Here is a 204289-nt window from a genome sequence, read left to right on the forward strand (position 1 = left end):
AAAAAATACATATTATTGCAGTGCTGTAACCTAATTTTCCCTTTTAAGTTCACAGAGTTTTGTTTGTAGGAGAGATTAAGTAGTACTTAAGTAAGCTATTGCAAGGTGATTGGACTGTATGTGTAGCTTTAAAGTATCTTATACTTGTGCGACTTTTGCCTGATATCCAAGAAGCTAAATGTTCTGAATTTACAGTTCAAACTTTGCCCCCCCCCCCTCCTTAGGAGCTCCTAAGGGGAGGGGGGCAAAGTAAAGAATTTTAAAAAGGAAAATTACAATATAAAAGAATGGATACAAATTTTCAATAACAGACAATTTCGTAAAATGAATACCATAACCCATAAAGAAAGTAATGTTTCACCAACTCCATGTGCACATAGATTCTGTCTGCGTATGAAAGTCTCATTAATTTTCAAGACAGGGTCGACTTTGAAGTGTCGCAACGCCGTGGGCTTTGAGTTTACCGCTCTAACTCAGTTATGTTTTTCTGTAGGATGTACATTTTAGCAATGAAAAGCACTTGTTATTAGCTTTGGTTTTAAAGAAGTAATTGGCAAAATACTCATCGATTTTTGCTTGAGATCTTGGAACCTTGAAATCACTGTGATTGATATTCTGTTTCTTTTGTTTTCCATTTAAATTGAAAAATATTTTAATTTAATCAGGTTTTTTATTTGGGTTTCAAATTGCAGTTTTTGGTCTTCGTATATTTGGAATTTAAATTTCATTTTTGTACTTGAGATTTTCAGGTTAAAAATGGCGCTGTTTAAATTTCGGCGACAAGAAAGCGAGGTAAAAAATATTTTTCTACAAAATACAAATCTGATTTGAGATATTTGGCTCCAAGGTTTAATAAGTGTTTATTTGTCTGTGACACTGATATAGTAGTTCTTTCTCTTTTTTCTTCAATTTTTTAGATTAAAAATATTATTAGTTTTTCAAGGAGAAAATAAAACTTTTATTGTATTTGTGGAGTATATTTCTGGGTTAATCCAACCCTGCCAAATTTATCACGGAGATACAGTGACAACCAGAAAGCTGTGGAATAGGAAAACGACATTATAGCAATACCTTTGTGTATTTTATGTTGTTACAAAGCAAAACGTGTAATTATAGTAAATTACTTTTCAAGCTAATGGAGTCTGTTTACACTGTGCCTTATGTTCATTGGACTATTTAAACTATTTCATATCTTGAGTCTATAAGTCGTCTTCCTATTCAGAGTTTTCTGGTTCTTACTGTATGATATTGTAGACAGTTCACTTATCAAGATTTCTATAATTTGATAAAAAAATTCAAATTTCAATAAAAGGTTTTGATCCATAATAAAAAAGAATCTTTTAAATATATTTTAGAAAAGCTTGCAATATGATATAATCTAAGGTTAACAATAATAATGTTTATTATCTTTTGACGGAAACCAAGCCAGGGTTGGCAAAATCTAAGGGATTAAGTACATTATCCTCTAACTTAATAGTTGTCAATGTGAATATCGAGATCAAGGAGGTGTAGATTAGCGCTACATTTTCAAACATTATTTAATACTTACACCCTCTCGCAGCCACATGCAGTAAGCTGAAAAAAAAATTTCAGAAATGGGGAATTTCTGCCCCCCCCCCCCACCTTTCGAATAATTTTTTCCCAAACATTTTTAAATATTGTTTATTTGTGTTTGTGCCCTAAAATCCACTAAGATATTTTTTCTTTTTATTTTCAATGATTTTCAATCGGAAAAATACACACTCCTGAAAAAAGAATTGTTCTTATTAATATAGCAAACTTAAAAATGCTAAAGATAAATATCAATTTTATAATATTGTGAATCTGACTGTGTGTCAAGTTAAACTTTAAAACTGAGTTGCTTAATTGGGAATAATACTTTTGAAATGTTGAATCAAGTTTCAGAAATCGACAACTCAAGAGTTAACAATCAGTAGAAAAGCAAAACAATGAAAAGCTAAATTTTAAAAAACTTAATTGTATTTAAAATATATATGTTTAGACATACACCACTTTTATTAACAGGATTAAAATATTTAAACCTCTAACTAAACTTTTTATAAGAGGATTAACAAACTCTATTTTTATGTGAATTTAAAAAGAAAATCAAAAGATAGAGTGTAAGCAAGTTTAGGGCCCTTTGGGGGCCCTCTGGAGTCTCATACCTAGTAAGTGGACTTTTACCCAGATTTTCAGAGAGAAAGATTTCCCGTTTGCTAATTTTAATATTTTTGTTCACTATATCTATTCCTTAATCATGGACAAACTGCATATCTGGGATAGCGCTTACCCCCACCTGGACTTAAGTTTGATTTTTGTTTTAAACCGGGACCTTCAAGAGATGATTTAAACAGGTTGACGGATAAAATCAAACCGTCAAGGGGGGATGAACAAGTTTTTACTCAGATTTCAGAAATATGTGATGTTTTACCAAGGTTGTAAAGTAAGGTTAGATACTCTGGATGCGCTCCAATGTACTAGAAATGTCGTCTTCATATCGATTTAAACTTAAAATCATCGTATGACGTGATTTTTGGCGGAGGATGATCATCTATTTAGTTTGAAAAGCATTTATGTACTCAAATCTGGAAAATGGAAAACTCCTAAATGCTTTAAACCTAAATCAAAAATTATACGCAAAATTATCAAAACATTGAGGTAAAATTATCATTGATCATTAAACAATGAATAGTAGTTCTTTTGGGATAATATTTGGTAAAGATCTGTTTCTTGATTCAAAAATTTTATCATTTCTAAAATGTTATATTTTAGGTAAAATGGCCGACAGCAACCCCGGCAGGAGTTGAAGCCTTCAAAGAGTTCTACGATGCTGAAACATTTCAGGTTTAGAAGTTTTGTTTCTTTGACGTTTATATTACTTCCAATGTTAATTCTCCTGCGTGTTATGCACTTATAAAGTGTATAATGTTTTTGGATTTAAAATTACTTTTTGTTTTGTTTTATTATGTCTAACATTTGATGTTTATGTTTTATACAGTGATGATCAGAAAGACCCGGAATTGACAGTTAATCAGGAGACTTTTCATATATATCTCTGGAAATTTTAAATGCTCAAAAAAGGCAGACCACATGTTGGAATTGGCAGGAAGCGATATTTTGTGATTATCATTTCATCAATTTTATTTCTAAAATTAGATAGTAAAGTCGTCTGTACATTAATTCCGGGTCTTTCTGATTAGGACTCTATTATATTTACTTAAATATTACTATCCTAGGCTTTTAGGGCGCTTCGCACCCATCTTCTATTTAAATTGTGAACATGTTCTTTTTGTTTACATTTTAAAACAAAGAAGAAAAAAATTTAGGGATTTTTAAAAAAAAATACGCGGATTTTAAAGAATTTAAATTTTTTTTACAAAATTAAAATTAAAACATATTTTTAAAAATTTTTTATCATTCATAAACCTTCCCTGTGGCCACGTGATGTCCCACAAAAAATGTGGGCCCGATCGGTTCAGCCGTTTTGACGTTTATTGGATACAAACAAACAAAAAGACAGACAGACACTAAGACAGATAAGCCAAATTTATATATAGATTTTCAATTATACTTTATCAAGATGAGCCAATTTCAAATTCTGTGAATTTTATCAATTAAAATTTTTTATTTTTTATTTTAGGAAACCCTGGACTCCTTCAAAAGAGTTTGTATCGGAGCCAACGTTTCAAGGTTCAAAATACACTGCAGTGATGCAGCTCAACGTTTTTTCTCTAAACTTTTATAAAATACAGCATACAGTGGGACTCGTAAAACTATGGAATAGGATCTGCTACACTCAAGCTATGTGTTTTATTTTATTTTATTAGTAAACAGTACAGTAGCAATTATGTAGTGTACACAGAACCATTTAATTTCATGGGTTTTAGCAAAATACTTTATATCAACATCAAATACATATAACATTGTTTAAATGACATCTTCATATTCTACAGTATTATGGGTCCCCCTGTGTATACTGACTTAGGATGAAATTATTTGTTTTCAGGGGAGGAAGATATTCGGAATTTTTTCCTTATCTCAAAGCGGCTTATAAGGTAAATAATTCCTCTGGTTCTATTTTTAATTGTGATATAAAAAATATTCTTATCATTTTTTGGTTTTGGAGTTGGTTTGTTTCAGAATAGGATTCTAAATATATCAAAAAAAAACTTTTGAAAAAATGTAGTCTATACCACAAACTCTGATTATAATCATTATATCGAAGACCTTGGATATTTTAAACAATGAATGATTCAAATAATCTAGGTTTGAAATATCAAAGGTAATACCCTAAGGTTAAAACAATATTGGGGATTAGAAACTTCAAGTTTTTGCAAAGAAATTCTTTTAGTCTTGTTGTAAGGTCTAAACATTTTAAAGGAACTTAAATTGGGCCGGACATGGTCGGACAGCACTATACAATTCTGGCTTGTGATGTAACGCACAAAATGTATTTATATCAAATACAGTGGTAGGCGATTATATCAATACAATGAAGACAACTTTTGTTTTAAATTTTAACTTATTACAACCTGTTAAACAGCTTGGATACATAGAAGTCAAGAGAAGCTGTCAATTTAAAAAGCTTCTCTTTGATTACTTGTAAACTTGTTATGCGAAAAAAAGCTTGTTAACTATCAAAACTTAAATAAAAAAGTCGTCTTTATTGCATTGTTATACTCGCTTACCACTGTATATCATACCTCCTATTATCCAGGATGTGCTACCCTACAAGTACAAGGAAATCTGGAAAATTCTGGAGAAGAAAGCTAAGCAAGAATTATATGAGAGGTAAACCTGAGCCCAGAACATTACAAAACTCCGACTTTATCGAAAAAATTCTGAATTTTTTGTTCAAAACTTGTTTTGTTATTTTTTGTTTTGTTTTTTTATATCTGTTTTCAAAGCAAAAATTTTAATTCTTAACTTTGACACAAACGGAAATGTTGAAATTCTTATAACTATACAACGTAATGAAGTAAACCCTTGATATTTCAAACTTAGATTATTTAATCAGACGGGATTCATAGTTGGAAATATCAAAGGTCTTTAATATTAAACAGCAATGATAAAGGGATTAGAAAATTTGAGTTTGTGACAAAGACTCAATTCCTTTAGAATACGAAAACGACTTTTTGATTCTGTTTTATTATTTTTATTATTAAAAAAAATTCAATTTAGGTGAAACAAAGCAATTTTGCACCATGTCCCTTTAAACAAACCCATTTCATGAAATAAATTGATTTTAAAGCAACTGGTAAAACTGCATTTAAACAACATTAAACATAAGATTTATTAAAAGTTTTAGTATTAGAAAAATTGGTTCTCATGAAGTTTAGAAAAGAAATAGAAGATACTGACAGAAGGGAGCTTAGTGTAATTTCAAGTGACCCTCCATGCAAAGATGACAATGCTCGATTAACAACGGTACCCTTAAAAACTTTGTCGGATCAAATATGAAATAAATATTCACGTTTTGTTTTTTTAAACTATTTACGTTTTTTTGGTTTTTCTGCGAAATTTAAGAAGGAATGGAAAAATTATCTGAATTAAACACTTTTGTCGTCATAAAATATTTTCCACAAAATTTACTTGAAATTACGCTTAGAGTCTCTTTAAGCTAGGAGTGGTTTAAAAATAATTGAAATGACGAAATCAAAACTCTTTAATCACAAATTCTTAACGCTGCAGGGATACTTCTGGCTTATGATAAAGTATTTAGATATTTTATATTTTCAAAGAATGCTTTAAAAAGGATTAAAGATCATGGCGAAAAAATGGCGAAAGAACAAGGAAAAAAAAGTTTTTAAAAAAGAGTTGTAACGTTGAATAATCCTAAAAGGAATGATTTCCAAAGAGAAAAAGAATCTCTTCTTTTACAGGAATACTATTGGACATATAGAGAGGAATAGAGTTTTGGTGGTGGGTGCTGGACCAGTAGGTCTTAGGTTAGTATTTTTTATTCTTGAGTTTACTATTCACAATTCAAATCTTTTTCTCGAAAAGTGAATTACGGGTTTAAGCGTCCAAAAAGCATTTAAAAAACGTTATAGCTTTTCAAAATGTAGGACACATTTTTTGTAACCAAAAATTGTATTTATTTTACATTTTATACCAATCAAAAATATGAAAATATTATTTCATCTTATTTAATCTCTTCTTGAAGTTACAGATATTACAAATTACGCTATAAACAGACTTTTATAGAAAACACTGAATGTTTAAAATGAATTAAAAATGCAACCGTGTTCACTACAAAATGTTTTGCAGTTCAAATTAATTCTAATGTTTTTGACCCCTATAAAAAACCACAAGAACTATCTTAATTCTATGTATATACTTTGCTTGTCTGTCTGTCTGTTTGTTTGCATCCAATAAACGTCAATGAAAACGGCTGAACCGATCGTGCGCAAACTTTTTGTGAGACCCCAGGGAAGGTTTATGGATAATTGAATTTTCAAAAATTTGCCTCTTAACAAAATTCGATATTTGAAAATTTTTAAAATCCACGAAATTTTTTTTATTAAATCCGCGAAATTTTTGTCGGTTTTTGTTTTACAATGCACACAATTTCCGTAATTTTGTAAATCCATAATTTTAAAGTTTTTTAAAGAGATATTAGAATGCTCTATCATGTCTATTTTGGCAAGAAAAACTTTTTTTACAAAGAAAAAACTTGCGGGTTGGTATTGAGATGTTAGAATTCTTCTACTAAAAATAAAACTATTTCAATTAAGGTTTTCATCAAAAGTTATTGCAATACAAACTCTTGAACCTTTCATGATCATAATTGATTTCCTAAAACTATATAAAACTATATATAAAACTATATAAAAGAAAACAATTGGTTTCCTCATATATATATTTATATGTTGTTTTCAAGAAAACAATTGGTTTCCTCATATGTATATTTATATGTTGTTTTCTCATATATATATTTATATGTTGTTTTCAAGAAAATCTTAAGAAAGACACAAGAGAAAAAAATATTTAAAATGAATGGATTCAAAGTTTTGTAAGAAAAAGGAACGCACGTTTTTTTCCCAAAAAAAATCTTTAAAATCATAAATCAGCTTATCTCTCTTAAACAAACTTTAAAATTTTATTCAGAAAAATTAAATATTTTAATTCTGTTTAACCCTATTCCTGCTGGGGGGGGGGAAGCGTATCCTGGTTTTCAAGTACCCCAGCAGAGATAGGGTTAATCTATTAATATGAGAGCTTGATTCATTCAAAAGTTCACAGCTCGATGCAAGCGCATGAGATTAATGGATTAGTAGTTGTACACCAAGACGTATATTGTGACGGTCGTTGGACGTAAGTTGATGAAATTCAGTATTTTCAGATAATAAGTTCCCCCTTCCTGTTTGTCAATAGAATTTGATTAAAAAATTCATAGAATTTCTATTGATGGAGAGTTTTATGAATTTTATCCAATGTTAGTTTTAATTTTTATTCATATTATTTTTCAGAACTGCTATAGAGGCCCAGCTACTGGGAGCTAGAGTCGTACTAATAGGTAATAAACATTGATTTAACTGTTAACAAGCTATACACTTAACTTTGTTGTGAACCATGGATACAGTGTATATTCCGTACAGTCGTCTCTGAAGTCTCATCCTTTTTGGGTAACCCTGTATATAATCAATTTTATATACATTTTAGAAAATTACAGCTTATCAATTAACTTAATTAATCAAATTACAAAAATCCTGTAATTAAATGCATGATGTATAAAAATGTATACTATAATGTATACCATGAACAAAACTGTTCAGAATTTAGTTTGCTTGTAAGTTGATAGCAGGCTTATTGCTAAAGTTATATATTTAGTGTAAGAAAAATATATTAATTAATTTTTACAGAAAGACGACCTTCATTCACAAGAAATAATGTTTTAAAGGTAGGTTACCCTAGTGCCATATACAACACTTATTATCATAAAAGTTATTATCATAGAACTTATTATCATAAAACAAAACCTATTATCACAAAACTTATAATAATGAATTAAAAGCTAATATTATTACACTTACTATCATTAAACTTATTATCGTGAAACGTAATTTGATAAAACCTATTATCATAAAACTTAATATCACAAAACTTATTATTAAATGGGGTTTCGAACAGAACTGCAGTCCCAATTGATCTCACCATTAAAAAAGTTAAACAAAACAAAACCTAACAGAGGCCGAATTTAAATAATTTAAACCGCGTTGCTGATACGCCAAAAACCGGTTCCAATTGAGCGCCGTCTCGAAACACTGAAAACATTTCGAGCTGAACCAACCATGTTTGAACCGCGTCTCATATTTGGACCGTGGCTCAGATTCTTTAATTTCGGCCTCGGAACACATTTTATTCGAATCTAATCAATCTACAAATAACAACATCAAACAAGAACAAAAGCTTCATCCAACACAACATATTTATTTGAAACTTTTCAAAACACAAAATAATATATATTTAATAAAAACCTATAAAACTACAGGAATCTAATCTTAAATAATTTGAAAGGGTTTCTTTTAATTTTAATGACAATTATTTGGCATTGATGTATTTGTTGAGTAGATGCTAGAGATAGAAAACATAATTTGAATTAAATATCGAAAACCAAATCAATGTATTTCCAGTTTAATAATTGAATGTTCTTTACAAAAATAACATTTTAACAAAACTAATTTTTAGTGTTTTATAAATCAAATTTACATTTCAGTATTGCCAAGTAATAACATTGCAATATGCTTTCATTAGTTCGGTTCAACAATATGTCAGTTTTTTTACAATGATTCTTGTCTAGTTACTTCTGTTGAACATTTAGATACAACTTTTTAGCATAAACTTTGTTGTATTTAGCTCTGGAAGTTTCTGATAGAGGACCTCAAATCCTTGGGGGCTAAGAAGTTCTTTGGAAAATTTGCAACCGGATCCATCAATCATATAAACATCCGGTCCCTTCAGGTACACTTCCGGTCTCTTCAGATACACTTCCGGTCCCTTCAGGTACACTTCCGGTCCCTTCAGGTATACTTGCGGTCCCTTCAGGTACACTTCCGGTCCTTTCAGGTACACTTCGGTCCCTTCAGGTACACTTGCGGTCTCTTCAGGTACACTTCCGGTCTCTTCAGGTACACTTCCATTCTCTTCAGATACACTTCCTGTCCCTTCAGGTACACTTTCGTTACCTTCAGGTATACACTTCCGGTCTATTTAGATATAACTTCTGTACATTTCTGTTCCATATAAGCCACACTTTTATTTCTGTCATGTACATTTCCGGTCTATTCTCAATGCAGTTGTACATTCACCATTCAGTCCTTTCAATTAGGTTTACGGTCCATATAGTTACACTTCCGGTATTTTCATCTTCATTTCCGGTCTATTACAGCTACACTTAATTCCAGTCTTATCGTTGGCCTTTACAGTTGATATACGAGGTGTGCTTCCCTGAAAGCAATTAGGTGTACTTGTAGAAGCCCGGTAATTATTTTTGAAGTTTATTATATCTATACCGGAATTTTTTTAAACCAGTTGATGCCAATCAGATCTTTATCGATTTTGATGGTTATTATATTGTTAGAACTGCAGACGAGGGTCAACCCAGACCGAAATATATTTTTAATAAATGTGGAACTAACATCTACTTTTCTTACTCTACAGAGGTTTGGTCCATCACCATCACCGAATTCTAAATCAGATCTTTGTTGTAATGTAAGGAGCGTTCAAATTTAAATATGAATAAGCTTCGTTGTCACAGCAAGAAAATTTTCAAACTTGCTTCATCAGAGTGGGGTTTAGACCCTTTTCAAGCAATCAACCGAAAAAGGGCTTTTGGGAATTTTTCTGGTTTTGATTTACTTTTGAGAATCATAATTTATGCAATCCTCTTGGTCCTATGTCAGAGGCTCTGGGACAAATTAAACCCAGATTTTCCCAAATTTCAAACTGTCTGGCAAACTTTCTTCTTGAAGCCATGCTATTTTGGTTTGAATAAATTTCAAAATTTTCAACCATTTTTGTGGACTGGTCATTTCCCGCCCAGACATGGCATAACTCATTATCCTTCAAATATTAATTTGTTCGTTCTTAACCCCATTAAATTACCATTAAAGTGCAGAGCATCGTTTTAAAATGCACTCTGGATCATGTTTCAGGGTTTTCCTTGGTTTTTGCATCGTTAATAAAAACATTTTTGCTGTAGCGAGCCTCCCAAATCTTCTTTATCTGGTGAGCAATCTACATATTCCTATGCTGTGACAAAGAAGCTAATCAGGAGAATACTCCTTGCATCACAACAACAATATACTAGCTGTCAACCTGGCCAAAACTGTATCCGGTATAGATTTAGTGAACTTGAAAAATAAATAGAGCTGAGACAAGCATCGTTAAAATTGTTTAGCGAAACTTTTCAGGTCCATACAGTTGTTACTTTCTTATATTTTTAAATGATAAAAATCCTAAACTTTTCTCGAAATATATTAATTATCCAATCTTTAGTTGATGTTGGTTAAAATCAGTTTAATGTTGGGAGTTATCATCTACGCTCCTTGCAAGTAAGTGTCAAAAAATACTTTTTAATTATTCATAAATTCCTAAAATGTAATTGTTTAGAAAGAAGGGGGGATTTCTTTATTATAAAGGAACTGGGCACTTGTCTCAAACTCTTATTTTCTATTTCTAATTCAAATATATCTTATAGTGTTAAACTTTAACATTTTTAAACTTTGACCTGAAAGATTATGATTTCATACGTTAAATAAATTTTTAATTAGAGAAAGAAAAAAGTCGCATTTCTTATTCTGATCTACGTGGTAGAGTCTTGACTAGATCTCAACTGCTCGTTTAAATTCAACCGCTGATTTTTTCCTTCAAAGTATGTAAAATATGATTTAGAAAAGTAGAGTAGAAGCCTAGGACGGAGAGTGATATAGATAATATTGATAATAATGATAAATTGATAATAATGATAATATTGATAATATTGATAATATTGATAATATTGATAATATTGATAATATTGATAATATTGATAATAAGGATGATAATGATAACATTAATAATAATAATAATATTGATAATAATATTGATAATAATAATAATATTATTAATAACAATAAGATAGACAATATTTAAAATAATAAAAATACATTAAGATTTGTTCGACTAGCTGAACCATCATTAACAGAAGAAGGAGCTTTGATCGCTGGTTGGCAGGTTGTTAACTTCATCCTGTCTTCCTATCTTCCTGCCTTCCTGTCTTCAATACTTCCTGTCTTCCTATCTTCAATACTTCCTTTCTTCAATACTTCCTGCCTTCCTGCCTTCCTGTCTACAATACTTCCTGCCTTCCTGACTTGCTGTCTTCCTGTTTTCAATACTTCCTGTCTTCAATACTTTCTGACTTGCTGTCTTCAATACTTCCTGTCTTCCTGTTTTCAATACTTCCTGTCTTCAATACTTTCTGTCGTCCTGTCTTCAATGCTTCCTGTCTTCAATACTTCCTCCATTCCTGTCTTCAATACTTCCTGTCTTCCTGTCTTCCACTCTTCCTGTCCTGGAAACCAAAGCAACTTAAATATCTAAAAAGAACACGTGTTCATTATTTACTATCCAGGCAATATTTGAAGAGAAGGAGAAGGAAGCGGAGGGGTATGTTTTTGACATAATAATAGGTAACTTTTAGTATTTTTTATTGTTATTATATAAACATTATATTTAATTATATATAATTATATATATATACATTTATATAATATATATAATTATATATACATTACTTACAATTTCTTTCTAGGCTTTTAGGACCATTCATAAAATTTTCCATTTTTAATCGTTTCAATTTTTTCGGATTTTTTTTTGTGTAAATTGGCGCATTTTGAAAATATTAAATGTTAACATTTTTTTCTGTCAAATTTTTCGGCCGTTAGTTTCACATTTACCATGAAAGCAGGCTATTTCAAAACAGTATTATTACCATTGATAAACAAACAACAAGAAAATCTAAACTGTGAATATAATCCTAAATCGTAAGTGAATAAAAAAGAACCCTGATATTGAATATGTTTGTTTAACACTAATATCTATGAAAATCTAGAGTTTCCTTATTATTTTTCATTCAGAAAAGATAAAAATACTAATATCCCTGATTTATAAAAACTTTAGGCCAAGTTTCTCTCAAATTTTCTGATTCAGTTAATGCTTAAAAGAAAATAATGAATTCGTTTTATTTTAAAATAAGATTATCTAGACTAATCTGTTTTCCTATTCAAAATGGAATAAGGATTTAAAAATTCTAATATAAAACTTTGAAATAATTATAATTTAAAATGGGTCAGTTTAAAATCAGTCTGTTCTAAAACTGTTTCACCCCTCCAAAACTATATTTACATTTGGGATAAAATGCATCGTTATTCGTACACTTTTCATTCTGTCTGCAGGCAGAAGCTAACAACATTTTTTTTCATGAATTTAAATTCAAAAAAATAAATTCCCCCCCCCCAAAAAAAAAAGGCGGTAAAATATTTAAACTTAAAAAATAGTCGTGTAAATATATATTTTAATTGCAGGAGCTAGTGGGAAGAATTGTGTTCTGGATGGTTTCAGCAGATACAGGTGTGTGTCAAAAAAGGATTTTATTAACCTTGGAAGGCTAGGGGGGGGGGGCACAGTGTGGTGAAAGTGAACATTGGTTTAACCTCAATGACAAAAAGTGTCTGTTCTCCGCATTTTACACCAAAATTACAAATGATATAAAAAATATTTAAACAAAAGATTACTAATTTTAATACAGTTTATTCAATTAAAATATTTTCTATTATTTGTATGTTGTAAGTTTTCGTGGGGTGGGTTGGGGAGTGTGTGACACCAGTTCTCGTTAGCTCACTGAAGTTAAGCACACGTATCCACAGCCAATAACTGGATTGAAGTCCAGACTGGTGTTCACGGGTTCGATTTTGATCATAATAAGTTTAAACCCCCCCTTATTGATACCACAATTTGCAGGGGGCGGGGGGGAAGGGATTACCGCAAGCCCGCTCGGGGATATGATTTCAAGAGAAATTAGAAAATAAGTTTTACCAGTAATAATCTATTTATGTTCTCAAAACCATCTAATGGGTTTGATTTGGATTAAATTAAATTATTAAGAACTTTTCAGATTGCAGAGTGTTTTCCGCAGAAACATTAAAGAGATCATGAAATTATTTTTTGTTAATTTTATTTTAAACTTTTGATTTTCGATGTTTACATTGGGTACAAAAGTTACCAAAAAAAGAAGAGACTTCAGAACTTTCATTGTCAGTTCTCCGTCAATATTTACTATTCTTTATTTCTTCACAAAGGAATTGATTCTTTGCCACAAACTCAAATTATCTAATTCGTATCTTTGCAACCTGATGTTGTAATTCTTTGATATTTCAAACTTAGATTATTTGATCTAACGGGATTCGTAGTTTGAAATATCTCAGATCTTCGACGTTGGGTTGCAAAGATATAGGGCGTTAAAGAGTCAATTTCTTTATGGATATAAGACCAAAGACCGTTTCTAAGTCATGGAGACCAAAGACATTTTAAACCGTAAAATCTTCATAAATAAAGAGCATTTGGGCATCATTGAAATCTCACCCTCTTTGTTTAACGGAAAGAAGAACCGTTTAAAGTGACATACTTTTAAGTCACGGTTTTTTTTAAGGATTTACATGGCCGATTCAGGAGGTACCTATCTAATCTGAAAAGAAATAATTTTCAGAAAGAAAAACAAGGATACCTCCATCCTTCTTGACGAGACTAAGGTTTGAAAAAGGTTCCCTTCAAATTACGTCACCAGTCCCTTTAATTAGTTTTATTTTTCAGCCTGGATGCCCGGCTTGCTATTGCTATAACGGCAAACTTTGTAAATCGGTGGAGCTCCGAGGAGGCAGCAGTTGAGGAGATAGGAGGACTCAGCAGGTTTATTTGAAAAAGTTTTTACATTTTTTAAAGACACAATTTATTTGTTTGTCTTAAACCTTAGTTTGAAAAAAAAAAATTTTAAGAAAAGAGAAATGAAAAATTGTCTTTAAACTTTAGTTTTCTATACCAATGTCGGAACTTTAGTTTTCTATACCAATGTCGGAACTTTAGTTTTCTATACCGATGTCGGAACTTTAGTTTTCTATACCAATGTCAGAACTTTAGTTTTCTAAACCGATGTCGGAACTTTAGTTTTCTATACCAATGTCGGAACTTTAGTTTTCTATACCAATGTCAGAACTTTAGTTTTCTAAACCGATGTCGGAACTTTAGTTTTCTATACCGATGTCGGAACTTTAGTTTTCTATACCAATGTCGGAACTTTAGTTTTCTATACCAATGTCGGAACTTTAGTTTTCTATACCGATGTCGGAGACCTTCTATACGTTAAACTATATGAACTCTGCTGGATCATAAAGTTAAAGTTAAAAATGCCAAGGTTTTCACCATCTACACTTCTATATTTGTGCATCTGAAGTCCACATCCACATTCACACGAAAATACATGCAACACTAACAAAAATAATTTAAACATTCCTGTATTTCAGGCAATACGATCAGGACTTCTTTAAAGAAATGCATCAGGAAACAGGAGTTGATCTTGAGAATATTGTATATTATAAAGACGAGGTAAGGATCAGGAAAAAGGAGAATATTGTTTATTATAAAAACGAGGTAAGGATCAGGAAACAGGAGAATATTGTTTAATGTAAAGAGGAGGTAAGGATCAGGAAACAGGAGAATATTGTTTACTATAAAGACGAGGTAAGGATCAGCCAAACAGGAGAATATTGTTTATTATAAAGACGAGGTAAGGATCAGGAAACAGGAGAGTATTGTTTACTATAAAGACGAGGTAAGGATCAGCCAAACAGGAGAATATTATTTATTATAAAGACGAGGTAAGGATCAGGAAACAGGAGAATATTGTTTACAATAAAGACGAGATAAAAATCAGAGAACAGGAGAATATTGTTTACTATGAAGACGAGGTAAGAATCAGAAATCAGGAAAATATTATTTACTGTAAAGACGAGCTAATAATTAGAAAACAGGAGAATAATGTTTTTTTATAAAGACGAGGTCATAATCAGGAAACAGGATAATATTGTTTACTGTAAAGACGATATAAAATTAGGAAACAGAAATTTAATTTTAACTAAAGTGATATTTTAGCTAATATCTCAAATATTCGATCTATTTATATAAAATGATAGATTGCACAAGAATCTGATGTTATTTATATAAGGAGAAAATATGGTCTGATCTGAGCAAAAGAAAAAAATAGAAAAAAAATTATTTTTGCATAATATAAGAATATTTCCTTATTGTAAACGGTTACTTTGCAATAAAAACGATTGTGCAAAATGTACATTACATATATTTTTGCAAAGTCGTTATCTATCATTCATTAACAGTTGAAGAATCGAGCTACAAGGTTTAATTTGGTTCTAGTGCTTTAAAAATTTTGTTGGATGAAAATTTGACATTTCTTAGCGTGTTATTAAATAAGCTCTACTTCTAGGTTCATTACTTTGTGATGACCGCTAAGAAAGAAAGTTTGCTGAAGGAAGGGGTTCTTATAGAAGATCTACAAGATGATCACGACGATCCTAATGGAAGAGGAAGGTAAAGTGTATTCTTTTATCCAGGTTGAATAAGCATTATAAATTCATTAATTTTGAATAATATATTCAATACAGTTGCATAAAAATCACTCACAATGTAAAAGCGTGATTATTTACATATTCGATTCTGAATTTTTGAATAAAATATTCAATAAATAGGAATATTCCTATCCAATTGGATTCGACTTGGCAAACAAAATTAGTCAAAATTTAGATAAATTTTTTCAATATTATTGTGCGAATCGCGTGACTAGAAAATATTGAATAAAATATATACAATAAAAAGTTTTACAGTGTAGTACGGGCAAACTTCTAGTTTTCTATAGATGTAGTTAGCGTAATTTCAAGTGATTCTTATTGCAAAGATGTCAATGTCTACGATTCACCACGGTACCCTTGAAACCTTTCTCTATATTTTTCTTTGCATAAAATTATTTCTTAAAATGTAGATACCCTAAAAATTTCGAAATATCTATTGCGATATTTCATCCCAAGAAGAATAAAAGAAGACGACAATTATTCCTCTGTTTTATGGGTTCTACTGTAAACTTAACTTTGACGAAATGGATCCAAATTTCAATTATCGAAAGCAGAACTTGTCAATAAAGTTAAAGTTTGAAAATATTTTTCATTTTCCAGATCAAGAATATTGTTAGACTTAATCAATTTAAAATAAGATAGACNAAGCTTAAATCAAGAATAAAATAAATTAAAAGTTTCCCGTCTTTTGTGTAAAAATAGTTGAAGGTAGTTAAGAGGGAGTATTTATCTACCATTACTCAGCTGTAAAACTTGAAAAAATCTTCGACACAATTTAATTTATAAAACCTATAAAACTTAAACACAATATAGTAAGGGCCGGGGGAGATCCCCGAAATATTAAGATTTGAATTCTAGGATCAGTCATTTGTGTCAATATTGAAAATTCATAAAGACGACTTAATATCATTAATATTAGTTTTTTGTTTAAAGACACATCCATATCTAGTGCGCTAGTGATAGTTTGTTCGTTCTTGTGTTTAAACACACATCCATATCTAGTGCGCTAGTGATAATCTATCTATCTATCTATCTATCTATCTATCTATCTATCTATCTATCTATCTATCTATCTATCTATCTATCTATCTATCTATCTAGGATCCTACGGCCTAGCAATGTTAATCGTGAGAAGCTGCTTGACTATGCTAAGAAAGCTGCTCTCTACGCTACGGAGAAGAAATCTACGAAGCTTCCTCACACGGACTGGAAGATGCTTCCTAGAGGTCTTTAGGATGTTTTACAAAAAAAAACTAATTTGCATTTATTTTCTTCTTTTTAAAAATAATCGGTGTTTGGTTCGTTTTGCCAAGTTTTAGGATTAAAATTGATAAAAGCAAACTTTAATCTAAGATTATTGTGAAGTGAGGGAAGTTGTTAAAAGTTAACAATTAACAGAAATTTTCTAAAGTACTGTGCTCTTGACATTTGAAAATGGTGGTAAATTAATTTTAATTAATTTTATTTTTAAAAAGATTCGATACAATCGATAAAACCTTTACTTCAGTATTGAATTAGGAAAGTAACTTTGAGATTGTTATTTTGAAAGTAGTATGTCCATCTAGACGCCTGAGTTGGTTTGAAATTGAAATAGTCGTCAGCTGTTTTTTCAAGCATGGTTCGTTCTTAACCATCAATCATTCATAACCAGTTTATTTAATTCTAAAAATATGATGAAACTTTCAGACCTATTGATATTTTATGCAGGAGATAAGGGGGAACCTGATTGCTGCATATTTGATTTCACAAATCTCTACGCAGCAAGGGTGGCCGCACGTGTAACGGTAGCCATTTTGTTAAATTCAGTATTTATTAAAGCAAAATAATTGAATAGTAATTTCAAACCGTTTCTTTCATCAAAAAACATCCAAATCATTCAATTAAAAATTGTTGAAAATTAACAAAAAATTTTAGGTTTCTTTTAAAAGAAATCGAAATTGAAAATTCTTTATATCTTAAGAAAAAATGACAGTCCACGTGAAAGTATGGGCTAAGGCGATATTTTTACACTTCATGTTACGTATTTTCCGACTATATGACTAAATGACTCTATCCTGTCTGGTAATATGACTAAATGACTCTATCCTGTCTGGGAACTGGACTTTTCCTTACTTTTAAAAGAATACTATATAAGTTTATATTTTACAGTGATGTTCTAAATAAGCCGGTGTTCTGCACGGAGCGGACTTGATACTATAGTTTTAATCATTTTAACACAATGTTAGACATAAAACGTAATATCAAAACATTAAAAATTATTAGTTGACATATATTTAAAGTGCACTTAGTTCTTAAATGTATTTTAAAGGGGATATAGGCAAAAAAGGTTATTTCCTCTTGAATGTCGTCTTACTTTCAAATTATCAAATAATTAATATTTACTCGAGACATAAAGAATTTTTAATGTGTTTTTCAAATCAAAATAGATAATAAATATCGGAAACTGTCATAACATTGCTTTTTATGTCTAACGTTGTGTAGAAATGGTTAAAACTTTTGGGGGAGTCTGCCCCATGCAAGAGTCCGCTCCATGCATGACACCGGTAAAATATGAATTGATTGATAACTTAAAAGTCGTCTTTGACCTTAAAAAGCTTGCCTCATTCAACATGAGTAACTTGATTTTAGCATTATTTTTTTGTAACAATAATCACAAAATAGCCATAATCCTGTGATTGCCAAAATGTGGTCTGTCATTTTTTTGGCTCTCAAATTTTTTTGTTTGTTTACGTTCTTGAGCTGTACGTCCTAATACGTCACAGTATATCCTCACATCTGATATTCTTCTTTCTTTATAGTGAGAAACTTCTTGATTTCAGGTAAGAAAGGGTCAACCTCTTCTTGGAGCAATTGTAGGAGACAGCTTACTGGAACCCTTCTGGCCAGAAGGTTAACATTCTATATATAAACTTTGCTTGTCTATATGTCTGTCCGTTTGTATCCAAAAAACGTCAAAACGGCTGAACCGATCCGGACCAAATTTGTTGTGGAACCTTAAATGAGACCCCAGGAAAGGTTTATGGATGCTTAAAATTATAAATTTTTGTGTCCAAAAGTTTTTGATTTTTGTAAAATTTTTATATGCGCGCAAAAATATTATGAAATCCGCAAATTTTTTTTTTATTATCTTATACTGTACGTACATAGAAAACAGAAATGTAAATACGCAAATTTTTTTTTAATGTTTCATCAAATGGAAAATGCTGTAAAGATTGAGCAACAGTTAAAAGTTTAAATCGAATATTGGCGCGAAGCTCCCCTAATAACTTAGGTCTAGTAAATTTTTCTAAGACTTTTTGTGATTCATGAATGAACGTTACAAAACTGAAAACTAATTATATTTTCCTAGATTGAGATATTTTGATTCAAAAAGTAATCTGAGACTTTCCAGTTTTCTAAATAACCACAACCAATTTTAATTTTGATCTTTTAAAAACTATTCACTGAAAATGTTGAATTGAATATATCAAAAACTAGTTTCAGTGTCCAACGTTGCCCGTGGAGTAAAAAAATGGATTTGTTAAGCCTATGTTACCTCCGGATACCCAAGAGTTCCATTAAAAAATGTCAGCCCATTCGGTACAGCCGTTTGGCCAGTCATAGCTAATATATAAAAGGAAAATGACAAGGTACAGTGTATGTCCCAATATTAGCAGAAAGGAAAATGACAAGGTACAGTGTATGTCCCAATATTAGCAGAAAGGAAAATTACAAGGTACAGTATATGTCCCAATATTAGGAGAAAGGAAAATGACAAGGTACAGTATGTCCCAATATTAGGAGAAAGGAAAATGACAAGGTACAGTATGTACCAATATTAGTGGAGAGGGAAAGGGAAAGTACGGTGTGTCCCATTATTAGCAGAGAAATAAGTATAAAAGTAGGATGTGTCCCAATATTAGTGGAAAAAGAAGTAGAAAAGTACGATATGTCCCTATCAGCGTGGAGAAAGAAATAGAAAAGCACCGTGTGTACCAATATTAGTGGAAAAAGAAATTGAAAAGTACCGTGTGTAGTGTACCAATATTAGTGGAAAAAGAAATAGAAAAGTACGGTGTGTTTATATACATATATATAGTATGTACTTCAAAATAACCAAGCCCATTGTATTAACTCTAAAGTGGAGTGAATGTATTCATTTGTTTTTAAAGCTCATTAAATTTAAAGACTCGGATCAAATCTAGTTTTTGGAATATTCTAGATGCAAAAATATCATTTAAAGAAATGAGTCTGGAAATGAAACAATCTCTGAATAACGAGCTGGGGATTAAGGTTTGATTAAACAACTGGAATTTAAATGCAAAAACCTACAGAGTAAACCCACTCGTAATGTGTTTAGATGAACAAACAATATCAAAATCTTCAATTATTTAATCAAATATACACGGTTTTTTATCTCAATTTGAACCAGTGCAAATTATAAGACTTGAAAAATTGAAGAAGAATATTATAAAAAAAGAGAAACATCGCTAGATCATGTTAAGATCTTTTTCAATTTATATTAAATTTATGCAGCAAAATAATCATTTTTTTATAATGTGATTTTAGTTTTTTTAGCATCATTTTCTTATTGATTTTATTTTTTTTCAAAATTTTCACTTTATCTTTCTATAAATTAAAATATCTATCATCTATTATTTATTTTATATTTTCTAAAATTTCAGATCTATTCTGAACCAAACTACGGATGGAAACCTGGTCCAAAACTTTAAAAACTTTAGTCTCAACCCAGAATCCAGGTATAGTGTTCGACAGTAGGAATCTGAAAGCTGTAATATCTTTTTTGTAAAATAAAAACCTTCGAAAAGTATAAAAACTATGCAATCCAGGGTCCGAATCTTATAGATTACAGATAGGTCGTTGAACTCCCTATACTGCCGGTTCAAATATGTATAATCGATGCAAAGTAAAGAAGCATGGACTAAATTAATGATTTTTTTAGGTGGTTCAAGATTTGAACCGGCAGTATAGGTAGTTCAGCGACCTCTTTAATTCATTAAATTCGGTCCCAGGTCGGATAATCTCTAGCTCTTCCACAGAAAATTTGAATTTTGACTCAAACGTTTTTTCTGAGACCGAATTTTATGAATTTGCGGAGTCGCAAAAATGCCTACCGCCTGGTTCAAATTTTAATATTCGATTCAAATCCTTCCTGAATCTTTAACTTTGAATCGGTGTTTCAAATTTGAATTGGCAGTCGATCTTTTAGCGACGTAGCTCAAATTCATTAAATTTGGTCCATGGTCTGTTTAAATTCTTTTATTTTAGCAATAATTTTTTGTTACTTTTTTAGATACGTTTTCTTTAGTATAAGATGAATCTATATCGTATATCAGAGCTTACCAACCTTATTTTTTCTAATTCTTTTCCCGCAACCGTAATATTGTCTAGATATTCTGATGTTTGTTTTTAATCTCGATGTGATGAATTACTTTTCATTTCTTACAAAATAATAATCATTTCATAGTTGTATTAATTACTTTTTAGTCGGAAAAACAAAATACATATTTATTTTCTTTTTCTCTGCGTTGAATTTTAATTTTAATTAAAATCTGAATAATGCGATGGAAATTATAATTTTACTTTTAAATAGAGATGAGTAGATTTAAAGCGGAAAATATTATTCCATTATATTCCATTATATTCCATTATATTCCATTATATTCCATTATATTCCATTATATTCCATTATATTCAATTATATTCCATTTTATTCCATTATATTCCATTATATTCCATTATATTCCAATTTATTCCATTATATTCCATTATATTCAATTATATTCCAACATATTCCATTATATTCCATTATATTCCATTATATTCCATTATATTCCATTATATTCCAATTTATTCCAGTTTATTCCATCATATTCCATTTTATTCCATTATATTCCATTATATTTCAATTTATTCCATTCTATTCCATTCTATTCCATTATATTTCAATTTATTCCATTATATTCCAGTTTATTCCATTATATTCCATTATATTCTATAATATTCCATTATATTCCATTATATTCCATTATATTCCATTATATTGAATAATATTCCATAATATTCCATTATATTCCATTATATTCCATCATATCTTCTTAAGATGTGGAATAACCTGCCTCTTGACTTAAAAAGAAGCAACTCTCTAAGTATATTTAAAAATAGACGACTAAATTCTCTTTTTGAAAATTATAGGACAATGTGTTATAAACCGAATTGCTATTCATGTAAAACTAATTAGATATGTTTTAATATGCTTTGATATTTGTTGTGTACATGTATGAAAATTACTTTAAACTCTAGTTATTCGAATTTATGTATAAACTATTTTGCATATGATAAATTCGCACCCTGATCTCTAATCGTTCTCCTTAAATCTATTTAATTGAAATATTTTGTTATTATTACTAACATTAGGTGGAAAAAATAATCAAAACAGCCAAGAGCTATTTTCCACCTAATTGCTTTATACTTGTACTGTTAATATAATCATCAATTTTGTGATTGTAAACTCTATCTGTATACAGATACATTTATTTTAGCAATAAACTTTATCTTATCTTATCTTATATTCCGTTATATTCCATTATATTCCATTATATTCCATTATATTCCATTATATTCCATTATATTCCATTATATTTCATTATATTCCGTTATATTCCGTCCTTTTTATTCAGGTATAAGATAATCCCGAAGAAGTATGACAAGGAAAAGATTATGAAATATTATGATTCAGATAATCCAGACGAACTTGTCTTTCTCCAGGATAGGTTTAAGGTAGGGGGAATATATATGATCCATCCTTTCTCCAGGATAGGTTTAAGGTAGGAAGAATATATATGATCCATCCTTTCTCCAGGATAGGTTTAAGGTAGGAAGAATATTTATGATCCATTCTTTTTCCAAGATAGGTTTAAGGAATGGAGAATTTATATGATCCATCCTTTCTCCAGGAATGATTTAAGGTAGGGAGAATTTATATGATCCATCCTTTCTCCATGATAGGTTTAAGGGGGATGACTACAGATAACGCACCCTTTCTCCAAAATAGGTTTAAGGTAGGAAGAATATATATTTATATAATCTATCCATTCTCTAGGAAAGGATTAAAGTAGGGAGAATATATGATTGTCGATACAAACTTGTCTTATCCAGGATAGGTTTAAAGCAGGGATAATATAGAGAAGGGAATTGAGTTTTTGCCACAAGCTCAAATTTTCTAATCCCTCTATCTTAGCAAGTTAACCGTTTAAACCTTTTATAATTCAAACTTGGACTATTAAATCTAACAGAATTTATAGTTTAAAATATCAGAGGTCTACAACATCAATTTGAAAGAAATAGTGATTAGAAAATCTGAGTTGGTGGCAGAAACTCAACTCCTTTACTTAATATACGAGGTATTTTTTAAGGCATTTCTAGAGACGTTTCAGTCCTGTATTTTTTTTTTCAAAGCTCACTGTATCCATCCCGGTTTTCTTCTCAAAGCGGACTTTTTTCATCAAACTCATTATTTCTATGTAATTTGCATTTTCACGGAGGTTGTTCAGTTCCGTTGTCCAGCACAGGAATGTTTATTGTACCAACCCGGGAAAAGAGGACACTTGGGATGCAAATATTCGGGCCTGAAACTTTCCCAACACAAAACAGACACCTTTGACATGATCCAAATTGCATGAGAGGAGAATAATATGGACAAGGGCAACAGTCTACATATGGACTAAAAGGGAAAAAGTGTAATGGAGAGTGTTAGCAAAAAGAGGAAATGTCTAAGTTGAAAAAAACCCCACAAATTAAAAGTTTCTCAGACCAAATTCGCGAGGATTCTTAGTTCATGAAGTTTGATGAGTTTATTATCCACTATGGGGCTGCATACAAAGTTGTAAAGCAAGATTTGAAAAATGGCAAAGATTTGGAAAAAATTTGCTTGTAAACGTAGATTACAACTATAAAACCCCTCAAGGACCCTTTCTACAATAAAGACTTACCCTTCTTTGATTTTTAAAGTTTACCCAGCCTCTAGAACACGCATGGATGGATAAAGTTTGAGTATTTAGATAAAAATATTTAGGCCGTGACAACCAATGTTTACGGGCTCCGCCGGGAGAAAGCTTATTGCGTCCAAAATACTATCTAATCGACATTAACTGGTCAGAAAATTGAACTGATATCAATAAAGTGATCGAAATTTTAAAAAAATTAGGGGTTGAGATGTCTTGAAGTACCTAAAAAACTCGTATATACATTTCTTTGCATGATGATTAACGAGAAATAATTATGTTTAGGAGACAAGATTTTTCGACAATGCTCAGCACAAAAGTATTCTCAAGAAGTTTAGATCAAAGTTCAGCAAGGGGAAGAAAGATGGAGAAAAAACTAAAGATGGAAAGAAGACTACAGAAAAATAATAATAAAAGATCAAGAGAATCAGCACGTTCAGAGTGTTCACAAAACTAGAATTCGGATTTAAATTAAACCAATTCGAATTTTAGAATCTTTAGAAACTCATGGAGTTTGTGTACAAGTTTCGTAATTCAATCAATTTACATCCAGCTCATCCAGCACCTCTTTTTCATTTTCACGTGCACTCCCTTTTATTCCCCCTATCCTTGCTAGAATATTCATGTTTAAAGGTTGTATAAATTGTTTTTCATTATTATTCAGAGAGAGGTTTTAACATTGTAACAAGATAATCCTTTCAATGCTAGAGAACATCTTTTTTATATTAATGATTTCCCCGGATAGGAGGGTTATCCCCCCCCCCCCCTCCTATCATTGATTCTTTTGATTTCCCCGGATAGGAGGGTTATCCCCCCCCCTTCTAACATTGATTCTTTTGGTTTCCCGGGATAGGAGGGTTTCCCCCCCCCCTCCTAACATTGATTTGGTTTCCCCAAAATCATGTTTACAATTAAAAATTATCATATTTATGTATTTCATCTAAATATAATAATTCTTTTGCAGTGAATGGAAATTTTTAAACACAAAATAATTTGAGAGAGAGGAAGAGTAAAAGAACATCTATCTATCTGTTTGTTTGTTTGTTTGCAGCCAATAAACGTCAAAACGGCTGAACTGATCTAGCCCAATATTGTTGAGGCAAATCACATGACCTCATAAGATGATCAAAATTAACATGTTCAAAATTTAAAAATTTGTCTGAAAAATTTGCCTTTAAGAAATTTAGATTTTTTCAAAATCTACCAAAAAAATACGAGAAAAGAGCGCCATGGAAGCCTAGTATTTCTAAAAAGCAGAAATGCGGATAATATTGATTTTAGTTGGTATTTATAACTTTCTCTTAATTAACAATATTATCATTTTTTGTTAAATATCATTTCTGGCATTTAATAAATTTTTTTATGCAGATATTTCAAATATTGATTAGAGGTATGGAATTCCACCTCTATCTACTGATAAAAGTTCAGAAAGTTGTATTAGAAACATTAAAAACTGCACCTTTTAAGTACGAGTACATGTGATTTGCGAAAAAATCGTGAAATGTATGACCATATATATATATAAATGAAGGTAATATGATCAATAGAATTAAATTTTAGGTATGTTCAATGACATTTTTTCTGCATCTAAAATGCATAACCAACCAAAAGATTAAATATTTACATTGATCCATTCATTAACTTCTTTCATTAAAAACAATATAGAAAATAGAAAAAAATTTAAGCATTAATGAGCTCATAAAAATTAAGATTTATTATTTACAAACACTTCAGAGTTAAGTTAAGGGAATTTTACTTTACCAGGGGTCAAGGGATGTAAGGACAGAGATCAGGGTTCAATTGGAATCTGGAATTTAGGTATAGATCGAATGGTGACATACAGTACATTGAACAATTGTGTATTGCGGCATCTGTGTGTCTAAACTTGCTCCAACAAGGCTTCATAAGACCAATTTTGCCCACAAAACATCCAAAGCGTAGACAAAATTGGTCGAGGGAACCCGTGGTAAGGTAAAAATTTTATTTCCGGTAAAAGTAATTAAGTACTGCAATTTTATTGTCATTTGAGATGGTCTTTTTTTGCATAACTGTCCCAAGGGAAGTCAAAATACTTAACCTCCTTCTGTTTAGGGAAACATGGGTCGGTAAGTTAGGTGAGAAGGCGGTAAAAAGATTAAACACAAAGGATGAGACTTGAATGCCGAGTTCAAACTCATAAAGGTTGAAATCGACCTCGTGTACATATATAAGGTTGACAGATAACAGCAACACACCAGATAAATTTGAACAATAGGCCCGTCGGAATTCTGGTGAGGGATATTTATTCTCCTCGGACAATCCTTTCCCGGTTGGCCGCAAATACACACAACAGAGTAACCCCCGTCTCAAGAAAATCGATAACAAAAGCTTTATTTACTAAAAAATAACATAAATTATAGGTCATGGTTACTTGTACAATGTTATAATAAATATTAATAATAGAAAAAATCTTACGATTTATTTGGGGATGTTAAGGGGAAACTTATTGTTGATCAGTATTGAAATACGTTTTTTAAACTTCTGAAAATAAATTACAGTTGAATATTTAACGAAATTCACTAATTCTATGAAAATATTCTTGATTAACTTTAATGATTTCACAATAAACGAAAGTGTTTTAGGCTCTGTCCCACGGAGAACAAAGAGAATGGGGGCTGAAATTATTTGGTTTGGTTTTCTCCGATAGGGGATTTTAAGTTGAAGACGACATTACCCGGAGGTCTTAAGTTAATGGTTAACAATGTCATAAGCAGCGGCGCAACTAGGGGGGGGGGCGGCCGGGCGCTCGCCCTCCCCTAGTACCTGAGAGGGGGGGGGGCGCGCCCTCCCCTGCAGAATGAAAAGAAAGAAAGAATGGCGAAAATCAGTATCACAGGAATAAGAAAACCAATAGAGTTATTGTAGAAATTTTATTATACTATGGTTAGTTTTAAAAAGAATATTTTTATCTTTCTCAATTCTCAAGGCTAAAGGCTATTGTAAACATTTAATGTAAAAAAAAGTTCTGAACTGTATTTCATTTGTGTTGAGTTTATAGAGTACTCGTAGATATCAAACTTTGAATTCTTATGGTAAAATATTCCAAGTTTGAAATATCAAATGTTTACGCCACTCGGTGCAAAGATTTAGGGATTAGAATATTTGAGTTTGTGGCAAAAACTCAGTTCCAAATCTAGAGAAAATTCTGAACCTGGCAAATTTCTAACTGATTTTCATATTTGATAACTAACAAGATTTATCTTCTTTGACAGAAGTTCTGTAAAATCGAAAATGAATTTAGATTATGAATGTTGGTTAGATCAATCATTAATTCAATAACTTCAAGAGAAAAGGTAACATTATCTGTCCTTTTTCAATGTAGATGATTGAAATTATTATTTACCTATGTATTTTTATGTTTTTTTTCCAGAAACTATAAATGTTTATTTCTTGCAATTTAATCTGTAATTAAACCAGGTACTTAAAAAATACTCTTTTGCGATTCGCACACATATTCAATGAATTGACTCATATCATTCATTTTACAGCTGTTGGAAGTATAAATTTTGTAAAGAACACAAGAACAAAAAATCGATTTGAATTGAACACAGCCAAATCTGCATGCAAAAAATTAAAATTTCCTTTTTTTCGACTTCAAACCCTTAAAAAAGCACTTTTGTTTTTGAAAAAATTTCGAAAAAGGGGGGAAACCCCCCCCTTAACCCCCCCAACCCCAACAAAATAATATATTGCCCCCCCTAGCAAAAGTCCTAGTTGCGCCTCTGGTCATAAGAATGAAAATCTAAGAAGAAAATGGTATTTTTCCATTCTAATTGAAACCATAAAATTAAAATTTAATTAAAATCTAAACTTTTTTCTCTAATTCTCTTTCTGAGAATGTAACCTTGTAAATTAACATTTAAAGAATAAAGAATAAGATTAATTGTTTTTTCATCCCCCATTAATTCAGAAGCCTGCATTCATATAAAGATCTGATTACAACTCTGGTTATACGATAAAATATATTAACAATACCAAGTTTGCTTTAATAAAGTAAATTAAGTTATTTTTAAACTAAACTAAAATATAAAGGTTTAGGCTCTACAAAGTAAATTAAATCAAAATAATAAAGGTTCAGACTCTTCAAAGTAAATTTACCTAAAATAATAAAGGCTCAGACTCTTTAAAGTAAACTAAACTAAAAAATAAAGTTACAAGTTAAAAAAAAAAAGTTACAGGGTCTACATTCTACAAAGTAAATTACGTCTATAGATTAAAGTTTCGTACTCTGAAACTTTAATTAAAATAATCTTTATATTCCCAGAGAAATCAATATTCCCCTCAAACAAATAATCCTGGAAAAAAGACATTAAAATTAATGATTTCTTTGTATTGTACGAATTATACCGTTGTACAGACAGTACCCTTCAAACCTTCATTCATGAACTAGGTCGCTTTTTAGGAAAACAATAGATCAGAGAAACATTATTAAAAATTTCATCAAAACGTAATAAAAGGTTTACAATTCCATATCCTATTGCATTTGGAGAAAAAATCCTTCTAGCTAAAGTTTCTGTTCCAGCTCCCAAAAGGTTGTTAAAACCAAATTCTCATCTTTTGTGGGTAACCCTGAAAAAAAGGCCCGTAAAGAGGTTTATTCCCAAAGTTATATCTAAAGTGTGAACACTTATGATGGTAATTTGAAGTACTTTTTTTATAAAGATGGAAAATAAGAATATTAAGAGGGATTAGTCCTGACACCAACTTTATATATAATTTGCGTATCTGTTTGTTTGTTTGTTCGTTTGTAACCGATAAACGTCAGAACGGCTGAACCGATCAGGCCCAAATTTTATTTGGGACCTTACATTATCACCCAGGGAAAGGTTCAGGTGCTCAGAATGACAAAACAAAGAGTTGTTTCCAAAAATCAAAAAAATTTTGATTTTCGAAAAATTTAGAAAATCCACGAAAAAATGTTTAAATCCGCCAAATTTTTTCATTTTAGTATTATCGAAGAGAAGATGCTAAAATAATCAAAAGTTGAAATATAAGGTGCACGCTTCGAGCCTAAAAAAGCCAAGTAATGTATATAAAAAGAAACTCACATGTTGTTTTATGAGTTGGAGAAAGGTTTTTACACGTATATGTGTGTCTTTAAATGAATTGACAAGACATCGAGGAATTTAACAAATTTATCTTTCTTAATTCATAATTTTTGGACTAAAAATTTAGTTTTGTTTTTTGCATTTGTAATGTTTGTTTCTAGTAGAAAAATATGTAAAACTAGCTTAGATGCCCGGCATTTCCCAGGTTACTCATGCTTACTCCGGCCTTTTACCCTCGCTTCGTCTTAAAACAAGCTTTAATCAATTTAGATTCTTAAAACCAAGCTTTGAACCTTCCCGTGGTTCTCCTGTACCTAAATCTTGGAAATTAATTTCGTGAATAAAAAATAACGTTTCAAAAAGTTTTAGAATTCATTTTTAGAATAAGCTGCAATTGAATTTTGTTTAGATAAGATTGATATTCTGAAATATATGTATATATGAGAATATATGGTCAATCTCGATATCTAATGCGGGTACAGTATAAATATATGAATATATGATTGATCTCGATATCTAATGCGGGTACAGTTAAAATATGAGAATATATGATTGATCTCGATATTTAATGTGGGCACAATTTAACTATGAGAATTTTGATGCATTTAATTTTGTTGCATCTATTCATTAAGTTGTAAAATACTCCTGACAGTATAATCGGGCGGTTATCGTTTTTTTTTTTCCCCGAAGGAGGAAATAATTTTTCAATGTAAACTGTACAAAAAATAAGAACCGCTCTTTCACCACCGGAAATAATTCTACAATTTCCATCCTTTAGATTTCTTTTTTTAAAACCTATACAGGTATTTTCTAAAACCGCAATTTTTTGTAATATAGTTAGACGAGAAGCCATCAGGACCTGAACGCTGGAGACAAAAGGTTCTGCATCACTGCGGATCTCAGATCTGCAAGTTACTACACAGATAGTTACGGTAAAAAAAGATTAAGCGGACGTTTATAGTTTTTACGGAGGAAGAAACAATTCTTTAATGTTAACTGTAAAAATTTAATTATGAAGATCTACAATGTTAATTTTTTAAAGGTTAATTTCATAACTTCAAAAAAAATTATTTTATTCTAAATGTTACGCTTTAATTCGATAACTTGGATATAAAAGCTTAGTTCACTACTGCAATCCTGTCCCTATACAGAATTTGAAATAATTTGTTGCAATCAATAAATCCTTACTGATTTCGGTTGAAACTGATTAGTAGACCAAGAGGAAAGGGGCCAAAAACTGAATTTTCCTTCTCTTTCGGATTTTTATCCAAAAATAAACTAAGTAAAATTCACTATTGTAATTCTAAACCTACTGACTTTACCTACAAAAAAAATTTCAAGGTTTTCTCTCTACCTAGTTAACTGGAATCTGGAAGCTAGCTGACCGCCAGAAGTATCTTGGATCATGCGGATCTCATACCTGCACTAATCAGCGGAATAAATAACGGTAAAAAATAGATTTCCACGAGCCCCCCTCTCACAAGATTTTATATCTTTTTTATACAGATGACAAGGGCGTGCACATGGACCACAATGGACTGCAAAGATTCTACCCTATTGAATCTAAGTTAAAAATCTTACTGGTATAAGTCTTGATCCAGTCTCGATTTAAATAGGTTGGGCTAATCTTCTGCGTCATCTTCTTTTCCTATTTACCAAATTTCGATTTAAATTATAAATTAATCTTCGACATATAATGATATTAAATGTGTCACTAATTAAGGAGTAAATGATTCAAAATTTGAAATTATCTGAGCTGAACGTAAACATTACCGAGCGTTTCAGTCAACCAGTTATGTTCCCCCCAAAAAAAGAACTTTCTATATGAAAATTGCTCTAAAATGCGATATTAAAGAGTGTAGGACCTAAAAACTGAACTTATTTATTTATGAAATACTACCGAATGTTGGAATTAAACAACTCGTTTATCGCTTCTCAAATAATTCTCCATAATTACTGTTCCAAAACTCTGCACTATTAAAGAGTATCTTTTAAAAAATCGGAATTTATTTGAGTTGAATGTAAGCACTAAATGGTTGCATTAAATAAACTAATAGTTGCTTTTAAATATTCAGTTTGATCGGAACTGCCTCCGGAAAGAACAGAGGAAGAATGAATATGTCACAACACTACCTACCTGCCTCAATACTAAAGAGCTATCATAATTGCTCTTTGGCTTAAAAGATACTAAAGAGGAACCTTTAATTTTCGTATTTCTAATTCGTTACTTCTGGTTATTTTGCTAATTAAGCCTCAATATGATTAAATATGAACCATATTTCCATTGCTAGATTCGGCCAACGCGCCTATGAAGCCTCAATTATATTTAAGGTGCACAACCGATGGCTTATCTTATTTTTAGTAATGTAAAAAAGGGAAACTCGCTCCCGTGTATGTTTATGTAAAAGCATGCACACTGTTAATTGTAGCATTTTCCAATAAGAGATAACACGCACTGTGTTTGTAGTATCTACAGTAATATTCCAGAAAAGTATGCTATATTTCAATAAATAATTCAGTTTTTTTTCTCACGAACTGCTTCATTTTCAATATTTGAATATAAACTTACCAACAACCCAGAAATGAAAAAAAAACAGAAAAAAGTATCTGTTAAAATTGATTCTGACTTTATTAATTTATAATTTTATGTACATGATAACTCGTTAAGAAACTCTTGTGATAAACCCACATTTTCAACAATCTTGTAAACTATAATAACCATGATACGTAAATAAATATCTAGATTTTAAAAAAAGATATTCTGAAACTAGAGAATTATTTTCAAAATTTGCTATGAAAGGATTTTTCTGCTTTAGATAATAACTAAACAAAACTAAAATTATTTGGCATTTCATTTTATTCAAATCGCATTTCATTTTTTTCAAATTGCATTTCATTTTTTTCAAATTGCATTTCATATTTTTCAAATTGCATCTAATTTTTTCAAATTGCACTTCTTTTTTTTCAAAGTGCATTTCATTTTTTTTTCAATTTGCATTTCATTTTTTCAAATTGCATTTCATTTGCATCTGAAAGGTTATTTTTCATTATTCGAAATTAAAAGGTCATATTTAAATATTAGATCGTGCATGATATTTTATTATACTTGTTTAGATTTCTAGTTTGTAATTTTTGATATCATTCTAAGATTTCATCTATTTTAAAATCATGTACATTGTACATTAGTACGTGTTTTAAAATCTGAATTCAACTGAAAGGTGAAAACTCTTGTATTGTGAAGATCGAGATCAATGTTTGATCATAACATTTTGTTAATCTACAGAATCTATATATATAAAAAGTTGTAATCTCTGTTTGTCTGTCTGTTTGTTTTTCTGTTCATAAATCAGGAACCCCTGGACCGTTTCGCCTCAAATTTTGAGTGGGGAACTTTTTTTTTTATTTTATATTTTTAGAAAACGTTTTAACTGATTTCGAAAAATGTGAGTTGTCCGCGGCATTCTTAGATAGTTGCGCAAGCCGCAAGAGAAATAATCAAATTCAAAACAAAGTAATTAAAAAATATTATAAAATATAAACTATATACAAATGTGGCGAAAGATAATCGATGACTATAGGTTGTAATATCTGAATGATTTGTTTGAAATTAAATTGATTTTTTACGGTCTAAGTCGTATGTTACAATTTTCTCAATTTGTATGAGCGCTAAGATTCGGTATGAGACGTCTTTAACAAGTTTCTCCTTATAGACGCAACAGATATAAGTAAGATTAGTAGCGATCAAAAGCGCTTTTTTATCGCATTAAGCCCCCTTACATATACCCCCTTTCATTCTTCGCGAACACTCCCTTTAAATAAACTTTATAAAATGAATTAGGTGAATAAAAAACATCATTTGATTTATAGTTATAACGGAAAATCATCGTTTGTAATGCGAAATGATCATTGGTTAATTGTGAAACCAGCCTATTTCATAATTTGGGTTTCTTTTAATATTAATTTTAGATTTTCTATAAAATATATATTCTATTCTCTTTGAGCACAAATATCAAGACCAAGCATTCAAGATTAACTATACTCCACACAAATATTGAATCTATATTCTAGATGTATAGCGAGTATACAAAGATATCGAATGAGTAGTGAATACTTGAAATTATAATCACAGACCGAGAATTCGGTCTTGAGGGAGTTCTCTTTTCATATTATTTCATAACTTTAGATGAGTTTCTAAATTTTCAAATCTCGCTACGTTGTATTGCACATTGCATTTTCCCAGTTCATTATTTTTATAATTTTCATGTTCCTTCGATTCAGTCAATCCTCATATACCCTTCATTCTTATATATTCTCCATTCTCCTATACCCTTCATTCTTACATATCCTCCATTTATTCATACCCTCCATTCTTATATCCTCCATCCTCCTATACCCTATATTCTTCCATATCCTTCAATCCTCCTATATGCTCCATTTCATTCTTCCATATCCTCCATCCTCCTACACCTTGCATTCTTCCATATCCTTCCATCCTCCTATACCCTTTATTCTTCCATATTCTTCCATCCTCCCATACCCTTTATTCTTCCATATCCTTCCATCCTCCTATACCCTCCATTCTTCCATATCCTCCATTCTTCCATATCCTACCATCCTCCTATACCCTCTATTCTCCCATGTCCTCTATCATCATTTACCATCCATTCTTCCATCTTCATATATCCTCAAATCTCTACTCCCATGTTTGTTTGTATGTTTGAATATTCTAAATCTATACTGTGCTTGTCGGTGTTTTTCAAAAAGAAAAAAACGTGAAAATTTACGTTTTAAAAAAACGGTTAAAAATTAAAAGCTTAAAAGTTAAAAGCTGGCATTTTTAATGTAAAAAAAGCGAGAAGTACTTTTCAATCTCTTCAAACATTGAAGAATTACAGATTTTTTACTATTCTCTACGAACAATAATGACGAGCGGTTCTGACAATTCATCTTTTTACAGCTCTATGTCTTGTAAGTATACTAAAGCAGGATGCAAATGCAAGGGGGGTGGGATGATTTTCCAGATTTTCCAGCGGGTAAATAGAGATAAACTTTATCTAGTCAAATATTGAGGTTCATGGTATAAATTGTATAGGCTAAGTAAAATATTGAATGGGTTGAGTGAATTTTTGAATAGTTACAGTGAAAATTTATATATTTTAGGTGAACTTTTGAACTATTATTAGGTTTTCAGTGGAATATTGTACAATTAATTTGAGTAAAATGAAATATCGTATAGGTCGAGTAAAATGAAATATTGTATAGGTTGAGTAAAATGAAATATTGTATTGGTTGAGTAAGATAAAACATTGTGTAGGTTGAGTAAAATTAAATATTGTATAGGTTAAGTAAAATTAATTATTGTATAGGTTGAGTAAAATTAAGTATTGTATAGGTCGAGTAAAATGAAATATTGTATAGGTTGAGTAAAATGAAATATTGTATTGGTTGAGTAAAATAAAATATTGTATAGGTTGAGTAAAATTAAGTATTGTATTGGTTGAGTAAGATGAAATATTGTATCTGTTGAGTAAAATAAAATATTGTATAGGTTGAGTAAAATGAAATATTGTATAGGTTGAGTAAAATGAAATATTGTATAGGTTGAGTAAAATGAAATATTGTATAGGTTGAGTAAAATGAAATATTGTATAATGAGGAATGGATCCTGGTGGTTTAATGTTTATCACTGACATAAATCAGTTCGTAAAAGAAGTATTTCCTCTCCCTCCCCCCTCCAGCCCTCCCCCATCCCTTGGTGAATTTATTCGCAAATTTTGTGTCATTTCTTCAAGGCTGTACATTTACTTCGTAACCTCAGATCAAGACCAAACTTTTACATTACAGGCTAAACCCCAATCTAACCCCTCTTAAAACCCGACCTATAGCCCCTCTTTAAACCTGACCAAACTCCACTTAAAACCCGACCTAACTCCTAATAAAACCAGACTTATCTCATCTTAAAACCTGACGTAACTCCTCTTAATACCCGACTTAACCCGTCTTAAAACCCGACTTAACCCCTCCTAAAACCCGACTTAACCCCGCTTAAAACCCGACTTAACCCCTCTTAAAACCCGACTTAACCTCGCTTAAAACCCGACTTAACCCCTTTTAAAACCTAACCAAACCCCACTTAAAACCCGACTTTACCCCTCCTAAAACCTAACCAAACCCCGCTTAAAACCTAACCAAACCCCGCTTAAAACCCGACTTAACCCCTCTTAAAACCCGACTTAACCCCTCTTAAAACCAGACAGTTTTAATATAAAGTAGGTCGGATTTAACAAGTATATCTGGAAATGGGCGGGTTTAAAGGCGGATAAGCATGAAATGGTTTTGTATGTTTTTGCTTCCATTAAGGATCGGATATACTAGGATATGCTGGGATATCTGTCACACATCTTATACTGTACCAAGCAACTGCATAAACCTATCAGATAAATGTTCTAGTCTTATACTAGGATATGCCGGGATATATGTCACACGTCTTATACTGTACCAAGCAACTGCATAAACCTATCAGATAAATGTTCTAGTCTTACTAGTGTAACCAAAATCAGTTGAAGGATTTAAACAACATATTGCTTCCTTTCTAAATCACTTCTAAATATTGGGAACCCAGTTTTACCTGAAGTTTTTACTTATAAAAACCAAGTTCTCCCGTGCCCCCCAATCAAAATTTAAGGCAAATCGGTCCAGGGGCTCATGAGTTATGATCGGATGCATCCAAACGGAGATTAATACTTTATATACATAGATATATTTGGGTTATGTACGTTTGTATAATGTGTATCTATCAATTAAATGTCAAATTTTTCCTTCACTCTATCAGAAAAAGTTAATGATTGGTTTAAATAAAAAACGGATTGTCGAAATTGATGTGGCAGTTTAGAAAAGCTAAAAGAGAGGTTCAAAAGGCACTGAAAGCCTGGTATAGAATTGATGTGAACAACATAAATCATATATCAACTAAACCAGTTAAAAGCCTAAAGGTTGCATGGATCTCTCATCGTCTCGTCAGTTTAATTGATTAGAGAATTCGTTGTTTTTAATAGACAGGATTGGAAAATACGAAAAAAACCTTTCTTTGTTTTTTTTGCACATTTTTCCTGTGTCCATGTATTATATACTTCTTTTTCCTAGTTTCTCTGAAGGCCCTTTTTTCTTTAACCCCCATCCCCCAGGAAAAATCCCCCCATCATATCTCCTTCCATTCTTGTCAACATTATGCTGTTCGATACAAAATCAACATCAATCTGTTGGTTGTTTTTCAGTTCGAATTTGTTGCGTATATGATTGCAGATGATGATTATTGATGATACTGGTTAACATTGACCCCTAGGTTCACATATATAACACTGTGTAAATCATATATAAAGACAGGGCACGCATATAATACATCATATCCGACCTATGTCAGAGATTCGACATTGTAGTTTATTTTTACTTTAATATTGTACGCATAGCATTGATCTACATTCTACAATATTTAATTCACGACTTCATATTACAATTTACAATATACCATGTAGTAAACAACTACTCCATTACAATCTCTTGAGACGTATCTATCCAGGTCAGTCCGCTATCAAACTCAACCAGTACTGAATTCCAGGCTCTAAATGCCACACAGGGACACAAGCGTAGCTATCAAAATCCAGCTACTAATACAGAAGCCTTGCTATCAACAAGCTATATAATATATGGATTCCAAATTAAACGGGACAATCGCAGTAAACAGTACGGAGTTTGTCAATCAACTGAGGTGTATTTCGTAGTTCATATTAAAATTGGGTCATTAACAACGTAATTACAAGTTAGGTTAGGTTATTTATATTAGGTTATTTATATATAACGTAGTTATATATAACGTAGTTATGGGTATGACGAGTTATATATACATCTACGTACATGGAATGGGTTAATCGCAATACAGGATTTGCGTAATTACTATATGAACAAGATACGGCATAAATTGCAATAGGTCTCAATTTTTGCTACAACCATACATCCTTGATCTTATTATCTTTGTATCCCAGTATCCCTTTATCCCAATATCCTTGTATCCCAGTATCCCTTTATCCCTGTATCCCAGTATCCCTGCATCCCAGTATCCCTGTATCCCAGTATCCCTTTATCCAAATATCCTTGTATCCCAGTATCCATTTATCCCAGTATCCCTGTATCCCAGTATCCCTTTATCCCAGTATCCTTGTATCCCTGTATCCCTGTATCCCTGTATCCCTGTATCCCTGTATCCCTGTATCCCTGTATCCCTGTATCCCTGTATCCCTGTAACCCTGTATCCCAGTATCCCTGTATCCCTGTATCCCTGTATCCATGTATCCCTGTATCCCTGTATCCCAGTATCCCTGTATCCCTGTATCCCTGTATCCCTGTATCCCTGTAACCCTGTATCCCAGTATCCCTGTATCCCAATATCACTGTTTCCCAGTATCCCTGTATCCTTGTATTCCAGTATCCCTGTATCCCTGTATCACTGTATCCCTGTATCCCAGTATCCTTTTATCCCAGTATCCCTGTTACCCAGTATGACTTCAACACAGTATCCCAGTATCAATTAATCCCAGTATCCATGTATCCCAGTATCCCTGTATCCCAGTATCCCAGTATCCCAGTATCCCTGTATCCCTGTATCCCTGTATCCCTGCATCCCTGTATCCCTGTATTCCGGTATCCTTGTATCCCATTATCCTTGTATCCCAATATCCCTGTATCCCAGTCTCCCTGTATTCCAGTATCCCTGTATCCCAGTATCCTTATATCCCAGTATCCCTGCATCCCAGTATCCTTGTATGCATTCGTATCCCTGTATCCCTGTATTCCAGTATCCTTGTATCTCAGTATCCATGTATCCATGTATCCCAGTATCCCTGTATCCCTGAATCCCTGTATTTCAGTATCCTTGTATCTCAGTATCCCAGTATCCATGTATCCTAGTATCCATGTATCCCTGTTTCCCAGGTTTTTTAAAACCCCATGTTAGATGGTATTTTATCACCCCTGGTGGATGGTATGGAACTATAACACCCCTGTTGGCATGGAACTATAACACCCCTGATGGTATGGAACTATAACACCAATGGTATGGAAATATAACACCCCTGATGGATGGTATGGAACTATAACATCCCTGGTGGATGGTATGGTTTCCAAACACCCCTGTTGGTATGGAACAATAACACCCTTGTTGGTATGAAACTATAACACCCCTGGTGAATGGTATGGAACTATAACACCCCTGGTAGATGGTATGGAACTTTAACGCCCCTGGTGGATAGTATGGAGCTATAACACCCCTGGTGGATAGTTTGGAACTATAACACCCCTGATGGATGGTATGGAACTATAACACCCCTGGTATGGAACTTTAACGCCGCTGGTGGATAGTATGGAACTATAACACCCCTGATGGATGGTATGTAACTATAACACCCCTGGTGAATGGTACGGAACTATAACACCCCTGGTGGATAGTATGTAGCTATAACACCCCTGTTGGTATGGAACTATAACACCCCTGGCGAATGGTATGTAACTATAACACCCCTGTTGGTATGGAACTATAACACCCCTGGTGAATGGTATGGAACTATAACACCCCTGGTAGATGGTATGGAACTTTAACGCCCCTGGTGGATAGTATGGAGCTATAACACCCCTGGTAGATGGTATGGAACTTTAACGCCCCTGGTGGATAGTATGGAGCTATAACACCCCTGGTGGATAGTTTGGAACTATAACACCCCTGATGGATGGTATGGAACTATAACACCCCTGGTAGATGGTATGTAACTATAACGCCCCTGGTGGATGGTATGGAACTATAACACTCCTGGTAGTATTGAACTATAACATCCCTGGTGGATGGGTTGGAACTATAACACCCCTGGTGGATGGTATGGAACTATAGCATCCCTGGTGGATGGTTTGGAACTATAACACCCCTGGTGGACGGTATGTAACTATAACACCCCTGGTAGATGGTATGTAACTATAACACCCCTGGTAGATGGTATGGAACTATAACACCCCTGGTGGATGGTATGGTTTCCCAATACCCATATTCACTACATGCTCAGTGTGTTCAGTATACTTTGAACCATCATACTGTGAACTTGGCAACCAGTAAAACTCTGAAAATAGTTATATGTAATACTAGATACTGAATATGCAAACAGGGTGGGGATGGAATGAAGGAAGGGTATTGGCAAGAAGAGGAAAAATATGCACATCAAAAAGTACGTTTCACAAAAGTAGTCAGGAGGAAGGAGGAGAGCTGGGTAAACAAGGAAGGGAGCTGGGTAAACAAGGAGGGGAGCTGGGTAAACGAAGGAGGTGTAGACTGGGAGAAAGGAAGGTGGTATGATTAAAGAAGAACAGAAGGAAGGGTTAAGGTTAGAAGGAGATGGAAGGGTTGAAGTAAAGAGAAGAAGGAAGGGTTTAGGTTCGGAAGAAAAATGAAGGTTTAAGGTTAGAAGGAGATGGAAGGGTTAAAATTAAGAGAAGAAGGAAAGGTTTAGGTTCAGAAGAAAAATGAAGGTTTAAGGTTAGAAGGAGATGGAAGGGTTAAAATTAAGAGAAGAAGGAAAGGTTTAGGTTCAGAAGAAAAATGAAGGTTTAAGGTTAGAAGGAGATGGAAGGGTTGAAGTAAAGAGAAGAAGGAAAGGTTTAGGTTCGGAAGAAAAATTAAGAGTTAAGGTTAGAAGGAGATGGAAGGTTGAAGTTAAGAGAAGAAGGAAAGGTTAAGAGAAGATCAAATGATTTAGGTTAAGATGAGTAGGAGTGGTTTAGGTTACGAGGAGAGGGAAAGGTTTAGGTTAAGAGGAGAAGGAATTGTTGAGGTTAGGAAGAGAAGGAAGGGTTAAGAAAAGAAGGAAAGGTTGAGGTTAAGAAGAGAGGGATGAGTTTAGGTTAAGATGAGACAGAAGAGTTGAAGTTAGGTGGAGAAAGAAGGGCTGAAGTTTAGAGGAGAATGAAGGGTTTAGGTTAGGAGGAGAAAGAAGGGTTGAAGTTAGGTGGAGAAGGAACAGTTTAGGTTAAGAGGAAATGGAAGGGTTTAAGTTAAGAAAAGAATGAATAGTTTAGATTAAGAAAATTTACACATCAGTTTATGACGTCATTTAGTGCCTGATTTGTGTAGTAAAGTGAGGTAGGGAGGTGTGTGAGAATAAGATAAAAATTACACAATACAAACAATGACGCTTTATTATGAGGGTCGTCAGAACTTAATTTGAATGGGAAGGTAAAGAAGGTAAAGAAGGTTAAGAAGGTAAAGAAGGTAAAGAAGGTAAAGAAGGTAAAGAAGGTAAAGAAGGTAAAGTAGGTAAAGAAAGTAAAGAAGGTAAAGAAGGTAAAGAAGGTAAAGAAGGTAACGAAGGTAAAGAAGGTAAAGAAGGTAAAGAAGGTAAAGAAGGTAAAGAAGGTAAAGAAGGTAAAGAAAGTAAAGTAGGTAAAGAAGGTAAAGATGGTAAAGAAGGTAAAGAAGGTAAAGAAGGTAAAGAAGGTAAAGAAGGTAAAGTAGGTAAAGAAGGTAAAGAAGGTAAAGAAGGTAAAGAAGATAAAGAAGGTAAAGAAGGTAAAGAAGGTAAAGAAGGTAAAGAAGGTAAAGAAGGTAAAGAAGGTAAAGAAGGTAAAGAAGGTAAAGAAGGTAAAGAAGGTAAAGGTAAAGAGAAAGAGAGGGGTAAAGCTAGTTTAACCCCACCTTTTGAAGCGAAAACTTACCTTTTGTTTGATAAAATGATATTAAATCATGGCTTTAATCTTGTTTGTTTGCTTTAATTTAAATATTTAGAATGAATGGTGGAAAATGTTCCTAAATGGAAAAGTGTGTTTACACGTTATATTAGTTCTTATACACTCAAGGTAGGACCCCTTCATATTTTTCAGGGTTAGATACACGTCATAATATCCAATATATTTGCCTTTTTATCTGTTGGGGTGTTTAGAACTTCAAAAAATCGAAGCCTAACGAGACCTCACAAGGGATGTTGGTGGCCGGCCAGGATTTGAAAAAATTTGAAAATTCACCAATGAAAGCAGAAAAATCTGCAAAATCGTAAAATCGTGAATAGCAAATGTTTAGTAATTTACGAAAAGAACATAGTCGTATGCAAGAGAAATAGTAAAATATAGATTTATAAATATTTAACATCAAGATTATTAATTGAAAAAGGGAGCGTGAAGCCTAGTTTCTGAATGTATGACTTATCTGTCATGGTTTGTTTGTTTGTTTGTATGTATTCAATAAACGCCAAAACAGTTGTGAGTCTTTTAGAGGCGTATATAGGGTTGGGAAAGTGATGGGATAGTGAAATCTATGGTTTCCAGGAGTGGTTGAGGTTTCAGAAAGAAAGAAAATTTGCGAAATTTTTAGTATGATTTTTTTTAAGAAGAAGAAGGGTTCGTAGGTAAAGTAACATTGAAAAAGATTCGTTTTCTTTCACGCAGATATTCGCAAGGCCTTCTATATTCTATATTCAGTCTAAAAATAGAAAAACTTTCGTCTTTGTCCTTCCGTTGCTTTTCCATCTATAGGCAATGTAATAAATATCTCAGAAATACTTTTATTTTCAAAATTTCAAACTTCAAAATATTATTCAAAACTTGATATTGGCGTTAACGGTATGAAGGACTATTTATAGTTTTATTTCATAGAAATTTAGGAAATCTATATAATAAAACAAGACATTCGTATATATATATATATGTTGCATATAGCCGGCCAAACGGCTGGACCGAATGGGCTGAAATTTTTTGTGGACACACACGGGGTGGCTGGGGGAGTGTTACAGGCTAAAAACCATTCGAAAAAATTTCAATTTTTTTTCTCAAATAAAAAAAAGTTTCGACGGGCAACGCCGGGCCCTTCAGCTAATGTCATATAAAGTTGTAATCATGTGTTCTAGATTTTTTTTATAACTTTCTGTCAGATTCTATTAAATGACTTTTAAACGAGATGTTTTATTGTGTTATCAATTTACCTTGTTACTTACATAAGTACAGGGGGACCCACAAAGAATGAAGCTTTAATGAAGACCGAAAAGTCATTTAATGTCAGCGATATGAAGGTTAAATTTAGATTTTTGTCTTAAAATTATAAAAGAAAACAGCACGAGGAACGATGCTTATAAGATTTCAGTTTTAGGGAATCAAAACAGTATGAATATATTTAGCACAGTCGTATTTGAATTCTGGGTTTCCGGGCTGTTTCTCACAATTTATAATTTCGAATATCCGCCATTGTTTATTTAAATAACTGTAATAAAATACATAATGCATAGTACTAAGCTCATTGCCTGTAATACTATAACCACCAAGGGTCCATGTCTCAGCTGTCACTTTCGATCACAATTGAACTTCTATAAAGGTTTTATTATTGAATAAGTAGAATTAAGACACCGATCTGTAGGTTTAAATATTATTGAATACCGTTTCTAGGTCGAGGGGGCTATACACAGGGAATACAGGGTTACCCACGAAGCTCTACAATATGACGATTTGAAGCTTGATTTTCTGAATTTAATTAAGTATTTTGATGGGTTTCTAAATGATAAAGCACAGAATATGCCAGTTTTGGCCTGCAAGAAACACTGAATACAAGAAAATGGACAGTCGTCTCTGAAATCTCATTCTTTGTGGGTAACCCTGTTGGTTTAGTCCCTCCCCACCCTCGCCCCCCTCTTCTACAAATCCCTGTATGCATACCTGATCACCAATACTGATATGTACTGATTCATGTATTGTAGTGTCGCTAGATGTGACCTGTTCAGTCTATATGACCGGCATGGGCTACAAGCTGTACATACTATTCTATTGTACACACACACTTGTACGGCTCAGGTACATAACATCTTATTCTTCTGTACATTGAGACATTCCTTACCTTACTTTCCTTCGTACGATTTCGTCAATTAATTTATTCAGTTATTGGGATTAGCTCTGTAAGCGTAATTTCAAGTGACCCTTCATACGTGGCCCATAACGTTGACCAGTAGATGGTTTTCAGGTTACAGTTGTAAATTGGGCATTGTCATCTTTGCATGGAGGGTCACTTGAAATTGCGCATACAGTCTCCTTAAAAAAAGATTGAGTTGAATGTACAAATGGTTGATGTAATTTCAAACTGTTGTAAATGTAGTTTATGTTAATATTTAGGCTCCGTTCTCTCCTTTTTCCCTTCTAGAATCTCTCTTTAGTTCGCCACCATCCAGGAATAGACAGGTTAGTCAACTTTAACATAGTCATGCAGCTTTTTTCATGATTATAAATTATCATGATTATGATCTTCGCCTTTATTTTTTTATCATGACTTGATCCATGATCTTGTTCATGATGACAAATCTTAGTAACTTTGTTTTTACATTGTTTAGATTTTTCTATTTCTAAATGTGGAATTAAATCCTGTCATACAGGGTTACCCACAAGGATGTGTTTTGTGAGACAACTGTATGAAATTTATGCAATTTTTCTCGCAATCTTCTTCGCTGCAAGTTAAAACTGTTTTCCTTTTTTAAGATAAAATCATCAAGTAAAAAAATTAAAGGTAAAAGTCCTAGTTTCATCTTTATATCGTTATTTTAAAGTCTCATCCTGTGTGGATAACCCTGTACTTTTTCTTCTTTCCTTAGAATTCATCCTGTGTGGATAACCCTGTACTTTTTCTTCTTTTCTTTGAATTCATGGTTAAACCTGTACTTTTTCTTCTTTTCTTTGAATTCATCCTGTGTGGATAACCCTGTACTTTTTCTTCTTTTCTTTGAATTCATCCTGTGTGGTTAAACCTGTACTTTTTCTTCTTTTCTTTGAATTCATCCTGTGTGGATAACCCTGTACTTTTTCTTCTTTTCTTTGAATTCATCCTGTTTGGTTAACCCTGTACTTTTTCTACTTTTCTTTGAATTCATCCTGTGTGGATAACCCTGTACTTTTTCTACTTTTCTTTGAATTCATCCTGTGTGGTTAACCCTGTACTTTTTCTACTTTTCTTTGAATTGAACTTTTCTTCCTCGGTTGACCTTTTAATGATGTATTTATTGTGACCTTGCCACAGAATTTGACCACGGTCATTTTAGATTTTTTTTTAGTTTGTAGGCGATAATTTATCAATTTAAAGAAGACGACTTTTTTTTAAGTTTAAATTGTTAACAAGCTTTCTTCGAATTACTAGTTCACAAGTAATTAAAGAAATGCTTTTTAAAATGACAGCTAGCTTCTCTTTGTTTCAATTTTTTTGTGTATCCATGCTGTTTAAAAGCTTGATATGAATAAAAATTCTATTCAAAAGTCGTCTTCAGTATATTAATATTATCGCCTACCACCGTATTTACTGTTTTCCTTGTTTTAACTTTTCATCAAAATATTATATATATTTTTATTAATAACATGTTTTATTAGAAACTAGTTTGGAATCAGCATCGATTGGCAGCTCCACAACAGCATCCACATCAACATCATCAACAACAGTCTCAGCAACAACAGCAGAAAATAATATTCCGACCAGTGTTTCCTAGTGGAAACCATGGTTTTATTGGACCACAGGCAAGTATACCATTATTTTACTTTTATTTATCTTTAACATATCTTTATTTTCAATTTTATTTAAACTTCGAACTATGATGATTTGAAATTTTTTCTGCAGAGTTACCCTTCAATTCTAACTATTTTTCTCTAGTCTGTCCCTTTATTTCTAACTATTTGTCTCTAGTGTGTTCCTTTAATTCTAACTATTTTTCTCTAGTTTGTTCCTTTAATTCTAACTATTTTTCTCTAGCCTGTTCCTTTAATTCTAACTATTTTTCTCTATAGTTTGTTCCTTTAATTCTACTATTTTTCTCTAGTCTGTTCCTTTAATTCTAACTATTTTTCTTTTATTTGTTCCTTTAACTCTAACTATTTTTCTCTAGCCTGTTCCTTTAACTCTAGCTATTTTCTCTCTAGCCTGTTTCTTTAATTCTAACTATTTTTCTCTAGCCTGTTCCTTTAACTCTAGCTATTTTCTCTCTAGCCTGTTCCTTTAATTCTAACTATTTTTCTCTAGCCTGTTCCTTTAACTCTAGCTATTTTCTCTCTAGCCTGTTCCTTTAATTCTAACTATTTTCTCTAAATTGTTCCTTTAATTTTATCTCTTTTTCTTTTGTTTGTTCCTTTAACTCTAACTATTTTTCTCTAGCCTGTTCCTTTAATTTTGCGATCGGACCCTAGCACTGCAGGACCCTCCAGTTTCTCAAAAGGAAAATATTTTTCAAAATCTTATTTTTTGTTGAAAATCATTTTTGTTTCTTAATCAATGCCTTAGTGATTTAAAGGGACTGTAAGCGTGATTTCAAGAGACATTTCATTTAATGAAGAACATTCCCGATTCACAACGATACCCTTTAAACCTCTGATTGATCAGGGATGACAGAGAACTTTTATGCCGCGTAAAAAGCTATAAAGTTGGAGTGTGTGCGCTAGCTTACTCTATGATGACGTCACATTTAATCCTGGAAAATCAAGAATATTCTGTTTCCAACAAGGTTTTCAAATATTTATCTTCTGCAACTTCTAGAAAGTAAATATTAAATTCTTAAATGCAAATCAGTTTGCAAATGAACTGTTAAACAATTACAAGAATACTGTAGATACATATTAACAAGTCTGTCATCCTTGATCATTCAAAGGTTACTTTAAAGCTTACAGTTCCTTGAAGCAAATAAAAACATATTTTTAATAAAAAAATATATCTTAATAGAAAACATATATATTTTTTATATATTTTTTGATACAAAAAACATATACTTTAATAACATATTTTTTATGAAATAATATAATTTTTTGTCTGAATAAAACATGAAATATTAATTCATAGGATTGAAATCTTCTAAAATATTAATTAATGTTCCCTCTCCGCCTCCAGCAGCTGACACATTCCGGTCTTCTCCGCAGTTTCAACTGTCGTCACCAGACGCGGCAGTCGACATCGTCGACCCAGGGACATCATCCACACCACTCGTCTTTTTCGACGGACTAGAAGAGCCATCAGAGATAGGACTGCAGGAAAAAAGAAAAAAATCATTGAACATTTTTACATTTTTAATTTTGCAACTATAAATCAGTTTTCGCAAAATTTTAACAAAATCATAATTTTTGATAATTTTAAAATTTTTCCTTTTGTAGGATATAAATAGTTCTCCTGAGCTTGCTTCTAAGAGTAAAACCTATAAAGGTATAATGCAAATACCTATTAATTAAACAAAAAAATACCCACCTCGCCCCCAATTCTCCGATCACCCTTCAATTAAAAAAATTAGATTTCAGTTAATAAATAAATCATGTTTAAAGGAAGTGATTTAAAAAATAAAAAGGGGGGGTTTGTGAGCATGTCTGTCAGGACATATGTGATCATATGAAGGATATATTTTTAAAAATCTGATTTTAAAGAAAAATTGGACAGAAAATAGTAACAATATCGATTAATGATCTAAATATAATCACCCTTTAACCACATTCTTTTTTAGCATACACTCTCTTTAACCTTAAAAAATATGATTTTCAGATTTGTCGGCTCAAGTTGAAAGTTCAGCTAATGGCGTCTCGTTAGGTAATCAAGAAATACGCATAATTACTAATTTCCGCCCGCACCCCCTCCCCCTCTTACCCCCCCCCCAGGTTGTTTAGTGTGACCTAATACTGAACCCATGTGAGTTTAACAGGAGTAAAACATCATGTGTTGAAATATGCCAATTTCACCCTTCCCTTATATTCATCATTCATTCATTCATTCATTTTCCTCTTATTCATTATTCATATTTATTATCAATTTGGACAAATAAGATGCTTTGAAGTGTAGATTTTGATGCTTTGCGTAACCTAGCATAATCCAACCCTTGGAACAATGGAAATCTCTTAAATACAATTGAACTGTTAGAAATGTTCTTTTTTGAAAATGTTAAAGCATGAAAACTGTCACTGATACATGTGCAAGACAATTTATGTAAAATTCCTGTTTTTCCTTGATAAAATTATTCTTTTATTTTGGAATATAAAACCCTTTGCTATATCTTTAACATAATATAAGTCACAGTTCTAAGTCACGATTACACCAACATCATACTTTGAGACCAAATTATGTCTGAGAAGCTTTTTAAGTCAAAACTTTGTCAAAGACTTATTCCAATGCACGACTATGGCTAAGACTTATTCTAAGTCAGCATTTAAAGACAAACGCATAAGACATAATTATGTCTAAGACAGTTTTCTAAGTCACACTATAAGACACATTCTAAGGCCCAATTCTAACTCAAAACCATGTCTAAGTCATGGTAAGACATGTTCCAAATCACAGTTCTAAGTCACAGTCACATCAAAGTCATACTTTTGAGGCCAAATTATGTCTAAGACACTATCTAAGTCACAAGTTTGTCAAAACTCATTCTAAGTCACAATTCTAAGTCTCAAATATGCATTAGACACATTCTAAAACACTTTCTAAGTCACAGTAATAAGTCACAATAATTTCAAAGTCTTACTTTTCAGACCAATTTGTATCTAAGACACTTTCTAAGTAAAAATTCTAAGTCACATCTTTGGCTAAGACTAAGAAGTTAATATTTTCTCAAAAAAAGTGAGTAAGGCATCAAATTTGATTTGATTTTTACTTTTGATGCTTTCAAATGTTGTTTTTGATGCTTTCAAATTACACCTTTGATGCTTCACTACACGGTAAAAGCATCCAAAGTGCTGAATTGAAAGACATGCATTCATTTATTCATTTTCCTTTCATTATCATTTATTTATGCATCGTTTATTCACCCTTTCATTAATTATCCTTCCATTCATCATTTGTTCATTCATTTTCCTTTCATTCATTTTCCTTTCATTTGTCATTTATTCATCCTTTTTCCTTTCATTCATCATTTATTCATTCATTCCGTTCAGGCGTAATTGATTCATTGGTTCATTTTCCGTTCAGTTATCATTCATTCCTTCATGTTTCTTTCATTCATTGTTTTTTCATCCTATTAGTTCCTTTTCCTTTCACTCATTCATTCATTTAATTGTTTAATAATTTAATAATTTCTTTTCATTTGCTTTATTCTTGACTATGTTTTCATATTCATGCTTACACTGTTTAGTTTATCCATCTGAAGAGATTATTACTGAGAAATCAGATGCTTACTCTGCGTACAAGCTTGAAACAGATTTAACAGATGCGTACGAAACCCAAACTGATGCGTACATTGAAGAGGAAACAACAGGTGACGGGGAAATTTTGCCGGGAAATAATACTGTAGAGCGGGTCAATAATATTCTAGAGCAGGTCAATAATGTTGAAAGGAAACTAGATGATAAACTGGAAGGAAAGGATGAGAACAAGGATGAAGATGATGATGAGCAAAGGGATGAGAATGAGGCTAATATGAAGGATGAAGATACCGTAAGATGGAATGAACGTGAGTATAAGAGTTCTGGTCCTAACCCTGGAGAATTAAACCCTCATACTACATTCGTGAATCTGCACAGGTATCTTCCTTTCACCTAATATACTCCCACCCCTTCTCTGCAGTAAGCTTCAACCAACTATGCCTCCCACCTTCTCTAACTTCCCTCGCCTTCCCTCACCTTCTCTCACCTTCCCTCACCTTCCTTCACCTTCCCTCACATTCCCTCACCTTCCCCCACCTTCCCCTACCTTCCCAAACCTTCCCTTACCTTCCTTTACCTTCCCCCACCTTCCTCCACCGTCCCCCACCTTCCCTCACTTTGTCTCACCTTCCCTCACCTTCCCTCATCTTTCCTCACCTTCCCCCACTTTCCCCCACCTTCCCTTACCTTCCCTCACTTTGTCCTTTTTCCCTCATCACTTACAAACGACTTAAAGAAATTTTTTTTTGAAACTTGGAAATTGACGTAGTTATTAGAAATATATATATACCCCTTGTTCACAATAACCCTGAGGCAGAAGCCCACAGGAGTTACGTGCATGCCATGTTGAATAACAAGAGAGAGAGAGGCCATGCGCGTAACTCCTTTGGGCTTCTGTCGCACGGTTATTGTGAACGAAAAACCCCTAAATCTCGAAAAGACGACATATAGTGTTCGATCTGTATTGTTATTAATATATGATATGAAGGGTTAACACAGACATATTATCATGCTTCATCATCATTCTAATTATTTTAAATTAGAATTAGGCAGATTTCCTAAACATGAAACTACTTTTATTGACATTGGATTGTAACCCGGGGTGGGGGGGGGGGGTATACTTTTAGTATACAGCATGGGACCCTTAAAACTGTGGAATAGAAAGACAAATGTTAGACTCAAGTTATAATTTTGAACATGAAACAAAACAATTGTGCAGTGTACACAGACCCTCTTTACTTAATAGGTAGATTTTCCAGTAACTTGGAAAACCATTTGCGTTTCAGACACAGGAAAGAATAAGGTCGCTTTAATGTCGTCTTTTGATTCCACAACTGCCAATTTTTATCTAGTTGTTAAAAAGATAGATTGAACATTTTTATGTTAAAATCAAGTGCAGATTAGGGGATTTTTGAATTCTAACATAAATGTTTTCGGGAAAATGTCAACAGACGATAAAAGTTGCTTAATAGACCCATGATGCAGAAGTCAAAACAAAACATCCTACAGAGGTCGGAATTTTTGTTTTGTGGATATCGAGATCAAGCATTTAATTCCTCTTCAATATTTTGTGTTTATCGAACCCAGCAGCAATAACTGAAATTAAGAAATCAAGCATAGATCCTCACATTAAAAGTGCTCGTAGTGAATATCGAGATCAGGTATCAAACACAAAAGTTCCCAGCCTAGTACATTTAAAATAGTTAAGGGAAATAAAACAAAAACAAAAAGAACTTAAACGGTCACATCTAACAAATTCTTACAAATATATTCCCGCCCATTTCCTTAAGCTTCCCTCTAACTTCCCTCTAACGCCCACTAAATCCCCCAAAAGAATAAGAAATGCATTAAACGTGAAATATCTCTAGAACTGAATTTCACTGCACTAAACCTTCAGATATATAAAGAAAGATATATATAAAATTATATTTTAAAGATTGACAGCACTAACACATAATATTGATATATTAAAAATTAAATTTTCGTATTTATTAATACTTCTTTTCTTATATATCTAAATATACATATATAAATGACATCAATCCAAATGCTGTAAGCTCTCACGTAAAAATTACTTCCTAAAAACTAAAGCGGAAAAGGGTCTTTGCAGTTCTAGAATGTAAGGTCTAGTGCTACAAAATGTATAGTGACTAGTGAGCTTAAAATCAAAAGTTAATGAGTTACGACACACTCTATCAATTCTTGAAAACTTTTCATAGCTGTCCTATATCTATGAAATCTAATATATATATATGTATATATATATATATGATATATACATATTATGTAGTTATAGTCTCTGTTTGGATGTTTTGCTTGTTTGTATGTCTAATCATAACATATAGACATATAGACCCCTTGTCCGATATGCCTTTCACTTGAATTAGGGAACTCGGTAGAACCACGGGAAGGTTCTCTGTCAGGTTTAAAAAATTTAGGTTCAGTTTTTTTTAAACTTTTTGAAGAAAGTTAAGTTTTCAGGAAAAGCCACCTTTACCGTCCATTTATACAAATCACTTTTCCTCTTCCTCTTTCTTCATTCGCCCTGTCATTTTGATCAAAAATGTACTTGTGTATTTCAAACTCTTTAATTGTTTTTGCTGCGCAAACTTGATAATAAAATCATATTTGAAACTGAAAATCCCCGAAATCAAAAACCACGAATCCGCGAACCTAAATCCAATTTTTAAATAGTGACAGTTTTAAAACTCAACCAAAGATGTCGCTACTGTGCAACCCAATTTTTTAAATTATCTTATTGTGAATAACATCAACTACATACTAAATCAAATTATTAAAGATTATATATTTACCGAGAACTTCGATGGTGGGGGGGGGGGGGTTACATCTGAATTAAGTATTTATACGGGGTTTTCACACTATGCTAGATGCTGCCTTGATACTTTTTGTACAACGTCACAGATTTTTCAAACTTTGATTATTTAATCTGTCAGAAATAATAGTTTGAATTATCAAAAGTTTATAATTGATCGGGTTGCAAATACGAAATGCAATATTTGAAAATTTGAGATTGAGGCAAGTAATCATTTTCTCTTATCTATAAAAAACTAAATATTAATGGACTCTAGAGTCTAGAATATGCACTTCGTTTAACTTTGAAATGCTATAGTGCCTTCACTTTTAAATCAAACCTTTTGGGGAACTGCACATCTAATAGTACTTTGCCACTTTGTCTGTCAGTCTGTCCTTTTTTCTTAAATAACGTCATAACAGCTGTACCGATCGGGCCCATATTTTGTGTGGGATCTCCTAAGAGTGACCACAGGGAGTTTATGTTTGCTCAGAATTACAAAGAAGTTGTATCCAAAAGCTTTTGATTTTTTGTGAAATTTAAAAAATGCGCGATAAAATATTTGAGAATCCGCGAAGGATGAGAATGTAAAAACGAATTAAAACTATTCAAACATGTCGATATTAAATCTAAATTAAGCCTTCTGTCTTGAATGTAATTGGAGTTTCTTGTTGTTTCCATGTTTAAGTCTATTCATTCTGTTTAAAAGCTTGTTAGAGATCAAAATTTCAGATCGAAAGTCGTCTTCATTGTATTGATATGTACGACGATAACGACGATAAACTTAGGTTTTTTAAAAAAAAACAATGAAAAGTCGTATATAGTTTTGAAAAGAGAAGAAATTAAATCTTAAATTTCGAAAAACTTACGACCCTGCCTTTTATTCTCATATTCGATTAATTTTTCAAAATTAATTCAACCAAAGGAATTGAGTCTTTGCCACAAACTCAAATTTTCTAATCTCTATATCTTCCCCACCTGATCTTGTAAACCTTTGATATTTCAAACTTAGATGATTTGATCTAACAGAATTTATAGTTTGAAATATCTAAGGTCCACGACATTGGGTTGCAGAGATATTAGGATTAGAAAATAAGAGCTTGTGGCAAAAAAGTTTCTTTTAGTTATTTTGACGAACTTTTGGCCCCTGGTGGAGGCGACATTCGAGACTCGAGAGGGACAGCTCAAGATATCCCTGTAGCCCCTTACAACCCCTTCTATGCCCCTGAAGTGTTCACATATAGCCAGGTATATTTTAAGGTTTACATGGTTTAAGGTTTTTATGAGGACATTTTAATTATGAATGACTAATGAGTTAACTTCAATTATGCATTAGAGACTGATACACTGAATATTTTACAAAAATATTCAATCTTTTTAAGATTATGTAGAACAGATTTTTTTAAAGTTTTGGATATTTTTTTCAGAAAATATTTCTTCTTTGATGATATTTCTAAAAATGTGTTTACTGCACTGGAGTGTGGTGGGTAGAAACTTGAACCGTTTCACTACTCATCTTTTCAAATATCCTTGAAAGAATGGTAGAGCATGAGAACCCTTACTACATGTATATACATGGGTGTCTATAAGGAAACAAGGATCTCCAAAAGTTTAAAACAGGGTGTCCACTGTACAGGAAGGGAACTGCATAAAAACAAATGGTTCTTCAATTAGATTTTATAAAAGGTGGTCAAAGATAAGTGGTTCTTCTGTAAGCCTGTATACAGGGTGCAGTTCAAACTATAAGATTTGTCTCTCCAATAATACTGTAGTGTCCAAGGATAAAATGCTTTCCTATGTCTGTATATCAGGAAAGATAAAATAAGTTTGATTGTTGATAAACAACAAGTTTCTCTGTCATGTTTTATAATCAAATTAATCGAAAAAAACATGATAAATATTAAATATTTCCAAACTATACCAAAACATACAAATTGCAAACACAATACACACTCAAACATATAAGGTTACCCACGAAGGATTAGACTCCAGATACGACTTTACGGATTGAAGTCATTAAGTCCTTTATCTTACTTACATACTTCCTTGAATTTGAAATCTAGCTTCTTTCTTTACAAAACCATTTATTAACCAGTAAAGGACTTTATCAAAGGCAGTAAACCAAATCTAACATTGAATCGTCATATCTAAAAATTGTTGAGTCCTCCTTTCTTGTAACCCTGTACATGCTTATGAAAAGGGAGAGACCGGCTATGTAACATATTTTAGCCAAAAGTGCAGTATTGTAGAGAAAAACTTTAGGATGTTTTTCTCTACAAGACTTCACTCTCAGTTCAAATATGTTACATAGCCGGTCTCTCCCTTTAAATGTCTATTTTATCCTTTAACTCTCCTCCTAACCTTGATCTCTTTGAATGCGTTCTAGATATTTGTTGTGAAAGATAAACCTGGATTTATGCGTTTGCTTAAAGGGATTGTAAACGTAATTTTAATTGACCTTTTATTTATAGAATGAGAGAAATGTTGTCGTTCAAATTCTGACAAATTCCTTTATTGTGTGCGCATTTGAAAATAATAAATTTCAGTTAGAAAAACAAGCTTATCTCATTCATCCTTGATCAGACAAAGATTTAAAGGGTACCGTTGATAATCAGACATGCTACTGTAAAAATTAAGAGTCACTTTAAATTACGTCTTCAGTCCCTATAGTACAATCTGGATTTTATGCATTTGTGCAGGTTTTCATTTCAGAAATCAGAAAACAAATGCAAAGAAACCACATAATATATTATTTCTTAGAAAAACATTGATATCTACAAAACTGCCTGACCCCATTCATGAAACCGGGTTAACGATACTATTGTTCGATTCCTTAGACATTTTCTAGTTGTGATTAAGCTGCGAGTTCCTTGCCTAGCTATCCTGGGAAATCGTAGCTAAATCATAGCTAGAGATTGCTTAACGAATCCGATAAGTTTTGGTCTCTGTGTATAAGATGCACTGTGTATTAAAAGTTGCACCAGGTATACGCGCAATGCAAAATGCATCCGGTGCTTGCATGTTCGCGAATTTATCAAAGCGCACTATATTCTTGCAAAAAGTGCAACTTGCAAACAAACATTTACAGAATCATTGGGTAAGAAGTGCGCAATTCGAGGCCAGATGGTGCAGAACCAGAATATAAATAAAATGATTCTAGAAATAATTACATTTTCTCTGCATTTGACTTGGCATATGCTTCAGAGTTTTTAGTTTATTTTAGATTATATTCAAAACTGTTTTATTCTCAATGTTAGGGGATAAAGGTTTGAATTCAGAATGGCCTATGACGAATTTAAATTACAGAGAAACCAAGTTTACGCGTCATTCTTTGCGTCATTCTTTTACTCTCGGCACATAGAGTATATGTGTTTACAGATGAACCAGTATAGTTGATAGAAAAAACTAGTTTACGCAATATTCTTCAATTCTCGGCAAATACAGGGTGAGTCAAAAAAAGTGTGATTTGCGGCGCCTGCTACAAAATTGTACCTTTATTTTTGTGAAACTCTCCTGTATGGTGTTTTTTCAATATTTTTTGAAAATTTGTAATTTTTTTTGGTACTCCAATGGCCCCGAAAAAAATCCGCGAATCTTTTTTTCTCTCAAAATCAAAAGTTCAGAAAAGTAAAAATGTGTATTTATATTATTTCTCTCTAAATCTAAAATGTTATTAAGATTGAATCACAGAATCCCAAAAAATTATCAAAATAGTAATTAAAAAATTCGCAATTTTTAGTTCTGGTCTAATTTTTACGGAAAAGTTATTTAAATTCTCTAGTTCCTTTCTTCTTAGTATATTCTAAAGTATTAAATACAAGCTGTTTATTTAAAACATTAAGAACCATAGAAAAATAATTTTTCACCAGGCGCCGCAAATCACACTTTTTTTTGACTCACCCTGTAGAGTATATGTATTTACAGATGAACCAGTACAGATAGAAAACCATGTTTACGCAATATTCTTTAATTCTCGGCACATAGAGTATATGTATTTGCAAATGAACCAGTATAGTTGATAGAAAAAAATAGGTTTACGCAATATACACTTATATGAATAGAAATGTGGCGATATATTCCTAAGTATTGCTCAGATGAATGTTTAATGGGTACCGTTGTAAATCGAACATGGCAAAAATGTTAGGGTTATTTAAGTTACAACAATAATACAGTCCAATTAAATAAACTGGGTCACTTTGAATTCCGTTAAAAATCCCTTGATATTGTTCTGCTGTGTTTTTGCTCTGGTTTACCGTGATGTGTGGTTTAAATATGGTTTATGAAGATTTTACAAGTTTATCAATATTGTTTCTAACTTTATGTAAAGAGAATTTTACAAGCATGGCAAAATGATAGAATTTGAATCATTTATAGAGCTTGGAACTTTTAAATGATCGGATTTGGTTAAGTTGATTCTTTCCTTTTAATTTCTTAATTAATGAATCCAAGAGATTTTTACTGGTTTTACAAATAAAAAATTGCAATGAATTCAAATGATTTTTACTAATATGTTTTTCTTCTTTTTTTCAACTGATTTAAAAAAGAAAGTCACAAGCAATCTTTTTTTCACTCTAAAGCTGCAAACGCTTTTTATTTAAAGGGATTTATAGTAATTTCAAACAGCTCTCCATTTATAGTCTGGCATGTCCGATTCACGAAGATATCTCTGTCTGGTAATGATCAAGATAATATTCTTGTATTTCATCTCTTGGCTGATTTTTGTTATTGATAAAGGATCCAATAGCCCTTGATAATATTCTAGTATTTTATCTCTTGGCTGATTTTTGTTTCTGTTTTAGGATCCAATATTCTTGTATTTCATCTCTTGGCTGATTTTTGTTATTGATAAAGGATCCAATAGCCCTGGATTATATTCTAGTTTTTTATCTCTTGGCTGATTTTTATTTCTGTTTTAGGATCCAATATTCATGTATTTCATCTCTTGGCTGATTTTTGTTTCTGTTTTAGGATCCAATATTCATGTGTTTAATCTCTTGGCTGATTTTTGTTTCTGTTTTAGGATCCAATATTCTTGTATTTCGTCTCTTGGCTGATTTTGTTTCTGTTTTAGGATCCGATATTCTCGTATTTCGTCTCTTGGCTGATTTTTGTTTCTGTTTTAGGATCCGATATTCTTGTATTTCATCTCTTGGCTGATTTTTGTTTCTGTTTTAGGATCCAATATTCTTGTATTTCATCTCTTGGCTGATTTTTATTTCTGTTTTAAGATCCAATCTTCATGTATTTAATCTCTTGGCTGATTTTTGTTTCTGTTTTAGGATCTGATATTCTTGTATTTCATCTCTTGGCTGATTTTTGTTTCTGTTTTAGGATCCAATATTTTTGTATTTCATCTCTTGGCTGATTTTTGTTTCTGTTTTAGGATCCAATAGCCCTGGATGAAGAAAACGAAAACAAAGAATTCAATGAAAATAATTTGTTAGATTTGAATGCAAATACTCAAATCCAAAACTTTTATGATTTTGCTAATTCCAGTGATCTAAGATACCCCTTAGAGACTAAAAACTTGTACTTGTTAAATGACCGGAATTTTGGTGAGAACAAATTAGAAACATCAACAGAAAACGTGAATACTTCAGATGCAGTAGCAAGTGATGCTGTAGATGATGCAGGAAGAGATGCTTCCGATGCAGCAGCAAGTGATGCTGCTGATGATGCAGGAAGAGATGCTTCCGATGCAGCAGCAAGTAATGCTGCTGATGATGCAGGAAGAGATGCTTCCGATGCAGCAGCAAGTTATGCTCTAAATACAACAGGAAAAAATGCTTCCACTGCAGTAGCAAGTAATGCTCTTGCTGATGGAGGAAGAGATGCTCTTTATGCAACAGGAGAAGATACTTCCAACGAAGGATCGAGTGAAGCTCCTAATGTAACAGCAAGAGATAATTTGAAAGAGAACTTGTTCGTTGCCTCGAACATTTCTGGAAATTATAACCCTGAACTTCTAAACGGCTCTGAAAGCGAACCGGAAGGATCAAATAATGCCGAAGATGTCCTTTCTGATGAACTAAATAAGAAAGATTATTTTGTTCAATTTGATCAAGTGATCAAACCTCGCGGAGTAAATATGTTGAATACTCCTGAAGAAATGGAAAAAAGATTTAGGTAAAGTTCTTATTGTCATCATAAAAATACATAATCTCTTTGTCACAATTATAATATCTAATTAATATTTTTAAATCATTGTAATTCAAGAATTTCAGAATCTAAGGTCTAACTTCAATTTACTATTTAAAATTCATTTTAAAAGTGGAAACCGTTTTTCGTGTTCACGGGGTGTATGGGAGTGTGGTTGGGGTTGTTAAAAGTAATCTACCCCTTTTCTAAAAGTACTTTTTACAATCCAGATAAACCTCTCTAGTATAATAGTTCTCATATATTTGAATTTAATTTTAAACTTTTAGTTTTAGTTCAAACACAGAAGCCTTTGTCAAAGAGAACTTGGAGAATAAAAATGAGAGATTGAAGTCATCAAGGAGATTAGATCAGGAATTAGCTTCAGGTTAATCTCTTCACATATTAAGGAGATTAGATCAGGATTAAGCTTCAGGTTTATCTAGCTATATAACAAGAAGAATCGATCAGGATTAAACTTCAGGTTTATCTAGCTATATAACAAGAAGATTAGATCAGGATTAAGCTTCAGGTTTATCTAGCTATATAACAAGAAGATTAGATCAGGATTAAGCTTCAGGTTTATCTAGTTATATAACAAGAAGATTAGATCAGGATTAAGCTTCATGTTATGCTAGTTATATATCAAGAAAGGAAAACGAAGGTATAGATATATATAAATAAAATTCTAATCTCTGTTTGTCTGTCTGGGTGTTATGGTGTCTGTCTGTCTGTTTGTTTTTATGATCATAACTCATAACTCTTGACAGATTTGCCTGAAATTATGATTGGGGAACTCGGGAGACCCACGGGAATGTTTGAGTTTCTAAGTTGAGTGGGTTGACTTTAATAGCGAAAATTTAGTTTCCCGGTAAAATCGTTCAAGTGCGGGTAAACAGTGGGAGTAACTTTTACTAACCTTGGCAGCGCTGGGTTCATTCTCCTAATCAGATAAAGCTTTTCAGAGTATTGTTGTATATCGGGCAGTGCATGAATGGTATAATGGTATTTTCAGAGTATTGTTGTATATCGGGCAGTGCATGAATGGTATAATGGTATTTTCTACCCTATTATTTTTTATTTTCAATTTTCAGACCTAAGCTAAGGTAAGATTAAAATGGCCAAATTTTGCACCTCGGCTGAATATGGGGATTTCATTTTTCTGTCAATAAAAGATTTAAATTTTAATCTTTTTAATACTTTGAAAAACTTTTGTTTAGTGAATTCTGGCCTAATATCTTCTCACGAAACTAAGAATATAGAAAAGGAATCTGAGTTTAGAAAGCGCAAACTTGAAAACATTGTGAACGTGCTGGATTTTAACGTGAGTGAATCCTTGATGGAAGAATCAAGATATGCGCGAAATCAAGATCCGCGCGCTGAATGTGGAGGTGATTTTTTTTCTTAGATAATTGATGATGATGATGATGATGATGATGATCTAGGTGCTGCAGACCTAGGATTCTGTGGTATGCAAAGGAACTACCCAATCTCTAGTGTATCTGCTATAATGAAGGCGTGTAGGTAAAAATTTCAGAATACATATTATTTACTATTTAAAACAAAGGTATACATATTTAGCCAATTATTTGATCTAATATTCATATTCAATCAACGTTTATTAACCAAATTTTGTAAAATAGTTTTATATTTAGGCATATTTTGCAGAATAGTTTTATATTTAGGCATATTTTGGATGCATACGTATCAATAATTCCGGATAATTTAAAGGTAAAATATCTGAACCTTCATATCACATAGATTTAGATAGTTATGAAAAGTTGCATTCATTTTCAAGACTGGGCCGACAGTTAAGTGTCGCAAAGCCTTGACACTTGATTATAACTCACTTACTCACTTGTACCTGTACCTGTACCTGTACCTGTATTATCTACCTAGGATCTAGAAGACCCTGTATATGATGCAGCGTACGATGACCGGAATGATATATCTACGGCCTGGAGCTGGAAAGGATATTCTAAGAAGGTTTGAGCAAAATAATGTGTTATTGATTTTGTAAATGGAACTATGCACTTGACACAAATTCAATTTTGTAATTCTTTTATCTCTGTAACCTGATGTCGTGAACCTTATGTATTGCAAACTATGAATTCGGATAACTCTATTAGTCAAAGTTAGAAAAATCAAAGGTTTACAGCATCAAGTTGCAAAGATAAAGAGGTTAGGAAATTAGAGAGTTTGCACCATGCATTAAGTTTCTAAATATTAGTTTTAATACCAAATATTTGTCAAATTTTTACAGAAGAAGCAGTTGTGTAGCAGTGAACTGTATTTTCTCGATCCTGGATATGCTAGAGATACGTCAGGTTAACATATTTCTATCCTAGATATGCTAGAGATACGTCAGGTTAACATATTTATATCCTAGATATTCTAGAGATACGCCAGGTTAACATATTTCTATCCTAGATATTCTAGAGTTACGTCAGGTTAACATATTTCTATTCTAGATATTCTAGAGATACGTCAGGTTAACATATTTATATCCTGGATATTTTAGAGATACGTCAGGTATCCTGGATATTCTAGAGATACGTCAGGTTAACATATTTCTATTTAGATATTCTAGAGATACGTTAGGTTAACATATTTCTATCCTGGATATTCTAGAGATACGTCGGGTTAACATATTTCTATCCTGGATATGCTGCTAGAGATTATTTCTATCCTGGATATGCTAGAGACATATTTTTATCCTGGATATGTTAGAAACATATTTCCACCTGTATATGCTGGAGACATATTTCTAAATCCCGGATATCCTAGAAACATAAGTTATATCCTGTATATGCTAGAACTATGCTAGAGCTAGAGGGAAAAAACAAAAAGGGCTATGAAAAAAGGCAGGCAGGCAAAAATATCAAAAGTCCAATATTCCAGGAATGGGGTATAGAGGGGGAGGGGAGTGTATCCTGAATATTGAATGGATGCCTGGTGAGCCGGGGTTATAAGTAGAAGTTGTAAACATGAGTTCTAATCCTCTATATATTCATACACTACAGTATAGACAATAGGCATATATATACGACTACATGACATGACAAGTCTAAATACAAACAGAGAATGCAACTTTAGACTATTTATAACAGCAAAACTGAGCATAAAACCTCAAGTTTGATTATGTTATAAGACAAATTTTGCGGTTAAAGACACAAATAGATTGAAAAACACGGCCCACTGAGGTACCTCGGTTTTGTCAAAAGCTTGTATATTTAAAGTTTCTGTCTCCAACCTAAAGATGTGTTTAGGAACCTGGTTTATTATTCCCCAGCTCCCTGACCTAGTTCAACGTCTTCCTGTTGATATTTGCCATCATCAGTATTCTCCTTGTCCAGGTACAGGGGGAACCATAAAACTGTGGAATTCATTTCGAATTATTTTTCCTTCAAATTATGACATGTTTAGTTAAGATGTTGTAATTTGCAACAGATCTATTTTGTAAAAAAAGTTGCCTGCACATTTTATATAACAAGTATATCCGTTCCAACAGTTAAACTGTTAATTACAAAATTCACAGCAGTATTTCTGATATAAATGGACGACGACCTTCTTTCCACAGTTGTCTTCTTCTCACTTGGCCACCGGAGCACAAATATCTCAGATTTAGTAGAAATTCATACAGTCTGTATTGAAAGCGTAAACTTTTTAATTTCAAGTTCCCCTTATTCTGACCCCCCTATATCTTGTACCTCACAACCAAAAATAAAAAAATCTGAGCTTAAATTTTTCTTTCTATTTTTAGGACTATCAGACTGTGGAGTCAAGAGTGAATGTACGCAGAGGTAAATATGTGAATATATGAAAGAAGGACAAGAGATAAAAGTTTCTGTAAAAAAAACCTGGAGTGAAAACTTGAAAATAGTCCTCAGCTCTTCAAGGTCCCACAGAAAATGTCCAGGGTTTTAGATTCCCTTGGGTTCCTTTGTGGCACTTAGAGTCTAAAAAATAGCTAGGTTTGAAGCTACGCTTGGGTTCCTTTGTGGCACTTAGAGTCTGAGAAATAGCTAGGTTGAAAGCTACGCTTGGGTTCCTTTGTGGCACTTAGAGTCTGAGAAATAGCTAGGTTGAAAGCTACGCTTGGGTTCCTTTGTGGCACTTAGAGTCTGAGAAATAGCTAGGTTGAAAGCTACGCTTGGGTTCCTTTGTGGCACTTAGAGTCTGAGAAATAGCTAGGTCGAAAGCTACGCTTGTGTTCCTTTGTGGCACTTAGAGTCTGAGAAATAGCTAGGTTGATAGCTACGCTTGTGTTCCTGTGAAGCATTAAGAGCCTGAGTAATAGCTAGTCTAATAAGCTATGCTTGTGTCCCTGTGTGGTATTTAGAGCCAGGTGGGTTGTGTCCTGGTTGACTTGGATAGCGTACAGGTTCTGCCTGCACTGATACAGTTTGGGGGACGAACTTTTAAGAGTACGGCATTTACTACAATGATTAATTGATTGACTGGTTATAATTGGATTGACAGGTTATAATTGATTGATTGACTGGTTATGATGGAATAATTGATTTACTGGTAATAACTAAATGATTGACGGTTATGATTTATTGTTTAACTGGTTATGACTGATTGCTTGACTGGTTATGACTGGTTATGACTGATTATGACTGATTGATTGACTGGTTATGACGAATTCTATTCTAGATACAGTTTCTACAGTTTAGTAGCAATAAAACCAAACTCTACAGCTTGCCCAACCATCAGAGCTTTCAGGTTAATAAACACTATTATCATTTTCTATATAATAAAAGAAGACATTCATATTTATGTTGCCTATAGCCGGTTAAACGGCCAAATTATTATCATTATTATTATTATTATATACTAATCTCCCTAGTCTAGCCTAGTCCCCCCCTAACAACCTTCCCTGCAGCCCCTGAGATCCTTCTTATCTCCCTAGTCTAGCCTAGTCCCCCTCTCACAACCTTCCCTGCAGCCCCTGAGATCCTACTAATCTCACTAGTCTAGCCTAGTCCCCCCCTCACAACCTTCCCTGCAGCCCCTGAGATCCTACTAATCTCACTAGTCTAGCCTAGTCCCCCCCCCTCGCAACCTTTCCCGCAGCCCCTGAGATCCTTCTAGTCTCCCTAGTCTAGCCTAGTCCATATTAATCTTATAAATAATTGTTGTTTTTGTTATTTATTATTGACTGGAAAAAAAATCATATACATATATTTTTTTGGTAAATATACAATTTGAAATATGTTGGATAATTATTAAGTGAATAATGATATAAAAATTATTTTACAATGCGCAATGCATCATTTTCCCCCCATAAAGAAGAATTTTTTGTTTGACTTATTAAAGTCATAATTTCTAAGATATTCTAGGATATTACAGTTTTTCTATCCTTATAAATTTACTTTATTGTCTTTGCAACATAATCCGCAAGTTTCCTTAACAGAGAGAACCCATTTTTGAAAATAGTCAATTTTGACCTAGAAAGGTTTAAATAATACCTTTGCTACTTGGACATGACACTCTAAATGGAATCCCACTTGAAATTATGTCTACAGTCCCTTTAAAATCTTGTCATTTTTAACATAATTTCATATTCTCAAAATTCCAAAGGGGGGGCAATATTAATCCCTGACCCCCCCCCCCTCCCTGTAAGCAGACTCTTCTGCTTGATTAAAAACGCAATCCGATTACTAAGCTGTATTAAAGGTAATAATAAATCTCATCAAGGAATAAGTCCCGATGATTAAAAATTATTAAAAACGTTTATAGAAAGTTCATCGCAGTTAATTTTAAGAAATTATTTGTGACAAAAGAAATGATTACAATCTTTACGATTTTCTCCCCCTTTTTCTTAATCCTCTTCTTACATTATAAAAATATAAATTCTAGGTTTAAAGGGAGCATCGGTAACAAAGTAAACGATATAATGTTACTATCTTGAAAATTTGATTCGGGATAGATGTTCAATAGCATTAAATTTAATAACTTATATTTATTTACACTTGAAGAAAGAGACTTCATTATTTCTAATTTAAAGTACAAAGGAATTGAGTCTTTGTCACAAAATCTGATTTTCTAATATCTATTTCTTTGCAATCCAATTTCGTAGACCTTAGATTTTTCAAACTATGAATTCTGATGGATCAAATAGTCCAAATTTGAAATATCAAGGGTTTTCACCATCAGGTTGCCAAGATATAAGGATTAGAAAATTCGAATTTATAGCGAAAACTCAATTCCTTTACTGTACTGCATGACATAATCTAGGTTTAAAATTTTATTAACGATCTATTTCGTCGCCAGCACATGATCGGGTTGTTCCGATCCAATCTCGGAGTTTTTACTGTTGGAATAGTTTAGCGTTGTAAGTTTTTTTCTGTTGGAATAGTTTAGCGTTGTAAGTTTTTACTGTTGGAATAGTTTAGCGTTGTAAGTTTTTTTGTTGGAATAGTTTAGCGTTGTAAGTTTTTTTCTGTTGGAATAGTTTAGCGTTGTAAGTTTTTTTCTGTTGGAATAGTTTAGCGTTGTAAGTTTTTACTGTTGGAATAGTTTAGCGTTGTAAGTTTTTTTGTTGGAATAGTTTAGCGTTGTAAGTTTTTTTCTGTTGGAATAGTTTAGCGTTGTAAGTTTTTTTGTTGGAATAGTTTAGCGTTGTAAGTTTTTTTCTGTTGGAATAGTTTAGCGTTGTAAGTTTTTTTCTGTTGGAATAGTTTAGCGTTGTAAGTTTTTTCTGTTGGAATAGTTTAGCGTTGTAAGTTTTTATTAATATGCCAGGGGTTGTAGCAATAAAAAAATTTAATATAATCAGAACATTCGTAGTTAATCCTGTATTAAAAATTTATTATTAAACAGTTTTTTCTTTAATTTTTTTATTTAGTTTGATTAAGATTATCATCAAGCTGAAATCCTGCTTCATTATTAGATGATGTGAGAAACCTAAATAAAGAAAGAATTAAAGGATTAAAAATTAATTTAGAATAATTTAGAATAACGTTGAAGGGACTGGTTAGTGTGATTAAAAGTGACAATTTATTTGTTGCATCTGGCTTTAATCCTTGGACTGACCAAGATTGACGGAATTTTCCTTATTATTAAACTGATAGTATCTTAAATATAACTATTTGCATCAAAATTTAAAGGGCTTATTTCCAGAAATTAATAAAGCATATCTATAATTGAATTTATTGAACTAAACAGCTTGCTGATATATTTTAAAAAAGTATCTATTTCCAACATTTTTAAAATTACAATAATTAATAGCAAAGGCATGTTCCTGGTTAATTTTATGCAAAAGTTTTCAATTTAAATAAATATCCGCCATCTTGAAAAAATCTTATAAACAGTCTCTTTTACAGTCTTGAAATCTTTTTACATTTTCACAAATCGATAAAACTTAAAATTGACCTCACTTGGGGTAGGGGAGAAGGACTTAAACTTCGACAGTAATGGTTCTCAGTCAGATAGAAATCTTAAACAAAAATTAAATGTTTGTAAAGTAAAAAAATAAATTAAAAAAAAATAATAATAAAAAAGAAAAATAAATAAAAAAGGTTGACAGAAAAAATTTACCTTTAAGATTTACTGAGTTATGATCGAATGGAAGAAAATGATTTCTAAGTTTTAAATCATCATCAGATCTATAAACACAACATCAGATGTATAAACACAACATCAGATCTATAAACACAACATCAGATGTATAAACACAACATCATTTCTATAAACACAACATCAGATGTATAAACACAACATCAGATCTATAAACACAACATCAGATGTATAAACACAACATCAGATCTATAAACACAACATCATATCTATAAACACAACATCAGATCTATAAACGCATCATCAGATGATCTATAAACACAACATCAGATCTATAAACACAACATCAGATCTATAACCACAACATCAGATCTATAAACACAACATTAGATCTATAAACACAGCATCAGATCTATATAAACACAACATCATATCTATAAACACAACATCAGATCTATAAACACAACATCAGATCTATAAACACAACATCAGTTCTATAAACACGATTTTAAATCATCATCTAAGTGGATAATGACATATTTGAACATTCATTCGTATACATAATTATGCAATTATCGTTTCTTTACCTTTAATAACCTAGTACCTCTTTTTGTGCTTAGAATGCTTTCAAAATCACCAAAGGGATAAAATTTGTTTGCTGAATTTTCAATTTAGAACATAAATTGTCCATTTCGTATTTTATTGATAATTATAAAGAAAAACAAAGAAATTTCACGTCTTACGTCTTACTTGGTTTCAAAGCATAACTGTTTTTTTTATTTAAAGAGCTATTTAGAACAAGAAAAAAGGCTTTGAGTTTTTAATATGCTTTCAAATAAAATTGTTTTTCTCCTTCTTAGGTTTAAAATCAGAACTAGAGGACCTACGCGGGGTCTAAAAGTAGAGGACCTACGTGGGGTCCAAAACTAGAGGACTTACGCGGGGTCTAAAACTAGAGGACCTACGCGGGGTCCAAAACTAGAGGACCATCGCGGGGTACAAAACTAGAGGACCTACGTGGGGTCTAAAAGTAGAGGACCTACGCGGGATCCAAAACTAGAGGACCTTCGCGGGGTCCAAAACTAGAGGACCTACGCAGGGTCCAAGACTTGAGGACCTAGGCGGGGTCCAAAACTAGAGTAACTATGCGGGGTCCAAAACTAGAGGACCTACACGGGGTCCAAAACTAGAGAACCTACGCGGGGTCCAAAACTAGAGGACCTACGCGGGGTCCAAAACTAGAGGACTTACGTGGGGTCCAAAACTAGAGGACCTACGCGGGGTCCAAAACTAGAGGACCTACGCGCGGTACAAAAGTAGAGGACCTACGCGGGGTCCAAAACTAGAGGACCTACGCGGGGTCCAAAAGTAGTTCCAGTTCTTTTACATCAAGTTTACCTTTTTCTTTCTTTTGATTGGAAAGCTTCAAATTTGCACAACATTTCTTTAAATACCCACGTTGTCATTAAAAACCCATCAAAGATAAACAGTGATCTTTAAATCGTCTCTTAAAAGTTATTTATCATGTTTAATGGCAACACTTTAGTTTATGTAGTGGTACTTAATCAGATAACAAGGAAACTTTCATATTTTCATCATTTAATATTTATTCTGAAGATATCAGATAATGTCCTTAATAACGGAACCATAAAACGAATATATTGTATGTTGAATAGTTTATAGGATTAAAGATGGGCATGGTTTGACTTTTTTATTTCAGTAAAATCGTTCGTTCAATAAAAAACGTTAGGTTTTCATTGACATATTCGAAAAAATCATTCTTTTGATTAATAAATATTGCTTTTAAAAAAGTTTGTTCCAAATATCATTCGTTCAGTAAAAACGATAGATTTTTAAAAATCTTTTGGAAAATTCGTTCGTTCAGTAAAAAAACCGATTTTAAATCGTTAGTTTTTTCGTTTTTAAAAAACTAAAAATTTTTCATTTCCCTGGATGATTCATTTCGTTCGTCCATCGTTCGTTTTTTTACGAGCATTTCGTTTGTTAAAAAAACAATGCCCATCTCTATATAGAATATATATAAGATTCCCATCTCTAAATAGAATATATATAAGATGCCCATCACTAAATATAATATATATAAGATGCCCATCTCTATATAGAATATATATAAGATGCCCTGAATAGAATATATATAAGATGCCCATCTCTAAATAGAATATATATAAGATGCCCATCTCTAAATAGAATATATATAAGATGCCCATCACTAAATAGAATATATATAAGATGCCCATCTCTAAATAGAATATATATAAGATGCCCATCACTAAATAGAATATATATAAGATGCCCATCTCTAAATAGAATATATATATAAGATGCCCACTAAATAGAATATATATAAGATGCCCATCTCTATATAGAATATATATGAGAAATTACCTAACGTCTACAGGATAATAAGCATCTACTATTTTAGAAACGAAATCAGGGGGTAACACGGGAAACCTAAAAAAATACATTTTGCTTTCAATCTTGTTTTTAAACATTAAAGGGACTGTTAACTTCATTTTAAGGGACCCTCCGTTTATGGCATGTCCGATTAACTACAGGGTGTCCCACGAAACATGACGTTGATGAACAGTTTAAAATGTCTTCTTCCATAATTTGTTAATTTGTTTAATACCAAAAACAATACTAAAAATGTTAAATGGGAGTCTTGTTATAGTAAAATTTATTTCAAAGTAAAATATATTCAAGCAAAAGATTTTTTTTAACGAAATAAACTGCAAAAAGCCTTTAATATCTAATGCAATATTGGGAAGACGACATTCATAACTATTCATCAACTGTCATGTTTCGTGGGACACCCTAAACTAGAAAGCTTTATCTGATTTATAATTTTGAAAATTGACTATTTTTAATCATGGGTTCTCTACAAAAGAGGTTTGCGCATTTCTTCTGCAGGAAAACTTTGTATGAATTATAATATTTAAACTCTTTATATCTTCCGCATCAATTGACCAGATAATGGATTTAAGAGTCCCGTTGTGAATCATGCATGCCACTTTTCTTATTTGAATGGATGGTCACCTGAAATTATAACCACAGTCCCTTTTCATATGTTTATTATTACTTCTGAGATAAATGTTAATCTTATTTTTATAAAGGGGCGCAACAACACCACTCCCTCTAGAGGGAGTGTGGTGTAAATGTAAAAGGTAAATTTTTTGGGCAAAATCAGACAAAATTAGAAAAAATGTCAGAATGAAAATGTCAAAATCATAAGATAACAATATTTTTACACCACATATCCCCCCAGCCCCCCTCTAACCTAATATCGAAGTTGCGCATATCCCCCCCAGCCCCCCTCTAACCTAATATCGAAGTTGCGCATATCCCCCCAGGCCCCCCTCTAACCTAATATCGAAGTTGCGCCTATGAAAGTTGCATTTTTTCTTATTGTCCAATTCACCTGCTATTATTAACATATTTCTGGGACTGGGATGAAGGCTGATAAATTGGATATTTTCTTGATTGGTTGATATAGCAGTTGGTCGGTTGATTGCTGAAGAAGTTGGTCGGTTGATTGCTGTAGCAGTTGGTCGGTTGGTTTGTAGTTTGATTAGTTGATTGGTCGGTTGATATGAAAATGTTTAAGAAACGACGACATAAACTTTCTTCTTCTTTTGGAACCAAAGCTGAGACAAATCTTCTTAATAGAAATTTAACATTTGATTAAAACATATTGTATATACAGTTGTTTTAAAGATATAAGCTTTAAAGGGGCTGTGAGCACAATTTCAAGTCACCCTACATTTATGAAATTACGCTTACAGTCCCTTTATTTACATTTGTTGGTCTATTTTTATCAAGAGAAACTTAAATTCCTCTTAAAAAGTTTTCTGAATCCTTCATTAAGCCTAAATTTGATGCTTTGAGTTAAGCTAAAAGTTTTAAAATGTTTTATTGACTAAAAAGATATATTTTAAACCTTTTAATGAGGTAGCAAGCTAACACGGTGAATGGAAGAGTGAAGAAAAATAGAAATGAGAGGAGACCTTAAAAAAAATAGGTTGAGGTTTGTTTTGTTAACTTATAAAACAGTGTGTCCTAAAAAAATGGAAATGAAATGACGACTTCTATATCGTCTTTGTTATTACGCTGACACAATTTTATTATTTATTCATTATAGGTAATCGATGATGATTTTAAAGTCGTCTCTTAAATCCCATGTTTGTTAGGACATCCTGTATTAAATATCCGGTGCCCCCCCGGTTCAACATTTAACAATTCAACGTTTAAAATTCATCCATTTAACATTAAATTTATATTATTCAAATCTTTCTTGTTTTTCTGTAGAGCATTCCCCCTTGTTACCCACAAAGGATAAGACTTTAGAGACGACTGCACGGAATTTGTTCAGTCTTGTTTCTTGCACGCAGGGTTCCCTGTAGCTGTAAAGTTGTTTCTTTCTTTGCCAGATTATTTAATTCACAGTCCCACGACACATGACAATTGGTGAATATTTTAGAGTGTCTTATTCCATATTTTGTTAAGATGTTTGATACCAAAAACAATACTAAGAATGTTATATGGGAGTCAGAGTAAAATTCAATTTAAAAGTAAAATGTATTTGAACAAAAGGTTCTTTTACGAAATAAACTGCAAAAAGCCTTAAATATTATAATACAGTATGTAAAAGACGACATTCAAAACTATTTTTCAACTGATCATGTTTCGTAGGACACCCTGTACCTGAGATAAACTGCATTCAAGAGAGAAGACTAAAAAGTAAAAACCTTTATACTGGCCCATTAAAAGATTGATAATCTTAATAACCTGGAATGATGTAAATTGAGTGATACTTTAACGTCGTCTTTGATCTTAGAAATAGTTTGCGGCATTTAACATTGGACACTCAAATTTAGCAATATTTTTTGGGGAAACAATAATCACAGAACAGCCATTTTCAAAATGTGGTCTGTCATTTTTAGCTCGCATAAATACCAGAGATATTAGAATTGCAATTAATTAAATAAAACCATGAAAATGTCTCATTCTGAACGAAATCATTCACATCTCCGGTAATTGTAAAAGCACTAAAATGGCAGACCACATTTTGGAAATAGTAGAACTCTGATAATTGTTTCATAAAAATTAATTTCTAAAATGAAGGTACCAATGTTGTTGAATACTGCAAACTATTCCTAAGATCAAAGACGACTATAAAGTATTAATTAATTTACATTATTCCGACTTATTTAGACTATAACTGTAGGACAACATTAAAGGGAGTGACCGGCTAGGTAACATATTTGTACAGAAAGTGTTATGGAGAAAAAACTTAGGATTCATTTAAAACCAATGAGACGTTTTCGCAGTGTATAATTTCTAAATAAGAGTGTAAATTCGTTGTAAAATTTCCCCTAAAGGGACAGTCCGCAGAAAGAAGTGTTTTAGAATCATTTAAAAACCTGGACGAAAAATGTACCAACAATTCAACAGTTAGCTAATTTGTTGTTTAGGAACATATTTTTTTAATAGAAATTTGTATGTTTACCTGTTAAAACAAGAGATAGATCTTGTATTCCAGGTGATACAAGAATAGTGTAGAATATTAACCCTCCTTCAGATACCTGATACAGATACAGATACAGATGCAGATAAAGATGTAGACACAGATACAGATACAGATACAGATATACATTTAATTACAAATACAGACACAGATACATATACAGATAAATATACATGCAGACACAAATACAGATAAAGATACAGATACAGACATACATTCAAATACAATGTACATGCAGACACAGATACCGATAAAGATTCAGATACGGATAGAATTGCAGATACACATACACATACAAATATAGATTTAGACACAGATACAGATACAGATACAGATAAAGATGCAGATGCAGATGCAGATGCAGATGCAGATGCAGATGTAGACGCAGTTACAGATACAGATAAAAATACATATATACATACAGACACAGATTCAGATACAAATAAAGATAGAGATAAAAATACAGATACAGATACTGATACAGATGCAATTACAGATAAAGACACAGATACAAATAAAGATACAGATACAAATAAAGATACAGATACAAATACAGATACAGATACTGATACAGATACAGATACAAAGATTTATATATAGACCCAAATCCAGATACGTAGATATGGAGACAAAAGAGAATATTGATAGCTAAATAAGGATTTGATAAAGTTTTCCATTTCTATTTAATGTACAATGCTAACTGATTTTTTTAAATGTTGCGCGCGTTAACGTCTCCCATTGCACTATAAACTGTTAGTAATTACTGAAAAGAATTAATAATCGTCTATTAAGTTTTAAAAACTGTTTGAAGAAAGTAAAAAAAAATATGAAATTATCATGGTAGTAATTTTTTCGTATTCAATCGGGAACAACTTGGATCCGTTAAAATCTTTGAAAAAGTATTGAAAATTAAGAGAGTGGCCGGCAATGGTATTTCTCAATTGAAATTTTCTCAATAAATAAATTATTTCTTTTTCATCAGTATATTGAATTTATTATTCTTTATGAATTTGTTCGCAGATCTCTTCAAATTCTTCAAATGTCTTCTTTTCAATAAAAATTCCAGGAAATCTACAGAAAATATTGTGAACAATGAGACATAACGGAAACCAATAACTGAATAAGATTACTTACTTTCGATGATAATTGTTAATTTGAATTGAATGATAATAAAATAATTAACAACAGAATAATAATCTGAATAATAACAAGAAAAATAATAAATAATCACCAATAGAATAATAATCAGAATAATAACAAGAAAAATAATAAAATAATTACCAATAGAATAATAATCAGAATAATAACAAGAACAATAATAAAATTTATCACCAATAGAATAATAATCAGAATAATAACAAGAACAATAATAAAATAATCACCAATAGAATAATAATCAGAATAATAACAAGAACAATAATAAAATAATTACCAATAGAATAATAATCAGAATAATAACATGAAAATTAATAAAATAATTACCAATAAATAATAATCAGAATAATAACAAGAAAATAAATAAAATAATTACCAATAGAATAATAATCAGAATAATAACAAGAAATATAACTTTTGTTTCGCTTTTCATTTCTATCACCCTTTCAAAATATGAAAAAGTTAAAAAACAGAAAAACTAGATCAAATAATATTTTTTTATTATACACAAGTGTGTCAAGAACTGGCGTTGTTTAGATCTCCAGAATGTGCAATGTGCAATGTGCATGCAGATACAGTGAGGACCAGAAAACTGTGGAGATGGAAGAAGACATTTAAACAATAATTAAATGTACTTCATGTTGTAACAAAGCAACTAGTGTTACTAATACAAGTTTACTTTTTCTGTGAAACTAGTCAGTTTATGTACACTGTACAATTGGCTCAGATGATATGATGTATTTAACACTTCGGCTGCTGTAATTCATAAGGCAAGGGTTGCTTATGGCAATCATATCTTTTATGGTAAATGAAACAGGTGCCCTATAATTGACCTAAAAGATATACTTCAAGGATGACTTCGTCATGAAATAAAGTGGGTTGCATAAAACTGTACAGTAGGAAGACGACTGTTTGACTCAGTTGTAATGATTATAAATAGTCCAATGAACTTGAAACACAGCAAGTGTTCAGAGACCGTTCTCTCTCTATAAATAGTGGTCGTGTAGTTCACGTACTTTGGGGGAGGATATGTTGGCCTCTAGGATGTCTCATGCTAAATATCACCGTACACTTGACCAATATAGGAGACGTCAAGTTGTCGACCAATGTAGTTTATAGAAAAAACGGCCTCAGTGCTGTACACACTGTACATAGTCCTTTTCTAATAAGTAAGTATATTTTCAAGCTATACTGGTAAAACTATTTACTTTACACATCAAAATACACAAAAGATGGCTTGAATGTCGTCTTTCCATTATCAGTCTACAGGTTCGCTTTTTTAAGTATTTTGGTTAGAGGACACTTGTATATTAACAAAAAAAAGTTAGATAATGGTTGTAAATGACGGATTTGTTAAATATTAATCCTATTCATTATTCTGGTGTCAAAGATTTGTATTTCTTTTTTTAGATAACTTCAAGCGACTCGCTAATTTTTTCAAAGAATGACATGCCAGATTAACAACTTCTGTCTGACAAGGGGTGAATGAGATATCCTTAATAGCTGAAAATTTTAATATTTTTAACATTGATTTGCAGATTTATACTAAAGAGACGCGAGGGAAATTGTCAGAATTTAACATCTATTAATGTAGAAAGTGAAAGGAAAATTAAATAATAATAATCTCCTCAGATGTACAAGATGTCAAGTTCCCAAAAGAACGTTTTTTTGTGACTTATCCATGTAAATTGTTATTTTGTAATTCAAACAAATCTCAAAAAAACTTGTGTAGCTTAACAGCCCGTGTAAAATGAGTGTTATCTGTTGACTAAAGACCTGTAAATCTGTATATTTACATTCAACAAACTTTGTTTATATTAAGTGTAAACGTTGACTTCGAGAAAGGTAATAACTACTTTCTTAGGATTTATAAATATATTTTTAGGACTGTGTTTTCAGAGCGACCCCATACCTACCAGAATACCTCCACAGTTTATATATCATTTCTCCGATTGTAAAGTTTTATCACATTTATAAAAAATTTAACTATTATTTAAAGTAGACGTATCCAGGATTCAATCCTGTACAAAGGACAGAGTTTGCTCGAAATATTCATCCCTATCGTTAGCGCTATGTTCGGCACCTCCAGGGATCATGGCTAGCAGCTGGCTCAATCAAAAAACACTCAGAATAACCCTTAATACTTTACTAAAATGATCATCCTAGGTTACTTCAGTCTCATGCTTAAAGGGAGTGACCGGCTATGTAAGGTAGTTGAACTGAGTATGCAGTGTTGTGGACAAATTCTGAAGGATTCATTTGAGACATATAAAACTTTATAAAGATCTGTAAATCCTGAAATTGAGCGCAAAGTCGACGTTCAAAATCGTACTTTTGGGTGGATACGTTTCAGAATTTTTTTTTTTAAATTATTAAATAACGACGATATACAATGTAAACAAAATTCTTCATTAAACTAATTTGTTGTTTAGGAACAGGTTGAAAAAATAAAAAATTAACTCTTATCATCGAAAATAAGTAATTTTATTCAATTATTAGCTTCTTTAATCTCTCTTTAATCAAAGATTTTCTGGAATTTTTACTAAAAAGACAACATTTGAAGAATTTGAAGAAATCTGCGAGCAAATTCATAGAAAATAAGAAATTCAATATTATTATGAAAAGGAAATGATTAATTCTAACTTCCATTTATTGACAAATTTCTTTTGAGAAATATGTTCCTAAACATCTTATTAGTTTACTATAGAATTTTTACTATAATTTTCGTCATCGTTATTTAATAATTTAAAAAAAACCGATTCTGAGATAGTACCCACCCAAAATCATGATTTTGAACGTCGACGTTGCGATCAAACTCAGTAATTTAACATCGTGGAAACGTTTTCTATGTTTCAAATAAGTCCTGAAGAATTAGTTCACAACACTGCATATTCAGTTTAACTACCTTACATAGCCGGTCTGTCTCTTTAAGATGGAAATCAAACATACAAACGAAATGGAATAAAATAAGCCAGTGCTGTAAAAATAAGAAATCCAAATTTCTAAATTGAAAGAAAGGTTAAAATATTATTCGAGATATTGGAAATATTTTATCCAAATGTGAAAAGACCACTCTAGTACTGTTGTTTAAAATTGCTGAACATTTGATAATTAATGAGAGATCATATAAACTGATCTGAACTTTGAATTGGCCAATCAAAATTGAAAATAGAAATGTTTTTGAACTTGATCCGGATCCATACACACCAGACTCCGGATTCAGTTCCGTATCAAAATAAAATAGAAAGTAATCACTAGTTTAAACAATATCTGAACTAAGCGAAATGTTTTATGGGTAAATTAAATGTTAAAAACTAAAAATGTTAACTATAAAATAATTTTCCATGATTATGTACTCACAAATATACTGGTTTAAAAAATAAATTCAGTAATTACATTTTATTAAAAACTAAGACAATAAAACGACAATAATAATCCTAACTTTGTCACAAAACATTTAAATACATTTTCATTGTTAAGAAGAGAAAAATTAAAAACACTTTTAAAAATGCTTTTAAGGAAACCGAAGCTTTTAGATTTTAAACCTAGCAACCTGGTAATCATCAGAATTCTTACTTTTAAGTTCCTAACTCTGAAATATTTTTCCGAAATCTTCCCCAACATATTCGGAATCTCCACCAACATATTCGCAATCTCCCCCAACATATTCGGAATCTCAGCCAACATATTCGGAATTCTTGGATGTTAATTTCAAAATCTTCACATAATAGTTTAAGCCAATGAATTCCGAAATTTATATGACAATTTCCGAATTCTTACAATAAGTTTTAAATTATTACATATTAGCTTCCGAATCTCTTAGAAATAAATTTCAAATTCTTACTTAGCTAAGAATTTATATTTATCATTTTCCGAATTTTTCCAAATAAGTTTACGAATGCATATATTTTTGTTCACGAATTCTTATATTTTCATTTCCAAATTCTAACAAAAAAGCACCATAGATCTTGCTTACAAAATCCCGAATTTTCGCAAGATAATTTCGAATTCTTTCTTAAATGTTTCTTAAATAGCTATCAGTTTGAAAAACTTTCGAAAATAAATATTATCTACAGATTGCAGATTTCAAAGCAGAAACTTCATAAATTATCAAAGTAAATTTTTCAATGAAAATAGTTTCTTCTAAAGAAGTTTTATACAAAATACTAAAAGGATTTTTCAAAAGTTAAAAAGTTATTATTATATTGCACTCAAACACTTCAAACACGATTATAAATAGTAAATACAGACACAGTGGTCACCAGAAATGATGGAAAAGGAAAACGACCTGAGCTGAAAACTTTAGAATGGGATATCCTTAATCCTGATCTGCTAATTAATCTGGAGATTAATAACATGAGGAGAACAAGCAATATTTAATCTGCAGATTAAGAAAAAGAGGAGATCAAGCATTAATCTCCATATCCACCATTATAAACTTCCAGCTCTGGAGATTAATAACATGAGGAGAACAAGCAATATTTAATCTGCAGATTAAGAAGAAGAGGAGATCAAGCATTGATCTCGATATCCACCATTATAAAGTTTTCAGCTCTGATTTCCATAAAGCTTGTTGATAACGTTATGAAATTTTTTACCTATGTCAGTGTACAGTGTACACTGTATACTGTACACTTTACATAAACTATACAAACTTTTCAAACAATATTTATGGTTGAAGGTAGTCTCCATTTCATTTTTTGAGACCCCTGAAATATTTTATTTTTTTCTAACTTGAGCAATCGTCTTCTTCGTACACCACATCACATTCACCTATTACCCCCATCTCTCCGAATGGGATAATCATAAAATCATGCTTTTTGAGTCTGTGTTTCTTCAGATTTGAGGATGTACTCGCAACATACTCACACTCGTCACAATGGTATCGAATTTTGGTATGTTTAATCTCTATGTGTTTCTTGAGGTTTGATGAGGTTGTCGCCACGTAGTCACACAGATCGCAGGGATGCCGTAGACCAACATGCTTTATTTCTTTGTGAGTTTTCAGATTAGAAGATGTGGTGGCAGAATATTCACAGTCGTCACATTGATATCTGACCCCCTCATGTTTACTCTTCTTGTGCTCTTTCAGGTTTGACGAAGTTGTAGCGGCGTATTCGCATTCAGAACATATGAAACGTACGCCCTCATGGAAGCTCCCGATGTGGTGTCTTAAACTAGAGGCAGAAGTTGCTGAAAAGTCACATTGATCACATGAAAATAGAATTCCTTGATGCAATACCAATTTATGTTTCTTTAACTGAGCCGGAGAAGAACCAGCAAACTCACATTCTTCACATTCATATTTAACATTTTCATGTTTGGACTCCTTGTGCCTTTTCAGAGACGTTGCTTGTGTCGCAATGTAATCACATTCAGTGCAGGGGTAAACCACGCCTTGATGTTTATTCTCCTTGTGCTTTTTCAAATTTCCTAATGTCGTTGATTTATAATCACACTGATCACAGGCATGATATATTCCGTCATGTTTCCCCTTTCTGTGTTGGTTCAAATTCGACGACGTGGTGGCAACATAGTCACATTCAGTACAGGGATATTTTCTACCTTCAGTCGGCATGATTAACAGATCGCCTAAAAAATATTTGCTGAACGGCAAAGTCACTTAAATTTGCCCCACAAATAGTTAAAATATCTATATTGATTATATTTAAGGGACTTCCGTGTTAATTTGATGTGCACTTCCTTTTAAACAGGGATATGACCGATTCCCAATGGTATTCGATTAACCTTACTCTGATCAATAATGATGAAGATATCGACATTTATCAGGCATCACGGCCATATCCTCCGCTATTTTAATCCAGAAATCTAAAAGTCTGGTGAGTCAATTGAAAATAAGATTACAGTCCTTTAATGGTATTGCAATACTACGGTAAAAATACGTGCATTGAAAAAAATACACCCCCCCACTAAAAAAATCCCCAAGAAAGCATGGTAAGTACCTGACACCTGTCCTTAGAGTAGAGAAAATCAAAACCTTGTAAGAAACATTTCTTTCTAAAAATAAATAATAAAGAACAGGAGATAAATTAATCAGAGCCAAAAACTTTAGTATGATGGATCCCAAAATCAATGCTCTTTTTCTTAATCTCGAGATTAAATAATGCTTGTTCTCCTCTTGTTATTAATCTCCAGATTAATTAACCGATCGGAATTAAGGATATCCCGTTCTGAAGTTTTCAGCTTAGATCACACAAGCTGTAAACATGTATAAATTAGATTTCTTTGATCGACAAGAAACACGATGGATTAATAAATAATACTAAATTGGTTGACTTAAAGGTAATGTTAACCCTATCCCCGCTGGGGTACTTGAAAACCAGGATACGCTGGGGGGGGGGCAATTTGACCCCCCCCTCTAAATCCCATGTTTTATGTCCAAATATGACAAATGATACATCATTAGAAAGCTCTTGTGCTCTACTTTTAGAATCTGCAAAAAAATTTGCAAATTTGCGAAAATTTAATTTTTTATCGCAAAATCCAGTTTTATAGTAAAAATGTTTGAAAAAAAAAATTTGTCCAAAAAATGACAAATTATACATTTTTGAAAAGCCCTTGACCATGCCATTTCAAATATGCAAAAATTTTTGCAAAATTTTAAATAACCTGATTTTTAATCAAGAAAAACTAAAAATGTGCAAATTTCCTTTGACAGGTTTTTTGCAAAAAATTTGCAATTTTTTTTTCGCAAAACTTTTGCAATCCGTTTCCTTATGTCATAGGCTTTCCAAAAAGCTAAATTTTATCAAAATCTGACAAGTGAAAGTGGGTCAAAACAAAGATTTAGTTTGCTACAGGCAAAAGCAGTCATTCAGCTAGTGTGCCTGAGGACTCAGGCAGTTAGTATTAAAGCCCGGTTTTAGGCCTATGTAAGAAAAGTCAGAAAATTTCAACAGCCTCAGACCTATACTTTTTGAGTTATGTAGAAAAAACTACAGGGGGGGGTCAAATTGACCCCCCCCCAGCGGGAATAGTGTTAACGATATTTCAACGGTTTCCTTCATCCAAGCATCGATGAGATCAAGGATTCTAATATTAAATTGATAACATGCATTTTTTGTCATCTTAACAACCCCTCATTCAATGAATTAGAGAAGAAAGACGCTCCTTGCCACCAAATTCAGCAAAATAAAATAAAAAACTGCAGAAAGATGCCGGAACAACTGAGGAATAAAAAGAGGGTGAATTTTTTTAAAAGAAAATATACACCCCGTATATTAAAAAATTCTTTATAATTTTTAATTAGGTACATGTATAAAGGGATAATGATAAAATTCGGGACCAATCCAATATAATATAATAAGGGTTCTTCATAATTTAACAACATGTCATGGATCCTTTTAGATAAAAATTAAGATGTGTTTGACAGAAAACTAACTGCCACCGCATTAAAATTAACACAATTGTATATAAGTATAAAGAATGGCAATAATATAAGCTAAAATTACAACCTTTAGCTGAAGTGTTACAGGTTAAAAATAATCTTGAGATCATAGATTACAAAGAGATAAGATGAAATATTTCTACATAATACTTTTTATGCATTGCATGCTATACAACAAGTAAAAGCTTATCACAAACGTATGGCATCCAGATAGGCCATGTCTCTAAAAACGTGACAGAAGCTTTAAAAAAAGGACCTAATCTATATATCTATATATATACTTTGGTTGTCTGTTAGTTTGTATCCAAAAAACGTTAAAACGGCTGAACCGATTGTGCCTAAATATTGTGTGGCAGCTCAAATGACCTCAAAAACGTACATTAATGAAACTTTGCCCGGAAAAAATTTATAACATTTAATTTTTTAAATGCGCAAATTTTTACAGAAAACTCAGAAAATAATGGCTGCTTGAAGAATGAAGAAGAGCAACGGTTAATAGCTAAAATGGGACGCAAAGCGCCCTGAAAGCCTAGCTTTAGAATATTACAGTCTTAAGTTTGCTCAGTACATAATCACATCCATAATCAACAGAGATGTTTTCTTTTTCTATGCTTTTTCAAGATACTACTAACCGATGCCGAGTAATCACACTGATTACAATAAAATTTTACTCCTTCATGTTTACTCTTCTTGTGTGTTTTTAATGCTGAAGGTTGACTAGCTGCATAATCACACATATCACAGGGATACTTTACACCTTCATGTCTGCTTAACCTGTGCTTCTTCAGATCTGAAGAGATCGTAGCGGCATAATCACACAGATTACAGGGGTACTTAATACCAAGATGAACACCTTGCCTGTGCTGCTTTAAACTAGGTAAAGTGGTTGCCGCGTAATCACATTGATCACAGGGATATTTGATACCTTCGTGTTTACTTTGCTTGTGCTGTTTCAGAGTAGTTAAATGTGCTGCAGTATAATCACACTGATCACACAGAAACCGTTTTTCTTCGTGCATGCTTTGACTGTGTCGTTTCAGATCTGATATTTTAGTCGCAGAGTAACTGCATTTTTCACAAGGATATCGAATGCCTTCATGCTTGACATCTCTATGCCTTTTCAGAGTTGTCAGGTCAGTTGTGGCAAAGTAGCATTGATCACAAAAATACTTAAAGCCTTCGTGTTTCACACGTTTGTGGTGTTCTAGTAGAGACGGCGCTGTGGCTGCATGCTCACAAATATCACATTGATATCTCACTCCTTCATGGATACTTTCTCTGTGTCTCTTCAGATCCGAAGTCCTAGTTGCCGAATACTCGCACTGATCGCATGGGTACCTAATCCCATCGTGTTTACTCATTCTATGCTTTCTTAAAGTCGACGAATCGTTGGCCGTGTACTCACACTGATCACAATTGTGTTTAACATTTTCTTCGTGTTTTCTCTTATTATGCTTCTTAAGATTTTGGAGATCATTACTTGAATATTCACATAATTTACAGTCGTAAGATTGAGAAGTTCCGCTAGATTTCTTGTCATCTTTTATCTCCTTTATCCCATCACCTTAAATATGAAATAATAATATTTTTCAGTCTCTTCAAATAATTGACACGAGTTAAATTCATATTTTTAATCTTTAATCTACTACTTCCCATGCGCTTCACACATCATTGGGGTTACACAAGTAGTGGGGGCTATAGTAAAGAGCCCAATACCCCTTGATAAGTGAAATCCATGAGTCCCTGAATTCGCGCTCCTCAGCTGAGATTTTAAAAGCTTAAACCCAAGAAAAAACACAGGTTTAGCGTCCGTTTCAACCCAACTAAAGCTCAAGCCAAGACTCGAGTTTATGGTTGACTTAGGGTTGGTAACAACCAATCGGCATGGTTATTCAACTCTTCAAGGCTCGAGTCTCCTATGACTGAAGAACGTATAAGGATCATAAGGAAATGGAATCTGCAAGAAACCCCAATGTAAATACCAATATATTTTTACATACAAAATCTGCGGAATTATCTTCAGTGTTAAAAAATGATCATATATTAAAGTTTGAAATTTTTCATCATTTACCTTGCTCAACTTTGATCTCTAAACATTTATAGAGCGGGTCCTGATCATCAAGCTCTTCATCATCCTCCTTATCATCATCAACAGTCTCATACAATCGATCCTCAAACCCCTGATTGTCGGTGTAATCGTCAGCGTATTCTCTTTCACCATTTCGGAGAGTTTGTTTCTTCCCTACTCCATTTATTCCTGTAAACAAAACAGTTTTTGGAAAAATAATTAAAATATTAATTTTAATAATAAACTTTATTCATAAGAAAAATATTTAAAAAGATTTAAACAAAAAACTATTTTATTTGAATATTCAACAGATCAGATTTTATTAGACAACTTACTTTCTAAACAAAAATAGACAATACCGATATTTCATCTCAAACATAGTTAATTTTTATTTATTTCTAGTTTGCCAAATTTACCCCCTTAATTATAAAATATGGATAATACTTCATTAAAAATTCTTACTTTTTACTGAGAGTTTTCGTTTTCTATGTTTTGTTTTAGCTTTAGAGTTTGCCCCTAGTTTAGTTGATTCACACTCATCTGTTATTAAAAACATTATTAGTCATCAACATTGATCTATAATTATCAATTATAATCGATATTGGTCAGGAACGATCATGCAGCCTTGATTAACAATAATCATAGATCAATAATTTTTTTTAATGAAAATGATATATAAATCTGTTAATAGTATGATCTTCATAAAATTATTAGTACTTCCACTTAATTTTCGTCAAAATTCAATAATCAAATCTCGATCCATCAAAGCACGATCTAAAAAACTGATCAATACTGATCGATAATGATTAATAAATCTCTAAATAATATACATAGTGAGAGTGGAATGGAGGGGTTAAGATTTTCACAAAAATAAAAAAAAAATGTTTTTATTACCATAGTTGTCTTCCTTGATTTGTGTAAAGGTTCCAATTCTGAATTCTTTAAATATATTTGGTTCCTCCAGATTGCTACCAGGGTTCCTAAGAATTGTAAGATCTGAGGATATGTACAAACTATAATGTGTTCAGGGTGTTCCTACTCAAGATGTTCTCCAGCTTGTTCTACAGAGATATTCTATCTTCGATCTACTAATCCTACAAATCTCTAGATATACATCGAATCTACAATTGCTCTTAATGTCCAAAATCTATATAATAAAACAAGACATTCGTATACGTGTTGCGTATAGCCGGCCAAGCGGCTGGACCGATTAGGCTGAAATTTTTTTGTGGACACTCATGGGTGGAAGGGGGTGTTAAATGCTAAAAAAAATCCGAAAATATATTTTTTTAAATATTTTTTTTTCAACATTTTTTTCCAATTTTTTTTCACGGGCAACGCCAGGCCCTTTAGCTAGTCTATATCATAAAACAAGACATTCGTATATATGTTGCGTATAGCCGGCCAAACGGCTGGACTGATTGGGCTGAAATTTGTTGTCGACACTCACAGGTGGCCGGGGGGTGTTAAAGGCTTAAAGAATTCCAAAAAAAAATTTTCTCACATTTTTTTAAAAATCTTATTTTAAAATTTTTTTTCAAAATAAAAAAAAACTCCACGGGAAACGCCGGGCCCTTCAGCTAGTGTTTTATAAAATCTAAGAGTTTAATGTAAAAACATTTAAAACATTTTTACTTATTTTTGTAGAAAACTTGCCTGGACTCCAATAGGTAAAATGAGCACAGGAATCGAGAGGTTAAATAATTTGTCAACATTTGGAAAAAAGAGACTTTTCCTTTTCCTTTTATTTCTATTTTTATATTTTTTTAGAATTGTGGGGAAATATTCCCCCAACCTCTACTTTTAGAGGTTTTTAAATATTTTCTCCTGAAACACTTTATTTGTATGTTTTTGTTATATTTCATAGATAAATAATTTTTTACTTTACTTGCTTTACTTTTCACTAACACTACTGATTTTTGTTGTTAAACCTCATTTGATGGGCACATTTTTGAATTTTGTGAAAAAAGTATTTTATTAACATGCATTGGAATACTAGTTTGCTTCTATAAAATGATTTAATAAAAATTTCACTAAATTTCACTTTACAGGCAGTGAACAGGCATTAATTAATCCCCTTGAAAATATTCTTTTTTTGCCGCCAAATTTTTGTTAATGTCCGTTTACCCTCTGTCTTTGCAGTGCAGTACACTGATAAGTTGCTGTACGTCATCTATACAGTGCTCTGGTAGCAATACTACAACAGGCTCATCTTCGTAGTCAAAACCCTAGATTATGTACGTCGTATTATCATGGAATCATTTTCTATCGTAAAAAAATATAAATAAACTCATGGTTAAAAAGTTAAAAACAAAATGGTTAAATAAATATATTTATGTGGACTGTGTTTCTGAGAAAAAAGAAACAGAAGGCTACAAAATTTAATTAAATAATTATTTTTGAAATGAAAACATAAATTTCACAAAAACATTAAGATGTCAACATCTTCGATGAAAATACATAATGACATTTCCTTACAAAAGATATGGACATTACAGATTTTAAAAAAATTGATTTAGTTTTCTTGCATTGAAATATATTAAGATGTAAACAAATAACAACTTTTATAAAGAATTAATATCACACTATCAGATTTCCCAAGTTTAGAGAAAAATGAAAAATTTGTCTAATATGTTGTTTTGGGTACATTTTGTTATTCCTACCTTCAGAATTTGATTGAAAAATACACTCGCTGCTGCCAGCAGTAATCTTTAAGAATACCGATCACAATTACTGACCAAAGAAAGAAAAAATTCAAAATTCCTAAAATGATCTCGTATTTTTCTGCTTTGTTTTTACAACAGTAGAGAAAGTAAAAACCAAATGGTTTGTTATTAAGATCGGGTTTGGATGATCTTAATCAAAACGTAATTCAACGCTGAAATATCTGAACATCGAGCTGGGAACTTATTTTTGGGTATACCCTGATCGCTTGATCTCGATATCTAATGAAAGATCTTTAAAAATTTGAGGATTAATGCTTGATCTCTTTATTTCAGCTAAACCTTTAGGGTACGATTACCCTGGATCAAGCCTTAATCCGAAAATAAACCATACACGAGTTTCCAGCTCAGTTAAAAAATTAAAAAATTAAATTTTGTCGGCAGAGATTGTCATTATTCCTATGTGAAAACAATACATCCCTGCCACACACCAGTCTACCGTTCAAGGGTAAATATTATAAATATTAAATCGACAAAACAAAACTCATTCACCTATCTCAAAAGAAACCACTCCTGATTCTAAACCAACAAGAGAATCTTAACAAAAATTGATAATATCTTAACTTCCGTTGAAAATTTCTTTAAATTAAGAAAAGCAAGAAAATAGTTCCCCTTCCTGACGTCATATCCCCCAATTTCAGAAAACTGTGGAAAATCGGTCCGTTTAAACTTCATATTTTCTGAAATTAGAACAAATGAATGACAACAGTTTAAACAATTATTTCAATTAATATTTAATCATAATGTTACAGGATTACTAACAGGGTAGAATATTCAGGGGGGGGGGGGAATACAGGATTAAGGGATCATTTGAATTTGATATTGATAATTGGAAAATTATAAATTGTTGGTTTTATTAAACCCTGACTTAATAATATAATTGCAATTACATAAATCATAATATTACAAAAACTTGTCTGAATTTGGGAAGACACAATTAGGGTCGAGGAATAGTTCATGATGCACAAAATATGACAATTGTAATGTACTGTTCAATGTTAACAGTCACATGTGCATTGTACAGCGTACTTTGAACTGTAAACATTGACATGATGCATTGTACAGTGTACGCTTGCACTATTTACATCCAAATGTGCATTGTACACTGTATTGTGCAGTGAACACTTAAACGTGCAATGTATATTAAACTTTTAATGAAAACATTTAAATGTGCATTAAAAACTTGTACTGTTTACACATTCAAATGTGCGTTGTACAATGTACACTGTACAGTGTATTGTTTACTGAATACAATAAATGTAAAAAGGATAGTGTACTATTTGCTGTTAACACTTGAATGTGGATTGTACAGTGTGCTGGTCACTGTAAAAAATAAAATGTGCTTTATACAGTTAACATTCAAATTTTCGTTTTACCGTGAAATATTTACTGTAAACATTTTAATGTGCGTTGTAAATTTCACTCTGTACTGAAAACACTCATATTTGCATTGTACACTGTACAGCGTGCTGTGCTCTATATACATCCACAATGTACTGCGAACCCTCAAATATGCAAACTACAGTGTAATTATACTTTCTACAATTAGATTGAATACTGTAATGTATACAATAGCAATTCAAATGTGCGCTGTACAATTGAATACAAACAGGGTATTGTTAATTGTATGGATTCAAGTGTGCATTGAACAGTATACTGTGAACATTGCAATGTGCATATTAAAATGTGCTCTTTACTGTAGACATTCAAATGTGCTATGTACAGAGTATTGTGCACTGTAAACATTCATGTGCATTGTACAATATAATACGCATATTTAAATACATTCCCTATTCCTTATATATATCTTAACATAATCACAGTTAATGAACATAATCAATCTACAGCTTGGACACATAATCACATTTCAATATTTCAATTACATTTTTAGTTTGACACAATAGATATCTAAAAATTAACAATGAAGAAAGCACCCCCCCCCCCCCATCCTATAATATATTACAAGAGTTCCACATAGTTGGCCGGGAATATTCCTGTTCTACCGTTCAGGTCTCCAGCCCACCAATCCTCATCTAACTAAACATTTTACTTTCTTCCGGGAGATTCCATTTTTAGATCAAGGGGTTCCAGAACAGCTGGAGGGGGGGGGCAACTATTCCCCCCCCTTCACAATCTGACCGGATATTTTACTCCATATAACTCATTATTATTTCACTCCATTTGGCTGAGTGCTGTCAACACTTAGGACATCAGAAACAAGCTTGCAACATTTTTAACAACATAGGATCCCAATTTAATATAAATAATGCAGTTTCCTTCTTCCATCAATCATTTCATTTTTAAAATTTACTTAAACTGCACGAATTATACAGGTAGTCCCAATAAACATGGGGATTAAAAGACGACTTGAAAGTCGTCTTTGATTTTTGACATTTAATGCATGACAAAGAAAGTAAAAAGTGAGGCTGTACTCTGATGAGCTTTTTAAAAAGTGGTCACCTTATGGTGGTCTCTTAAAACTTGACGAAGATATTAAATATTACGACAATGTTGATTTATTAAATAACTTGAAATTTGTACAAATTTTGCAATATTTTCGTCAATTTTGATCACACAAAAATTGTAGACCACATTTTTAAAATCTCAAAATCAGGAGTTTTCGATATTAGATGTTTAAGCTTGAATACTGCAATAATCGTGTTAATGAAAAATGCCACATGGATCGAAGACGATATAAAAGTAGTCACTGAATTCCCAAGTTTATTGGGATACCCTGTAGTGTATATATCAAACTTAACATATTTCATCATGAAAATTCGACAAAATCATAACAAGCAAGAAAAATTTAATACAAAAAATTGATATCCTAATTCTATTGACTGTGGATACTTCGAAAAAAATTAGCTGGTGTTATGCATAATTTATATTTTGTTTATTTTTTTAATGATCTAATCAATAGAAAAAGGTTATTCAAATTCTAAACATTAGACTAAATTCTCTTGATCCACAAAACAAACAGTGACCAAATGACAAACCGTGTACAACGAACAGTTTACATGTAAGTAACTTACACTGTTCAGTTTACAGTGTAACTTACCCTGTACAGTTTACAGTGTAACTTCCTTTGTACAGTTTACAGTGTAACTTTACTCTGTACAGTTTACAGTGTTCTTTACCCTGTAAAATTTACAAAGTAACTTACCCTATACAGTTTACAGTTTAAATTACCCTGTACAGTTTACAGTGTAACTTACCCTGTAGAGTTTACAGGGTAACTTTTTATGTACAGTTTACAGTGTAACTTATCCTGTAAAGTTAACAGTGTAACCTATCATGTACAGTTTACAGTGTAACTTATCCTGTAAAGTTTACAGTGTAATTTACCCTGTACACTCTACAGTTTGCAGAGTAACTTACCCTGTACAGTTTACAGTGTAACTTACCCTGTACAGTTTACAGTGTAACTTATCCTGTACAGTTTACAGTATTACGTACAGTGTAAAATGTAAAATCAAAGTAATCCATGTTTATTACACTTGTTATCTTTCAATACTAACTTTAGTTCACAATGCTAGTATGTCATAAGTCAACATGATAATACTTAATTTGAATAAAACAAATTTGGCGTTTAAACATCGCAAAAAATTTCTTTAAAAAATATATCGAAGCAACTTCACCAATGACCATCGAATACATAATATAAAAAGTTGATATAAAGTACATAAAACTGAACACCAACAGGAGACCAAGTAAAGAATAAAATTGACGTTGTATAAAAATAATTTAAGAACCATCTTTACTAATTGTCTCGAGTTGTTCTTGAAAATACGGAAATATGCTTGCTTACAAAACATTTATAAAAACCTACAGTTCACACTTTCAAAGCATACAACATATTTATATTTAAGATGGACGCGAAATTTCGGCGCGCCGGCCGATTCGAGCAATTTTTTATTTCATTGCCGAACTTCGACGTAGTTGGCCGGGAAGAGGCCGAATCTTCCATGACACTCGCCGATCCACCAGCCGTCGTCCACCTAGCAATACAAGGACAATACAGACAGGGACAATAACAGAGAGGACAGAAAGAATCAGGGGCGTAGCTAGGAATTTTTCTAGTGGCAGGGGCTTTCATTTTTTCTTTCCAGGGGGGAGTTCCCCCATAGCCCCCCCCCTGACTACGCCTCTGAAGAGAATCAAGAATTACAGATTGAGAACTTAAAAAATAATTTTTTTAAAACTATTTAATAAGCGGAATGAAAATAAGTCTTCCAATTTGAAACGTCACCAAGTTCTTAATACTCTACTTTTTATTGAATACAATTTTTTACTAATTGAATTAATAAATAAATAGACGTAGCAGGTTTTTTATCGTTGAATTATAACAATGGAAGAGAACTCTGTGATCAATTATCCATTTTTTTAAACCATAAGAAAAGAATAAACCTCACATATAATAATCATCTTCGTTAAGACATGTTTAACAAAATCCCATATTTTAAATATTTTATGATTTTAGAAAGGACGACATATAAATTATAAGCCCAAAAAGGACAATCCAAGCCCTAAAACTAAATGGTAAAATATAAGTTTACTCAGAAAAAATGTGACAATAAAAGTTGTTTAGTTATGATTATGTTGAGAATGGATTTAGTTTTATGTCTTGATTATTTTATTATTAAAATAAAAAAGATTTGTTAAAAGGACTGTGCAGGAAAAATGGAAAGGGAAGTAAGCTGAGACCTGAGAATCTTAAGAGTTGATAGAGACATATAAGAGTTCTATCTGATGTACCAGTCTAGAGAAATCGATATAAAACTGTGTCAAAATTATACCAAAGCGTATATTTATGTAAGATTTTAGATTTTGTATAAGATTCGTAGTACTTAACAGTTCATGATTCAACCTAAATACGCAATCAATGTCCCAGGATATCCCAGAGGAGCCTGAGAAACTAAAGTTTGCTCCTTTTATTATTTGAATTTAATAATTTTTCATTTTTAATAGAAATAATTGATAATATTATTTATGCGTCAAAACATGCAACCAATTATTGTCACGTGTCTCCGTCAGTATCACGTGACCAGTATACACTGCCATTGGAGGGAGTTCTGGTTACGTGAAACGGAAGTATATCTTAATATATACGTTTTGGTATAATTTTGACACAGTTTCATGTCAATTTCTCGAGACAAGAACATCAGATAGTTGTCTTATAGGTATCGTTCAACTCTTGAGATTCTCAGGTTTCATCCTATACCCCCTTTCATTTTTCCTCTACAGTCCCTTTAAAGTCATTTATCTGTCTCATCCTTTATTTGTATTCAGTAACCCTGCAAACTGAATATTTCATTTGAGACAGGGCCCAAAATATCTTTATAAAGGACGACCTTAAAATGAATACAAGCGAACAAATATTATTAGCGGGAATAGTTCTAGAAAGGACGACATTTAAAGCCCTTTACAGCGGACAAGGACATAAAGCTAACTAATAAAGATTTCTTTATGCATTAAACTTTGAAGTTTTCTAAACCTAAAAACAAGTCTTACGCATAGATTCGCAATTGGTACAATATTTTTTGCACACAAAAGAATTTTCTAAGATTAAAATAAAATATTTAAATTATTTATGCGGCGGGAATATTTTCGAAGTAAACAAATATTTTTACTTTAAATCGTCGGAAAGCCCAAACTAAAGAATTTTTGCTTTCTCCAATTTTGGAAGAAATCTTAATTACAACTTTAATCCATCCTTACCATCTCTATATTTGTTATGATATCGTTCGGGTCGAAGCTGATTTCATCCTCGGCCATTGCCTGGAAATAAAACGTTTTTAAAAAAGGTTCTTTTATAAAAATTATAACAAGATATAAGCATAGCAGTCAATGACAAACGAAGCTGTCAACTTTTGAATTTATTTTTATTCAATTTGTTTTAAATTAAACAGTTTGAAGGCTGGACCTATGGGAGAGAAAATAGTTAGTTCAAGTCATTTCAGAAAATTTCAACAAAATATAAATTATTAATTGATATTTTTATTTTTAATTTTTTACCTGATAGTCATAAATAGCTATAGCAGAAATACCAGATGTTTCACCGCCGTCATCCTAAATTAATTACATTTACTGTTTAATTCCCTGTTTACGATACTGCATGGGATATTATGAGAACATATTTGCTTGCGGTGGAATCACTATTGAAAAAAGTCACAAAATCCACTTTTAATGGCGGCTATGCACGTGACAAGACATTTTTGGACATTTATGCGCTCAAGAACATTTTGAGCTCGGTAAAATAAAGCTTTGTTGTGATTCTGAATGCAAACATGATAGTTAAGCTGAAAGTGCAGTTTTGCAGAGCAATTTAAAAGATCGATTTTGCGCCCTTACTTAGCAATTATTCACTGCAAATAGATTATCAAGTACAATAGGTGGCAACGCAGAATCTGTACTCTCTCAGTTCAGCTGTATCTACTTAAGCTTTAATTCTAATTTTATTAAAAATCAAAAAATAATTTTAACTCGATTAAGTTATTAACACTTTTCTGGAAAAAACATTCATGAAGTTAATTGTTTTTTTGTTTTTTTGCTTGGGGGCGGGGTAATACTTTAAAGGTATAATATGTACAAGTGTCTTAAGTCAACATTACATTACAAAGAATAAAATTAGATTATAGAGGACGTGAGTCAGACTCTAATAAAAACGCATAAATAACTTCCAGTATATATATTTCTTATAACTTATTACTAGAGGGTTCAGAACTAGAGTCAATATCGATATCACACGTGTAGATGATTTATCAGTACTATGCCCCGTATCCGTTCTATCTCATTCTGTTGAATCTTGTGGAACTTGTTTAACGCGGCCAGGCATCGTCTTCCACAAGATTTTATTTTAAAATAAATTATTTTTTGGTTGGTTTAGGGGGCTGGGAAGAACTTGTTTTTTGCCTGGATGCCGTCCCCCTGGGACATCCAGGTTTACGTTCCTTCTAAATGAACAAGAAGACAAATTATGGCTTTGCTTTGCTTTAAAAATTGGAGAGAAAACTGAAATCGGAGATAACCGAGTTTGTGCTCCACATTTAATTTTTAATAAATAATTAAAATTTTTTGTATTTTATTGTTTGTTGTTGTTATTGTTGTTGTTGTTGTTTTTTTTAAGACAGGGTATTCAAATTGATTTTTTGTAAAAAAGTTATTTTATTAATTTATAGGATAGAGTAGACGGTCTGGGTCTCAAAAAGTTTGATTCTTAAATTTTAAAAAAAATAGCTGGCCTTAGTAATTGAACAGTAAACACGCCATTTAAATGGAAAGAAAACAAACTGAATAAAGCGCACAAATGTAAGTAAATTTAGGATAAACTCCATGTAATTTGAGTTGTCTTTCTATTTAATAGTTTTTGGATATCTGTTGCCATCTTTTGTATTTGATACACCGTACAAACATTTTACATGTCTCAAATGATTTCTTTAAAAAGTTCTCTACAATAATACACCCTCAGCTCAACTTCCATGTTTAGCCAGACACTCTCTTTAAGTATATGTTGAACCATCTCTTTACATATAAAAATTGATATTGATAAAAACATGCTTCTAAAAATGCAGTCAAAACTCAAGACAAGAATAAGCAATATTTTAATATTTTACCTCTGGCGGGAGATCATAGCGGTCATCCTGCCTAACCGTCTCATCATCCCTCCTTCTATCTTCTTCCCTTCTTCGCTCCTCTTCTCCTCTTCTTTCTTCTCTATTCTTCTCCGCTTGTTTCATATCTTCCTGCCTTCCTGTCTCGGCACTTCTTCTCTCAGCCTCTGCCAATTTCCTGTCCCCTTCAACCTTTCTTCGTTCCTCTTCCCTGCGAAGTTCATCTTCTCTAAGTTGATTTTCTTCAATTCGTCTTTCCTCCGCTCGCTTCTGTTCTTCTTTCATCCTCCTTTCCTCCTCCCTCCGTCTTTCTTCTTCCCATCTTCTCTCCTCCTCCTGTCTCATTTCCTGTATTCTTCTTTCCTCCTGTTTTCTCTCCTCATCCTCCCTCCTTCTCTCCTCCGCTATTCTTGCTTCAAGTTCTCTTCTCTCCTCATCCTCCCTATTCATCTGCATCAACTTCTCCTCTTGTCTGAACAATGACAAAATAATAAATAAAACAAATGAAAATGCATCTCTTAAATTTGTCTATTCAATAAAATGATAGAAAATAAGGTTAAAGAAAATAATAAATTTGTAACTATGCGATTTAAAATCCTTAAAATATGAAGTAGACCAATTAAAAATAAATATTTAAAGATAATCCAACCTCTTTCTCTCCTCTTCTCTCAACCTCACTTCCTCCTGTCTCTTTTCTTCCCGGAGCTTTATTTCTTCCTAAACATTTTTTAAAACTAAAATTTAGTCCATCCATACAGCAATAAAAAAATACAGCTATCTTTTCTAAAGATGAAAGAGGTTCTAACTCTCAATAATTTCCTGTATGCTGATGAACCCACCTCCATTTTGTGTCTCCTCTCCTCCTCTATGTTTCTCTGCCTTCTCTCCTCTTCTTCTCTTCTCTTAAACTCCTTCTCCTCCTTGATTCTCTGATCCTCAAGCTCCCTGAAGTTGATGGTAAAGGGACTGTACAAGCATTTAAAAGTGTCTTCCAAAGAAAGAGTGGCATGTCCGATTCACAACGGTATTATTTTAACATTAATCTGAGCAATATGTTGAATTCAGAAAATTCAAATTGAAATTGGAAATTTTAACATAGAAAATCAAGGATATTTTCATCAAAGGAGAACGTTGTGAAGTGAGTATGTCCCTCTTTATATGAAACTGTGTTGACAGTCCCTGTGTAATGTCAGGAATTCTTTGAAATGGCACTAAATCTCTTTTAAGGTTTCAGATAATAACTTTATACTGAATAAAAGTTAAAAGAACTCTGGAACAATATGAATCCCTAATTTAAACTTTATAAATCATTTCTAAAAATGTGTCGTAATTTTTTTCAGACTCATATCAGCATTAACAATTGCAAAGAAAGATTTAGAAATATTTATAATAACTGAGCTAAAAACTTAAGAATTGTGGATATTGAGATCTATGCTTGATCTCCTCTTGTTATTAATCTCAAGGTTAACTTAATGTTTAGTTTGTATCCATAAAAGTGTATAAAATTCAACCAATCGAGTAGCGTATGCAGAATCTCGAACAGCCAATGAGAAGCCGGGAAATTTAAAATTTTGAGGAACTTTTAATGAGATAACTCTCATTGGTTGGAAATGGATAATATTTTCGATAAACGAAAAACAGCGGATTAAGCAGGAAATTAAAAGTGTTTACATTGGATATTCAGATTAAGCGATCGGGATTAAGGGCATCCAATAATAAAGTCACTCCCAAATTGACAAAAATTGTAATTTGTAAACAATTCATTGAAGTTGGGAAAACAAACTTTAGAACCAGTTTCAGGAACAATTTCTACAATGTGGGAAGAGTTCCAAGAAAATGGAACTCTTTCCACAGGCACTTAAACATTAAATTAATATTAACAAATTTAGACAAATACCCTGTATACTTTAAATGAAAAATTACAAAGAATAGGACAATTCCTTCCCAGTTTTCTGGTTACTACTCAATTATTTAGTTCAATATAGGAAACTCTTCAGATATGATGAAATATTTCGATGAAATATTATAAAATTACAAATAGAACTTTTTCAAGAAATTAAAATTACTAATCACCTGTCCATTCGTTGTTGCTCTGCCATCCTCATCTCATCTCTTCTCTTGTTTTCCTCCTCCTCTCCAACCTGTCTCTTCTCCTCCATCCTCTTCGCCTCCTCCCTATCCCTCCGATCCTTCTCATCACGTCGTTTTCGTTCCTCCTCCAACCTCTTTCTGTATACAACGTACTCCATTCAAATCAAATCAAATCAAATCAAATCAAATCAAATCAAATCAAATCAAATCAAATCAAATCAAATCAAATCAAATCAAATCAAATCAAATCAAATACTTAATGTTTTTTTATTTTATTACAGAAGACATCCGACGTTTTTGCCAGACCTCCATTTAGTAAAAACTCTTACACATATACTTAACTAGGAGCGGGGGGGGGCGGCACAGCCTTTTTCTTATAGCTAGCTGGGATGGGGTGGGGGACTTTTTAAAGGAATGGTAAAATCAGAAATTAACAGGGCAAAAAATACGAATAATTTTCCCCATGACTATGTATACAATAAAACACGTTGCAGTTAGTCAAACTTCAAATAATAAAAACCCGAAATGATAAACTAACAAAAGAAGAAAAATTATAAAATATAAATAAAAACACACAAAAATTTCCTAATGAAAACTTTGTACAGTATTATTGTATAGGTTTTTGTGGATAATTTTTATCTCTAGTGATTAATAATTAATTTATTTGAATACAAATCGATTTATTGGAGATAGTTCCCTGTTTTCTTCCTCGGACTGTAGTGCCATGTTTTCGAACCTATTGCGCAGGTTTCCCGCATTACGCGCTGGAACTAAAATGGAAAAAAATTAAGATTAAAACAAATTCACCAATATCAAACAAGATATTACACAGAGATTTCGATGTCCAAATTTAATAGCTATTGAGCCTTCCCTTTCATACCAACTTCTATTTTTTTTGTGTTGAGCTATAAGAAATTTAAGTATATAAATCCATGTCTTATACAGTTTGTTTTGCTTTGTGATTGACTAATATTCAAGTTCGTTTAGCGTAGGTTGGACCGTCGACCGACTATCCAACCTTAAACAAGACTTCAAATTAATTTTTAACAATTTTTATTGGTGTTCACATAAATTACGACAAAGAAGCGTCCAGATGAACAACTGAAATTAAATAAAAACATTAAAAATCAACATTATTTTAAGTAATAAGATGAAAATCACGTTTAAACTTTAAAATTTTCTAAATTTTAACTTATAATCTAAAAATGATGAATATACAATAAAGGCAAATTGGCAATAAACGATAAAACATTGCTTTGAGTATAATATTTTGTTTATTCCCGAATATTTGATAAATGGCCGGGTCAAGAGTCCGGTATCTTAAGAGCGGTATTAGCTAATACCGCTCTAATACCACTCTTAACACTAACACCGGTGTTTAGGAAATACGGATTCGTAAGTCGCTAATGCTGCCTAATTTGTGGCAGGATTATCTAGCCTAGAACAGCTGATGCGTTCATAAGTCATCCTAGCTAAAACCAGGATTATCATCCAAACTTTACCGTTTTGACTCTTCTGCGCAACTCTTTTCTCTTCTCAACTTAATAATTTGTTAATAATTATAAAGACGACTTTTAAATAATACATTTTTTACTATATGACGAAAGATAGATTAAAAATTTATGAAAATATCTTGCAAACTAAACTTTTTACATTTCATTATCAAAGTTAAAAAAATAAAAATTTTCAATAAGATATATTTTTTAGAAAAAAAATCTTTAATAAAGTTTTGCTCATAAAATGTTTTTTTTTATATTCAACACATTTTATTAATATAGTTATGTAAGGAGGGTGGGGGAGGGGTCATTTTTCTGAATTAAGCAAAATAAGAAGTATTTCTTCGCTTTTTATGCATCCCTGTATTTTAAACATCCCTGTATTTCATGAGGTTGCGAGAATATCGAATCCAAACCAAATTAATACTGGTAGAACTGGTTATTTAGGGTAGATCATCCTACCTAAATCTACCCTGCGGGTAGATTAGTTAACACCGCTCTTAATAAAACTGGCATTTCTGTTAATACCGGTATTAGCACAACTTATGAACGCGTAGGGTAGATGATCCTACCAACCAGGATTAGTTAAGAGTGCAATTAAGGGACTCTTGACCCGGCCTAAACAAGAAGAAAGCCATAATTACCAAATTCATTTAATTATTGGGACACCATAAAAATTTGGCGGTTAATTTGAAATTTAAGATTAAAATATAAAAATAATGGTTTACCTTCGGGTTTAGTTTTAGTGTAATTGGTTCCTACTGACCCTTGTCCTACACATTCAAACTTGGAATTTTTATCCTTTTTAACAAAATTTGATCTTAAAATATCAAATCTTACAGAAGACAACAATTATTTTACATTTGAAATAAAATTTCCGTTTTAATTGGATAAAATTCATATGTTTCCTTCGTTCCAACCGTGGGCAGATTTATCTAGTCTATCCTGTTGTATACCAAACTCTCCGCCGAACCTAGGGAAACAGTTTGCAAAAAATTTTTGCCAGAAATTAAAAATAAAATTATCTTAAAATGTTCATACCATTTTCCTGTTATGCAAAACTAGTTCTTTGGAAAAGATATTTCGTATATCTTCATTTAAGTATAAACATTTATTAAGGGAAAAAATTAAGGTTTTCAACTTCAATATTAGATCGTAAATATTGATGAAAAACTTTTAAAAAGTTAAAATAAAAATAATTTTGATACGACACAATAGTGTCCTGGCCTCTTCCGATCCTGTCCTGTCCTGTCCTGTAAAAACATTTAGATAAGGAATAAAAAAGCTTCTAAATGATGTTTTTAAAGTAAAATATACTCATATTTATAAAAAGAAATAAATCACAATGATTAGAATTGTTGTTGATACTTAACCATAAGAAAATGGAACCAAATAAGTTACGATTTTAAATAATACATAATCAAATGACAAAGACATATGACACACAACAATCGTGCCGTGTACACATCATCATTTTCACTTGAAAAATAAAATATTGCTTAAAAATAAAGATTTTAACATTATGTTATTTAATAAATTTTTAAATAACAAAATAACATAAGGACAACGAAAATGAGTTTTTACCACAAACCTAAATTTTATCATCCCTATAAATTTGCAACCTAATGCCGTATCCCTTAGATATTTCCAACTATAAATTCTGTTAGACCAAATAAACTTATTTAGAAATTTCAAAAATGTACACACCATTATGTGGCAAAGATATAGGGATTCGAAAATTGTGGCAAAAACTCAGGTCCTTGTTAAATAATATTATAAAAATCAATTCCATCAATCTTCAAAAAAAAGCATTTATGATAAAATTGCTTTTACCTAGTGCAGATTTGTCCACCCTATCCGACTGCACACCAAATTGTCCACCAAAACCGGTTTTGTAGTCTACACAAACAAATTCAGTAAGACGAAAAAACACAATTAGACAAAATGTATTGAATTGTTTGAAGAAATCAACGACTAAGATTCCAAGTGTTTGAGGCACTGAAACTGTTAATTATGAAAAAAGGGTGATCATTATTTCATGAATTAAAATAATTACAGTTTTTGAATCGTTTTATCTAGGACTACAAAAAAGTTTCATCTGAAGCTTTCACACAAAAAAAAGGAATAGGTTTCCGGGCAAAGATTCAAATACGGATCGACCTTATATAACAGTACTCTTTACAGGAACTGTAAGCGAAACCTTTGTGTGTTTGCCGAATCCCTCTTGTATTCAGCTGCAATTTTAAGTGTGCGCTACGTATAGCACGAACTCAACACAGGGCACGCTGGAAATTGCAGCTGAATTCAATTGGGTTTCGATAAGTTTACACACACATATCTCCGTACACACACAGGTTTTATTGATACCGTTGTAAATCGGGCATTGTTCTCTTTACATGCTAGGTCACTCAAAATTACGCTTACAGTCCCTTTAAGTTTTTAGCTAATTAATTCTGGACTGACACAGCTTTCTGTCATTTTCCTGTGGGAGCACATTTCTTTGAGGAAAATAATTTTAAGGCGTTTAATACCCAAGTTACACCAAAAAAATCATTTTCTAACCCCACGGAAAAACATTTTCCACCATTAACCTTCAGGTAAAGGTTTAAAGGGTGTGGTCTTCATGAGTACTTATGAAATGGAGGGGCACCAATACATTTCGTTGATGATAAACACTTTTTATGATAATAATAAAAATATATAAACATCATGCATGACGGGACTTCCCTACCTTTCTGTGAGACATGCTTGTCAACCTTCTCGTGATGCTCCCAACCGACGGCCGATTTATCGACCCGGTCAGATTGTACTCCAAACTGGCCGCCGAATCCATGCTTATAGTCTAAGGACAATATACGTCACACAACTAAGGGCAAATTCTTGTCAGAAAATCAGATTCTCTCACAAAAATTTGCCCTTGGACAAAACATGAAAAGTCGTGTTTAAGCCATCTATTTTCTTTAGTCTTTCATTGAATAATGGCTGTCTGCTATTGATGATAGTCTACAGCCTTGTTTCACTTCATAAAGCAAAAAAAATAAAAAAATAATGAACCAAAATAAGAAAGTATAATTAAATAAAACACCATTGTCAAAATCTTTAATTCCTGCAAACGTAATCTGAGGTACTTGATTTAAATAATAAATATGAAACCTCAAGAATTACTTATTTATGAAAAATATTGGTTTTGTTCTTCATCTTTTTCAAAGATTCAAAAAAAAATTATTGTTAAGTAGTTTTAGAATGCATTGCATAAACTTATTTTTTATTTCCCTATTGATTGCACAATTTGAGAAGTTACGCCTATGGTTTCGGGCAAATGCAAAAACAAAACAAATAAAAAAAAATTTAAAAGCAATTTTTCTTAAAACATTTAAACAAATTTTCAATTCAAGGGCCAATCATTTGCAATCTCATAATATAAAACCTTAAAGGAACAGTTGTGGCACCATTAAATGTTTTTTTTATGATCTTTATTGTTTTCAGGGCAAATTCGAACAACCCTCATTACACATTTTGAAATGTGTAAAATTTCTCAGATTTTTGTAAACCCATTTTAAAAATTAATAAACACATTGAACGTTTAAAAACAATCTGCTGGACTTGTCTCCCACTTGTCTCACCTTTCTGGGATTCATGTTTATCCACCTTCTCCTGATAATCCCAACCAACAGCTGATTTATCCTGCCGGTCTTCCTGAACTCCAAACTTCCCGCCAAATCCGTCCTTGTAGTCTAAGGGGCAGGTAGTTAGGAAGGGAGTAAAAGAGACTGTCTATGTTATTTCTAGTGAACCCAAATAGATTCTAGTACAATAGATGGCAACGTAGAAATTGTACACTCTCGGTACAGCAGTATTCTGACGTCACAAGTGTCAACTCAGTTTTTGTGTCTGACATAATTATTGATAATAGTGATAATTTTAGAATAAAGTGCTTATCTTACAGTAAAATAAGTGCAATTGAATGTATTCTATATTTTCTGTTTTTCCACTTTTTTATTTGATCTTGTAAAATATGCCAACTAATGTGAGAAAATTTCGTTTTTCTTGTTATATTTGACACTTTTGACGTCGTGTATAATTGGTTCATTTCACTGCTGCCACCTATTGTACTTGATTATCTATTTAAGTGAACCTCTATTTTTGTGATACACAACAGTACCCTTTAAACCTTTATTTGGGAACAATTAGGTACTTATTGTAGTTATTCTTTCTCAATAAGAGATTATTTCTTGAAAATATTTCTTCCTTTTCTCTTCTTAACAAATCCGGGGTCACTTTTGAAGAGCAAACGAAATTTAAAATTATTATTTTCAGATAGGAAAACGAGGATGTTTCCATACCAAAGGTTTACAGGGTATAGCTGTAAATCGGGCATTCTACTCTTTCAATCGGAGGATAACTTTAACTTATGTCGACAAAAAAATGGTTTTTAATCCCTTACTTTTTGTCAGAAAAAAAAAAGTTCTCTAGGGATCAAAAAAGATATGGACGGATATACAAAATGGACAAAAAACGCATCAAACATATACTCGGACAAATAGAGAAAAGAACAGTTGTCGATCATTCTTTTTGAATTTGATCATGATCACATGTGTTCATTACTTTTTCATACACACTTTGTGTGAATATGACAAGCCTTTCACCATTTTCATTTTCCAACCTTTTTGTGAATTATGCTTCTCAACCTTCTCAATATGATCCCATCCTGCAGCCGACTAAACAGAAACATATTATAATCTTAAATGCACAGTCATTGTAATTTATTGTATTTTATAGTGACCCTTGATTTTAAGAGTTCCTATTCACAAGGGTAATTTTTAAACCATTATCTGAGCAAAATTGATGGAGATATCCCTGTTTTTTTTTTATCAAAACCAGGTTTAAAGGTTCCGTTGTGAATCGGGAGTCTAACTCATAAAAAAGAAGGGTCGCTTAAAATCAGCCATATTAATCTTAGTTAATTTACACATTTATGATTTTTGAATGAATGTGGAAATAGAAGGTTAACAACAAATTTTTTAAAAAAAAAATCTAACATTTTTTACTTTTCTAGTGAGCTTATTAAAGTTCCAATTCGAAATCATTTTCGAATTTTGTCTAAAATTTTAATAAAGCAATTAGCAACATTTTCAAATTAAATTCACTATCTTGAGACTTCATGAAACAAACATTTCAGCAGAAATTGTGATAAATTTTCAGCATTTAAAATCAAATTTCGATTAAGCCTTATCAGATATCTAGTTCTGGTTATAAGGAATATACAGACTACAGAGCGTCTCATTGAATTATTTCAAAGCTTTCACGCCAAAATACTCACATAATACTCAAAAATCCTGGTATTTTCTGCAAGAAAATTTTTATATTATCCTTATATATTTTTTAGAAGATTGATTTTAATAAAATTTTCTGATTTAAACTTAATTTATAGCTATAAACGATCTAATATGATGTGGGACACCCTGTACAATTAAATAATAAAATAGTATTTAAAGATTTGAAGAAAGGGTGTACCTTGTCTTGTCTATCCTGCAGAACACCAAACTTTCCTCCAAACCCTGTCTTGTAATCAGTTTGAGACTCATGCTTATCCACCTAGATAGAATAATTAGAAAGATATATGGACGAATAGATAGATTGACAGAAGTAATCACTATTAGTCTGTTTGTACATTCCATCATAACGCATAAAATCTTGAACCGATTTGCCTCAAATTGGGTGATCTTAATGAACCAAGGGAATGTATTTTCTAATTTGAACATTATAAGTTGAGAAAGTAATCTTTATAAAGAACGTTAGTTTTCTTGCCAAAGCTGGGTTTCCATGCTAGTATATATCTATGGATAGATAGATAATTTAGACAGATATATAGAATAGATACTTAAGATACTAAGAGAATATATTAAATAGATCTACCTTATGTATGTAATCATGACCATGAGCAGACTTATCCATTCTATCTGCCTCAACTCCAAACTTTCCTCCGTACCTAAACATTTATTTACATTTTCCACCGTATGTAAAAATTTATTCACATTTTCCACCATACCTAGACATTTATTCACATTTTCCACCGTACCTAAACATTTAATTGCATTTTCCACCGTATGTAAACATTTATTCACATTTTCCACTATACCTAAACATTTATTCACATTTTCCACCGTACCTAAACATTTATTCACATTTTCCACCGTACCTAAACATTAATTTACATTTTCCATCGTATGTAAACATTTATTCACATTTTCCACCATACCTATAACATTTAATTACTTAGCTTCCGTATCTAAACATTTATTTACATTTTCTACCGTACCTAAACATTTATTCACATTTTCCTCGATACCTAAACATTTAATTATATTTTCTTCTGTACCTATACATTTATATTTTCCACCGTACCTAAACATTTAATTACATTTTCCACCATACCTAAACATTTATTTACATTTTCCACCGTACCTAAACATTTATTTACATTTTCCACCATACCTAAACATTTAATTACAATTTCTACCGTACCTAATCATTTAATTACATTTCCCCTCAAATAAAAACGTTTCTCCTCAGAAAAATTAAACCTACGGTGAACTGAATCCATAAATAGTATACCTAAGTAGCTAAATCTAAGAATATTAATCCTTTAGAAAACTGAATCCAAATATAATCATATGATAGACCTTTTGATAAAATATTTAATGATATTGGTTATGACCATTTCAGAGCCAAGTGCAACTGCCGGAATAGTCAGGACCGAGCGCTGTGGCGTTACCCGAATAAAATGGTGAAAAGGTGAGTCAAGATTGCAGAAAATTGGAAAATACCGATCTTTGTGTCAAGCTGCAAAATGTTGTTAAAAACACAATAAAAGAAGAGCTAAGATTTAATACTATCTACTGACCCGTGAGCGTTGTTAATGTCTAGTATCTTCTTCTTCATGTTCTCTTTGTCTTCACTTTTCACCTAGGAAACACATTATTCAATCATTGTTAATACTAAACATACGGAGGACGACGTGTCCCTCATATTAGTCATCCGACTATTTTTCGATATTTCGAATATAGTTAATATTTCACAATATTTTTGATTTTTAAAAAAATATTTTCGCTGGCGTTGGATTTTCGAACATTCCTGGAAAATATGAAAATGTCGTCTTCATTCTCAAAAATCCTCGAAACAGGAATAAATGTTTAAGAATGCATCGAAAAATAATCGATGACTATTGTTTCTAATATCTGAATGATTTGTTTGGAATTAAATTGATTTGTTTGATTTACATGTGGCATCTTTCTGAATTTGTATGGACACTACGTTCTTCGGTATTAGTCGTTTTTAACAATTTTCTCCTAATAGATGCAACAGATAGAAGTAAGATTAGTAGCGATCAAAAGCGCTTTTTATCGCATTAAGCCTATACCCCCTTTCATTTTTCGCGAACACTCTCTTTAACGACGCACACAAGTGTGACGTAGAATGTATATACATTGCAGCTTTAGATCAAAATGGGATTTTTATATTCACTGGAAACCAAGATGTGCACGCTCTTACACAAAAATCGAGCAGTATTTTGCCAATTATTTCTTTTAACTTAATAGCTATCAAACAGCTTGTCGCCTCTTTAAAATATATATTGCTAGAGCTACAAAAAAAGGTATTTGTGAATTGGTGAGGTAAAACAGAAGGCCAGGGCGTTGCAAAACTTTAAATTCAAGGATGTCTCAAAAATGGTTGGTTCCACTTTAAATTGTATTCAGTGCTTCAAGATTTGAGCCGGCGCTCAATTGGAACCGCTTTTTGGCCGCTCAGCGACGCCGTTTAAATTCTTTAAATTCGGCCTCTGAATTACTATTCATCAATAATTTTTGTATATTCATTACATTGTTTTTATTCTGTTCGTTGTAACATTATTAACATATATTCAATAATTTTAAGTCTTGTAGTTTGTTTTGTGTTCTTTAAAGAACTGTATGCGTAATTTCAAGTGAACATCCTTCATGGAAAGATAGCAATGCCCGATTTACATCAGTACCATTGAAACTTTTATCTGAAGTATAGATGTGCTCGTCACTTTTGTTGCGGAACAACACTTAAAATAATTAGTTTTCAAAATTATAAACATTAATATCTAATTTTTTCTTGACCAGAGAAGCTTTTAAGGGTATCGTTGTGAATCGGGCATTGCTATATTTGCATGAAGAGTAACTTGAAATTACGCTTACAGTCCCTTAAACAAATAATGCCGTTTGTTTTTTATTAATAATTTTCTTCTCTCGTACTTCACCTTGTTAATTTGGAATTTTATTAATATCCCTTTCTTATTATTGCTGCTTGATATTGGAGACTTATTTTCAACAATTAATAATGTTTATTAGTTCTTATTTTTGTTATTATTAGTAATTCAAGGAATTAGGTTAAATCTGAAAGACTCCTTGATATACAATCACCGTCACTGCAAACCAAGATGTGCACGCTCTCACACAAAAATCGAGATTTATTTTGCCCATAAATTCTTTTAAACTTGAGCTATCAACAAGCTTATTAAATCTTTAAAATCTATATTTCTAGGGCTACAAAAAAGTTGGACGAGTTGGTGAGGTAAAGCCAAAAGTCAAGGCTTTGCGACACCTTAAAGTCAATCATGCCTTAAAAATGGATGACTAAGTTTTAGAGTTGTAAACAATATAGGAGGGAATATTACAGGCTTCCTATCAAGGTCGAGGTAAGTATTCCGGGCCTATTTTTTCATCGCGTCCCAATTGCGTTACTTGAATAATAAGATATGTAATTTTTTAAAACGTGGTTACATTGCAACCTTGAAACCTGAGAGGTTAAAAGTATTTTTTTTACGTAAAATATTTCTTTTACCTCTTCTCTAAAAGAATCCATATCAATTGTTCCTGTATCCCTGGCTCCACCCCACCTGTAATAAACATTGGTCCAAACAGTAAAGGGACTGTTAAAATAATTTCATATGTAACAACGGTACTTAAGAGTGAGCATATTTTCAAAAACATTTATCCCTTCTCCCAGAAAAATTCTACTACAGTAACCTTGATTCACCGACAAAGGGTCAAACGACCCAGGGTCAAACGACACAGGGTCAAACGACACAGGGTCAAACGACAAAGGGTCAAACGACAAAGGGTCAAACGACAAAGGGTCAAAAGTGCGACAAAGGGTCAAACGACAAAAGGTCAAAATGATAAAAATATTTTTTGATTTGAATCATAGGAAACTCGCAATTTTAATCACAAAAATCCGCCAAACTTTTTTGAAGATTTAAAACTTTAGTCTGATTCTGGCTTCCATAATGGTCGGGTTGGCAATATAATTGACCATGTTGCCGCAGCGCTCGGCCCCCTAGCTTGTCCTAGCCGCAGCGCTCGGCCCAGAAATTGTCTTAACTAACCTAACCCGTGGCCGCAGCGCTCGGCCCCCTAGCCTGTCCTAGCCGCAGCGCTCGGCCCAGAAAGTGTCTTAACCTAACCTAACCCTAAATAATAATAAATAAATGGATATAATTGACCATGTGGCCACAGCGCTCGGCCCCCTAGCCTGTCCTAGCCGCAGCGCTCGGCCCAGAATGTACCTAACCAAAGCATAAATAATAATAAAAAAATAGTAACTGACAGAATTTAAAAAATTTGCCCCTTTGTCGCATTTTTTGACCGTTTGCGTTTGACCCTGTGTCGTTTGACCCTTTGTCGCGTTTTTGACCCTTTGTCGTTTGACCCTGTGTCGTTTGACCCTATCTCGTTTGACCCTGTGTCGTTTGACCCTGGGTCGTTTGACCCTTTGTCGGTGAATCGTAACCTTTAATCCGTTATCCAAAAAAAGATAATAGAAATTACGTTTTTTAATTTGTAATCGAACAAATTTTTTCCATTTTACCTGCTTGCCTCAAGTTCAAATGCCATAGGTAATATTCTAGAATAAGTAGTGATCAAAGAAAACAAATTATCGATTAGAATTTTGTTTTTATTTTGATACTGGCTTTCTTTGAGCAAGACATGTTCTAGCAAGAATAGACCGATGAATTATTTAACTAAGACGCGCGAGGAAATGGCCTAAATTTATCGTTTTACTATGTTGAGCACAATGTCTCTATTATAATGATAAAGGTTCGAAGGTTACTGTTTCAGTTTCGTTTATTGAAGATCAGAAGTTGAAACTATGGAAAATCATTAATTTTAAATACTTGATCTTGATATCCATAATTGACACTGTTAAACTTGAGGATCAATGCTTGATCCCACCATTAAAGTTACCCCTCCCTGCTTTGTTTGGCCACTACAGAAATCTATGGAATCAATAAAAGATCTGGATATTCATTTTTTTCTTGACATTAAATAATTATTTTTGCTTAACATTTTTAAAAAATTGAAAAACATAACATCTCCAAATATTGAAGTCCTAAATTTTCTTTTCTCAAAAATATTTTACGAGAGCAAAAAACATAAAAATACAATAAATAGTTATCAAAATTAAGACAACTAAAGTTTAAAAAATCAGTTAATTAAATATGATTCCTAATTATGGTTCCACTTCGTAATTATTCTTTGAAAATACCCTTCTTGTTCCTATGACATATCATTAACATAATCTACCCTTGAACTATTCGAACCATCCTTTGTAAATACCTTTGTTGTTCCTCTGACATATCATTAACATAATCTACCCTTGAACTCTTCTAAACATCCTTTGTAAATACCTTTGTTGTTCCTCTGACATATCATTAACATAATCTACCCTTGAACTCATCTAACCATCCTTTGTAAATACCTTTGTTGTTCCTCTGACATATCATTAACATAATCTACCCTTGAACTCATCTAACCATCCTTTGTAAATACCTTTGTTGTTCCTCTGACATATCATTAACATAATCTACCCTTGAACTCATCTAACCATGTTTTGTAAATACCTTTGTTGTTCCTCTGACATATCATTAACATAATCTACCCTTGAAATCATCTAACCATCCTTTGAATATACCTTTGTTGTTTCTCTGACATATCATTAACATAATCTACCCTTGAACTCATCTAACCATCATTTGTAAATACCTTTGTTGTTCCTCTGACATATCATTAACATAATCAGGATCCGTCTCCCAATCATCTTCCTCCTCCTCCTGAGAAGAAATAAATCAGGGATTAATAATTTATTTATTCATTTATAGAAAATTGCTGGGGTTGTTCCTGGCCCCAGGCGATCCCACCCTTCAGCACTCCCTCTTCCGATACGCATTTTAATCACGCCTGGAGTCGTCTGTTTATAATATATTAACAATATTTACTCTAGTTTTTATTCTTATTGTTCAAATTTGATTGAAGATTTTAAGGTTATGGGTTGAGATATGTGTTTTGGAATATGAACAATTTGGACTCCTTTCCTTCTTTTGGACATTTGTTCCGAAATCCGAAAATTTAAATTTTCTTAACATAACCCACGGAGAACAATTTTAAACTCTACACGGGGTTTTTACATTCTTCTTGTTACTTTAATTTACCATTTCATTTAAAGACATTTACATAAGGGGGAGGGGGGATGATCCCCTTAGATCAGAGAAATCTACGGGTTTTCGGGGGGTTTCAGGCCACAACGGGCATGCTGACCTTCCCCCCTTGGAAAGTAAACCCCCCCCCCCTGGACTAAATCCTATGTGCACTATTTTTTTCTAGCTATAACGGTTTAATATTTATCCCACACCACCTTCATTGTCTGTCCCAAATACCCGTATACGCTAGATCCCATTTAGGAGCATGTTTGAAATTGTGTTGACCCGTAAATATGTCATTCATTCTACCTGGGTAACTTTTCCAACATTAACTCCGACTTGACTTTTCCACATATTTTCTGAAAACTATTTTATCGTAATAATTTTAAAATAAAAATGTATCAAGATCTGAAAAACTTTAGAATGGTGGATATCGAGATCAATACTTGGTCTCCTCTTTTTCTTAATCTCCAGATTAATGGACCGATCGGGATTAAGGATTTCCCATTCTTAAGTTTTCAGCTCAGAGCTGAGAACTCTTGTAATAGGGGTATCGAGATCAATGCTTAGTCTTCTTTTTTCGTTAATCTGCAGATTAATTTAATCTTTATTTGATATCCCACAGCGTAATTGTAACCAGAGGGGATACTGAATGAAGAAGATTAAGCATTGATTCTCAAATAAAAAGTGCCCACAACGGATATCGAGAACAATCTATATGGGTTAGGGGATCCTAAACAAAAGTTTCTAGCTCAGGAAAAGTTCAATTTACCCCTCAATTTAAAGTGGCTTATCATACAAGAAAAAAAAAACAATTTAATGCTTATAAATATTTAATTACAAGAAATTTCTGAAGTATACGAAATCCTAAGGCTTAGCAGTTGATATATAAAATCAGCGTAATTTCCTATAAATATACAATTTTTTATTTCTCCTCCTGAAATAATACAAAATAACTTAAAATTATGTTATTGTAGAAAATTGATAGAAGGAGGGGGGGGGGGGGGGGGGGGGAAAAAAAAAGAAAAGAAGAGAGGGCCCCCGTGTTTTTTTTTTTTTTTTTTTTTTTTTGCCCCCCCCCCCCCCCGTCCCTTACTATCAATTTTGTACATTTTTCTTATATGTATCACATGGACATTATTGATCATGTGGCCGCATAGCCTGGTCCCCTAGCATGTCCTAGCCGCGGCTCTCGTCCACCTAGCCTGTCCTAGCTGCAGCGCTTGGCCCAGAAATTGTCTTAACCTAGCCTCAAGGGCGTATACAGGGGGAACCCCCTAGACCAGTAAAGGGGGGGGCCACCCCTCTTAGAACTCACAGCTTTCACACTTTTCAAATCTTAAACTCAAGAGAACATGAATAAAATTAGTTTGCTGTTCATTCAGTGCACTAAGAAGATTGTATAGGTGATCCAGAGCCACCATGACAGAAGTCCGAATGAAAAATCTATTTAGAATGCATATTCATCCTAATCGGATGAGCGCTATCAGGGATAGCGAAGTAAAACAATTATTTTTAAATGCCAATCTACGAAGGTTTGAGTTTAGATCTAGTAAAAGACCATTTTTTGTTTAATTTATTGATTTGGATTTATAATTTACTTTTTTCAGTGCACCGCCGTTTTTTAATCTTTTTTTTAATTACAAACTAGCAGAAGTGCCAGGCAATGACCGTGGAATTTTAGAAATAGAATTTAAAAAAACTTTAAATTTATTTAGCACATGTCATCCTATGTATCTATGAGTTTCCTATCTAAAATTTAGCCTATTTAATTCAGCCTTTTGGCCAGCCATAGCAAACATTATTATATAGAGTACAGCTGAACTCCTACTTTTGGCCAGCTATAGCAAACATTATTATATAGAGTACAACTGAACTCCTACTTTTGGCCAGCCATAGCAAACATTATTATATAGAGTACAGCTGAACTCCTACTTTTGGCCAGCTATAGCAAACATTATTATATAGATTACAGCTGAACTCCTACTTTTCTCAAAACAGTAACTTTTACAAGTCATAATTATTTTGTGGTCCTTTGTATTTTTTTCATCTCTTAGAATTTAGGTTTAAGTTGAGTTTTTCATTTAAAAAATGTCTTTTACTATCTCTAGTTTAAATACTAATTATTACTAACTGTAACATAACAGTTCAATAAAATAAAGATTTTATAAACAATGCTTTTTTCTGCTAGTTTTGTTAGAAGAGGAGACAAAGTAATAATTCCCAAATAAATTGAGGTTAACCAGTATTAAAATAAAACCACAATTACGATCGATGAAAGTGATGACAGTATACAGTCGTATAATTCTATGAATCTAGTTTAAAAAACATATATAATATTCAACACATTGTAAATTATTGGAAAATCGGTATATCCATTTATACAAAAATAAATCAGATAACAAATTAAAAAATTAATTTAACATTCACATCTTCATTCATTGTTTGAGCTCTGACGGATTACTAATTTTGTTATCAAACAAGAGCTGTTAGTGTACACCGGTCGGTTCCTCCCCAGCCAGCTGTGATTTAAGCTGTTCTCTCATTGTGCAGCTGTCAATACGTTCAATTGGGTTCCAGCAAATTAAAGAACATTTAAACACAGTTTTGATAAATGCAATAACAAAGCTTATCCGTTTGAAAATTTTGTCAAATTAAAAACTTTGAACATCATTCCGTAAAATATATTTAAATTGTCGATCAAAACAAAATTTTCAGCGGCATTTTCAAAACTCTGCGCAAGCGCAAAAAGCTTTTTCCCTGATAAATTATTGCCGTAGACAGGTAGAAGGCCGCGCAACAAAATCCAAAATCACAAAACAACTACAAAAAATATTTTCTTTACATACATTTGTGATTTAAGATACCAGTAATAAGGTATATAGAAAGAAACGAGTATCAATCAATCAGTCAATTTTTTACATTCGAGAATTACACACTTTTCAACTTTCTTCAGTGCAATTTATTCTGTTCGGTAATTTCCTAGTATACGATTTTTGGACCCCCCCAGGCCCCCTAGTTCGTATAAAATAACGGACCCTGTAATTGTTATAAATAAGACAATTTTACCTAGAGCTTGATAATTACCTTAATATGTTAAATGGGCCTTTGCGGACTTAACGTCTAATGGTCGTCTTCCAATTCCTCATTTTTATGAATGCTTTGTACTGATTTAGTCAAATTTTTTATTTATTATCTGTGAAATAGTTGAGCTTGTGGAGCTAGTTGACTTTAACGAAGGCAATGTGGAACTGGTTGAACTAAACCAACCTGGAGATGTTGTGGAAATTGATATCGATGAATATTTTCCTAAACTGGAAGATCCAACGGGTAAGTTCTCTGAACAATTCGATAAATATCGACTGAAAGATACACTAAATAACGAACCCTCATATTTATTTTTTTAAACTTAGTCTGAACACTTAGGAACAGCACTGATGTTATTTACATTCTTCCAGTGCTAAGGATCCATTTCATTTTGATGCGGATTTGGATCTGGATCCTGGATCTGCCCTGAAAAAAATGGATCGGATCAAGGCAGTGCTTAGGATCCGGATCCAAGGGCAAAATATCAACCAAAAACTGCAACAAAACATGTTTGCTCTCTAAACTCAAATCTGAACTGTTTTATAGATCTTCTAATCTCTTAACGGTTCATCAAGTTGTTGCATAAAAAATATGTGATAAAAAAGTAATGGAAATAATTCAAAAATTCTTCTTTTGTTTAGTAAATCAATAGATTTCAAATAAATGTTCATGACCTAGATCCGGATCCATTTTATTCCAGTGCGGATCCAGGATCCACATCAAAATTAAATGGATTCTAAGCACTGGATTCTGGTCATAAACATTTCTTACAGATTTACTGGATTTATAAAGAAAGTTTTTCAGAACCCTTTTTATAATAATAATTTTTTTAAATACTAGCCTTATAGGACGCTTTGCGCCCATCTTCTAAATTAATTGTGAACATGTTCAATTTGTGTACATCGTAAAACAAAACAAAAATAATTCGTGGATTTTCAAAATTTTCAAAAATTTAATGAAGATAGAATTTTGATGGAGACAAATATTTGAAATTTTGATCATTTATAAACCTTCCCTGGGGTCCCTAGATGTCCCACAAAAAAGTTGGGCCCGATCGGTTCAGCCGTTTTGACGTTTATTGGATACAAACAGACAGACAAACATACAGACAAGCCAAATTTATATATAGATTGCGGATCCAAAGGATCCGGATCCTAAGCACTGCATTCTCTCAGTACATTGTTTTGTACTGATTCAGTTTTTTACCCTTAATTGTATATACTTTTTATTTTCTCCAATTATCCGCCTAAACTTAACTTGGGGGGGGGGGGGTTGTTCTCAAAAGGGGAACAATATACACACCTGTCACAACAAGTAGCTAATTCATTAATCCGTTTCAGTTTTCAATATTTTTTATTTGGAATTTTCATCACTAATTTTGTTTTACTTTGAAGTAAAAATTTTCGGCAATTACTGAAATATATCAAAATATGTAAGAAACTACATTTATAACTTTTCCCATTTTCTTATTTTGTTTTTCTGTTTTACAGATGATCCTTTAGGAGTCGGAGACATTATTCAGAACAATGTCGACCCAGTTGCTTCAATTAGCACAGGTTAGAAAACTTAAGATTATCAAAAATTCCAGTAAGAAATTTAAAACAATTTTTTCATTTCGTTTTATTTTAATTTTATTTAAATTTATAAATATTAAAGTAAATTCAAAGCATGGTTACAGTTTTACAGATTATTTGGGAGGTATTTGTGCTAAGTTGTCGGATTTGAATATGGTAGGGGTGGAAATAACGTCTCAAATTTTTTTAGATATGTGGGTTATGTGAAGTGTACTTTTATTGAATTCAATTTAAGATATCTCAGGGTTTAGATAACAAAGAAATGTTGAAAATTCGCGATTTTAACTTAAAAGTTTTTAAAAAAATTCTATATAGGTTGGTCTCCTTCCTCTAAAAAGTAAATAACTTCTGAATACTTTTACTTGGGAAATCTGAGTACCTATATAACAGATAGAATTTTTAATCTTAATAAATTGCTAAGGTTCGATGTCTGTTATTGAGTTGGAGGTCAAAGAGGATGAAGGGGCTGAGGAAGATGATGGGAACGAGGAAGAGGCCGCTATCTACACTTGTCAAGAATGTAATTATCAAACATTATCAATCTCCAACCTCAGTATACACTCCCACGTGAAATTACGATGCTACCTCTGCAAGTTTTCAACCCAGCTCAAGTCTGAATTTAATCAGCACATGCATAAGCATAAACCCAAGGGAGGAGCTCAAACTGGTCCTGCTCCTGCTCCACCACGACAGGTTCCAGTTAACAGTTTAGGCGGGACTACTTCACAGTTTCACTGTAAACCTTGTAAACTTGCTTTCAGCTCTAGTTTAAGTTTGGAGAATCATCAAAGAGTGAGACACACTTCCTCGCGAATAAAATGTAATCTCTGTGATTTTTCACACATTAGTCCCGTGATATTAAAACAGCACATGAAGATTGAGCACCCAGCACTAAGAGTATCAGATTTTTTCTGCAAAGAATGTAGCTTATCCTTCTCCTCTCAGAAAGTTCTAGAAAGCCACATGAACGTTCGCCATGGGGGAACCATTGTCACAAAGAGCGCCAAAATGGCTACTCCCCGAGTCAACCAGAATGTCAAACGAAAACGCACCTCAGTCCAGATCCCTAAAACCACAAATAAGCCAGTTGAGACGTCCGTGTGGCATGTGGTCGTTGATAAGGAGAAGAAATCGCGTTACTCCTGCAGAACCTGCGGGTTTACTACAGACGATGAGAATGTTCTGACTGAACATGAAGCAAGTTTTCCAAGTATTTACGTCTGCTCTTTCTGCTCATTTGAGACCCATTGGAGTTCTAAAGTGACAGAACATAAGATCGCCGAACATCCTGATAGTGTGAAATTTCCCTGTGATTTGTGTGAATTTCGTACGTGCAATAATGCGGGATTACACACCCACAAGCGAATTGTTCACGGCATTATGGAACCTATAATATAGAAGGGTCCCAGACTACCAGTACCTTTTTATACGTCTCATTTGATGGATTAAATTATATATTTGGTCAATCCTACCATTTAAAGAATATCGTTCAAACTTCACCAATTTTGTTTAGTTTTTTGTTAAATTCGGAGAAACATTTATTTTTCTCATTTATTCAAAATGAAAATTCTGTTATATTTCCAGATACCATGATTTGGGTAGTACTAGTATCCAGTATCCTGTATACCAGAAATATTGTAAAATTATCTACTGTATTTTAAGTAAAATTTAGAAGGTAAATTTTAAATTAGTCAATATTTTACAGAATCTTATTTAATTTAGTTTGGAGAAAAAAAATTCAAAATTCAAAATAACGCTAATTTCGTTCATTCAAAACACCGAAACTCTTTATGTTCCAAGGGATTGTTTAAATAATTTTCAAGTTAACAGGGTTTAATCTCTGATTCATTACGGTACCTTTTATCATATTTATTAAGAATGTTCGTGTTGATGATAAACCAAACCTCATAAAATGGATAAAGTGTTAGTCCCACATAAAAAAATATACATTTCGGTCTGGATTGATCCTCTACTGTTCTTGAAATTTATTTCTGTCATGAACATTCAAAACTAAGCATCATATTTTTGTCTGGAAAAGTGTTAAATTCTAAAAATTTCCTTCTTTGTCTCTTTACTTTAGCACGATAAGCTTCTAGAATGTGTTTAGATAACGCAACAACCTGGTTTCCTTAAATCAGCAAAGATGTACACCAAAAAGCAACTAGACTGTGACCAGTGTGATTTTATCGGGAAAACATTGTCGTATCTTCGTATTCACCAGGTACGAATATTATCTCATTTTTTTCTAGAATATTTTCAGACTTTTTTAAAATGAACTTTAAGCGCATTAATTCAAGTAACCCTCCTTGCAAAGATATAATTGCCCGATTCACAGTGGTACCCTTTAATCTATAATGTGGAAGATATTTTCTTTTTTCTGGCCGTGATATTTAATAAATCTATGTCAAGTGGAATTGTGCCACAAGATTGGAGAGATGGAAATATCGCACCAATCTTTAAAAAGGGCAGTAAGAAAGAACCAGGAAACTTTCGTCCTATCTCGCTTACTTCAATACCATGTAAGGTAATGGAATCCATCATCAAGGATCAAGTTGTTGACCACTAGTCTATTAAATAAATCTCAGCATGGTTTTATGAAACATAAATCGTGTGCAACTAATCTATTAGAGTTCATGGAAAAAATTACGCTAGAGAGTGATAATAACATTCCTATGGACATAATTTATCTAGACTTCTCAAAAGCATTTGATAAAGTGCCCAAACACCGACTGATCCAAAAGTTAAAATCTCATAGCATAGAAGGAAATGTACTTTCATGGATTAACAACTGGTTGACTGGAAGAAGGCAAAGGGTGATTATCAATGGAGGATAATCTACCTGGGAGCCTGTACTCTCAGGTGTACCCCAAGGATCAGTACTCGGACCATTAGCTTTTGTGATATTTATCAATGATATAGACACCTTAAACAAACTTATTACAATAATGAGAAAGTTTGCAGATGACACCAAACTCGCACAATGTATTCTAACAGAGGAAGATCGTGATAATTTACAGGACTGTCTTAACCTGCACTGTGAATGGGTATGTGGGGTATGTCATTTAATGTTGCTAAATGCAAGGTTCTTCATGTTGGACATAATAATCCCAAATATGAATACTTTATGAACGGAATTAAGTTATCTGTGGTCAAAATAGAGAAGGATATTGGAGTGAAAGTGTCACATGATTTAAAACCCTCTATCCAGTGCCTAGAAGCTGCTAAAACAGCAAACTACATGCTTGGAACAATTTCACGTGCATTCCATTTCAGAGATCGGAATGTTTTCCTGAACTTGTATAAACAATATGTAAGATGCCATTTAGAGTTTTCTGTCTCAGCGTGGTGTCCTTGGACAGCTGCAAACAAAGATGTACTAGAGCAGGTACAACGTAGAGCTATTCATATGATATCTGGACTGTCTGGTAGAAATTATGAAGATAAACTAAAAGAACTGAGACTTGAATCCCTGGAGAAAAGAAGAATCTATATTGACATGCTACAAACATTTAAGATTATCCATGGTTTTGATGATGTTAGGAGCGAAACATGATTTAACACAGTCGGGTCAGGAGAACATAGACTAACTCGTCTAACTGCAGATCCCCTCAATCTGATGCCCTCTCGATCTAGACTGGAATTAAGAGCTAATTATTTTAGTCAGAGAGTAGTGAATTTATGGAACAGTTTGCCGGGAGAAGTTAAAAAACGCTAGAAATCCTAAAGTGTTTAAACACATTTACCAACGATATGCTGGAGACATTGTTTGAGTAAAAATAGTGATATAAATAGTTACTCAATGAATCTATAGACTCGCAGATATTCTCAATATACTCCTAATTGGGGTCTAGAGATTAACTCACCAAATAACCAAAAAAAATTCTACTAGTTTTTAAAACGTTATCATTCCTAATTATTTTCCGGCAGCAAAAATACTTCAACCCTTTTTATAGAGAAACCACAAAAAAAATAATCAGTTTTTATAATTATAAAAAATTGTAATCTAATTCGTAAGAAAGTTTTTGAGGGTTCTGTTGTGAATCGGGTATTGTCATCTTTGCATGAAGGTTCAATTATAATTACGCTTACAGTCTCTTTAATCTAGTTTTTTTTACCAACAATCTGACAAACCAAACTGATGATATTACGCTGTTTTTAATATTTTGTTTCAAGGGAATAGTAATAAATCGATTTGAGTTTTTTAAAAAAGGACTTTAATCAGAATTTAATAAAAATATGAATATTAAGGAGGCCCTGTTTAAGCTAGTAATAACATTAGAACCAATATGATTTGATTTGATTTGATTTGATTTGATTTGATTTGATTTGATTTGATTTGATTTGATTTGATTTGATTTGATTTGATTTGATTTGATTTGATTTGATTTATAAAACTGTTAAAAAACTGTATATGAGAGATGAGAATTTTTAAATGTAGTGAGATAGTTGTTGGTTTATATAATTTTTACCCTTTTCAACCTAAACCTTGTTAAATCATTCGTAACTAGTTCAACCACCTCTTTAGTCGTCAATTCCCAACTAGTTTTTTTTACAATTCTCTTGAATAGAAACTATTTTAATAAATCTTTTCTTATTTAGGGTAAAGTCCACGGCGGAGTTCTATTTCTATGTGATGAATGTGATTTTTCTGGAACCAATGCTGAGGATTTAAACAAGCACACTATACACCACAGGAGAACACGGTTTAAATGTGACCTGTGTGACTTTGGAACTGGAAGCGCCAGGAGGTTGGAGAAGCATAAATATTTGCATAGGTAACGTTAAACGTTTTGTACCTTATCAAACCGGTTCTGCCGTTTTCAACCGTTTCTGTCGTTTCTGACATTTAACAAATTATTTCCTACTGTTAAACCGTGTTATGCTGATAATGAACATTTAACAACTATAAAAATTAATTACTTCTTGAATTATTAGAGATTTAGTTGACGACGAATCTGATGAGGAGAATGATGATATTCAGCTTAAAGGTCTTGAAACTGATCCGGATTTTCATCCTCCCTCTCATAGTGAAGAAGATGATGACGAGATTGACCATCTGCATATTGACTGTGACTGTGAAGAGCATGAAGAGGAGATGAAGAAACATCCTGTAAATCTACAAATAGCTCTCGAGGAAAATTCGGGCGATAAAGAAGCTGAAAAATCCGCAAAGCCTACAAAGCAAAATTTCGAAAAATGGATCAAACATCAATTCGAAAACCCAAAATCGGAAAATTATAGGTTTTTTAAAAATACGAGACATATACACATATTCGACCCTTTTGATAAACACCTAAAAAGGAAAAATAAGGGTTTAAATAATGAAACAGATGAACCGCCCATGAAACTTACCCGCTACAATTCTAGACCAGATGATATTGATGAACCAGAATCACTGAATGTTGGTAAGAAATAATTTCTTAATTATGAAAATAATTTTTAAATCTATTGTATTTTATTTTTATATACTAAATAATAATTCCAATTTTCTAGAATTACCAAATTTGGACGCCGAAGAATACAATTTGTCGCCGGAAGTTGATAAATCTGCAGAAGAAATGGAAATATCTACACAGGAAAAAGAAATATCTACACAGGAAAAAGAAATATCTTCACAGGAAAAAGAAATATCTACACAGGAAAAAGAAATATCTACACAGGAAAAAGAATTATCTTCACAAGAAAATGCCATTTCTATACAGGAAAATGAAATAAGTTCAATAGAAAAGGAAACACCACCACCGGAAAAGAAAACATTTGTAACAGAAACCAGGCTTATAACGAATATCGATGAATCTATCTTGAAATCTATGAAACTTCCTGGATATCGCAGTGTGAAAGTAAATGAATTAGATAGCTTCGATGACAATGAAAAAGGTATGGCTGTTACATAAAAAGTAACTTGAAAAGCTTTTCGGGTTTCTTTCTATTCCTTAGTCTTACTTTATTAGATTTTTTTTATCTTTTAATTTTTATGAAAAAAAATTCATGTCAGTGAATATAAAAATTTTAATGTTTCGTTAAAATCTACGTTATATATTAACGTTTTTACACATTAACAATAACAAAAATCCTATCAATATGTTATTAATATTACATCTATCGTAGAAACTTCTGAACCGGAAGAAGAAAATATGTTATCTGCAATATCTGAAGAGGACCAGCTAACTCAGACGGCACGCGAATCAGGGGTATACATTCCCCCCACACTACCCCATTCCCCTGAGATATTACTTTGCTAGCTTTTCTCTCTGTCTGAAACAGGGGTGTATAAAATCCCCCCCCCCCCCCTCCCCGGCGGCTGAGAATCAAAGACCCAAGAGGAGGGGAAAAGGGAAGGAAAATGTAAGGAAAAGGGAAAGGGTAAGAGCGGAAAAAAGTAAAGGCGGGAAAGGGGAAGGGAGGGAAGTGGATAAGTGGAAAGAAGATAAGTAGGGAAGGAGATAGGTAGGGAAGGAGAGAGGTACTAGGCAGGGAAAGAGATAGGTAAGGAAGGAGATAAGTAGGGAAGGTGACAGGTACTAGGCAGGGAAAGAGATAGGTAGGGAAGAGGAAAAGTAGGGACGGGGATGGTTGGGAGGGTAAAAGGAATATAGGAAACTACGGACGGGATAGGGAAGGGGATAGGGAGGGAAGTAGAAGGGGAAGGAAAGAGGAAGGTAGGATAGGTAGGGAAGGGGAACGAAGTGAAGGAGAAGGGAGAGCATAAATGGAATATTGTCAAATAAGGAAGTAAAGGAAAGGACTTGAGCTCTTTACCTCTACATTACTACACAGCTACATAACAACATATAGAATCCGAGAGATTTTCCTATATTATTTTATATAAAGAAGTGAAGGAAAGGACTTGAGCTCTTTACCTCTACATTACTACACAACTACATAACAACATATAGAATCCGAGAGATTTTCCTATATTATTTTTCCCAATAGTTATAATGCAGCAAAAAATACGTGTTAACAAAATTTCCGCCCAGAACTTCAAAACAAATATGATAAAAGAATGCTCTTTACTCAATAATTTTTCCAAATAGTCCAACCTATTAAAAATTTTCACAAATTCTCCCCCACATAAAAATGAAATCCCGACTTTTTTGCCATTGTCACCATACAATTACACAACGTTTAAAAAATCCCTGCGTCGCCATTTATCCTTTTTAAAATCCATAATTTTAGATATTAATCATTATTATGCACTGCAAAATAAATATTAAAAATAATGTCTTTTTAGTTATTGAATTTGAATTTGGGGAAGGAAATCAAAGAAAAATTTGTGGGGGTGGGGAGAATTTAAAAAACTGGAATTATATACACCCCTAGTCTGAAATGATTTTCTCTAAAAGCCGTTGGTTTTCCTTTATCTCATGAAAAGGTTAAATTCATCGATGCTAATGTAAGGGTCAGATTGTTCAAGAGTAAAATGTCCCTCTGACACATACATTTACAAATATAATGAAGATTAGGCTTCTCTTGATTTTAATAATTGATTTTGAATTATTTGTAATTTAAGAAATTGATAAATTAACGAATCCTGAACGTTTAATGCTTCAGTAAATTTTTTATTGTTATTTAGGCTAATACTATTGTTATGCATAATTTAGGAGCCAAGTAGTCTAGCTGAGATGGTATTTATAAAAACAGAAGAGATCGAGAATAAACCTGACGTAGCCCTGTATTCTCCTGATAGCTCGAGGACCCCGGATGAACTAAGTCCGGCTGATTTATGTCAAGCATATATAGATACTAATTCTGAACAACTTACTCCTGAAGGTAAAGTACACAGATAGAAAGGAGAAGAATTGTTAAGGCATGGGAAACTAACTGGACTACAGTTTTATAATTTTTGAGGAAAAAATAAAAATAAAAATAAGTTTTAACCCAAATATTATTCAAAGAATTGTTCATTATTTTAGTTTATTTTTTGGTAGTTATATTTCTATCATCATTAACCATCTTTTTTTTGCAGTCGAAAAAATTGATGACTTTCCTTGTGCTCTGTGCGGTAAAGTTAACGCCTCTCACGAAAAACTTAAACAACATGTTAAAATCATGCATCGAGTTTTTACATGCGAGTTCTGCGCGTTTGCAGCAGCTGATTGCTCGAGCTTGTTGGAACACAAGAGGAGATCTCATTCTGTAAAATGTAGTTTATGCGACTACACAGCAACTTATCTAGGAAGCCTTTATAAACATAGAAGCAAAGTTCACGGATTGATTGAATGTGATCAGTGTTTTATAGCACTGCCTTCAAATGAGGAGCTTGTAACACACATTAAACAGACCCATGTTTACGTCTTCAGATGTAATCAGTGCCCATACGCGGCTAAACTTGGTTCTTACTTGAAAAATCACATAAAGGTGAAAAGAATTTATTTAATTATTGTTGTTAAAATTACGTATATTGATGAAACTTCTCGCTCGCCGGTTTCCACATTAAGCTTTGATTTTTTACGTGAAGTGAAAAGATTTTTTACTAGTTTCTAAATTTGATTTTTTGTTCCACAGGTAACACTTCAGCTAGTACTAAATATATTTAATTTCTTTCTAAACGGGACTGTAAAGGAAAAATTAAAGGGGATATATGATGAAACCTGAGAATCTCAGGCGTTGAACGCTACATATAAGACATCTATCTGATGTTCCTGTCTCGGGAAATGGGTGTAAAACTGTGTTAAGTTCATGCGAAAATTCATATATATGCAATTTTTTATAAAAGTTGTAGGTTTAAACAGACCATATTCAGCAAATACGAAACCAATCTGAAAAGACTATATTCTACAGAAACCTGAGAATCTCAGATTTGTTCCTGAACTATGATTATTTAATTTTTGTTTTATTTATTTTTATTAGATATAATTGATATCATTACATTTAATCCGTCTAGTCCGTATTAAGTCAGCAGTACTTCAGCCAATGGCAGTGCAGTATACTGGTCACGGGATTTCCGTCTATACTACGTGACAAAGATACTGCACTGTCATTGGCGGAAGTTATTATGACGTAATATGTGCTATACAGACTATATGTAATAATATTATCAATTATATCTATTCAAAATGCAAAATCAAAATTAAAAAATTATAATAGGAGCAAACCTGAGATTCTCAGGCTCCTGTGGGATTAGTTTCGTATTTGTTAAATATGATCTGTTTAATACTAAAACTTTTTTTTTCAAAATTGCATATATATGAATTTTCGTATAAATTTGACAAAGTTCTTATCAATTTCTCGAGACAGGAACATCAGATGTCTTATATGTATCATTCAACGCCTAAGATTCTCAGGTTTCATCCTAAACCCCCTTTCATTTTTCCTTTACAGTCCCTTTAAGAAACATTTCTTAAAGATATAAACATTAAATAGTACTGACTGAGTTAAAACTTGAAAGGGATATACGGCTGTAAATTACTGTTTTATTTCTTACTTTTCAGTGAAATGTTTAAATCCAATATTTTCTCTATTTCAGCACAAACACAACACAAGTACCTTCAAGTGTGAGTTGTGTGACTACACGTGTATGGCAGAGTCGGGGATAAAAGCACACATGAAAATTCATCGAATATTTAATTACAAATGCACCATTTGCAGTTTCACTTGCACTACCTTGAAACGCTTGAGTGGACACGAATCCAGGCATCATCCGGGGGTTACATTCAGATGTGATAAATGTGACTATGTTGATTCAAGCTCAGTGTTTATAAATATACACAAAAAGAATACACATGAAGAACAGAAGAAACCAAAACTTGATAACAGCAACTTTAGATATCCCTGTACTGAATGTGAATTTGCAGGGGTATCTGATGAAGATTTGATTAAGCACAAGCTTATGAATCATGAAAGTGAAAATTTTAATCTTGATGATGAACTTGAAGGTGAAATATGATAACTAGTCAAGTTCTCTATTTATATTTTCTGGCATATTGAGGAAAATTTTGTGTTTTAGTTTTAAATTCAATTGTATCAATGATATTATGATAATTCCATTCAATCCTCACATACTTACAAAGACTACTTTTACTGCATTTAAGAAGGACAAGGTTGTAACACTAAGAATTTTATATCTATTAAAACTCCATATATCTGTTCTCTTATTTATATGGTCTATACTTTTGGTAATTTGAAAGGCCTAGTCTTTGAAATTATTGAAATTGTCGATTTGAAATTTTTACCGAACACAGAACAATGTTAATGTGATCATTACATACTTTGTACATTAAAATGGGCCAACAATTCCAGATCTTCGTTGAAACTCATTAATCTATCTATAACTAGCCAAAAAATATGAATTCAATTCTTTTTGTTGGTTAATACTATTTACCAGTATTATTTTATGGTTTGTGGCTCGTGTTTTTAGCCTGCATTTAAGCTTTTTGTTTGCTGATATGTGAAGACTGTTGTGCTCCGTTCAAAATAAGATAATAATGTTTTGTGGATTTTTCTGTTTATGACCATGATAATTGAACATTGAACCTTCCTTTGGGTAAAAAAACACGACACAAGATCGTTTGAAATGTTGACGTTTATGGAGATTAACAAACAAATCAATGTATATACAGATGTAGGATCAATTATATGAATATTAATCATAATCTGGCGAATAAAAATTGTTCAATGTAAACATGATTTTTTGAATTGGTTGTGCGTATTTTTATTTATTTTCTAAGTAAATTACTAAAATTTGTCTGGATTAGATTAAAAATTGAAGAAAATGCATTACTGGCTAGACATAAATACTAATAACAATATTTCACGTTATTAATATTAAATCAAAAAAATGAATCTGAATTATCTTTATCGTAGTTTAAAGTACGAATAGTACAAAAAACTCAAAATATTAAATTATCAAATGAACATTCATTATTTGTTAAGAATCTTATCTTACTATTATAAAAAAAAGGATTTTTCCAACTAATGCCATCTAAAGGAATTTGAACAATATATTTATTTTTACAACTTTTACACATATAACAATAAATATTTTATCACATTAGATTGTATTTAAAAATTTTAAACCAATTCAGATTCTTCCAGGGCCTTCAGGAATATATATCTTTGCTTGAAGTTTTTAGCCCTAAAAAGGAAAAAATATTTATTATTAAACTTTTCAGAATACGTTGGCCATAACTAAACTAAACTTTCTTTCAACAATACCTTGGCCATAATTAAACTTTCCATAAAACGTTGGCTATAATTGAACTTTCCATAATACGTTGGCCATAACTAAACTTTTTATAAGACGTTGGCCATAATTACCTTATTCATGATTTCATTTTAGTCTCCAAATCAAGTTTTTTTTCAGGCTACTTTTATGTCAGAAGCTAATTGACATTGAAATATTTTTTTTCATGATCTTGTCTCTGTAACCCTGAACTACGTAGTAGAAAGAATTTTTGAAATGTTGCCTTAACAATTTTTCATGGGGTCTTATACTAATATTATTAAATCTAGCCATAAAATATGCGATAACAGAATTTAAGAGCTCCTTCTGATTAAAACCTTATCCGTAGGTTTAGACATTTTATAAATTCTTTCGATGGCTCCTCAGTTCTTGGTTAATATATATATACCTGACATGATCTGATTCTATCTCCCTAGTTGTATTATTAGGTATCCAACCCCGGACACCATCCTTGCACCGTTCTATATACAGCATACCTAATCACATTTTTATATACAGCATACCTAATCACATTTTTATATACAGCATACCTAAACACATATTTATTTAAAATATGACTAAACATTTCGTTTTTTACGTTATATACAGTGGTCGTCTATAATATCATTACAATGAAGACGATTTTTTATTCAAGCCTTTTTCGAACTACAAGTTTACATGAAATCAAATTGGCAGCTTTTCTTGACTTTTATGTTTATTTTATCCATAATGTTTAACAGCTTGATATAGATCAAAGTTAAAATCGAAAGTCGTCTTCATTGTTTTAATACAATTGCCTACCATTGTAGTGTACCCAATCCCATAACGAACAAGGTTCAAAATGCAGATTTAGAAAAATTTATATGATCTTTTGTTAAAAAATTACCAATTTAAGTTAATACATAGGATACATTGCAGAACAAGCTGAAGATGTTTATACTTAAAGCTCTAACATGCAGGAGAATGATTTTAAAGATCTGGATTTTCATAAATTTTCTCGAAAAACATGGTTTTCCCGGAGTGTATATTTTAAATACATTAATAAATTAATATTAATACAAAAATAAAATTGAATATATTTTGGTTAGTTGGGTTTGAATTAGTTGATTAAAATGCAATTAATACTTATGACTATACCCTACCTTTATAATTACTACAGTCTACTTGATTCAGTCTCAGTTAGTTCTAATATTATTCCTAAACAGGCAGCTAGGGGTTAGTAAGGATGCAGTCGTAACCAAATTTTAAGAAGATTACAATTCTAAAAAGGGTGAGTTTAAGTGACCCTCCATGTGAAGATAGAAATGCCAGATTTACAACGGTAATCTTGAAACATTTATTCGATCTAAAATATGGATAATAACGACTATGAAAATAAATAGCTGTTTAAATAAACAAAAACATGCAAATCATTTTCATACTTGATCAGACAAAGCTTTTAAGGTTACCCAATCAATTAAATGACGAATTGACTGGGTTTTACTTAAAAGTTTATTATAGTGAATGACGAAGATACTGCAGACGTTAGTTAAAATGAAGTGCAAAATTCGCAAGTTCGAGAAATCAAAATAAAATCAAAAATTAATTTGAAAGACTAGGATATCTCATTTATCCTTGACATGGGTTTATACAGGGTGTCCCCAAAACATGGAAACTTAGAGACGACTTGAATAATGTTGATACAAGTTATAAAGTGCATCAAAAAGAGATTGGAAATTCCAAGACTGATAGTTTTCGGTGATAAATGTTTCAATTGTGATACTACACAATTATGTTTACGAAATAATTCCGTATGGAACAAATACGATATAGAAGTCGTCATTTAATTCCCATGTTTATTGGGACAGCCTGCAGGAAATCGTTGTAAATCGGTCATTCCACTTTACACATTTTAGAATTACTTTCTATAACGTTCTCAGTCCTTTAATTAACATCTCTATATAAAAACAAGGTTTATTATTAAATACAGGTGATGTTTGTCTAATCTAGTTTTCTATCGTCTAGGAGAAAATCATCATGCTTGAGATTAGTAAATTAGTTTTTGCTTCATTCATGCCTCGGACTCTTACCTTGGGATTTCTTAAGAACATTCGCCACTTCTCCTTTCTCCAGCCCAACCTCATTCTCATTCTCTAAATTCAATCAGTAAATTTAGATGCTTTTTTCTGAAATTTAATCTATGGAAATATTATTGTCCATTATTGTTAATAATTCCCTACTGAAAAGTTACAACTCCCTGATATTTTCTGTAGACTAAGGGTTAAACTGTTGTAAATCGTTCATAGCAATAATTACACATTGACCTTTCAAGTTTGAAGTGGCTCATAAAAGATATTTAAATGCATAGATTAATTAACAATATCAGATATAGAACACCAGATGTCGCCTTTTTAAGATTTAGGGGTTTTTGTTCAAAATAACCCTGAGGTAGAAGCCTAAAGGTGTTACGCGCATGCGGCGTAGACAGGCTCTCTCTCTAGAGCATGCACGCAACTCCTTTTGGCTTCTATTCAGGGTTATGTGATCGAAAACCCCCTGTAAAAGACGACATCTAGTGTTCTATCTTTAATTGTAAATTAATCAATGTTTAAATGCTTCAATGAACCTAAATTAAAACAAGGAGAATGTAAGAATTGTTATGTATTGCTAGATTGGGGAACTAAAGAAGGTAAGGAATAACTGCCAAATGAAGGAGTGTCCGCTCAACCTGGAGTAGGGGTTTTGCGAACTTCAAACTGGAAACTGTAGGGTTATATTCTGTACCTGGAGTATAGTTTGTGTTAGCTTCAACTCTAGGACAATCCCAGTCTTCATATATCTTCTCTCCAGCAATCTTTAATCAGGATTATTCAATCAATTATTTGTATTACTAATATTGAAATCATTATCAGTATAGTTATAGACGTTATTGCTATTTTTAAAGCTATTATTGTAAACTGATTGATTATTTTGTTACCTGTGAAGGTTGTGGTATGAGAAGATCTGTTACTTGCGAACGTTGGGGTATGAGAGGATCTGTTGCCTGTGAAGGTGATGGTATGTGAAGATCTGTCACCTGTGAAGGTTGTGGTATGAGAAGATCTGTTGCCTGTGAAGGTAGTAGTATGAGAAGATCTGTTACCTGTGAAGGTTGTTGTATGAGAAGATCTGTTACCTGTGAAGGTTGTGGTATGAGAAGATCTGTTACCTGTGAAGGTAGAAGATCTGTTACCTGTGAAGGTTGTGGTATGAGAAGATCTGTTACCTGTGAAGGTTGTGGTGTAAGAAGATCTGTTACCTATGAAGGTTGTGGTATGAGAAGATCTGTTACCTGTGAAGGTTGTGGTGTAAGAAGATCTGTTACCTATGAAGGTTGTGGTATGAGAAGATCTGTTACCTGTGAAGGTTGTGGTATGAGAAGATCTGTTACCTGTGAAGGTTGTGGTGTAAGAAGATATGTTACCTGTGAAGGTTGCGGTGTAAGAAGATCAGCCCAGGCTCGTCTGTTACTGGCAGAGTTGAAGGATAAGAGGAGTTCCTGAGTTCTACTCTCACTATTCTGCAGCAGAGTGATCCACAACGGGAAACTACCAGCCTCGCATATTCCAGGTAATCCATCATTATCCATTACCTGGATAATATCAGGAAAATAAAGTTGGAAAGATTAAAAAAAAATGTGAGAAATTGGAAGACATTTTTTTCCCTTTTTGATTTTATCTGTTTTTATTTTAGATAATTGTTGCATCTCAATTTGTAAATATTGTTAACTATTATGCATTAATGCAGTTGAAATGCTTGAATATATGCCATTATTACTTTTAATATTTCTTTCGATCAACTCAAATGAGAGTTTCCTTATAAAATTGCATTTTTACATTTTAAAGAAAGAATGTTGAATTAAAAAGTCTAAAGAATAGTTTAAATATTTAAACTATCTTCTCAATCTAAACTTCTAGCTTTTATATCTAAGTTTTATACCTGAATCATATTTCTTGGACAATAGTCCTGTACAGAGTATTTATCTTCACCCTTCTTCTTCAGAACCAGGAGTAGGTCGGTCAACAGGATCAGTGTCAACTAGGGCAGTAGGTAGAATTATTATCATTGCTGTAATTACCATTTTTTGTTGGTTAGCAACTTAACAAGGGTCAGCTAGGTAAATAGATATCATTATCATTGTTGTAATTATTATCTATGGTAGGTTGGTTAATAGGATCAAGGGCCAAGGCAGCTGAGACGATAGGTATCATTATTATTATTATTATTATTTAAATGATAAAATATTTTAGGTTGGTCAGCTAGGTCAATGGATAGTATTAATATCATTGTTGTAAGTTTCACTTAAAAATTAATTCATTTACTTTTTAATTAAAACTGTTAATGTTATTATTCAAGCAACATAAATAATTAAGATTAGATCTGTTCTTGAAAAAATTATATTTTTATCTTAATTACCTGATATTTTTGAATTCTTCGTCCAAATGTTAACTTTGCGGTCTCCCCGCCTTCCTGTATTATTATTATTATTAAAGGACAACCCATCATTCAATGAAATAGGGGTCGGCGCTCCTAGCCGCCGAAACTTATCCATGGGCTGACCGAACTGGTCACCCTAATAATGAATCAAATATAAATCTTTTTGTAAGATATTTACTATGAAAAACTTGATATTATAAAAAAACAAACGTGGTTTCTTTATAACCTTTTAAAACAGCAATTTCCTATTTTTCACAATTTATTCAAATACAATTTTATCGGTAATATTTATCGTATTTACCCTCAAACAGATCTTGGTAACATTTCCCTTCTTCACCAACCATCTTGATGCAGAAATTATTGGAACAGCTTTCAAATCCCTAAACAAGTTATTTCTTATTTTAAAAATGTTTGTTTTATAATCATACATCACTTTTTAATGTCATCAATGTTTCATTCCTTGTTTGAAAATTTAAAGAAAAAAACCATCTGAAATCAATCTTTTCATTCTTCTAAACATTTTCTTTTACTAAACAAGTTGAATTTTTCACTGTCTTTACATTGTATTTCCGGTATTTCACTTTCATTTACATTTTTCTTTACAATTTTCTTAATTTCAAAAATAAGAAAAGTCTTTTTACCTGAAGTCTAACTGCTGAGATAGGAGGAGTAATTCTTCCATTCGTTCCATTGATCTAAAATCAGATGTTATTATGAGGTTATACAAAATTGAAATCAATTAAAGTAGAACAATTTGAGGCTTTTTACCTTGCAGATTCGTTGCATTCTGTTACTAGACCATTCAGAACATTTACAGCTTCCCTGTTATAAACAATATTGAATTAAACAAAGTCTTTGTCTTTATTTTTAGTTGTAGGTCAGCAATACAAGACAAGATAACAGATCAGAGATGGGAACTTTTGAATGGGATATCCTTAGTCCTGATCGGATAATTAATCTGGAGATTAAAAATGAGTGGAGAACAAGCAATATTTAATCTGCAGATTAAGAAAAAGAGTGGATTAAGCCTTAATCCCGATATCCACCATTCTAAAGTTTTCAGCTCAGAACAGTAAATCACTGACATCTGAATATTTATAAGAAATGATAAATCTAAATAAAACAAAATACTTTATGCCAGTAACATAAATTAAGAAAGAATTTTGATAATATTAATTGATTGATTGTATACCTAGCTGCAGTTAACTGTGCGCTGTCTGATGGAAGACGACTCAACACGGCTTCTGCGAGTAGTGGAAGCCGGGTTATACGTTGCATCGGCAACATTAGGAACGAGTGCATTGCAAGGGACTGACACTTCTAAAAATAAATGCCATTTTAGGGTATTTAAAATAGAATCTTGACATGTTATGATGTTTTATCTTATTTTTTATTGTTCTATATTTACCTGACTAGATTCTAATTCTTTTAAAGCTTCAACAAATTTAGGATTCTCCAACCTGTAAATAGTTTTGTCATTCATTGTACACTGTACAGGGTATCCAATTAAATACGAGAATTAAGTGACGACTTTTGAAAATAAGAAAAAAGTGCGCATAAAATATTATTGTAATGGACCATGTAAATTGTACAATGCCGAAGTGTTCCAAAATGTGTTTTATCGTCTTTGTATCTTGAAAGAAAGGTAGCAGACCACCTTTATGAAATCCCATAATTTGAGGAATACATGTAATGTTTTTTGTTCTGAGTATGTTCCCAACATTATGAGATTTGAAAATGAATGTCGGTTAAATCGAAGACGAGTTATAATTCCCATGTTTCTTGGGACACCCTGTTTATAAGGAAGATATATGTGAACACCAGACACTGCCAGGTTTCTGGAAATAATCTGTCTTTTATTCACATCTTTCCGCGTGCATTTTCGCATTAATAATTAATCTCCATTCACAGAAAACGAAATTACGCAAACATACATTTGCCATTTAAGGAATTCAACATTATGCTAAATCCTGGTATAAAGTTTGAAGAAATGAACAGGGGTTGATTAACCAGTTAAAATTAAAATTTGGTATAAATATGGAAGTGTTAAATTCTTAAAACTAGAATTTTAAGATGCTTTTATTAAAATTTGTTAATATTTATCCCTGTCGAGATGATTTTTGCATATTCTCACGCCTCTTGCATTGAACACTTCCTCTCCTACACACTTGCCATCAGGAATATGATTTAATGCAATAAATGAGTTAATATCAGGGTAATGGATTTATGTCAAACTGACAAAAACAGGAAGGGTGTGTTATGAAATAAAAAAAATATCAAAATTGAAAGGGATAATTGAAAAGTGTTTCTAATCACCCACTTCATCTATTGAGCTAGGATTGGAATTTTTAACATTTTGATTTTTGATTTTCATGACACACCCTAAAAGACATGGCATTCGACCTTTGTCCTTTATCTTGTTACTAGGGTGGCTTGAGAACTACTGATGAAACGAACCAAGGATCTTATGACCTACAGTATTTCATCCGAAAAACAACCCACTGGACTTTAAACAGGTTAGTAATCCGTTTTGATTAACTGACAGATTTATATCGCCCACCACTAGCGAATTATTTGATGTACGAATGAATTTTATTAGAGCAGGAAACCTTTCTGATATAACCTACAGGGTTATCCACAAAAAAAGAAGACTTAATAGAAGAACGAACGGAATCTGTAAATTTTCTAACATTTTTGATTTTCTGCAGCTGAACACATGAATTACTTCTATGCTGATTCCTTCAATATTTCATTTATAAACTATTAAAAGCAGATTTTACCAATTTCACTCGCTCAGATTATTAATATTTAACAATTTTTAAGGTCGTCATTAATTTCTCATTCTTTGTGGGTAACCCTGTAGATTAGTTTACTTTTAGCCTTACCTCAGTTTTTTAAGCATTCGGTCCTGGTATATCTGGTTTGAACAGTACTTCACATAAACCTAGAACACAAATAATGTTAAATTGCATCACGAGATTAGTTTTGCGGACATTTTTTCAAAATCTTAAAAATGAAATTTTTCCCAAGATAGATTCCTAAGCCCTGGAAGTTCTATAGATAAAAGCATAACCCTTTCTTTTTTAAGTAAGTAATTAAAAAAAAATCTAGTTCAATTAGGAGAGTTTAGAACGGAACCTAAGACGCCAAAAGAACAAATGTAAGGGGAAAAAATCTTAAACTAACTTATTAGAAAAATAAAATAGCTTTATTATTTGACCTGGAAGTGTGTTTTAGCGTGGTATCTGACTATCTCTGGGATACCATGGAGTAGGACGGATTCCTGCCACGCTGACTCCAGGTCGGAAAGGAACCTCTCAGAGCAACTTCTCACCTATATTTAAAAATTTAGTATTTTGGTTTTATTGACTTTTTTAGTATTTAAATACGATACTTACCAATAGAGCTTCAGAGAAGAGTATTCTTTGTTCACGTTTAGTTATCACAGCTGTTTCACCTACAATTATTTTATTGGATTTTTGTTTTTAAATTCTTATACTTATGTTTAAAGAAATAATTATTTGTCTCAAACTCTAATTTTCTAATCCTCTTATCTTTATCTTTGCAATCTGTTATCTTGTAGACTTAGGCTTAGTAAAGTTATTAGAAATGAAGAAATCAGTTCCATACTCCTCAGCCGGTTTAAAATTTTTTGTTCAAAGTGGGACTGCAAGCTTTGTTGATAACAATGCTCGATTCACAACAGTACCCTTAAAAGCTTTGTTTGATCAAGTATGACTTAGATATTCATGTTTAAAACTATAAAACAAAATATAATCAAATGGTGGGTTCTCTACTAAAGTGAAAACATTACGGAAATGACAATATTTTCCACATTAAAGAGTAGATAAAGGTTTCAAGGGTACCATGGTGAATCGGACATTGCCAGCTTTGCATAGAGGGTCATTTAAATAACGCTTACAGTCCCTCTAATAGATTTTTTAGGTTGTGACTGTGAGACATCACTATACTGGACCTGAGAGGGTAGGAGACTGTACGAAGTGAGAGATGAGAATATTTAAGGATTTGAGGTAGGAGGCTTCAGACGATATAACTTCAAACAGGGATTCTTGAAGAATCTTCTCGGCTTCATTCATACTTCTAAACAAAGGTAAGATTTAAAAAAAAAGAATTTGGAATGTTAAACATTAACGTTTGTTTTCAAAAATTTTTGGTATGCAGTCAAGTAAGAAGTTTTGTTAGCAATAGTATTTTAAAGAGCTCGAATACCATTTTTTATTTTTTCCCTTTTCTTCTGAAAAAAAATCATTTTTATTTTTTTATATGTTATTTAACCTTAGTATTCCTGATTCTTTAACCTCCGATAGTTCTGCCCAAAGGGTTCTACGTCCTGAAAAAATAAGTCATACATTACTGTTGACTGATGGCATAGAAACATTAGACTTAAACGATCCACGGAAAAGTATCGTATTATATAATTTTCTGTTCTACACCTTTGTTTTATTTACCTGTACTATTGAGAATAATAGACATTGCAGAACTCCTTTTCTTCTTTACAGCCCATACATCTGGTACACCTGTACATTGTACAGTTAGTACACGGTATAAGAAGCTACAGTATACAAGACGTAAACTGTAAACCATTTTAACTTTTGACATTTCATTAGTACGTCCTAAGAACTAGGATGTAAACAATAAGAAAAGAGTTATTAGTTAAGAAACAACTAAGTGAAGAAATGAAATGCAATAAGGTCAAAATTGTGACGTGTGTATTTGGAACTATTTCTTATAAAACCAATAACACAGAAGAAAAACACGATTAAGTAAGGTATAATCTATAATCTACGGATCTTAAACTACTTAATAATTTTATCTTTTTTCCTGAATGTCTGTGTGTTTATTGATTATCATCATTTTATTGTTTGCATAAAAAATCCGCGAGTCGTATACTGATTTGGCCTACCTAATGTTCCTTGTACTGGTTCGTATTGATGTTGTACATCTGTACTGTGGTAGAACTGGTACAAGGGTTCAGTTTGGAACAAGGAGCTGGAATATGTTTCCTCAAGGGGTCCTACTTGGGGTTCAACACAATTTAAAAATATGTTTTATTTTTTGCATTTCTTTGCTGCTATTATTTCTCTAGTGGATACAAGAACTGAATCACATTATATTAAGACATTTTCAATTTAGAAAAAAATAAACATTCAACTCTTAAAATTTTTCCAATGCTGCTGTTGAAGTAATTTTTTCTCTCTCTTGAGTTCTGCATGAGTTTGATTGTTAATTATTTTCAATTTACGTGGATTATCATTAATTTTTCATATAAAAAATATGATATTTGTTTTTTGTGTTTTCCTGAGTTGGATTCTAATGAGTCTTCTCCATTACAAAATCCAGTATAAAACTCCTAAAAATTGATATTTTTTTTGAGATTATAGACCGAAGAGACCCTAGGCTTAAATTTCCGACTTACAATTGTACCTTTTAAATTTTTTACTGAGCAAAAATTATGGAGTTATCATAAAATTTTTTTTTCGATTTCGGTTCTCTAAAATTATTTGTGGATTAATATGTATTGATTAGAGAAAAGGAAAGATATGAGAAAAAATCTCTTTTCAGACAGAAAACTGATGATATTGTCCTCGATGTTAATTTGTTAAAGGTACGGTTGTGAATGGGCATGCGGATTCAAATTCTTAAAAATGTTTACCTTTAAAGAATCACAAAGAAGAAGACTGTCGGAGTTTTCTTCTCGAGATTCACTGCTTCTGAAATTTTAACTCAATCAGTTAAAAAATATACTAAGTGTAGGACAAGTAATGTTTTCCTTTAAAGGAAAAATAAATTGTTTAGAAAAAACAATGTTTTCTCTCTTTTCTCTCTGTAGGACAAATGACTTGTGTAGGACAAGAAATGTTTCTTCTCTGTAGGACAAACGAATTGTGTAGGACAAGTAATGTCTCCTCTCTGTAGGACAAATGCATTGTGTAGGAAAAATAATGTTTTCTTCTGCAGGACAAATGCATTGTGTAGGACAAACAATGTTTTCCTCTGTAGGACAAATGCATTGTGTAGGACAAACAATGTTTTACTCTGTAGGACAAATACATTATGTAGGACAAACAATATTTTCCTCTGTAGGACAAATGCATTGTTAGGACAAACAATGTTTTCCTCTCTATAGGACAAATGCATTGTGTAGGACAAACAATGTTTTCCTCTCTTTAGGACAAATGCATTGTGTATGACAAACAATGTTTTCCTCTGCAGGACAAATGCATTGTGTAGGACAAACAATGTTTTCTTCTGTAGGACAAATGAATTGTGTAGGAAATAACATGTTTCTCACTGTAGGACAAATGAATTGTGTAGGACAAGAAAAGTTTCCTTTCTGCAGGACAAATGCATTGTGTAGGATAAGTAATGTTTTCTTTTCTTTAGGACAACTTAATTGTATTGGAAAAGAAATGTTTTTCTCTTTGTAATTGTAGGACAAATAATGTTTTTCACTCTGGTTAAACAAATTAACTGTAAAAGACAAATAATGGTTTTCTCTCTGTGAGACAAATGAATTAGTAGGACAAGTAGAAGTTTCCTCTTTGTAGGACAATGAATTAGTAGGACAAGTAGAAGTTTTCTCTTTGTAGGACAATGAATTAGTAGGACAAGTAGAAGTTTTCTCTTTGTAAGACAATGTTCTTTTCTTTGTAGTACAATTGACTTGTGTAGGACAAAAATGTTTTCCTCTCTTTAGGAAAAATGCATTGTTTAGGAAAAACAATGTTTTCTCTCTTTTCTCTCTTTAGGACAAATGCATTGTGTAGGACAAGTAATGTTTTTCTCTGTGTAGTACAAATTCATCGTGTAGGAAAAACAATGTTTCCTCTCTGTAGGACAAATGCATTGTGTAGGACAAGCTGTAGGACAATTGCATTGTGTAGGAAAAATAATGTTTTCTTCTCTGTAGGACAAGTGAATTGTGTAGGACAAGAAATGTTTTTCTCTTTGTAATTGTAGGACAAATAATGTTTTTCTCTCGGTAAGACAAAAAAATTGTAAAGGACAAATAGAACAAATACAAAGTTAGACAATGCCAATAGGAGTCCTCTCTCTTCAGAAAAATAAGTGAAGTAAAATGATTGTTTTAATATGTAGGACAAATAATGCTTTCTTCTCTCATTAAAATAATGATCATAGAAAGGGGTGTTATGGTGAGAATTGTATTCTCTACTGAAGAAATAATTCTACGAACTCTATGAAAAATTTACCCTGAGCTACTGTTTGAATAAACACTATTAGAACTGGTCTGGTAGGTGAGTGAGGTAGTGAGGGATGAATTGGATGAGATGGATGAGTTGAAGGAGGGAGGGGCGGGCGGGGGAACCATAGGTCGCATGATAGAGTAACTCCGGGAGGTTTTCCGTCGACTGAAACATTAATTCTTATCGTACTGAGACCATTATTTACATAAATATATAAATAAATAAATGCTAGGTACAAATGATCTTAAATATAATTTGAATGTAGAGTTAGGAATAGCGCTTTAAAGGGAGTGTTCGCGAAAAATGAAAGTGGGTATAGACTTATACAATATAAACTATATACAAATGTGGCGAAAGATAATCGATGACTATAGGTTGTAATATCTGAATGATTTGTTTGAAATTAAATTGATTTTTTTTACGGTCTAAGTCGTATGTTGCAATTTTCTCAATTTGTATGGGCGCTACGTTCTTCGGTATTAGACGTCTTTAACAATTTTCTCCTTATAGACGCAACAGATAGAAGTAAGATTAGTAGCGATCAAAAGCGCTTTTTATCGCATTAAGTCTATACCCCCTTTCATTTTTCGTGAACACTCCCTTCAAATACTCTATCTTTGTTTACAAGAAAAGTGTACTGCAATTTGTGGAGGGATGTAAACAGGCTTAATTTTCTTTACAGAATTTGCAATAAGTTATGAAGGGGGGATACCTAGATAAATAAGATACATCTAAATGTTTTAAAAGAGCGGAGGAGACAATTTTTTATTTTGTTTATTTGTAAATTATCAATAGAATTTCACAAAGCTTAAAATGCTAAAATACTGACAAGGCTTTGCGACATCTTAACTCCTCTGGCTTTACTTTACCACCCATCATCCATAAATCACTGAGTGAAAAAAAGCTTGTCAAGAAATATGCAAGCTTATTAGGCTTTCAATTTAAATAGGAACGTAGGGGATGGGGGGGGGGTATACCTTGATGAATGTGCACCTTGGTCAGGTACTAGGTATCCTCCACTATCTATTGACATCTAAAAAACAAAATCAGAAGTTATAATATTTCATAATTTTTATTATAATTATAGTTATTATTTATCAATATATTTATGTTTACTAAGTTTCCACCGTTTCTGGAGAATAATATTAAACAATTAAAAGGGAGTGACCGGCTATGTAAGGTAGTTGAACTGAGTATGCAGTGTTGTGGAAAACTTCTTTCGGATTCATTTGAGACAAATTAAACTTTTTAAAGATCTGTAAATCCTGAGTTTAAGCGCAAATTCGACGATTAAAACTCCTACTGAAAACGTACTTATTCTGAAAACGTATCCACCCCCAAAGCAGGAGTTTTGAACGTCCAATTTGCGCTCAAACTCAGGATTTACAGATCTTTAAAAAGTTTAATATGTCTAAATGAATCCGAAAGAAGTTTTCCACAACACAGTATACTCAGTTCAACTACCTTACATAGCCGGTCACTCCCTTTAATAATGGTATATTTTTGCCAAAGCTACCAATGATGCGATTGTGGGATTGACTTTTCTTATCATAATCATCAAAACCCACCAAAATCAAGGAAAGTATTTCTTAATTGTCTATAAAATTTCTACAGTTATATTATCGCAATAGCTAAATTGAAAATTGTTTAGAATTAGATAGATTGATAGAAAAGAAGATAATTGGACCAACAGAGGGAATATTTTTTACCAATTTCACATACCGTAACCATTCTCAACCATCTGGTTAAACCAGTCCTAACCTAACTAGGATATTTAAACAGCAAATACAGACTTAACTATTCTAAGATTTTGAAGTAAACTTCAAGCAAGAGTTCATGGGTTTAATGAGAATCAATTAAAACTGAGAATTTTAGGCGAAACTTTAATGTTTATGAAAAAGGAATCTATATTACTACCTAGTCTACTGTATGTAGAGGATTCTATACCACTATCAACTGTAGATATATATATATATATACTAACCTGACCTGACTGTATGTAGAGGATTCAATATCACTATCGACTGTGTATATATATATATATATATACTAACCTGACTGTATGTAGAGGATTCTATACCACTATCTACTGTAGATATATATGTACTAACCTGACTGTATGTATGTATTCTATATGTATTCTGTATGTATTCTATATCACTATATTCAGTGGACTCTCCTCCCCTCCATCCTCCTCTATTGTCAGGGTTATATAGAACATCTTATCAGAATCAGGTCCCAGCTTTAGATAATCAATTAATCAATCCCTATATTATTTAATAGGTTTAATGAAATCAAATGAAATTAAAAAAGCTGTGATAATTCTAATTAAATATGTATCATCCCTGTAGATAAAAGTAGAAAATGGAAGATTCATAATGTTAATAAAATGAAAGCTTAATCAACAGGATAAAAAAAAATCAATTAAATCAATCGCTAAGAAAATGGAAATTTGCTAATTTAATGTAAACAGGGAAAGGTGATAAAACCAAACTGATAAGTGGAAATCAATTACACCAAACTGATGAGTGGAAAATCGATTAAACCAAACTGATGAATGGAAATCAATTTAACCAAACTGATGAGTGGGAAAATCAATTTAACCAAACTGATGAGGGGAAAATCGATTAAACCAAACTGATGAGTGGAAAGCAATTAAACCAGACTGATGAGTGGAAAATTAATTTAACCAAACTGATGAGTGGAAAGCAATTAAACCAGACTGATGAGTGGAAAATTAATTTAACCAAACTGATGAGTGGAAAGCAATTAAACCAAACTGATGAGTGGAATTTAACCAAACTGATGAGTGGAAAGCAATTAAACCAGACTGATGAGTGGAAAATTAATTTAACCAAACTGATGAGTGGAAAGCAATTAAACCAAACTGATGAGTGGAAAATCAATTAAACCAAGCTGATGAGTAGAAACCAATTAAACCAAACTGATGAGGGGAAAATCAATTAAACCAAACTGAACAGCTGAAAATTTAAATATTATTTATTTAAAAAGGAGAAAGATTAATTATTTTCCTTGTTGATTGCAGGCTTTCTTGTAGCTTTCCGTCGGTTTCCTAAAATTATTTTTATTATCAAAATGATAATCATTTTTAAAATGACATTGATGCATGATTCTATACCTCTTTTAAACATTGCACATCACTTTTAATCAAGTAAAAAAAAAAGAAAAAAAACTTCGAGTATAGAAAAAATTACTTAGATATTTGAGAACTAAATTCTTAATTTACTAACTGACCTGGTACAGTGGAATTGTCCACATTGTGTCCATTTTTCTTGTTCATTCTCAATAGACTTCTAATGGACAAGGGGTCAGATTATTGAATTTTAGGATTCCCAAAGAAATATATTTAATGAATTTACGGCGCTGTTTTCCTATTTAGATTTTTCCAAAAAATCATAAATGTCACAATGTCGCAAATGAACTTAAACAAAATTAACATGGCTTAAAATAGATATCCATAATTTCAGATACTATAATTAGGATATTTACAAAAAAAAACATATAAAAGTAAAATTATTAAAAATATTGTTCGGCCCCCTTTCCTTGTTATTTCCCCCGTGGTTAGATTGAGCTCATTCTTCATCTTTTTCATCTTCTTGTTCGCCGCCTCGGCAAGCTTCATCAGGTGCACCGAGTTGTTGGTCTTCGCCCCGGTGATCTGAACGGCCGGGGATGATGGAAGATTAGGATTTGATTTCTCAATATTTGAGTTGGAATCAAGGTTGAAATGGACAGATTTATCTGTCGAAGTAACCTAGGGGAATAAACATTTTAAAAGCATGACAAATCAATAAAATATTCTTAATGAAATGGCTTAATTTCAAATGCCTCTTCATTTACAAAGTTAATTCCCGATCCATAACCATTCCCTCATTCTCACCGCTTAACAATTTGCAGCTTACATTTTTATAACCCCCCCACCTGATTAGAAATGATAAAATTTGCAATCGAAAAAAATGGATATCTTTATGATATTTTTGACACAAAGGTTACTAGGGTGTTGTTGTGAATCGGCTTTGTCCTTCTTTAAATGGGGTTCACTTAATGGTATCGTTATCAGTCCCTTTAATTAATTAATTAATTAACATAATCTAATTATTAATTAATTATCATAATCTAATTATTAATTAATTAAGTTAAAACCTCAGGATCTCTGTCATTAATTCGAGGCCGTATAACCTCGTAAATAGATTCGTAGAGGTCGTCGTCTGAATACTCATTATCTAAAAAAATATTATGATTACTAAAAATTCAAGAGGAGGTGCCACGCCAAGGGGGGTGGGGGAACTTTATTTATATACATGAGTTGCATGTAACAGTTTATCAGATAAAACTTAATTGCTAATTTCTCTTTATATCATTAGTTATAATACAGGGATAGATAGATACCTAGATAAATAAAAATAGATAGATAGATAGATAGATAGATGGATAGATATATGGATAGATAGATGAATGATTAGATATTAGATATTAGATGTTAAGTCTTTAAATTAGACAGAAATGTATAAAAGAAAAAGGTATGTATAGAGAAATAGATCTATAGAGAAAGAGATATATAGGGAAAGATATATAAAGAGAAAGAGATATATAGAGAAAGAGAAAGTTGAAAGTTAAATGATTAAAAGATCAAGATACAAGATAGATTTGATTGAGACATACGGTGGTAAGCGATTATATCACTACAATGAAGACGACTTTTTTATTTAAATTTTGATTGTTAACAAGCTTTTTTCGAATTACAAGTTTACAAATAATCAAAGAGAAGCTTTTTTAATTGATAAATTCTCTTAACTTTCATGTTTTTGTGTATTAATGCTGTTTAACAGCTTAATTTAAATAAAAAATGAATTCGAAAGTCGTCTTCATTGTATTGATATAATCGCTTATCACTGTAAAAAAGAAAAAAGATAGACAGAAAATTTTTTAGAAACAGTTAATTTTCTATTAGTTACTTTGTCAGAAATGTTTTGTAAAATTTTGGCGTTCGTAACGGTTTTATTTAATTTTGTTTCGATATATATATTAAGTGAATTTTAGTTCAACAAAAGTTGGGTTGCAAAGTTGAAAGTATGAAAAAACAACAGGAAAAGCAGACAAAAATATTTTAGAATATTTTCTTAAGAATTAAATTTGATGCATTTTGCGAGTGCAAATTTAAGAAGCATCTGCGAAAACAATTAAGGGTGTGCTGATTAAAAAATTCCAATGTGCTTGGTTTTGTTTCTAATTACAATCAATTCTGTCAACAGGTTTTAGTTTTTAAATGTTCAGTTAGAATCTTGAGAATTACTTTTTAATAAAAATTAGAAAGATTTTTGTGCAGTTTTTTTTACTTTTGTTTAACATTAATAACCATGTGATGTGGTTTTTACAAAAAAGTGAAAAAAGTTTGGGTAAAATTGGCTATTGAATTGAACAACTTGGAGTTCAAATACAAAACATATATTTACTATTCGAACTAAGGGTAGATTTGTCCCAAATGACTAGTTTTTATTTTGTATGGAATATATTTTGCAGTTATAAATTTTACATATCCTTTATTCTTGGTTTAAAGAATCTATTGTACCATGATGTGTGTAATAGATAAATAAAGCTTATAACATTTTATCAATTTAATACTTGTTTGAAATGCCAGTTTGTCGAAAATTGACGAAACTCGAAAATGGTCGAAAATTTCAATTGCATAAATGTCAGCTTTTAATGTGTTGAATTTTATCAATTTTATACTTGTTTGAGATGCCAGTTTGTCGAAAATGGTCGAAAATTCCAATTACATAAATGTCCAGGGTTACCCAAAAGGATGAGACTGCAAAGACGACTGGAGACTGTCAAAATATTAATTTCAAACGTTAATCTTCTGCTTTTCTTCAAATGGTTTCTGTAAGGATTTGGCACAGAAAGAACCAGTTTACAGTTGCAAGGAATCATAAATTTAAGGAAACAGACAGTCTCATACTTTGAAGGTAACCCTGTATATTATATACATATATATATATATAACAGGGAGAATAATTTGAAGAATATATTTACCCTTGTGGTTTACAGGTCGTGAAAGGTCTCTTACAGCTCTAGAATAATGAATTGATGAGTTGGGTTTTATTTAATGTTTTGTCATTTATAGTACTCAGGCAGACCAGTTCAATCTGTGCACTGTTCCGACAGTTTAATGGTGTTATCAGGGGGTTGTTTGATTACAAGGAAGCTTGTTTGTTTGTTATTTTTGGTTTTCGTTTGAACTGTATCTCGTAAGTTGTATGATTTGTTATTTTTTATGATACTTGTTTCATTTTCTTGTTTTAAAGCTTTTTAAAGTTTGCTTCCCCACTTTTAGATTCAGAAATTTACATCTATGTATTTGTATGGTTTGTCTGTTTGAATTCAATCAAAGTCCGAACGGCTAAACCGAACAGACCCAAGATATCTCATATGACCCCAGATATGGCTGAAACCGACGGTGCATGATCCGAACCAGTATAAGAACTGTTTTCACTCGTACCAGCCTGTCTAATGAACCCAGTATGTGGTTGCATGATCCGAACCAGTGCAAGAACTGTTTTCACTTGTACCAGCCTGTCTAATGAACCCAGTATGTGGTTGCATGATCCGAACCAGTATAAGAACTGTTTTCACTCGTACCAGCCTGTCTAATTAACCCAGTATGTGGTTGACCCGGCGCTGAACCTATGTGTGCCGTGTGGCCGCCTAGCCAGTCAAAATTAAACAATTTTGCCAAGAATAAAATGTCGATTTTGAAGACTTCTGTAAATCCGTCATCGTAAAAATTCAATTTATTTGCCTCTTATCAAAGAAAAAAAGCGACTTGAAATAATACACCATTTAAAGGGTAAAAGTTCTTTTTATTGATATTCCCTGTATTAATAAATGAATAATTTTATTTACCTATTCCACTCTTGAGCCACCTCTGCTGCACCTCCTCCACTCCCCCTTCTTTTACTTGCTCGTATGCTCGCCCTAGACATTATTATTATTATTATTATCATTATTATTACTATTATTATTATCATTACCCCCCTCTCCTTCGTCTCCGAGTTTTCCCAGAACATATTAAATCTTCGCATATAATTGCTCCGTTGTCCGAGGAGAATTGACAGCTAGTAACTATACTGGGAAAACTGTTGCATTTATAAAACAATGAAACATTAATGATTGACAATCATATATTTTAATATCATTACATGAGAGAATTTGCCGGAAAAATTGAACCGGATATGTCACTTCAATAATTGGATACCGGTCATAAAGTAAACCAGATAAGTGAGAAAATAAAAATAAAAACGTAAAATATGAGAAGAGGATAGTAATTTCAACGCCGCGTGACTTTTGGTTTAAAAGAACCAGAAAAGATTCACAAGAGTACCATGTAAACCTCTTTATGAGATTGAGAGACATTTTTTTAATTTCTTGTAAAACAAAGATTTATAGGTAATGTTGGGTTTCAAACATCCAAAGTTTTTAGGATTTCAAAAGGGTTAGGAAAAGTTACAATTTAAGTTCTAACAATCTTAAATCTTACAGAAAATTTTGTTTGAATTTTTTAATCGCTTCTAGATATCCAAATCCCTTTAATCGCCTCTAGATATCCAAATACCTTTAATCGCCTCTAGACAACCAAATCCCTTTAATCGCCTCTAGATATCCAAATCCCTTTAATCGCCTCTAGATATCCAAAACCCTTTAATCGCCTCTAGATATCCAAATCCCTTTAATCGCCTCTAGATATCCAAATCCTTTAATGCTTAAATTAAGAGTCCTGAGTATTATTGTTATTTTTAACTTGACAGTGCAAAATAAATAAAAACTACGATATTAGGATTTTAACTTTTTTAAAAGAAGCTCCCCCCCCCCCCTGCTATTGTTGAAAGGTTTGTGAAGAGAAATCGGACTTATTAATATCTGTCACTGTATCTCCAGCTGGGGCCGCAACTTGTGGTTTCAAAAGAAAGAAGTAACAGGGGGAATATATCTACCCCCCTCCCTTCCCACATTCCACATTGCGGCTCAAAACAGGGGGGAATATATCTACCCCCCCCTTCCCACATTCCATATTGCGGCTCAAAACAAAAGGATGTTGAGTATAGACAATTATTTCGCAATTCTTTCCAATTTTGATATTTTTGCGAAGTCACGTAAATTTTGCACAAGTTGTTAAGTTTTTGCATGCTTCCGTATTTTAATTAACCCTATCTCTGTAGGGAACTTCAACCCCCCCCCCCTCAACAAACAATAAAATTCAAAATAAAAATGTTCCAATGTTAACGATTATAAACATGTACCTCAAAACAATCAATTTCATAATTTCATGTTAACTTAATTTTCATAACAAAAATTTGGCAAGTATTTTGAAAATTAGAGAAATATTTAAATTTTCAGAATTTTCAAAAGTCGTGATGTGGAAATGTTTCAATCAGTAAACAGGGTTAAAAGAAAATGTATGAAGTTATAACTAGTAATATTAAAAAGGAAGTAATCAAATATTGTAGTTTAAAAACTAAGTTTTATTGAACTGCAGGTTTGGATTTAACAAGGAATAAATCTAAAATCTTGCTTAGCAAACAAATTACTGGGAAGTGTGAAGTTTAGAACAAAGATTAAAAAAATGGGCCTGGATGCATCATTTTCAAATCTGAACATTTTAAACACATTAAAATGAAGAAAAAAAATACTCCTTTAATTGTTGAACTTAATACAAATGTGCAGAGTTTATAATGGACTAAGGGAGGAGGAATTTGCGCCTAATATGCCCTTTACTGATTAATTAAACCTTAAATTTTTAACAAATTATTTGATAATCTGTTGAAAAAATTATAAAAAAAGAAAATTTTAATCTAAAAAGTTAGTATCCCCCCCTCTGTTCTAGCATTCCTTTGAATATAATTATAATGTTGTTTTATATTGGGAACCATTTTTAAAAAATAAGAAAACATTTTCGATTTTAATTTCTCATGAATTAATGTAAGTTTGCATAATTCCAACATCAAAGATTTTTTCAATCGTTCTGCTGACAGACAAATTTATTCTTATACTCTCTTGTTTAATTGCATCATTTTAGTAATATTTATCTTAGACATTGTAGGTGTTTATTCAATTTAAATAAATTCTTTAATTTTATTAATTTAAATCCAATATCTTTATAGAAAAAGTTACAAAATTCAAAATTTGTCATAAAAATCTATAAGATATAAAAACGCCGATTTTTTTTCAGTTTTCAAATACCATCTTTCAAACACAATACACATGTTTTGGAAACACTATTCTAAAGAGAACGGATCAAGCTGTTTTACTCTGACCAAAAAAGGTCTGTAAAATTGTTAAAGATTTAAAGGCTAAAAATCGGCAGGGTATTATTTCCTCAACTTGTAACTAGAGCGACTGGCTGATTTCTCGAAAAAAGGAAAAAATCGCAAATCTTTAGTGAATATCGCTTATAAAAATATAAAGAAGATTCTAAAAACTTTAATTAGCTGTGTTGTGGGAAGGATTGAAGTATTTCTCTGAATTAATGAAACAGACACATAATTAGTAATCTTGGCTTCTATTTCCTGTAATGCACACATTGTGCATTCATCTGTCTGTATATCTAGTGATTCTGTTTGTTTGAAGTTGTATCTGTCTCTCAAGTAGATCTGTTTGTCTGTCTAGTAGATCTGTTTGTACGTCTGTATTGTACATATGTTTTTCTGTCCAGTACACCTGTTTTCTTTTGTCATAGCATCTGTCTGTATAGTTCATCTGCATGTCTGTCATTGCATCTGTCTGTAAAGTACATCTGTTTGTCTTTCATTTCATCTGTCTGTCTAATGCATCTGTTTATTTTTCATTGTATCTGTCTATCTAGTACATATGTTTGTCTGTCTAGTACGTCTACATCTATTTTTCTGTCATAGCATCTGTCTGTCTGGAACATCTGTTTGTCTGTCATTTCAACTTTCTGGCTGTCTAATGCTTTTGTCTTTCTGTCAATTGATTGTGAGTCCGTATGTCTAAGGGTAAATAAGTCTGTCTTAGTGTCCATACATTTGCCTTTTTTTTTAAAGTAAATTGGTTTGTCTGTCTATTTATTGCTATAATCTATTTGTCTCTCTATCTAATGGATCTGTCTATCAGTTAGTTTGTCTATGCATAATAAGTTTGTCTGTTTGTTTACCTCCTGTCTGTTTGTCTGTTTGTTAACCTCCTGTCAAGTTATTTTTTCATATCTTAATTTGTGTCACATATTAAATTATTTGTTAATAAGGTAAAATGTAATAATTTCAAACTATAATTGGACTATGTTCTAACTACAATAAATTTACTGATAAAATTAAATTTTTTAAAAATCCATCAGAAATGGTTACAATTTCTTTTTTTGGCTGTTCTTATTTTTTTCAAATTTTTAATTAGTTCTTGATAATATCCGAGTAAATTAGCTTTAGCCTGTATTATCCAATATTTCAGTTTCAATTTATTAAATAATTGCGGATGTACGGTAAGTTTGGATTTTCGAATCTTTGAGAATTGGAAATTGGACTTGTTTCCTTTCTTCTTGATAATTTTGTTTCTTTTTATCATCAGCCAAATTTTGCGATTCAAACTCGCATAATTTGGAAGTCTTTTAAAAAAATATAAAACCCATAAATAAGGATAGATTTAATTTTATTTATTTATCTATAAAAGTTTTTTTTTAAACTTATTTACCTGACAAAACTGAGCTGGGGTCTGCTAAACCGTCTTGTATCGTAATCATCATCTACTCAATTATTCATTCATTTATTCATCCCTCTACCTATGCCATATTCACAACTGTACCCTTTCAACCTATATCTGATCACGTGGAAGATATTGTAGGTTTTATAACTAACGTATTTTATTAACAATTTATCCAAAGTTTCTCTTGCGCAAAGGAATTGAGTTTTTGCCACAAACTCTGATTTTCTAAATTCAATATCGTTGCAACCCAATGTCGTAGACCTTTAATATTTCAAACTATGAATGCTATTAGATCAAGTAATGTAAGTTTGAAATATTTAAGGTTTACATCATAAGGTTGCAGAAATACAGGTTTTACAAAAACTGAATTTGTGGCAAAGAATCAATTCCTTTGCAGGTAACTTTTAAAAGTACGTTTGAAAAAATGTTTTTAAAGTTAAAAACGTGGATATCTTGATCATACAATGCATTTAAGGGTACCATTGTGAATAGGACATGTCACTCTTTCATGTGGACATCTATAGTCCTTTTAATTGGTTAATCTCCAGATTAATTAAGTCGTTTAATGAATCATTAATTCAGAATCTGGAACTTCTGGACACGTTGTTATCGCTTAAAGGGATTCTCAACCTTTATAAAAGATCTCTTTTTTTTAAGGTTTCCATGAACGATTTACAACTGTTATATAACGATTAATAGCTATTTTTTCCTACACAATATAGCGATTGTAGATATTTGTCCTATTCGATATTGATAAAACGATTTCCAAATCCGATCGTCTTTTGAAATACGTTCAAATCATAAAAACGCCAGTCTTCATTGAAGAACATTATAAATAATGTTAACGCTCCCTTTAATAGTGTTTGTTTGAATGCAAATCAAAACGTGAAGCTATTTTATTGGTCTGTGTACGTCTGTTTGTTTGTTTTGAAGTGTTTTGAAGGAATAAGAAAAGAAAAGAATTAAAGAATGAAGACTCATTGAGTTAAATGTACTCATAGCCTGGAACAATATAGATTTATATTTACGGTTAAACTGCTTCATTCAGACATAGGAGACAGTTATTCATAATAGTAACTATATGTATGTTTTGTTTGCCTAGACAGTTATTCATAATAGTAACTATATGTATGTTTTGTTTGCCTGTCTTGTAAGTATTCAAAAAACAACAACTCGGCTAAACGGCCCAATTTTTTGTGGCAACTCACATAACCCAACGCAAGAGGTTTATGACCAGTAAAAATTAAACATTTAGAAATCGAAATATGCAATGTATACAGGAAAATAATCTTTTAAAGAAAAATTACTATTTTGTACACTTTTTACTTACTTCCTTCCTTTATAATTTATGAACTGTAGAAACCGCAAATTCCTCTCCTGCGCACAGTGCAAAAAATTAGCAAAATTACCGCAATTGTATTGTATACATTACTCAGTACATATCAGAATGGAAGTAAACAAAAGGTATAATTTATCAATATTTACCTTGCTTCAAAGAAATTGTTGAAAAATATTTATTATGCATATCAGAATTGCATGAAAATGTTTAAACCATAACAGAAAAAGAAATATTATTGAGTGACTTGAACGCGCGAATAATAAGAAAAGTTTGATCCTCGACAGATGAATGATATTTAGAAGGTAAAAGCAGAATGAAATAGCAAGGTATATAGATAAATGATTGATGGATACTGGAGTATAGAAGGGTAGATAGATAGATAGATAATAGATAATTCTCACAGTAGATGATGTATTGGCTGATGTTAAATTCAACTGTGAACAGATCAACAATTCCATTCACACATAGATAGGTAGATAGATAGATAGATATATAGATAGATAGATAGATAGGTAGATAGATAGCTGGGTAAGTAAGTAGGTACTAGGTGGTTAAGAAGAAGGGTAGGTAGATAGATAGATAAATATAGGTAGATGGGTAGGTCAGTATAGTACTAGGTGATTAAGAAGAAAGGTAGATAGATAGATAGATAGAAAGATAAATATAGGTAGCTGAGTAGGTAAGTAGGTTCTAGGTGAATAAGAAGAAGGGTAGATAGATAGATAGATTAATATAGGTAGCTGGGTAGGTAAGTAGGTACTAGGTGATTAAGAAGAAGGGTAGTTAGATAGATAGATAAATATAGATAGCTGGGTAGGTAAGTAGGTACTAGGTAATTAAGAAGAAAGGTAGATAGGTTGGTAGATAGATAAATAAATTTAGGTAGCTGGGTAGGTAAGTAGGTAATAGGTGATTAAGAAGAAGGGTAGGAAGATAGATAGATAAATATAGGTAGCTGGGTAGGTAAGTAGGTACTAGGTGATAAAGAAGAAGGGTATGTAGATAGATAGATAAATATAGATAGCTGGGTAGGTAAGTAGGTACTAGGTGATAAAGAAGAAGGGTTGGTAGATAGGTAGATAGGTAGATAGATAGATAGATAAATATAGATAGCTGGGTAGGGAAGTAGGTACTAGGTGATCAAGAAGAAGATAAAAGGATAGGTGAATACATGAATGAATGAATGAAAGGATGATAGTCCCTGTATATATATAATGGATGGAGCAAACGGGTTTTGGAATAGGTGGGTGAATGAATGAATGAATGAATGAATGAATGTCCCTGTATCTATATCTATCCACTCGTCAGATCTATCAGAAACTTGACTTCCTCTTTCCAGTATAGAACTTCGTGCTGATCCTGATAATATAATAATATGATGATAATAATAATAATAATAATAATGATAATATTAATAAAAGAAGAAGAAGAAGAAGAAGAATTGCACACATATAATGACCAAATTTGATCTCTTACTCCCCAAGAAAGTTAGATGACGCGTGACTTGATATATAAATTACACTGATGATTTGGACAATCTCATTCTAACACTTTTTTTATTATCATTTAATCGTGGGATGAAATCCAAATAGACATAAAGATAGATAAATAGATGGATAGATGGATAGATGTATAGATGGATAGATAGATATCTTACCGTTTCCAAATCCACACTTTTCTCCTCGACTGCTTGCTGTCATACTGCAATGAGATAAAGTTTATAGACAACCTTGCACTCCAATACAGATTATAAAACTAGATGCACGAAATGACCTCATGATAGCTCTTCTGAGAATTATATCAGAAAATCATGGTTCGTAATAAAAGTTTGCTTTAAAAGATCAAACAGCATTTGGATTCAATTGTGAATATTCTAATATTGCACCGTTGGTTTACAAATGTTGTGAATTATTTCCATTCAGGTCATTTCGGAAAATATAGATCTCCATGCATAGCATCAGTAAGGCTGAAAAGGAACGGATTATTTGACTCAAACTCTAATTTTCTGTTCCCGATATCTTTGCAACTTTATGGTGTAAGCCTTTGATATTTTAGAATGTTCAATGAATCAGAATTAACTAAACGTTTGAAATATCATTTGTGTAAATAGGTAGTTAAATCCAAGGGACAAGTTCCTTTGTCTATTAAGCATTAAATAAATACCATTTCAAAAATTAAATATATTTAATGAAGTTTTAAAAGTGTTCATTTAAAGATCCTCAGTTAACCAATGGTTAACCAATATTGGCCAGTTATATGGATATTGGCAGTTTATAATATATTGGTTAGAAGGGAAACCTGGCATTTTCTCGTAGATTTTAGCCCGCAGACCCATACCAAACCAAACTCTCCATTTGGAAATGTTTTGCGGCATTTGGTGATTTAGCGATAATCTGTCAATTTTATTACTTTAACTTAATGAGAGGTCTGATCTTTTGTGTTGAGGACGCTTGATTTTGTAATCCAATTTGGACCCTTTTAACTTTTACCATTAAAAGTCTAAAGAAAAAAAAAACAAAAAAACTAAAATAAAGTTTTTGGCAAAAGGAGCCAATATTATTTCAATTTAACGACTTGAAACAGAAAGCTGGAATTCCAACTGAATATTCTTAAAACGCAGAAACTGTTATAATTATTTACAACTACTTTACAGGAAAGGGAATTTTACTTTATCAAGGGTTCCTAAGACCAAATTTACCTACAAACATTCAGAGCGCAGCAAGGGATGTTTTGCAGGCAAAACTGGTCGAAGGAACCCGTGGTTAAGTAAAATTGTTAATTTTCTCGAAAAAGTGGTTGTACACAATTTTATCGTCTTTTGAGATGAAAATGCGCAAATTTTTGAACAAAAACTTCGCAGAGCGGTTCGTTACTTTACTCAATTGTCCAAAGGGAGGTAAAGTAACTTAACCTCCCTCTGTTGGGGGGTATCATAGGTCGGTAATGTTGGTGAAAAGGTAGTAAAAACTAAAAACTATACCTATAGTCAGAGTATACGTCACTTCCTTCCTCTGCGTATCTTAAAATAAAATTAATCTTCAGGACCATTTGATTTTTTTAGATGTCTAATCATGATTTGAAAAATTATGATTGTGATATCGTGAATTAAAATGCCTCGCAACATTAATAGAAGAAATATTCGGTTGCCTTCCACAATCCAACAATCCAAATAGAAAGAAATTGGTTCTTTGCCACAAACCCAAATTTTCTCATCCCTATATGTATGCAACCTGAAGGTGTAAACCTTTGATATTTTAAACTTAGATTATTTTATCTAACATAATTCATAGTTTGAAATATCAAAGGTCTACGATATTTGGTTTCTAAGATAAAAGGATTAGAAAATCAGAGTTTGTGACAAAGACTCAATTCTTTTATCGATTTTTAAAATATTTTTATTTCTTTTTTAAAAGCAGCTAATACTGTTTGAAGCCTTAAATATATGTATGGTTCTACATAGAAACACACAACCATAACTTGAATTTAGAAAAAGTATTTTTTTGTTTTAAAAAAAAGGTTTACCTTGAATTGGGTGGGGAAGAAATTTCATGTCCTTGATGTGAGATTGGTTCATATTCTTCTTCACATAAACTAGACAAATCAAAATTGAAGAATAATTGAAATAAACTTTTTCAAAAAGTTGTTGGTTTCATTAAATAAATATTTGATATCCAACAATTTGAAGTGATGCTACAAGAGCAGAACTGTAAAGCGTGTAAGCGTGTAAAGACAAACCTGTAAAGGGATATATACATATTAACTCTTAAGGATGGTCCCTGTAAAGGGATATATACATATTAACTCTTAAGGATGGTCCCTGTAAAGGGATATATACATATTAACTCTTAAGGATGGTCCCTGTAAAGGGACATATACATATTAACTCTTAAGGATAATCACTGTAAAGGGATTTACAGAGTGTGTAAAAAAAAACAGGGATTATCGATGTTTTTGACATCATTTTCAAAATTATTATTTTGTACTGATTTAAGGCATAAAATAAATAAATAAAATTCAAAACTATTTTTGGAACATTAAAAAAAAAAATACGCGAAACCAATATTTTTTTGAAAAAATTAAACTTTTAAAAAAATTGTGGGGAAAATTTTTATTCTATTGTTTTCCAAAATATCATAAAATTTCATCAAAAATTGAATGAGACATAGCAAAAAATGTAAACCAATCATATGCATTTTTGAAGTCATATAGCGTAAAGAATGGAATAGTATACTGTGTGAAGGGAACATGTAACTCTAAAGGATGGAACAGATATAGTGTAAAGGGAACATGTAACTCTAAAGAATAGAACATTACAGTGTAAAGGGAAACCTGTAAGCTATGAAGGATTGAAGGATGAATTGTTGAATATATTAAACTACAGCTGTTTAGTTATTGATGGCTCAATTCATTTACATTTTGCAAACCAGTGACAGGTTAGGATAGATCAGCTTGTCATCTGGGAGGGGAGGGGATGTGGGGGGGGGTAAAGGGATTGTTTAGTAATCAGGGAAATTGGAAAATTGGTTTGTAGACTTTGTCTTCGTTGTTTCGAAGTATATCGGATAGATAAGAATAAGATCGATGTAAATATGCTAAATGTAGATATTCATTCAGCATTCTTACAACCGTGCAACATGGACGTACTTTAAACCTTATTCTCAAAAAATAATCTATATAATGGATACAGCTGATTTCCATATTTATAATGGATCCAGCTGATGTCCATCTATATAATGTATACAGCAGATTTCCATCTATATAATGGATACAGCTGATTTCCATCTATATAATGGATACAGCTGATTTCCATCTATATAATGGATAGAGCTGATTTCCATCTATATACTGGATACAGCTGATTTTCATCTATAAAATGGATACAACTGATTTCCATCTATATTATGGATAGCTGAATTCCATCTTTATAATTGATACAGCTAAATTCCATCTTTATAATGGATATAGCAGATTTCCATCTATATAATGGATATAGCTGATTTCCATCTATATAATGGATAAAGCTGATTTCCATCTACATAATGGAAACAGCCGATTTCCATCTATATAATGTATACAGCTTATTTCATTCTATATAATGGATACAGCTGATTTCTATCTATATAACGGATACAGCTGATTTCTATCTATATAATGGATACAGCTTATTTCTATCTATATAATGGATATAGCTGATTTCCATCTATATAATGGATATAGCTGATTTCTATCAATATAATGGATACAGCAGATTTCCATCTATATAATGGATACAGCTAATTTCATTCTATATAATGGATACAGCTGATTTCTATCTATCTAATGGATATAGCTGATTTCCATCTATAAAATGGATATAGCGATTTCTATCTATATAACGGATACAGCTGATTTCCATCTATATAATGGATATAGCTGATTTCTATCTATATAATGGATACAGTTGATTTCCATCACATCACATCGCAGTTTGCAAACATGTTTATTTTTTAATTTAGGTAAATAAACTGTCGTCTAAAGCTAAGGTTTGCTTGTGTATGAAATAAACGCACGGAAGCCATTGAGACTTTTTCTTAAATTTTTCAACTTCATACATATTAACTTCATAAAGACAAATAATAATGATTTAGGACAGTCAACGATTAAACATTTGTAAAATGTGCAAAACAGAAAATACCTTTTTTTCAAAACTGTACTAGTCTTTGTCTCATCTATATATAAATTTGGCTTGTCTGTCTGTTTGTCTGTTTGTCTGTCTGTTTGTATTCAATAAACGTCAAAACGGCTGAACCGATCGGGCCCAAATTTTTGTGGGAACAGGGAAGGTTTATGAATGATATAAATAAAAAATAAATGTATTTTAAAGGTTTTTAATTTTGTTAAAAAATTTAAATTCTTGAAAATCCGCGAATTGTTTTTGAAATCCGCAAAATTTTTTTCTTTTTTGTTTTAAAATGTAAACAAAAAGAACATGTTCACAATTTAAATAGAAGATGGGGGCGAAGCGCCCTAAAAGCCTAGAAAGAAGGGCGAGAAGCGCCTTGAATTTCTAGTATTGTATATTTGTACAAAAAAAGATATGCAAGAAATTCGCCAAGCCATGAATAAATACAAAAAGAAAAACGAAGCTATCGATTCTGAACGTTCACTATGTAGCCGTAGAGTCGTTGATAATGAAGAAAACAATCCCTGTATTTCAGAAACTACAGGGTGTCCAACGAAACATGACAGTTGGTGAATAGTTCTTCTATAATTTGTTAAGTTCTTTCATACCAAAGAGAATAATAAAAAATATTACATGGCAGTCATAGTAAAATTGATTTCAATGCAATATATATTTTTAAGTAAAAGATTTTTTAAACGAAATAAACTGCAAAAAGTCTTTAATAACTAATACAGTATGTAAAGAAGACATTCAAAACTTCTCACCAACTGTCATGTTATGTGGGACACCCTTCAGATGAGAATCTTATTTACCTTGTAGAATCGAGATCTTCAAGTATAAGAGCAGGAACTGCTTTAACCAACTCAGAATAGTTGTTAATCGCCTCACTAATCATTTAGTTTAGTTTTCATCTTAAGCTTTGTTTTTAAATTTTTTAACAGTGCTTGTGACCATTTTCAAGATTTGATGCTTGAACCTTATCAACCTGCCAGTATCTTAAACTTAGGTTCTTTTTTATCCTATACGTTTTCATTTTTATCATTTTTTGCTCAAACTAAAGTTCAATTATTCAGTTTCATATTCATGTTCATGTCCAAATATTCAGTTTCATATTCATGTTTATGTCCAAAAATTCAGTTTCATATTCATGTTATGTCCAAAGGAATTGAGTTTTTGCCACTAACTTAAATCTTCTGATCCCAATATCTGTGCAATCTGATGGTGCAAACCTTTGATATTTCAAACTTGGATTATTTTATCTATAAGTATTAATAGTTTGAAATATCTAAAGTCTACGACATTGGGTTACAAAGATATAGAGATTAGAAAATCAGAGTTTGTGGCAAAAACTCAATTCCTTTGTCGATATTAATTATTTGATGTTTGTTTGCATTCGTGTTTATGGCCATTTGCATATGAAGAAAGATTTCTAATGCACTGTACATTTTCATGTTCGTGCTCTGTCTAATGTTTATGTCTATGTACAAACATATTTCCCAAAATATGTCTAAATTTTATGTCTATGTACATGCATATCTCCAAAAATATGTCTAACGTTTATGTCTATGTACATACATAAATCCAAAAATATGTTTAATGTTCATGTCTATGTATACATACGTATATCCAATAATATGTCTAATGTTTATGTCTATGTACATACATATATCCAAAAATATGTCAAATGTTTATGTCTATGTACATACATATGTCCAAAATTATGTCTAATGTTTATGTCTATGTACATACGTATATCCAAAAATATGTTTAAGGTTCATGAATTACAGAAACTAATGTTTATCTAATTGTGCGTGAAGTTGTGTGCATGAGAGTATGAATGAAGAATATGAACATGTAAAAATAAATCGGTTGATTAGGCCCACAACAACAACACTAGGCCACGATGTGTTGTTAAACCATAGAACATTCAGAAATAGAGCAGTCGCGTACCGCAAAGTTTACATTCCTCCCACAGAAAATTAAAAATACTGGATTGGACCATCTGTCTCCTCCTACCATTTGCAGTACACTGTACAATTTTATGATTACAAATCTTTGTCGATATTTTTCAAGATTTTGTGATTTTTCCCAAGTTGAATATTTGAGGACGGCGCACAATGGGGTATCAGGGCCCACTATAGTTTCAGTAGAAGTAAACATTTCCATTTAGAGATAGCGCCGATTGAAGGATTCATAACTCTAATTGGATAATGAGATAGATAGAAAGATAGATGTTACCGCCATACTATTTCTATTGGTTCAGAGTAGACATCAAACACATTACTGAACCCTGATTGGATCAGGCGCTAATGGAATCGGCATACAGGTGTGAGGGGGTCCGGAATATTGAGTTTACACCATACAGCTCTTATTATAATCAAGGAAAGCTCGGTAGTTTGAGTATATTTTTTGAGAGAAGTCTTTGAGTCATAGTAATGTTGTGTTGAAATTTTGAAATCCAACGGAAAACTAGTAACTTCCGTGAAAACTCTGGCGGGCTGTCAGCGCCACCACATCTTTTAATAGAAGTTGTTAGAATATATTTATCCCAACTTCTTTTAACGATGGTTGTTAGAATCTATTTATATATCTGGATTATACTAAATTTAAATTAATTATGACCCCCTAAAATACCCCACCGTGCGGCGCCTGTCTATTTATCTACGTTCTTTGGCACAATACTAATTGACTAAATAGTTTTTATTCTAGTTTCTAAACTGTTTTGAGAGAGTTTACAGAGCGTGAGCGGTATTTATTTACCAGCACGCGATCTCAGGTTTAGAATATATACTACAGCAGGGGCGCTTAATTTAGTCTTTTAAAACTGTTTTTAGGGTTTAAAATAGGTTTCTCAAAAATAAAATAAAATAAAAGGTTTGGTCTTTTATTCAAAGCAAAATGTTTGCTCTGACAGACGAAATAGATCAGAACAATTATTTGCTATTTTTTTGCTTTTTGTCTTGTATTCTTTGAATAAGTAAAATAAAGCTAAGGACAGACGAAATAGATCAGAACAATTGTTTGCTATTTTTTTGCTTTTTGTCTTGTATTCTTTGAATAGGTAAAATAAAGCTAAGGAACGAAGTTTTCATCACAAACACAATTTTTCTAATTCCTATATTTTTGTAAACCTTTCATATTTTAAACTTAAAATTATAGTTCGTGATAAAAACTCATTTTGTAGTCCTTTTATAAGCCAAACAATATAAATATATATATATATCAGGGTTTCCACTAAAATGTAAAAATATGATTAAGATAAATTTCTTTTCAGTTTCTTTAAGGCTTTTATGATTCTTGTTTGGTAGATAATATAAAACTAAATATTCCCTGATCGTATTTGATTCATCTATATCTCCTATATCTATGTAGTCAGGGTCCAGTAGGCTATCTGAAAAAAATACCAGGGTTTTTTAAACTTTTGTGCATAAAAATGTATTTTTCAAAAGTTTCTCAGAAATCAAATTTTAAACATCTTTCAATAAAAATTTCAAACTTATATTAAAAAAAATTTCAAATTTCTTTTCTTTATAAAATTCATATCATACAGAGTTTTACTAGTTTTTAACTTTTTATGCAGACAATTAAATCAAAATTAATTTTTAACCTTTTGAGTAATGGAGTTTTCTGCAGTTCCAATATTCAGATTCCTGTTTTCAAAAAATATTATTCATTTGTTTTTTTAGTATTATTTTATTAATTTGATGGCATGAATTTATTGTGGAATTGATTTAAATGTAAAATTTAAACAATGTTTTTATTTTTCCTTTTCTTGTTGATGTAGAGCAGACTCAGTGTGTGAGGAGGATACAAAATGTCCGCGCGTTTTCTCATTTTCGTGGATTTGTGAACTTCTAGTTTTCGTCTCAGCAGGAGGGTTCTTAGAACTAGGACCAGCTGTCACAGCTGTCACAGATACAGTTTCACTTCTTCCACTCGTATTCCGCAAAACTGCAGTGTTAGGAGAACCATGGTTTGCCCTCTGACCCTGTAGGACCTCACGGACCTCCTAGAAATAGATAACTCTTTGTTGTACAAATCATAAACTTTCATGCATTTTTTACAACCTCAGACTGAGCAATAAAAAGTTTAATGTCTATGAAACTTTGCACCTTCTTGAATATATCTGATGCAAAGATGAAGATTTTATTATACCTTTACAGAATCTGATTTAGGAATTGTCTTTTGGTTCCTTGTTGTCTTGTTCCCTGTTCCCTCTGCTGTCTTGGGTTCCTCTGTCGTGTTCCTCGTTCCTTCTGATACCTTAGAATTGTTCCTAGTTTCTTCTAAAACCCTGGGTTCTTCGGACTTGGTTCTTGGTCCTTGTTCCTATTCGCAGAATATAATCTATCTCACTTGACTTCCATCATTTAAAACACTTTTTAGATAGATATTTTCAAACTTGGCATTCTTAGTTTTAGTTTAGAAAAAGCTAATTGAGTCAAATATTGAATATCTGCACTCTCTTAAAATTTTAGTAATATCTCAATTTAAGTCTGGAAAATCTTAAATTAGAAAAGTATTAGATTAAAAGCAAGCAAACATGTAATTTTTCAAACCAATTTAGTATTCTATCCAGGCAAAAAAAAATGTTAAACCATTTTTAAGGTTTTTTAGTTTTACAGAAGGAAGTTGGGCTGAGATCTGATTCTTGAATACACACTAGATACTAGATAATGGACAAGATGGGACTAAACATGAGAATGTGACAAATTTTTCAACTTGAATATTTTCAGAATATTTTAACAATTTTTAAGATATTTTTTAGATAGATTCTACATTCCTTTTTATTCACTTGGTGGGTAGTTGTAAATCTGATGTCTGAAATACAAGGAAGTTGAGATAAAGGTAGGTAGGTAGGTAGGTAGGTAGGTAGGTAGGTAGGTAGATAGGTAGGTAGGTAGGTAGGTAGGTAGGTAGGTACCACTCCTTCTAAAACTAAAATGTTTCACCCATTCATTCCATAGAGTTACCGATTCCACCATTTCCGAACCTTATGCTCAGTGTACAAAGCTTATCTGTGCAAGAAAAGTAATCTTAAATCTACTTTCACGCTTCTAATTGCTAGAAATACACTATAAAACTATCAATTGCTCCCTTAGAGCTCATTAATTAATTAATTAATTAATTATAATTACTAATCTCATCTCAATTTAGGAATTAGACCGGTAAATTTGCAAACGGGGCACCGCATGGGGATGTTTTGGGCACAATGATATAATGGATAGATATGAGTATATATTCTGCAACTCCTTCTTTCTTTATGGATCCAATGTTCCCCAGAAATTTAGAATTTGAGATGCATCAATATCTCTTAAGAAATCGAGATCAATTTTTTGTTCCACGATGTAAAAGTTTATTTGTAAACAGATTTCCTTTGTATTCTTTCACAACCTATTGGAATGAACTTGACCCAGCTGTGTCTTGTATTGCTATCAAAAATGAATTTAAATGTAAACTTAAACTACATTTTCTGGATAGATTATCGAACTTTGAATGCAACCGGCTATTTTCCTATACTTGTTCAACTCTAGTTTCATAGTTTAGGCTGGGGACTTCAAGGTCTTAAATATGATCTGTTCATATTTTTTAATACTTTTTAAAGACATATATCGAATATCATATATATGTATCCTAGACTGAAGAAATATTTAGCTTACTTTTGATCTTTTATCCTGATCAAAATAACATGTATTAAAAATGTTTCTTTATCAAGAACCGTCTAAAAAATTATTGAGCCCTTAACTTTTTTATTTCTGACATGTTTCTTGATCAAGACACATTTTATGCATTATCGAGCCCAAACTTTTATGTATGTTTAAACTTGTGGCTTAACAAATGATTGGATTTGATTTGATTAGTTGGCGAGGGGGGGGGGGGTATCTGTCCGAGTACCTTTATGGGAAATTTTATGGTTTGCAAAAATATTGAGGATGCAAAAAATGCTGAAGAGCAAAGATTCTGTTTTCGCAAAGATGCACACTGCACAGTGCACACATGCGCAAGAACATTAGAATAATAGTCTTTAAGAGAGTTTTGAAAAGAAATGATAAATGGAAATAAAAAAATATCAAGAAACTCAAATGTTTCAAGAACGTTATAGAAAAAGAGATTAAATACTATTGTTATGAGATGAATGCAGACTATGTATGATTTGAAAGGGAGAAGGTTACAAGTTTTGCAGAGACTTGTGCAAAAAAATTACCCTAAACTGAAAGATTTGCATGCAATATTCATAATGGTAGCCTTTAAATCTTTTTAAACGATACGATTTTGTCGTTTATTTCTCTGTTAATTGTCCCTGCTGCATACATCTTAATGTCACTATTATGGAGAAACCGCAATTGAATTTTAGTTTTCAGTTAGAAAAACGAAGAAACTTCCATCTTTTTGTCCAGAAGCTAAGGGTTAAATGCTATCCTTGTGAAATTGTTCCCCGAAGGATCACTTGAAATTACAGCAACATTCCCTTTAATATTTATAATTTTATATCTTCTTACCATTGTTATTGATTCCTCCTGTTTTCTGCAAGAGTAGAAGTTGTCTCTCACGAACACTATGGTTTCCTGTTTCACTTTTATAAAGACGACTTGTCAATTCACTTTTAGCTTCACTCTTGTCTAATTCAACATAGGAATTTTTAGATAAATCTTTTTTCACCTTGTTCCCGTTCTTAGAGTCATTCAACAAAACAGATTCAGTATTCTGAAAAAAAAGAATGTTTAGAAAAATGGATATTTTTTCATTGTTTTTTGTTTGTTAAACATAATAACTTTCGAATGTCACTATATTAACAACTCAGTGAATGACAGAGCCAGGTATTTTTTGTTTTTGTTTATGAAAAAAAAGTAAAACAGTTACTATTAGGTAAAACTATGAGTTATGAATTTTCTCATTCTCTGTATAATGAATTCTAACCTTCAAAACTTGTGAACTCGGTCGAACTTCAGGAAAACTTTTATTTGTGGATTTTGTTTCCAGGTTTAGAGGATTAGAAGTTTTATCGGAGCTATTTCCAGACTTCGAGGTTACAGTCCTGTAATTGAATGGAAAAACTTATTAAGTTGTGTAATGATCCTTGTAATATCGTATGTTCTCTGAGTAAGATTTGCTCCCCCGGGGTTTCTGGAGAATACGCCCTAAACAAATATTTTCTAAACAAAAGGAAATCTTAAGATTATTTTATTAATTCAGCTTTTAATCAATTATCAGAGTTATGTTGCATTTAAAAAAATTGTAAGTAGTTCAAATCATTAATTACCAAGCTGCACGCTATGCTTACAATATTTACAGATTGTAAATTAATCTTTACGTACATGACTTTGCGATATAATAATCCCTCTTGTTTTTATTTTAAACCAACTTCTTAAAACTTTTCTGAAGTCAAAACTTTTGTTTTGTGAATCTCGGGTTTAAGATTGCTCTCTACCTTATTGAGCCAGATTAATTTAATTCCTCTTCAATATCCCTTGGTGGTCAAACCATCCATATTCTTATAAACATAAAATTGCCCACATTGAATATCGAGATCAAGCTTTCAAGATTAACGTATCCTCCGTACAAAAGTTGCGACCTATAAGGATTTCTAAAATTGTCCTTACAAAAAGCTCTTCAGAAGAAAAGAGTTAAGTTTGAAAAGAAGATTTAAATCTAAAATTAAAATTACTAATTAGTTTCATGTGTGACTAGTGAGTTTAATGTGTGAGAACGATGATTGTAAAAACTGATTAAAAACGTTCACGTAGGGTGGAACAGACGTGTCCTTTGGTTAAACCCGACTGAACTTGAATTAATGGGAAATAAGATAATTTCGACGCAAAACACGTCGTTACAATTTCCTTCGTTCTATTGACGCATTCTCAGTGTACGCAAGCCGAGAGGATACAGTGTTAAGGTTAACTTTACAGGAAAGATTAATAATAGGAAGGTTAATGAGACAGGATAAAAGAATAGGATGAGGGGTTAAAACTTTAAAAGTTTGTGTAGGAAAACAGTACACGTTTAAAGATACAAGGTTACCCACAAAGACTGATCGAGACTGTAAAGACGACCTGTCATTACTTAAATATGACGCGTCCAAGTTTATATTCAGTATACTGCTGTGAATACAGTCTTTTAATGGCCTTTTTAATACTTGGGGAAACAAAGAAACAAAGTTAAGGTTGCAGGGAATCTAAAATATAAGGGAACAGACAGGGTTAGTTTCGTACAATTGTCTCTGAATTCTCAGACGCTTTGTGGATAACCCTGAAGTAAAGTGTATTTTTTACATTTAAAGGATGCGAGAGGTGGCTCATTATCCGGTTTAATGATTTTTAATTAAAAGTTGAAATAAAATTCACCTTATTTTGTCCTAAAGAATCGAATTTTGATGCTAAGGTTGCCACAGTCTGTGGTCTCACAGCCATAGAAAGCCTGCAAGTGAGATTAAATAAATTTTTCTAAAGATAGATTTTAAAGATTTTTTGTTCATTTATTAGTTCATACCTATTGGCAGGAACCCCCCTTGAACTTCTGTTGGTTCTGTAGCTTCGGACGAACGGTTCAGGATTCAGTTTCGTGGATTTCTCAACATCAAAGTTGCCAGATTTTCCAGTCTCTACGGAAACCTGGTTTCTAGACTCTACGCGGGAATGGTTTGTGGTATCTTCACACCGGTCATTGCCCTGCAAAACATTGCGCATTTATTACATTTATTTCACAGTATTTGCTCTTTTATTGTCACCGTTAGGTGGATTGCTTTTACAGATTACAGGCTGTAGACCCTTATTTGATCGTGTTCAGATCAAAGGGTGAAAGATGTTTAATGGGTTTTATAAAGTTTAATTTCAACAGGTTTAATTTAAAACTTTACTTTGTTCCGCCATGTTTTCCCAAGTCTGAACTCATGGTAAAGATTTTGCAACAAAGGATGATGCACTTGTGGCCTAAGTTTAAAGGGATTGTTCGCAAAAAATTAAAAAGAGATACCTTATCAAGTTTATAGTCTTACCAAATATTCATTATGTTATTAAAAAAATAAAATATGATGCTTTTTAAGAATATAAAAATTGGAAAAAAAGGAAAAATCTAGTTCTTAATATGGTTGAAACCTCCGCGCATTCTCTCTGAAGTTTTGTTTAAGATGCACGATCTTATGACAGATAAACTTTACAAATCTCAAACATTGTTTAAAAACTATTTACAAATAGCCAGGAGCAAAACATCAAGATTAGGACAGAAAAAGTCATTGTAACGCACGCGAACCATCTAGTGGACAGTTGGTTAAAGAAACCAAGGAAACCATATGGTTTAATAAACTAGAAAATGTAAATATTGTTGTCCGAAGGATTTCTAATGATTTATAATTGCAGTTTAGATTTAAACATTAGCGTAAATACTTTCACTTCATTTCCTTATTTCACGGATTATAGACGAATTATTGAAACAGAGGGGGGGGGGGTAATTGAGAGGGTGGGGAAATGTTGCATACCTTTTTGTTTGTCATAACATGTTCTGCGTCTATATTGACTTTTCTTAATTTCTCTTTTGGCTTTTCATTCCGGGATTCATCTTTATCAAAATGATCTTCATTTTCATCTTCCATTTTCTCCTCTTCTTTATCTCCTTGATCTTCTTCTTCCTCAACTTCTATTTCTTCTTCTTCTTCTTCTTCTTCACTTGATTCTGTTAGAACATCAGGAACTGGTTTGACCAAAGGAGAAATCTAAACAGAATATTAATTTATCAGAAATAAAAAAATTTAAAATTATTTTAGATCTAGGGATGCGTATGTGATAAAAGATTAGAAAATGGTTAGTTGACAAATATATCGACAAGAAAAGATTTTTTTTAAATGTTTGAGAGACAGGCGCGCGTCGGTGCAAACGGAAAACATATAAAATGTAGAACTTAAGTAATATGTAAGATCCACTTAAAAAGGGTGGAGTGTACGAATCACACCGGGTTTGTCTGATCAGAGCCCGTGATTTAAAAACTTAAACCCGACTTTAAGACCCAATCTTCGACCCAACTCTGACGACGGCTTGTGTAACGTGATGGACAGCTGCAAGATCTTCGGCTCGAGTTAAGGCCGGAGTTAGGCCTAATGAAAATAAAACCGACCTTGGTTGGTTTTAGTGGAGAATAAGGCTCAATGTTGAGTCTTGTTCTTATAAAAACCCGGAATCCGCCAATTTCTACCATGAAAATTCGCTTAAAAGAATATTAAAGCGGTTTTTTAAACTCAACTCATTGGACAATAAGATGCAGCTTGAATTCGAAAGCTCAAGCCGTAAATAAGGCCCAACGGCAGCTTAGACCCGAGCCGTATTTTCCCGAATTTTTTAAATCGCAGGCTCTGGAATGTATAAGATATCCGTGATTGTTCTCATTGAAAATGTATTTTTTATGAACTCTCTATAAACGGATTTCTGTCTGGAAAAGCAATGTAGGAATTTGTCAAAACTAATAACGTTAAGCTAGAAAACCGAAGATATCTTCCACATTATTGATCAGATTTCATAGATACCGTTAATTGAATAGGACATGCCCTTCTTTTGATGAATGGTCACTTAAGATTACAACAACAAAGGATTTATAAAAGAGATCATTAAAAAAAGTTACTCGGTCAATGTGAAATGAACAGGTGTTTGATAATTCTAGAACATTAATGTTTTTTTTGTGATAAAAAGTTTTCTAGATAAATATGTAACTATGCAGAAATAGATTCAGTTACTAAGCGCTTTTTAGACAAATACCGAGCAGTTTTTCAACCTCCTTTATGCTTCGTTAAAAATAATATATTACTTGGTATATTAAATCCATTGTTAAAACAAGAGTTTGCAAGTTTAGATCTACTTTAAACTACAATAGGGTGTATTTTAGTTAAACCACCCTTTAAACAGTTCAATCCATGTTTTTAGTTAAACCACCCTTTAAACAGTTCAATCCATGTTTTTAGTTAAACCACCCTTTAAATAGTTCAATCCATGTTTTTAGTTAAACCACCATTTAAATAGTTCAATCCATGTTTTTAGTTAAACCACCCTTTAAATAGTTCAATCCATGTTTTTAGACAGCCCTCTATTGTGTACTTTAAGAAATGGATGGAACCCATTTAAGAAAATAATTTTTTACTTTCCTGATTTAATAACCCCCCCCCCTCCTCCTCCCCTGCCAGGTGTTGTAGGCTGAAACCTACAGGTTTAAAGCCTAGTAGTATAGTTCTTCAATTACCCGCCGGCGATTATAATTTCCTTCTAGCACGGTGGAAACTCTCTCAGGGGGACTGTCAAATCGCCGACGGGAAGGGAAAGGGATGTAAAATAAAAATAAAATCGAAATTGATTTTTTAATGATAGATTACCATATATTAATATTATTCACACTTCTACACTAAAATTTGGTCATTCTATTGCTGCTATGAGTTGATATCTTTAATAGCTACACAGCTATAATTTGATGCATTGATCTCGTTTTCAGAAAAGGTTTTTAAAGGGTATCCTTGTGAATAGTGCATAATTTGTTGAAAATCCCTACACTTGAATCAAATCAAAAGTTAAAATAAAACAAGATTGTAATTACCGCTATCAAATAAGAAAAAAACAGCGCTTAACAAATGAACGGAAAGTATAATTTGTAATTAAATATATCATAAATAAATACAACGCAAATAATCTTGAGTAAAATAGAAAAAAGGGATCTGCAAGGATCAATATATGATTTAACAAATGAATTAAAAGTAAAATTAATGAGTAGGTAAATGAATGCATGAGGGGCTAGGGAAAGGACGAATACAAGGATGATTTAATAGGTGAATGAAAAGATTAATGAAAGAATGAATGGTAGGATGAAGATGAATGTATAAATGAATGAATGAATGATGAATATACCTGTTTTACTGGTGGATTAACCGCAAATCTTCGTTTAGCATGAGGGCTTCCTTTCCCCTGGTTTCTAGGTGAGGAAAGAAGAACGAGGGAGGGAGGGAGGGCGAGGGGTGAGGTGGGCAGGGCAGACCCTGAACCGAGGGCTGAAGCCGCTACTCTTCCTAGAAGAGGGCTAGGAGCCAGAGGAGGACATTTTGTTGGTACATAGCTCGGACCCTAAAGGATTAAAAACTTAGATTTAAAACAAAGAATATATTTTTATACTTTCAAGATATAATACAATGTATACAAAAATAATTTTAAGTATTAATCTCTGTTTGTTTGCTTGATTGTATATCCTTTTCAGAGTTGTAAAAAGAGTTTAAAAAAACTCTGGAAACTGCTTGATTAAAATCATTTTGCAAATTGCAAAAAGCAAGCAGTCTACTCTCGTCTGTAAAACCCCGCAGTTCTGCAGAATTAATATTTTGAATAAAGAATTTCTGTTGCAACATTGCAACAGCACAATGAGTTCAAAGACAAAAAATGGGATTGGTTGAGGGTTTCGTTTGGTTAAAGGTTTAGTTTGGTTTGGTTAAAAGTTTGGTTTGTTTTGAATTAAGATTTGGGTTGTTTCGGATAAAGGTTTAGGTTTGGTTTGTTTTGGTTACAGGTTTGGTATGGTTTGGTTAAAGGTTTGGTATGGTTTGGTTAAAGGTTTGGTTTGTTTTGGTTATAGGTTTGGTATGGTTTGGTTAAAGGTTTGGTATGGTCTCGTCTAGCAAAGTTCGTTGCAAGGCAAATATATATGGAATATATATGGAAGACGAAATTCAAAACTATTTACCAACTGTCATGTTTCGTGAGACACCCTGTATGTTTGTTTTTAGTTAAATTTGGTTTGGTTTACTTTGGTTTGGTTTGCTTTGGTTAGATTTGGTTTGTTTAGGTTAAGTTTGCTTTGGTTTGGTTTGATTTACTTTATATTAGTTTGGTTTAAGTTTGGAATGGTTTGGTTTGGTAAGGTACGTTAGTAATTTAGATTGGCATGAGTTAGTACAATTGGTTGAAGACTATGAGTACTCTAGATTTGATAAAAACCTGAAGCAAAAAGAAAACATATTTCGAACACTGTTATAATTTACATTTAACAAGAAGAAAGGGTTTTTCTAGATCGTTTAATCATGAAAATATTCTTTTTGTTTCAAGTGCTAAGATAGAAGAAAAATGTAAAAGCCTAGGGGCGCAAATTTTATGATTTTAGTTTGAAAATGTGAAGATGGTAATGTAGAAGATACAAAAAAGGAAGGGGAAAATGAAGAATAAGAGTAATGAATAAGAAAATTCGAAAAAATTTAATAAGAAAATAATTTGGAAACCAAATCAACATAGTTTAGAATTTTCTAAGAATACACATCAATGTTGAATCCAAGTTTCTTTTCCATACAAACTTATTCTGAAAGTAATATGGACGGCTAATTTTTAAAAAAAAATCTGCACAATAAATCTGTTAGCACTTTAAATTTGTTTGTAAGAAAAAGTACAGGTAAACAATAATATCTGAAAATATACTAGATAACAATTTGCCTGAAAAGTCTAAATTGATAAAAGTTAAACTTTTTCAAGAACGCAAACGTTGATCTTTTTAAAAATGTTGACGTACCTGGAAAGAAAGAAAACATAGAAAAGATAGAATAAGAAATATGACGATGGTAAAAGTTAAATTAACGTTAACCGTTTTTGTTTTTCTCCCATTATTGTACTTCTTAGCATTCTTACTTTAAAACAGTGAGAAAAGNTCGTGGAAAAGGGTGAAAAACGAACGAAATGGATCGTTCAGAGAAAGAAAAAAACTATCGCCTTTTTTTGAAAATTAACGAAAAAATCGAAAGATTTAAAATCGTTCGAACGAATTTGGAAAAAACGTTCTAATTTTTACTGAAAGAACGAATTTTTTAAAAAAATTACTGAAAACGAGATTTGTTGGTACCAAATTTTTTTTAACGAACGTTTTTGCTAAATGATCGAACAAAATTTTGAAAAAAAACGATAGTTGTTACGGTACGAACGATTTTAATGAACGATCGTTAAGTGAGAAAACGAGCGAAAATATAGAAAATTAACGATAATTTTGAGAAAGAACGAAATAATTTTTTTAACGATTGAAAAAAAAGAACAAAATTGGTCGTTTATGAACGATAAACAAATGAAACAAAAATGCGAGCGTGCCCATCGGGAGGAGGTTTTTGAAAGGTTATATCTTTAGTCATACTTCATACTCTAGTAAAAAGGAGAGTATTTGCAGTTTAGAATAGAAAAATAGAAGAGATAAGGCAGTAAATGATATCTTTACTCCTCCGGGAGCTTTTGTACATCATAACCTCTTGTCCATGTATAAAATTATTGTATACTGGCATGGAGTTATAAGGTTTTAATCTTTTGCCAAAAATCTGCAAATGGGAGGTCCCTTATAAATATAATTGCGTTTACAGATCAGTTAATTTTCTTCACCCTATTTGAAACCCACTGTGCATGCAATGACCAGTGTCTAATCTTAAATCTGTATAGTGTCTGCTATATCACTTCCCTTGATGATTATGATTATATAAAACCAGGCGAATATTCAAGTCATCTTGCATAAGTGTGTATACATTGCACTTCAGGTCTGGCACAAAGATATAATCGGAATTTAAATATTCTTATGGGGATCAGGTTGGGATGAACGGACATCTTAAAATTTTATGATGTGTAAAATGTTTTACATTGAAATACTTAAGAAGGGATTTTGCCAAGGCATTGTACTGAATCAGCTTAAAAAGAGATTCATTCAAAGTATGGATGCACTGCACTATTAAAAAAATTAATGTCAGTAATTTTTGTGTTGTTTTCGTCGGAGAGGTCAAATAAAATGGGTTGATCGTCAGGGCACTTTTCATATTAGCAATTTTAGCTAGTGAATTTAGCTGTTGCTCTTGAATTTGTTGGTAGATTTTTCCATTCGAATAAGCGCATTTAAAAAAATTGTCGACATTTTTTCCCGGGATTTTTTTTTCAGCTTTGATGTTCCATACCCCTTTCCTGCGAGGTTCCATATAAAATTAACCAGCCGTTTGGACTTTTATTGCATGAGAAACAGACAGACAAACACCCCAACAGACAGACAAACAGACAAACAAAGAAAAATGGAAAGAACTTAATTTAAATAAAGATTGTCTTCTTTATTAACAGTAAAAATGGTTATTTTGAGATCTTGTAAAACTATAAAATAGTAGACTCAACAAAGTGTTTTAAAAAGGGCATTGAAGAGCATAGTGTAAACTATTATTAAATATTATTATTGAAAAAAAGAAACGAAAGCAAAAAACCTGAAAAACATTAAAATCTAGAAAAGACTTTCTACCAGCGTAACGCTTTTAAAACCAATTTAGCTAAAAGAGAAAGCCTGGGATGTTATGAATAAATATTTAGAATGAACAAAACGTGAAAATAAAAGAGTTTAAAAACGTATGCCCACCTACCGGTTGAAATGATATTCAAACTAAAAATCCAATTTTATTTTAAATGATTTATGCATTCAATTTTCTTAATTTGAATAATTCAAAATATTTTTAATAGCACCCCTTTTGTTGTCATATTTGCTGTGTATATTTGGAGCATTGACTAGGTCTAAATATGTATGTATGCAATTAAATGCAAAAATGGTATTTGCAACGGTAGAAGGCTTGAGCATTACTTTTGAAGGGTAATCTAACCACACCCATTATAATTGTAGGCAGCAGGGACCATCTCAAAAAAATCTAAGGAACTTTTTTTCATATTTACAAAAAAAAATTTTGTGTGCTTCTAAATCCACCCATTTTCTCGCCCACGAAAAAAAAGAAACAAAATTTTTATAACGACCCTTTGAATATAATCATCAAATTGAATATTCATCCCACAATTACAGAAAGAATAGATTGAAGGATGAAAGGATGGCTATGGATAGATAGATAGACAGATGGATAGATAGATAGATGGATAGATAGGTTGATAGATAGATGGATAGATAGATGGATATTCAGATGGATAGATAGATTGATATATACGTATATAGATGTATAGATATATAAAGAACTGATAGAAAGCTAAATCGATGAATTAATAGATGAGTAGATGAATATATTGAATAGATAGATGAATATATAGGTAAATACTTAGATGAATAGATAGATGAATAGATAGATGAATATATAGATGAATATATAGATAAATATGTAGGTGAATCGATAGATGAATAGATAGATGAATAGATAGATGAACAGATAGATGAACAGATAGATGAATAGATAGATGAATAGATAGATGAATAGATAGATGAACAGATAGATGAATAGATAAATTAATAGATAGATGAATAGATAGATGAATATATAGATGAACAGCTAGATGAATAGATAAATAAATAGATAGATGAATAGATGGATAAATCCATGGATGAATATCTAGATGTATAGATGGATGCTAAAGATAGATGAATAGATAGATCAATAGATAGATGAATAGGTAGATCAATAGATAGATAAACAGATAGATGAATAAATAGATGAATAGACAGAAGATACCGCTGAGTATAGGCTAGCTCGTCTTGTAAAGTAATCTTAATATTTGGATGACAGAAACATTGATGTTTTGACTTTTAGAGATGTACAATAAGCAGTCATCAAATATATATTTATTAAATATATACCTATCTAAAATATATCTCTTTTAGAGATGTACAATAAGCAGTCATCAAATATATATTTATTAAATATATACCTATCTAAAATATATCTCACTGAACCCGAATTTCAAACACAAATCCATGTCATTTTTAGTTGAAATTTTACAGTTAAGCCATCAACTTTTTTATATTATTATATCTTATATCTGTAAATTTACTGCAGACAAACCTATCAATCATTCAATACTCTTTTTTATTATAAATATTACCTTATTTTTTCGCGCAGTTTTAGGTGTTGTAAATTTAACAGTTTTCCCGGGCTTTTTAACGCTTATCGTCAAACTTGCTCTGAAATAAAAGTATGTAATGCTTAATAACATGAGATATCAAACCAAATTGTATTTAATGCTTAATATGAGATATCAGACCAAATTGTTTTTAATGCTTTATATGAGATATCAGACCAAATTGTTTTTAAAGCTTAATAACATGAGATATCAGACCAAATTGTTTTTAAAGCTTAATATGAGATATCAGACCAAATTGTTTTTAATGCTTAATAACATGAGATATCAGACCAAATTGTTTTTAAAGCTTAATAACATGAGATATCAGACCAAATTGTTTTTAATGCTTAATATGAGATATCAGACCAAATTGTTTTTAAAGCTTAATAACATGAGATATCAGACCAAATTGTTTTTAAAGCTTAATAACATAAGATATCAGACCAAATCGTGTTTAAAGCTTAATAACATGAGATATCAGACCAAATTGTTTTTAAAGCTTAATAACATGAGATATCAGACCAAATTGTATTTAAAGCTTAATAACATGAGATATCAGACCAAATCGTGTTTAAAGCTTAATAACATGAGATATCAGACCAAATTGTATTTAAAGCTTAATAACATGAGATTTCAGACCAAATCGTGTTTAAAGCTTAATAACATGAGATATCAGACCAAATTGTATTTAAAGCTTAATAACATGAGATATCAGACCAAATCGTGTTTAAAGCTTAATAACATGAGATATCAGACCAAATCGATATTATCATTTTTCTGGAAAACAATGAATGAAATTGATGAAAATTAGCTCGACGACTTTATAATTTTTTTTACAACCGACTTCTTGTCATTCTACGTATTTTTTTATTAGATCTTTTTTCTTATAATTTATGTGTATTAGATTTTGACAAACATTAAAATTGTGTATGTTTACGAAAGAGTGAATATCTAAACTGTATTTGAAATGTTTTAGATTAAACTTCAATGTCAATATTACAGAAAGATAAGGACAGTATCAACCCGGCCGTGTATTTTTAATTAGAAAAAATAATTAAAATAAGTTTATATCAGTTCTATAATTCTTTTTCTCTTTCGTTCTGTCCTTTCTTTTTTGAAATCGTTTGATCAGAAATTAAATTTTGTCCAACCGAAGGACCCAAGAAATATTAAGGCGGCTTGGGTAAAAAATATAATGTCTTTATTTGTGCAAATAAAACATTATTTCCGACGCAGCTTTTCCTCCCAAAATAAGGTGCAACAAAATTGGCATAGTTTAAAAGTTTGGTAACAGCCGCTTATCTATTTATTCCTTTTTTGAGCTTCTTTTACGCAGATTCCTGGCTCGTTATTTTTCTGCGGCCTAATTTTTTTCCAATATTTTTTCCTTTTCATTCCGAATTCCTACTCTGCCTACCTCCCTTAATCTCTAATGCAGGCCTGTATACTCCTCCACCCACTATACATCTTAACTGCATCCGCTTTCTTTAACATTTTTCTCCTAAACCACATTAGTACAGAAGNTTATTAGATAAAATCGACAGCTCAGAACAATGTTATTAGATAAAATCGACAGCTCAGAACAATGTTATTAGATAAAATCGACAGCTCAGAACAATGTTATTAGATAAAATCGACAGCTCAGAACAATGTTATTAGATAAAATCGACAGCTCAGAACAATGTTATTAGATAAAATCGACAGCTCAGAACAATGTTATTAGATAAAATCGACAGCTCAGAACAATGTTATTAGATAAAATCGACAGCTCAGAACAATGTTATTAGATAAAATCGACAGCTCAGAACAATGTTATTAGATAAAATCGACAGCTCAGAACAATGTTATTAGATAAAATCGACAGCTCAGAACAATGTTATTAGATAAAATCGACAGCTCAGAACAATGTTATTAGATAAAATCGACAGCTCAGAACAATGTTATTAGATAAAATCGACAGCTCAGAACAATGTTATTAGATAAAATCGACAGCTCAGAACAATGTTATTAGATAAAATCGACAGCTCAGAACAATGTTATTAGATAAAATCGACAGCTCAGAACAATGTTATTAGATAAAATCGACAGCTCAGAACAATGTTATTAGATAAAATCGACAGCTCAGAACAATGTTATTAGATAAAATCGACAGCTCAGAACAATGTTATTAGATAAAATCGACAGCTCAGAACAATGTTATTAGATAAAATCGACAGCTCAGAACAATGTTATTAGATAAAATCGACAGCTCAGAACAATGTTATTAGATAAAATCGACAGCTCAGAACAATGTTATTAGATAAAATCGACAGCTCAGAACAATGTTATTAGATAAAATCGACAGCTCAGAACAATGTTATTAGATAAAATCGACAGCTCAGAACAATGTTATTAGATAAAATTGACAGCTCAGAACAATGTTATTAGATAAAATCGACAGCTCAGAACAATTTTATTAGATAAAATCGACAGCTCAGAACAAATGTTAGAATTACGAGTCTGTCCATTCGTGCCTAGGGTTTAGATTTCAATAATAAGCATGAAATTAACTTTTAAACCATAAATATCGATATAAACAAAATCTAATATTTCAAGAAAAATATATTTTGTGGGTATTGGTTTCTCTCCCTCCCTCCCTTCCTGAAATATTACCTAAGTTTCCCGAATTGTGCTTACCTAAGATTTGAGTTGCGTTGTAGAGCGGTATTTGTAGAAACCAGAATACTACTCAACTCTTTCAATTCCTTTACAGTGATCTCACCGCCAGCAAGCCCCTCAAGGGTCACCTAGACAGGTCAGGGTCAATGTCATCATTGAATAAAAGGGATTGTTCAGAAATTGAGAGCTGGAAATTATCCATCAAGATTTTAATAAATAGCAATATCTTTGAACGAATCATATTTTTACCACCCAGTTTTAACTAATTGTCCGACCTGTGAAACTGTTTTTGTCGTCTTCTCTTCAGGTTTCTTCTTTTTGGTGGATTTATTGACCGCCGAGTAGAGCGGTATCGGTGGGGAGACACAGTCCCGGGTACGCACTAAAAACACGAAATATTACGCATGCATGTCTGGACACTGGACAGGGACAAGAAGTTTGTTTAGTACACATTAAATGTGCGTAAACAACACATTCTTGGCTTCCAAACATTCCTCAACATTTTCTTTAAAAAGAACTTTTCGATTAGTTTCTTAAAAAACCACAAAACATTAAACTTTCTTTAAACCCATCTCTAAACCTATCTTTTATCCCAATCTTTAAACCTTCCTCCCTACCTTCCAGTTAAACCTTCTGCTGTTAACCTTTCTACAAAATCCATCCTTTCAGGGATTATAAACGAAACTTCAACTGACCCTCCATTTTTAGAGTGGCATGTCTAATTCAAAACGGTACCCTTAAACGCTTTGTCTGATCTAGTATGAATTGGATATCCATGTTTTTGTTACTGCGAAACTAGTCATTTTCATTTTTGGGGTTCTCTACAAAAGTGACTTGCGCATTTCTTGGTTCAGAAACAATTGATAATTTTCGTCAGAATTAAACACCCTTTTAGTATCAGATAAATGTTTCAATGGTATGCCCCCCAGGGACTGTAAAGAAAATGAAAGGGGGATATAGGCTGAAACCTAAACATTTTAGGAGTTGATCGAGACCTAAGTTTTTCAGGCTCCTCTGGGATATCGTTGTTTTCAGATTGGTTGCGTATTTGCTGAATATGATCTGTTTAAACCTACGATTTTTATACAAAATTTTATAAATATAATTTTCGCATAAATTTGACACAGTTTTATATCAATTTCTCGAGACAGGAACATCAGATAGATCATAAAACTCTCATGAGTCTCGATCAACTCCTAAAGTGCTTAGGTTTCAGCCTAAACCCCCCTTTCATTTTACCTTAACAGTCCCTTTTAATCAATCTTTATGCGTATTTTACAAGAATAATAAATCCTAATTTTAAAACTATACTTCTACCTATCTTTCATACACCCACAAATAGTACATATCTTGTAAACTAATATAGTATATGAATAAAAATCAATAACGCAATGCACTGAGTTTCTCAAATATTCCACGAGTCGGTTTTTCTTACAATATATTTATATACAAAAGATACAAACTTTAAATCGAACGATACTAATACAAACTAAATATTATGAATCTAATCAGTTCTATCAAACAGGAGACATTTTACATTTTCATTTTCATCGTCTCACTTATACAAATTAAATATTGTTAATCAAATCAGTTTCATCAAATAGGGGAATTCTTCAAGGGAACCTTAATTCAAGGGAGCTGAATCACAACTGCCTGTCCCCCTTCGATTTTGCTCCATCCTAGGATCGCATTTAACCCTAGCTACCCCGGGGTTGTTCCGCCCCCTCCCCAACGCTTGGGTCTTCAAGATAACGGAAAATTCGGCGTCGCTTGGGTTATTTATAGAATCCAAATGCAAACTCAAATAAATCCGTTAGGATTCAAAATAGGACTCTAAAGTCCAACCGTAGGGTTAAAGATGGGGGGGGAAAGGGGGCATGATTCCCCTTGGTAGCTATGATCTCAGCGATCCAAAAAATCCTTGAATTGCTGATCGTAAAAGATCAACAAAACTCGCCCACTGTTACACTAAATCTGTGAACTTGTAAAAATCAATTGCTGAATCAAAAAAAATGACATAAAGTAATTTTTCTTGAAGTGTCAAATTATTTACCTGAGGTTAGTTCTACACAATCCACTAGATTCTCTTTACTCCTAGTCAAGGAACCTACAATACAGAGAACACATCTAGAAAGATCAGAAGACACTAAAAACAAATGAAAATAAAGATCCAAGATCTTTGCACCTTTTTTTCTTGTAACAATATTGCTTTAAAATGTTGTTTTACAGCCAAATTTTTTTTTGTTCATAGCAAAACTTCTTATTTATTGTAGAGTTAGTATTTAACAAAAATATGAGATATATAATTAGAGAACATATACTATAGTCAGGCTTTTCACTCTGCCCAATTATAGCCATGCACATTTCATGGATTGGAAGATTGAGTGGGCTCATAGCAAAACTAAAAATTCCTGTTTTCTGATTTTTTATGGATTTACCGAAAAAATCTTTTAAATCGACGTTTTTTCTGGGCAAAACTCTTCAATGTTGATCAGCCATAAACCTTCCTGTGATCATGTATAGTAGATACCACTGGTCGGTACAGCCGGTTTAGAAACAAGAAAACTAGATACCACTAGTCGGTACAGACGGTTTAGAAACAAGAAAACTAGATANCGAACCAAAAAAACAAGCCACATGGAAAGAAGACGGATTAAGTAAGGAAATGAAGAAACTTAAAGTAAAAGTGTGAAAACTATCGAGAATAAAAATTTTGTAAAAAATCAACATGATCAGATTAAAGTTAGAATGTTACCTGTGATATTTAGATCTCTTTTCCAAACTGCTGAATCAAGACCGTCAGCGTAGGTATTGTGCAGAAACGATCTAAATAGATATTAAAAACAAAACCTAAACGAGTTTAAAAGATCGAATTTAATGTAGTAAATTGATTGAAAATATATAAATCGGTTTCTTTTGAAATTATAACTAATTAATTATAATTTATATATTTATTTAGAAACTAATTATAATTTATATATTGATGTATATAAATATAGGACAGTATAGGACAGGATAGGAAAGGATAGGACAGGATAGGATAAACTTACTTGCGTTTGTTAGTTCCAGCTTTATCTTCTGAACCAAACTGATGCAAAATTCATCCATTCAAAAATATGGAAAGATAGATGGATAGATAGATAGATAGATGAATAGAAAGATAAATACAGAGAAGAATAGTTAGATGGTTAGAGAGATATTGTAAAAATAAGAAGATAGATAGATAGATGTTCAAAGCTCATAAAAAGTTTTTTAATCTAAAAATAAAAGAAATATTCATCCCTGATCTTAATTCGCGGGATCTTTGGAAGCGCTAATAATCTTAATTACGGCAAAATATGGTTTTTTCTAAAAACTAAAAATTTTACATTTTTAAAGCAATTTCCGGATTTAAACTCAGGAATAAAAAGTTTTATTTGAAATATTTTAATCCCTGTTAATCTGTAGGTGACAGATCCCCGTTAGTTAAAAATCCTCAAAATTTGCTAATTTGATTGCATGATGAGTAGGTTTGGGGAGGGGGGGGGGGCAGAGATGGGGACGGGTATGACAAACAATTTACAATATCTTGAAATGATGATTAAATCACAAAATCATAAAATATGATGAATTTCTCCGTGTGTCGGCTAGGGCCCGAGCTCAAGTTTTGACTGTTTTCAAATTTTCAAACATTTATAAAATTTCTCCAGTAAAATTACAGACAACAAACTAACATTAAATTATGATTATAACGTACAAGCGATTTCAAACTGAGAGGAAAATAGGGAGGGGGGGGGGTCATAAAATGTAGGTATGTTTTTTATCCTAAATTTTTTACGTCATCCTGACTTAATTTATGCTTTTCTTGAAGAAAATTTGCAATTTTGTTTTGTTTTAAACGTTCTGAGAAGACAAGGCCAAAATATTTGGTATACAGTATCTATATATATATATATTTATCTATATTAGCGTATATATATACAATTTTAACCTTTTCTTTAAAAAATATTAATATAATGTATTATTTTGCGGCCCAATAACCCTTTTCCACGTCAACTTAAAGTGCAATTTAACTTCTCTTTTTGATATTGAAAACAAAACCGTTTTGAATTTTTAAAATCCAACCAAATAAAGGAATTAAGCCTTTACCACAAACTCAAATTTTCTAATCCCTGTATCTTTCCAACCTGATCGTACAAACCTTAGATTATTTTATCTAACAGAATTCATAGTTTGAAATATCAATCAGGTCTACGACGTTGGGTTGAAAGTATATAGGGATTAGAAAATAATAGGAGATTGTGGCAAAGACTCAATTCCTTTATTTTGTTCATACTACAGATAAAGATAACAACTAAAGGAGCTACCTTGTCACAATGTCGTACCAGTAATTTGTCAAGACATTTTCTTTGGATTGTGTTCCTGTTTCCCTTTTGGAGCAAGGATAGGTTAAGGAATGGAGAGGGGGGGACTCTCCACTAAAACCCTCTAGTTACTTGGTCAATGTACTGCAGATCGCTGCACAACGCACCGAAAACTTAGTTTATGGGGGGGGGGGGAGAAAAAGTTAAAGAATATAGGGGGGGGGGGGAGGGGAGGGAATATAAACATATAGGATTATGACAGAATGTATGAAGTGCCTTGATTTCGGCATAATCTCGAGATTTGGCGGCTTCTGAACCACCATCACCTAAACAGTATTAGAGAGTTTAAATTTATAAACATTATATAATTCATTTTGGGTTTTTTTTTCTTGCAAACTTTAATAATAGCCAACAAATAATACGGATTTTAAAATCAGAGCTTGAGGTAAGTAATCAGTTACGTTCAAGTTCGCTACTACTGTCTTTTTTACTTTATTTTCTGTATACATCAATACTAGATTACATTTAGTGCACTTAAAGGGTTACCCACAAAGGATGAGACGACCAAATACTTAAAAAAATATGACGATTTGAAGCTTGGTTTTTTATTTCTGCATTGAATTAAGTATTTTATTGGTTAACTAAATGATCAAGCACAGAAATAAAAATACAATTGTATTCCAGAACACGTACAACTCAAATTCCGTACAATCGTCTCTGAAGACACCTTCTTTGTGGGTAACCCTGTACAATCAAGACGTTTAAAGTTTTGTTGTCGTCTTCTAGGGTTTATCCTCTTTGGATAACCCCGTATTCATATGCGTGTAACAAATATGTATCCAATTTGTAGATTTAAATGGAGTCCAATTATGGATATAATTGAACAGGAATAATATCAGAATATTTGAACCCCTTCACATTATATATATATTTAATTTCATTCATTTCCACTTTTGGAGATTTAATTCTGTACTAAAATCTCATCCATATAGGTAAATAGATAGATAGATAGATAGATAAACAGATATATATATATATAGATAGGTTGATAGATAAACAGATATATATATATATAGATAGGTTGATAGATAAACAGATATATATATATATAGATAGGTTGATAGATAGACAGATATATATATAGAGATAGGTTGATGGATAGACAGATATATATAGATAGGTTGATAGATAGACATATATAAAAATAGGTTGATAGATATACATATATATATAGATAGGTTGATAGATAAACAGATATATATATATATAGATAGGTTGATAGATAAACAGATATATATATATATAGATAGGTTGATAGATAGACAGATATATTTATAGATATATTAATAGATTGACAGATAAAATAAATATTGAACATGAGAAGTCGAAATGTTAAAGTGCGAAATGGGCTCTAAAGAGAAGTATCACTGAAATAAAATACTGGACATCGAAATCATCGTGTCTATTTATATCCAGTTTCTACCATATTGCGAAGAAAAAACAGGTTGTAAATTATCTCAGTGCAGTTGCAAAAAAACGGATATTTAAAGAGCGAAAAAAGAGAAAAATGGTAAAAATAAAGTTATCATAAAAATATGCAGTTCCGAGACCCCCCCCCCCCCACAAAATATCCAAGTTGCAGTAGAATACTTGAATATAATGCAGTAAATTGTTGTAATCTAACTATAAAGAATTTATAATCAGAAAGAAAGTTATGATGCATATAAGCAGAATAATGCAGTATGAACGCTGGAAAAATCACATCAGATATTTGTTCTCTTTTATACATCTCTCTTAAACTAAATGAACTACTTGTAGTATCACAAACAAGGAGTGGAAAATAAACTCTTTATGGGATATAAGGTTTGATTCAAAGCCGTTTATACATTTTTTTATGAGAAATTGTCTGATTTATGATGTAAGACCATTTCAGGGGAAGAAAGTTCCAACCCATGATTTGGCCTAGACCTGATACTGAATGTCAAGTTTGGGCCAAATGTGCAATGTTATCTTTTTTAGCTGTTTATATTTTTCATTTTAAGTCAATATGTAAAAAACACAAGCACGGTTTGGAACTTTCTTCCCCTGCATTTAAAGCAACCCATCTTCTACAATCTTGATTTGTAAAGTTCATGCCAATGAAGCTGGTCCAATGCCTTGTATAGTTTTGATTTGTAAATAATCATACTCGATTTGCAATTCAATACTTTTAATTGAAAAAAGTTATTCACAAGAGGTTTTCAACGTCTAAGGTTGAGCCGTCGAGGAGCAAATGAATTGTCTACGCACTGAATTGTTAAGGTTCAAAAGTTTTACCCTCAGTTTGGTTAAAACTACTGGGGGGGGGGGGGGATTAGCCCATCCCATTCATGATATAGTTTCCTGAGTCTGAACTAATGAATCTGTATGTTCGAGCTGCAATGTTTTATTATTAAACAAGGAAGCCGGGGTTTGCCTGCATAACATAATGAATATGTGGGAACAGATTTAACAATCGTTTTTTACAATTGCTCAAGCATCATTAGTAGATAAAAGGGATCGTTATTGAAGTTGAACTAAATTGGAGGTATTCGGAAATTAAATAAAGGGTTACTTTCCTTATTATGTTTTAGTACAACATAATTAATAAAAGATATAATTTTTTTTGCAGTTTTGCGTTATTTGGGTATCATTTTATTACTTTGCGAAAAGATTAACTTTGGTTCATATATCTAATATAATAGGAGATCTGAAATAGAGATATAAAGTAGAGATCTAAACTAGAGATCTGTACTAGAGATTTGAACTAGAGATCTAAACTAGAGATCCGAACTAGAGGTCTGAACTAGAGATCTGAATAAGAGATCTGAACTACCATTCTGAATTAGAGATCTGAACTAGTGATCTGAACTAGAGATCTAAACTAGAGATCTGAACTACCATTCTAAACTAGAGATCTGAACTAGAGATCTGAACTAGAGATCTAAACTAGAGATCTGAACTAGGGATTTGAACTAGAGATCTGCACTAAAGATCTGAACCAGACATCTAAACTAGAGATCTGAACTAGAGATCTGAACTAGGGATTTGAACTAGAGATCTGAACTAAAGATCTTAACTAGAGATCTAAACTAGAGATATGAACTACAGATCGGAACTAGAGATATGAACTAGGAATATGAACTACAGATCTGAACTGGAGATATGAACTAGAGATCTGAACTAAAGATCTATACTGGAGATCTAAATCGGTGATCTGAACTAGAGATCTGAACTCTGCATGGAGCAGTGTCTGATTCTAAAGATTAAACTAACAAAGCAAGTTTACAGCTGGGTTTAAGCGTACACCTAATTAAACATGATTGACTCAGGATCGTGAAAACTCTTCCAGACTTTTATCTGCATTACTCAGTAAAAACCTAAAGGGAACTGGGTAAAGGGAAACAAGAAAAAAGAGAAAACTATAACAATTTGTAAACTACAAAACCTTAAGCGTACTGCAAAACTGCGAAACTTGTAAGTGCACTGTGAACATATAAGTGCACTGCACATCTGCATGTGTACTGCAAATCTGTATGTGTGCTGCAAAACTGTAATACCTTAAGAGTAATTACATTGTAATTGTACTTCAGACATATAAGTACTGCAAACCTTTAAGTGCAAAACTATAAGTGTATTACAAACATGTAAGTCTACTGCAAGCCTGTAAGTGTACTCCAAACCTGTAAGTGTACTGCAAACCTGTAAGTGTACTGTAAACCTGTAAGTGTACTGCAAACCTGTAAGTCTACTTCAAACCTGTAAGTGTACTGCAAACCTATAAGTGTACTTCAAACCTGTAAGTGTACTGCAAACCTATAAGTGTACTGCACTACCCTACCTGTTGGTGAACAGATACTGTCAATTCCTGAATCATCTGTAGAATTTCCATCTGTCAAGTTCAGAAACATTGCTCTGTTCTCATAGATACATCCATCCCCTGTACAGTGTACAGTGTTATGTTTATGTACAATGGAAATAGATACTTAAATGCATAAAAGTTCAGCTATAGGAATGTTTTGATATGGCTTGAAATTTATTTAAATTTATTTATCTGTTCTTATAATGTATTTTCAGGAACCATTAACAAAGATTGTAAAATGTCTGGGCAGGGCAGGGACTAGGAAAGCCCTTTTTATCATACATTGTTTATAAACGAACCATTTTCCTAAGCTTAGATCTACTCTTATTATTATTTTAAAGAAATTATTACCTGAATCCTTTCTCAGGGCTCCGTCCTCGCCACCACTAGAATACTCTTCCCCATACACCTAGATAGATAGATAGATACTCCCCTATTATCATGTATTTGTCCCTCAAAACATCAAGAGAAATTAATCAAAATCAAGGTTAACTTGTTTTTGAAGAAAAAGACCAGATAAGATCAGATAATAAAGAATTTGTGGGTTTTGATAGCAACCTTAATTCTTTCAGGTATAATACAAAATACACAAATATTTAACATTAGAAATATCATATATCTAAAAATATTTAGGTCACTGTTACTCAAACAGTTCAGGTGAAAATACAAAATCATTTCATAATTAATTAAAATAAGGTGAATTTCCTTTTTATCGAAAGGCATTCATTTCAAACAAAGATTAAAATAAGCTGATAGATAGATAGATATTTAACCCCCATGGCCTGAAGGCTACCCATCTTTTATCAAATATGCCCTTTAAAGTTTAGTTAAATCAATTACGATTAACCTTTCATGAACCCTTTAGAGATTATCTAACCACTACACCCGCATTATATACCCTCATCAAATATTATAATAATATAATCAAATTATCTTTATGTAATCAAATTCAAGCTTATTAGAAATGTCTAATCAATAATCTTAAGGTAACGAACGCTAAGTAATTAAGCTTTAGTTAATCTTGGTTAATCAATCCAACCCAATATTTTACCAATATTCATCCCTTCTCCTTTTTCAATCTTCAGTTTAAAAATGTATTCAAATACTTTTTAGTTTATTTTTGTTTTCAGTTTTGTTCACCCATTTTTACATGTATGTTAACTATGTTAACAAAAGTGTTGTTTTTCTTATTTTTCATGTCTGTTTGCGATAAAATCAGAGGCCCCATAGTAAATCTAGATAAATTACGTTGTGCATTGTCTATATAGCTAAATGTGCTCATTAGTAAATATGTAAATCATGTATTGTGATTAATACCCAATCTAGATACAAAGATATATATAAATTCGTTAAGCCCATGTTGTGATTGCTTAAAGGGAGTGTTCGCAAAAAATGAAAGGGGGTATATGCTTACGGCGAAAAATAAGCGCTTTTAATCGCTAATAATCTTACTTTATCTGTTGCGTCTATAAGGAGAAAATTGTTAAAAACGACTGATACCGAAGAACGTAGCGTCCATACAAATTCAGAAAGTTACAACATTCAATTCGTATCGTAAAATCAATCAATTTAATTCCAAACAAATCATTCCGATATTACATTCGTATATAGTTGATATTTCATAATATTTTTTTATTTTTTATAATCTGATTTTACTTTTGAAAACATTTCGAGGATTTTTGATAATGAAAACATTATTTTCATATTTTCCAGGAATGTTTGAAAATCCAGCGCCAGCAAAATATTATTTAAAAAAAAGTCAAAAATATTATTAAATATTAACTATATACGAATGCGTCGAAAAATAATCGATGACTATTAGTTGTAATATCTGAATGATTTGTTTGGAATTAAATCGATAATTTTGCAATCCGAGTTGAATGTTGCAACTTTCTGAATATGTATGGACACTACATTCTTTAACATTAGTCGTTTTTGACAATTTTCTCCTTATAGACGCAACAGATAAAAGTAAGATTAGTTGAGATCAAAAGCGCTTATTTTTCGCCGTACGCCTATACCGGTCATTTTTTGCAAACACTACCTTTAATTACGTTTTATATAACAGGGCATAACTTGTAATTTTGCTGTTGAAACCTAACTGTGATCTAACATCTAGAAATATACTCAGTTTGTATAGAGACTTCCCTTTGATTACTGCAAGAGAGTAATCTTGTTCTAAAGGAATGAGTTGAAGATCGTGCCCATTGGTTTGGCGTTGATAGTTACGTGCTTGTGTTTGTGTAAGACATTGATAGCTGATCATGCCCATTGGTTTGGCGTTGATAGTTACGTGCTTGTGTTTGTGTAGACATTGATAGCTGATCATGCCCATTGGTTTGGCATTGATAGTTACGTGCTTGTGTTTGTGTAGACATTGATAGCTGATTGTGCCCATTGGTTTGGCATAGATAGATTAAGAGCTAGCGTCCAAGTTGACATTGATAGCTAATCTAGTGTCCGTATTGACATCGATAGCTGACGAGATTGTATTCGGGTTGAACCATTGATGGCTATGTGAAACTGAACTGTACCTGGATAGATACGGGTTCTAGAAACCGTTATGGAGTATGGTATTTACTACATGTTTACGTTTATGTAACTATTTTTGTTTAAATTTGTGCTTACCACTTTTGCGCAAGGTTCGGCTACGTGTTTATTTATAACATTATCTTTAGGTTAAAACATATATGGAAAAGTTTTCCTTGGTTTTCCCCCCACCCCACTTGTAATAAGTATAATATCTACCTATGAATAGACGGTATAGGATATATCTAGATGCCAAACTGATAAGATGAATGAATATGAATATGTAAAATATATCCATGTTTAGTGTATAGGACCAGAGCAATGGGTAGAATTCCATTTGATGAGAATAGAATAGAAAATTTGAATAAAATTCTTGGGTAATGAAACAGAGTTAAAAAAAAGGAAAAGGTAAAGAAAATGGACAAGAAATGATCTGAGAAAGTTCTAGTGGACATAGCCAAGAAGACATTGATGTACAAGGACAATAAAACGGAATAGGACAAGGAAGGACAAGGAAGGGAAAGAACAAGAAGGGGAAAGGACAAGGAAGGGAAAGGTTAAGGAAGGTAAAAAGAAAGGAAAGGAGTGGACAAGAAAGGTAAAGGACAAGGAAGGGAAAGGGCACGGAAGGGAAAAGACAAGGAAGGAAAAGGACAAGAAAGGAAAGGACAAGGAAGGGAAAGGACAAGAAAGGAAAGGACAAGGAAGGGAAAGAACAAGAAAGGAAAGGACATGGAAAGGAAACGGACAAGGAAGGGAAAGGACAAGGAAGGGAAAGGACAATGATAAGACGGAAGATGACCAGAGTGTCCAGTGGCCGTTGTATCCTTGACATCTAACGAATTTTAATTTAAATTAGAATTTGTCTTTTATTCATATTCAGAAATTTTATTCAAGGTTAACACCACACTGTGGCGAGAGAGGGGGAGGAGAGTAGCGGCAACAGAATTTAAATTGGGAAAAAATCTTTAGATGATTTTTATCGTAAAAAGAACGTGAACATATATTTATGAACCCCTAGGCTAACTCGTGTTGAATGCTTTCTTCATGACATATATAAACTGAAAAACAAAAAACAGAAGAAGAAAATCTGCATTGTTCAAACAATATTAGAAGGAGACTAAGCTGAAAACTTTTAACTGACGGATTGAGCTAAACTCATTTTCAGGAAGATTATCCGATTTCAAACTATGTATCGGGGAATTATCAACAATTTTTAAATTGTTTTAACCGATTCATATTTCAAATCTTCAAAGTTTGATCAAATAAAAGATCGGTTAATCTCCTCTCGAAGAGAGCATGGAATTAACTAATCCCAGCCTATTTAAAAGTTTCCATCTGAGAAAAGGTAAATCTAAAGTGTCCTGGGAAACAGCTGTAGACAGATAGATAGATATAAATTCAATAATAAATAACCCATTAGAAATATAATAATATAAGAATGTAGCAGACTTTAAGTGTTTGGGAGGTGATTGCGATGACATCAGTGCGAGCAGGCCTGAGCAGGCCACAATTGTTGGTGGTGTGTTAATATTTATATAAGCTTCATCAATACATAACTCATCATCATATTATCAAGATACATACAAACACATCTTGGTTTACAAATCCAGAAAATAAAGTAAACAATCCCTTTAAATCCAGAAAATGAGATGAATAATCCCTTTAAATCCAGAAAACAAGATGAAAAATCTCTATAAATCAAGAAAATGAGGTGAATAATCCCTTTAAGTCCAGAAAATAAGGTGACTAACCAATTAAATCCAGAAAATGACACAAACAATCCTTTTAAGTCCAGAAATTGAGATAAACAATCCCCTTAACTCAAGAAAATGATATGAACAATCCATTTAAACTCAGAAAATAAGATGAATAATCCCTTTAAATCCAGAAAATAAGATGAATAATCCCTTTAAATCCAGAAAATAAGATGAATAATCCCTTTAGATCCAGAAAATAAGATGAATAATCCCTTTAAATCCAGAAAATAAGATGAATAATCCCTTTAAATCCAGAAAATAAGATAAATAATCCCTGTAAATTCAGAAAATGAGGTGAATAATCCCTTTAAATCCAGAAAATAAGATAAATAATCCCTATAAATCCAGAAAATGAGGCGAATAATCCCTTTAAATCTAGAAAATAAGGTGAATAATCACTTTAGNAGATAGATAGATAGATAGATAGATAGATAGATAGATAGATAGATAGATAGATAGATAGATAGATAGATAGATAGATAGATAGATAGATAGATAGATAGATAGATAGATAGATAGATAGATAGATAGATAGATAGATAGATAGATAGATAGATAGATAGATAGATAGATAGATAGATAGATAGATAGATAGATAGATAGATAGATAGATAGATAGATAGATAGATAGATAGATAGATAGATAGATAGATAGATAGATAGATAGATAGATAGATAGATAGATAGATAGATAGATAGATAGATAGATAGATAGATAGATAGATAGATAGATAGATAGATAGATAGATAGATAGATAGATAGATAGATAGATAGATAGATAGATAGATAGATAGATAGATAGATAGATAGATAGATAGATAGATAGATAGATAGATAGATAGATAGATAGATAGATAGATAGATAGATAGATAGATAGATAGATAGATAGATAGATAGATAGATAGATAGATAGATAGATAGATAGATAGATAGATAGATAGATAGATAGATAGATAGATAGATAGATAGATAGATAGATAGATAGATAGATAGATAGATAGATAGATAGATAGATAGATAGATAGATAGATAGATAGATAGATAGATAGATAGATAGATAGATAGATAGATAGATAGATAGATAGATAGATAGATAGATAGATAGATAGATAGATAGATAGATAGATAGATAGATATGCAGTTAGATCGCTTAATATATAAAAATATATTGCTAGGTAGAAACTTTGATAACCTTATAGTTTATATACGTATATATTTAGCTAGCTAGGTATATAAGACACTAAGGGTCGTATAAAATTAATCCAACTGATTTGAAAGGGCAATGTTGCATTATTGTTTATATTATACATTACACTTAGTGAATAAAATTAGTAAACTGTATTCTCCACGTAGAGTTTAATGATTAGGGGGAAGGGGAAGGAAAGGGGGGTCGTAAAATTCTTCAATGCTTATTACTACAAATATAGCATCAGATTTATTTATCAGTAGTAAATTGAACTAGAAAGAAATGCTGAAAATATCAAATCACTTTGACCTACATTTAATATTGGAGGTTTAGGGGCATAGAAATTCTATAAAAGGATAAAACAATAAGAAGTTCAGGAGGGAATGATACTAACCAATGATATCCAAAACAATAAGAAGGTCAGGAGGGAATGATAAAAACCAATGATATCCAAAACAATAAGAAGGTCAGGAGGGAATGATAAAAACCAAATGATATTTAAAACAATAAGAAGGTCAGGAGGGAATGATAAAAACCAAATGATATCCAAAACAATAAGAATTAAAACTTAATGAGAGTTTACTCTTGAATTTGGAGCTTTACTTATGAATAGAATGTTTCAGTTGGCGTTAGGAATTATTAGTTAATGTTAAACTTGTTCATTTTAAAAGTTTCCATTTTTTGAGAGAACAAGAGGTTTCCCAGAAAGAAAGATGGACCCTTGACAAACTAGAGTTAGCCTTATAGTTAGATGGTTATACAGGTAGAAATATAGATAGATGGTTAGACAGTTAGAAATATAGATAGATAGACAGCTAGACTAAGTTGACATGTTATGAAGAAGGATAGATGGTAAGACAGTTAGAAATATAGATAGTTTGACAGCTGTACAGCTAGACTAAGATGACATATTATGAGGAAGGATAGATGGTAAAACAGTTAGAAATATAAATAGTTAGACAGCTGTACAGCTAGACTAAGATGACATATTATGAAGAAGGATAGATGGTAAGATAGTTAGAAATATAGATAGTTTGACAGCTTTACAGCTAGACTAAGATGACATATTATGAAGAAGGATAGATGGTAAGACAGTTAGAAATATAGATAGTTAGACAGCTTTCAACCAAATAATTTGACTTATTTTATAAGTTTTATAGTTGATTAAATCCATTCGGATTTATTAAAAACTCAGTAAACAATGTAAATAATCAGTTCTTTTATCAATTAAATTGATTCTAAAAGAAAGAACAATAATCAGATAGAATATTAAAAAATCTAAAATAAATGAGAAATAAGAAAGAGTTGATAAACTTGTAAATTGCAAAATGTAAAAGCGAAGCAAGTCGAGTTAACTGATAGATAATCTCAATAATAAAAGAAGTAAAGATGATGACGAGGCCTGAGAAATTTAAAATCCCGTTATCATGTTTGAAAACATTTGTGTAAAGAAGAGATTTCGTCATTTTTCAAACTCAAGGATTTTTTCTTCCTCATAAAGTTTCAACACTCGATAATATGCTCGATAATATACTCGATAATACTCGATAATACTCGATAATATACTCGATAATACTCGATAATATACTCGATAATATACTCGATAATACTCGATAATATACTCAATAATACTCGATAATATACTCGATAATATACTCGATAATATACTCGATAATACTCGATAATACTCGATAATATACTCGATAATATACTCGATAATACTCGATAATACTCGATAATACTCGATAATATACTCGATAATATACTCGATAATATACTCGATAATACTCGATAATACTCGATAATATACTCGATAATACTCAATAATACTCGATAATACTCGATAATATACTCGATAACATACTCGATAATATACTCGATAATACTCGATAATACTCGATAATACTCGATAATATGCTCGATAATATACTCGATAATATACTCGATAATACTCTATAATACTCGATAATATACTCAATAATAATCGATAATATACTCGATAATATACTCGATAACATACTCGATAATATTATAGTATATGAATAAAAATCAATAACGCAATGCACTGAGTTTCTCAAATATTCCACGAGTCGGTTTTTCTTACAATATATTTATATACAAAAGATACAAACTTTAAATCGAACGATACTAAGCGTATTCACACNGGGCATGATTCCCCTTGGTAGCTATGATCTCAGCGATCCAAAAAATCCTTGAATTGCTGATCGTAAAAGATCAACAAAACTCGCCCACTGTTACAATATACTCGATAATGCTCGATAATATACTCGACAATATACTCGATAACATACTCAATAATAATCGATAACATACTCGATAATATACTCGATAATATACTCGATAATACTCGATAATACTCGATAATACTCGATAATATACTCGATAATATACTCGATAATATACTCGATAATACTCGATAATATACTCGATAATACTCGATAATATACTCGATAACATACTCGATAATATACTCGATAATACTCGATAATACTCGATAATACTCGATAATATACTCAATAATAATCGATAATATACTCGATAATACTCGATAATACTCGATAATACTCGATAATATACTCGATAATATACTCGATAATATACTCGATAATACTCGATAACATACTCGAAAATATACTCGATAATATACTCGATAATACTCGATAATACTCGATAATATACTCAATAATAGTCGATAATATACTCGATAATATACTCGATAACATACTCGATAATATACTCGATAATATACTCGATAATATACTCGATAATACTCGATAATACTCGATAATATACTCAATAATAATCGATAGTATACTCGATAATATACTCGATAATACTCGATAATATACTCGACAATATACTCGATAATACTCGATTTAAAAAGTTGGAAAATTACTGAAATAAAATACATGTTAATCAGTAGCTGAACACTTTGGTGTCTCATCAATGAATAGCATAAAGCAGCTCAACTTTTTAAACTAAGTTGGCTTAAACTCAGACTACGTAGTTCAACTACTTCTTGCAATACAGGAATTTAGTCTTTACATTAACTCTAATTTTCTAATCATTATATCTTTGCACCCTGATGATAAAAAAACGTTAATACTTTAAACTTAGATTATTTGATCTAACAGAATTAATGGTTTGAAACATCAAAGGTCTACGACATTGGGTTGCAAAGAAAAAGGTATCATAAAAGTGTTTGTTGCAAATAATGAATTTTTTTATCTGTTTTTCAAAACCTCAAAGATTCGACCAGTATCTGTCTTTATCATCGATCCTCGCAGAGAATAGATTTAACTTATTCCTTTAAAAGTTTCCAGCTCTGGGGTTGAATCAATCTATATCTGTAATCTATATGGATGATATTGTTGACGTCTTGTTGTATTGTAGTCCTAACCTGGAGCAGGAAATGGAATCATGAGGATAAATAAACCCATTAAATTTCATTCATTGATCTACAATACTCATCCTTGGCCTTATTCCCTTATTCATGGTTTCCTGGAGGGGGGGGGGGGGGGGGATTCCCCCTCATAAAAGTTTGTATTTATGAGTTTAAATTCATTGTTAAGTTCAAGAAGAAAATCCTGTTCATTCTTAGAAAATCATAGATTTGACGAATTTGACTAAAGTTGGATAAACAGACATAGATAATTTAAGGTCTGACTATAAGAACTAGGATAAAAAATATAGATAGATAGATAGATAGATAGATAGATAGATGGATAAATGGATAGAAAGACAGTTTGATAGTTAGATGAATCAATGGATAAGCTTGATCTCTTTAATCTGTGACTGATAAATATCTGTTAACAAATATTTATCGTTAGTTTCCTTTCCGTAGTCGTCGCGTCGTCAGTATGTGTCTATCTATGTATATATATATATATATGTATATATATATATATATATATATATATATATATGTATTTTTAACTTATTTCAGTTTAAATAAATATTTTAGATGTTTAAATTTATATTTTTTCCAAGATATAGCATATGCATATGTTAGATATAGCTACCCAAACGGCTGGACCGAATTGGCTGGTTTATATGGAACCCATGGGGCCCTAGGGGTAACATAGGCAATTAAACATGTTGGTTCAGTCAAATATAAAATTAAATAGAAATAATTAAAATATGTAAAATTTAGAACAGTGCTTAAATAATCATACACATAATAGGACATGACGGGATCGGATAGGACAAAGCAGGACCGAATTGGATGGGACAGGACGGGATTGGATGGGACATAACCGGATTGGATGGGACAGGACAGGATTGGATGGGACAGGACCGGATTGGATGGGACAGGACGGGATTGGATGGGACAGGACGGGATTGGATGGGACAGGGCCGTGTTGGATTGGACATGGTCGGATTGGATGGGACGTAGTCGGAATGAATGTTGATGGGGCTTGTTTGGATTGGATGGGACATGACAGGATAGGAGGTGACAAAGCTGTGTCATATGGAATAGTTGGCCAGGTTGTTACGGTAACAAAAGTTATTTTTCAAGTCATAGATTGTTTTGTAACAAGATTAGGCTTGTTTACGTTCTTGACAAACAAAGCTGTTGAATTTGTCCGTATACACTATACAGTTAATAACCAGTAAACGTATTGAATAACAGAAAACAGAAACTAAAGAGGCTGTTCTGGATATTTGATGTCACCTTGTTATGTTTATGTTGTGTATTCTCGTAAACTGGTTCCCCAGTATCATATCCATCCGTTTCCATACTCACAACATCTACAAAAATAATAATAATAATAATAATAATAATAATAATAATAATAATAATAATAATAATAATATTAATAATAATGATAATTATAATAAGAATAATAATGACAATAATAATTTTAATAAAATGATAATAGTAATAGCAAAGATAATAATATAGTTGTGTCATACTTAAGTTTGTTTAAATATTTTAGGTCTAACATTTGCTAAGTCATGACAGAACCTTAGAACCTAACATGGTATTTAGCTTCGTTTGGCTTTGTTGTATTTATGACCGGCTCAAAGATTATATAAAAATTACGGACGTAGCATTAATTGTCGTCATTACATGTACTGACTTGTTTGTGTACACAATTCAGTATAACCTCAAATCGTACATTCATTTGGAGGATTTTATTTTAGCTATTGACGCCGGTATTGTTCAAAGTTATATTATGCAGTGTAGATTGAAATTTTCAAGATTATTTAGAAATAAATTCTTTATAATTTGTTTACAAGAACTCATTGTATCTCGCCCCTAACCCATTGTTGTATTGTTGGTGGCCATGTATTCTAGAAGATAAAAGTGAAAGTATATAAATATAAAGATTTGAACACGGCAAACGCGCGCGCTAGTACTGTGCTCAATACTTTTCTACGCACAGATATACACTTAAACATTGGACCAAATAATACCCATTGGTGGCAGATTATAGGGGTCGCTACTCTTCATCAATTCGGTTGGTTAAAAGGTTTTTATTGATCGGTTAATCGGTTGACATTTTAAATTGTGTGGTTGTAGAGCTACAAGGTGATTTGTTATCATTGCCTCATTGGGTTTTAGCGGATTTTTCTAAAGTTTGTTGCTATTGAGTAGGAATGGCGTTTTTATTATTTGTGGCCATGTATGGTTTGATAAATAATTTGTATTTTTCGATATGTTTCAGACTAAGTTTGTGTATGTAAAAATAGCGCCGATGTTTTTTGTAATAATGTAAGCTCATAGATGTATTGAATGAAATTGGCCAGGATTACAACAAATGTTGGTAATTTCTCATGAAAAAATTAAGTATAATTTACGAGAAACTCTATCTAGCATGTTACATGTTCCAAGAACTTATATATATGTGAATTATATACCCAGCTAGGGTAAATTGATCAGTATAAATAAATTGAAAGGAAATTATAGTATTCAACAAATTCAATCAGAAGATGGAAATAGAGAGGAACATGGGAAGCAAAGGGAAACAAGGGGAAGCAAGGGGAAACAAGGGGAAACAAGGGGAAACAAGGGGAAACAAGGGGAAACAAGGGGAAACAAGGGGAAACAAGGGGAACCAAGGGGAAACAAACAGGTGGAAACAAGGGGAACAACAAGGGGATACCAGGGTAAACAAGGAAAACAAGGAAAAACAAGGGAAAAGAAGGGGAAACGAGAGGAAACTAGAGGAAACAAGGGGAAACAAGAGAAAACAAGAGGAAACAAGGGGAGAACAAGGGAAAAAAGAGGAAGCAAGAGGAAACAAGAGGAAAACAAGAAGAAACAAGGGGAAACAAGAGAAAACAAGAGGAAAACAAGGGGAAAAAAGGGAATTACGAGAAACAAGAAAAAGTTTAGGAAACAAGGGAAACAAGGTTAAACAAGAAAAATCAACGGAAATCATAGAAATCAAACGATAAAAGGAACAAGGGGGTACCGGGAAAATGATATTGCAAGGACTAAATAGAATTATAAAGGAAAGGATACAATTATGAATTAAGATGAAAAAAAAGGGTGATATATGAAATATAGTTAGATAGATATTATGAAATATATTTAGATAGATAGATAAATGGGAAGAGAGGTCTAGAAAGATCAATTAAGTCAAACTCTTGAGCAATCCGAATGAAAGAGAAAATGTACTCGTAATTAATCAGAGATTAATCCTGAGAAATCTATTTTACTCCTCGTAAACACTGACTCCTGTTCATGCAATATCGTAAATCAATGATTTTTCTTCTAAAATGTATTTGTTAAAAAGTGCTAAACCTCCATAAATGTGCCAAAAAAAGTGTGTAGTTAAAATAAATTATTTAGGAATAAGCCCTCTTAAATATTATTTTCTTTAGCTTTGGTTTATAAGTTGTACTGAGATTTTCATCCAACCCCAGAAACTAAAATTTTCTTTATAGACACTCTGTATCCCGTTAACATGGTGGCTTTAGACTGGATTTAAGTAAATTCCATGGTATTTACACATTTACAATACACATATCTTTATCCTATTAATATATCCTGCTAATGGAGTTAAGTACATTGATATACCTACTCAACCATTTAGTTTCATTCACTTTCATTATCTTTTCATACACTTTCCCTTTACTTACATTATCATTACATACACTTTCCCTTTACTTACATTATCTTTACATACACTTTCCCTTTACTTACATTATCTTTACATACACTTTCCCCTTACTTACATTATGTTTTCATTCACTTTCCCTTTACTTACATTATCTTTTCATACACTTTCCCTTTACTTACATTATCTTTACATACACTTTCCCTTTACTTACATTATGTTTTCATACACTTTCCTTTTACTTACATTATGTTTCATTCACTTTCCCTTTACTTACATTATCTTTTCATACACTTTCCCTTTACTTACATTATCTTTACATACACTTTCCCTTTACTTACATTATGTTTTCATACACTTTCCTTTTACTTACATTATGTTTTCATTCACTTTCCCTTTACTTACATTATCTTTTCATACACTTTCCCTTTACTTACATTATCTTTACAATCACTTTCCCTTTACTTACATTATGTTTTCATACACTTTCCCTTTACTTACATTATTTTTTCATTCACTTTCCCTTTACTTACATTATCTTTTCATACACTTTCCCTTTACTTACATTATCTTTACATACACTTTCCATTTACTTACATTATGTTTTCATTCACTTTCCCTTTACTTACTTTATGTTTTCATACACTTTCCCTTTACTTACATTATCTTTTCATACACTTTCCCTTTACTTACATTATGTTTTCATTCACTTTCCCTTTACTTACTTTATCTTTTCATACACTTTCCCTTTACTTACATTATCTTTTCATACACTTTCCCTTTACTTACATTATGTTTTCATACACTTTCCCTTTTTTACATTATGTTTTCATACACTTTCCCTTTACTTACATTATGTTTTTATAAAATTTCCCTTTACTTACATTATCATTACATACACTTTCCCTTTACTTAAATTATCTTTTCATACACTTTCCCTTTACTTACATTATCTTTTCATACACTTTTCCTTTACTTACATTATCTTTACATACACTGTCCCCTTACTTACATTATCTTTTCATTCACTTTCCCTTTACTTACTTTATGTTTTCATACACTTTCCCTTTACTTACATTATCTTTTCATACACTTTCCCTTTACTTACATTATCTTTTCATACACTTTGCCTTTCCTTTACTTACATTATCTTTTCATTACATTTTCCCTTTACTTTTCACCCTCCATTTAAAGGATTCAAACTTCCAAGTCCGAAATAAAAAATACTATCTTTTAAGTCTTTTTTTTTTGAGTAACAGAGTGAAAGATATCATCATTATTATTCTGTCTAAGAGATAAAGTTCCTTCTTTTTCACTTCTTGCAATAATCTGCATGTCCCTGTAAGAGAGAAAACACAATTGAAAAGTATCAGTTTTCAGATAAAAAAGCAAGGAATCGTCCATATTGGTTTTAAATGAAGGGTTGTTTAAATTCCGATAACAGTCCCTTTTCTAATTCTTTCTCAAAATGGGTTAACAACATGGGAAGAAAATTAAGAAAATTGTTATGAGATGGAATTAGGTAGGATTTTCGGGATGGGTATGGTAATGGGTATGGGAAGGGGTATGGGAAAGGGTATGGGAAGGGGTATGGGAAGGGGTATGGGAAGGGGTATGGGAAGGGGTATGGGAAGGGTATGGGAATGGGAAGGGGTATGGGAAGGGTATGGGAAGAGTATGGGAAGGGTATGGGAAGGGGTTTGGAAAGGTATGGGAAGGGGTATGGGAAGGGTATGGGAAGAGTATGGGAAGGGTATGGGAAGGGTATGGGAAGTGTATGGGAAGCGTATGGAAAGGGTATGGGAAAGGTATGGGAAGGGGTATGGGAAGGGTATGGGAAGGGTATGGGAAGAGTATGGGAAGGTTATGGGAAGGGTATGGGAAGTGTATGGGAAGGGTAAGGAAAGGGTATGGGAAGGGTATGGGAAGGGTATGGGAAGGGTATGGGAAGGGTATGGGAAGGGTATGGGAAGGGTACGGGATTAAAAAGTTTCTTGGTAAAGGGGTTTGAGAATAAAAGATATGTAAATGGGACATTTGGTTTATTGTGTATTTAAAGGGAAAAGGAAAGAGAACAGTTAGGAAGGAAGTGTCTATATAAGATCAGAAGGAAAGGGTATGCCAGGGGTATCAAGTATGAGAAAGTAATATAAGATATTAGATATGGGTATTGGATACGGTAAATTATACTAATATTCTTAGATAATGGGTTTACAATACATGTATGTATACAATACATCATTATACATTGTAAAATTAAGTTTACTATACTTAACACTTGCACTGTTAGAAAACGCAATAAGATTTTGCTTGAGAAAGGGATATTACAGATATATCACGATTAGGTTGACAGTGCATGTTTAGAAAAACTGTTGATAATATTATCTAAATCTTTGTTATTAAAACATAAAAAGTTTGTGTTCTCATATTCTAAATGTTTGTAATTTATAAATTCTATCGGTTATTTTTTATTTCGTTTAACATTTGGGACTGTTTAAAGGGACTGTAAGCGTTATTTCAAATGAGCCTCCGCCCTTACTGCAAAGATGGAAATGCCCGATTTACAACGGTGTCCTTAAAAATTCGAAAAGTGTTTTTTTCTGTAAGTTGCTTTTTTAAACAAAAAATATGCAAGTCACTTTCGCAGATAACCCGCAAATGTAGATCTAAACAGTTTGAAGAAACAAAAACAGTAATATATCTAATTTATACCGTTGTGATTGTGAATCGGGCATCGCCATCTTTGCAATCATTTGAAAATACGCTAACATTCCCTTTAAGGATGAGAAAATTTAAGTAGTTCCTTAACAAAGAAGGAAACTTGATATTTAACTATCTACGTAAGTTTAAAAATTTAGGCATATGCAGTGAAGTTTCCTCTTTGATATTTATCAGACAATTATGCCCAAAATATCTGAACTCTTCTAAATCTCAATTCAAATAAAGAGAACTCAGATCTTATTTGTTACTTACATTTAAGGAAAAATCTTCATTTGTTAAATAGATGAAGAAATTATATTAAATATTCACCAAAAAGTTTATCACGCATTGAATTCAATATGATCCTTGTATAAACTTCTTCTTAGTCTAGCGTATCGAGCATGCAACGGAATTCATGGAATATGAGAGGATGCGGGGGGGAGTGTTAGGGGGAGGGGGTGATTTGTACAAATTCAATACTTAAAACATAATTATTGTTCTGTAGTGAAAACGTAAAGCCACGGTGATTTAAATGTCCGGGTCTAGGTCACTGAGCCCTTTCTTTTGAACCTTTTCCGAAAATAAATTTTTGTTATATTTTTGTATTTTAAAACAATCTTAAACGTAGATATGTAATTGTATGTGTGTATGTATATTGTAAAGATTGGAAAGAAGAAGATTGAAATAAAATTATATATATGGTACGTTAATCGTTATTTCTGATCAGTTATTCAACCTTTTCTTATATAAGAAATTGGAAATGGGGGGGGGGGGAACGTGGGAAAATTGACNATAAATGAATGAATGGATGACAGAATGAATGAGCTATGAGCTAATAAATGAATGAATGAATGACAGGATGAATGAGCTTTGAACTAATAAATGAGTGAATAAATGACAGAAAGTATTAGCTATGAACTAATAAATGAATAAATGACAGAATGAATGAGCTTTTAACTAATAAATGAATGAATAAATGACAGAATGAATGAGCTATGAGCTAATTAATGAATAAATGACAGAATGAATAAGCTATGAGCTAATAGATGAATGAATAAATGACAGAATGAATGACCTATGAGCTAATTAATGAATGAATGACTGAGTTCTTGTTTAACCTGTATAGAGCTCCAGCTAGACTAACAACTAATTAAACTAATTAACTTCAGTAAAAAAGATGAAAAGATGTTTGTACATCAGAAAAAGGCGTTGTAATTTCAAGCCAATGATTTCCTTAATCTTTAAAAAGTAAAAGAGGGGGAGGGTGCACGATAAATAAACATTCCTTTATAAAAAGCTGGTTTTTTGGTATGCAACAATTTTCATTGAAAGATACTTTGAAAATCTACAAAGACAAAAAAATCCGCAAAATCCGCAAGCCCTCGGGTTTATCATTGAATCCCCTCTTTAAAAAGGAATGTCATTTACTCTCAGAACGCCCTCGGGTTTATCATTGAATCCCGAGGGGGTTTAAATTTCCATTGATTCTAATTTGTCTGAGAGTAAATGATACAGTTTTACTTCAAAAATTGTCAAAAATATTGGTCAAAATACAACTATCGTTACTTTCCAAATCAGCTAATTTTCGATAAAGATCTAAGACTCTAAAGCATAAAAGAATTAAATGAATCTATATTGAATCCAGGAATGATTTTTTTTTTGTATAAATTAACACAAATATTTAGAATCCATGCATGCCTGAAATATTTTGATCCGTATTTCCCAGTTTAGTAAACAACCCAAAGCGATGTATTAAATATCGATCATTTCCGGTTCAATATTCAACTGAAAAATGAGCCCCCCCCCCACTTAAGTCAAAGTCTTCCCCCCCCCCCTGCTAACTTTCCCTAATAACGATTAAACAGTTTATGGTCGGATTAGGTAAATTTTGGTCTTCTTGTTCAATGTTTAAACTAGACATCTGGTCGCTATATACTATATATATATTATACATGGGGAAAACAGAAGTTATGGCTCAGGGGTGCGTTTTAAGAAAATTTTTTTTTATTTTTTTTCAACGGTTGTTTCAAGAGTTTCGAAATAAATGATAAAAATTTGCAAAAAAATATTTTGTTTTTGCCACAAACGCTGACTGTATAATCCCTTTATTGTTGCAATGCAACCCAATGTCCTAGACCTTAGATATGTCAAACTATAAATTCTGTTTGATCGAATAGTCTAGGTTTACACCATCAGGTTGTAAATATATAGGGATTTGAAAATTTAAGTTTGTGGCAAAGACTCATTTTTTTTTCATCCTTAGTTGTTAGAAAAAATATTAATTAGAAAAATTAACATTTTTCTTCAACAAAAGTTTAAGTAAATGGGCTTTTAAACTATAAAACTAATAAATAAATAAATTTTAAACTATGAACTGAATGAATTTATGAACTTAAAGGGAGTGTTCGCGAAAAATTAAAGGGGGTATAGGCTCAATGCGATAAAAAAGCGCTTTTGATCGCTACTAATCTTACTTCTATCTGTTGCGTCTGTAAGGAGAAAATTGTTAAAGACGTCTCATACCGAAGAACGTAGTGTCCATACAAATTGAGAAAATTGCAACATACGACTTTGACCGTAAAAAAATCAATTTAATTTCAAACAAATCATTCAGATATTACAACCTATAGTCATCGATTATCTTTTTAACCTGATGGTGTAAATTTTCGTTATTTCAAACTTAAATAATTTAATTCAACAAAAATTCATAGTTTGAAATATCTAAGGTCTGCGACTTTGGATTGTAAAGATATTGGGATTAGAAAATCAGAGATTGTGCAGGCTAAGACTTAATTCCTTTAATATATATATAATGAACGAATAAATAAATGAATAAATTTGAACTATAGAATAAGTGAATAGACGAATAAAACTATAAAATAAATGAACAAATAAATTAAAACTACAATATACATGATTAAATAAATTAAAAAATGAAAGGATGAATTTAAACTATTAGGTGAATGGTTAAATGAATTAAAAGTATAAAATGAATGAATACGTTAATGTAACTGTATAACAAAAGAACCGTTCTGATGAACTTGAATTTCTCCCCAAGGTTAAGATAGGTTGTGGTGGGGTGGGTATAGGATGGTTGGATGTTGGGCAGACATTATAGTATTTTCACTTTTACTAATCTATACTTGCCCCCACACACTGTGTTTCGTGCAGCTGGGTGACCCAAGATTTATCGTTAAATTCTAAATTCTAAAATATTACAAATTCTTTTTAAAAGGAGGGGGAACATTTTCCTGGCAAGAAATTATTACTTTCGCTTCCGATTTGACTAATTAAACCTAACTTTTTAGTTTTTTCTCTTATAAACTTTTTTTGTAGGATACGTTTAAATGAAAAAGTAGAATATGCAAATCTTTAAGTTAAGATTGTTAAATTATAGAACAAAACGGGATTGAGTTTATATTGAAGAAACCCATCTAGCCATGGTTGGTCTAGGGGTAGGGGGGGGGGGGGCTTACGCAACATTTTTGGATAAATTGAATGTTTTATATCTATATAGGTTTGATGTAAAGAGGATTATAGAGAATGTAATTGATATGAGGAGGATAGCTAATCTTTGTTTTCAAACACCTTGCACACTTCAAGAGATATTAATAATAATCAGATACCGATTAAAGGGACAGACCGGCTATGTAAGGTAGTTGAACTGAGTATGCAGTGTTGTGGACGAATTATTTAGGATTCATTTGAGACGTATAAAACAGTGATCTGTAAATCCTCAGTTTGAGCGCAAAGTCGACGTTCTAAATCGCACTTTTGGGTGGATACCTCTTCAGATTTTTTTAAATTATTAAATAACGACGTCAAAAAAATTAAACAAAATTCTACTGTAAACTAATTAGGTGTTTAGGAAGAGATTGAGAAAATAAAAATTAACCTTATCATCGAAAATAAGTAATCTTATTTAATTATAAGTTTCTATAATCTCTGATTATTCACAAAGATTTTCTGCAGATTTTCTGGAATTTTATTGAAAAGACGACATTTGAAGAATTTGTAGAAATCTGCGAACAAACTCATAATAAATAAGAAATTAAATATAATGATGAAAACGAAATAATTGATTATAACATTGACTAACTCAGTAATAATACATCGCAGAAACGTTTTATTTGTCTCAAATGAATCCTAAATAATTCGTCCACAAAACTGCATACTCAGTTTAACTACCTTATATAGCCGGTCTGTCCCTTTAATAATAATTAATAGTTTACACTTCATTAATATTGCATATTCGAGATTTCCAGATAAAAGGATTCAGTTGGTGGCCAAAAGAACTTCACTACCAATTTCCATATCCATGCATGCTACTATGGCTCTATGGCTACAACAACAACAAAAGGAGGAATACAATGGTTAAGGTATTTATCTGTATCTGTATCTGTATCTGTATCTGTATCTGTATCTGTAATCTGTATCTGTATCTGTATCTGTATCTGTATCTGTATATTGTATCTGTATCTGTATCTGTATCTGTATCTGTATCTGTATCTGTATCTGTATCTGTATCTGTATCTGTATCTGTATCTGTATCTGTATCTGTATCTGTATCTGTATCTGTATCTGTATCTGTATCTGTATCTGTATCTGTATTTTACCTGTTGGAAGAAAGCTTGACAAATGCTCATTAAATTTACTCTGTTTCAGCTGTTTTTGATCACTACAGTTAGCTACTGTTTTTAACTGCAAATAAATCACTTAAAAATGTTCACTTATCCTCAAGTCAATGGTCTAATTAAGGCATTATGCTTCTGAAAAAGTAAAATTATCATAACATAAATATAAATATAAATTTGATAATATCGATAAAAAACACTATAATATCCTTCAAAAGTATATAATACCTCCTGGTATCATATTAACTATTTATAACACTGTTATTTTGGTTCGCTGTTTTGAAAAGTTTTTGGACAGAAATTTTCTCTTTATCGAGAAGGTTCAAGCCTTTTCAATTTTGTCTCGAGCTTTAGCGAGGGACATAATATAATATAAAATGGCGAGGACCTTCGAGATATAAAGAAAATTTAAGTCCAAAAACTTTATAGCACGTCGTACCAAAATAATAGTGTTAAAGGTAATATTATGAAACGTTTGTGTAATTGTCGTATTTCAATGGCTATTTCTTGGTCAAATAGCACGATGACTACTTTATAGCACGTTTATTATAATATTCACGATGAAATAGTTTCATAAAAACATTTTGATTTGATTTTTAGCGTGGTATCTCCTGGGATTTAGACCTGAGCTGTGACTCAAGACTATAAAGCAGTGTTTTGTCAAATAAGAAATTTTTGAAATAATTGTTTGTATTATCCTGTAATAAAATTAAATATCTATCTCCGTAAACATTAACCTTTTAAATATATTTTTGTATTTGAATGCGCTGACCGCTACGCCGGTCTGAGCAGTAGTATTATCTTTATTAATAAATGTCAGTTCGATGTAAATCTTGTCTTATTGAGGACAGGAAGAGAGTTTAAAGTTAGTTGTACGCTTTGTGTTTATCAGGAGAGACTGGCTAAATTTGTTACAATCCTGTATTACTGCTAGGAACTGATTAAATAATTTTCGCATTCCTGTCGTAGAAAAAAATCCGAAAATTATGCAAAAATCGCAAAAGTTTTCTTTCGTTGGAAACCCTAATCTCAACGAGTTATTATAACTCGTTGGGATATGGTTTCTCCAACACCCCTGGCCTGGTATCCCTGGCTCATATAGAATTCCCTTACACCTATGGAATCCCTAGCTCATGAATCCCTCATAGAACCGTCCCCTAGCTACTCCCCTTGAATACCTAGCTCATAGAACCGTCCCCAGCTACACCCCTTGAATACCTAGTTCATAGAACCGTCCCCTAGCTACACCCCTTGAATACCTAGTTAATAGAACCGTCCCCTAGCTACACCCCTTGAATACCTAGCTCATAGAACCGTCCCCTAGCTACTCCCCTTGAATACCTAGCTCATAGAACCGTCCCCTAGCTACTCCCCTTGAATACCTAGCTCATAGAACCACCCCCTAGCTACACCCCTTGAATACCTATCTCATAGAACCTTCCCCTAGCTACACCCCTTGAATATCTAGCTCATAGGACCACCCCCTAGCTACACCCCTTGAATACCTAGCTCATAGAACCACCCCCTAGCTACACCCCTTGAATCCCTAGTTCATAGAACCGTCCCCTAGCTACACCCCTTGAATCCCTAGCTCATAGAACCGTCCCCTAGCTACACCCCTTGAATACCTAGCTCATATAAATCCCCCTCAGTATACCCGGCCCATATTTCATGATCAATATCTTGATAATTCCTCTGGGGGGAAATCTGTAATAGCACGTTTTTATTTACGCTTAGCAAAATCTCAATTTAAAAATCTGCACACATTTATAGACATAGCCATACAGATAGATAGATAGATATATATATAGATAGATAGATAGATAGATAGATAGATAGATAGATAGATAGATAGATAGATAGATAGATAGATAGAAAGGAGCTTAGGATGGAAAGATTGTTATGTTGATAAAATTATGCGAAGGCATAAGTTTGTTGATTAAATCAGAATTTTAAAAGATTAATATTACAACTTGGAATATTTACAGGACTTAAATACCACTCTTATATAGAATTCTAACATTGTTTAGGAACAAAACATTCAAACTCCAATTTTTTAATCCATACGTCTTTGCAACCTGTAAGTTTATAGCTAAAGTTTGAAATATCAAAAGTTTTCACCATAAGATTGAAAAAATATTAAGATTAGAAAATTTAAATTTATACAAATTTTCAGTTCTTTTGCAAAAAAATTCTTTGAATTTAAAACTGTTTTTGTTGACATTCTAATATTTTACTAGAAACCTGAATTAGACATCACATGTTCGTTTGGCGGTTAAAAAAACAGAAATCTTTAATCGTACTGTAAATGTAATTTAAAGAGATATTCTTTTGTTAGAGATGGCATGTCCAATTCAATTTTGTTAGAGTGACATATCCGATTCAAAACGGTACCATTAAAAGCTTTGTCTGATCAGGTATACAAAAGATATCCAGGTTTTGCTTTTAAAAATGATTATTTTCAATTGTGTTTTCTTTTAAAAACTGACTTGCCGCATTTTTTGTTTTTGAAATAATGGATAAGTTAGATAGCTAGTGAAAAGTCAGAATTAAGCTGGAAAAACGAAGTTATCTTCGATATTATTAATCAGAAATAAGGTTGCATGGGTTCTGTTTAGAGTCAGGCATGCCACTCACTTGAAATTTCAACAACAATCCCATTAGTACGCAAAATTGTACTGGAAAGTGAATTCAAGTATTATCGGTCAAATTGAGTATGTAACTAATGTAAGCTATGTATTTACATAAAAGTATGGTATGCTGTATCAGTGAATTAAATTGATCTTCAAACTCTGATTAACCCGTCCTCAAGGCGTAAATATACGCATAATCAGACGCGTGTATACGCATGCAAGGATTAGAAATTGGCGTAAGCCGGAGAGTGGAATCAATCTTCCCCCCTCTATATCCCGTCTTATTTCCCCCACTTAAATCTGCAATGTTGATAAAGGCAAGGATCGAGACCTTTTTTCTTAAAAACATTGAATGATTCCAAATTTATTCTTTGCTTCAGTTAAATACTTTTTTCCCTTTTTTTCCCCTCGAGTTTTATCTAACTAATATTTTACTTTAAAAAAAAAAAAAAAAATTTTCTTTCCAAATTTGACCGATCTCTAGTAGCATATTTTTTCTGTTAGTTTTGTAATGCTTCTAAATGTCTAACCAATATTTCTCCTCTTTTGTTTTCAAAATTTTTCCTTTTTTCCTTGCAATATTTTCTCCATGTTCCTTATATGTTCTCCATTTTCCCGATAAATCTGCCACATATTGAACAATTAAAACCACCTGTTTTTATAATCACAGACAGGAAAAAACTCTGTTCACGACTTCGCAATTAATACGATTTCTGCTTAATCGTTTACACCCAGTTTAGAGAAAAGTGTAGCAGAACCAGTTTAGAGGTTAGCTTAACAGACCCAGTTTAGAGAATAGTGTAGCAGACCCAATTTAGTGGATAGTGTAGCAAACCCAGTTTAGAGAATAGTGTAGCAGGCCTAGTCTAGACTAGAGGATAGTGTAGCAGACCTAGTTTACAATATAGTGTAGCAGACCCAGTTTAGAGAATAGTGTAGCAGACTCATTTTAAAGGTTGTGTAGCAGACCCAGTTTAGAAGATAGTCAAATGAGATTTGTAAACCAGATAGCACAGCCCTTTTAGACTTTATTTTTAAGCTTCTCGTATTTGTTCAATAATATTGTTTTTCAAGTTTTAAAGATTAAAACTGAAAATGTAACAACCAAGAAGAAATTATTTATAGAAATATCGATTTCGTCTACTTTTCTCAGCTGTTCTGTTGGTTTTCACTTGTCGTTCAAAAGATGAGAGGTACTTTTAAACAAAACAACACTGTTCACAGAGACCGACAAGTCTTCTGTAAACTTTTTGGTTATTGTAAAAAAATTCAAAAAGAAAATTCTGAGGAATGACAATGACTTAAACTAGAATACGTTGTTTTCACTGATTTCAGGAATAGAGACTTGTCTAGCTTCTCTCCTTCAAATTGTTTTCACTGGATACACTGGTCTTTAATATCTGTTTGGCATATAAAAGTGAGTCAGAAAAATCATACCAATATGATATAATCTGAGAAATTAATGCGCACACAGAATTTCGTAAGTTAACGCTGGCTTGTTATGCAGCGGAGGAGTCACTGAGCTCCGAACTCCTTTACGTTCAAGACACTACTAAACACAACAGAACGGGAATAGATACGTATGGATAGATAGATAGATGGGTGGATAGATAGATAGGAACTAGTGAGAGTGGGTAAAGATAGAGAGAAGGAACTCAACCCAGCAGACACCTGAAGAAGAATTATAATTGGACATGAAGACACAACATAGTTTCTTAGACATACAGACATATAACATACATAGACACACATACATACAACTTACACGCAAATACAAAGATTAAACAGTTAAAAATATCAACTTTGATTTGATAGTAACCACAATTTGCAGCCATAACAGGACAAGTTTAATAAATTGATCACCATTATTATGTTTATCTTTTTTATCTAACTTTAAGTGACATCAAAAAATATTTTTAATCAGTAAATATAATGTTTGAATCTCGTAAATATGAATAATGTTTGAATCTAGTAAATATTATGTTTAAATCTAGTAAATATGAATAATATTTGAATCTAGTAAATATTATGTTTAAATCTAGTAAATATGAATAATGTTTGAATCTAGTAAATATAATGTTTGAATATAGTAAATATTATGCTTATATCTAGTAAATATAATTTTTGAATAAAGTAAATATTATGTTTATATCTCGTAAATATTATGTTTATATCTAGTAAATATTATGTTTATATCTCGTAAATATTATGCTTATATCTGGTAAATATTATGTTTATATCTCGTAAACATAATGTTTATATCTAATAAATATGATGTTTATATCTTGTAAATATTATGTTTATATCTCGTAAATATTATGTTTATATATAGTAAATATTATGTTTGAATATAGTAAATATTATGTTTGAATCTCGTAAATATAATGTTTAAATATAGTTTATATAAAGTTTAAATCTTGTAAATATAATGTTTAAATCTAGTAAATATAATGTTTAAATCTAGTTAATATAATGTTTAAATCTTGTAAATATAATGTTTAAATCTAGTAAATATAATGTTTAAATCTAGGGTGTCTCAAAAAAAACTGTGCAGTAGGGGTATTAGTAACTGAAGAAACAATTTTCGTTCAATTTTTACGATCAAGGTGTCATTCGAAAGCTCTATATTTCAGTTATTTCATGATGTGAAATTTTTCTTTCTAGGCCTCATACTTTTTTTGTTACAACCAATTATTTGAGCATAAGTCGAAAATCGATTTCCCGGATTTTTCAATTTTTCGATTTTTCATGTCTCATTTTCATTCGTTCATAAAGTATGGAAAAATTTAAAGATTTTCGAAATTTTTTTTAAAA

General features: G+C 32.0%; 9 protein-coding genes and 1 long non-coding RNA gene across 18 annotated transcripts; 5 read left to right on the forward strand and 5 right to left on the reverse strand.

Annotated features, from left to right (window-relative positions):
* Positions 1-736: 736 nt before the first annotated feature.
* On the forward strand, positions 737-18574 carry LOC111701615 (F-actin-monooxygenase MICAL2). The gene is made up of 19 exons (XM_023472979.1): positions 737-792; positions 2773-2844; positions 3641-3690; positions 4007-4055; positions 4718-4791; positions 5883-5948; positions 7473-7519; positions 7866-7903; positions 8860-8964; positions 10501-10556; positions 11157-11217; positions 11618-11675; positions 12570-12615; positions 13855-13950; positions 14562-14643; positions 15539-15642; positions 16782-16906; positions 17388-17464; positions 18500-18574. Exons 1-19 carry the CDS (start codon positions 757-759, stop codon positions 18572-18574), a joined length of 1317 nt encoding a protein of 438 aa, XP_023328747.1. The 5' UTR covers positions 737-756.
* Positions 18575-20335: 1761 nt separating this feature from the next.
* On the forward strand, positions 20336-24646 carry LOC111701626 (uncharacterized). Its single transcript, XR_002765239.1, has 3 exons — positions 20336-20419; positions 22361-22460; positions 23969-24646. It is a non-coding gene; the product is annotated as an uncharacterized LOC111701626 (long non-coding RNA).
* Positions 24647-40564: 15918 nt separating this feature from the next.
* Positions 40565-62549, forward strand: LOC111701616 (uncharacterized). The gene is made up of 21 exons (XM_023472980.1): positions 40565-40656; positions 42540-42633; positions 42949-43014; positions 44188-44331; positions 44963-45023; positions 45641-45828; positions 45949-45997; positions 46328-46372; positions 47907-48294; positions 51853-51976; positions 56112-56854; positions 57154-57251; positions 58084-58254; positions 58309-58387; positions 58549-58594; positions 58763-58849; positions 59127-59190; positions 60133-60219; positions 60627-60666; positions 61523-61591; positions 62546-62549. The coding sequence occupies exons 1-21, from the start codon at positions 40601-40603 to the stop codon at positions 62547-62549; spliced, it is 2703 nt and encodes a 900-aa protein (XP_023328748.1). The 5' UTR covers positions 40565-40600.
* Positions 62550-63651: 1102 nt separating this feature from the next.
* Positions 63652-72896, reverse strand: LOC111701610 (uncharacterized). 2 transcript variants are annotated; one of them, XM_023472973.1, is made up of 8 exons: positions 71464-72895; positions 69915-69990; positions 68346-68412; positions 67827-68066; positions 66794-66859; positions 64409-64476; positions 64244-64307; positions 63652-63775 (listed from the first exon to the last, which is right to left on the reverse strand). In XM_023472973.1, exons 1-8 carry the CDS (start codon positions 71518-71520, stop codon positions 63709-63711), a joined length of 705 nt encoding a protein of 234 aa, XP_023328741.1. In that variant the 5' UTR covers positions 71521-72895; the 3' UTR covers positions 63652-63708. The 2 variants fall into 2 exon arrangements, with proteins under 2 accessions (XP_023328741.1, XP_023328742.1); XM_023472974.1 differs by having other exon boundaries at positions 63677-63775; positions 64249-64307; positions 71464-72896.
* Positions 72897-74471: 1575 nt separating this feature from the next.
* On the reverse strand, positions 74472-83972 carry LOC111701617 (zinc finger protein 431). Its single transcript, XM_023472981.1, has 9 exons — positions 83903-83972; positions 83686-83721; positions 83227-83272; positions 82691-82791; positions 81458-81543; positions 81026-81103; positions 80567-80752; positions 79082-80059; positions 74472-76679 (listed from the first exon to the last, which is right to left on the reverse strand). Exons 1-9 carry the CDS (start codon positions 83959-83961, stop codon positions 75817-75819), a joined length of 2433 nt encoding a protein of 810 aa, XP_023328749.1. The 5' UTR covers positions 83962-83972; the 3' UTR covers positions 74472-75816.
* LOC111701628 (src substrate cortactin) lies at positions 83963-106366 on the reverse strand. Of its 3 annotated transcripts, none has more exons than XM_023473000.1 (16): positions 106296-106366; positions 105553-105620; positions 103352-103406; positions 101388-101449; positions 100400-100472; positions 100041-100078; positions 95392-95456; positions 95212-95256; positions 93685-93757; positions 92970-93125; positions 91736-91841; positions 91546-91613; positions 90900-91368; positions 89302-89355; positions 89005-89064; positions 83963-85323 (listed from the first exon to the last, which is right to left on the reverse strand). In XM_023473000.1, exons 1-16 carry the CDS (start codon positions 106338-106340, stop codon positions 85246-85248), a joined length of 1515 nt encoding a protein of 504 aa, XP_023328768.1. In that variant the 5' UTR covers positions 106341-106366; the 3' UTR covers positions 83963-85245. The 3 variants fall into 3 exon arrangements, with proteins under 3 accessions (XP_023328768.1, XP_023328767.1, XP_023328769.1); XM_023472999.1 differs by having other exon boundaries at positions 83963-87284; XM_023473001.1 differs by lacking the exons at positions 105553-105620; positions 106296-106366 and adding an exon at positions 105127-105180 and having other exon boundaries at positions 83963-87284.
* Positions 106367-107505: 1139 nt separating this feature from the next.
* Positions 107506-112045, forward strand: LOC111701618 (zinc finger protein 335). The gene is made up of 4 exons (XM_023472983.1): positions 107506-107521; positions 109194-109316; positions 110564-110629; positions 111069-112045. The coding sequence occupies exons 1-4, from the start codon at positions 107506-107508 to the stop codon at positions 112043-112045; spliced, it is 1182 nt and encodes a 393-aa protein (XP_023328751.1).
* LOC111701620 (zinc finger and SCAN domain-containing protein 12-like) lies at positions 109163-121268 on the forward strand. Of its 2 annotated transcripts, none has more exons than XM_023472986.1 (11): positions 109163-109316; positions 110576-110629; positions 111069-112322; positions 112755-112868; positions 115247-115422; positions 115583-116052; positions 116141-116524; positions 116756-116838; positions 118249-118417; positions 118614-119005; positions 120114-121268. In XM_023472986.1, the coding sequence occupies exons 4-11, from the start codon at positions 112791-112793 to the stop codon at positions 120531-120533; spliced, it is 2172 nt and encodes a 723-aa protein (XP_023328754.1). In that variant the 5' UTR covers positions 109163-109316; positions 110576-110629; positions 111069-112322; positions 112755-112790; the 3' UTR covers positions 120534-121268. The 2 variants fall into 2 exon arrangements, with proteins under 2 accessions (XP_023328754.1, XP_023328753.1); XM_023472985.1 differs by having other exon boundaries at positions 109164-109316; positions 110564-110629.
* Positions 121269-121544: 276 nt separating this feature from the next.
* Positions 121545-135617, reverse strand: LOC111701621 (rho guanine nucleotide exchange factor 16). Of its 5 annotated transcripts, none has more exons than XM_023472987.1 (24): positions 135544-135583; positions 134467-134522; positions 133496-133654; positions 131938-131995; positions 131583-131634; positions 131188-131298; positions 130733-130801; positions 130560-130614; positions 130240-130364; positions 129662-129720; positions 129484-129597; positions 129149-129207; positions 127672-127723; positions 127456-127583; positions 127032-127085; positions 126905-126958; positions 126565-126643; positions 126243-126296; positions 125766-125864; positions 125251-125418; positions 124572-124641; positions 123878-123940; positions 122218-122305; positions 121545-121721 (listed from the first exon to the last, which is right to left on the reverse strand). In XM_023472987.1, the coding sequence occupies exons 2-24, from the start codon at positions 134520-134522 to the stop codon at positions 121658-121660; spliced, it is 1890 nt and encodes a 629-aa protein (XP_023328755.1). In that variant the 5' UTR covers positions 135544-135583; the 3' UTR covers positions 121545-121657. The 5 variants fall into 5 exon arrangements, with proteins under 5 accessions (XP_023328755.1, XP_023328756.1, XP_023328757.1 ...); XM_023472988.1 differs by lacking the exon at positions 135544-135583 and adding an exon at positions 135479-135520; XM_023472989.1 differs by lacking the exon at positions 135544-135583 and adding an exon at positions 135601-135617 and having other exon boundaries at positions 121546-121721.
* Positions 135618-135641: 24 nt separating this feature from the next.
* On the reverse strand, positions 135642-178970 carry LOC111701619 (uncharacterized). The gene is made up of 30 exons (XM_023472984.1): positions 178920-178970; positions 175337-175386; positions 173473-173543; positions 172771-172863; positions 170993-171099; positions 170736-170845; positions 168042-168120; positions 163095-163307; positions 160694-160927; positions 159709-159887; positions 158140-158257; positions 157722-157926; positions 156005-156042; positions 155377-155550; positions 154988-155230; positions 154829-154871; positions 154552-154612; positions 152034-152108; positions 149082-149150; positions 148540-148578; positions 147217-147260; positions 146841-146918; positions 144209-144260; positions 140414-140485; positions 139544-139581; positions 137654-137733; positions 137053-137264; positions 136745-136803; positions 136522-136562; positions 135642-135731 (listed from the first exon to the last, which is right to left on the reverse strand). The coding sequence occupies exons 1-30, from the start codon at positions 178968-178970 to the stop codon at positions 135642-135644; spliced, it is 3018 nt and encodes a 1005-aa protein (XP_023328752.1).
* Between the last annotated feature and the right edge of the window lie 25319 nt (positions 178971-204289).

This window comes from Eurytemora carolleeae, unplaced genomic scaffold, assembly GCF_000591075.1.
Source record: "Eurytemora carolleeae unplaced genomic scaffold, Eaff_2.0 scaffold233, whole genome shotgun sequence".
NCBI lineage: Eukaryota > Metazoa > Arthropoda > Copepoda > Calanoida > Temoridae > Eurytemora > Eurytemora carolleeae.

Coding starts and splice junctions, on each gene's coding strand:
- LOC111701617 (XM_023472981.1), bottom strand. CDS start 83,961: ATGAAGTTTAAACGGACCGATTTTCCACAGTTTTCTGAAATTGGGGGA. Junction 81,104..81,457: donor AATCAAGGAAGACAACTATG/GTAATAAAAACA, acceptor TTTTAATAACAG/ATGAGTGTGAATCAACTAAA. Junction 76,680..79,081: donor AAAAAGAAAACATCTCTGTT/GATTATGGATGT, acceptor AATATTTTTTAG/GCGATCTGTTAATCATGCCG.
- LOC111701618 (XM_023472983.1), top strand. Junction 109,317..110,563: donor TAAACTGGAAGATCCAACGG/GTAAGTTCTCTG, acceptor TCTGTTTTACAG/ATGATCCTTTAGGAGTCGGA. Junction 110,630..111,068: donor AGTTGCTTCAATTAGCACAG/GTTAGAAAACTT, acceptor TAAATTGCTAAG/GTTCGATGTCTGTTATTGAG.
- LOC111701621 (XM_023472987.1), bottom strand. CDS start 134,522: ATGTCAATAGATAGTGGAGGATACCTAGTACCTGACCAAGGTGCACAT. Junction 131,635..131,937: donor TTCTTTGTGATTCTTTAAAG/GTAAACATTTTT, acceptor ATCAATTTTTAG/GAGTTTTATACTGGATTTTG. Junction 130,365..130,559: donor AAAGAATCAGGAATACTAAG/GTTAAATAACAT, acceptor ACCTTTGTTTAG/AAGTATGAATGAAGCCGAGA.
- LOC111701620 (XM_023472986.1), top strand. CDS start 112,791: ATGTACACCAAAAAGCAACTAGACTGTGACCAGTGTGATTTTATCGGG. Junction 116,839..118,248: donor AGACGGCACGCGAATCAGGG/GTATACATTCCC, acceptor TGCATAATTTAG/GAGCCAAGTAGTCTAGCTGA. Junction 118,418..118,613: donor TGAACAACTTACTCCTGAAG/GTAAAGTACACA, acceptor TTTTTTTTGCAG/TCGAAAAAATTGATGACTTT.
- LOC111701628 (XM_023472999.1), bottom strand. CDS start 106,340: ATGTGGAAAAGTCAAGTCGGAGTTAATGTTGGAAAAGTTACCCAG. Junction 100,473..101,387: donor GACATTAACAACGCTCACGG/GTCAGTAGATAG, acceptor ATAAATGTTTAG/GTACGGAGGAAAGTTTGGAG. Junction 93,758..95,211: donor CACTAAAACTAAACCCGAAG/GTAAACCATTAT, acceptor TTTCCATTTTAG/TTCCAGCGCGTAATGCGGGA.
- LOC111701615 (XM_023472979.1), top strand. CDS start 757: ATGGCGCTGTTTAAATTTCGGCGACAAGAAAGCGAG. Junction 793..2,772: donor TTCGGCGACAAGAAAGCGAG/GTAAAAAATATT, acceptor GTTATATTTTAG/GTAAAATGGCCGACAGCAAC. Junction 5,949..7,472: donor GCTGGACCAGTAGGTCTTAG/GTTAGTATTTTT, acceptor ATTATTTTTCAG/AACTGCTATAGAGGCCCAGC.
- LOC111701619 (XM_023472984.1), bottom strand. CDS start 178,970: ATGGAAATTCTACAGATGATTCAGGAATTGACAGTATCTGTTCACCAA. Junction 173,544..175,336: donor GAGATTATGCCGAAATCAAG/GCACTTCATACA, acceptor ATATCTATTTAG/ATCGTTTCTGCACAATACCT. Junction 154,872..154,987: donor CTCTACATCAACAAGAAAAG/GAAAAATAAAAA, acceptor TTTTGAAAACAG/GAATCTGAATATTGGAACTG.
- LOC111701616 (XM_023472980.1), top strand. CDS start 40,601: ATGTTCCTAAATGGAAAAGTGTGTTTACACGTTATATTAGTTCTTATA. Junction 45,024..45,640: donor ACCCTCCAGTTTCTCAAAAG/GAAAATATTTTT, acceptor ATTAATTCATAG/GATTGAAATCTTCTAAAATA. Junction 46,373..47,906: donor AGCTAATGGCGTCTCGTTAG/GTAATCAAGAAA, acceptor TACACTGTTTAG/TTTATCCATCTGAAGAGATT.
- LOC111701610 (XM_023472973.1), bottom strand. CDS start 71,520: ATGAAAAGCGAAACAAAAGTTATATTTCTTGTTATTATTCTGATTATT. Junction 68,413..69,914: donor TCTATCTCTTGTTTTAACAG/GTAAACATACAA, acceptor ATTTTTTTTAAG/GTCTCCTCTCATTTCTATTT. Junction 63,776..64,243: donor TCTCCCCTACCCCAAGTGAG/GTCAATTTTAAG, acceptor TTCTTTATTTAG/GTTTCTCACATCATCTAATA.